The 274,566-nt window shown below is 37.1% G+C and overlaps 3 protein-coding genes, 1 long non-coding RNA gene and 1 pseudogene across 4 annotated transcripts; 2 read left to right on the top strand and 3 right to left on the bottom strand.

The window, feature by feature from the left end:
- Positions 1 to 33,429: 33,429 nt before the first annotated feature.
- On the top strand, positions 33,430 to 87,171 carry Frrs1 (ferric chelate reductase 1). Its single transcript, XM_003478959.4, has 16 exons — positions 33,430 to 33,582; positions 45,993 to 46,191; positions 47,333 to 47,469; positions 48,484 to 48,578; positions 49,899 to 50,046; positions 52,523 to 52,705; positions 65,275 to 65,373; positions 66,640 to 66,787; positions 72,589 to 72,702; positions 75,176 to 75,291; positions 76,585 to 76,671; positions 80,002 to 80,099; positions 80,485 to 80,543; positions 81,489 to 81,632; positions 82,830 to 82,891; positions 82,969 to 87,171. The coding sequence occupies exons 2-16, from the start codon at positions 45,993 to 45,995 to the stop codon at positions 83,059 to 83,061; spliced, it is 1,782 nt and encodes a 593-aa protein (XP_003479007.1). The 5' UTR covers positions 33,430 to 33,582; the 3' UTR covers positions 83,062 to 87,171.
- Positions 87,172 to 94,877: 7,706 nt separating this feature from the next.
- On the bottom strand, positions 94,878 to 143,936 carry Palmd (palmdelphin). The gene is made up of 8 exons (XM_013143053.3): positions 143,311 to 143,936; positions 126,776 to 126,856; positions 121,093 to 121,217; positions 102,967 to 103,081; positions 102,797 to 102,830; positions 102,566 to 102,679; positions 99,452 to 100,549; positions 94,878 to 95,233 (listed from the first exon to the last, which is right to left on the bottom strand). Exons 1-8 carry the CDS (start codon positions 143,353 to 143,355, stop codon positions 95,190 to 95,192), a joined length of 1,656 nt encoding a protein of 551 aa, XP_012998507.1. The 5' UTR covers positions 143,356 to 143,936; the 3' UTR covers positions 94,878 to 95,189.
- On the top strand, positions 138,923 to 197,410 carry LOC134477314 (uncharacterized). The gene is made up of 3 exons (XR_010049289.1): positions 138,923 to 139,474; positions 194,950 to 195,007; positions 197,218 to 197,410. It is a non-coding gene; the product is annotated as an uncharacterized LOC134477314 (long non-coding RNA).
- Positions 197,411 to 197,604: 194 nt separating this feature from the next.
- On the bottom strand, positions 197,605 to 197,943 carry LOC100729592 (prothymosin alpha-like). Its single transcript, XM_003478957.1, has one exon. The coding sequence runs from the start codon at positions 197,941 to 197,943 to the stop codon at positions 197,605 to 197,607; it is 339 nt and encodes a 112-aa protein (XP_003479005.1).
- A 26,522-nt stretch (positions 197,944 to 224,465) lies between these two features.
- LOC134472043 (U6 spliceosomal RNA) lies at positions 224,466 to 224,565 on the bottom strand (annotated as a pseudogene).
- Between the last annotated feature and the right edge of the window lie 50,001 nt (positions 224,566 to 274,566).

Here is a 274,566-nt window from a genome sequence, read left to right as displayed (position 1 = left end):
GTGCCGAGGGGGCGGTGCCGCGGCCAGGTGTGTCTTCCTGGAACTGGTGCAGGATCAAGGTTGAGTTGTCCCTGGCGGAGCTGAGAGCTACGTGGAGCCGCACAGCAGATCTTTCGTGGGAAGCCTGGATGGTGCAGGGAGAGCGACCCGGCTTCTGATGCCTCCTGTATCCCGATGTGTTATGTTTCTTTGTTTGGATTAAAAAAAACAAACAACAACAACAAAAAAAACATGGCCCGAGAGGTTTCTGAGCCTTGACTTCTCCATGTCTAAAGTAAGAGGCCTGGCTACAGTCTCTGACAGGCCACCTGCCATGGTTGCCTGTCGTCCTAATAGGTGCATGTCTGTAATAGTAGGCTGAGCCCGGAAGATCAGAGTTTGAGGCTAGCCTAGGTTACATAGTAAATTCAAGGCCAGCCTAGACTACAGAACACGACCCTGCTTCAAAAACAAAACAAAACGAGACAAATGTGTTACATCTGATCAAAGTATTCACAAAGCTGTTACCTAGCTTTGGTTCCTATTGGGGGTTGCCGGGATATAGCTCAGCGGCAGAGCGCCTGAGTTTGATCACGGTACCAACAGATATATATTCTATTGGAGGTCATGGGAAAAAAAAATAGTGAAAGTGACCGCTAAGAAGTGGTGACAGTAAGTTCTTGGAAAGCATTGGGAGATACTCAGATTCTTCATGCTTTGGTTTTTCCAACCATCAGTGGGGATAAAAATAGCCCCTACGATGAAGTAAATGGTTTAGAACTGTGCCTCTTCTGTGCTGAGTACTAGATTACATTTGTGTTCATCTTCAAGCTGACCCTCTCCATATCCCCTTCCACTTTAGCCTTTCCTGTGGCTGTCCAGTCTCATCGCACTGCCCTTTTGTTGCTTAGTGTTACTTCTCCAGTGGTAGCATTTCCAGCTGTTCTTCCTTCTGAAAAGCTCTTGCTCTAGGGCCCAATATTTCAACTAGATAAAGGAGTAAACTAGACTGAGGCCATAACATTGCTTTAGTAGTGACACGTTCTTACACAAATGCTTGCATTTTACAAGATTTGTTAGTTCAAATGATCTTAACATTGAAGATTTTATATGGTGAAATAAAGTGATGAATGTTAAGTAATAGACCCATGATTCAACATGAGGTGCTTCTCAGACTGCAAGTCATGGAGTGTCTTTTAAAGAAGAAAAGTCACACATGTGCTATTTGTGAAGTTCTTCAATGAATTTGCAGTCCAAGGCCACATGAATCTTCATTTTGGTGAACATTTGTCATGTGCCTGCCCTGGGCAGGTATTTAAATACACAATAGTCTCATGCTGTAGTTTTCTGGAGAAAAATGCACTGGGGATAGAAACCAGGGCCTTCACACTGTTCCAGAGCCCCAACCCTCAGCCTTACCTTTGTGTTTTGTTTTGTTTGAGACAGGATCTGCTAAATTGCCCAGGCGAGGCCTAATGTTATGATTCTCTCTTGCCTTAGCCTCCCAGAGCACTGGAATTACAGGTGTGCACCACCACACCAGGTTTCAGAAGAAACTCCTTGAGGGACATCTAATGAAGTCTCTCAACTCTTTGACAGTGACACTGGTGTTTTCTAAAATACTGATACTGATACACTTGGGAAATGGGAGAAGGATCATGATCAAATGAGGCTTTCTCCAAGTTTATGTTTTTTGAAAGGAAAGTAGGTATCATATTTATTTGGGATGCTTGTGGTTAATCTTAATCCTGTGGTTGTCTGCATTTGAAGTGGATAGGATTGGTTTATTTACTTTTTATACTCATCAATATTTTCTGTGTATTATTGTTTTTGTATTATTTTGGAATGCTATTATAATGTCAATTTTATTATACAGAACTTTGAATTGTGTTCTCAAAATTCTTTTTTTTTTTTTGTTTGTATTTTTTGAGACAGGGTCTTGCTATTGCATTTCAGGCTGAACTGGAGCTCACTTTGTAGCCCGAAGTCTTGAACTTGCAATGATCCTCCTGCTTCAGCCTCATGAGTACTGAGATTATAGGTGCACATCACCATTCCCATCCCCAAATCCCTTCTGAATTGAGCAAATTATTCTACATTTTTCAATATTTAGTAACCAGTATGTATCCTTGTCACTGTGACAAAATATAAGACAGTAGGAACCTTTTCCATTTTCTTTTCTTTTTTTGTTTTTGTTTTTTTGAGACATCATCTCTCTATGTAATTCAGGCTAGTCTTGAACTCACTATGTAGTCCAAACTCGCCTTGAACTCACAGAGTTCCTTCTGCCTCAGCCTCCCGAGTGGTGGATTACAAGTATGTACCATTATGCCTGGCTTGACAGCAGCAATTTAAAGGAGAGATTTATCTTGATTCATGGTTTGCAGAGGAGTTAGTTCATGTTTGGCTAGCTCCAAGGCAAAGACAGCATGGTAGAAAAAAGATACTCTGCCATAACAGTGACAGCCACGCAGCAGAGTAAAAAGGGAGGAGATGGGGTCAAGAATTCGCCTTTCCAGGAGCTGGGGATTTAGCTCTGCAGGATAAGCGCCTGCCTTGCAAGTGTGTGGTCGTGAGCTTGATCCCTGGTACCGATAAAAAAGAAAAAGACAAAAAAAAAAAAAAAAAAAGAATTTGCCTTTCCAGGTCACAGGCAAAGTGACCCACCTACATCTACTGTCTCCCTAGAACCGCCCCCCCCCAGTGGAATGTATGCTAGACAAGCGCTTACCATTGAGCTATATCCTCAAGCCCACAACTCTTTATTTTACAAAATTGAAACTGTACCCATGAGACACTCCTTCCTTGAAAACTTCTGGAAAGCTTATAGTTAGAATGGTGCTTACCAGGCTGTGTTTACTCTCCTCAAAACTAACAGCCTTTTCATTAACTTTGGTTACTTTTTTTTTTTTTTTTTGTCTTTTTTGAGGCCAGGTCTTGCTATGCAGTGCAGGCTAGCCTTGAGCTCACTTTGTAGCCCAGGCTGGTCTTGAACTCCCAACAATTCTCCCAAGTGCTGGGATTACAGGTGTGAGCCACCACGTCATCTCAATTTTGGTTATTTTTTTTTTAAATCTCAGCTATGATAGAAATTGAATTGATAGATGATTCTGTGGCCCCTTTGGCCAATTTGGAAGGGTAGAAAATAAGCAAATCTCTCAAAACAAAACTTCCAAAAATTGAAGAATTTGTAAGAATTTCCCAGGTTCCCAGATAGAAAAATTACATGTCTGTCTTCCTAACAGAGAAAGCTCCTTGAGAGGAGAAAGTGTCTTCCCTTCTAAGTCTACAGAACCTAGAATAGGACCTGCTGTCTGGCAGACACTTAACATCTTGGGAGAACAATATATGCTGTTGCCTTTCTCCCCTCTCCTTTTCCCAAGAGAGAGTACACCAAATGCAGTCACTTGTACAGAATTAACTTACTTTGAAGCATAAATATGACAGGGTTCAAGTCCTGCAAATGGCACAAGAGTAGGCAGTGATGCCACTTGACTCAGAATTCTTCAAAGATCTAGACTCTGCTGTTGAGAGAAGACTGTGCTTTCTTATTGATTGCTTTCTCTTTTCAAAGCAATGTAGTCCCATGCATTACTCAATTCTCAACTGTTGATAGACCATTTGAGGCCAGGTGGCTCAAACAATAATTGAAAACAAGAACTGGAAAATAAAGTTACTTTGACTGACTTCTCAGACAGGTCATCATAGAGTATATTATGTGAAAATAATCCTATTTGATGTATATTCTGTAAGTCGTAGCTGCTATAGTTGCTCAACCTAACCTATCAGAGCACTTGTCAGTAGCACTGCTACTAGACTCAGATGAAAGGTCAGTGGTATAACGACAAAGGCCACTCTATTTTAATTGCCTAAGGTTAAAAAAAGCCCTCTTCTCAATTTACTGTGTCTGTGAGAGTCATTTTCCTGCTTACACAGTGGTAAAGGGCTAGTTTATTTAGAATGCACCATAGTGGAAAATCAGCAAAACATTAAATTAAGTCAACCAGCACTTTGGAAAGTTTATTCCATGAACATAGGTGGCATGTTTTATCAAGAGAAATGATTGTTCATTGATTATAGAAAAATGCAAAGTTTCATTTTCTTCTTTTAGAAGTGTTTTAATGGAAAAATTATGTAGAGATTTAAACAATAAATATACATTTTAAATATAATAAGGCTTAAATTTGATAATAATGGCATTTTTGTAGTGCAAATGTACAAAATATATTGTATTTTGAAACAACTCAAAAATACAGCATTTGAACTGTTTTTTTTTTTTTTTTTTTTTTTGTAAACCATGCCACATTTATTTAATCAGCTTTCTAGGATCCATTCAGATTCCACTTGCTGTTCTTCCTAAGGCCTATGGAGTCTATGATATTATAAAATAAAATTTAAAAAGTAATGAAAATTTGAGGTATGCTGTAGTTCTTTCTTGTTATATCTTAATAGTAACATTAAAATCAAGGTGTCAACCTTCTGTTCATAATTCTCTGCATAAAGGAACACTAAGAGAACATGTCAGACAAGACAGTTCTATAATTTACTGAGCCGCTAACTAGTTGTGTACACACGCCTGTCTATGAGCCTTAATTTTGTATTTATACAGTGATCTCTGCTATAGAAGACAGAAACAGAAAAGCTGCAGCAGGAATAAAGTACACGATGAGACACTATCTGTAAGTCAGAAATCAGGAATTTGTGGTAGACACGGCAGCAGAGATACTGCGTTTCAGGAAGACCTGAAGGCCTTGTAGCAAGCTGATTCATGAGATCCCTACTTTCTGGCCAGGAACTCAAGGAAACCCTGTGATGCCCTCACAGATGTGCCCGTATTCCCCTTAGCAAAACAAGGAAGGGTGGGATGAGGAAAGCTTTGGGGACATTGAAACTCCCACCCAGTTCCAAACACAGAATTTATACAAATCCTAAGGGGTTCACTTTGAAGTTCTCATCCTTAGTCTATTGTTCTATTATGTATCACAAATGTTCATGAATAAAAAAATAAAGTGAGGAGAAGGGAAGGGGATGCAAAAAGACTTAAGATGTGTTATACACATATACCAACACCCCATAATGAATGCAATCATTATGTACTGTATACATATATTAATAAAAATTGAAAAATCATTTATTCAGGTGCTAAATTACATATGCACAGTGATAATATTTGATGCTTATGTGATTACAGTATTTATGACTCTATTTACTCTTCATTATAATTTTGTGAAGATAAGATAATTGCCAACTCTGGGTTGTAGGTAGGAAAATGAAGTTCAGAAATGTAAAGTAGGTGGGAAATAAATAAAGGATTTTAAAAAAATTTCTGGGTGTAACAGACAGGTATGAATTATACAGAGGGAAAGGGTACTGATGAGGCCATATGACCAATATTTTGTGGAAAGAAACAGCTAATTTCAGAGACAGCGTAATTCAATCTGATTGGGTGAGACATGATAACTCTAACCTCAACTTGTACTAGTAGCCATGTGACAGCATGTTTGTTCTTGAGATAGGATTTGGCTATAGGTAGACCACACAAGTAGTTCTTATAGACAAGAGGTTGAGAAGAGGCTGCAGGGAATAAACCTAATATCAAAGACCTAGAAGTCACATTTTCTAGAATTCTTTTTTTTTTTGTTTTTGGTTCTGGGGATCGAACTTGTGACCTCATGCATGCCAGGTGCTTTTGCGGCTGAGCTAAATCCCTGGCTCCAAAAAACTTTTTGGTGTCTGTAATCAAGCTCATGACCTCATGTTTGCAAGGCAGGCACCTAGGCCACCAAGCTAAATTCATATCCTAGAATGCTTTATAAGTTTCCAAACTTAATTGCAAAATTAGAATAAAAATCCAGACAAGGTGTCTTGGTTAGTTTTCTCCTACTACTGGGACAAAATACCTAACTCTCAAAGTTAAGGAAGGAAAGGTTTATTTAGCTCACAGTTTGTGGAGGTTTCAGCCCATAATCAGTTATCTCCAAAGCCGAATGGCATGGCACTGGGGCAACAAGCAAAGCCAAAAAAGCAAAAGGTGGAGAGCAAGCCCCTTTTTCTCCTTTATACTGTAAGCAGGCTACCACACTTGCTTCAGAGTGCCTGTAGCAATCACAAAATCTGTGTGTATAGCCTTAGTATGTTTACAAAGTCACTTAAACTAAGTGCTAAGTCACTTAGTTAAACTTCTAAATTTCTCAAGTTGACACAGTGTATCATCCATAACCCTGGGGTACTTCCTCTGTCTAAAAGGTAGAGAAATAGGGTAGAAACTGGGCACTGGGTTTGGAAAGCAGCCGGCTTTTGCGATTTGGTGGGCTGTGATGTCACCCAGACATGAAGCTTTGGGAAAACTGGTCTACTCAAGCCCCTTAATGTATTCCAGACATAACTCTCATTGGCAGTGCTCATTGTGCTGATCAAATGTCTTTAGTTCTCCCTGCTGGACAGCGAGTAAGTGAGCAAGAGCAAGAAACATGATTTCTTTGTATGTGAGCACACAGTTCAGCTGGCAACAGATGTTTTACTTGAGGCCTGAGATGTTCGCTCAAGTAAGACTGCAGATGTATAACTGCAAACTTTCCATGTTACCTATGTGAAAACACACGTCACATTACTTTATAATAATCCCATGTGCAGTTTTGTGGCCTGTTACCTGACGAACATGTTACTTTATCAATGACTCCAGGACAAAGTAGTCTAGTGATAGAGTTATGTTAATAACTTTGATTAGCCTAAAAAACAGTTAATTCAGTGATTCACAGGTGAAGGAGGCCAACTCTTTCCCCATGCCACAATTTTGTAATCTTGTGAAGGGCTGCATATCATTATAGCTGAAAAAATACACGAGGAGTTTCTATTTGGGTTTTTGAGTGTTAGGTTAAGTCTGTGGTTATCAGTACTTTGCAACTGAAAAGTATGATCCAAGAACCAGAAGAAAGGATCACTTGGAATCTTGTTAGAAATGCAAAATCTCCCTCAGTGACATCATTCTGAGTTTCTGCTGACTGCTGAGTCCTACAGAAAAGGTGTGCTGCCACTAATTTCAATATTATATACTTTTAGGTAGCTTTAAAGTAATTTCAAATGAAAAACACCACAGATAGGATCTAGGTTGTAGTTTTTCTCCACCAGCCCTAATTTTTCGTTTGATTTTTCACATTTTAGAAATATAGGATCTTGGAAATTGCATCTCTCACAGCAATGACTACTCTTTTCAGTGTCTTTGTCATGTACCTTCTATTATTGTATCCTAAAACTCTAAACCAATTTTAAAAAACCTTTTGTTTAGATCGGCTCTTACTATATTGCCAGTGGGTCTTGAACTCCTGGACTCAAGTGATTCTAATGGTTCTGCCTTCTAAGTGCTTATTGGGCACATTTTCCTCTTTGTTCTCTTAGATATCATGCTACTTTTTCACCTTTCTTATGAAAGGAGGGGAAAAACCCCTCTTGGGTCATGTTGAAATTTACATATTTGTGTATGTAGCATTAGAAGCCACATTTAAAAATTGTCTCAAAATTAAGCTTAAACCATGTTGATTGGTAAATACCAACGTCATGGTTTGTTGCATAAAAACCCTCTTCACTTTGAAATTATATCTTCTCTTTCTTCATTTTTTTTTTTCAAAAAACCACACAGGATGATGAAGAAACAAAGTGAGAGAAGTCTGCCAAATATGTTTACAAGTTAGTCTAAATGCCATTTATTGAGTGATGTATAAAATTCTACGATGCAAGTGTGGCTGTATGAAAGTGACTCTGAGAACTAATTGTTGGTTCCTGAACTGTGGGCCATCCAGAACCAGGAATTACCTTTCATCTAGTGGGAGAAGCCACACTTGATCTTAACTTCCTAGAAGACCGATGGCATTATTTTTCCCTATTGTAATAACTATAACTTTCTATACTAACTCCTGTCCTTAGGTATAAACAGAGAGATATCACTTACCTTCACTAGTTAATGTGGAAATCCAGCCTAGTGTTCAAGTTGTCTGAGTATTTATTCTGATACGGTTACTATCTTGCTTGTCCTATAAAGAAGCAATGGTGGGGTGGTATCTTTCCCTCAGTTCTACTGACCCTCAAGTGGCCTCCACAAAGAGGCCCATCTTGCGTGACACATAATAAAACTTTGTTCTATGGAACCAGAATACCCCATCATTAGTTAGCTTTGGAAAAGTTCAGTTTGTATTATCTGTAACGTGGATTGAAGTTACTAGCCACATTTATATGTTGCCTTCTATGTCTGTTATCTAACACTGTTAACTTCTCCTTTCTCAAAACGTTTTCTGTTGCAATGACTCAATATTCTTTTAATTTTCCTTTTACCTCTCAAACTGTTCTCTTTCTCTTATAATCTCCTTTAATACTGAAATGCTGTAATTTTCTTGTCTTTTTATTTTATAAAAAAAACCAGAATTTCACAATCAAGTAATAAGAGAGAGTAACAGCAGTTATTACTTTGTGTATTATTGTTTTCAAAGTAGTTAAAGTATAAGACATAAATCTAAAAAGAAGCTTACAGAAAGAAACAATAACACAAATGTTTCTTTTCAATGAACTAAAACTAGTAGCATAAATGAAACTCAATAGCATATATATTAAAATATTTTCAAAACAATGGAATTTGTAATTTGGGGAAGTATTTGAAAATTTTTTCCCTATTTCATATTTAGCTCTTTTCTATTTTGTTCTTTGTGTTTCTCATATAAGAGAAACCATGTGATAAACTGGCTTATGTGTTTGATTTATTCACTTAACATCATGTTCTCAAATTGCATCCATTTACCTATGAATGCCTTGTTTACCTTTCTTTTTGGTAGCGTAATACTCAAATGTGTATAAATAGCACATTTGCCTTAGCCATTCTATTGTCAATTATGTGCTATTTCCATATCTGGCTGCAATTCTTTTTTTACAGTGTTCTTTTTCTGTGGCATCTCAACCACATCCAAGGCTTTGATTTTCATCTTTAACCTTCTGTTTCATCTTTGGTGAACTGGCTGCAGCGTGGAAGAGTCTGCTTCTAACCCCAACTTTTGAGGTAGGAAATTAGCTTTTAATCAGAACACAGAGAAGATAAAAACATTATTTAAAAATGGCTTATAAGGGCCTAAATGACCTACCCCACCCTCGCCATCTCTCTCTCCTCCCCATCCTCACTCATCTTTTCTCCCATATTCCTACTCTTCGCAGCTGATCTTGGCTCAGTCCTTTGTCTTCATCATCATCCTTGACTACAGGGCTTTTTTGTTTAATTTGTTAGCCCCTCGCCAGAGTGCTTCTGTCACTCTTTAACTCATCCTTTAAGTCACAGCTCAAGCAGACTGCCTCAGGGAAGTCCACCCTGACCTCGCCTTAAGGGGGCATCTAATGGCTTTGTGTGGCTCTTTCATGTTAGACAGCACAGTGGTGCTTTTACCTGTACAATTAGTGAAGTTGTAAAATACAATCCAATGGTTTAATTCAGGGATTTGGGAGCGTAAATTGCTTGATTTAGAATCTTGGCTTTTAATCTTTTGATACCTCAATTTTTTCATCTTTCAAATAAGGTTAACAGCAGTAGCATTTACTTTTAAGGTTTTCTGTGGGTCTTAAAAGATTTAGAATATACACCAAGCTTAGAACACTGAAGCACAGCGAACACTATTGTAAGTGTTGCTGTAGGTTAAGAGTAAGTTGAGTCAACACTGTGTGAGTAGCACAGGCACTCAGGTGGGTCAGAAAGAGGGGCAGGAAGGTAAGCAGAGTTGGCTCAGGTGCCACAGTCTTCACCTTGCCAGTCAGAGGGCTGGAGTGGCCCGGGGTTGTCCTGGCAAGAAGCACCTCCAAAGAAATGGGGGGAAAGTTGTCCTTTCAATAATAACCAATAATAATGATGAAGCAGAAATAAGCTTTCCTAAACTAGCAGTCTTTAAAAGAAAGCATATCACTTGTGTTGAAAGAAAGTTTCCATTTTCTATTTTTCTTGTGAGAGGATTTCATAGGAAATTTTATAAAAAAAGACATGGTCACTGGGGGAATAGCCCAATGGCATAGTGCCTACCTGGAAAACACATGGTCCTGAGTTTGATTCCTCGTACAAAAAAAAAAAAAAATACATTGTCATTTGAAAAGATAGTTAAAAGTATCTAGGAAAAAAGGAAAATGGAAAAAAATAGTATAGTGAGCTCCTTAATAATATTGATAAATGAATTCTTGGGATTAGATGACATTTGTGAGAAACATTATCCTTTAAAGTTCTGTAATTTGCTATGATTTTGTTTTCATATTAGATATTTACTTTCATCAGTGTTTCTGTTTGCTGTTACGTAATTATTGTCATAGCCCTTTCTGGGTTCTTCAGGACTTGGACCAAACCAGAGAACTCTTCACATTTGGAGAATCCCAAAATTAAGAAGATTATTGTTAGGGGCTGAGGATTTAGCTCAGTGGCATAAGCACCTGCCTTGCAAGCGCATGGCCATAAGTTCCATCCCTGGTACCGATAAAAAAAAAAAAAAAAGATTATTGCCAGGTGTGGTGGCACATGCCTGTAATCCCAGCACTCAGTAGGCTGAAGCAGAAGGATTATCTTGAATTCAAGACCAGCCTGAGTTCAAGGCCAATTTGAACTGTGTAGAAAGACCCTGTCTTTTTTTTTGGAAGAACTTCGAGGCAACAAAATATCCCCCTCCGCGTTATCCATCTAGTTCCATATCCAGAAGAATTGGTGATGTTCTCCAAGTCTATGACATCTATGTGCATTGTTGATGCACTCAGGTCTTTGACTTCAAGCTGGATAATGAAGAGAGTCACTTGAATCCTCAGATTCAGTAGAAACTGGAGGACCTGTACCATGGCTGACACCTGTTGTTCAGCGTATCCCTTTCATGCTGCATAGTGAAGCTCAGTCTCCAGATGAGATTACCAGTAGATTTCTGTTTGCTGAAGTGACCCCCTGCCCCCAGTCTTGCTTTAGCCAAGCTTATCTGAAGTCACGTGGTAACTGGTCTTGCTGTAGGCTAGACTCCAGGCGACTTGGTATGTACGTACATATTTATTTATTTGCAATGAGATATTTAGATTCATATGTTCAACTAGGAGCTCAGATGAGCAGATGATAAGTTTTCCCTACTTACTTGATCTGACCAAATGTTTGTTAAACACCAGGAACTCTGCTAATGTTGAAGACACAAAGATAAAAAGTAATAATAGTTTAAAAAAGCACAGGGTATGTACTAATATATATATGGCAAGCAAAGCAAAACATCAAAAAATACAACAGATGATTCAGTGACCTAAACTTTAGAAAATGACCTTATTAAAGTCTTCCAGATGTTAATGTTACTTTAGTATCATTATATATGCTGCATATATAATTATTTAAATCATGAAAAGACAATTTGAATCTATTCACATAATTCTTAGTTATTTGTTCTGTTTATCTTTTCATGATTCTTTTTAAAAACACTTTATTATGATCTAAAATTAATTGTCCAAAATGTGTAGCTCATTCGGATACAAGGAAAAATTTTAAAATGCTAATCCAAGAGATTGGTTTTACACCGATTTTATCTGGCTTTAGTCTTATGACAATTCTAAGTGAAAGAGAAATAATCAAATGAGAAATTTGGTAATTGTAGATAAAACTTTTCTTGTACATATCCCAGAAACTAAAAATGAATGATTTGAATTACAGAATAATACGCAATTTTATAAGCCACGTGACTTCCAATTTATTGTTTTAGCAGAATTTTAGCTGAAGCTAATTAGGTTATCATCATTAAAAACTTTTTTTGACAATTGACTACTATGTGATCTTTGGCACTTAACTTGGAAAAGGTTGAAAAAATGAGTGATATTGCTAACATAAGTCCATTCTCATCTATTTATATACATAGAACAAAGTTGTTTAGTAGTAAAAACATGAATGAAAAACAGGAATAGTTAAATACTGGCTCATTTGAGCAACAGAGTAACATTAACCCATGAATAAACAAACTTTTCAACCCTACAAACATATTAAAAAATACTAAGTGGCCAACTTTAGAAATTTGTGAAGGATGCGTTGATTTTCAAATTTCTTCTGTGAGAACTCAAGCAAAAATATTTGGAGACAATTAGTCTGAGGAAATAAATGGAAGTGGAAGACTATAAATGACAATCATGCTACACTCTTAGAGGAGGCCCACATCTATTTTTAACTGTCCTGTTGGCAGATCTCAGTGGACAGCTGTACGAGATGGGTGGAGGTTGCCTGCTGGTGTGGAAGAGCACTGTCCTGGATCAGTTATTTTTAGTTGTGAAACTCTCTCTTCAATCCTCTAATATTTAAAAAAAAAAACCCTCACTATGTATGAGATTGTAGGGTCAGCTCCTAGCACAAAAAATAAAATAAATTAAAATTAAACTCCGTATCTGAGAAGAACAGTTTTACATTTGGGGGTGCAAGTAGGCTCTCATTTTTGTTACAGAACATGCAGAACACTTCTGAAAGCCCTCCTTTGGTTTGTCCATGGGAGAGTCCTTGTGTATTGACTGACAGTATTTGGGAGCAAGTGGGAGTGAAGGAAATTGATTCTGACCGCTTTGCCGGTAACCTGTTGAAAAGTTCCCATTTCCTTGTTCTCAGTTTGGAAGGTCTTCCCACAAGAAGGGAAACCCTGAATTCCTCATTTCAGTTTTGTTGGGCGTCTTACTCCCCGGTGTTACTTCCAGTGAAAATGGATCTGTTCAAACTGCTCATTGCTTGTTTCCTTCTTCCAGTTACTTTCCGAGGGTTTGAATCTATCAGATGTCTCCAGAAGAGCAGGTTTAATTTAGATTGTGGGGCCTGATATTCATGGGCTTTCTATAGCAGGAACTCTGGGCCTCTAAGGATTGAATTCTGGTACTTAACTCTTTGAAACAGCATGCAATAACTTGTCCTGAGTGTGTGCTTATCCCCAGGTAGGCTAGATTGGGGCAGATTCGCTCAAGCACTGTCCTATGGATACAAAAGTCAGTTTCTTTCCTTTGGTTCAGTTCTGGGGCTCAGTGCCAGGCACTGCTTTCTTCTTTGAGGCTTTGTGATGAGTTTTTTCAGAAATCTCATTGACTTTCGGTGAGACTAGTCTAAATCTTCACAGTTCAAGTTCAGCTCCAAAGAAAGGGGGAAGGCACTGGCTTCCTCCTGTAGATCTCAAGTTTTCTTAGGTAGATGTTCCCTTTTTACAGATGAACTAAGAGGAGAGGCTGACTGCTAAAATAATAAGGGATTTTCAATGGTTCTTTAGAGCTGAGGCTGTGTTGATCTTATCCATGCATAACTAAAAGAGGCTATGGGCTTTGTAAAGAAAAACAGATTCCAAAGGCTGTCTTTTATTTCAGCCTGGGAGCACAAGGCAGCCAGAATAATGATGCCAACAAAAATAAGCCTGTGCTGTGGCAGGGACTCTTTTAGTCTGGCAGAACTGGACCCATTTAGAGGTGGGACTGAGAGGCAGGAGTGCCCCTGTGTGTTTAGGGAGCCTTCGCCTTTATTTACCAGCCCTGACATCATTTCCCGAGTACGGCAGAGTCCTTGAAAAATCTGTGAAGTCCATTTTAAACTGTTTAAATGTACTCTAACCTCCTCCCTCTCCAAAAACATTATCATGATAATCAGCACACTTATCCTGACATAATTTCAGCACCTCCCCTGTCACCATTTTGTCCTTTGAGCTTGAATCCCTTCTCTGTTCCTGCCCTGAGGACTGATCACTCTCTAGGCTGCTCCGTGGTGGTCATGGGGAACTGCACCTGGTTGGTTCTCCAGGTAAACTCACCAGGACCCCAAGTGTAATAGGATGGTGGGTGACATTTTTCCTCTTATCCCAGACTACTGATAAAGTACATACTGCAGTCCAGAGGTGGACTTTTTCACATTCTACACAAAGTTACCAACTAAGCCTCATACTTCCCCATAGGGCTTGAGAAGCACTAAAGCATGTGATTGTGTTAGAGGCAGAGTTAGCGGGGGTAGAAGGTGCCATCAAAGAGGTGCAGAGTGACCTTAGAAGTGCGTATGCATGTGTGTATGCCTTCGTGTGTGTATATACACTTACATGGGTTTGCTATAAAAGAGACCTAATATAAGGTTAAGCTTGGAAGAAAGAGAAGAGGGTCATCTTCTTTCCAGTGGACTGGGCAGTGGAACCTGAGGTCTGCCCTGGAGCCATCATGAAAGTGTGGGTGATGGAATTTGAGGGAGAGTTGTCTCATGTCCCCTGGAGTTTACAGAGACCGGTGCCCATTTCTAGTCCAGAGATTACTGAAGGAGTTCCTATGGGTTAACCAGGCTTGTGGAAATTGAGAAGATGGTGAGTACTTGTTTTGATTGTCTGCTTCAAGGCATACTTCCCTCAGGAAGCTCTTATTAATTATGCTGTTCCACACTGTCTGTTCTCTTCAATGTGGTATAACTCGTAGAGAACATGTCCAGCTTGACTTTCTAATGATTTCCTGTTACCGTATTTTTAGTCTCTGTGTGTTAGATTGCCAATGGCAAGAACCACTGTTTTGGTCATTCTCCCATAGTGAAGGGTAAAAGGCTTGTAATAATTGCTCACTGAATACTTATCACACCCAGTACCCATTCACAGCCCATGATGAACATGGCATACTAGCAGTGGTATTTGCTTTTAGCTGCATAATTCAAAGGAAATTGGGACTACTTAAAAGGGGGGAAAAAATCTCCAGTGGGCATTTTATGAATGAGTTAAGTAAGAAGTTATAATTCAATATGAATCAGATACATTTATTCAATATATTATAATTATCACAAGGAAATAATCTGAGTTTACTGTAATCTTATAAATCAGATATCATTCTTATCCCTTGTTATATTGGTTTTAACCAACTGGATGAAGCCTCAAGGTATTAGAAATTGGTCATGTAGGAGCCAAACATAGCAAGTTCAAGAAATATTTGACCAAATATTGATTCTCTCTGCTTCCTTCCTCATTAACTCTAATCTGATTAGTCACCACGTTCTGCTGATTCTGTCTAAAATGTCTCTCAATGGTCTGGGCATCTCAAATTTAACCTGTCTAAAATCAGACCTCTACGTGCTCCCTAACATGTTCCACTCATTGCCTCTCGCTTGTCTCAGTCTGCTCTGGCTGCCTTAGCAAAATATCATAAACAACAGAAATTTTAGAGACTGGGACGTCCAGGGTGTCCAGGATCAGGGCGTTGGCAGATTCGATGTCTAGCGAGGGCTCATTTCATGGTTTGTGGCTGGTGCCTTTTCTCAAGGGCTTGCACAGTGGTGGGGATAAGGCAGCTTGATTTCTGGGGGTACCAGTCCTATCTGAGAGATGATTGGTAATAGTTGTCTCTCCCTGTGTGTTCTCCAGTGGTATCATCTCTGAACTGACTAGCTTCACACCAGATCAGGTGTGACACTGTTTTAATTAATGCAGCTCTGAAGTGGTTGGCTGTTAGTACTTATAGGGGAAGTCTTCATCTGTACCTGTTTTAAGAGGCCTCATTTCCTCTCTCAGGGCCCTTATTGCAGTTCTGAGCATGGGAGGTGAACAGTGAACCATCTGACTCTTCAGGGGTCATATTTTAGTGGAAGTGCTTTGAAAATGAGTAGGGCACAAAGACACTGGGTACCTCCCTCTCTTTCCAAAGCAAAACAGAGTTGCCCCATAAGGAAATAAATGCTTCTCTGTTCCCTCAGTTGTTCAAAACTCTTAGACTTCATTGGCATCTGCTGCCACCCTGTGGACATATGTATTTATTGAATTTAAATCTGTGTTTCCATTATAAGGCCATCGAGGTCAAAATACAGACTATAAAGCTTGTTTCTATGTTCTTCAGCTTCAAGTAGTCTTCTGAATTCCTCTAAGTTACTTGTGCTATCAGATTCACAACAAAATTCCACTTTGCAAATCCTTTCTCCTCTCTTAAGATACAATATGCTAAAGCAATACAAATTAATGCTGCTGATACATGATTTAGTTTTTGTTTTGTTTTGCTTTTGTTTCTGAGACAAGGTCTCCCTATGTGGTGCAGGCTGACCGTGAGTTCACTATATAACCCATGCTGGTCTTGAACTTGCAGTGATCTTCCTGCTTCAACCTCTCAAATGCAGGGATTACAGGCATGTACCACTACACCAGGTGATTTAGTTTTTGATGAATTGGATTGATACTTTTTTAATTTTAAAGATAGTAAAAATCCAGCAAAACAAGATAGAACAAAGCCAAGCAAGACAATGTAGTGAAATTGGTACAGAACTTCAGAGCAAGATACCGGTATAACGATAATAGGTACCGTAGAATATCTTGTTAGCTTCACAATAGTTGTCCATTCAATCAGGTGTAGTAAAATCAAACCAAAAACAGAACACTGTAAAATCAATCAAAGCAGAATACTGAATAGAGCAAAACAATTAATCAGAACAAAGCAAAACAGCAAAAACAATATTTGACTTCAAAGACAAGATAGAAGGAAATCCCCCATATTTGCTATATTGCATATAGTCATCCTCCCAAGAGATGCTCAGACCTCTGGCCCCAGGTCAGCATAATCAAGCAAACAATACAAGCATTTAGTTGCATTATGTATCTTAGTTGCTTTCAACTCTGTCTGACCTTGAAACCATCCAGTTACTGGTGGGGGAGGGACAAGGGACATTTGATTTGCATGGGGGGATGCAAGGGATATTTGATTTGCGATGGTCCACAGGAGACCCTCCCTGACTTATTCTCTCCCTGGGGGGCTTGTGGCTCACGCCACTTAATCAGGTAGGTTGGCTTGTTGTTTTCTTGGTTGTTCCACCAAGTTCCAGCATGGCTGATTCTTGGGAGACACTGACTTGTTCTCTTCCTGGCATGCTGATGAATTGGTTTGAAGCAGGAAAAACAAAACAAAACAAAACAAAACAAAACAAAAACTCAAATGGTCCTGTTGTCTTTGTCTCCCGGTATATCAGACCTTAGGCAATCCCTCTGCTTTCAGTGTGGATGAGACTTGTAATGAGTTTCCAATCAATAAAATATGGCAGAATGATGGGCTATCTGCTCCATAATTGTGTTACATAGCATTTGCAAGTTCTGCATTGCTCTCAGACTCCCTTGATTGCCTTTGCATTTGGATACATGCAACCAGCAGCCACACTGCAAGGCCCAGTCAAAAGGAACTCAGAGTGGCTACCAACTTGAGCCTTCAGTGCAATGAGACAGAGGGAATTGTACCCTGATGACAACCATATGAATAGATCACTTCACTGCTGATCCCAACCCTGGATAACCTCTCATTTACACTCATGAGAGAACCTGAAGTGGATGACTCCATAAGCCAAACCCAACTTCTGTGAGATAACAAATGTGAGTTGTTTTCAGCCAGTAATTTTTGTTAATTTTCAGAAATAGATAATGAGGATATCGGGGATATAGCTCAGCTGTACAGCGTCTGCCTGACAGGTGTGAGGTCCTGAGTTCGATTCCCAGTACAAAAACAAAAAACCAAAAAGAAACAAAGAAACAAAAGATAAAACAAGAAATAAAACCTATATATCTGTGGGATGTGTTTTTAGAAATAAATATTGAAAAATACCACTCAGTTCAGAACTACTCCTTCTCTGATACTAAATCAGTTTGTTGTGCCCAAATCCTTTAGGATAAATTCTCCATCAGAAGATACATCAGCACATTTTACAAAGAAAGTTTTGTTGGGCCTGCACATATTATTCCCCAAGTAGTCTTGAAAGGCTTGCATCTGGAAGTGGGTAAAACTTAACCTAAAGCTGAGGCCTCGGGTTATCAACTTCCAGATCATTGCATCATTACTGTGACAGTTCTGACTGATGCTGTACTTTATTCTTCAGGTTTAGAAGACCCTTGAACTGAAGATGTAGCTGAGTGGTAGGACACTGGCCTAGCATGTGAGAGGCTGTGGATTTAATCTCCAGTACTGCAAAAAGAAAAATTTCGTTCTCAAGAAACAGCTAAATTATCAAAGTGGTGCTGAAGGGGTAGGAATAAGGTTCACTCTCTCTGAGAAGGAGCACAGGACAAGTTACACAAGATAGGTCTTCAATACTTCTGTAGAATAATGAGAAAAGAGATCTCAGATTAAGCTCAGTTGTACCAATTGGCCAACAAATCAGGGTTAGAAGCCAGTGTGAGTCAGGCAGGTTATTTATAGCTGTGAGCACATTGAATAATAAGCCTAGACTCAAAGCTTATGTCGGGTGAGATTGGGCATCCAATCTTTTATGCCTTTTATTAGCCTCCTAGCAAGGCGGGACATGGGTAAATCCTTAGAGCACTAAGACAGAGGCATAAAGCCAAAATTGTGCTGTACAGCAGGCACAAACTGATCAGGAGACCCAGTATTTCCAAGTTTGTATGGACAAATAGTGGGATTTAAAGTTGGAGATTGGAGGAAGTGCATATTTATCCTGCTGGAAAAGGAGAAGAGACTATTACTGAAATAAAAAAGGAGAATGAGTTATGGGGAAAAACTGACAATGTGTACCATACACTTCTTTCTCTTTCTTATTGGGTTGCATATGATTCTGTCTTTAGAATTTAGATTCTGGGAGCCTCTTGACTTCTATTTCTAAAATACCTGCTGTGTTTCAGGAACTATTGGAGATGAGGACACAATAGATAACATGATAATGAACTAAGAGAAGGAGCTGTTGCTCCTATAGTTTTGAGCTCTGGTGGCCTCTAGCTTTGTCCCTATCTATCTGAGGGTCCTGCTGGTGCTCTCTGCTCCTAGCATTGGATGGTCAGCACCTCTGGTTATTCAGTGGTGGCAGCAGCAGCTGCTTGTGTCTGGCCATCTCCAGGACTCACTTGCAGCTTGGGGTTCATAAAGTGTTTCTTCCTAGTACTTTACCTACCCTGCTTCCTTTCTTCAACCTGGCTTGGTGGCTGATTTTGAAATTTCTCTGTCTACTTTGGGCCTTCAGTGATAGTCAAAGTTGACCTACCAGGTATACGATTACATCTACAACTTTTTGGTGTTTGGGAGCCAGTTGGAAGGTTGGGGCAATTCTCTAACAGGTCATTGACTCTAAGAAGAAGCTGATTATAAATCTTGTTCTTTTACACATAGACCCTGTCAGACTTTCAGGTGCCTTTGTTGAGTTGCAACAGATGACCTAATCATTCGACAGTTATAGTAACACATCCACAGGCTATAAACCTAGGAGGGAAAAAACATAACTTGATGAATTCCAGAACTTTGATTCTACTTATTCAAATATACAGAGGAACTTTTCTGAATCCTTTCTTTTTTCTTTTTCTTTTTTGAGACAGGATTCCACTATGTAGTTCAGGCTGGACTTGAGCTCACAGAAATTCTCCTGCCTCAGCTGCCTGAGTGCTGGAATTATAGGCATGCCTAGCTTTCATTTTAAAAAATTCAGTTTTTTCTTTTTCCTTTCTCAGAATAGTAAAATTTATTGGAAAATAGAAATGGGGAATAGAATAGCTTCTAAGAGACAGGAAGGGATCCCAAATGAGTTACCTGGTTTCTTCTCCTTTTTTCTTCTAATTCTTTCAATTTTTATTCTGTATTTCTCTTTTTCTAGTTTATTCTTTTGCTACCCTTATCTAATTCTATTAATTTTATTTTATTCCTATTACGATTCTTTCTCTCCCTTTCTTCCCCTCCTTCTCATCTTCCATTGTTAATATTCCAAATACTCTTCTTTCAGTTCCCATTTCCTACACCTCCTATCTATTGAAAGTGTTGGATCTTGGGACAGAAACAAAGGCCTATAGTTAGCCACACCAAGAGGGCATCACTGAAAAGCCGATATGAAATATTAAAGAAGTCTTCATACTAGCAACAAAGTCTTTTTAGTATAAGCACCTGCAAGCCTCAGCACAAAACCCAAAACAGAGTAACAATAGAAATATGAGAAGAGAAGGCAACAGAGTGCTTCACAACCCCAACTCTCCCAAAGCTGATCCCTGGAGTATGAAGGGGGAGAAATTTCAAATGTCACACAGATGAAGCATTTAAAGTGATAAAAGGAGAAATTACAAAACAGACGAATAACATGCTTGGTTAGCTCAATGAAGAGATAACTAAATATACAATGGAGTTAATAAACAAAACCATCAGTAAGTTTGCTGAACACACCAATAAAAAACTAGATGAGTTAAACTAAAACAGTATAAAACATGAATGACCAGTTTAGCAAAGAATTTAAGTCCATGAAAAGGTATCAAACAGAAATTCAGGAGAATAAAAATTCTACTGAAATTGTGGGCAACAGAAGCAACCAATGTGAGGCAGAGTATCAGAACAGAAGACAAATGTGATGTTGATAACTGATTATTCAGAGATACCTAAAAACCAAGAGATGTCCAGGTGTGGAGGTGCATACCTGTAATCTCAGCATGGTACCAGCACTAAAACAGACACCTGGATTAGTGGAACAGAATAGAGGATGCTGTGAGTCCATTAACATGAATGGGTAGGGGGTCTGGAAGATGATGGAACAGTAAGCAGCAAAGTAAAAAGCCTCTCTGAGAGAAACAGCCCAGATGCTGAAATACAGCATTCTGGGAGAAGTAAAAGCAGGAAAGACGTAGATCCCCTTGACCAAGGAAGAAACGAAAGTGAGAACTGAAGCCCACAGAAAGAATTTTAAAAAAGAAAAACTTGAACAGAAGAACAGTAGCTGGCAGTGCTCTCACCAGAGCCAGTCCCACTGTGCCAGAAGCATTGTTAGAACCCGGAGATGCACGGGCACAGTCAAGCTGGTGGCTGGCAAGCCTGAAGGCTTTGGTAAGGAGATGGAAGGGTAGAAGGGAGAAGCAAACCAGAGAGCTGCACTGGCTGGTGTGTCCACACTCACGTGGCTGTGACTAAGCGAACTGCCTGGGTTCCCATTGCTTTGACTCACAGGGAGCGGTGGGTTGTGGGTGCACTGAGGTCAGGGATCCACAAGACCAACAGAAAGCAGAGCCAGTAGGGGACCTGCATTGACCTGTGGTGAGTGTTGGGAATAAAACCTTTCCATGGGAAAGGGAACAACATCTTGGAACTGGGAAGGACTGGCAGAAACAAGGAACTGCAGAGACTTCAGTCAGTTGTTCCCTTCCCAGATGGGATTGGTCAGATGTGCTTGGCCTAGGTCACAGCCCTGGCTGGGAACCAGTACAGTGTCCCAGACCAATTCCCTATGGGCTGCGCACACTAAGGCATGGTGAAGGCCTTGGCGGGCTGGCTGACCCGGAGGGGAGGGGCCAGCATATGCTGTCCCTATTTGCACTTCAATAGCATACTAGAGTAGGCAGGGTCACCTAACCAGTGCCCTTCAGAAGAACCAGAATCAACAACAACAAAAAAAAAGGGACTGGGGCCTTCTTTATATGCCTGTATGGAAGAAACAAAAAATATGAGAAGAGGAAACATGAAGAAAAAAGCCCCCAGCCCCCAACCCTGAGAACATTGATCCAAGAAAGGTAAACACAAAAGAGATTGAGGCCAGCAAACATGCAATATCAGACACGGCCTCAGTGGACATAAAGAAATATATTTGGGACCTCATAGATGAGTTCAAAAGTGAAATATTTAACCAAGTAAAGCAAGATATAAATAGATTAATGAAAGAAATGCTAAACACCTCTCAAGAAGACACAGATGGAAGAGTGAAGGAACACAAACAAAGGAGAGAACCATTTGATGAAGAATATAGAGAAAATTTAGAATACGTGTAGCAGATTCAAAGGGATTACTAGGAAATTAAAAACTCCATTGAAAGCCGGCAAAACTGCTTGAAAGAAACTAAGGATAGATTATCCAAACTGGATGACAAGTTTGCTATGTGGGATTATGAAAGGAAAAACTTTTTAAAAATAACAAGGAAACAAGCAGTAACAATACAAAGGCTAGAAGATGACAACAGGATCTATAACTTGAGAATAAACAATGTGAATGAAGAAGCAGGGATATAAACAAAGGAACTAAAAGAATATTCACAGAAATAATTAAGGAAAACTTCCCAAACATAGGAAAAGGAAATGATATTCAAATATATGAGGCATACAGAACTCCAGCCACCTACAACCAAAACAGAACTACACCCAGGCATATAATAATCAAGATCCCAGAAATTTGATATAAGAACAGAATATTAAAAGCTGTTAGAGATAGAGACAGATAACCTACAGAGGAAGGCCCATCAGAATAATGGCAGACTTCTCGACACAAATCATCAAGTCAAGAAGAGCTTGGAGCAAAATATCCCAACCCCTGAAAGAAAATAACCCCCATCCCAGATTGATATACCCTGAAAAACTGTCTCTAGAAATTAATGGAGAAATAAGATGCTTCCAAGACAAAGAGGAACTTGGGAAATTTGCAACCACCAATCCAACTCTACAGAGAATACTGCAGGGCATTCTAGAGAGAGAGAAAATTACCAGGATTCCAGGAACAGTGGCAGAGAGGCCTCAATGAATGCCACGGAAAGTAGAATGAAGAAGACAGTCAACTAATGACAAATAAAGAGCATAACAGAAATTAAGCAGAGAAGGTTGGTTATAAACTCTAATATAGATGACCTTGATACACTAAATTTAAAAAAAGAAAGAGAATCACAGGTAGAGTAGATCAGGAGGTAGGGTCCACTGAGATGCTCCTCATAGGAAATATAATTAACCTGAAAAAGGGTATATGGACTGAAAATCAAATATGGGAAAACAATGCTCTATGGGACAGGGAACCTGAAAGTAATATGGGCAACTAGACCAGTATTTGTGGATAGGTTGGAAAGACAGGCTTTAATAGGTAAAGGAATATAATTAGAGATCAAGTCCAGGAGGGAGAAGGTTTAGAACCACTTAAGTAAATAACAGGCTGTCCCCCCCTCAAATTTAAAACTGAGGGTCTAGGTAAGACCCAAAAATACACAGTGCACCCTGGGGAAGTGAAAGGGGAGGAATGGTCTCTAAAAAGATGGCAGAAAATATTGTTAATAGTGTATCAAGAATTAAAACCCATATTACTCGTACCACTCTGCTTAGATAGATTTTATTCTGTCCCAGTTTGTCTACTTGCATTAGATTTGAGGGCACAGACAGCTATCCCCAAAACATCAGGATATAGCACAATAATCATCTCTAATTTCCTTTTAACTTAATTTGGAGCTCTATATGACTTATACTGGTTTATCATGACTGATCTTAGTTAAATCTGGTTTGTTTGAGTGCTGTTTGGTATTGACAGATTTTATTCAAAACTTATGTGATTGATAGTATTAAGTCTGAGTGTTTAGGCAATTACACTGAAGACAACAAGACTCACTATGACACCCATTCTGGCTTGACTACTACCTGTTTTTGAAGTTTTATACCACATACAAAATTGTGTTTTTATTAATACTGTAATGTATTTAATATATTCAATTGTATTACATATGATGATATAGCCAATTCTATTGAAGATAATAAGAGACAACACAGTAACCTTGGAAGAGCCTTGTACAGTGGTCTTATATGTCTTTTTCATTTCATGTGTTTATAGAAATATGTTTTGTTTTGTCTTGCTTTGTTTTGTTCCTCCCTCTAATATAGAAAGGATAGAAATACATGTTAAGACTCATGCATGCATAGAACCAATAAACAGTTTATGAGAACTGATCTTATGACACATGATGAAATGAACAAATACTTTGAAGAAAAAGAGACACTATACTACACTGCTGATCCTGGAGTGTCATAATGTGAAACCCAGCATGCTATTATTCTTTGCTCAGAGTGATTTTAGCCTGCTTGGGTTTGTTCAATCCTATTGTTCAATAGGATTGATAACCATATTACTAAGTTTATTACTGATTATTCTTTCTTTGAAAGTATGCATTATTTCTACCCATTTTCTGTTTTGTTTAGTCTTTGTTTAAATAAAATTTTAAAAAAGAGCAAAGGAAGGGAAAGGTGGAAACTACTGTCAATTTCTTATTGTCTTATCTTGAACTCTTGCACTGTTTACACAATTTTATTAGGTTTGGCTTTGTTCTGTCTTGTTAGATTTTATGCTTTCAGATGGTTAGGGCAGCTATTTTGAATATAACGGGAAATATGGTAACCATGGTTTTCTATTATATTGTTTTGAAGTCTTATAATGCTTTCATTCATTGGTCTGATTTTATTTTGTTTTGTTTGATTTTATTATGTGAGATGGTATGAACGCTATTTTGAAGAAAACAAGACATTATGGAAGTTATTGCTGATTTACTATCATCTTGTTTTGAAGTCCTACCATGCTTTTGTTCTTCTGTTTTGATTGGTTTGATACTGTTGTGTTGTGTGATTTTATTATGTGTGATGTTATAAACAAATTTTTTGAGGAAAATGAGATATTATAGCAGCCATTGTTCATTTCCTATTATTTGGTTTTGAAGTCCTGTAATGCTTTCATTCTTTTGAATTTTTTTTACTATATTTTTATGTTTGATATTATTGTGTGTGAAGGTATACTCACCTATTTCAAAGAAGAGAGACATTATGTTAGCTACTGTTGATTTGTCCAGTTGTTTTGTTGTGAAGTGCTGTGTTGCTTACATTTTCCTGTTCTGATTTGCTTTGTTTCATTGTGTTTTCTTTTGTTCTCTTTAAAAATAAAAAAAAAAAGAAAAAAAGTGAATGGGTAATGAAAATGTGGCATTTATACACAATGAAATACTACTGTGCCATAAAGAAGGATACATTTCTATTATTTATGGGAAAATAAATGGATCTTGATACTATAATATTAAGCCAAAGAAGTCAGACACAAGTTTAAATATTTCATGGTTTCTCTTATATGAGAAAGATAAAGAGTAAATAAGGAGCAGAACAAAAGACGGACAATGGGAAATAGGAAAGAGGAGCAAGAGATGAAGGGAGGGGAAGTGGAAGAGGAAGTCCTGACTGTGGGTACTGTCTGCAGCCTGGACTGAACTGGCTGAATAGGGACTGAGTGATCAGTAGAGTAAGAACACCGCAACAGAGGGCTGCAGGAGTGGGTGTGGTCAATAGAATCAAAAGTTGCAGAAAGCTTGCATATATTTGGAATTAATAATTGATCAGTGAGAACAGGTTTGCAGAGCTGTCTGTCGGCTGACTGCTCAAAACTCCTCAGCTCACTTCTTCAAATGAGCTTCTGGACCCACAGCAGACCTTCTGAATCTGTTCTCTGGGGCGTGGTCCCGAGATCTTCCCTTAATCCAATACGAGATGATTTTTATAAATGTGAGAATTGCTATCTCAAGTCTTTGTTCATAGACTCAAATCCATTTTTTCTCTATACCTGTGACTGTCAGATTTTAATTTGCAGCAGTGTTATCGTATACTTTTAGATCGTAGACTCCCAGATACCACCCTGATTCAGGAAGAGTAGTTTGAACTTGGAAAATTGCATTTCTAAATTCCCAGGGAATGCTGATGCTGCTGGTTGATAGAATACATTTGAGATAGAATACATTTCTGTAGTAGGGCTTTTAAAAGTAGAGGAAAACTAATTAAAAATGTGGCTTCTTCCTTGGCTAAAAACTGTAATATTGCATGGCCTGGAGAAGAACACAGCCTATTTTATGTTTCCTTTCTCCAGGTGTATCCTACAGCTTTTCCCATAGCTCTGATTATTCTTTTTTTGAGGGATGAAATTATCACTCATCCAAATCAAGAATTTGTCTAGTGCTCTGTTTTTAGGCTCTTCTTATCAATGTCTTACAGAAAACATCTCATTCTGGGGGCAAAGGGCACTTGGCCCACTGAGGGCAGCAGAGAATGGTGCTTAGACCCAGAGAGGATGGCTAAGAGCCACAGGCTGTTACACACTTTCCAGCACCCACATGACTGGCGTGGTGAGTTCTCAGAAGTGCTCCTGGCTAATGGGAGGTAAGAGGCTAGAGTAAAGGTATCCTGATGAATGATGAGAGAGAGAGACAGACAGAGAGAGAGAGAGAGAGAGAGAGAGAGAGAGAGAGAGAGATTGGGCCAGTTTGGAGCATGAAAAAACAAAACAAAAGTCTGGTTTTTGGCAATGCTAAAAGCAAACTAGACTTGGCACAACAAAAGCCAAAACAGATTTGCCAAGAAATAGGAACATCAGGTCAGTAGAAGTCCAAGGTAAGACAAAGGCAAAGTGAAACAGCAAGTCTGGATTGTTAAGTGTCTGGGGGAGCATTCTATCCCTGCGTACATGAGTCATGTGTATTTTTATGGCCAGGCACTGTGTCACAGTCTTTTGCTATTTTGTCATCTTTTTTGGAACAAATCCGTGTGCTTTGGCTGATTGACTGATTTAATTTCCATTATATCATTCACTTCTGTTTCTGCTTTTTTTAATCCCTCACTCATTACACTTCCAAATTCAGGGACTAGATGGATGAGAAACACGGGATTCATACAGGTCAAGTACAATTTTTCTATCCCTTTTATCATTATTTTGGTAATGATATTGGTTTATTTTTTCCTTCCTTCCTTCCTTCCTTCCTTCCTTCCTTCCTTCCTTCCTTCCTTCCTTCCTTCCTTCCTTCTTTCCTTCCTGTGTGGAATATGTGTTTGAATGCCTGCCCTGTGTAGGACACAGTATCAATTTATTTTTTAAATTTATTTTTATTTTTTGGTACTGGGGATTGAATTTACGACTTCGCACTTGCTAGGTAGGCGCTTGTGCCCCTGAGCTAAACCCCTGGCCCACATCTGTCAATATAAAGCAACTGAAGACAATTAAAAACCTTATAAGTTTCAGAGAATTTTGGAGGATACAGATCTAAAAACAATTAAGTACAGTAAAAAGTAACATATGATAGACTGGAGCATGCACAGGGTATGATGGGAGTCCAAGGGGGGAATGACTGTTTGCACTGAGAGTCTGATGAAAGACTTCATAGAGGAGGCAACTTCTAAACTGAATCCTGACTCATGGGACTGGCAGCACAGAGGTGTCACTGTGTAAAGAAGAGCACTGTGAGAGAAGGTGTTTGCATGACAGAGCGTATACATTTGGGTAATTACAAAGAGTATGGTTTGATTGGAGTTTAGCTTTCCCAAGGGTGGAGAAAGAAGAGGAAGATCTGAGGTATCATGGCAAGATACACATGGCAAGAACACACATGCAAAAGTTGACCCAAACTATCATAGAGAGTCTTTGCAGCAGAGTCTTTGCAATCAGATGTTGGTATAAATAACTTTGGGGGGCTGAGGTAGAAAGTTGAACTTTATCCCTGCTAAAATTAGTTGTATCTAGATTGCTAAGAGAAGGAGACAGGGTGCAAATCTGTGATATGTATGTATCTGAATAGGAGTCACATTGCTGTGGGATGCTTGGGGTAATTGCAGCAAGTGTGGGGGTTCATAAAATCATTTGTGTGTCTACTGGACCACATTTTTTCCATCTTTTTAAAAAGTAAAGTTTGATTACCTTTGATTTCCAAGCCCTATTTTACATCTTCAAGGATGCTACAAAAGGAAATAGGAAGAATTCAGCTCTACTACCAAAAGTACAAAGGAGATGGAAAAAATGAATAATGAAGAGATGAAGAGAAAAAGAAGGCTTGAGTCTAAAAGCCTGGCTGTTCCCTTTCATGTGACAGGGAGTGGAGCAGAGCCATATAGCATCTCAGAGACAGAAGCCGGATGATAAAGGGGAGTAGACAGGTGCAAATGACGCATACAATTTTGGGTTATGTCAGGGGGCACTACTTGTAAAATTCCTAGTTAGGAACATGAAAATATAGATAGTTTTGCTGCCACAAAAGAACAAATGGGCACTCTGATAGGTTTAACCTATATGGGATAAAGAGCATGTAACTCCATGAATGCCCAAAAATACCTGAAAGTGTTGCAGATATCACTTAAAAACTTTCCTGATTATGAACTTGGCTATTCTTATCAGAGGAGTGCAAGAATGCAGGACCTTGTGGACCTTCCCCTTTGGGGGAAGTTTGGTCTTGTCTTTACCACTTCCTGGCTCCAGAGTGGAGGTGTGCTGTTCAGTCTCTAGGAGAAGCTTGTCACACTGGCTTCCTGATATGAACTTGGCTGTTCCCATCATCAGAGGAGTTGGGGACCTTATTGTCACTGAGGATGGCCGTGATACTTTTCCAGGGGAGCTCTGGTTGTTATTTTGAGCATGACTTCCTGGCTCCAGTGAAAAGAACCCTCAACCTACTGGCATAAATCCTTCACCCTGCTGGCACAGACTTGCTATTTTCCATCGCTGACCTTTGGGCCTTCTCAACATGGAACCACGAAACAGATTTGCATGAGTCATTGTCATGGGCTCTAGGCCTCCATGTGGACTCTTGAGGGGCATTTTACGGGCCCTAAGTCTTTAGTTGAACTTATGCAGGACATTGCTGTGGGATCCAGGTACTCCACTGGATTCCTTTGGTCTTAGTGTGTGGAAAGATGTTCTGTACTTCTTGTATTTGACTCTTTGACTATTATAAATTAATACTATAAATTATTTGTCCTGTATAAATTGTTTTCCTTGCAATCCTTGACCAAAACACCTTGTCTGAAAAAGAGGAAGAGGGGAAGGGGAGGGGGAGAGAAAGGGAGAAAGGGAGGGGAGAGAGGGAGGGGAGAGGGAGGGGGAGAAAGGGAGGGGAGAGGGAGGGGGAGAAAGGGAGGGGAGAGGGAGGGGGAGAAAGGGAGGGGAGAGGGAGGGGGAGAGAGGGAGTGGGGAGAGAGGGAGTGGGGAGAGAGCTAATTTGGTATAAAAAAAACCAAAACACAATGGGGATTTAGCTCAGAGGTGTAAGCACTTGATTGGCAAGAACAAGGTCACAAGTTTGATCCCAGGTACCAAAAAACAAAACAAAACAAAACAAAACAAAAAAACAAAACACAAAATTATCTTCCCAAATAAAAACCCAAACCCAAACAAAACAAGCTACACAAGCTAATACTAACCAGCAAACAAAAAGGATTAAAAAAAAAAGGGAAAAAGAAAAGAAAACATTTAAAAGCTCAGAATTTAGTACAAAGACTTAAGAGAATATGCAGCTGTGGTTGCAACTCTTTGAGAAAACAAAACAGGATTGTTCAGAGTGATTTTGGCTACTGGGAATCGACCTTAGGACCTTGCACTTGCCAAGCAGGTGCTGTGCCACTGAGCTATATCCCTTTAATTTTGCTGATTACACAGAGCTACACCGCAAGCCCCTGCTGTGTCTTTTCGATTCTTTTTAAATCAAGCTTCTTCTGGGTTTATCTGTCCTCTTGAAGAAGCAATACTCTTCTCTACTGGGAAGGAGTAGAGCTGTATTTTCTCTCTTGATAGTATTTTTTTTTTCTTCAAAGGTGAAGTGCTTCATTCTACTGGCAGTCGTCTGTCTAGTCAGAGACTCAGAGAATTAAAGCATTTTTCATACTTCTTGCCACAGTTTTGGAAATGTGTGCTGAAATGTTTTTGAATTCCATTATGGAGGAGAGGAAGGATTTTGGTATGTCAGAGTGAGGTCCAGGGTGTTCACTTATTATGTGAGCGGAACAGTTTGTCACAACAAAAACCGTACTTGAAAAGAATCAATACAAGGTTATGTCTTTATCCCAGACTAGAGCTATTTTCTATGCATTTCCTTTGGAAATAAATCTTTAGGACTTTAGATCATCTTCACCTGGTTTTGTAAAAGGGGGAAAAACACTGCAATGAAAAATAAAACATTTTGAAAAGATCAATTTTATCTAAAAGATTCAAAACCAGGTTTCAATAATGATGTTGGCTATGTTTTTGAATACAGACAGTGACTCTAACCAGAGCTGGTAGAGAAGTGGCCTATAGTCTTTAGGGTCTGTTATAAGAAAGCCACATTATATTGAGTACTTTAAATTACATTTTTTCAGAAGAACACTGACTTTGGCCCATTCAGAAAAATACAAAGAATGCTATTCCACTGTCCTAGTTCACAAACACTTCTGTTAGCAAACATTTGGCTCACAAATAAAAGCATTCTGAAAATTTTTATTTTTGTTTGCAAACTAGGTACAAACATGACATGGTCTTTTTTCCTGTACAAACACAAACATGACCATCTTGTTTAAAATCGTGGAACAAATTAAGCTGGTCAACCGAGGTACCACTGTATAAGGTGTGAGTTATACTTTAGAAAGTTTAACATAGGATGTGGGATGATTAAGTTGAAGAGAAGCTAGAAGAACTTAGTGGGTGATGACTATGGTCTGGTGGAGAGTAATGAAGGTATAAACTGGAATGACAGCAGTGCACATGGAGGATGGAATTTGGTTGGGATGGGGACAATTAAGGTCAAGTGAGAATAAGTCCATTTTAAGTGATGCATTTTGGATTTCCCCATTTGAGGTTAGGTCTAATTAACTGGAATCATTCCGCTTGAATGCTATCATTTAGGTAATACCGAGTATAATAGGATAGTGGAGATTTTAAGTTTGGTCTGGCAGGCCTAATTCAGACTTCACAGTGGATCTCAGTTGAATTAATAGTTCTGGCTTAGAATTCTGTCAGCTACTTTTTTCTTCCTGATCTTGGATAGTATTCTAAACATGCACATCCTTAGCATTCACTGCTGAGTATGAAATGTCCCAGATAATACCTTTTACTCAGAGACAGACTGCAATTTGGATTAAGTCAAACGGGTGCTTGTTAGATGAAAATTATTGTATTTGCTGTATTTTATTTTCCCTATTCATTCTCTTTTCTCATGAATATACAGTGGGATTTTTCAGTGACTATTTTATGTGTTATATAATATCATTACACATAAGAGAATCCAGCTGTCTTTGGGGACAAAAAATTTAAGCAACAGTACTGTGAACTAAAAATTACAAAGGGATGATAATCATTTGTCAGCTCCTGCACAGACCAGGCTAAAATTAATATGGAGTCATTCATGTTATCGTTCCACATCACCAAACTGAACTAAGGTATACATCTAATCTTTGGAGAAATGAAGGTTAAAGATGACAACCAAATTTCCTAAACAGGCCAATTCTAGTTGGCATGGTAATAAAGTTCTTTCAATCTTACCTAATTCACACAAAAGATAATCATTTATTTTCCTATATTTTTGTCTCTCTAGCTGGGCTTTACAAGGAAAGTAACTGCAAAATGACAAACATGTTTTTCAGTTTATTTTAGTTTCTGCCTTTTAAAACTCTTTGGGGCTGGGGATTTAGCTCAGCGGCGTAAGCGCCTGCCTTGCAAGCAGGCAGTCATGAGTTCGATCCCTGGTACCAATAAAAAGACAAAAACCAAAACACTCTTTTTTGTCTATAAAATCAACCTCTTTGCTTTAACACTGGAACACTTATTGTATTTTATGGTGTGAAGTGTTGCCTGGTTCTGAAATCAAGAACAAATCCAGATAAAATCTTTAAACTAATTTGTTGGGAGTATTTTGTCCTTTGACAATAAATGCTTTTTACTATTTATAAAAAAAGCCCAGCATGTGAGTGTGCACCTGTGAGCCCAGAAAGATCACTGTGAGTTCAAGGACAACCTGGGTCACATAGCGAAAAAAAATACTTTTTACTAAATTTATATTTTATTTTATTTATTTTTGTTTTTGTTTTTTTGGTACTGGGGATCACACTTGTGACCTAGCGCTTGCCAGGCAGGTGCTTATCTTGCTGAGCTAAACTGCAGGCCCTAAATTTGTATTTTTAAAAAAATTATTAAGGAGGCTGGGGATATAGCTCAATGGCATAGCACCTGCATGGCAAGTACAAGGTCCTGAGTTCGATTCCTAGAACAAACAAACAAACAAACAAACAGGCATTAAGGTACGCTAATAGTAAAAGTTTACTGTGTTCATATGTAATGAACCTATTATCCTTTAAACATTAATTTATGAATAAATATGTCTGCTTTAATTTTTAATAAAAAAGAATTGATGACTATCACCCAGTAAACAAGCATTTCTGGGGGATTCTTAGAGGCTCTGAAACCAAAAGGTTTGAGAACTGCTGATTTAGAGACATAAATAGGATCTGCTAGGATAGCTATGAGTTCGATTTCTTGGAGTCCAAGCTCTAGTAAGCATTTTAATAAACTCGGTTTCTCTTTCACAACTGAGAAGCAGCTCATGAGAAAGGAGCTGGGTACAAGTGAACTTCTGGGACAGAGTGATAAGAGACAGTGAGAGCTGGCATTGGCAGAAGTGTTAGGCCTGGAAAGCCAGGCTTTATCAAGAACTGGCCTCCCTATTTAGCCCCTTTAATTATTTTGACTGCTTCCTAAGAGTGCTTCAAGAAGTAACAATATGATGAACTATCCTGAGAATTACCTGTTTTATAGGCTTTTAGGTATACTTTTGACATGTGAAGTGACAAGGGGACAATTCTCAGAAAGGGTGTAACTGCAATTGCAGATAACTACTCACTATCCAAGGCTTTGAATGGAAAAACACTGCCATCCTCTGACTTCCTTTAAAACTATTTGTGTTCCAAGCAGCTTTAGATTAGAAAGGCAGCTTTGGGTAATCTTTACTTACTTCCTATGGAGAGGGCCTTTTGTTAATTGTGACAAAGTTCTTAAGGAGAAAAATTTAAGTGATGGTGAGTGTTTTTTGTTCTTTTTTCTCTCCTTTCAAAATGGATGTAGAAAATTTACTAATGTTAGTCATCAAGCTGTGAATCATATAACTTTCCAGTCTGCAGCTTACTCATAGGCCGAAAGTGGAGTGTTTGGTGTTTTTAGATACATTGTCTTATTAACCTGAAAATTTTCTTTTGCAAAAGAATGCTGTAAAACATAACATTCTGTTGTGATGGTCCACACCTATATCCTAGCACTAGCGAGGCTAAAGCAGAAGGATGGTCATGAGTTGCTTGAACTCCACAGTGAGTTCAAGATCAGCCTGAACTACAAAGAGACCTGTCTCAAAAAAAAGCCATACATTTCAAGGTGTATTAAAAAAAAAAAAAAAAAGGGGCTGGGGATTTAGCTCAGTGGCATAAGCGCCTGCCTTACAAGCAGGCAGTCGTGAGTTCGATCCCTGGTACCGATAAAAACGAAAAAGACAAAAAAAAAAAAAAAAAAAAAAAAAAAGAGCTCTTTTGCATTACATCATTCACGAAATCTGACCTTTGTAAAGTTTTATAATAAACTGAATCGGTTTGTAGAGGGCTTGATTTGTAGAGATGTGTTGCTACCTAAAATACACAACCAATGAAAATTTGTAGTGTAAATTTGCATCTTGGATTAAAAAAACTATTTAAATTTTGAATAAGTAGGTATATGTTACAAATAGTGATATTACAAAATTGAATTCCAATTTAACTGGGCATTCTGTTAATTCGCTAAATTTTTAATGAAAGGTATGTGTTTTCAAATAGTTTTGGAGTGAAGGATTAGACATAGAATCTTTTCAGTAAAGTGATGAATAGTCAGCAAAAAAGTTTTTTGTAGTGAAACAGTCCGAATTTAATTAATTTTAGGTAATTTAGTTAATTTGTTAACTTAGATATTTAATTTTTAGAAATGGAGTTCTAAACCTAGTACAGTACTATGCAGGCCTTGAAAATCAAGTTCTGCGGCTTAGCTAGGCAAAGGCTTCCTTCTGGTTACCGGGTAAACTGGCTCCACCCAGCTGGTGAAAAGTGATACAAGTGGGACCTAAACCGGAAGTTGGCTGGATTGACTTCGCTGCTCAAGGTAAGCCACCTCGTGTTTTCTTTAGGTCAAAGCTCTGCAAAGCGTTCAGAAATTGAAGCCAGCGAGGCCACTGGCCAGAGAGCAGGCGGCGGTGCCGCCGAGCCGGCCGGTGCTTCCAGCTCGGGCTGCTACAGAGCCGCCGAGTGCGGGGCAGGGGGCGCACTAACGAGTTGGGGTGGTCATGTGCCGGGTCACTGGGACTAACAAGCACAGCCCCTAGGGAAGCGTAGATGGGAGTGGAGCCTTGTCTGGGATCTTCGAAAACAACTGACTTTGTGCATGCACCAAATTAGCTTTTTTTTTTCCCTTAAGGTTTTAGTTTAATTATAAGAACTCCTGTTTTTGTCAAACCTAGTATCAGACGTCATTACTCATGTGAACGTTACCTAGAGCCTTACTTTTAAGTGTTATCGTGCTAAGGCTAAAGGGAAATTTTCAACTAGAAAATGTGTTATTTGGAATATTTCCAGATTTAGCTTTTGTGTGTGTGTGTCTGAATTAAAAAAAAAATCGGAGGAGTCTTGCATAGTACGGAGGAAAGATGCTTAAATTTGGTCTGTTGACTTATTGATAACAAAGCTAGACTTTTGGAAGAAAGTTTTACTCACTGGGGGAGTTGTAATTAGATGGTGAGCCCAAGTGTAGATTCTTTTGGTGGGCTGCACCTTCTGTTTCAAACCTCTCCATTCACTTTAGATTCTCTTGAAATTCAGTGAGGAAAAGTATTGCCACAATACTGTTTCCAGATATCTGCTAATCAGAATGAGGGATATTTATGCATAGGTTGCCTTCGCAGCCATTCAGAAGTTTGTCAGAAGACAAATTCACCACTTGGGGCAGAAAAATATGGTAAATTTTTTATTAGCTAATTTAGCTACTATCCAGGCTTATTGAGTTTCCAAGAGAGAGCAGTGTCCAATACTCCAAGGGAGGAAGGCAGTTCTAAGGGGAGACCTCACTGATGGTGGCCACTGTGCTAGATGTTTCGTAAATGTTACTTTATTTAATCCTCGTGGAAGCTCTTGATATTGGTGGAAGTGTCTCTGACCAGTGAGAAGGCACAGTGAGGATAAATCCTTTATCCAAGCTCACTAAGGTGATGTCTGCCAGATTTTATTTGGTTCCATTGACTTCCAAGTCCATACAGTTTACTCTGCATGGGATACAGTAGTGCGCAGCATTTTACTTGAATCTTGCAAGTAGGGTAGAGGTTTGTTTATTAAAACTCAAACAACAAAAACAGTAAAAATAAAGTAGAATGTTTGATAATGGGAAAAAGAAAAACAATGTACCTGAAAATTAATTTAATGTATTTCTGTACAGTCTTTATGTAATGTGTACTTTGTAACGTTTTTAAATCATAAAGTACCACATTCTTTAAAATATATATTGTGTAATGTAATAGGGATTAAAGGAAGTCCAGTCCGCTTCCCTTACTGAAAACTTTTAAAGGGTAACCACTGTTGAGAACGGTTAGTAGCATGTGATAGGGGGGTTTTTTCTTTCCTTTTTTTCTTTTCTGTTGATGTGTTTTGGCATACTACACATCTTTTGGCAGTTTTCATTTCTTAGTGTGGTATGAGCATATTTCCACTTAAATATGTACAGATTCATGTCTTAAGATTTTTGTGAAATAAGACTTGCAAAACACTTAAGAATGAACCTCATTCCTAGAAAGCACTTTGTGAGTAATAGCTATTGTCCTTATTGTCTATTTCATTCTTTTTAATGGATATATGGTGTTCTATAACTTAAATATAGCATAAAAATAAATATAGCATAGTTTGTTTTTGTAACTACATAAGTATCTTAAAATTTTGCTATTATAAATAATTCTTGTGTAATTGTGTGGGTTTTCCTGTAGGATAAATTTTAAGAAGTGAATTTCCTTTCAGAGGTTAAACATAGCATAGTAGAATTCTCTTGAATTCCTCCAAAAATATTGTGACAGCTCATCCTCTTTACTGTGTGTGTGAGAGAGTTCATTTCTTCATATTTCAAATTATTGAATTACCAGTATTTTGCATTTTACATAGAGGTCTTAGGGTTTTGTTTTATTTTGTTTCGTTTTTTTGGGACTGGGTCTTGCTTTGTAGTTCACTCTGGCCTTGAATTTACTCATAATGTAACCCAGGCTAGCCTTGAACTCATGACAGTCCTGCCTCAGCCTCCCAAGTGATGGAATTACAGCCATGCACCACCACACCTAGCTAAAGGTCCCCATTAGGAGGCCAAACTTGAGCAGGAAAAGAAGAGAGATGCTTATTCTAAATACAGCACATAGCATTTTGTCCTTGTATCATATAGGGGGAAAAATCCTTGAAATATGAGTTGAACTGAGAAGTCTAATACTTTTTCCCTTAATTTGGTAATTCCTGGGAAACTGTTGAATGTTTTGCAGGATGGGGGAATTGATGAGAATTGTGTTTTATAAAAACGATCTTATGGTTTAAAGTACAGGCTGTGTGCCTGGATAAAGTGACAAAATACAGAACAGCAGATAGATGAGAGGAAGCACAGGTAAAGTAAGAGAGGGTGGAGGAAGGTCTACAGTTGGGTCCAAAAGAATGTTTGGAATCCAATCTTAAGAGTTTGAGGTTTCAGAATTTGCTGATTAGAACCGTGTATTTACCAGCTGTTACCTGATGAGTTGGGTGTAAGAACTGGTGAGGAAGAGATGAATTCTGTTTCAAACAAGTTGAGCTCATTGTCATCCAAACAGAAATGCTTCGAGTTAGACGTTTGAGCCGAAGCACTGTGGCTGTGGAGTTGGAGCGGACTGAGAGATTTATAAACTGTCACCTTAGATTCAGTGATCAAGGCTGGGGAAGTGTTGAGCCTGTGGATAAATGGTGAGGAGGTGGGAGGAGGGGACTGAGGGAGAGTCCTGGAGATTGGTATCTTCAGGGAGAGACAGGAGGAGGAACCACACTTAATCTTTTTACAAAGACTCTTTCTGACTTTTGACCCTGACTTTTGACCTCGTTTCTAATTAAATTGCCCTTCACTGTCCTCAAAAGTCTGTTTCCACTTTTTTTTTCTACCACTGGTTTTTGTTCTTATACAAATCATGCTCAGTCCCTTTCTTCTACACGCCTTAGTTACTTACCACATCAACCCTAAGTATCTGATCTGAGGCTGTGGATAGGTTGAGTGGTTAAAACCCCAGAAACTAGGCTGCCATGTTACTTTTCACCATTAATGTGCCGTGACTTTGGCAAGTGTCTTATTAAGTGCCCTATTTTATGTATTGGAGACAATAACATCTCCACAGTTCCTGAATGATCATTGTGACAAAGCCAAACTAAGTCCCGTCGTGGTGTCTGATAGTTTGTAAGTCCTTAATAATTATTAACACTATTATTAATGCCTCTAAACTACTGCCATATTTCCCCGAAAATAAGACCTAACTAGAAAATAACATCCTAACTTGATTATTCAGAATGCATAAAAAAAGCCACACCACCAAAATAAACCTCAATTAAAAATGAGCCATTGCATTTCGGACATCCATGGCAACACACAATGGACGTACTGAATTATAGAATGATAACTTTTTTTTTTTGGTCTTTTTCCTTTTTATCGGTACGGGGGATTGAACTCACGGCTGCCTGCTTACAAGGCAGGCGCTTATGCCGCTGAGCTAAATCCCCAGCCCCCTTTTCTACTTTTTTTTTTTTTGGATAAAATGATAATTTTAACATCTAATTAAATATAAATAATCTTATGGACATTACTTCAATGACAATATACAATTAAATCTTTGTAAATGTCCCAGCAGGTGCCTTTGGATGAGAAGGTAAGTGCATATATAAACAGATGAACCCGAAACTTATTGCCAAGTGACAAGTTGGGAGTCCTGACACAACACATTAATAATGTACACATTTGATCATGGAATGGACATTTTTGTGTCTAATGTGAATCTTCATAATTCACTATGTTGTGTGTTGTAACCATGCACTATGAGCAGGCTACATGGCCAAAAGTTGCTCATTTAAGAACACGAGAGATTGGGGCCAGAGGTTCTACAGGAGTTGCAACAAATTCAGGGTAGAATTTGGGTTTTGGAGAGTTATGCTGATAAAAATAAATGAAGAAATGTAGATTTTTGTGTATGAAAAAATAAGACTTCCCCTGAAAAGAAGTCCTACTGTGTTTTTGAAATAAAAATTAATGTAAGACTTGGTTCTATTTTGGAGAAATATGGCATAATGAAATACTATATTATTTTCCCATTCTGTTTTTGTGTAACATTGGTATACTTGTCAGTCCATCCTATTTTATCTTCTGTGAGCTTCAATTTCCATACCAGTAAAAAAAAATACCTTTGTGTTTCTTCCAAGGACTAGAGTTCATACATCTAAAGCACCGACTGTGATGACTGAAATATATTAGACACATCATTAAAGTGTAGATTAATGGTATTTGCATGATTTCATCTATCAGTTTTATGTTGTGAGAGGAGTCTTTTTTAATAGCACCTAATCTTGATTTGAGGACAAGATTATGTGAGAGCCATATAGGATGATCTGGATAAAACCTAGATAACATGTAATAAAATATTTGCTTTTAATTATTTTCCTAGAACTTGAATGAAATAGAGTAAAATTACTTGCTGATAAAGTTGAAACTAGGGGAATCAGGATTAGATTGTGCAGTCTTCAGTGGCTTTTTCTCAATGTTTTCTCTTGGTTTCATTCAAACTCTAAAATCTTTTCCCAAAGTCTTTTCAGCCATCTGACATTGTTAGATCTGACAGATATCAAATTGGTATTGCAATGCCATTTTTTATGCTCTTTGTTTTTTGGAACCTTTTCTGAAAATGTCATAACTCCAATTGTTAATTTAAAAAATCATTTTTCTCTGTGCTTCCTGCGGTGAAAATAAGAGTCTGAAACATTTTTATCTCAGCAAGTGGAAATATTTGACCTATTTTTCAATTTTCCTATAATTTGCAATCCAGCTATCAAAGCTGATTTAATTCTGTCAAGGTAAAGTTAGATTACTAGAAAGGAGAGCAAACTTTTGAAATTACTTTAGAAGGTTTGAACAAATTAAGTGTAGATGCAAGAGATGTGTGAAGTCCCAGGTGTCTAAATTAGTGGTGTTAAAGAGAAATTAACACATAGTAGTGCTAATGGGAAGTTAATGGAAAGTTATTAATAACAAATGATGGCAGTGACCATACAATGACTTTTTTAAATACATTGTATCATGTTATCAATTTTTACATCCATTCTTTCTGGAGCTTTAAAAGAAATATCTACATTCAATAAAGATTGCAACAAAATAGACTCACCATTCAGAATTACAACTATTTAGATTTCAACGCTTGTCATAGTATACCCACCTTCACACTGAAATTTGTTTTCTTCTTGTATATGTTTATTTTCTATAGTCTTCTCTCTCCACGTCTAAAACGATATAGTAGAGGGAGAAGAACGTGGATACCGAAGCTAGATTTAGGTTCTAAACCTAAAAGTATACATGATTTATGATACATTTGTGATCCTGTTTCTTTATCTCTAACAAGAATATCTGCTTGTTGGAAGGATTACATCAGATGTGTTATCTAACTGCCAGATTGTCACCAAGTGTTTCTTTTCCTCTTTCTGTATGTACCCTTTCCTTCCTCTTTAGGGTAAGACTGTAATCCTTTTCTTTCTCTTTGTCATAAAAATATTATTGCCTTAAATGCATATTTTGGGCTCAGTCTTAGCTTTTTTGACTTTATGAATCTCTTTATCGTTCTGTAACTTTACCTAAAACTTTTTGTTTTTCATGGTTCTGGGTTTGAGCCCGGAACTGTTCTACAACTGAGCTATATCCTTGTCTTTTAATACTTTTTAAAAATTTGGGTTAGGGTCTAAATTGTCCAGGTGGGCTTGAATTTGTAATCTTTCTGCCACAGCCCCCTGAATAGCTGGGACTGTAAATATGCACCACTCACCATGTCTGGCTGATTTTCTAAAACTTATCTCTTATCTCTGCCGTTCAACAGGTGAAGACCTGTTTCTACTGCTGTCACCAGTCTCTCTAGATTTTTCATCCCTGTACATAGCCTACCAGCTTTGCCCCCAGGTCTTGGATAAAATGCTGAGTTTATAAATGTGTTTGTCCACAAATTAGATTCTAAAGCACTCAATTTCATATTCTAATAGAAGCTAGTTTGTAAATAATGATTTTGTTCTTAGGGCAAAAGCCTAGAAGCAGAAGGACATTTATCTCATAAATTAATTGCTTTGTACTTGTATAAAATAAATTAATGCCATTGTAATTCTTGCGATAAATGAAAGTAATATTCAGTGAGAAGTAGTTATTTACCTGGAACATTGTTTGTAGAATGTAGCTGATAGAAATCTTGAAAATAGCCTCAAATACTTTAAGAATAGCAATTTAAATATAAATGTAAAGCTTTGGTCTGCAAGCATAATTCTTTTTGGAAACTTGTAGTCCAAAGCACTTTGTGTCGCAGTGAGTTTCCCTTTAAGAAATAATTGAAATGTGACTCATTCCACAACCCAAAAATATTTATGTAAAAATGATTATGATACTGTAACATAATGCAAAAAAATAAAGAAAAACAAAATATGAAGCAAGATAAAGAAATTAACCTGCATTTACCTTTGGAAACTTTTGTGACTGGTATGAGACAAAAGAGAGGAGAGTTTTTGTGCAGGATGACTTTCACTACACGATGGAATCGCTGCTATTGATTGGACAATGGAATCTTTTTCTTTATGTGCAATTTAAGAAGGAACCTATCCAATAACACTTTTGTCTCCTTTTGAGGATTTCATGGAAATGTGACATTGCATTGTTTTTAAACAGATTCATCACTTGCACTGCTATAGTCTTACTCAAGTGGTGCCTTTCTACAAAATTTTGCACCATTTCTCACATTTTATATATCTCCCCAGTCTCATTTTAAGTGAGGGATTTCTCTACTTTTCCTCTGAAATTTCTCCCATAAGTTTTTGCTGTTGGAAGATGGTCACCACAATCCCACAGGGAGAGAGAGAGAGAAAGAGGCGGAGAGAGACAAAGAGAGAGAGAGACAGGGAGAAAGAGGGAAGAATCATTGGCTCACTGGTGGTCCTGTGATGTTTGGCCTCATGTACCTCATGTGATACTTGTATTGCTAGACTTTGCTCATTTATCATTTAAAATTTATTACAAGTGTTCGCTTGCCTTGTGCAATAGTCAGAGAAAAAGTTACTTGTGATTCAAAGCCTCACTGTAATTAATTAAAATTTTTTCACATACTGGGCATCCCAGCACTTTGGAGGCTGAGGCAGGAGGATTGTTGCAAGTTCAAGAACAGCCTGGGATACAGAGAGCTCAAGGGCAGCCTGAACTGCATAGCAAGACCCTGTCTCGAAAAGACAGCAGCAACAACAAGAGCAACAACTTTCACATAAGATCATTGTGAGAATGCTATCGTTGGCATTATTTATATTTTTTGTTTAGGCTCACAAATAAAAGAGATATTAAGGAACTTTCCATTGGCTATACCCATCTCCTGTCTTCAAAACTCCTCCCTGTTGCATAGATTGTTTTTCTTTAGTCTAGAAACGTTTACTTTTTAACAGTGAATTCGTTGATGCTCTTAATTTAGAACTTTGATTGTTTTTGCTTTTTGTAGTTCACTCTTCCCACTTACTATGGTTTTATTATCTCATACCTACACAGCAGATACAGCTCAGAACAAAGTGGATGTTCATTGGCTGAGTTCCCGGTGTTTGTGTGTCTGTTAACTTTTGAACTCCTTTCAAGGCTCACAAGAACTAGAATTTAAATGACTAACAAGAACTGCAATTTGAAGGCAATATAACTGGACTTGATTAGTCAGTTGTTAGGTTAATTACCTGACTTTTTTTTTTTTTTTGTCCTGATGATTGAACCCAGGCCCTGATACATGCAACTATCAAGATGTACCCTCAGGTTTGAGATAGATTTTTTTTTTTTGGTTATTTTTTGTTTTGAGACAGGGCTATATAGTTCAGGCTGGTCCTAAAGTCATTATTGTAGCCCAATCTGGCCTTGAATTTGCAGCAATCCTCCTGCTTCAGCCTTCCAAGTGCTAGGATTACAAGCATTTACTACCACACCCAGCCTGGACATGGTTTTATTTTATTTTTCTTTTAATTTTTTAATTTTTTGGTACCAGGGATCAAACTCACGACCTCGCATTTGCCAAGCAGGCACTTATGCCATTGAGCTAAACCCCCAGCCCCTGGATTTATTTACTTATTTATTTATTTGGTACTAGGGATTAAACTCACAACCTTGTGCTTACCAGGCAAATGCTTGAATCATTGAGCCTGTCCCCTGACATGGCTTTTCTATAAATGTTCCTCCCATTTTTTTCTTATTGTGTGTGTTCTTGGTGTCATAATGAAAAGTCAGTTAATGCCTAATTAATTAAAAAGATTTAAAATTTTTATTTAACACATAAGTTCACCTTTTAAATGACTTTCTTACATCTAAATATCTTTCAATCTCATTTTATTTAAATTTCACTTTGTTGTAATAAATACATTTCTCTTATTAGTATCACTTGCTTCTGTAGTCCAGGGTCACAGTAATAATTCATTTTCATGTAAGAACAAGAAAGTTGTATTTATATAACAAAATGAGCTCATTTTGAGGCCTGATCCTTATGTGAGATATATATATATATATGCAACATGGTGTAAGCAGTCACTTTTACTAAGTGCCTGCCTTTCAAACACAAAAGAAAAACTATAAAACTAACACCTCCTTAGCTTTGTGAATATTTCAGATAGAGAATCAAAGCAACCTCTCAATCTTTTAAACTATGGATCTGTCTTCATCCTGGGTTGACAAAAGGCAAGCTATGGTTTCTTTGGTTTTATCCTCTCTATAATACATGTTTTGGAATGAATAGTAACAATTTAAAAAATTACACATAATTGGTAGTTTTTCCTATGCCTGAAATGTAAGCTCATAACGTAATAGCCAATTATCAGCACTCCATAATTTTAGCTTAAAAGTTTCCATGAATAACTCCTATTTACCTTCCTATCATAATTGTTACTAGTTGATGTAACTTGGCTAAAGAATTTAAAAAGTTGTTCCTTGCCATTCACTGAAAAACCAACTTTAGCTGTTGTAAAGAAAGTTTATGTTTCTTTTTCAAATTATTTCAAATGTTCTTTCCCAATAAGCTTTTCTAAAATCAAAGCACCTTAGAGTTGAAGATGGCCTTGAATTTCTTCTAAGTTACTTGCTATGTTTTTCAAATGGTGAAACTGAGACTTAGAGAAATTTAATGACTTGGTTCATGTTATTCAGCTGCTTGGTGCATACCAGAGACTAGACATCAAGTCTGGTTTCCTCTTTTACCTTATGGGAAGTCAATGCCAAATACATGTTTGCTAAACTCAATTAATTCTTTGCAGCATATCATACTTTAGATGAGTGGCACGTCATTGATTTAGTTTTTATAAACATTTGGCAAAGGTCACGTGGCTTAATTAAACTGTGACCGTGATCTTCCTGTGTGGCTCTTGTCTAGTTCTAAAAGCAGATCTGCCTCTAATAGTGCATTTGCCCAGCAGGACTCAGAAACTAGATTTTAATTGAAAATTCTGTTACTGCTCTGCTTTTTAGTAATCATTTTCTTAAATGTTTTGTTTTTTCTAGTAATCAACTATTTTCAAAGTTACTTTTTCCTTTGAGTCTACAGAGAAACATTGTATTTCTTATGGGATACTTTTATTTGTTCATTTATTTATTTTTAGAAGAAGCTCTGGGGTTTGGTGGCACATGCCTGTAATCTCAGTAATTGGGGCAGGAGGATCGTTGTGAGTTAGAGAACAGCCTGGGCTACAAAGTGAGCTCGAGGTCAGCCTGAACTGTATAATGAGACCCTATGTCAACAACAAAACAAAACAACAACAACAAAAAAATTCGCAGGTATTGATACTTGGTATTTTTTTGGCACTGGGAATCTTAATTTACGATCTCATGCTTACCAAGCAGGCACTTACATGCTGAGTTAAACCCCTACCCCTAGTTCTTCATTATAGGTTCAGTTCTTTCTTTGCTCATCTTTGAATGGAAAGGATTGTATCTACTGAGTTTTGATATTTCATGAAACAAGAGTATATAATACAAGAGTGTATAATACTATCAGTCAAGTACCAAGCTGTTCACACGATAGCTCATCAAGGTTCAAGACTTGTTATGGTGTGCATCCCCTAGAATAATTTTTGGAGTTTAACAGGAATTCCTGTCATTCAACTGTGATTCAACTGTGGTTCAGTGTGGAGTTTGTTTACAAATAGTGTAATGCTATAGAATTCTACTTTTTTGTTACCGGTTTCCAATGTTAATTCCATTGTGGTCTGAGAGCAGATATTGTTGATTTCTATTTTTAAAACTTAAGGTGTGTTTTATGGCTGAGAGTATGGTCCATCTTGGTGACAATTCCATGTGAGCTTGTGAAGAATATGTATTCTTCAGATTATTATATAAAGTTGTCTATAGGTGTTCATTATATTCTGTTGGCTGGTGGTGTTGTTGAATTCATCTTTGTCCTTATTGATTGTCCTTGATGGATTTTCTGCCTGCTGAGTTTATTTCTGGCAGAAGAGTATTGAAGTTTCTCCTACTATAATAGTGAATCATCTCGTTTTACTTGTATTTCTATTAGTTTGTGCTTGATATGTTTTGACGCTGTGTTGTTTGGTGTATATTCTTTCAAGATTTTAGGTCTTCATGGGGGACTAACCTCATAATTATGTAAAGCTCTATCTCTGAACCTTCCCTCATTTAAAGTCTGCTCTATTAAAATTAATATAGCTACTTTTTCTTTAACATCCAGAAATAAAGAAAATAATAACCACAACAACAACAAAAACGGAAGTAGTTCAGTTAAAAAAGGGGCACCTGATAGAAATAGACACTTCACAAAAGAAATACAAGTAGCTAATAACTATGAAAAAATGTTTGATACTCTCATTAGTAATCAGGGGAAGACAAATCAAAATTACAATGTTACTCCAATAAAAATGCTCTTTTAAAAAAATGCAAAAACAGCAATAAAACAAACAAAAAAATGCTGGTGAAGATGTGGAGAAAAAAAGAATATTCATACCCTGTTGATGGAAATATAATCAGAATTTGATTCAGTTATTGTTACTCCTGGGTATACATCCAAAGGAAAAGAAGTCATCATACAAAAGACATACTTACCCATCTGTGTTTATCATGACACTATTTATGATAGCTAAGCCCATCAACTGATGAATGGATAAATAAAATATAGTGCTCTGTGTAAGCCAAACAGCATTATTAAGTCATAAAGAAGAGTGACATCTTGTCATGTGTAGTAAAATGAATGGAACTGGAGGACTGTCATTCAATAAAATAAGCCAGACAAGAAAGACAGCTACTGCATGTTATCTCTCACATGTGAAAACTTTAAAAAAGAAAAAGGGACCACTTGAAAGTTGAATAGTGATTACTAGGTACTGGGAAAGGTGCCAGTAGGGGAAGTGAGGTGGATAGTGAGGAAGAAGGATGGATAAATATGATGAATGCACACTGTATGCATGTACGGAAATGCCACAGTGGATCCTATTAGTACGTACAATTCATGTGTATTAACTAAAAAAAAGTAAGAAAAGAAGAAGAAAGTGACATAGTGTATCAGGGTACTTCAGAGTAACAGAACCAAATAGAATTATATATATATATATATATATATATATATATATAATATATATGTATATATTGCAAAGATATTATGTTTTCTTATGATAATTAGCTCATGTGATCACGAAAGCTGAGAAGTCCCACAGTTTGCTGTCTGCAAGCTGGAGAGGCAGGAGAGTTGGTGGCATACTGCAGTCTGAGTTCTAAGGCCTAAGAACTGGGGGAACCAATATGCTACTCTAGGTCAGGTTTGAGATCTGGGAATGGGGCCTGGAGGGGGACCTGGTGACCTGGTGTCTGAAGACCTCACAATCAGTAGAGCCCTGTAACACATCCCTGCCAAAATGTTTATATTGGATAGTTTTATTATTTCCCCATCATACTAATGAGAGCTATCTTTTATTATCTTTTGTGTCAGACTCTGGGGCTGTATCTTTGTTTAATTAAAAAAAAAAAAACTTTGAAAGGAAGGTCTTAGTGTCCTTTCCTCATTTTCCAGGGAAGGAAGTGGAGATTTAAGTGATTTGTTCCAAGTGTCAGTTGTTACTTGGCAATAGGTCAGACTTCATGCATCACTTTCTTTTTATTTTGTGTTTTGGGTATATGGGTAGCTGAGCATTGAAAGCAAGTAGTTACCTAGAATTACTGTTCTATGTTCTGAAAGCTGTTATGTTTATTTTAATTAGATCTGAAAATAATACACTATTAATCTTCTTTTTGAGATGGTGGCGGTTCCAGGATTTACCCTTGGTGCCTTCGTATTTCTGTTGCGTGTTAGTTTGGTGGTCAGTTACCCCAATGGAAAAGTAACAAAGTCATGCCATCGAATGATCCCTGAACACGGTCATAGGCCACAGTCTGACCCAACTCACCGTGTGGCAGTGAATCAGACAACATTCAGACCCGGAGATCACATTGAAGGTATTGTGCTGGAATATTTCCATTATGAGTTCCATACTTCTACTGTTTATTGCATTTTTATTACTGGATTTGGATTGTTTCATTTTAATCTGTTTTTTATTATTGTTTTTGTAAGATTTTGTAATATTGTACTCATTTTTTGTTTACTAAAGATGACCATAATATTTATATAGTATATCTACTCTCTATTAGAATAGTTTTAGAATAATTTTTTATCATTGTTTAGTGTATATTTATTAGTAGTGTTAGTAACTTAGAAGAGAAAATAAATTTATTTTATTTTTACTTTTTATTTATTTTTGTGCCAGGAACAAAACTCATGACATTGTGCTTGCCAAGCAGGCACTTATGCAGCTGAGCTATATCCCCAGCCCTCAGTTTATCTTGTTTAAAAGATAATAAACCTTTGCTTTCCTAGAAATACTATTTCCCTAGTTCTTTTGACAAATGTAGGTAAACTGTTAAAAATGTTTATTAAAGTTGGTGCAGTGGCATAAATGCCTGTAATCCCAGTGTTTTAGAAAGGTAGAGCCAGAGGCTCTCAAGTTCAAGTTTGGTTTAGATAATTTAATAAGAGCCTGTCTCAAAGTATACAAAAAGTGGCCTGGAGTTGTAGCTTAGTGGTAGAGCACCCTTGGGTTTGATCTGTAGTACTACCAAGAAGAAAAAAAGTATCTTAACATCAGTTTGCAAATTCTTTTTCTGCAGTTCTAGAAGTGCAAAACATTAATAAGTATTCTTTAGCAAAAAAGGTACATGGAGAATGAAGTGAAGAACATTCCATTATATAAAATGTATCTCTTAGAGTTTCACATTGCTTGGTAGACTATTAAAGACATCAGGGGATGGGCAGTAAAGAAACAGGTATTTAATGTCATCTAGCATTTTCCAAACCAAGTTAGCCCTACAATGTCCATTGGCTGTTACCTATGTTTTCCCCTTGGGGTTAGGTTTAATGAATGTCCTGAACACAAGTCAGAGATTTTTTGCCTATGAAATGATTTCTGTTCTTTTTTTTTTTTTTTTTTTCCTGAGTGGTTTTGCACACAGGTACCTGATTTTAACTGTGATGTACCGACTGTAAACATTCCTTTTTGGGAATTACTGAGTCCATTAATTTGTCTTTTTATCTGTTTTGTAGTCACTTTATCAGGACCACCTTTTAAAGGCTTTCTTCTAGAAGCTCGTGATGCTGAGAATTTGGATGGTCCTCCTGTTGGCTCCTTCATGCTGAATGACAGTTGGGCATCCCAGCTTCTGACTTGTGAGAATATACAGGTTTGTGTTTAGCTCGTGAGTAATTTTCTGTCAGCTTTCTTGGAGGTTTTCACTATGAAAAGTGAAATGTGTTATTACAGAAACATTACCCAGGCATGACAGACATTTCAACAGATTCATGGTGATCACATTTTTTTCTTTAATTTACTTGAAACATTTTTTTCACTTTATTATTCTAGGAAAGGTAAGGTAAAGACCTCAAGAGTTTGTGACATTTTAGATCAGATTAACTGCTACAATATCGATTTTTAAAGAGTTTCAATGTTGAAACTAGAGTTCTAGTATGGGACATAGGCCTAATTTGTGTTGTTCACTCATTTAATAAACATTTTACTGGGAACAAAGGAGATGCTGACAAGCAAGACTTCTTCTTCTTCTTCGAAGAACTCATACCCTTACATTCAATGTGACACGTGGACATAGGAAGTATGACCTGAAAGTAGACCACGTGGAGCCAGGACCCAAGTAGCCCAGTGGGGTAGGTCAGTGTGTACACAGGTGTGTGGGGAGTGCTGCAGAAGGCCCACACCCAGGGCCGGAGGACCTGGGAGAGTTTCTTGGAGATGGTCTCTAGACCAGGCTTGGAAGGCCGCGAAGGAGTTTGCCAGGTGAAAGAAATTGCTGAAAGGAAAGGAATTACTGAAACATGCTGCTGCATCTTTGGAAGCAGGGAGCTTTCCTTTTTTTCTTTTGAGGCATCATCTGCATTTTATTTGTATCTATAAAATGGAAGAAATAAATTTATAGTGTAAATGAAATAATGAACTAGCTCTAATAGTATAAACACTCAGTTCTTATTTTCTGATGTCTCTAATTTACTCAGAGTTAACTGCTGATATATTGTCACCCAGTCCACATGTATGTACTGAGCATCTGAATTCTTGTGCTAGATAAAATTGTCTTTATCAGAATACATGGCCATGCAACTGTGTCCTGTTTTGCAAAATGATAGCCGTTCCAGCTTTGCTGAGCTGTTGATTAAATGAATGGTAGTTTTTTTCCATTTTATTTCAGGGCTCAGCTGTGAGTCACACAAGTTCATCCAAAAAAGCAGAAATTAAAGTTTATTGGAAGGCTCCAAGCAGTGCTCCGAATCACGTAAGATTTCTGTGAGTAGGAGGGTTTATATCTTTGTTATTAATATAATTACAACCATAATGGTGTGTACCATTTTGTATGCTTTTGGAAATCTGTGATCTATCTGGAAGACTTTTGGCAGAGTAATGACACCAGCTTACCAATAAGAGTTTGTTTTGTGTTTTGCTAGCTTGTTTCACCAAGGGGCCTAGCCTAGCACTTCCTACACAGTGGGAATTTAATTGACATTTGCTGAGAGTGAGTGAAGTATTTTATTACCCTAAAACTCATAAAACCATCAGCTGATAGTTGAGGCCAGTATGAAAATACGAATAGGCCAGGTGTGCTGGTGCACGCGTAACCCCGGCATTCAGGAGGCAGAGTTAGGGAAGATTGCTGTGAGTGTGAGGCCAGCCTGGGCTACAAAGTGAGTTCAAGGTCAGCATGAACTGCATAATCCTATCTACAAGAAGCAGAAGAGGAGGAGGAAGAGGAAGAGGAAGAAGAAAAAGAAGAAGAAGAGAAGAATAAAGTAGTTCTGAAATTTGAATGACTTTTTTGCATTGTTACAACTTGCAGATTAGGGTGTTAGGAAAATAACCTGAATGCCACTAAGAATTTATGTAATTCAGAAGAATTAAAAGGTACTTTTCCCTTCTTCCTCTGTACAGGAGAAATAGAATGTCATAAAGCTGTGTAATAATTCCTGAGGGTATTATGGACATATATTTCAAGGAAATGTCGCTATCTTTTTTTTGTGTGTGTGTGTGCCGGGGATCAAACTCACAATGTCACGTTTGTCAAGCAGACACTTACGTCGCTGAGCTAAAACCCTGGGCAATGTTGCTATCCTTGACATGTTTCAGTTTTCTGCTTAACTTTGTACACAGTTGCCCAGGTCAAGCAACGATTTTATATCTCTGTGTTAGGTGGAGCATGATAGATGGACTGTGACCCGCTGAGAACTGACAGTTTCTTTGCAGCCTCTTTTGAGCAACTGCTGTAGCTGCATGCCATATCCTCCTTTTGGAAGGATGTGACTACTGCACTATAAAATCAGCAGTAGTACATTCTTTACGCATCAAAGGAAGCAATCAGTGTCATTTAGCCACTGAATCTGACATTCATGGATGCTGTTAATATGTCCAAAGAACAGAAAAGAGAGGGACCAAAGCAGAGAGGAATAACAGTTCGTACAGTGATAGGATGGAAGACAGTCATTAGAGATTCGTTGCAGAGAAGTTGTGTATTCCTAATTCACCTCTCCTACCTTTTTTTTCTTTTAGCAGTTTGATTTTATGACGATGGGCCACAGTTAGGGTTTTGTCTAATCTCACTATGATTCCTTTCAGAGCCACAGTGGTTGAGAAGTATAAAATCTACTGGGTGAAGATTCCTAGTCAGATAATTTCACAACCAAACGCACTTCCCTTTACAACACCTAAAGCTACAACAGCCCCATCCTCAGCATCACCTACAGTCTCCCACTTAACCAAACCAGTAAGTCTTCACATGCCATCTTAACTAATGGCGTTTTTGGAAATTGTTGTTCTATGCTTGGTAAAGTGCATATTAGAGAAGTAGTTGTATTTGGTTGTGGTAGCAAGTTTGTGTTTTTGGTAGGAATATTATACTTTATAGGTTAGAAAAAGGAAATGCATGTTCAAGTTGTGGTTATAATATTCACATGTAGTCTATATTAGCAGTGAATATATTTCCATTTGGAAATAAATTTGAGGAAGTCCCTCTTTCCCCCCTCCCTTCTTTCCTCGTGGCTAAGTATCAGACAGAAGAGGGAGCTTAAGCTGAATTGATACAAGATTTGGAGGAGTTTCTTTCTTTCTTTCTTTCTTTCTTTCTTTCTTTCTTTCTTTCTTTCTTTCTTTCTTCTTTCTTTCTTTTGGTGTGGGGAATCAAACTCAGGACCTTGTGCTTGCCAGGCAGGCACTTATGCCACTGCCACCAAGCTATATCCCCGGCCCTTGGAGGGGATTCTTGAAGTGGTGATATAACTCTTAGATCTTTTGAGAGGTCAAAGAGTAGTAGAGAGTCCTGTATGTTGAGTGACAGAAAATCTCTTGTAAGCTCCTCAGCAGGAATTCCATTTAGGCCTTCTGATTCAAAAAATTATGATTGCACAATCTTGGAAAGCGTAGTGCATATTAAAAACACTAGGAAGAGGCATTTCAGTAAGGGAAATTCTGGTAAGTTAGACTGGTTCAGAAGTGGCTGTGAGAGTGTCTTGAGACAAGCGGTAACAGTTTAAAGAACTCTTTTGGACCTAAATACTGACTTGTCTTCTTCCTGTGGATCTTTAGGGAAAACTCAATTTTCAGTCTCAGTTTTTTCACTTATGAGGAACAATAATATCTAGCTGTTAGTATCACTGTGAGAATTAAAATAATGAATATTTTTCTATGCTTTGCACTTAATATTTAGTAAACATAAGTTCCTTTTCTTTTTTTTTTTTTTTGTCTTTTTATTGGTACCGGGGATCGAACTCACGACTGCCTGCTTGCAAGGCAGGCACTTATGCCGCTGAGCTAAATCCCCAGACCCAAGTTCCTTTTCTTATGTAGTCCTTTTTAAATTGTCATTCTCATGTAGATGACCTAAAGTTTTTTCCTTCTATGTAACATTAGTCTTACTTCACTTTCCTTCTTGTCTGCATTTTTAAATATATATATATGGACATGAATTTGGTTATGTTAGTATGAATGTTGCACTTTTATTGACTATACAATTGTATCTCTTATTTTGTACTAGTTCTCACTTTAGTCTTAGTGCATTTTATTGAATAGCTTCTATTTAACTGTTTATTATAGTTAAATGCTTTTATTTAAATATTTATTTAGGGGCTGCCTAGTAGGAATCTGTTGACAGTGTTTTTGTCTTTCCATGTAGTTAATAAACGACCTTTGTTTTTGTTGGAGCTTTTACCATGTCTCTGTGCCAAGTTTGTGATTCTGATGATAGGGAGTTTTGTTCAGAGTCATAGGATTGTAGCATTTATTTAGAGCTAAAAGAGATCTTGGGGTCTATTTTGTTCAGTTTCCTTCTTGTATATAGGTAGAGGGACCCTAGAAAGTCCCTCTACCTTGATATCTTTGGATATTTCCAAAGATCTTTGGAAAATGTGATGGAGCAAGGGGGAGGAGAGACCAAGGTTATACGTCACCTATCTCCTAGTGACTTGTTTGCTTCACCCTGCTAGGATTAGTTGCTACATTTCCATGAAATCCAGTTACATAAAGTTAATGTGTAGCTTTCTTTTCAAATGTACTTTTGCATCTGGTTCCAACAAACTCTGCTTGCTTGCTCTGCCAAATTGTAGAGCATGTTTTTGAGACTCTTTCTCTTGTAAGCATAATAAGAAACTCTGAATTAAATCGTTGTAGATCATTGCCTGTTCCTCCCCTCATTAAATTATTACTGCTCTTGGGAATGGTGATATTTACCAGGTTAACTTTTTTCTTGTGTTACTTTAGTATCAAATTTGAACCCAAATTGTAAAAGCAGAATCCAAAATCTAAGTATAAAAGTCTGCCAAGGATTTGTTTGCTTTTAAAACTCCCATTTTGAAAACTAGAGGCTACCTATTAGGCAGGATTGTTAATATGGACATAATCCCCAAGAAATTTCTCAAAAAAACTTTTTTTCCAGATATGTTCTGGAATATGCATAATGTGAAATGCTTTGTGTATTAAAAGGACTTTTAATGGCCTTGTATCACTGCAGGCCAATGAGGAAAAAATTTTCTAAATTGTAATTAAAATTAATTAAGTTCAAAAGTTCACAACCTAACTACTGCTGTGAGCACTTCTAATTTGGAATGTCTTCTGTTCTTTTCTTTAAACCCTTATGATGAAACGGTTTTCTCATTAAAGTCTGTCATTGAAGATTGTGGCTCTTTTGTGGCTGACAGTGAACTGCTTGTTTGATAATGAAGGTTTTTTTCTCTTGTTCATTTTTCTAGTTCAGTGCCTCAGACTGTGGGAAAAAGAAGTTTTGTATCAGGAGTCCTCTGAACTGTGACCCAGAGAAAGAGCAGGCCTGTGTCTTCCTGTCCTTCAGGAGAGATGACCAGTCGGTGATGGTGGAAATGAGTGGTCCTGGTGAAGGCTACCTATCCTTCGCACTGTCTCGTGACCGATGGATGGTTTGTGCCCTTGCTTATGTTTATAGTAATCAAAGAAGCAGCAGTGGAGGGAGCTCTAATCAATAGTAGATTAGCTGTTTCTTCCAGAGTAAAATTACCGTACTTGATGGTGGGATGGGAGAAGAAAAACTAATTTAGAACAGATTCAGAGTTAAATGACTGTGTTTCCTAATTTTAATTTTACCAGTCAGGCAATTATGTTCCTCTAAGCACAGGCTGTCCTACGGACAGATGGAAAGACCATCTTATGTCCAGTAGATTTGCCACTTTCTGTCTGCTTTTGGTGGTAAAGCCGGAAGCACGGTTAAATTTGCTGTGCGTAAGACATCATGTTGTGATCCTTTTCAAACCATAGTTGTTCACATGTGTGGGAGAGCAGAAGTGTATGTTCCTGCTCTTGGTGGCCCTGTTGTAGTAGACATCAGTGTGTTTCCCTCCCAGAGAATCACACCTGTGCGTGCAGCTGAAGCGCAGTCCGTGCCTGATCTGCAGCAGGCAGCATTTGCTCCTGCAGATTTTGTGTCTCCCTGAGCGATGCTGGATGGATTCAGTGGTTCTGTAGGTGGCAGCCTCGTGCCATGGTGTGGAGGAGCCGTGCTGCATGGAGACCCTGATTTCTCAGGGAGAAGTAAGAAGGGTCTTGTAGTCAGGACAAGTGTATGTCCAGTGCAAGCAGTGCTGGGAGCGTGTGGTGGTGGTGGTGGGGGTTGGTGGCCAATGGGAAAGTTCCTTGTTCCCGTTTTAGTGAAGGCAGAGGACCTTTTAAGAATTTTTTCCCCTAATCAGTATTTAAACTTAACCTCGCCTACTTCTTTAGGGGATCATATTTCAAAAACTGATGAGGGACTCTGAGATGGCTCTGATAATTTAAGCTTTTTCTAAAAGTGTGGTCTAATCATATTTGCCCTGGTGCTCTGTCTTTGGAAGCCAGATGTACCTTTGTAGGGAGATGATGTCTCAGTTTACATGTATGACTCAGGTTACTGAACAGCTCTAGAGTGATCTCACTCTCCTTTCGTGAAGCAACAGCTATACCTTACATCTGTGGGATACAACTTATGTCATGTGGCTTAAAAAATAAGGGGCTGGGGATATAGTTCAGCAGCTTAAGCGCCTCTCTGGCAAGCATGAGGGCATGAGTTCAGTCCCCTGTACGGAAAAGAATAAAAGAAAGGACTGGGCATTTAGCTCAGTGGGGTAAACTCCTGCCTGTCAAGCGTGAGGTCAAGAGTTTGATCCTCAGTACAAAAAAAACCAAGTCTTTTCCCTTCCAAGTTGCTTTTATAGAAGTTTTTAATGGAAAATAATGCTGTACTTGTTCAAGACATTTTCTTTATTTGCCTTCGTAATTGCTATCAGACCTGATGCCTATTCTGGGTATTCTCAGCATTGGCAAAATGAATCAATTTTGAACCATAAAGGTGGGTAAAAAACCAAGCTTTAACAAAAGGTAGTGTGTGGGTGAATGTGATAGGATTGACTATGAAAGAAATTCCGATAATGAGTCCAAAAAGGATTAAAATTGTTGAATAAACATCTGATTTCGTTAGGGTTCATCTCTGAGGTGCCGTGCCCATTTGGATTTATACTTGAGTCAGTTAAAACAAAAACTCATTCCAGTCACTTTGTAGCCCAAATTCATGCTATATAATGTACTGGGACATTTCTTTTTACTGGTCACATAAAGTGTGTAAGCGAAGAGGGAAGGACATCATTGTGTCAAGTGTGGGAAATGGATAGCTAGTAGGCTGGTTATTTCTGTTCTAAATTGTAGGCATAGATGGCACAAAAGCACTTATCTGTAATTCAAGATATGTTTATCTTACTTAGCAATCTTATCTGTGTCTAGCGTAGGACTCATCAAAAATGTTTACAAAAAAAGATATAATTATGCAGGTGTAGTTGATTTACATAGTAATCTCGTTTAATGATTAAAATCATCTGTACACCTGTGCCTAAATTGGTGGAAACGAATCACACTCAAAATATATTTTAAAGTGGTTTATTTCTATTTTGGGTAGTTATCTTTAAATTTTTAAGGAAATTTTTATGACCTCCTATATTTTTTGAGTAGATGATATAGATTTAAATACCAAAGGCACCTGATATTATGAATACAGGTTAGAGAACATAAATTATACCTTTTAAAAATTTGGCTTGTAGCCAGGCTGATGGTGCACACCTATAATCCCAGCACGGAGGAGGCTGAGACAGGAGGAATCTGAGTTTGAGGTCAGTCTAGGCTACATAGCAAGTTCAAGCAAACAAAACAAAACAATCCCCCAAACTGGCTTGTAAATTTATGATAACAACTGTTTTGGTATTAGATCTTTTCACAAAAATCAATGAAAAGTTTAAATTTCCATACTTTTGCTAACAAGTGGCTGGCTAATTTCTGAATGTTTGATTGAATCTCAAAAGTACATGTATCTTTGTTATCTGAGATATTTTATTAAATAATAGTGTGTCAAACATACAGATTGGTTAGCTCCTTCTTTACCTGAAGAATATATACTCCCGTGTAGTTCCTCTCACTTTGTACTCAGAACATAGATCACTTCTGTGACCCCACAAAGGGTTCTAGCAAGCAGGCAGTCTTCAGTGGATACCAGCTGGATGTCTTCTAATTCAGTTCAGTGCAGATATCACATACCCAGAGATGGTGTTAAATTTCACAGGTTGAAGGCTCAATCCCCAACACTGCCCCTCCCCTCATTTTGGGTGGTGACCACAAGCCCCAGGTCATTTTACCTGTGTTTCTGACTTCATGAGCTGTGGACTGGGGTTCCCAACACCTCTCTAAGAGTTTGACAAATTTGCCGGAGCTATTTGGAGAATATGTTTGTTATAAATGATGTTACAGATAACATAATTTTATGCAATATTTAGTAAAAAGATGCACGTGGTGAGGGGCTGGGAGAAGGGTGGGGAGTGGAGCTTCCAGGAACCTTCACACAGACAGCTGTCCAGAAGCTCTCTGAACCCTGTCCTGTTAGGTTTTTATGGAGGTTTCATATAGGCATGATGGATGAAATCTTTGACTGTTGAACATCTTTCCTTCTCAGATGTTGGGGAGTGCGGTTCAAAGCCCAACCCTCTAATTTTGTATCTACCTTTGTGCCAGAGTGACTGAAGACTCTAAAGATTTTAGGCGTTGTATGCCAGGAGAAAGGAATGAAGACTAAATCCGTACTTTGTATCATGCTTGCACTGTGTCATATGGTTCCAGATATAAAGTCAATGGCCAAATTCTAGGATATCCCAGTACTGACTGCTCTTGGATCCTAGATTGTAGGTTACAGTTGCTGATTGATCTTTTCCAGATAAGTGATCCTAGACAACACAAATCAATATTTATCAAACTGAACTTATTTCCCCTCCTGGTATTTCCCAGTGGTCCTCCTTCTTGGGGATCAAAAACAAGAATTAAAGAAAGCAGCTTGTGTCTTGTCAGACACAGTTCCAGATAATTTTTGGAATGGGTCACTTATTGCTGCCTGCCATTATCTTTCCTTGTTTTTAGAGAAATTTTGATCATGACTTAGATTTGTCTCATTCACTTGTCAGATTCTTTTTTTTTTCTTTGTCTTTTTTTGAGACAGGGTCTTGCAGTGCAGTTCAGGCTGACCTTGAGCTCATTTGTAGCCCACACTGGTCTAGATTTTGCAACTATCCTCTGCCTCAGCCCCCAAGTGCTGGGATTACAGGTGTGTGCCACTATGCCCGGCTTTGTCAGGTCCTTCTTGTAATCTCCAAACTTTCATTTTAAAAAGTTTTACATTTGGACAGTTGTGGGGAGAATAGTGGAGTGAACACCCATAAGGCTTCATCCAAATATGCCACTTTATCTTTCTAGTCTATCTATATCTGTCTTGGTTTATTTGGTGTATGTGAGTACTCATTTCTTCCACTAAATTATTTGAAATCAAGTTGTGGATATCAGAATATTTCATCCTTAAAGTTTTCAGCATCTCTTCCCTAAAAACAAAGACTTTTTTCTCTAATGATCCCAATATCTTTATCCACTGAGAAAATTTAGTAATGACATGTAATTTTATGCAGTATTTAGTTTGTATTCCAGTTTACCCAGTTGTCCCAATAAAGTTCCTGTATAATTTTTTTTTTCTTTTTTTAAAGGAGGTGGGTGTCATTGCCTGCTGTGTACTTCAGGCTGGCCTCCAACTCACTGTGTAGCTCAGCTGGCCTTGAACTTGTGGAGATCCTCCTGCCTGATGCTCTGAAGTTCCTAGATTACAGGAGTGTGTCACCATGCCCAGCTGGGGGTAGTTGTTTTTTTCCATCCTGGGTTTTCTGAGACAAGGTCTCACTGTGTAATTCAGGCTGGCCTTGAACTCACTATGTGCCCTGGGATGGCCTCGAGCTCACCGTGATCCCCCACCTCAGCCTCCTAACTGCCTCAGCCCCGTGAGTGCTGGGAGTGTAGGTGAGCACCACTGTGCCTGTTTTTTATTTTGTCTGAATTTTGATTCAAGAGCAGTTGTCAGTGCATTTAGCTAGTATATCTTGTTGATCTTTTTTTGCTTTAGAACAGTTACCCTACCTTTTTCTTAATTTTCTTTTTTTTTTGTTTGGCCAGTGGTTTTGGGGAATGTTCTCAAATTTACACAGTTCACATTAAGAATTTTGGCGCAGTTACAATGTATTGGATGTTGTTTCCAAATCACTGCATCATGTCAAAAGGTGCATAGTTGTCACCTTTAATATTTCTCCATTATGTGGATATCTTTTTTCATTGCAATTAATAAATAATAGATGGCATAATATTTTGAGTTTGTATGAATAGTCTGCTCCCTAGGAAGCTGTTGCCAAATAGTTTTAGCATTTATTGATGCTTTTTGTGTGAATCACTTGTTAACATTTGCGATTGTAAATGGTAGTTTCGTAGCTTATTTATTAGCTGATATTTTTGTGAAAGAGCTTTCTTTTCTTGGTACCTCTCCTTTCCTTTCAGGGTGACACTATGGATTATTCCTTTTCCACTGCACTGTAGTCCATTACTGCCATTCTTCTTCTAGGTGATTTTATTGACCCATATTTGGCTAACAGGAGCCCTTTCAAGCTGGCTCCTGTGCCTTCTGAGGCATCTCCGTTAGCTCTTTGGCATGCCCTTGTTTTCTGGTGCTACACGATTTTCTTCACTCATATTTTCATGAGTTTATAATCTTTTTTAAAGAGTCATTAAGGGATTTATTTCGTAGAAATTTGAAAGTACACACGCAAAGAAATAAAATGTGTACCCTTAAGAGAGTGTTACACCCTTAAGGGTGTAACAGCTGGCAATGTTTATTTGTTTTTGGTTGTGGAATTTATAAATCAGTAGGAACTTCTGTCTTGGTTTATGGGAAAAGAGATGGCTCACCCACTAGAAAAAGGTGTGAACTCCACCTATTTTTTGTTTGTTTGTTTTGATAAACTATGTAAGAGGTTTTGCCAAAAACATCCTATAAATTCTCTCAATTTGTCCCTTTATTTTAAGAATAGGTTTCTTCCCTCTATTTGTCAACTAAACTAATTTATGGAAGGAATTTGGGTGTTATGGGCCTAGAAAAAAAGTTATCAACAAACCTAGAGAATGCTGATATGGATCCTTTTGGATAACTTTGTGGCCTGGAGTGGCAGTCTTCTTAAAAGTATAATTTTTTTTAGTTAGGATTTTCCTTATTGTTCCCCCCCCCCCGCCTTTTTAAAAATTTCTTCTATCCTAACGCATTTCCTCCTCCGAGACTTTGATCATTTGTTCTTAAGGGAACCAGAAAGGCCAAGGGTGATTTTCTTATAACTTATAATTGGGCTGAGGATGGATGTTGATCCTGCCTAGCCAAGAACCAAGCATCTCACCCTGACTGAAAGAGGAGACAAAGGAAGATAGTTTTGTTGTCTGATGCACTGTTACCGAGTTCTGGGATTCGAGAGACTCCTTCTAGAGATTCTTTTTAGGTTCTTGTGCTGAACAAAAATTAGATAAAGCAATTGCAAAAGGTAGCAAAGTTTTATATTTATTAAATGTAAAGAGAAGAAAAGAAACATGCTCTGCATAGTGAGTGCAGGTCGGTTAAAGATAACAAAGGAAATATACCGTGCAAAGCAATGGGTGGACCATTTTGGGTGGACCATTGCTGAAAGAAGTAACAGTGGCCTCCAGCTCCATGGCTGCTTTTTTCTTTCTTCTTTTCTTTTTGAGACAGGATCTCACTGTGTAGTTCAGATTGGCCTTGAACTCACTTTGTAGCCCAGGCTGGCCTTGAATTTGCAGCAGTTCTCCTGCCTCAGCCTCTTGAGTGCTGGGATTCTAGCTGTGTGCTATCATGCCTGGCTGGCCTGCTATTTTATCTCCCACTCTCTAGACTCATGTCAGGTCTAGGCTGTCCTGTTAAAAATCTGCTTAAATTTTTTTGAGAATTGAAGATAGTGTTTTCTGATGGGTCTTAGGGGCAGGGCTTTTGGACTGTTCTGCACATGTGTCCTGATTGACAGGTCACACCTACTTGTCCAGCCAGTTGCTGTGCTCTAATCAGGAGCCTCAGAGCCATTATCTTTTGATAGTGTGGAAAAGAGGACAAGAACAGTAGCATGTCATGGATGCTTAAGCTTCATCTTATAACCATTTTATACAAGCAAAGGCCAGAAATTAAAAGAATATTGTTTGCCAGTTTAATAGTGCATGCCTGTAATCTCAGCGCTCGGGAGACCGAGGGAGAAAGATGGCTGCAAGTTTGAGGCTAGCCTGAGTAACATAGTTCGAAAACTTGTCTTTTTATTCTTTAGCTTATATTTAAAGAATTAGACACAAGGCAACCTTTTAAAAAAAATCCTCCTCCACTTAAAATTAATCCCAAATTTGTAAAATACAACCTAAAGGTGACATTTTGGGGACAGATATTGAGATACCCATAAGCATTTAAACTGTACTGCATGCCTTTCTGCATGAACTACATACCTCTGGAAAAAAAGAGAGAAAGAGAGAAAAAAATAAAGAAAGACAAAAAGAAAAGACAGACTCTCAGGATTAGATTTCCCATAAGGAAGCTCTCCTTCCTGTAGGGAACTGCCTGAGTAGCAGCCTGCCACATTTCTGTGTTTGTCTTGATTAACCTTGGTGTTTGTACAACTCATGAGGAAATCTGTCCTGAGCCTGTCCCATTCCTGTCATGACCAGAACAAGCATCCTGGTCCCTGGAACACAGCTCCTCACTCTTCCTCAACAGATCAATAAGGCAGGGAAAAATCACATGCAACAGCTGGGTTTTCCAAGGAAAAACAAGCAAGCAAACAGAAACAAAAATTCACCCAAGGATCTTTCTATCTAGGAACCTGTAACATGTGTAAAGAACTCAGAGGAGTTTAAAAGTCTGGAGATGGGGCTGGGGATTTAGCTCAATGGTATAAGTGCTTGTCTGGCAAGATCAAGGTTGGGAGTTTGATCTCTGATACCAAAAACAAAAAAAATGAAAAATAAAAAACACATCCTCCCCCCAAGACAGTCTGGAGATACCACTTAGTGACTACAAATGCTATTTTAGATAGATAAGCTTGAGGCCAGCATGATAAGAATACCAAAACCAAATGGGCTGGGCTGGGCTGGGCTGGCATCAGAAGGCAAGTGCAAGGTCCTGAAAGGGAGCCCTTCTGCAGTGGGCTGTGAGGGGCACCCCGGCGGCATGCAACTTCAGGGTGCAGGCTAGTGCCAGGCGAACACTGCACAACCCCACAGCACTGTCTGGAACCCCTTGCTGAGGGGGGGGGGGAGGGAATTCATCTCACCAGATCACCAAGTTGCCGTCTCTCCCTCCTTTTCAGTACTTCAGTGGGAAACTCCAGAACACACTTGCCTTTTCCTTCCTGGATGGTGTGGCTGGAGAGGAGAGCAGAATGGTGGCAATGTAGGTCTTTCTCCCCCTAAGGCCTTGGGCAAGATTCACTTTCAGCTGCTCTGTAGTCAGCACTGGCACAAGGGTGTGACACACCAGGAGAGCACTCCTCTTTTCCACCCAGGGGAAGTATGATCACCTTCCTCAGAGCTGTGAGAAAGCTTCCCCAGCCTCCAGCTCCATCAGAACCTGATAAAAACTTTTGTTGTCTAAAGTCTGCTTAGTTATTAACTCTTTTCCAATTCTTTTGGCCATTCGATTTTAGTACATATTCTGCTGAAGTGAGCATATTTCTGGCCATCTGTAATTTGTCTTTTTAGAGAATTTGACCTAAATTTCTATTTTTGTCATATTTTGCATTAGAATTGTGTGCTCTATTAAAATATAGCCTTTGATTGTAAAAACCGTTTTTTCCTCAGTACCCAGGACTATTTTTCCATAGATATGTTCAAAATATTTGGATTCAGAGGGGGTAAACTGGCCACTTCCAACCCAGGAAGGGAGTTGGTGGAAATTAAAAGAAATTGTTTTGTTTTAGATTTTAAGATGGCTTTTCACTGTGTTTCCCAGGCTGCTCTTAAATTCCTAGGCTCAGGTGATCCTCACTCCTCACCGTCCCCAGAAGCTGGGACCATAAGCACATGCCTCTATGCCCAGTTGGTGGAACTGCTTTCATTTTTAAAATTTTTATTTTAAAATAAAAATCTTTATTTTAAAATAAAAATTTTTATTTTAAAATAAAAATCATTTTAAAATAAAAATGATACAAAGTTTCAAAACAATAGGATATTAACAATGGTTAATACATTGTGTATTGTTTTCTTTAAAGTAGTTGCTCAGATTAAAGTCATAGGCATGAAAAAAAGATCAAATAGCACAAACCATTCTTTTTGATGAACTAATAGAGATTAGTAATATAGTTATCTATCTTGTGTATATTCTATCTATCTATCTATCTATCTATCTATCTATCTATCTATCCAGCTTTCTATCTATCTCCTTTTTTTTCTTTTGGCTTTTTGAGACATGGTCTGTTTATGCAGTTCAGGCTGGCCTTGAGCTCACTTTGTAGCCCAGGCTGGTTTCAAACTTGCTGATGATTCTCCTGCCTCAGCCTCCCAGGTGCTGGGATTTACAGGAATGTGCCACCACATCCATCTTTTCTTTTCCCTTATTTCCTTTCTCTGTTCCTCTATCCCAGTTGTCCTTTCCTTCTGAGGAGTCCCTCCCCCACTCTCACACTGTATATTGTACATTTTGGATCTTATTTAGTCTTTCAGTTTCTTTTCTTTTTTTTTTTTTTTTTTATCAGTACTGGGGATTGAACTCATGATCGCCTGCTTGCAAGGCAGGCGCTTTATGCCGCTGAGCTAAATCCCCAGCCCCAATCTTTCGGTTTTTTACACTAGCAAGACAATGCAATGTATATACACGTATGGTTTCAACTTGCATCCATTTATCTATAAAAGCCTTGAGTTTATCTTTCTTATTTATTTATTTTTTTGTACTGGGGATCAAACTCACAACCTTGTGCTTGCCAGGCAGGCACCGTGCTGCTGAGCTATACCCCCAGCAAGTTTATCCTTCTTTATAGCTGAGTAGTATGTCATTGTATAAAAATTAATCTTTCCCCTCTTCAGTTGATGGGCATTTGGGTTGTTTTCAAGATTTAGCTATTACAAAGTATGTTGCTATAAACATGGGAGAACTTCTTATGCTGCATGTCACTTTGCTCCAGATTTAGGATTTCAAAAATGCATAGAATTTAAGGTTGTCTTACCCTTCATTTAGAATAGTGACAATTCTCTATCCCTGTCATCCTCTTCAATCTATGGGAGGCCTTCTTGTTTAGATTTAGTGTTCTAGTTGATTTCTTATTATACTGGTCTGAAACTCAGCTATTTCATTAAAATTTTTCAAATAAAGAATTCCCACAGCTCACTGATGATGGCGAGTCTAGAAAACCTACCTTGTCTACAATCAGAATTGAGCTGGGTGTGGCCATGCCTGTCTGTAATTGCAGCACTCTATAAGTTTGAGACCAATCTGGGCAATTAGCAATTTAGCAAAACCCTATCTCAAAAATTAAGGGTTAAGAGTGTTGCTCGGTGTGATGGCCCTGAACCCCTCATCAAAGCTTTTTTGTAAAGCATATAATACATAGTATTTTGAAGCTGGTGAATCATGTGGCTGCTGTCACAATTACTCAGCTCTATTGTGCAGTGCAGATGTGGTCATAGCCACACAGGTATGTGGCTGTGTTCTAGTAAAACAGTTATGGATGTTGAGTTTGAATTTATCATCTTTTAATGTCACAGATACTTTTCTGTGACATTACTTTTCACAGTTTTTAAAAAGTCATTTAAGTTTGTAGAAAGTATTTTTAGTCCATAAGCTGTATTAACGTGTGCTTCGGGTTGAATTTGGTCTAGGGGCCATAATTTGTTGACTTTGGTGTTGTGGAAAACCAGTACCAAATCGAATGGAAGTTACACAGCCCTGAGAAGTTGGAAGGCAACTCTGTATTATGCCAGTGGGCTGGGGGAAACTGAGTTCACCAGCCCCATCTTGGGGTTAAACAGACATTTGTATATGTTTTAAGCAGGAAGTACAAAAGGCTTATAGAAGGTTATTTTATAATTGGTTACATAGGCTGAGTCATGTGTTGTTAGGCAGATTTATTTTGGGTGACTTTAGTTGGGAGTTTCTTAAGGTCAGGGGCTTCACTGACCTTAAGAGGAGGAATGAATCATTGTTGTAGACTGAGCCATTCTGTCCTTGAAGCAAGTTAGCACAACAAGATATACTTTCTGGCTGAGTTATGTCTATCTTACAAGTTGTAGCTGGCATGGGGCACGTCAAGGCTAGCTGAGTTTTGCTGTTCTGTATGTATGAGAATGGGCTAAGCCTGCATTTTCCATCCTTGAATATAATGTCTGACTATAAGTTATAAAATTCCCTGTACACTGGTTTGAATCGTGCCTGTACCAAATTTCTCATGTTGACCAGAGCTAATTCTGATTTGACTTTAAGTTGTATAACAGTGAATAATTGCTTTAGTAAGATTATGACTTGGAGAGTTTTTAAAAGGAGAACATCTGGGTCTGAAAGTAGAGAAATGCAGTAGAATTTCAGGTTGGAATTTGGAACAAAATTTATTACTGTTGTATAGCCTTGGATCTTGCTTCAAAAGTTAGTGACTAGAACTGCATCTGGTGGCAGTGCTTGTGGCAGCAGTCCTATCTGTTCAGGAGGATGAAACAGGAAGATTGCTTGAGCCTAGGAGTTTGGGGTCATCCTGGGCAACATAGTGAGACCTGTTAAAAGACAAACTTCTTTAAAAAAAAAACCCAAAAAATTAGTGATTAGAGCACATAAAAGAGCTTGTTAGATAGCTTATGTACTATGCACAATAAGTTAAGATGAAGATTATTTATTTGTGCCATCACTTAAGTGAACTTTGAAGTTGCTGCCTGCCTCTGAAAGCCTCTTTAAAGAATAAAATTTCCAGGCATGGTAGTATAGACTTGTATCCCAACACTTGGGAGGCTGAGGCAGGAGGATCACCTAGAGCTGTGAACTACAAAGTGAGTTCAAGGCCAGCCTGAACTACATAGTGAGATCCTGCTTCAAATCAAACCAAACCAAACCAAACCAAACCAAACCAAACCAAACCAAACCAAACCAAATCAAACCAAATCAAACCAAATCCTGCAATCCAAATACTCTGGGAGGCTGAAACAGAAGGACAGAGTTTGAGCCCAGCCTGAGCAACTTAGTGACTTAGTGAGACCCTGTCTCAAAAAAAAAAAAGAGCTGTGGTTTATGTTGAAGGGTTTAGATTAAATCTCCAGTATTCCAAAATCAAAAAATAGAGTAAGATCTAACTTTCAGAGTTTAGAATATTGGAGACTAAAGGACAGAGAGGCATTCTACTGACAAAAACTTCTTTGGCCTCAGATATTTCGGTCCCAGTTATCTAACGTTAAATCTATTGAGTCTGTACAATAGATAGCAATATTTGATTACAATGTCTTCCACCCTGTTACTAAAATTACACAGTGCATGCATTGTCACTAAAATACATAGCACATAAAGCTTTACTCACAAGTAAGCATATGGAACAACCAATGTTCATGGTAAGTTAAGTGAAAGAAAGATAACAAAACTGTATTTTCCCATTGAAAGGAAAAAATAGGTATAAGTGCAAATCAGTTTAGAGGAATATATACAAAAGCATTAATAGTGGCATTGATTGGTGATGGATTTATGGGCTCTAACATCTTATGTGTCTGTTTGTCAGCAGTGGGGTTGGACCTCGAGCTCTGTGTAGAGTAGGCAAGCACTGTCCCATGGAGCTACACCCGAGCCATCGCTGTATTTTTTGTTCTATTATTTTGTGCTGAAATGTTAGCCCTGTATACGAAGAAATCATTTCTCACCAAAACCCTTGATGGGAGCTGGGGTTATAGCCAGTGGCACAGCACCTGCCTGGTGTGAGTTTGATCCCTGGTACGAAAAAAACAAAAAGCAAAAAACTTGACAGCTGTTTTTCTAGCATTCGTAATATCATTTGAGTTAGTAAATTATGTTTGAGCAAAGTCAAAAAGTACTTGATTAGAGCTTTTTTTTTAATGTGGAAAGTCCTTTCAACTCTTCCCATTTGCAATTGTTTTTCAGGGTGATGATGACGCTTACATGTGTATCCATGAAGATCAGATGGTGCACATACAGCCTGCCCACTTGACAGGCCGAAGTCACCCTGTGATGGACTCCAGGGTGAGTGTGAACATCTGGGTCCCTCCTTCTGGCCGCCCACCATTCATGTCTGTGGCCGTCATCTGCTGTGTGGCTGTCAGGGACACAGCTGTGCGAGACTCTTCTAGGAAGCCCTAGGGAAGGGATCTGGCAGCAGGGTTTCTCTTGAAATGATCTGAGTAACTTCCTTCCCCTCCCCTCCCCTCCCCTTCCCTTCCTTCCCCCTTTCTTCTCTTCTCTTCTCTTTCCCTTTCCCCTTCCCCTTTCCTCTTCCATTTCCCTAACCCCTCCTATATTTCTTCCTCTCTTTTGAGCAGGGTTTGCCTGTGTAGTTCAGGCTGGACCTAAACTCACTTTGTAGCCCAGGCTGTCCTTGAACTCACAGTGTTCCTCCTGCCTCAACCTTCTGAGTGCTGGGATTACAGGCATGCACCACCATGCTTTCTACACTTTAGAAAGCATAAAACAAAAGTTTCTTTTGTATGGAAATGTGAAGTCTTGCTTATACCACTTAGATCCTTTTTGCATCTGCTTTTTTTTTTTTTTTTTAATGCTGGTTTTATTACCATAGTCAGAGTATTAGCCCTTTTCCAAAAGCTTACTTACATTTGTAAGAAGAGTCTTATGCTGGTAACAGAAAGATTCCTTGACAGTGAGGAAGAGGAACACGTATGGTAAAGAGTGGTCCCTTGGGCAGTTGTCTTTCTTCAGTGCCCTTTGTGGGCAGCTGTGCCAGATGTAGACCTTTTCTGTAGAGAAATGTCTTTTTCACAGGACAATTGACAAACGAATGAGCTCTGAAGGCACAGTAGCTGTTAGTTAGTTAATAACATAACAAATGAGGTCTGTCTGAGCAGGCGTCCGGATGACAGTGCTGCTCTAGCTCTCCCACAGGGTGACTCTCAGCTGGCTGGGAAGCTCTCCCCAGTTGCATATTGCATTTTGGCCCCTGAGGTATTATGATTGTTTCTTCAGTGCTTTTGACTGAGTACTAGTAGACAGATGGAGTTAGTGTATCTGCTAAAGTTTCTAACTGGGAAACTGTAGAGCTCTGGCTTAAAGTAGAAATAATATTTCTTTCCAAGTGGAATAAAGACAAATAAATTGGGGGGGGGGAAATGATTTTTGTAGTCTTTGCAGAGGAAGCAAAAACAATGGTACTGCAGACAAAAGACGCACCTATGGTCATAGGGAAAGGAAATTGAACATGTCAAGATTTTGAGCTTGTCTTATTTTTAGCAAATTTTTGGAAAGTGCTGAGAGGACTCATTGTGTGTGTGTTTTTAGGGTCCTCTTGAGGATATGGCTTGGAGGTTGGTGGACGGTATTATGCAGTGTTCTTTCAGAAGAAAGATTGTCCTTCCTGGGGTTAAGAATAGATTTGATCTAAACACAAGCTACTACATATTTCTCGCAGAGGGTACAGCCTCTGATGGTAAGTATATTGATAAATGTTTTCTTTCTCCCCTCTTTCCCTTTCTTCCTATTTTACAGACTATTACAATTGCTTATTTTTAAGGTATATATTTGTGGGTAAAGAATTATAATCCTGTTTCAGATTGCTTGAAAATTTGACTTTTAGTTAACCTTTTAACTTTGTTTCTCTGAAAATCATATAAAGTATCAACTAGATGACAAGGTGACATTGTTTTGATCGGAGTGGCCTTTAGCTGGTGAAATATATTTGGATGAGCAAAACTTTAAATATCCTGAAAGAAGGAATCTTTTTGGGCTTTTCTGAGTGTACTGACATGGGTATCCTTTGCAGGGATCCTAAACATAGTACCTTCGTGGTGATTGCCAGAAATACTGGCTTTTTGAGGAACACCCAAATGCCCAGTATGAGTTTCATCTTAGACCTTAGCTGTCTATCTGCCCTGCTGGGGTAGTTGGTTTCCTGACCCACATCTTTTTAGTGAAGCTGATGCCTTGCAAGCCTAGCTTAGTTTTAGGAGTCTGAATGCTTGGTTTATTCCTGAAACACTACCTTGGTGTGTATTGCAACACATATTAACAGGAATCAGTTTTGTTCATGATCTTGGTTAATGATGTTTTGAGGAGCTGCAGGTTCCAGTATAATTTTCAGTCACTCATCTCTCTGAAAATAACCGTTGTCCCACAACTTTGAAAAAGTAGCCACCTTTGAAACTGGGGAGAAGATGGGCCCATGGGATGGATTGTCAAGGGCTGGAGTAATAGAAGAGGACCAGGAGATGTGGTGCAGGCAGAATTTTGAAAATCTTTGTGTTTTTATGGTTTAGATTTTCTACTATTGGTAGAGTGGAGTCTTAAAAAGGTTTGAAGTAGGATAAGATGTTAGTGTTAGAGAAAATTTGAGAAAATTTGTACGTGGGCCAGGTGTGGTGGTACAGCCTGTAAGCCCAGCATTGGGAGGCTGAGGCAGGAGGACTGCCATCAGTTTGAGGCAAGCTGGGCTACATAGCTAGTTCAAGGCCAACCTGGACTACAGAGTGAGATCCTATCTCAACAGCAACAACCAAAAAAAAAAAAAAAATTTGTAGATCGCTGGTAGATAACATGCATAGTTATCCTGGTTAAATCACGTAGTCTTATTTGCACTGGCAACAGAAAATATGGCTTGAAAATTTCTTGGTTAAGTGATAACAATGTGTAAAAATTACTCAGTGTTTATGGCATGCCAGTCAGTGACTAAGCATTTTATATAAATTTAGTTTTACTTTCAGAAAAAAAAAACAAACTTAAATATGTACTATTCTTGCCTCAGAGAAGAATTTGTCCAAAAGTAAGTGATAGAACTTGTACTAAACTCTTTGACTTTGGAACCTATGAATTCAGTATGTTAGGACATGGAAAATATGGGAAATGAATTTTTAACAAGGAAAAGGTCAGATGTTGGTGTTTAGTTACTGCTAAAGTACCATCATCACCACTGTCATCATCATCATCCTCATTGCTATTGATTGCATATTGTATGTATCTCATTTATTTCTCAAAGAGCCTTTATAAACAGGTATCATGTGGGCCATTTGAGAGAGAAGGAAAATGAGACTTAGAAAGGCCAAGCAAATTGTTCTGAATCAAACCTGTAGCAGAAAGAAGAATTAAACTCAGACCTTCTCCAGGGCCTTTCCATCATGCCAGGCTGCTTCCTTGGAACGTTGTAGGCTTTCCTTATATGATTCCTGACTCAAGTGGATTTCCTAAACTGCTGATTTAACAGTTTGTGTGCATACTTTTTAAAGTTTTACACTTAAAAAAAATTATACTTCCAAAGAAAAGCAATTTCATTAAAGTGGAAGGATTCTGTTGTATAATAAATTGCATGTGAGGCTGGGGATATAGCTCAGTGGCACAGTGCCTGCCTGGCAAATGCAAGGTCATGAGTTCGATTTCCGGTACTCCCCCAAAAAACTGTAAAAGAGAATAAATTACATGTACTCATTGGTGTATGGGAAGGCCAAAAAGATTTTCATAGATCAGGATTATACATTTTCTGGCAGAAACAGTGTGTTAAGTGATAGTTTTAATAGTTAAAAAAAAAAAAACCTAACAAATGGATGATACCGTGGTATATAGGGAATACAGGATTATCTCTCTTACTTTCTGCTGGTGTTGCTGTCCTGATAGGGCGGCCAGGAGGATCTCTGTTTTATTTTTGGGGGTTCTTGCATAAGCACCCCCTGAAGTGCTGAAATGCAGATTCCTGGATCCATCTCGGGTGCACCCAAACTTGGTGGTACTTAGGATGTGCACCTCAAGCATTCCTGCAGATTGTTCGTGTGCTGGAGTTTGGTAACCTGCTGCTCTAGGGAAGGGTTCTCCCTTACTAGTGTGCACAGCAGAAGACAGTCCAGGGATAAAGACAATAAATAATACTGCAACTTTCTTTTGTATTTATTTAATCTCATTTAAATTTTCTTATTTCACAGTGTCTGTGATATATTAAAACAATAGTATGTGAATATGTGTATTAAAAATATACATATATTGGTAGCCCATGGTTACTTCTTTAAAAACTAGTAGCATGACAAGCAAATGAAACAAACAAACCTCCTCAAGAAACAGAAACGGAGATTATTTACAGGGAATTCATTTTGTAAGTTTTTTAAGCTGGAAAGCAAAATTGCAACATAAATCATTAGTTTTTCTACTACTTAGCTATATGTATATGGATCATTTATAAGTTGAACTTTGATTAAAAGTGGTGAGACTTTATAAGGTTTAAACCATTTTTCAAAGCAATCATATGATCTTTGTAACCCATATAAATTTTAAAGGTACCTGGTGTCTTAGTTACTTTTTATTCGTTGCTGAGACAATATATCTGATGCCCAAAGCTGGGAAAGGAAAGGTTTATTTCTTACAGTTTTTGGAGGTTTCAGTCTATACTCAGCAGGCTCCAAGGCAAGGTGGCATGGCAGCTCCGCAGTTCATGGTGGTTGCAAACAGCAAGGCAGAAACTGGCAAGAGAGAGACACATGCCTTCTTCCTGCCGTTGCATTGTATTGCGGGCCTCATCCCTTTGTGGGTGTAGCACTGACACCATCAATCCAAGCGCTATACAATGAACCAATCACAAATGCACAATACAAACACATGAAGCCTGGGGGCCACCGACATAAACCATAACACCTGGTTTTAATAAAATCTTGACAAGATCTATCCATTTAGAACCTTTTAAAGTGCTGTCTTTCTTGGAATACTGGCACTGTTCCACCTTGGGATGAATGGTTGTAAAATGCTGTGTTTAAATGGAAAGGTAGAAATCATTTGGGCAAATAAATATTCACAATTAAATCTGCCATTTAAATAATTAATGAAATACACCTTATTGTCACATGACCAGTTATTGAAACAATTTAAGAATGCTATGAGTCACATGCTGCCATGGATTCTTATTTTTAAGCAGGAGCTCAGCCTCTTAGACAACAGGCAATGGTGCCGTACAGTGAAATTCAAACTACATTTGGTTTCGTTTTCATGAAGATTAAATTCATGTTTAGTTCCTGGCTCATAGTGATTGTGCTGTGGGATTTTTATGTAGAGGAAGGGAATCCTGAGGCTTTTCCTGGAAGCAACTTTATTCAAGCAGGCACTGACTCTGGATTTACCTTCAAAGGCTGAGTACTGAACATGGCCCTGTTGGAAACTTTTATATAATTTTTGTGTCTTTGTCTCCCTTATATGGGTATACACTAACATTTTGCAGTCTGATTGGCTATACATTAGCATTCTACACTCTGGTTGGGTATGATTTATGTTTCAGAGTTACATTACAACTACATATACACAGAGGCTGATATTGTTACATTGTAAAAAGTTCCCACCCCAACATGTCAGGAGGGATCCTACCACAATTCAGAGTATAAAAATATGTCTTCAATAACTTGCCTCTTGCTATTGTTGTAATGTAAGCTCTTTTCTATTACTACCACCCCACTAACATAGGATTTTTAACTTCTTCATTGCCTTTCTTGTCATCATTTTCTTTCTGTCATTTTTGTAGCTCCTGACAGTTATCATCTCTTTTTTCCTGATACTCTCTCTTCTAGGCAGTCATTACATAAACCTCTTCTCATTTCTGCTTTATCTTTGAGCCTCTTTGTTGTGGTGTCCAGCATGGTGTCCTGATAGTTTTTGAATAATCCATTTTTTCTTCCACTGCTTCAAAAGCTTCTTTATTATATACTAAAATATCTGCCAATACACTGAACTATTTCTGATTTGCTTGTTTCCCATTGATCTGTTTGTCTATTCCTGGTCCTGTTGGAATTACTATAGCTTTATGGCAGGTTGTGAGTTTTTGTAGAATGTGTGTTCTCCTCTTTTAACAGTTCTTGTTTCTGTTGCAAATTAGTTCTTCGAGATGAACTTTAAAAATTATTTGTCAGACGCTATGAAAAATCTGTTCGAGGTTGGGATGGAAATTGCAGTGAAGTTTTAGATTAATCTGGGAGACTAATAACTTCTCACAATAGCAAGTCTTCTCATCCAAGAACATACTAGGACTTGCATTTATTCAGATCCTTGGATATGTGTCTTTCAGTGAAATTTTCTTCTCATCTTCAAATAGGGTTTCTATATTTTTAAATTTTTTTCTCCTTACGTATAATTTTTTTCAACAAATTAGTATAAGTGATGTTTTAAAATACATTTTATAAATTTGTTATTGTACATAAAACTTACAAATTTGTGATTATCTTGAATTGAGCCACCTAGTTTTCTAATTGATTATCTTGTATTTCCTAGATAAATGCCATATCCTGTGCGGTTAACCTCTGTTTTTTTTTTTTTTTTTTCCTTTTCTCACTGCGTTGACTACTTGTCCTAAGATGATGTAGAATGGCAGTGGTGATAGTCAGCATTTTGTGTTGTTCTTGATTTTGATGCACATGTTTCTGATATGTAATGCTTTTTCTCATGTGTGTTGCATTTTTCTAGTGGATGTCCTTTATCTTGTATTGTACTGGGGAAATGTTCTTCTATTCCTAGTTTTGTTAAAAGTTCATGTCTATTCATCCCTGTGTATCCAGAACTGTGGAAGGCTGACACAGAAGGATTGTAATTTTGAGCCCAGCTTAGGCAGTTTAGTGACTTAACGAAATTTCTCTCAAAATTAAAAAGAAAACGGATGGGCGGGGTGGGGTCAGGCATGCAGCTCAGTACAGAAAAGTGCATGTCATTCCTGAGTGCTGACTCTCCTGACATCTTTTGAGCATCTATTGAGATATTTCATTATTATGTTTATAGATTTCCAAATGGTGAGTGATCCTTATGTTCCTGAGATAAACCTTACTTGATGTCTTAGTTACTTTTCTCTTGTTGCTGACAGAAAATACTTGACACTCAAAGTTAAAGGAGGAAAGTTTATTTAGTTCACAGTCCATACTCAGCTGGCTCTGAGGCAGGATGCACATGGCAAACAGTTCATGGGGATGAAAGACAGTAAAAGCAACAAGAGAAAGAGAGACAAGCCTCTTCCTGTCTTTTATGTTGTACCCATTCTACTGGGATTAGGGTGGTGGCAATCCAATCAGTGGATTGGTCCAGAAATCACTCACTGAAGCCCAGCAATCTAAATCCCAGCATTGCACTACAATCAATCATGCACTCTGTAGAGTCAGCCACTTCCAAAAATAAAAAAATAAAATACTATGATTGTTCTCTGTTTTATGCCTATCTCTCAAAGTTTTTTTCTCCCCAGGAAGTAATTCTTCTCTATCATCTTTAATTATTGTTTTTTATAAATTTCAGGTCTAATTCATAAGCACACTCAGCAACCCTTGATTACGTACGAAAAACACGATGTGACGGCCTTTCCCAAGGACATAGGAGGGTCTCGCTCTTCCCCGCTCTTGAAGGCCCACGGTAAGTCCTGCATGGGGTGGTATTATTGCTCGAGGGAACAGGCTCCCTTGAAGACTCAGTGCTGGCTGGGTTAGGGATGGTGTTCCCATAATTGAGCAAATTTTTTATCAGTCTTCAGTGTTTAAACATTACCATGTGCAGGTAGATCATCTACCTTGATTTTTTCCTAATTTTTATAAAAAATGGGAAGTAGGGCAAATTCAGTGGTTTTAATGCTGGCTGCACATTAAAATCAGCACTAAAGCTTTTAAGGCATCAATAATTTTAAAAGAAATATCCTAACTATTTCTGATTGCAGCCAGGGTTGAGTCATTACTGTGTTAATTTGCCTAAGACTTTACTTGCTGCTTTTTGAAATAAATGTTAATAATAGAATGGTCTTATTTTTATTATACAAGAGCAGTGTGGTTTCAAAATATGGTTTTATTGGTGAAGAACTGGTCCACATACAATGACCAGAAGGTACACGAAACACTTGGTGCGTTGCTCAGGAGCCTTATGCTTAAACGAGGAATGGCACGGTGTCAGAAGCCAATGGCCAGCAAACAGCTCTCCTGTGCTCTGGTTCTATCAGTGAAAGTTGATTCCTTCTGAAAAGTAGTCTAGCTTCTTGTTGAAAAGATAGGACTTAAAGGTAGGACAGTATGGTAGATTATTCTAAACTCTTAGAAGACATTAGTATTTTGGTCTAGCTTTCCTTATTTGGGATACTGGTTTTATATTCCCCAGAGCTATTCAGAAGGACAGAGTAGCCATCAGAGGCACCACAGTTAAGCTTGAAAACTGCCTACTTACTGTTAATTTGATTCTGTTGTTAATGTGTTAGGCCTCTAGTTAGGCAGTGATTGGGCTTGGAGCTTACTTGTTTTGCATTGTTTTTGGGAGTGAAACGTGGGAAAATTCTGAAATGACTGTGGACAAGCTGTACAAAGTGGTTAAGAGCACAGTTTCTTTCAAATTTTTTTTGTTCTTTTTGTTAGTACATATTTGTATCATGTAATGATTACCTTCCTTGTGGGGAGATGGTACCTGTACATAACATAACCTCAATTCTTTTTTCTTTTCCTTTTCCTCTTCCCTTTCTTCATCTCATGATCTCATTTCATTTGAAAACGGTCTGTCTCCCAAGGGCTGGGGATTTAGCTCAGCGGCATAAGCACCTGCCTTGCAAGCAGGTGGTTGTGAGTTCGATCCCTGGTACCGATAAAAAAAGAAAAAAAAAAAGTCTGTCTCCTTATTTTCCTGTTGTTTAACTTTTATTTTGCTTTTTACTTATTTTTGGGTTTCTTGTAAAAGAGAAACTATGCAACTTTTAAGCTTTCATACGTTTGGTTTATTTCATTTAACATTATAGTCTCAAGGTGGATCCATTTTCCTTCATATGATTTAAATTTATCGGTTCTTAAGGCAGAGTAGTACTCCACTGTGTATAAACAATTTATTTACCTATTCCTTTGTTGATGGGTATTTAGGCCATTTCTGGTGTTGTACTGCTATAAACATGGGTATGCAAGTATCATTGTAGCATGATGTATTTAACTCCTTTGGAAAGATACGTAGAAGGGGAATAGCTGAGTGAAATGGAATAGTGTTAGTTTTTTGAGGAATCTCTATAATGATTTCCATAATGGTTGTACTACTTTACATCCCAGTCAGTGAGTAAAAGGATTCCTTTCCCCCTGCAGTCTCACCAGCGCTTGTTATTATTTTGATTTCTTCATGATAGCCATTCTCTCTGGAGTTAGATAGAATCTCAGTGTTGTTTTAATTTTTATTTCTGCAATAGCTAGAGGTATTGGACATATTTTCATGTATTTATTGATCATTTGTACTTTTTCTGAGAAACATCTGTCTATTTCAGTTGCCTATTTTTAAATCGGTTCTTTAAATTGGTGGGAGTTGTCTAAGTTTTTGAGTTCTTTATGTATTTTAGTCTTCTATTCAAGGAATAGTTGGCAATTTTTTTTTCCCATCTTGTAGACTGTCTTTTTTTTGTCTTTTTCATTTTTATGGGTACCAGGGATCGAACTCAACCGCACACTTGCAAGGCAGGCGCTTATGCGGCTGAGCTAAATCCCCAGCCCCTGTAGACTGTCTTTTTACTCTGTTGCTTGTGTTTGAATTGTGACCTTGTAAATTTGGGCAAGCTGTTTAATTTGCTTTAGTTTCCCCACCCAGAAAAACTGGAATAATACCTCGGTTTTAGGTACTAGCTGAATACCTCATAGGATTGTTGTAAATCAATCTGTTTAGTGCACTTAAAGCACCTTGAGCTCTTGCCATGTAATGGGGGCTCTGGAGGTGCTTGCTGTTTGATGTTACAATGCTGGGTAAAACTTACAATGCATAGGGGTTTTTAGGTCATGCTTATGGATGCTAAATGTATTTTGCTAGCTGATTTTACTTCTGAGCATTTGGCCTTGTGATTTAAGACATTGCTTCATCAGTTGTGATGTATTTTTTTCACCTGTAGGTGCCTTAATGTTTGTGGCATGGATGACGACTGTTAGCATAGGTGTGCTGATTGCCCGGTTCTTCAGATCTGTCTGGTCCAAAGCTTTCTTCTTTGGGGAAGCATTTTGGTTTCAGGTAGGTACTGAGGAAGAAAACATGAAACAAAAGCCAGAAAACAAACAATGCAGTTTTCATATTCAACATTACAACGTAAACTGTGCAGGTTTTGTGCTTTACAGTTATTGGGTGTAAATCCTCCTCCCTTCTTTTCTTTCTTGCTTAACTGAGAACAGACATTAGATATTTGCTAGAGAGGCAAATGACTGGAGAGTGTGTCAGGGCCATGTATGTCACTGTGACATGGCCCTTGGCACCCAAGCGACCCTTCCTTACACCTCTGTTGGTGTCAGAATAGCGTTCACCGCCACTCTGAGTAAAGATGAGGCACGGAGGCCCCGTGCAGAAGGAAGATTCCTGCGTGTCTTGATGGGCAGTGCAGGTGGGGCTGCCCCTGACTTGGCAGCCAGGCTCACCCATCTCCTGAGTCAGCGGGAAGAGAAACTAGAAATGTTCTTTGTGTCACCCCTTCCCGTGGGACCAGCACACAGTTTTCTAATCGGAAGATAAGCAGAATCATAAATAGGAAAGCGTGGGCTGCAGCCTGTCAGTATTTGCATATTCAGTGGAGGAACAATGCATATGTGTTGAGTTAGAATGCACCTACCTGCCTGTAGGAAGAATACGCTGAAAGAATGGTTTAGACTTTGTTAGAGGACATTCTTCAGGCTTCATATGAATTTGTAGCATTTAAGGTGTATACCAGGTATCCAAAGCTTCAGGTGACACTGCCATAGTATGCTCTTGATTTGTACAATGGATCGTATGCTTCCTGTTTCACGTATTTACTTGGTTATATCCCAAGCTCCTTAAGAGACAGCGTCTGCTGTTTCCGTGCTGTCTCATTGTACGTGTGGTAGCACAGAGCTTGTGGTGGACCTTCACAAATGTCTTTGGAAGGAAATGAAGGATTTGGCAAGCCAGTGCACTTCACGTGTGAAATAGCCATTGCCACTGCTCTGTGTGTGTGCGTGTGTGCGTGTGTGTGTGTGTGTGTGTGTGTGTGTAAGAGAGTTTTAGTAAATACTTTTGAATGGCAGCGATGGAAGTTTAGGGTGCTGTTTAATATTGGACCAGGGGTACGGCTCAGTGGCTCAGCAGCTGCCTGGCAAGCACGAGGTCATGGGTTTGATTCTCAGTAAAAAAAAAAAAAAAAAAAGGAAGAACAGTTTAATGTGTAGTAAAATTTTATTTTCACTGTCAATAAAAGGTGGCTAGATGTCAGCTGAATGCAGGCCTGCGGGACGCCCACCCCTGATCTTTCCCGTGTGACGCCAGCACTTCCCCTCACTTTGTCCTCTCTCCTTGCAGCTGCATCGGATGCTCATGCTTACCACATCGGCGCTCACCTGCATTGCTTTCATTCTGCCTTTTATATACAGAGGAGGCTGGAGTTGGGTATGTATATCTCAAACAGGGTTTCTAATACAGTCCATTTTGACATCAAACAAATTCTTTCTTGTGCTCAAATGATGAGTAAAAAGACATTCGTCTCAGAGTCTGTCTTTCTATTTCAAGTCACCTGAAGGTAGTCGCATAAAGTCAAGGGTCAGTGGTCTAAAGTACATATTCTTGGGTACTGCAGTGACTTTAATCAGCATCAGATATGCACATTGTAGTTTTACTGAGTTTTATGATGATAGAGTGGTTAAAATTTAAAGTGTGATATCTAAGGAACGTGAATAATGGAGGTGGTTTTCTCTAACTAGTACTATGATTGCTACTCTGCTAACATAAACTTCATATTCTTAGTATGTGGCCAGCTGTTGCAAGGGCTTTATATGCGCTATCAAATTTCCATCCCAAATGAAGCAGATATTAATAATATGACCAGCGATGAAGAAACTGAGGCTATTCCCAGGGTTTTCTTTCTAGTTAGAGCTCTTCCTGGCCTCACAAATTTATCATAAGCAGAGCCGAGGACATGTACTGACATTCCTAGGACCTCTCAAGCTTGACAAGTCCAAAATGGAATTCCTCATCGTTTCTTGCAATCCTTCTGTCCTGAAGTGCTTCCTATGTGAGCTGACAGAATTCCATCTTTAGCCCAAAACCTGGGACTGATCCTTAACTGGGCTCTCTTGACACCTCGTGTGAGATCCATCAGGAAATCCCGTCACGGCGTTTACGATCCATTCACGATTCTGTACTTCTCCCCACTGCTCTGTACTGTTCTGTGAGTTCGAGTGGCCACATCATTGTACTTGACAGTAGCCATCTAACTTGTGTCTTCACTTCAACCTTTGCACAGGTACAATCTCTTTTCCACAAAGAAGAATGATTAGAGAATAGGAGAGGGAAGTGTGGTATTTTAGAGAAAACCACATCATTCTTGTGCCCCAGACCGGTTTCTCTAATTTTCCCGTTTTATTTGGAGTAAAACCTGAAGTCTTTCAGGTGACCGCTGTGATTTGTCTCCCAGTTACTCTCTTCTTCCTTTCTGTCCTGTTCATCTCGTCCACCCTGACCTCCTTGCTGGAGTGTAGACAGGCTGGGCGTGAGGTCCTGTTTCTGTGGTGTTGGCCGCGATTCTTCTGAAGCTTCTCTTTTTCTCACCTCCTTCAAGTCATTGCACAAATAATGACTTCTCAGAGAGCCCTGATCTACTGTTTTTTTCTATTATAACATCTTTATCTAATATTGTTTCATATATTTACATATTTGATATGCCTTGTCTTAGTTTGTAAGCACTGTGAGAGCTGGGATATTTACTGGTCTATTGCTGGTGTGTCCCAAACACCTTTGAAAGATTCTGGTGCACCAAGCCAGCGCCTGGTGTCTGTTTAGGCAATGGATGAGTGCGTGGGTCTGTTGAGAATAAGTCACAGACCTCAGGTCAGCCCGTGCTGCTATTGGATTAGCTAAAGCTTTGATATTAAATTTAATACTCAGAGTTTGAACCGGTGCTACAGGAAGAAGTATGATTCAAGTCAGAAATATTACTAGGAAACTTCTCTCCTACTTTTAACTAGTTTATGAATCAGTCAACCAATTTTAAAAAGACATTTTGGAGATTTTTTGGTATGAATTGAGACATTCTAACCTTATTTTATCTGTTATTTGGTGATTCTGTAGCTTTTGTATTTTATGACTAGGATGGTACAGATATCCCTCAGTATCTGTATGGAATTGGTTCCAGGATGGCCTGGGGTTACCAAAATCCAGATGCTCAATTTCCATATAAAAGGCATATAACCTACATTCGTCTTCCCATATATTATAAATTATGTTTGGATTACTTATAATACTCCTAATATGATGTAAGCACTATATAGATAGTTATTATACTGTATTGTTTAGGGAATAAGGACAAGAAAAAATGATCTGTGTATACTCAGTATAGATGCATTTTACCCCCAAATACTTTTTTTTGCAAATACTTTGAATTGATGGTGGACTCCATGGATGCAGAGTTCACAGACATGAAAAACTGGCTGAGTAAAGGTTAAAGACTTTCTTCTACAGGCAGTTCCTAGGTTCAAATCCTGGCATCACCACTTATTTTAGATACCTTTGGGCAAGTTATTTAACCTCTGTCCCTCAGTTTACCCATCTGTGAAATGGGAACAGTGTATATCTCTGTCACAGACTTTCTGTGAGGACTGGGGTTAATTGTGCAGAATCATGCAGAACTTAGGGTAGTTCCCAGAACATTCTATGTCTATATAAGAGTTTTGATATTTCTTGCTGTTTCTTTTTTTATTAAAAAGCATCCCTTTATATCTCTACAGTGTTGGTTATAATTTTACCCATGTATAACCGAGTCCATGCTTGGAAAGTTTTTTTTTTTTTTTTTTAATATATTGCTCATTTGTCAGTCTTTAGTTCTTATTTACAAAGACTTCCTACTATGGCCTGCACATCACTGTGTCCCTGTTTTAGGTGGTAGATTTACAGCCTACGGGAGCCACAGACCATAGCATCAGTCAGGGTACCTAATTTTGTCACAGGTAGAGACTTTTTGGCCCTCCTCTGAAGTGGTTAAGTGGAATCGTCATACAAAGTGGTCACCTTTGCTACTGCCGTTTTGAGCAGCACCCGCTGTCCCAAAGACAGGAGTGTTGCAGAAACTATTGAGATTCTAGGTTGGTTCTCTTTTGTCTTCTTGAGTTAAATCTTCATTCAGCACAGAGCAGACAAGCTTTAGGACAGGGGTTGTACAGATTATTTACTTAACAAACATTTTTTGTGTGAACAAGACGTTTCAGCTCTGGAATGACAGTAGATCATGCAGAACTTATAGCTTGGAGAAACACAGTGCTCTAAACAAATGATTACGGCACACTGAGGCGATTGCTCTTGACATGCGGGCACACACAGACCTCCCTGGGCTGTAGATGGCTGTGGTGTTGGTCAGTAACACCCTTATGGCGGGGAGCAGTATCCTACACATGGACTCCATCACAGCCATTTACACACTGTGTGGGCCTGGACACGTTACTTGGTATCTCTGAGTGTCAGTTCCCCCGTTTCAAAATTGGGATACTGATAAGCAGCAGTCAGGCACTGCAGAAAGCATTAGTGGGAATGGATGGGAAGTGCCTGGTACACGGTAGAGACTCAGTGGATGTTGCCCATCCTCATCACCATCATCACCATCATCATCAAATGTATGTGGATAAAGCCATGGGAAAACCCAAACAATACGTTTACATACATTGTTTTTAACTCGAGGATTTAAATTGATAAGTGAGACCGAGAATACTAAAGCAGCCTAACTTTGTCTAGCACGCAGGTTACCACCCATACCTCGGAAGTCTAGTGATGGCTTTAGCTGTTCTGCAGCCTCTTCTGGCAGCCTTCAGGCCACCTGTTCATGACCCAAGGTACTCACGGCGTTTATATATTTGCTCTCAGTCTAGATAGCATTAGTTGGCAAACAAGTTCTTTTTTCTTTTTTTTGTCTTTTTCATTTTTATCGGTACCAGGGATCGAACTCAGGACCGCACACTTGCAAGGAAGGCGCTTATGCCGCTGAGCTAAATCCCCAGCCCCAAACAAGTTCTTTTTTAAGTGGAAGCAATTTTAACTTTATAAAGTTAAAAGAAATAAAATATGGTGATAAACTGTATTTACTTTGAAAAGCTTTAAAATATATTTCAGATATCTAATTCCTAGGCAATCAGGGAAATCACTTGCTTTTTAATTCCTTGGGAATTAACTGTCATTCCATCAAGATTAAAAATACTGATTGATCCTTCATTTTCGTAGAAGGCAAATATTTAACTGGACTCACTGGAGTGTGGGAACAGCTGCTAGGATAATAGCAGGTAAGTAATTGCGATACCACTTATATATAATTGCCGGTTGCTTCCATTGTAAATTGTAATCTGGCTTAAATGATTTTTAGACACATTAGTAATTGGAGTAATTGGCTGTTGAGGAGAAAACAGCCTTAAACATTGAAATCCAGAAAGTAATTTTTACAGGTAACAATTTAAGTCATTATTTCAGGTTTAAAATTCAGGTTTTAAAATAACTTTAAGATTCTTGTTAAGATTTTTTTTCGTGTGTTTTCTTTGCCTGTAGAATAAACTCTGCTAATAAGCAAACATTTGAGCAGTTCAGAGTGAGGATCATTTTGTGAGTTGGGTTAAGGGGGTTGTGGGGCCCGTGCCCCCGACTCAGGTCATTTCCACAGAGCTTGTTCCACCCTCAGAGGTGGTTTGCCAGAGGCAAGTATGATCATTTAATATCTTTGATTCTTTGTATAACGAACCCCAAAGCAGGTGCATTTCCGTCGTCTGTGGGACGCAGTAAGGAAAAGGGAATATAATCAGCTGTGGGTTCCTTACTGTTCTCTCTCTCTGTCTTTGTCTTTTTGAGACAGGGTTTGGCTAGGCAGTTCAGGCTGACCCTGAACTCACTTTGTAGCCCAGGCTGGCCTCAGATTCGCAGTGATCCTCTTGCCTCAGTCTCTGAGTTGTGCTGGGATTACAGGAGTGCACCACCACACCTGGCCTCTCCCTTCCTACATTGCAGACTTAAAATATTTTAGAAAATTTGGGTGCTTCTTTTTCAACAACTGAGAGATCATAATTATAATTTCCTGTCTTGACCCATGTAGTGTCACAATAAAAAGACTAAATTAATTACTTATCCTTAAATATTAATCTTATTTCATAAACTTTTAGTATGTTTTAATTGATATAACACACACATACATAAGTATGTCTTTCTGTGGGAACTAAACTTCTTTTTTCTTTTACACTTAGTGGCAGCAATGTTCCTAGGGATGGATTTACCAGGACTGACTCTTCCTGACCCACAGAAAACCTATGCAATGATTGGATTTGTCATCTGGCACATTGGGACTGAGGTTGTTCTGGAGATACATGCGTACCGACTCTCTCAAAGAGGTCAGCTGCTTGAAGAGCATTTTTTTGGTGGAATCCCTTTTATACAAACTTTTGAAATACAGTTCTAACTTCCTGGTACTAGTAGTTGAGTATTGCATGGTAGATCATTAATAATTTCTGGTGTGATTACTTAGTCTGTGGCAGAAGTTGCGAGTATTGTTTGCCTTTTTCTTTAAGTGTACATTAGTTTTAGAATTTGTGAGTAAAATGTAAGAGAAATAGTTTAGCTTTTAGAGAAGTCTTTTTGATAAGTACTTTCACTTTGCATGCTGATCTGACCTGGAGCCAGCACACACTGAGAACTTTGAATGACTGGCACTGAGGGAAACTGAGATGGAGAAATGGAAAAGCTGGGTCAACAGAGGGCGGAGGTGCAGGCAGATTTTACCTGTTTGACAGACTTACCATGTGCTCTTCCTTGGATGGCAGTGTCCGTAAACTGGTAGCTCATTAGGACCCACTTTGCCTGTGCTGTCTAGTGTGGTAAGGTCTGGTTTAGCTTTAGTGCTAGGCGGACCCAAGTTACCTGTAGCCATAGTGAAGAACTTGGTTGATTCTAGGCTCAGTGTCTTCTGCATCCCGTCTCATTTTCAGCCCCTGAAATTAATGACCTTCTAAAAAAAAGCAAAAACTCTCTGTTGCCTCGTGTACATGTTGTGAATCTAGGAGCCTGGATCTTTTAGGAGCCAAATAGTAAATACCTGCCTACCACTTTTGGATCTTGGCAGGGTTATATACACGGGACTTTTGATGATCACTGAATTATGGCTTACTTATTACGCGCTAACAATTTGAATTGTTATATGTTAACTGGGTTGCTTTTACTACTAGTGTATAGTGGTATACACTATATGAGAACATCATGTGTATATTACAAGTATGTACAATTTTACTTACTAATTAAGAAAGTAAAAATTAAAAAAAAAAAGCTTAGCATGCTAAGATTTTGGCCTGGTATTTATGTCCTTGAAGAGAGTTTTTAAAAGTTTTTTTTTTATCAAATGTGTGCTGTGGTCCATTTATCTCAGTTTGTGAGAACTTTCAATATTTGGGTTTGCAACATTTAGGCTCTTGAAATGGAGAACTTATTCCCTAGAAACTGGTGAACAGTTAGAATCTGGTTTTATTTTATTTTATTTTTTGAAAGTTTACCTGCATAACACTGCTGTCCTTACAAATTTATGTTGTTCTTGACAGTCGAAATATTGGATGACGACAGAATTCAGATCCTTCAGTCAGTCTCGGTATCCGAAGCAGAGGTAAGTTGTCGTTTTCTTGCTTATTGACACAACCCTTAATTTTGGTACTTTGTTTTATATCTCAATTTTTCTTTCAGGGCCGTACTTTTAAAAAGGCAGTGTTGGCAGTTTATGTCTGTGGGAATGTGACTTTTCTCATCATATTCTTATCTGCGATCAACCATCTATGAACAAGAAAAGGATTTTTGTGGTCTTGGTGATAATTATCATCAAATCAAAGAAACTTGAAGCTTGTATTGTTTGTCTGGAGTATATGCATGAATTTCAATTTGGAAGACCAAGTTTGTGTCTACAGAGGAATTTTGATGTCTGGTTTTTAGAGATGAAATTCAGTAGGGTCATATAAACCATAAACTGATGTGAAACTGTATAATTCTGCATCTTAAAGGTAATTTTGCAGTTGAGGAGAAGTGGCTCTCAAATATTTCATGCCAAGATTGTAGGAACGTTAGTGTTTAAAAGAATAAATAAGAATAATCTGGACAAACAAAACAGATGCCATATGAAGTGATTGTATTAAGGTAAAATATTTTGGAATATAAAGCTGCTGTGGTACTCTAAAGACAATGTTTATTTTTACTAATTTATCCGAATAGTGGTTTGGGTTTTTTAAAATAAAGTTATGTTTTTGGGGCATTTTATTTGCTCTGTACTTCTATACTTCTGAGGTTAGAGACACAGGTGGGATTGACCCAATGTAGATTTCATTAACATTTATATATTATTAGTAGTATAATTCCTGTGTTAGCAGTGAAATGCAAGTAGATGTTTTCTGCTTACAGAGATTATTTATTTATTTAGCTACATGATTAATTGTTTTGACTATATAGTTTAAGACAGCGACGTTTGAACATTGCAAACTTGTATTTTAAAATTAGTAAAACTCATCTTTGTGCTCGTATGTAACAGTTGTTTTATTCGTTTTTGAAAATAAAATAATATGGTAATTTTCTTTGGTAAGAAGTTCCTAATGCTGTAATGAATCTGCAGAGTCAGTGTTATTTTCTTTGTTTCAATAATTTATCTTCTAATTTTATCACTGTCTCATTTGCTATAAGGACTTCTAGCCAGTGGGTGGCGCTGTAATACTGAAGTTCTTGGTTCTTGTTTTTCTGTGCTGTGATTCACTTTTTTAGTGCTTAAAAATTAGGGGACAGAATTTTCCCTACATTCTACCAGCTTTTCTTAATCTTTATTTGAAATATTTCTGCATCTTCTTATTGAGTTGGAGTTATGGATGTAGAAATTTGAATCAGGGACAAGTGTTATTTTTGAATTTAATTTCTCTGTTTTTTTTAAAATAACAATTGTTCGGTATTTCCTTTTATATTCCTTTACATATCCTGAAGCAAATGAACATAATTATCTTAGGCAAAAGAGACAAGAAAAATAGTACAGTTTTTTCTGGTACCAGGAATTGAACTCAGGACCTCATGCTTGCTAGGCAGATGCTATGCTGTGAAGCTAAATCCCAGCCCTAATAGTATATTTTTAAAATAAAAAGTTTAAGGCTGAGGATTTAGCTCTTTAGCTCTTTTTTTTCTGATTATGTTTTACTTTTGGCTTGAACCTAATTTCTGTCTGTAATAGCTGTGTGTCCTACAACATTTGCTGATAACATAATGTGGAAGTCTTGTTTTTATTTCTTATATAGATGGTTAGCACAAATACCTTAGAGTTTTTGTTATATAGGTGCCAACTACCTGTAGTCAGACCCTTCCTGCCAATGTCTAAGTTAAAAAAATTAGTATAGCAAATAAAATATGTACTAAAACATTTTCCGTATGTTTTCTGTTATAATGGGCTTAAAGGCTAACAAATTTTCCTTTATAAATTGTATTCTGTATCTGACAGGAAAAATTTGTTTAAGGGAAATATGACTCTTGGCCATGTTTGATTTGAGTTTGCTGGATTTCTAGTGCTGAGGTAAAAAATCATAGCTTTTTCTTTTTTACTGATTCATATCGTTTTGTTGTTAACTGCCCCAACTGACAAAGTTGTCAAAAAACATAGTTGTCACTTACCCCCAAATGTTTTAAAAGTTTTATTTTATGAAAAAATTTCAAAATCAAATAATAAGAAAGTAACAGTAGTTATAACACTGTGTGTCATTATTTTCAAAGTAGTTACTCAGAATACAAGACTTCAATCAAAAAGATTCTAAATTAGTATAGCCACTGTGGAAACCATCGTAGTTATTCTTCAAAAAACAAAAAATAGACATTCCATTTGACCTAACGTTTCCCTGTCTAGTTGTCTTCCCCAGAGAGTTAAATCATCATATTAGAGGGATACACATGCTTATCCTTGCTTATACTACCAGTTTAACTTACTTTGTTGAAAAGAAACACTTGTTAATATGTTTCTTTTTTTCCTTTGTAAAAGTCTAAATCTTTCCAGTAGCACCAAGTTATGATTTTTCTGCTTATGAATGATTGGTACCCACAAATTTCAAGTATTTATTGTTCACTCCTGTCAGTTTTTGTCTAGTAAACAGTCTGGATAGTTTTAGAAATTGTTTTTTCTTTAGCAGTGGCTCTTCTTTTCCTCACCTTTCCCGTATGTTCGGTGGCAGTGGGATAGGAAGCAGGTCATCTGGAACCTGAAAGGACGGGAAATTGGAAGACCAAAGGATCTGTGTTTGCTTGTTGATTTCCAAACTGCATAATGCTCTCTTCCAAACTGCTTAATGTCTCTATATTTTAGCAACATTGCCCAAAACAGTGAGCAAAATAATTAAGTTTTCGTAAAGAAGCAATGCTCTATAAATTAAGATCAGCATGTTTTTCAGGAAAAAAAAAAAAAAAAGAAACTAATTCTAGAAAATTGTGGGTAGGGTAGACTTTTTGCTTTTATTATTTTCAAGTCTATGTAAATCAGTCTTAAGGGCATCGGTGGTATAGAGCTTGAGTTATCAGATAAGGAATCAGTGAATAGTGCATACTTAGTGTTTAGGGTTTTTTGGTACCAGGGATTGAACTCACACCTTTATGCTTAGCAGGCAGGCACTGTGCCGCTGAGCTGTATTCCCAGCCCCGAACTTGTTTTTTCAGGCGCGTTGGCTGTGGTATGTGTCCCATGGTATCTCCTCCTTCCTCAGGCCCCAGTGCAGGCCTGGGAACAGACAAACACAGTAGTTACCCACCAGGAAGTCTTAGGGGCACGTGTAGCTCTTGGCTGACATTCCCTGCTGAAGTGCAGGCAGGAGAACAAAGGTCCTTGTTTAAGTTAATCCATTATAGGTGGAAATGAAAGGAAATACTCTACTAAATTTTCTTCAAACCAGGGTAGGCTACTCATTTTTCCTCTTGGTCCTGTGCTTCTTTCTTCCTTGTCCGTTTCCCAGCAAGCTCATCTGTGCGTCTGTGTCATTTTTTGATGATTACCTGTGTGCAGTGCCATTTCTCCTCTTTCCCTGGCAGGAGCTGGCTTCTCAGTGTTAGCCCAAATTCTGCTCCACAGAACCTTCCCTGACTCTTTTTCCCACTTGGCTCTTCTTTTCCTCACCTTTCCCGTATGTTCGGTGGCAGTGGGATAGGAAGCAGGTCATCTGGAACCTGAAAAGGACAGGAAATTGGAAGACCAAAGGATCTGTGTTTGCTTGTTGATTTCCAAACTGCATTCATGGACAGTCGCCTACCTCCGGTGCAGCTCATCTCTCTGAGCAATGACGAGGATGGAAAGAAGTGACCCCCGTCATGGGGGCTTGTTTTCTACATTACTGTGATGATGTCTTCACTGCTTGGCTATAGTATTAAACCTTAACTGTTTTTGTGTATAAAATGTGCAGTTTATATTATATAAAAATATTTGATGTTCGTCTTGAAAACATGGGCTAAATGAAATGAGCTGGACAAAAATGACAGCTGTTGTATGACTGCACTGTGTGGTACCTATAGTCAGATATGTAGAGATGGCAAGTAGAATGGTGTTTACTGGGGTGGGGGGCAAGGGGACGGGTGTTTTTGTTTAGGTTGAAAAGTGCTAGACACGTGTAGTGATGATGGTTGTACAATACTGTGAATATATTTAGAACTGTATGCACAAACATTGTTAAAGTGGGAAAAAAGAAATAAATAGTAAAAATGGAAAAATCTGTATAATAGCAGTATTCATAGCCAAATGATGGTGACAACTCCATGTGATTGTTATTGGATGAATGGATTATGTTATATACATACAATGGAACATTGTTCAGCCATAAAAAGAAGTAAAGTACTGGTACCTGATAAAATGAACCTCCAAAGTATGATGCTAAGTAAAAGAAGCCACAAAGTTTACATGTTGCTTGATATCAATTATATGAAATATGCAGGATAAGTAAGTACATAGAGACAGAAAGCAGCTTGATGGCTGCCATGGGCCAGGGCTGAGGAGCCACGAAAGGAAATCCTGGGGAGTGATCAGGCTGGAAAATGTTTCAGGACTAGAAAGAGATGGTGGTTACACAGCAGTGTGAATGGAAGAGATGCCACTGACCTGTCCTTTGTGAAATGGTGGATTGTATAAGCATTTTAGCTCAGTAAAAGGAATATTTGACTTATTTCTGTTCTTGAAAGTGTCTTAGTCACTTTCTCAACCCTGAGACGCAGTACCTGACACCTACACTTGAAAGGAGGAGAGCTTGCTCTATTTTAGGTCATGTTTTCAGTCCATTGGCTGCAAGGCAGAAGCACCGTGGTGGAAGGGCCTGCACAGAGGGCAGCTGCTCAGGTCATGGAGGCCGGGCAGCAAAGAGGATGAAAGCAAAGAGGATCCAGGAAGGTAGACGGACCCGTCCAGGTCACACCCCAGTGACCCTCTGATTAGGCTCCATCTCCTCACAGCACCTCGGCTGCTGATCCCCTTCCAGAAGACCTCCCTCTGAACTCCTGGGACTAGGGGCATGTTCCAGGTCTAAACCATAACAAAACCTTTGGGTATTTCCCTGTTCATGGACTTGGTGTAAGCTTAGTGTCTTATTTTGTTATCAAAGAAGTAAGTGTGATTGTTTCATGCCTGGTCTCCCGGTCTTGGGAAGAAGAGGGTCCTGCTGCACATGCTTAGAAGTGCATCTTTTCCGTAGACAGAATACTCACACATAAAAACATTGTACTGTTCGCTAGGTTACCCCTGAGGACCTAAATGAGTTTTTTGATTATTCATCAGATACTGATATATGGTAATCAAACTCTTCAGATAAAAATTTCTTGAAACAGTACCACCTATTGCCTTTCACTATTAGTAATGTCTGAGTAAGATCCTCTAGAAGAAAGTCCTGTTCATGGTCAGCAGATGTATGTCATGGGTTGGATCTGAAATGTCCCCTCAAAGTCTCACGTGTTTGTAAGGTGACTGGATTATGGGGAAACTACTTGCTAGTGAGTTGGTCCAGGAATGGCTTCATAGTGAGGTAGGGCCTGGGTGGCAGAGGCAGACCACGGTCCCTCTTCAGTGCCTCCTTTTTTCACTCAGCTTCCCGGATGCCATGATTTGAGCAGCTTTTCTTTGTACCAGGCCCTTTCACCATGCTTTTCCCATGTTGGAGTCAACTGACTATGTACTGAAAATGTGGTCCAAAACAAACTTCTCTTGCTTTAATTTGTGGGTGTTGGGCATTGCATCTCAGTGATGAGGAACAGTGACTAAAATAATATTCATAAGACAATGCTTCCCAACCTGCCTTGATCTATAGAGTCAACACAATCTCTTTCAAAATCCCGGCTAGCTGTATTTGCAGAAATTGATAAACTGACCCTAAACTTCATATGGAAATGCAAAGGGTCCAGAACAACTAAAATGACAAAAAGGACAGAATCAAAACAGATAGACTGGTAACTAAACTATTAAATGTATAAAGCTTTAGTAAGACAGCATGATACTGGCAAAAAGTGGATTGTATGGGTCAGTTGAATAGAATGTGTGTTCAGAAATAAACTTCATTTTTATTATGAATTTAGTTTTGATGAGGTTCCAAGGCAATTCAAAGCGGGGAAGGAATGGTCTTTTCAACAAATGTGCTTAGATATTTTTAGCCTTATGCAAAAGAATGAATTTTGACCTCTACCTCACCTCACATCACAAATAAAAATGTACTCAAAATTAAGCATAGATCTTAGCACAAGAACCAACTCTTAGAAGAAAATATGATTAAATTTTCTTGATTTAAAGTTAAGCATTGGATATAACACCAAAAGCATAGTGATAAAAACTAATACAATAATCTTCATCGTAATTAAAAGCTTTTGTGCTCCAAATGACACTATCAAGAATGGAAAAATATCCCACAGCCTGAGAGATTATACTTGCAAATCATGTAAGATACTAGAATCTAAGATATATAAGGAGTTTTTATAACTCAGAAAACACCAAAAATGGACAAATGGCTGGGGATTTAGCTCAGCAGCATAGCGCTTGCCTGGCAAGCCAGATCGTGAGTTCAATCCCTGGTACAAAAAAAAAAAAAAAGCAAAGCAAATTGTTTGGTTGTATATTTCTCTAAGGATTTATCAATGGGCAGTAACATTATGTTACTGAAAGGTACTCAACATTATTATTCATTAGAAACATACAAATCAAGTCACGATGACATACTATGTATACCACTGGAATGGCTATAATTAAAAAAGAGGTAATAACAAATTTAGCAAAGATGCATAGAGTTTGGATCTCTCATAAATTGCTGGTGGAGTATTATTTTGAAAAATAATTTAGTAGTTCCTCAAAATGTTACAGAGTTACTACATGACCTAGCAATTTTATTTTTAGGTATTTATCCAAGAGGAATGAAAACATGTCTACAAAAAATAAGTTCAGGAATGGTCATACCACCATTATTCATAATAGTAAAAAAATAAAAACAACACAAATGTCTTTCAATTGATGAATAGGTAAACAAAGTGTATATCCACACACTGAAATGCTATTTAGCAATAAAAAAAAATGAAGGGCTGATACATGCTATGATATGGATGAATCTTGAAAATACTGTGCTAACTGAAAGAAAATAGCTACAAAAGACCACAGGCTGGGTTATGGCTTCTCAGTTCTATAAATATTCTATATACTATTGAGCAATCAATAAATACTTTTTAAAATAATTGGAGGGAAGAGTAGACTGTGAGGAGAGTTCAACATTTCTTTTTAAGAAATTGATAGAACAATTAGAAAAACATCAATCTAGGCATAGAACAATGAATAACTGTCAACTTCCTTGGTCAATCTGATATTTACACTCTACATAAGTAAGGGTTACACATTTTTCCAAGTGCATAGACCTCACACAATTATGTTGCATCATAGAAGTCTCAATATATTTGAAGATAGCTACATATATATATATATATATTTTTTTTTTTTTTTGGGGAAAATATTTTTAGTAACTTACATTAAATTGAAATATCAAAATCCAGAAGTTGCCTCAGAACTCCCTAAACATTCAGAAATTAAATTATGTAAGCAATTAGAAAAGTTTTATCACAAATAAAATGAAAATAAAATATGCAAAGCATGATGCAGAGTGAAAATGTTTGGAGTTATTTTGTCAAATAGAGCATGCACTGGCCATTTGTGGCTATTTATTTATTTATTTGGTACTGGGGATTGAACTCACAACCATGTGCTTGCAAGGCAGGTGCTTATGCTGCTGAGCTAAATCCCCAGCCCCCATAGCTAGTTAAATTAAAGGTTAAACAAATTCAGTTCTTTAGTCATATTCAGGTGCTCAGTAGTCACATGCCGCTAATAGCTACTGTGTGAGGTAGCACAAAAGAAACATTTTCATCACTGGTGATTTTTTTTTTGCTTGTTATCTGAGACAGGGTCTCAGGGTCTTGCTATGTTGTTCAGACTTGTTTTGAACTCACTATGTAGCTCAGGCTGGCCTCTGACTTGTGATAATCGTCTTGCCTCAGCCTCTAGAGTGTTCAAATTACAGGTGTGTGCCACCATGCCTGGCTTGACAACTGTCTTTTGAACAGTTCTTGCTTAGGGGAAAATGGAATGCAGTTTTTAAAAACAGAAAAGAAATTCTTAAAATTCATAATCTTAAGTTTCTACTGGAAGAATGAAAAAAAAAAAGGAGAAAGGGCAAATGAGTTAAACCTAAGGAAAACAAGACTACAGAAAAGCAGAAATCAGTGATTAAAAAATGGGCAAGTAACAGATAAAAATAATTGAAACAAAAGTTTTTTTTTTTTTTTAATCGGTACCAGCGATCAAACTCATGACCATACACTTGCAAAGCAGGCATTTATGCCGCTGAGCTAAATCCCCAGCCCCAAAAGTTGATTTTTTTGGGGGGGCTTTTTGAGACAGGGTCTTGCTATACTTGAGCTCACTTTGTAGCCCAGGCTGATCTCAAACTTGTAACAATCCTCGTGCCTCAGCCTCCCAAATGCTAGGATAACAGGCATGTGTCAACATGCCTGGTGAGAATTCTTAAGAGGAATCAATAAAATTTGTAAACCTTTAGTTAGTTGATCAGTAACAAATGAAAGAAGGCCCACATTGCAAATGTCAGGAATAAAGCGGAACAGTGCTCAGTGTTCCATAGGTGAACACATATTAACATGTATTATTAAAGGTAATCAGAAAATATCATGGATAGGTATTGGTTTTTACACTATTGTCTAATAAAGTGAATCAGAGAGCCTTGGATGAATTGCTGATTCTAGGATTGGGGCAGAGAAGATGACAGGATGGGCCTGGGTCATTGTGTAGTGCCAGAAATTAAAGAAAAAGAAAAGCATGAATATTTATTGGTTGTATTAGTCTGTATTCTGTTGCTGTGACAAAATACCTGAGAAAATCAGCTTGAGGAAAAGATTACCAGGCATGGTGGCACATGCCTGTAATCCCAGCACTCAGAAGGCTAAGGCAGGAAAATCACTGTGAGTTCAAGTCTGGCTTGGACTACATAGTGAGTTCAGGACCAGCCCGACCTACACGGCAAGACTTTGTCTCAACAAAACAAAACAAAACAAAACCCCTAGATTTATTTTGGCTCATGGCTTAAGAGTGTTCAGTCCATGGTTATGTGGTTCTGTTGCTTTGGGCTTGTGGCTCATTACTCCGTGGCAGCAGGGCTACACAATACAGGGATCTGTTCACCTCATAGCAGCTGGAAACAGAGCAAAGGCTGGGGTTCCAGCTCTTGCCCCTCCTTCAGTGGTATGACCCCAGTGACCTCACTTTCTTCCACTTGGTCCTACCCCCTAAAGGTTCCACCCTCCTAAGAGCACCATCACCTGGGGAGCAGGCCTCCAGCATGTGGTCTTTGGGGAGCATTTAAGAGCCTAACCATACCATGGGTATATGTCAGTGGCACAGAAGCCAACTGAAAGCTTTAAGTAGTAAAGGTTGAGAGCAATTTGAATAGCAAATTGTGTTGTATAATACTTAGATATAAAGTGAATATCTGTGGTTTCATGCTAATTTAAATAAATGATTGGAAAAATGAATAACTGGGGCAGGATAGACAAATTTCCTGTGCAGAAGAGTTCTAAGTAAGTATATAGATTCTCTGTTCTCAAGGAGAGGGAGCCTAATGCTTCAGTGCAGAACTGTGCAGTCTTCTCTTCAAAGAGTACAGTCCAGAAAGGAGAAAAAGAATAACTTTACAGTGACCTGTTGAACATTTCTTTAGTCAGTGTTCAAAGACAACATCCACAGTGATACGCCATGTTGAAAATATCTGTCTTTGATATGATACAATGAAATGACATTTTACTTCTGTAGGTTTCTTCCTCAAAATACATAAAACCTCAGCATAGCCATGAGAAGAATATCAGAAAAATATGCAACAGAGGGACATTCTACAAAGTACTTGATCAATAATGTTCAAAACTGGTAGAGTCATCAAAAACAAGGAAACCCTGAAAATGATCACATCCATGTAAGGAGGCAACCAATGAAAAACAATGTAATTTTCTTGCTGGGGTCCTAGAACATAAAAAGGACATTAAGGTAATCTGAAAAAATTATAGACTTTAATAATAGTTAATAATAGTGTGTTATCACTAAATCACTAATCGTAACATGTATTATGCTAATATAAAACATTAATAGAGGAACCTAGGTGTGGGCCTCATATTAACTTTGTGCCATCCTCTCCATTTGTCTGTTAATTGAAAATTAGCCTTAATGTCTATTAAAAAACAAGATAAAGAAGATAAAGTTGGAAGATTTGGCCTCTGCATAACCCCAATGCTTATTATAAAGATACAACGAGGATGTAGGTTAAGTGTGGTTTTGGCCTTACTTTTTACTGTTACTTCCCTTACTTTCCCCCAAACTTTCACTTCACTTATTTTTCTTTACTTAACTCAAAATGGCCCATTGGCTTTTGCATAAACACCAAGAGGAACAAAACATTGAGGATGAGATAAAGGACATAGTGGTGTGAGCCTTGATGTGAGTGAGAGTCTCAGTTAAACTTGACGATGGATGGGACATTTGGTGCTTTTCATTCACGGCAAACTCAATAATCAGACAGTTCTCTGAGGCTCAGGTAAGTTGCTGGTTGCCCAAGTTCGTACAGTGAGTGTGGCAGATGCTGTTGGTACCTGTGCCATAGCCACCATTTTTATAGTGGACAGTTCTGAGTATGTCCTATGTATGCAGACACTATCTCTCCAGAGGCACCTCTGTGCTTTTTTTTTTTTTTTACTGTGAGCCAATCACAGAAACCATTGTGATCCTCCTGGATGTATAATGTGGAAGTGTAGGGGAGATTATGCTCATAGGGGTGATCCTCAGTGAGGGACCAGAGCTGGCAGATGAATGCGCCAGCACCTTCCCCTTCAGAAAGACAATTTTTGGTGCTTTCTGTACACTCTTTAGAGATTGTGGTGAAAAAAGTTCCTGTTGCCAAGAGCATTAGTCTTAATTGGGAACCACTGTCTTGGTCATTCTTTCCTGTGCCTTTTTTTCTGCCTACGATCACTTCTGAAATAAATCATCTGTACCTATGTCCTAATTTCAGGCTTTGCTCTCATTAAAGCCACCAGTAGCTGTCAAATGACAGTTAGGGCTGGATAAGTAGAGGGTGACAACCTTTTGCAGCCTGTACTACTACATTTATTAAAACTCTTACTTGTGCTGGATTGAGGTGACATACAGGTGAAAGAGAAGAGCTGGGTTGCATGGTAACTTTGAAGCTGAATGATTCAGGGCAAAGTATTGTCATCTACTGACATGTCTTGCCAAGTTGGCTGCTTTTCTTTAGAAGACATGAAGAAAAAGAATTGGACTCAGACCCAGGGGATGATGTAGGGGAGTGGTCTTGAGGTTGCTGATAGTGGACAGAATAATAAGGCATCAAAAGGGAGAATTTAGGGGCTGGGGATTTAGCTCAGCGCATAAGCACCTGCATTGGAAGCAGGTGATCGTGAGTTCAATCCCTGGTACCGATAAAAACGAAAAAGAAAAAAAAAAAAAAAAAGGGAGAATTTATGATCATGGAAGTATTCTTCAAGTTAGGATTTTATACCTCAGAAGATTAGCTAGGAATAATACACTATAGAGTACATGTTGTTATTAGTTTTAATATGAATTTTCTAACTCATTCAATAAGAATTGGCCAGACATCAGACCAGCTTTGTGCTCTTTGAGAATACGAGAAGTCCTTTAGTACCACCCTGTGTCACAATCAGCCATTGCACCACGGGGTTCACCTTTCACTGAGTGAAAGGATAAAAATCAGTGTTAGTAACCATCTGTAGAGTCCTGGGCATTGTTAAGGTCATCTATACCTATTCTCCAAACACAAGGACAAGTGCCACATATACCTTTGCAGTGTGCACACGGGTTTGAAGTCTTCCAAACCCATTGAACTGGTCCTTAGCAAGAGGATTTAGTTATCTTCTGGCATTATTGATTTTTTGTAACGACACACTTACTTGTCAGAATTGAAGATGAGTATTTCAGTGATGAAGTTCAAAAGCATCCTATGATGCTTCAATCTTTGTAACAGTAGTTTGAATGATGGTTAATAAATATAGTCAGATTATTTTAAATAACTTTATTCTTAAATGTAACAAGCTCTTATTAGAAATGCTTTGGTATCAATACAATAAAAATATGCTGATTTCCCCCCTCCAATGAATCATGTGAAATAACGGGAAAAGTGTAGCATTTGTTTTTCCCAGTTTTTTGGAAGTTTTCAGAAATAACGACTACTACTTATTCACATGGCTTAATATGGGTATAAGTGTAATTCTTTAGATTCCAGGAACAGGAAACAAAAATATCCAGCAGAGAAATTTGCAGATGTTTTTTGGTTTCTCCTCCAAAGAATGTTTACAAGGTAATTCAGCTCTCAGATCACTTTTTTCCCCAGCTTTGCCATTCTCATCCTCAGAGCTGCAAGTTAAAGAAAAAATATAGAGAATTATGCCAAAGAGTCTTAATTTGTACTCTAAATGACCATTTCATAGAATGCAGGAAAGTTTAGAACATACCTCAGATGGTTTTATCCAACAATGTGAGCATTGTTTTAGTAGCACAAAAAGATAGCAGAAATAATAAGCTATGGTTAACTTTGGGCAGAAGCAGGTTCAGAACTAGAAGGAACCTATTTCTATAAAGATTAGAAGAATTAGTAGAGCAAGTACAGTACAATTGGGGAAGATATAGGGTTAGTGCATATTTTCACTGTTAGCCATAGACACACATTCCTATAGCTCAATGACTGTGTTTTGTGTGGGTTTCTGAGCTACAATTATGTACTACTGAAAAAAATATTCACACAAAGTATATTCATGAATGGTTTATTTTTTAGTTCATTAAATTTGGTTTTCCAAAAGAGATCTGGCCTTTAGATATACAATGACAAAAACAAATTTCTTTATGTATGAAACAATGTTAGTTACTAATTGAGATTTAATAAATTTTTTTTGTCACCATGTAAATATGCCTTCAAATGGAAAATGTTTCTTTTTTGAGTGTGTTCTACTAGTAATTATACATGGTATGGAGAAAGAATCTTTAAAAATGTAGATTTAGAATTTTCTTTTCTTTTATTTTTGTCTTTTTCATTTTTATCGGTACCAGGGATCGAACTCACGACCGCCTGCTTGCAAGGCAGGTACTTATGCCGCTGAGCTAAATCCTCAGCCCTGAAAATGTAGATTTATAATTTATAACACTCCTTTAGTGTTCTGGTATCATACCTTAATATTTATGATTTCGGAGCATAGCTGCCTTAGTTGTATTCCAAAAATCGAGAGCTGTTTTCAAGGCACTGATCTAATATTTATATTAATGGTATAATATTACATTCACGTGTAAAATGGCTCAAGAATCAGCTATTTAGCTAATTGCACAAGTTTGTTTAATGAAACAAAAACAAGGAAGCCACATTCTCTCATTTCTATGCCACAGATAGTTATCTGTTATCAAAGAAAATGACCCCATCTCTAAGAAGCTCTCTTGTAACGAGAAGTGATGAGAATCCACTGTTGTAACAGTGCATGATCGTTGTTATTCTCACTTCAATTATATGAAATATTTTTATTTCAATGAAACTAAAAAGCATTATTTTACTTGAGGCTTTAGGAAGAATGGTCATTTCCAGGGACAGAGTCAAAAATATTTCTTTGCATTCAGGACCAGCTGAAAGGATTTGCTTTGGTCTGTAGTAAGCTGGTGGTCTCTTTCTGGGACGGTGAATCCTAAAGAGAATCCTGTCATCCCACAGCAGGAGATAAACAGAAGGCTGAAGGCAACACAGCAGGGAACTTCTACCCTTGGATTCTGTGGACTTCTACTTTACCAGGGACAAAAGACAGGAAGGTGTCTAATTTAAAGGTTATTTGAGGCAAAGTAAAATTCTCTTTCCTATAGTTATTTCTCATTCTTACAGTTGCTCTTCACTTTAGTTATTCCTCATTTGGAGATTCTGTAAATCAGGCACGCCTTGTGCCCCAAGCCATTCAGCGAAGTTTGTTAGGAGCTGTTTTCTTCTCTCTCCTTTCTTCATGCCTACAGCTAGTGTAAGTGACAGGAATTCCAGGTAAATGGATGAGGACAGGGTAGGTTGGCAATGGAAGGCACAAAGGGATAGCGGGCTAAAAAGTTGGACCATTGGTTTTCCTTTTGACCTCTGTTCTCTGTTCCCTGCCTCTTCTCCTCAGCACAGTTCAGGCAGGTGGTTTTAGCTGCCCTAAATTGCTGTGAAAGAGTTTTTCTCTAAGGGCTGACATAGATTGGTAATCTCAGTACCATGGTACGTGAATCCCCCAGAGCTGAACTTTCCCATATTTTCATGCTGAAATACCTCTGACGGACTCCAGCTAGACTTTCTGGAGGACAGAATCGAGCTAGATGTAAAAGGAGAGTTGTGGGAAAACTACCAAAGAAACCAGGCGTCTATTTAGTTGGAGGAAGTAGAGGGATCCCTGGAAAAACTCCCTGGGCTCCCACAACAGTGGAAGAGTTTAGCACTGAGCTGTACCTTAGAGCATGACTGTGTGATGTTTCCTTAGCAGGTGGACACAAAAGTGCCAATAATTTCTTGTCATATCTTGCCCTACTCAAAATTGTAACTAAATCTTGTTTTCAGAATCCCCAGGCTCCATATTTTTCCATCTTTCTTTTTCCTTCTGTTTTTCAAATTAAAAATTAATTAACTACTTTTCATTTCAAGGAAAATGAGACTAACAATTCTTAACTATTATACCTACCAGCCCTGTTCATATTTAATAGGTATTTAATTATTTGAATATTTAATAAATAAATAAATTTAATATTTAATAAATTAATATTTAATAAAGAAAACAATTTAAATAATGAGTTTTCAAATATCACAAGCATTTTTGTGTGTGAGGAGACCTGGTGATAAACTAAATTTACTTTGTGCTAGTGAAACTGAAGTACATGGGTGGCCATGTGTTCTATGTATGTGGATGGCGCCCAAGAGCATATGACAATATGATTATCTTTAAAACTCATTTAAACAAACATATCAGCTTTGTAATCCATATGCTGAATGAGAAAACAAGGATGTAAAGCAACACCACGATAGAAAGGCAAAGAATTTGGAGCATTCTGTTTATAAGATACTTGGGTTGATAGTACAGAACCTGGTATTGTTGCTTTGTCTGGAATAGGTTTTCCTGTTTTCATTATTTTAGTTCAATGGCATGATAAGTGTTGTCTGAAAATGTTAGTCACTTCCTGTCATTTTTCTTGGGGTAAATGTGTTGACATGGTTAGGGGAGAAGGAATAAGGCTGATTGGGAGAGCTGGCTAGGATCCAGGTCAAAAAAGTAAGTTCTATAGTGCATAATGGCATTGTTGTTGACCAGAAACCATGTTTTTCTCTTTCCTAAGTCTTTCATAGTATTTTAAAAATGGATTTAAAATGCAAATCTGGTCAGCAAAGCTCATTCTCAAAAGGAAAAGAGCCTGTAACCTACAGGTTTTCACTGTAGGACACATCACTGGACTCTGATTGAGGGAGACATGTAAGTGGACACTTTCTAAGAAACTAGGGATTCCTCAGATGATTATATGTTCAATTAATATGTCCAACTTCTTCTGAGAATGAAAAAAATGTCTATTTTAGTGTATTATTAGCAACTGAAGAGTGAGCTTATGATTTGCTAAGAATGAAACATTTTGACTTTGCAGATGCTATCATATGCCTATAGAACTGTCATGTTCTAATTTTTGAATTTGCTGGTAGTTAACATTTATTGCTCTTGAATGATAACTGTTCAAGTAAAGATATTTACAATTGCTATCCTTTCCCAACATCCAGAATCTTGCTAAGGTAAGCAGAGCTATTCTAGTTGATTCTGTCAGGTTTTTATTTAGTTTCAAACATAATAATTGGATAGGATATTAAGTGATAACAAGGTACCCAAAATTTCTACCACTTCGATAGAAAAAAAGTTTTAGTTATTTTTTGTTCAATGTTAAAATAATTAGGTAGCCATAAAATTTCTATAGGGAATGAGAAATAAAAATATATAGAAAATACAAAAAATATAGGTTAAGGTAGAGAAAAATATGCTAAGTTAAATGTTATAGATGTACGATAAACTGACATTCTAATTTTAGAAATGTAGAAAAATTAAGGACATAAAGTTAATAAACCTATAAAAGTATAGAGGAACAAGATACAGCAAAGTAATAAAGTACTCTAAAAATAATATTTGTTCCTTGCATTTTCTTGCAAAATTAAGGCAATTTGTTAACTTATATAGAAAGCTGAAATCACAGCCAGGCACAGACAAGTAGTTGTCATCAGATTCTGGTAGGAAATTATTGGCTATCCAACATGTTAATAAGCCACATACATCATATGTACACCATATCATGGTAGAAGATGCATCTCAAGTTACTAAGGTCGATCAATGCACTATCCAGATAAGGCAACAATTTATTTTTACTGTCATTATCTTTTGAAGTGAGTTAATTACTGCGGTGGGAATTCAGATCAGTATTAGTAAAAGCTCTCAGTATGTGTTAGTTTATAAGGTGGTCAAATAAGCTGAAAGCAAGAAGGTTCATTTACACAGAAAGAAGACTGTCACATGACTAAACAGCAATGGCATGCCTTGTCGCTTTTATTACCTGTTAGAGATGGATCCTCAGTCCCATCTCCAGCTATCGGAACATCCATTGGAGAATTGTGGGCAGGGCCACCTAAGCTTTCTTCTTGTTCTCTCAGAGATATGGAATTTTTGTGCGGAGATTTATGGTTTGAGTTCTCATGAGGACTCACTTCAAGTCTCTTTCTCGGAAGCGGTGTGGGTTTGGGTGGCTGGTAAACCTGGCGACAGGGAGCTACAGGGTGGTAGGACAGCTGTTCAGCTTCTCCCTCATCTCCCTCTGTCTCATCATCAATCACAACTAGCTCAGCGTGGATGATCCCATCATACCCTGTCAGGAGTTTTTTGTCTTCTTCATTGTCCTCCGCCTGCTGATACCCCATGAAAATCATGGTCACAGGTTCTGAGTTATCTATGTCAGAAGGCAATGAATGGACGATATTATATCTAACATCTTCCTCCTCCTCTTGGCAAGTGGGTGAAGAGCACTGGGGTTCTGACTTCCCAAGTGCTGCTTTGCTGGGGCTCTGTCTAGCTCTTGGAGAGGGCACGTATTTGTCCTGAATGGCATTTGATTCTTCCCAAGGAGTCGTCAACATCTTCTGTGGGGTATGGGACTTCTCTTCTACGTGTTGAGTCACTGAGCGGGGATGAGGTGTTGGCCGAATGGGGCTGATGTGGTTGAAGCTGCCGCTCCTTTCTTCTGAAAGTCCATTGTCCATATTGAGCATGGAGTCATTTACATCACTGCTTAGTCCATTAGCTTTAATCTTTATCCTTTCTTGGAAGTTTGGTCCAGCAATTGCCTCTCCTCTCTGTGGAGCTGTGGGCCTGCAAAATGGATTGGCGTAGACAGGCTCATGATATTCTGTTGGAGATTTAGAGTTTCTCTCCGAGGCTTGTCTTAGAAGTTCTTCTACTTCAACTGGTGCCAGGCCATCAGTGCCATTGTAAGGTGAACTGTGATTGGAGCTTACTGCGTACACTGACTTCTGTCCGTCATCATAAACTTTGATTCCTGTACCTTTAAAGTCATCTGATGGGAGAGGTATCGAAGACAGAACTGTGCTTTCCCCAGTCTTCAAGTCTTTTTCAACTTTAATTTCCATAGCGTACAATGCTGTTAAGAGACAGATTCGATCTTTGATTTAATTAAATTTCATTTATAAACTGGCCCGCTTTCACGGTTTTATACATTTTGATGTATTTATTCTTTTATATGAGATTTTTAAAAATTTCCGATTTTACTCATTAAATGTATGGTGCTATAATAACACTGTAACATCATGGGTTTTTAGGTACCAGCATGTGAAATTTTTGAAAAATATAGGGAGTGAACAAAGAAACTGACAGGTACAAATTTCCTATGATGAATGTGATCATTATGTGTATCTAATATATACCAATAAAATCTGATTAAAAAAAGAAAAGAAGTTTACTGGAGAAAAGAAACTGATGGATGCAGATAGGAAAATTTCACAGAAGAAACAAAAGATGCACTTTTGCTAATTAATAAACCCCACGAGGCAGATTTTCACTCTTATATTACTCAATGGACAGAATCTATAGTACTGGGGATCAAACTCACAACCTCATACTTGCCAGGCAGGCGCCTAGGCCACTGAGCTAAATCCCCAGCCCAGAACCTGCCTCTTGAGGTAGGAGGCTATGTCAGGGAAGGTACAATGCCTAGGACAGTACATTGGATTACACTAGCATCCTCCTTGAGCAGACCAGCTGCCTGTTGGAGAGTTCTGAAGTTTAAATATAGCAGTGGCCCTGAAGGGGGAGGGAGGAGGCTAAAATCATATTCTTATCCTTTTGCCCTATGTTTCTTCCCAGTTTTGCACCCACTTTCAGTAGATGGAAAGCTAACAATAAAACAAAATCAGCGGTGCGGAAACATGACTGGAGGTAACTGGTTGATTTGGGGGAAGCCGAGATCTGTTTCTGACCCAGGCAATATTCCTGGGGCTAGAATTTTAAAGATAAAGGATTCTGTGCAAAATTGCAATGTGACAATGCTTGCTTTTATTTTGCACTCTTTCATTAAAAAAAAAAAAAAACAAAAAAAAAACAACACCTTGTGCAGTGGTACCTTGGAACAACTTAATTTGTTCTACGATTTTGAGAAAGATGGCCATGTTTGTGTTTTTTTGTGGAAAGAGGGCCACAGTCATGTTTGTGATCTGGTGCAGAGTTTAGAAACAGTATCAACATTGTGCCAAACACTTTTTTTTTGCAAACTCTAGATTGTTCATGAACCAAGGTACCACTATGTTTCATACAACTTCTCTTGCCTGATAGACTCAACCTTCTCTGCAAAAACCCCATACGCAACAGCTGGGTGTGGTAGTACACACCTATAATCTCAGCACTCAGGAGGCTGAGGCAGGAGGATCCTTATGAGTTCAAGAACAGCCTGGGCTACAAAGTGAGCTCAAAGGCAGCCTGAACTGCATAGTAAGACTCTGTCTTAAAAAGACAAAACAAACAAACCAACAGACAAGCAACAGGAAAAATCCCTTACCCACACTCTCCCCATCCCACATACCTACTTTATTCTGCGTTTTGTTCCTTAATGTAATATATTTAGTGAATGTCTCATCTGTGCCTTACTGACTTTAGTGTAAAGTAGATACTAAATATTTGTTGAGTGAATGGATATTGCCTGCACAGTAGCTTTTCATTGTAATCTAAATTCAAAGATTTCCTCACCTCTGTAATGCAAGTCTTCCTTTGAAGAATGAATTTCATGAAAATAAGTACCCCAAAGAGGGTATATAATGCTGAACATTCCTAAGGGAATATTTCATTTTTGAAAGGATTTTAGTAACCCAAAAAAGCATCTACTGATGAAATGTGTTGGAAGAGACATTTTTGACCAGGGAACTTTCTCTTTTAAGAGCTTCTTGTCTTCTCAGATCTTTATTTTACTTGTTCTTAACTAGGTTGGTGAAAAGTAAAATATATAGAATAAATACTTGTAACCCCTTGTCTCAATCAATGTGAGTGCTTTTGTACAATGGACCATTGCTTAATCTGAAGGCTTAAGATGTTTTTGCAAGTTGTGAATATATGACTTCATAAAATCTGAAACTGAGAACATGCCATTGAACATAGATTTCCCATATACCTTTTCTGTTTTGTTCATCATCTTCTAGTGTTTCATTTCTTTCCTTCCTTAATCTGGAAGGTATGTAAGATTTTGGAAGGTCAGGGATATTAGCATAGATGTCCTCAATTGATTCTGTAAAATTGACATGAATTCAAAATATATTAAGGACATACTTACAATAATGAGAAAAATTTCAGTGAGTTTATTAAAAAATTCTTAAATATGAAATTTGGCTTCTTCAAAACATACCTCTTGATGTTTCTTCCTTTTCTACTTTCACAGACTATAAAAAGAAGAATTCTCCATGATTAATTCAGTTTAAAAACAAAATCCACATGAGGTAATACTTTGAAAAATTATACTGTATTTGTGGATTAACCTGAGAGGGAATTATGGCTTAAAAATTAGTTCATACTTACTCTTATTATATCTTCTGTTGTCTTCTCAATTGATTTTAGTTTCTTTAAAATTGCCTCTTCGTTGGTTGAGATTTGCAGTTCAGCTTTCTCAAGATCTTGGATCTCTTTCTCAAGCCTAACAATGAAAAAGATATACTTTGTATTAATTAACACACTTATATGCAAATTTCTCCAACATATTTTCCTATTTATGAACTTTTCTTAGAATTCTGCATGCAAGCAGCCGGACTGCTTCTAAGAACTCTGTCGTACTCTGCTTCGCACCCTCGGTCACATTTAAGGTTTAGAAACTATCTAATACCTGACTGAATAATTTTCAGTGCAAATCTTTTCTTTGTTTTTGGACACAGTGACTTCTTAGGTAAAGTATTTCTTTTGCTTTATTTTCTTCACTAGAGTTATTGTTATTTCCAAATGAAGCAGAACAATTTGCTTTATAAAGAGATTCAAGTTTAAAGTTGAGCCAAAAGAAATGACAGATTTGTAGATACGTAGTTTGTCACTTTTTCTTATTCATCTCTCTATAAATTACTTGGAAAAACAGTGTAACTACTAAACTTGATTTTATAATCATAGTAATTTCACATGTAAGATCCCAGCATGTCCTAACATTGAAAATGAGACTGTTTTAAGTTTCTGAAGAGTTTTGTCATGTTCTAGAGAGTCACGTGAAAAGATGGGGAAACGGGTGAACTGTAGTACAACAGCCTTCATCGCTGCTGCTTATAGAGACTACATTCTCGGGGAAGAAAATGGACATGCATGTCCTGATAAAGCAAAGGGGAATCACAGAGGCAACCAGACACTTTTGCACTTGGACTGCCACAACGTTCAGAGCTGGTGTCTTGAGGACGGGCTACAGCAAAATGTCAGATTTCAGTAAACTCCGGGGGGTGTCATTGTGACCTTTATCCCATATAAAAACAGCCACTGGCGTCACGCAGTTACTGAGGCTGGCAGCCATGGAGCATGCAGTGTCTCAGCCAAATACACTAAGCTCTCAAGTCAGCTGCCTTAGAGGACGGCTGACTGGATACAGCAGCTGGTCCAGGAGATGACAGCTGTGAATATTCATGTCGGCTAACATAATTGTCAGTTTTCTTGGCTGTGTTCTCGAAATGGTCCTGGGCCTAGCAGCTCCAAAATCCTCTACCATCCTTACAACAATGAAAGTCTGTGAAGTGATCCTTTGAAAGCCTTTCTCTTTCTCATTGTTTCAGCGTTGAAGTTCTGATTTTGATGTAGTGTTTGGCCATTAGGGTAGTAGGTAGCCATTTTTATATGAGGAGATTTTCTTGATTGGCACAGAACTCTGAGTGAGATGCAGTACCCCTTGTTTCTTAGAATTACTGAGGTATGATAGCTGTTCTATTACGCTTCCTTCATGTCCACAGTACATTTCTTTATCAGCAGGATTGTGGGGATATCTGTTGGTTCACTCTGGTAGAGTGAAAGAAATCTATGAAATGTGATAGATCTGGATTCTGTTGTTTCTGTCACTCACTACTTATGACAGCCAGTTCTTTCTGCCTTTCTGAAACTCAGTTTTGCTGTGCATTCATTGAAACCAAGAGCACTTACCCTGATTTATTTAGACATTTGGTGAAACGAAGAAGAGATAATGTATATGAAAACATATAGAATGTGGTTGATCTAAATTATGAAATAAATTTTCCACTTTTTTGTAACTCCTTTTATCCCCTGTATCACAGGTTTTTCCCCCCTAATATGCATATTTTAGCCAGTCTATAGTGGGGACCCTTATGATAGAAAAAAAAAGGGATTCAGGTCATTGGTGCCAACAGCCCTTGACCTCAGGACCCATCTATGGAATAAGGGAGACCGAGGATTGAAATCTGGTTTATCTTCTATTTTCCTGTGTGACCCTAAAGCTTTAAACTTCATCAAGACTCATTATCCTATCTCAAATTCGTTCATCCATTTAAAAATATTTTAGTATCTACTTTTACTAAGAACCATTATATGTGCTAGGGATATGACAAAGTCTCTGTCCTCAAGGAAGAGACAGCACACTCATGCAGTCTGGAAGCTTTCCCTGTAAAAGGCCAGGTACAAAATATTTTAGGCTTTGTAGCCCATACATGACTTCAGTTGCATATTCATTCACTCATTCATTTGTTCGTGCATTTTTTCTCCCTTCTTTTTGTTTTACAATCCTTTAGTAATGTAAAAACCAGCTTGGTGTGGTGGTGTGTGTCTGTAACCCTAATATTATGGAAGTCTGAAGAAGGACAATCACATGTTTGAGACCAGCCTGGGCAATTTAGTGGCTTTGTGAAAGTCTAAACAAAAAGGCTGGGGATAGACCTCAATATGAAGGCCCTAGGTTTAAGTGTCAGATGTGCATAAAAATTTTATATATATTATAAAAATGATATATACTAAAAAATTATGTATACTATATATGTACCACATATAGTATAAATAAAAACATTTTTATTTTGTGTATTTAAAAATACAGTTCAGGGTTTGACTTGGTCCTGAAGTATAGCTTGCCAACTACCACATCAATAAACATATATATCTATATCTATATATACCTGCATATACATATATATGCATGTACACACATCTACTTACATGTATACACACAGTAAACACACACACACACACATATATCACATATATTTCTTTAGGAGAAATATTTTCCAAGATAAAAGCAGAATAAGGGCTACGAACTTCAGGATAAGGGGTACATAACATGGTCAGGGATGTTCTCTCTTAAAAAGTCTCATTTGAGAAAAGAAATGAGGGTGCGACACATGAGAGTTTCAGGGGGAGAGTGTGACAGAGAGTGAAGATTAGCTACAAAGCTTGGAGTAAGGAGGCAAGTGGGGAGAAGTGACTAGGGTTGGAGGGTGGCCATATCACATAAGGCCTTGTGCATGGAAAGGCCTTTGGGGAGCCGCTGGAAATCTGAGTAGAAGAGAAATATTCTATGACTTGAATTTCAAATCATCCCACTGGGTATTGTGATGAGAATAGACCAGAAGGGCAAATGGAGAGGTTCAGATGAAAATGGTTTTATCCAGAGTTGGCAGTAGAAGGGTAAGAAGTGGTTGGGTTCTGGAAATATCCTGAAATACACAAACAGAAAAGTTGCCAATGTTATCTTGATTACATGTAGGGTGGCAGAGAGATGAGAAGGGTGATTCCAGTGTTTGTGACCTGAATAATTGGAAATATGCAAATGTAACAAATGCAGTCTGGGAGAGTGAAGGCAGGAGATTGGTGGGGAACATGTTAAATTTGACAGTCAAGGGCTGGGGATTTAGCTCAGCATCATAAACACCTGCTTTGCAAGCAGGCAGTCGTGAGTTCGATCCCTGGTACCGATAAAAAGGAAAAAGACAAAAAAAAAAAAAATTTGACAGTCAAATGTGGTATGGAGGAGATGTTGGATACAAAAATCTGTCTCTTGGAGAAGTCTGGATTTAAAGATGTGCATTTGGAGTTGGTATTTATAGCCAGAGGAATCATAAGATTTCCTAGAAAGTGAGATAGACAAAAATTCCAAGAATTGGACTTAGGACAATCGAACAGTTAGAAGTCTGGTCAATGTGAATTATTTCGTAGGGTTTAAATGAGGAAAGAAAGAAAGAGGGACCACTCAACAAATCCTATGTCTGCTCCTTTCTATCTGAGAGCTCTCAGTCTGCTTGGCCAGATGTGTCTCGGGGAATTAATACACTGGCATTTTAAATTGTTTCCCTCCAAAGAAAAGACCATGGTTAATGTAATTTCATGATTCTCATGGATATCTTCAGATAAATGTGGTAAGAATAGGAGGTAGAAAGCTTACTGACCTCATCAAAGTGCGTGCTAATGAACATTTTGAAGCTTTTCAAGTTACTGGGTGCAAGTTACATTAATAGGAGGCTGCAGTCTCATGGCACTTCATGGCATGTTTGTGAATAGTAAACAACAAAAACAAATACCTCCTTCCCATTTGTTATCACTTCACATCACCCACTCCCAGTTAAAAATGACACGTGTTGGTGCCGATTACTCAGAATCACAAACCTCTGCTGGGAGATGCTTACAGATGGAGAAGGTTTCTTATAGTTCCCACTTAGTGCAAAGCTCTGTTTTTGTATCTTGATTTGCCACTTTTGTTTACCTTATTATTTATGGCTAATACAAATATCATTACAAGATAAACATTAGTGATTTGCTGTTCTAAACAAAGATTTAAAGGATCAGAATGCCAGCGTTAGTTGACATGGGGCCTAGACAACAGTAACAGACAGGAAGGAACTTGTTGCTCCAGGCTCCTCCCTCACTGGGTCAGCACAGAGGTAATCTGGAAATAGTGTATGGCGGGGGGTCTGAGGAGTTAGCTCCACACTAGAGGATGTACCAAGCTTTTAAGGGCCGACTTTTCCTAAGGAACATAAAACAAAAATTACAACTAGATGGAGGGACTATCTTGATGCCTAACACAGTGGTTCTGAGGCAAGGGTAACTTCGCGTGGCTGGAGACATGCTTGATTGTCATGGTTGGGCTTGAAGGGATTACTGGCATCTGGTGGGTAAAAAGCAGGGATGCTGTTAAATATCTTGCAATATAAAGAATAGTTCATGTACAGCAAAGAATTATCTGGTCCGAAATGTCATTAGTGTTGGAGTTGAGTAACCTTAGGCATTTAATACAATGCCTGGTATAGGATAGGTTCTTGATACATGCTTTATATGAGACTTGTCTCAATCTCTTTGATATTTAAAATTTTTCTCTTGTTTATTCTTCTTCCAATTTCATCCTTCTCAGTACACATGTATGTGTACCTACTTTTGGTTTTTTTTTCCTGGTTCAGTAGTCATTCATAGTGAAGAGAATACTCAACTCTGATTTGAATCTCACTCAAACAGTGCAAGGCTTAAGTTAGAGACTTACACTCAATACTTTTTCTAAAGATAGTTTTTGAGGCAGAGAAAACAATTTAGTAAGTATAAGAGAAGTATTGGAGAAATGTATGTGTACGTATAAATATTCTTACATGCATAGATATGTGTACATCTATAGATATGCATTTATGTATGAATATGTATATATACACATATACATATGTACATATATACATAAAACATTACTTTTTTTTTTTTACATGGAAAGCTTTAGGAGAGATTGCTGTCGAATAACGCTTTAACCTTCACTTGCCTATTTTTCAGCTGATGGCTTTGAATTTCCATAAGTGCTGCCATCTTCATCTTTAGGAGGTTTTAGCTTTCAGAATGGGAATTGAGCTCCTAGCAATGCTGATTCAGTTTGGCAAGAAGCAGCCAGCAGAGACACAGAAATATCATTCTTGGTGCCTCCTGGGCTGTTAGGCGGGGCCTGATGGATGACTTAATATCTCTCACAATTTCTGGGAGATGGTAGGTAGGCATCATGTGCCAATTTAGATAAGCAGAGTACATGAAAAAGGATTTGTAATGCTATCCATTATTGGAATCTTTCTTCTCCTTGCTATTTGCTGGGGGAAAAGAGAGCCATTTTCAAGAGCTCCCTAGGTAAAAGCAGGTAGTTTTCATTTCATTCACTGTGGTGGGTAATAACCTTCCTTAATCAGCATGAGATAATGTCCCCAATCCAATTCCAACATGCAATTTTTTGTCTTAGAAAAAAGGACAGCACATAAATGCAGGATGCGTCAAGAAAAGGTTGTTTCAGAAGGCAATTTTTCCGCAGCTAAGGGTCCATTTATCTCAGTTTCTTGTGGCGTTAACAAGGACTAACAACCTGATGGAGTTTGCCATTAGGTACCAGACTAGAACGCAGCAGGGTGGGGCTGGAGACAAGGATAACCACAAACTCGATTCAAAAGTTTATACCCTACCCTTCAGTACTTGACTTGTTAGCAATTATGACATTTAGCTTGTGTTGCATATTGATACTGTACCAGCACTGGTTTATTTAGTCCTCACGACAACTCCAGGAGCACTGTGATTAATTCCATTTGACAGATCAGCAAGTTGGGCACAGCTGGCCTGAGGCTCAGAGGAAACCTGGGCAGGATAGAATTTGAAAGCCACAACTCTCAACTCTTCTCCTATTAGCTTCTTAGAAACAAGGTTTAATTTTAAAAAATTGATCTTTATGAACTTGGGCACAATGTTCATTTCGGCTCAGCGGTATAAAAGAATTCTTTATTTTCTATGATAATAAAGAAAGTGATCATTGAGATGCATGAGAAGTATTGATCTATTACCCAGAAAGCTAATTCTTCTGTTCCAGTCCTCAATGGGGTTAGTTTGTTATGCTGAAAGTTTTTATGCTCAGTGGGCCAGTCAATATGACCAAGATTAAAGTTCAATGTATGTATTTGTTTGCTTGACTTTGGGTCTTGACGGTTGTTTCCTGTGCTAAGGCCACTTTATAGCAAGACTTTCTTTTGTTAGACACAAGGCTGTTGTGTAAAGTAATTGAAGTGATATGTTTTAAATATAAGTTAAAACTGTAAAATTACAGTTTGAACTTAATCACTAATGCTGTGTGAAGTTAAAGTTAAAGCTAGCTTTTAGCTGTAAATGCACTTAAAATTGCCTATGAATTACTTGCATCTCAGTGATCCAAGCTTTCTTCTTAAGAGTCAGGATTACACCTGTAGACAAGGCCGAGTGACTATTTTTCAGGGTAGTCTGAGTTGGTAGGAGGCTCAGAAGGTGCCAGTACTGAGACCAGCTGATGAAAGTGCTAGGAGCATTTCCCCCATCGCCAACCCTTCCCTCAGTTAAACAGAGAAGGAGCCAGTTTCTTTCTGGGCTGACAGGCTATTGGAATACCTTCGCCTCCAGCAAGTGTTGAATTCTGCTTAGAGGAGGAATGCCCAACTCATGGTCCATGTGTCATATTTGGTCCTAGACAGCTAGTAATGTAACCCCAGAAAGTCATAATTTTTTAATTGTATTACGTGATTTTCAGGTGTATTTTTCATTATTCAGCTGTGCAAACCTTGAATGCAGATTGTATAGGTGACAACTATATAGAGGAGAGACCAATGTGGTGATAACTATGTCTCCTGTGTATGCTGTCTGTAGATTTAAAAACATACATATCCCTGATTTCATTTAAATATATATGTATACATCCATATATAAAAGTTTTATTACTTCTATGCAGGAACCATGTTATAGATTTTATATGTAGTCCAAGATAATTTCTTTTCCCTCAGTCAGTCTAAGTAAGCCAAAAGGTCATACATCCATAGTTTGGAGAAATGAGTAAACTTTGACTCTTCTTGAGACAGAGATTTTGCTCCGTTTCTTCCTCACTGAACTGGGAGTAGCTGATGATTTACATTTTGTGAGTCTCTTTTGTTAAAGTCCATCTTTTCAGGGAAAATGAAGACATTTTCTTAAAGTTTTACTCATGAAGACACACCCAAGCTAACATACCTGACTTAATCATTCAACCCCTTCAAACATCAGTTCTCATAAGGGGAATAACAACTATACTCACCAGGTGTGGTCTTAAGGAAATGGTTTAGAAAATGCTTGTATCACAGGGGTTGATGCAGAGGAGTTTCTTATTAAAGTAGTTACCTTGGGCCGGTAATTTAGCTCAGTGGTGTAAGTGCCTATTTGGCAAGTACAAAGTTGTGAGTCTGATCCCCAATACCAAAAAACAAAACAAAACAAAACAAAACAAAACAAAATTAGTTATTTTTTTCCCTGAATCTGTTTGAGAGGGGGTGTTATCTAAGACAATTCTAATGGAAGGAAAAAAATCTATCAAGTCTGTTTTATGGATTTGAAATTCAACCTTAATATCAGCGATTTTAGAGCAAGCATGGTACTGACAAAGTTTTAGGTACTCATGCCTAGTACTTCAGAACACTGTAGACAATCTTTCCATATCCTAGGTGTGGAGGTGTGATTTCAGGGCTAGATTTCTCATAAGGAGTGTGCAACTTAGACCCCTCAAAAGCACAGTACAGTTCCCACTCCTGTGAGAATCTAACTGCTGCTGATCTGACAGGAGGGGGAGCTCAGGCGGTGACGCCAATAACTTTGAGCAGCTGTAAATATGCTGTAAATGAAGCTTATCTCGCCTGACCTCACTTCCTGCTGTGCCGCCTTGTTCCCAACAGATCACCAAAGGTATTAGTCTGTGGCTGAGGTCAGGGCCCCCCTTCTATATTATCAATGAATTGTCATAACATTTACGATAATGTCTATTTTATAAATACAAAAATTAGTCTGCTTTGACAACTTGCTATTTCTTCTGCCCCCAAATCCATTCCTTCTTTCCTTTTTATGTTTCATGTGTCGCCTGGACATCTTGCTGTTGACTATGTTTCACAGTTTTTTTCACTCTTTTTGAGGCAGGATCTCACTGCAATTCAGGATGGTTTTGAGCTTGCTTTGTAGCCCAGGCTGGTTTCAAACTTGAAGTGATCTTTCTGCTTCAGCCTTCTGAGTGCTGAAATTATAGGCTTACCTAGTCTGCTTTGCATTTCGATGGTGCATATGACTAAATTTTGCCTAATAGGATATTATATAGTAGAAATGACTTCTGCAGCTTTCAGGTCATATCTTAAGATAGAACTGTTCACTCCCCATTTATCTTCTCTTTTTAAAAAGGGGATGCAGATGTGATGCAAGCTGGCTTTACCATACTGCCCAGGGCATCCCTGAGGGAAGATAAAAGCAACAAGACAGGAAGGAGCAGGATCTGTCTATAATCTCATGCATTGCTAGTCCCGTCCTCTTAGATGTTTGACAGTTAGGAATTTTATATAGGTGAGAGAAATGAATCTCTCTATATCATTTAAAACACTATTTTTTTAGGGTCCTTTCAAAGCAACAAAACTAGTATGCTAACTATTGTATACCTTATAGGGATGAATCACAATGGGACAGATTCTATTTGATGTTTCATAATTTTTATTTTACAGAATTAGTCATTAGTATCTGGCACTGCAGGTAGTCAACAATTAAAAACAAAAATTCATCAGTGTTTGTTCCTAGTGGCTAAAAGAGTAAATGTGTTTCTAATGATATATTAAATCTGATGTGGTTGTGTTGACAGCTAAGGGTTTTTTTTTTTTGTTGTTGGACTCTTAATTAACAGGAAGCTGAATGATTAAATTTACAATTGAAAAAGATATTTTTATTTTTAAAAAAATCATAGTTCATCTAAATGAAATTCAATGAATATTATTCAGTACACAGAACTGATGCTTCAGTAAGGTATTCTTTACTTGATTCATTGTATGTAATGGCAGGTGAAGTATTACCAGTGGGCCAGAAGTTAAAGATGTCGGAATGCAAAACTATATTTTCTCAACAAAATAGTATGTAATCTGGAAGAAAAGTGGCATTTTTAATTTATTTTGGTTTTTAAAAATTAGGGTCAAGCTTCGTGCAGCGGCAGTATGATAGGCAATGAGGTTTGTCCGAAGAGTGGTTATGGCTAAAATTGGGGTAAATTTAACCAAACTTTTAACAAATCTTTATTAAGTCCTGATTACCTGTCACTCATTTTTGCTTCACTAATGACAACAAATGTGTATATAAAAAAGATGAAGCATACTTCTGTGCACTGATACGTAGGTAAGAACAGCAACTGTCCTAGAATCAGCCATTGTCAAAGAAAGACCCAGCCTAGCAGCGCAAACAATCACATGCTATGGGCAAGCATGCCAGAGAACCAAAGGGCATTTGGCACACAGCAAACACTAAGTTTGCGCTGAGCCAGATCTGTTGCCTCTCATCCTGAGTGAGCATTTAAGAACAGGGCAAACAATAAAATGCAGCACCTTTAAGATCACTAGACACAGAACTAATGCAACAAGTGTCAGTCTATTCTGCTGATTGAGAACAGCAGATATTTAGAAGGCTGAATAATTTATAATTTATGATTATAATTATGAATAGCTTTTGCTTGAGTAGGTCTGATTTCCTAATGCAGCGCTGTAAATACAAAAGGTTATCTGATGGCTGGATGATGCTATTGTGATTTGAAACTTACATGTTGGCAGGCAACATTAGAAGGGAGCAATTTAGGAGAAAAACCAGAGCTTTTGATCAGGAAAGTATTTTGCATACTAAAAGTTTGATTTGCCATAAAATAAGAAACTAAACTGGACTTTAGAAGATAGTCACATCAGTGTGTTTGCTGCAAATGGAGTTCTCAGTTGTATGCAAATAAACACACACCCTGCAGGCTGGGGTGGCACACGGCATTGGTAAGATTTGGGCTTCTCAAATGTTCTCACAGGTCAGAAGCTGAGTGTGTGGTTTATAATTAGGACGTGTTGAGAACACTGTAGTGCATGCCAGATATTTAATAGGAGCCAAATAATTGTAATAATAATATAATTTGACCTCTACCCAGGTGTCAGGAATTTCACAAGTGACCTTCAAGTATTCTTGTAGCCATGACTTGGGAAGCTAACTGAAGATGTGCTTGTTCATGATTCTGGTAAGCTTCTTATTCGTCTCTCTCTTTCTTTTATTTTTTGTCTTTTTTTCTTTTACTTCCTTCCTGCTTTTTTTAGTATACATTTGTAATACAGAACAGTGGTTTGTTCTGAAGAAATGGTACATGTGTACATTTTCAATCACTTTACCTCCCTTCTCTCCCCCAAAGCTTTTCTTATTATTAAAAATGTGGAGGAAAAAATATGTCTAGTGAATAAACCACTTGTAATCATATAATAAAGTGACAAAACATATTCAATGATGTAGAGAGCCATTGATTTTCTCCATTCAGAAATAAGTACTGGCTTTGAGCCTTGTAATCCTTAACAATTATCTATAATCATATGACAGAGAAGCCACTGTATTTTCTATTTTCAATCTACTTCATCTTTGCTTTATTTCTTAGTGTTAATTGTTCATATTTGGTGCTAAAAATAGGATTTTATTATTTGAGTACCAAAAATTTAAATTCCAATCCTAACATAACATAGCATAACAAACAAGGCTGGTTAGCCTTGTGCCGTCTAATAGAGTAAGTGACGTTTGTCTATGACAGACGCAGGATGCAGGGGAGGGGTGGGTGTGGATGTTTTCTAAGCTGGTGAACTTGGTGATGTGTGCTTTCCTGGGAAGTGGAGAAGCTCCGGCCCCATGACAGTGCAAATCCTTTCTCTGATGCAATGAACCTCTTCTTTTGAACCGTTTTTTGCTTTGTGACCAAGACTTGAGGATGGATCACTGAAACTAATTCCCTCCTCACTTTCTGGAGGTTTTGGTTGCTCTTTTGTTCTTTGTTTACTCATGTTGACACAGCCCAAATACCTCTTAATGGTCTGAGGTTTGCATTTTAAGATATTGAATGTCATTTTTACTTTATTTTATTTTGGCGCTGGGGATCAAATTCATGAGCTTGTGCTTGCCAGGCAAGTGCTTGTGCTGCTGAGCTAAGTCCCCAGCCTGAATGTCATTTTGAATGAGAAAATTAATGAAAAGTTGAAGGATTTAGTGGGAAATAAATACAAATGTAAATTTATTTCAGGGGCCTTATGATTCTGGATCTCTTCTCAAGGACCAAAAGACATATGGCAGATTCTTAATAGTGGTCATTGAAATGAATCAAGAATATGAGGAGTAAGGCATGGTGAAAAGCATCTGAAATCAGAAAGCCCTCTGTGTTACTCATGGCATAGATATATGGTTTTCAGTGCTTATGTATGAAAGCACAGAAAAACATAAAAGAACAAAAGCTCATAAGGTACTTGTGTATAAAATGAAGTTAAGACTTCCTTCAGAGACTTGTCCTTGGAATAGTACTTAGGATATAATATGTATTTCAGAGTGGATGGCTCTGGAGTTCATCATGTTGAGCAAAAGACATCAATTCAGAAAGACAAACATCATATATTATCCCTAATGTGTGGAATCTAAAAACACGTGACAAGAAGTAGAAGGGAGATATTATTAGACAATAGAAAAGGAATAAGAGAGAGAAGGAGGGAATGAAGGGTGTGCCATAGTGGAGGTGGATATGAGCAGAATATTATAGGTATTGACCATACTCTCCTTATGCAGCTAGCGGGGACAGGGCATGGCAGGTTGAGTGATGGGGTGAAAATGATCAAAATGTGTTATGTACATGTATGAATCCGATTCATATGTTAAAAAAAAAGAGTGGAAAAAAAGATGAGTCCACAAAGGTGGCTACTACTAAAATGAGGCAGGTGGGGGAAGGGGCCTCTGACGTTATTTTAGTCTATCTTAGTGGCAGTGGGGTATCTATTCTAGGTCAGTTACCATTTAATCTTTATTTCTGCTGACATACAGATGAGATTGTTAGGTATGAGCAAAAGAGAATACATGTCAGGAATAAGACAATAAAGAGCATTTGAAGGAGAGGGAGATGAGAAAAAGGTAACAAGGTGATGGTGAGATATTAAAGCACGCCATGAATAAATGCCTCAAACTCAAGGCACCACTGCCATTGACGCAAAGATACTTAGCTGTCTATTTTATTTCAGTTGATAAAGAAATTTAAGGCTTTCTCTTTCATTTTCCAGACTTCTCTTAAGGAGACATCATTTTAAAATCCATCCATCCATCCATCCATCCATCCATCCATCCATCCATCCATCCTCCATTTCTCTCATTCATTCGTGTGTTAAACTTTTCACAGATATTTCTACTATACGCTAAGTGTTATACTAGGGGCCTGTGTGTGTTTGTGTATCTGAGTATGTGTTTGGCAGGATGGAGTGGGGAGATTTATGCTTTTAGTTGGAACTTTGGTTTACTTAGTTTCTTCTGTTAAATTAAAAAAAAGCTTCTGAATTAAAAGTAATTAGACTATCTGGGAAATTAAAAACAACAACAGATGAATTATTACAAATTTGGTAAACCAATTAGTCCAATATGGAGAGTGAAAAACATGCTTGAAATGATTTTGATGCATGTAATTGCCTCAGAATAATTTCTTGAGTGTTTCTAAGCAACAGAAAATTTAATAAGAAACAAATGCTGGAGATTTTTTCCTCTCTTTTTTCTTTCTTTCTCTCTTATACTGTCACAAGAGAACAGCTTTCTTGTCTTCCTACTATATAGTATTAGATATGGTTACCTGGGCCTGAGCAAGGAGGCAGAAGCATTTCGAATATGATATTTTTCATGCTGATATCTCACTTATGTTCAATGAAGCATTAATTTCATTAAGGAACACTTGCCCTGTACAGGTAAATGAGATCATGAAGTAGAGAATACACTTGTATTCTTTATGAGTTAAACTGTGATAAAGCATAACTAGCCCCCCAAAATAACTCATAAAAAAACCCCCAAACCAAAAAACAATTGACCTTTATATTTCTACATCAAAATTGAGTTTCCTGTGAAATTGAATTTGCCTTCTATTTTTTTTGAGCTGAGTAGATTATTGCTTTTTGTGATGTTGAACAGAATGCTTTTGCTTGTATTCCATCTTCATTTGGAAAGAAATTTTCCTTAAGTTACATGAGATGTGATTACAGTTGCTATACCAGCCCACTTGATTTTCTTGTAATGTACAGTCACATAGAAACACCAGGCTTCACAGGCACCTCTGCACATTCATATCACACGTGCAGCATTTTCTGACTATCTGGGGACAAATGAAAATTCATTAAAAGAAGGCAGAAGGTCAGAGGGTCCTTTGGGATGGGAGAGAAAAAACTCCTTACTAGAGAACATTTAATGGTCGGGAGCTTACCCTTCTCAAAGGGAATGCGGTGCATTTGCATCATTCTCTCTGGCAGTTAACCTTTCACATTTTATGCTTATGACATTTCTGGCAGGCGCTCTGTGTGTGCCAGTGAAAGTCAGAGGTCTTTGGACACCATTCAAGAAATAGAAGGTGTCTGGGGGCTGGGAAGCTTGACACGAGGCAGCCTGGCAGAGGAGGAAGGTGACACAGAGCTGCAGGGCAGCTGGAGAAAAGGACTCAGGATGTGAGCGACAAGCTGCCCCGAGCAGAGCTCCTTTGGAGCCTTCTTGAGGGTGCTTGGGTGTCATTTTTGGCCTTAGTTGTTGAACCAAGGGAACCAAAGAAGTGTCAGAGCAAGTTTTCTAAATCAGCCTATCCATTCGTGCATGTGGAGGTTTAGATGCAAGAGTCAATGTCCTTGTAGGAACAAGAGCAAGTGGACAATTCATAGGTCACAGGAAGAGCAGGCTTATTTGGAAGGTAAATTGAAATCTATTTAAGCACAGTGATTCAGAAGATGTTCAGTATGGCTTTCTCTTGGGAACATGGCCTGCTAAGCTATTAATCAGGGCAGCAGGCAAAATACTCAATAATATTGTTTCCAAGCTAAGAATGTGACTCAGGGGAAGATACCATGGAAACCTATTTATTTTGTAAAACTGTTGTCTCTCTTTGGAAGGAAAGACTAGAAGATGAGCAAAGAGACCTGTTTTGCTTAAAGGTTATGAGTGAGTCAGGGAAACTCTTTCAGTGTTTTCAATGCGTTAAATATTCAGGTGAATTGCTTATGTAAGACAATGATTTAAGAGTAAAATCTTAGCATGGGTTGGAAATAAAGTGCTATAAAAAGGTAGAGTTTATAGGATTTAATGCTTGTAAAATTTTTCCACAGGATCTGAGGCCCAATTTTATTTTATGATTAGGACTTTTAATTAGGCTTAAAATTTTGGCTCAGTTTTTTAGCTGTGCATTTTGGGGTAAGTTTGCCTCTATAAATGTTGATAAATGTTGCCTACTTCACAAAATTGTTGTGAGAATTCAATAAAATAGCATGTATGAAGTATTTAGCATAGTGCTTGGTCCATAGCAAATATTTCATAAAATTAAAATCTGTTAGTATTTTATCCTTTAGGCCATAAAGTATCAGTCAGCAATTACTCCCAAATGTAAAGAATGCTGTTGGGTGGTAGTCTTACTTTGCTGAAAGAAAAATATTCTCTGTACTCAAATAAAGAAGTGAGAGATTTGGCCAAAATATCAAAATATCTGGATGTAGTTCTAGGTTATATTTTAGTTCTAATTCTTTTTGAATCTTATCAGAGAATGGTACTAAATATTTTTAAACACCTACTATGTTGAAGTCAGTTTATTTGCTATGTCTCTGCAAACTGACTATTGTTGTCCCATTTTTGCAGGCCAGCAAACTGAGGCCCAATGAGTTGGAAGAATATCACCATGTTTATGCATGTAGTCAGTGGCACAGAGGTCTCAAGGCCAAAGGCTGCACTCTTTCTGTTCATTTCACAAAACCAGGGCACAGAAGGATGAAAGCTTCCTGTGCAAAGTCTGGCCCTGCTGCGGTCATCAGAGCATTTCTGTTTTGATGTTCTCATTATACTCTTACCCTCTAGTGGAGGGGCCTGGCAAAATGGCAATGTCACCCCTGAGCAGGCACCTAAGTCAAGCAATAAATCCCACGCAGTGCTTGGGTTCATTTTCCTGTTCGGGGGCTGAGGATGGCTCCGCTCAGTTCAGCCTCAGCAGTTGGCTTGACTGCTGCTCAGAACCAACAGGCATTTGTACTGATTTAGCTGGTAATAAAAGCTTCTTAAGCACCATGGGTAGTTGTTTAGAGAAAGATTGATTTTAAAAACATGCACCTGATTATTTAGCAGCTTTAGAAATATCTGAGAATAAAATGTTCAGTTTTCAGGTAAAGCTGCTTTGGCAGTGTGATTTCTGTACTGCTGGGCCATTGTGGAGGCTGCTTAATGCAGGCGAGGCACAGATAATTTTTGTCTTCATATGTTGTTTTGGAACATTATGTTCTTGCCCATTTTTAATCAGATAAACATAGTTCTATGGTTCACATGGATGCAAATTCTTTACTAATGCTTAAAAGTTTTAAAAAAATTTTATTTAACTTTTAAAAATTCTTTCCTAATGATTTGCAAATAAATTTTTTTGTGACTACCCCTTAAACAAAGCACTTAGCTGATCATTAGTAAACTTATCTGTTTCCAGTGTTTTGCTGTTTCCCGAACATTTACATCTACATCTTTCTTTTCATTTTCCAGCTGGACAGCACTGGACCTGGCTTCTTAACTGTCTACCTTTTCCTGGTCCTCTGACTTTAATTAAGCCCCCACCTTCTCTGAGCCCATTCTCATCGGTGAAACAGAAGTGTCTACCTTTGCTCTTTAGGTTGCTGTATAAGTGACTCATTGTGAATGTCAGTGCTTTGCAAATTGTTCAAGACCCTTTGAAAATGAACCATTACTATTATTTATATTTGTGGACACAAACCACTGGTGTTCATTAAGGAGTATCAATGAGTTAATAGCATCATGGAGATCTAAAATTATGCTCTAGTGAGAGGCCAGAGGTTGTATAATGAACGGACATGTAATTTATAATTTAATGACGATAACAGAAGGACATGGAAGAAAATCCCAAAAGTCATAGGAAGTTTCTGGGGAAAGGAGAACAAGGGACAGAGCATGCTTTAAAGATTTTTTATAAGAGATATATTTAGTCCACAGCAGTTGAAGTGTGGCATTGCTTTGTAGGTAGAGTAGGGTAGTCAGATGTGGTAGTCCCTGATATGTCTCTTCCTCTGGTGTAACACACTTACTCTTTCTGCAAAAAGTGAAGATAATACCTATTCCACAGGGGAGTGAAGATAATATAATATTCACAGAGTGCCTGAAATGGGATACCATACATAAAATCCTTGGTGTGCAATGTAGCTTGTCAAATAACTGCTCTCTTCCTCTCTCCCTCTCTCCCTTCCCCCTCTTTCTATTTTATTTTTGGTCCGACAGGAGCTCTAGCTAGACAGGACACTACCAGTAGTACTTGAAACTTCTCAGAACATTCAGGCGAAGTCTGAAAACAATCGATAAAGGCCTAGTAAACACTTTGAGATTACACAGAGCGCTGCCCAAACCTGTTAATGGAGTCTGAGTATACATAGCCACTTCAATTACCATCAGGTGCAGGGAAAGTTGTAGGTGCTTAGTTTGTGGAAAGGCTTTAAAAAGAAGTTCTGAGGGAGGCCAGGAGCTGCCTATGCAGTGAGGAGTGTTTACAGGGATTAACTTCCACACTCATTCAGACATAAAGGTCCTAGGTTGAGGAATGAAGAAAGTAATCATGGTTTTAAGCTGGACTCTAGAGGAGAAACTCTTGCGAAGGGATGCTTTGCAAAAATGGCTTTTTTCAAACTGCGGAGTTGATTTACGGGTTTAAAAGATTATCCACTTTTTGGAAGCACTTTTTATATCTCCCAGAAAACAACAAAGAATTCATAAATGTAAAATTATAAAGTATGCAACCATTTAAGAATCAATTTAAAAATACCTAAATAAGGTTGAGCTATCAGCATTAGTGTTTAAATATGAAAGTATATACAACTAAGAAGTAAAATGCAAATTACTTGGAAAAAAAAGAACACTGTCCCATGTTGTCTATTCCAGTGGGATCTGATTGTCTGGTGTGGTGACAACTCAATGGCACAGCTACTGAACACTCTGCATTTCCAACTGTCCCACAGGCCTCACTGAATACTAATAATTCTCTCTTATGTTTGAGCTTTGTAGTGTTTTCATGTTCATTGCCTCATTTTAAGTCATGGTAATTTGAAAACTTTACTTGTTACACTAGATCTTGCCTGGCTCCATACTGATTATGCATGATGGGAAGGAAAAGACATGGAGATGTGAGATGAATGGTAGATAGATAGATACACAGGTAGATAGGGGAATAGGTGGATAGAACCTTCTCTTCCTGGATATCATGGTTGAGTTGGGGGTTGTATGGTAGAAGCGTGAAGGGGACACAGATAAAAACAACCACAGACCCGTGAGGTGAGCTTGGGACTGGGGCTGGCTGGGAAGGAGTCTTTTTGGTACTTCTACCATGTGCCAGGTAGATGATATTATATTTTAAATCTGTTCAGCAACTGTAAAACATAGGTATTGTTGGAAATAAGCCCAGAAAGGTATGGATAACTCACCAATATACATTCAAAAATAAACCTAGTGTTGCTCTGCTCAGGTGACATTTACAGTAACATTTCTATTGTTGCCTCGTGCTGTGTTTCCCTAGTGTTTTTAGAAATCCAATGGAAAATGTGATTATGGCCCTGAAAATGAGACTGGCTTTTCTCATTCTCAACATGGGGGTGACGCCAAATCAAGGCAGTTGTGGGGTCTCAGTGAGGGTCATACCTGCGTATACTTTGTTCTAGAACCTGGATCTGGTGCTGGTCTTGTTGATTTTGCTTCTTCATCTCTTCCTGTTCTTTTCCAGTGGTGATCCCGTCGAGAAGCCATTTCTCCCTCAAAGCTTTTTTCTGATGTCAAGAAATATATTATATCAGTCATCAGTTTCTAAAATCTCTAATTTCTTTCAAATTTATCATTTTCAATAGTGGGCATATTAAAGAATTATTTTCTCCCACTGTCTTGCCTGAATAAAGCTAGTATTTTCCTTTTTGCAACCTTGGCCACCTTCCAAAACCTTTATATTAATTGCAGTCACATAGAGACCTTGATGTATGATGCTTTTACTGTTTCTTTGATTGATGGGTCTGCATCTTGGGCCTTTAAGGTAGTTAAAAACTCTTTGAAAGCCATCTTGATAATCACCCTAGCAACAGTACACAATGACTCACCTCCCAAAACCTTGTGTGGGAGTAAGTGGAAGGGCAGCAAGCAGAAGGCTGCCGCACTCATTCTTGTCTTGAACTAAATTAATTCAGTATTATTCTAGGCGTGCGGTAAACATTGAGTGCTTTGCTTCCTCAGCACCTCCTCCTCTCTGAGAAACTCCCTGGTCCTAGACAGCCTTAAATCCAGCTCCCTGCCTGTTCCAATAGGAAGAGTCACAGAATTCACTGCTATGTCCAAATGTTAAGAAGTTTAATTGTTGTCAAACATAAGAGCATAAGAGAGACTCATGTTTCATCATATGCAAAAAAATTCCTCTTGAATTTGTATGAAAACATTAACCTATTTGAGCAATGAAAAAAAGATATAAAGCAATGAAAGAGACCTATACATTTTGGAGGGGTGTTAGCCAGCATCCAGTCCATGTCTCAAGTAGAAACTCCCAGATATACTCTTCCTTATTTTCCAGGCGTTTGAATGTTTCCTATACTTTCTGAAGACAAGGACTGTCCTGTATCTCAGCTACCTCTATAAATTATTTGTTCATTGACTTATTGTTAATTATTTATTAGGGACTTGCTATGACTGTAACAGTGAGGAAAGAAGGACTTCATCTTCTGGCCTTTTTTCTTTTATTTTATAATTAAAAAGTGAGCAAATGAGAAGAATTTTGTGTCTTTTAAAAAGGATGTAAAATTAATACCACTGGGAGAGAAATATTTCTCTCTCTCTCTCTCTCTCTCTCTCTTTTTTTTTTGGTCTTTTTGAGACAGGGTTTCACTATGCAGTTCAGGTTGGCCTTGAACTCATTTTGTAGCCCAAGCTGTCCTAGTGCAGTGATCTTCCTGCCTCAGCCTCCTGAATGATGAGATTATAGGTGTGTACCACCATACCTGGTTCCCGTATGTGCTTTCTGGCTTGGAATCGATCACTGTGGACTGAAACCTCTATAGACTGTGAGTCAAATAAACCCTGCATTTTAAATTGCAGAAATATTTCTGAATTAAAAAATTAAATTATCCAAGTTGTAATAGGTAATTACCAAAGAATTATTAGTTTAACTAAGGCAAAGATTTTCAATTCAATTAAAAAAAAAACCCAAATTACAGTGATTGAAAATGAGTATGATATATGGAATGAAAGCTTGGAAGAAAACTCTGGACTGCTCTAATTGAATCAGTGAGAGGGCCAGGAAGCTTATAGGTACACAGAAAATGGTTTGAAAACCACTAGATAGAGTGAAGAAAAGCCTCCCCCTAGATTATCATGACCTTTTAAGCAATCATATTTGAGCAACACACAGCAGAAGAGCAGCTTGTGTTACCATATTCTGTGACCAGAGACACTTTTCCCAGTGGTGACTTAACCACTAATTAGAAAGTTGGTTAGCTGTTTGTAAAAATGTTTTCCCATAACTTGGTAAATATTATAATTCTTAAACCATTACAAATAATGAACATATATTAATTTTTAGGATCCTTATTTTTTATTTGTACTTATCACATTTTCATTGTCTATCTACCAGCATGGTGACATTTTGTACTTCATACATTTCCATTGTCTATTGGCACTGCGACATTTTGTATTTATTCCATTCACTAATATATCTTCAGTGCTGTTGTTTTATTGGTACATATTAGTAATACAAAGTAAAGAGATTCATCTTGGTATATTGGTACGTGCATACAATTTGATTATGCTCATCCCTATTACTCTCCTGTTCCTTCCTTCCTCCTTATTTCTCTTCCCAGTTTCAAAAGGTTACCTTCTAGTACCCTGTAATCTGTGGTTTATTTACTTATGATTGCTCATATAAGAGAACATTAACATTCTGACTGTGGCTTAATTCACTTTATATGATGTTTTCCAATTCCATTTATTTTCCTGCAAACAACATGATTTTATTTTTTATGCCTGAATAAATACTCCATTGTGTATACACACACAGCATGTTTTTCCTTGTCCATTCCCCAGCTGATGGGCATGCAGACTATTTCTATGGCTTAGCCATTGTGAATTGCACTACAATAAACATGGATATTCATGCATCACTATAGTATGACACCTTTAGTTCTTTGTGAGTATACTAAGGAATGGTATAGCTGGATCAAATTTTTAGTTTTTTGAGGAAACTCCATACCGATTTCTATAATGGTTTTGCTAGCTTACATTTCTACTAATGTAATGGGTAATGTAATGTAATGGGTAAGAGAGACCCAGTAAATATTATTAATGTATGTGAAGATTTGGCTTTTGAGGTCAAAGATGCCAAGAAAATCTAACTATATCAGCGTTTTAAGAATTTACCTTGACTTTCATCTATTTTTATTCTTTTTTTCTCTAGAAAACAGATGAGTTGTCTTACAATACTGAGTTACAGAGGGTGGAGAAAGATTCTTATAACATGATTATATTAACTTCAGGGCACATTCTTGGTTCTCAGTTTGGTTAAGAACAAGAATAATTTTAGCTTAAGTCTCATAAAACTTTGCCCATACTTTAAAAATTGTCATTTACCCTGGTGGACAACTTTTTAAACTTATATACAAAAATATATAATTTGTATGTGCCATGAAAATTATCTGGCATAATGGCATATTATAGAAATCAAAACAAGATATTTTGCTTTTGTGTCACAGTTTAGATTTGTGCTTTGGTAAATGAGACTAATGACCAAGATAAAAATCTATCCCAAGATAATAAAATTAAGAAGCAAAAGCTATGGGAAGTAACTGAAAATGTAAGTGACATGTGGGTCAAGCTCAAGGACTAAACGTCAGGGTGGGTTACCACAATTATTTTAAAACATGTGTATTCTTATGTTGCTTAGTGTGTATTAGTGAACTGTGGTGAAATAGTTTGCAATCAGGGAAGCTGTGAGAACAGTCATGGAAGGCAGTAAAAATGGATGGAAAAAATAGAGATAAGTCTGTAACTGTAGAGGCCAATAGGAAGTAGCATGGTGAATGTGTTGTAGAATAGATTTTTAAAATACTTTCACACATTTTTGAATCTTGTTTTGGAATTATGCCTGGTTGCTCTTTGGTCTGGCCAGCTATTCTGCAAACTTGAAAAAAATGCTGTCTATTGAAAATATCCACTCTTCTTTCTGTGTTCTCTTTGCAGTTTTTATATCTCCCACATAGGGTTCTTTGTAGTGTAAACATCTTAAGTTTATGTGTCAGTTGCCATTTTAAATGCTTAGGAAAAATTTTACTCTCTTGGTATTCTCAGTGTCCAATTTAGTACCTTGTACATAGTAGGTGTTTGCTTAACAAGTGTTTATTCTCTGAAAGGTCCTATGTACATCCACATAAATTCCACTTAACAGTTAAGACTCATTTGAAATCACGCATCTTTAATAGAATCTTCTCTGACTATCTCAGATTACATAATTAACACTTATACTCTAAATAAGACACTATCATTTAGCTAACTTAGCTTTTTCATTTGCTGCTTAATTTTCCAAGTTAGGAAAAAATATTATTTCTTTTTTTTTTTTTTCCTCTTCTCCTTCATACTCTACCTTTTGGGTCAGTGCACAGTTTGGGAAAGTGAAAGTAGCACTTTTGTCCAGAAAATATGAAAACCTCTTTCTCTAGGCATGAGCAGCCCTAAGTCAGAGTACACACTGGCAAGGGGGTGTGGGCAGGATTTCAGCGCTCCCATTTATACCGTCTGCACAATTGTGCACAGTAGTCGAAGCATGATAAATATTTTGATTGCATTGGATTAGAGTTTATATAATTTATATATAGAGGCCTCCTGGTTTCAGAAAGCAAACCAATAGGGAAGGTCATGCATTACTTTCTGGACTTTTGGGGCAGTACTGAAATGAAATGCCACCTTAGAAATGGACATTGCAGTGAGCCAGGCTTTTTCTATGTGAAACTTCCTACAATGAACTGAGGGAATAGTTAAGCTTTCTCTTCTTCCATGAGGTATGCTGTCATTTGGCTTTTCATTCTGCAAGGACAGCATTGCTGTGAGCTAGGCAGCTGTCAGTTTACTCAGAAGCAAGAAGTGATTCACTCACTGTAAGATCCCAATCGTATGTAAATTGCATGAGAGAGAGAGAGAGAGAGAGAGAGAGAGAGAGAGAGAGAGAGAGAGAGAATGACTATGTGGATTTGGAGTTAGATACAGTCGACCTCAAAAATTGTTCCAGATTTGACTGACTTCATTGAAATCACATGGAAATAATTTAGACAGATTTGCTTTTGATTTATTGATTGTCTTGTAGTACACATTGTATTTTTTGAGTGACAGGGTTTACTCATTGTAAATTCTGACATACTGGAAGGACAAGAGAGCAGGTTAACAATGATGTCACCTATACATCAAACAACAGAAATGTCAATGTGTCCGATAGAAGCAAAGAAGGCAACAGAATCCTGGGAAAGTGGGTTAGTCACTCTTGAGCATATTTCTTTATGATTGGTTAATTGTCCCACTAGAAAAATGGATCTAGCCAAATTTGTCAAATTTCACTTAAATCTGGAGATCCCCCAAGCAGGTAGCATTGTTTTATAAAGGGGATTCACGAACTTTATTGACAGTAGCTCTCCCAGACATAAGTATTTGGGCCTGTTCTCAAGGAGATCCTGTTTGTCATTTGCTTGTATCCTGTAACTAAGCTACGTAATAAAATGTTGAAACTTGATGTGCTTTAATTACAAAATGTCCCCACCCAGTCAGAGATGTAAAGTCTGATTTTAAAAATGGAGATGTATTTGTGGCTATGATCTCATCTGTATGCTTCAAAACAAAATAAAGCAGAAGCCATACTCGAACAACATTGGATTCATTGCTTTGAGCTTTCAAACACAAGCCTCTTGACCAGACTAGACACTGTCTGCTCTGTACCCCCTGGGGAACGGCTGGCCTTTCCTTGATTTCAAAAGGAAACTTCCGAGCTGGATCCACTCCCTGGGGATGTTAAGCAAGACTGTGTGAGGGCCAGCTTCTCAAGGCTAAATCTCAAGATTGCTGAAGATAATTAGGAACCGCAGCACTAAAAGCTAGAAATAATAAAACCATGTTTTCAACTTTCTGTGTTTGCCAGAAGGTATTAATCTCATATGCAAATAGTCCTAGCTTGTGGCTCCTCTGTGGTTATTAGAATATTAGTAGGGGTATACTGGGAACTCTTTTTCCTAAAGCATCTTTACTACTGAAATTTGAGTGTTGTCAGGATATTTGAATACAAAATTTTTGAAATAAAATTAAAGTCATAAGTTACCTTCAAATGTTGATGTTTTAGTTTTTCTTCTTCTATTTTCAGTCTTTTCTGTGAGATTTCTTCCTGTATTTTTCTTTTGTCCTGAAAAAAAAAAAGTTCCAACATAAATATTTAAAAATGTGAGTAAATATGCTTTCTTGGGATTGTTGTCTTTATCTGAGTGATTGGTCAGCAACATGCCTTTAGCGTTGGCACGAGCGTTGCTTTAGAAACTCAGATTTCAAAGAAAAGGAGAGAAAAGAGAGTCAGTCAATGCATTTCACTTGTGGGGATATGAAAAAGTGTTTTACCGAACAGAACTTAAAAAAGGCTCAATATCTTTTCTTCCTTGCCTCCCTTTGATTTCTTCTCCATTAGCAATGCAATGGAATGGGATGGGATGGGATGCAACAGAAAAAGTGAATTTTCAGGAGGATGTTTATGAAACGGGTGTGAGGAGACATGAGGGAAGAGACTGTTCTGGCACAAGATTGAAGAAGCTGCTGGGGGAAAGGCCTGTACATGAAGAAAACCAGGATGGCCTACAAGTCATTAGGAAGGTCGGAGGTGAGTATGGGATTGCTTCCTTCTCCTGTGACTTGCTGTGGGATGACAGAAAAAGAGTTTAGATAATGTTTCTTAACATTATGCTGAGGTTTTTAAAAAATTTCATGGAGAGATATAATATCTTTCACCAATTTTTAATTACATCATCTGAAAACAAAACAAAACAAAAAATGATACAATGAAAAGCAAACACAAGCACCTCAACAGAAAGCATAATCATTAATGTCCAGAAGTTCGCACTTTCTAGGAAATATAGCATGTGTCCTAAGTAGACAGTCTGGGTTTGGTTTGGGGTTCTTTGCCTCATCCATATGGTCATCACTTGCCGTGTCCTCGCAATTTTAACTCTTTCTTGGACTTTTCCATTTACTAGTTCTATGTCCTCAGACAGTCTTTCTCTTTTATAAAGTGAAGAAACAGGGAGTATCTACCACATAAGATGTGAGCCCTAGCTAAGCTTACATATGTAAAAGTTTCTAGAAGATTTCTTAACATGCAGGGCTGTAGAGGGAATGGTTTAGTAAAACTTAACAACTAAGCACATAACTTGCCATTCACTCCAAAGCAGCAAATTAATCCTGACACTGTTTTCCTTGGTCTGAAATATTTTAGAGATTCTCTGTCCAGAATTGAGGCATTTGATAGCCATGTAAAAAAGTCCTTATTACCTCATTATTGAGCAGAGGTGATACTCTCTACTTTATTCCTAAGAGTTGGTTTTAAATCTGCTTTCAAAATGGAAAACTCCAAGAGGATAAAATTTTGTTGCCAATGAAGACATCTAAAAAAAAATTTGAAGCAGATTCTGAAGGTAATTTAGAAGGAACGGTTCCAAAAATACTTGGCAGTATTATTGAAATAAGTGCATGGCTTCCTGATGTGATTCCTTTGAAGGTTAAAAGCTCTTTTTGATGCAAGAACATTTGTTGAAGAAAAACAACATTGTTCTCCAAGTTTATGCTGTGTTTCTTTTTGTGTGTAAGAGAAATACAAGGGTTTATCAGCATTATTTCTTAAATTTTATAAACAATTGTTTTGGGAAAAAATAGCTAGGTGATAAGTGTCGGTCTTCAGAATCACCTTTTAGATGGATTCTAGGCATCAGTTACATAAATTCCCAAAGCCTCTGTGAGCCAGTTCTGTACAAAAGGCTGGTATTGAGAAAATATTAGTAATATTTTAAATTTATCAAGCCAAACATTTTGGCAAGTACTTTATAGGCACTCTTTCACTTACTAGTTAACATAACAAAGTTATTATACTATTGTATTAGTTATAATACTAATTACTAAAACTAATATTAGTTATAATACTAATACCAATTACTACTAATACTAATTTACATTTGATAAAAATGAACTGTCTCAGGGGAGAATAACAAATAACAGGGGACAAATAACAAATAAGTGGCACAGCCAGGACTTGAACTCAGACAATCTGAGACCAGCTTCCGCACTCAGCCCGATCCTTCACCATTTCTCATGTGGGAAGTTAGTTACATCCTCCCTCTTTGCCTTCTGCACTGTGAAGTTCTGAGGGCTGGAGGCTGGTTCAGGACAGGCAGCAAGGTGTGGACCTCCCATCAGAAGGAAGCACGTTTTTAGTTCCCTGGACCTGGTACTGGAACTATCCATCCTTCTCCAGGAATAGCCACAAGGACATTGCTAAACCCAACAATATCTCCCCGCCCTGATGCTTGCCAGTTTGAGTTGATTTCATCTCTGGGTTAGTAATCAGGTAATGAAATATGTGGGTAGAGGCAGGGCATCTGCAGTGTTTTGGCAACACCGGGCTTCCACAAGTGTTGCTAAGGAATGCCAGTGTTTTGTCACTTAGGGGCAATGTGATTCCTCTCTCCTGTCAGTCTAGGTAGGCGGGAAGGTAATTTTGTAATGTTATAGGCATGATCCTATTTTAAGACGGAGTACTTTTTCCTTAAAATATATGCATCAGTTGTAAGCTATTATCTTGATGGAAGCGTTACTAAAAAATAATATGGCAATAATTTGGTTGCAATATGGCAAAGTACACTGTAACTCAACTTTAAGTTTCATATCTAACTCTTTTGCCAGTGCATGTACCAGAACTAATCAAAGTCTGCTAATTTCCTCTCAAATGAAAAAAATAGATGTGAAATGCTGCCTTCTTACTCAAATTTCCCCAGAATCTGGAGCACCTCTATAGGTAGCTATCGTGACATGACATCAGGCATTTGCAACTATTCTAAGGAACTTACATTGTTGCCTACTTCTTCGGCATTCAATTAACAGTGAATGATTGCTTAGATTTTGAGTTAACAGCCTGTTTAAAGGTTGACATCTCAAATTCCAATTCTGTGGAAGACTTCCTCTTTTTTTGAAAATTAATTTGTTTGCCTTGCATAACTATCAAGCTATTATGACCATGTATGATTTAAAGATTTTACCAAATAACATATTTGATAAAAGAAAGCACAATCCTTAATATATTCTGTAGGTATTGTTAATAATTAGCTAATATTTGAATATTCCTGATTCCATCAAGAAGGCAGGATTTATCTAGAGTTATTGAGCTAGTAATTTATCTCATACTAAGGTACTTATGTACAAATTTATATTCAAAGTGATATTAGGAGTTTTGTAATATTTAAAAATGATTCAGAAGTAGATGCTTTCCTTGGAAACTTAGTATTCTCATAAGGAAGGAAAGTCATTTGTGTTGGTGACTATATTCTGAGAAATATGGTGATACATGTCATTACTGAGGCATCAAAACTACTTCCAAGGTAGAGGAGAGACAGGGAGAGGCAGGGAGAGTCTTTGGCATGGCATCTGAGATGCAGGTTGGGTAGTTCTGGGGCTGGAGAGTGAGGCGAAAGGGTATCCAAATCGAAGGCTCAGTGTGAGCACAGGCTTGTAACTGGTACATTGGGACAGTATTTGGAACAGTGAGTCTGTAGGCAGTAGCAGGAAATAAACTAAGAATAACAGGATAAGCACAGATTCTTACGGCATAACAAGGGGTTTGGAATTTACATTTTGAGAGACTGAGTGATGAGAAGTTTTCAGGGAGAAAATACTAGAGTTAAAACCACATTTTAAGAAGTCGATGTAGTCTCATTCGGTAGTAGGCACTGGAGGATGAGAACTGGAAGGGTATAAACCAGTGAGGCTTCTGCAAAGACGCAGAAGGTCACGAGTGCTAGGACAGATGCAGCAGAGGGTGTGGATGTCCCAGAGGGTAAGGAGTTACAGTTGTCAGGACTTGGCAATGGATGACACTATGGATGAGCGAGAGGAAATGTCAAGTGGAGTAGAAAGCTAATATGCCTGGGTAAACGGCAGGGAGGCAGAATCACTGGCAGAAATAGGAAAGTCAGGAGAAGGAAGAGAGTTTGGGAAGAAGGATGAGAGATTCTCACTAAGTTGGAATGGGGCTGGGAAGACTGGGTGGAGTCACCTGGGAGACAGCTGGGGTGTCTGACCGAGAGGGCTGCAAAGAAGGGTCAGAGCTGGTGATCAGGATGGGGGGTGTGGGAAGGGACAGGGGAAAGCGGGATGGGAGGTGCCATGATGCAGAGAAAAGGAGGGCAAGGGACAGGTCCCCCGTGAGTAGAGGGGGGAGGGAACACATATGGAAGTTTATTTTGGCATCAGCCAAATATTATTTATGATAAAACTTGGCGAATTTGCCCACACGACAGAATCAACGAGAGGTTCCATGGTATTTCTCATGAGTAGACTCCAAGGAGCAAAAAGAACAAGCTCGGTGTCACGATGCTGCAAATTATGAGATTCATTGCTCTCATGCTCTAAATAATTCATTTTACATTTAAGAGTTTTAAACCTTGAGAGATAATAAAGTGACTTGCTTAAGAACACACTTAGGAAATCAGCCAAGACTGTAAATGAGATCCTAATTTCCAGTCCTGGTCTCATTTTATTTTTCCTCACTATCTCCACAAAGGAAAGGCAAAGTACACTTGTGAACATTTAGATAAAAGTAAGGAAAAACAGAAATATTTTGTTATACTTAGTACTACCTGACAGGAAAAAAATGTAGGCATATTTTCCTAAATCAGTTGAAAAACTTGGATATGAATTAAGTGCAATGATGAGACCATCCAATTAGTCAAATATTTTCATATTTCTTCAGTTAAAATCTGAACATCTCATGACTCATGTCTAGTTTTACATTATATATATATATACATATATATTTGCTTTGTGATATTTTCATTGCTTAAAATATGAAAAGATGAATAGTAGGAGCAGCTTATTTAAACTTAAATACTACCAAGAATTCAGAGCTGCAGCTGATACACAAATCATGGTAACCTTAAAAAAAAGAGGGATGTGCTAACAGAATATTGCTAGGAATGAATTCTGGATGTAGTTAGAAGTTTACTAGATTTAATGAAAGTAGATTTTAAAAATTCTTGAAAAAATTATTGAAATTCTTTAAAAGATTCTTGAAAAGGGAGGAAACATTTCAAGAGATAGATCATGAGGCATGAGGAATTTACAAGGAAAACATACACACACGATTAAAAATGATCTTAGGTAAGAAGAAAAAAGAACGGTCATAAAAATACCCAAAACCAAACAGTTACCTGGGACCTTCCCAAAGAGCTTGTGCAACCAAGAATAAGAGGGACCTTTTTAGTAGCATGAATAAGTCAAAAATTTAGGGTGACGTGAGGATGTGAAGCATATGAACAACACTAAAATCACAAAAAGGTAATATGTGTGTGTATGTGTGTGTGTGTGCGTGTGTGTGGTTACAGTAAAAGATGAAACCAATAAGCTCACTACTGAGATGCACAGTATATGTTAAAAGTGATAGCAATAAGGTAGAACCACTCCAGTTCTTTGTTGTTTCCTTAGTTGTGATTAAGGAGAATACTTTTAGTCCCAGAAACTGTGGAACAAATAAGTTTAAAGGGAATTTGTTGTCCAAGAGGACAAATAGCCTCTAATAGGACAGCCGTGCTAATTGTTAGCCTTTAATTGGCTTCATTTCAGGAAGGAGTATTTATAGACACGGCAGATGAATATTATTATGCAGTTTTCTTGGGATCTGGGATGAAATGAAAATATATTAGAAGACTGAAAGTGGTTAATGCCACAAATTTTGGAAGGGGGGAAAAGTGAATTATATTTTTTATAATGATTGATGAATTCATTGAATAATCCCTGATGAAGTTGTAAAATATTGAAGTATATTTAGACAAGGCCTTTTTTATTGTTGTTTTTTTTTGAGAGTAAATCTCTCTATGTAGTCCAGTCTGGCTTTGAACTCACTGTGTAGGCCAGGCTTGCCTTGAATTTATAGTGCTCCTCCTGCCTCAGCCTCCTGAGTGCTGGAATTATAGGCATCTGCCACTATGGCAGGCAAGAATGTATTTAGAGAGGGATGTTTGTGAGGTAGGGTTTGATGATTAAGACAAAGATTTTGGGTTAGGGTATAGTACAGTGTTGAAAGACTTCCCTAGCATACCTGAGGCCCTGATTCCCAGCACAGAAAGCAAGCAAACAAATAAATAAAAGAAACAAAAAACAAAAAGAAAGTAAAACTCAAAGTTTCAAACTTAGTTTTTTCTTGTGGCCTAATTATTCCAAGATCTGCAGATGATGATTACTGAGAAATTTTTATGTGTCAGGAACTACTTAAACACAAAAGTGCATCGATTTATTTAATCTTCCCCAAATCTCTATGAGGTAGGGATCATATTTATTCCCATAATGTAAGTGAAAGAGCAAAGAAACAAAGCTATCTCGATCATGGAATGCAGTGTATCTTGGTTCTCACATGGCTTTTGACAAAGGTTTTTACCTCACTCTTGCAAGTTTGTAGAAATGTGAAAAGAATATTTATTCGGTGGTGACTGTCTTAACATTTTAATACAAGTGTCCTATAAGAAGATAGAAAACTAAAGCTGAATCTAACAAACATATTGAAATAAATTTTTGAACCATAATTCAAGGATTAAATGGTAGTGGGTGGGTTGGAAGTTTTGTCATTAAAAACTGCTTCAGGTGAATGATCATCCATACATAGAAACTCATGATATTAGACATAAGCAAGTTAAGATTTCCAGACTTCTTGACTGATAGGGATGTTGGATCCAAATTAATGATCAACTTTATTATTCAATTATTATGACACTTTGCTTAATCATGCCCTTTTTTTCCTACCAGTTGAGTCTTGAGTCTTTTGGTACTATAATTAGTTGTGTGATGAAGTTTCCCACATGAATATTTTAGACCAGTTTTCTTCAATGATTTCCTTAGCTTAAGTTTTTAGAAGTTAGTTATCTAGACAAGAAGTAAGGATGTTTGAAAAATCCTTCATATGAATTGCTGAAATAGTCTAGTGAATGAAGTTGTTACTTATTATTATAAGTAAAAAATTCCTTAAGTGTTTTGGGTAGGGCAAAATATAGTATCTCACTTTTTTTAGTGAGACTTCATAATTAGATGATTATGTCACTGATAATTTCTTTAGATTATTAAAAAATTGCCTGTGATGTCAACTTATTTTTCTGTGAGTTTAGGGATAGCAACCTTTTGTTGATCATATTAGATGTAAACAATTTCTCTTATTTGCCTTTAAATTTTATTTGTGATATTTTAGAAGTGCTGAGCATTTTTCTATTATTCTGAGTCTTAATGTCTTTCACATTTGAGAGCTTGTAATCATTCATATTTTCTTCCAGTTTTCTAAATATTAAAAATATATTCTTTAATTCAGATGAACTATATTTTAATTTATAGTAGGTGCTAATCCCCTCTCATTTTAAAATGATAATCTGAACTTTTATCTCAGAGTTTTTTCTTATTGATTTAGGATGTAACTTTTATCATTTACCAATTTTTAAATGTACATTAGGATTTTATTCCAAGTTATTTATATAGTTTCTTAAATTATGGATTTTACCAAGACAGCATAATTTAGACTATGCTTCAATGAGGCAAATTAACGTTTTATTGGGCAAAAGTCTTCCTTTATTGCTCTTATTAAATGTTTTTATTAACAGCATTATTTTTCCAGTTGTACTTTGAAATTTTGTTATTTAATTCTGATAGAAACAAAATTGAAAACCTAACCCATTTCTTATCATTTCTTACTCCTTATCAAATAAAAATGTCAGTGAGCTAACTAACCAAATAACCAAATAAAAAACTGCATACCTTTATGGAGTTTAAAAATGTATCTTAATAGTAGTAATCACTACTCAGATAATTAGAGGTTGATGTTATACATATGATTTGTAGCTGCACAATATAATTTATATGAAATTAGGATTGTTTTACATGTTTAGTAATATGACTTTTAAAAAATATATCACCAGCAGAACAATATACCATGTCATTAATCTTCTAAATTATTTTTAATAGTTATATATTTTTCCTTCACACACATATGCACATACACACAATATTTACTCAGTCAACCCTTATTTTTGGACATTGAGTTTGTTTCCACTTTGATACTATAAAAAATAATGTAAACAACTTAGGATGTTGCAAATATCTTAGAATGTCCATTTCTGTGTGGGTCTCTTATTTTTCTTTAGAGTAAGTTCTTTGTAGTGAAGTTCTAGGTCAAAGGATAAAATTGTCTTTAGTTTTCTTATATCCCTTGCCAAATTGTCCTGTACTCAGCGATTTCATGCTTTTGCCTGAAGCGAATGAGACTGTTTCCTTAGAGATTTTGATTACAATTGCACTACACTTAAGTGAATTGGAAGAATCTGACAACCTTTTTATATGCAGACTATGCATCTAGGAATGGTGTGCCTCCCTGATCTATATATCATGTTACTTAGTAATGTTTTATTATGTAAGTGTTACATATTTCGTTAGTAGGTATAAAAAGTATGAACATTTATTCAGATAAATGTGGTGCATTTCCTTACTAGTATTTTTGGTTTTTAACATTTTTTATTTTGTAGCTCTTGGAAATGAAATATTTTCTGACTATTATTTTTCAGAAAACTTCTGATTTTTGTACGTTCATTGTTTATATGTCTATGAACTTTCAAGTCAATTTTTAAGAATATTTTCCTATATGCATTTTGATACATATTAATTTTATACAAAATTGTGTTTCATTGTGACATTTTAATAAATACACATAAAAAACTTTATCCTCAAATTTTTTTTTTTGGTACTGGGGATCAAACTGATGACTTTGTGCCTACCAGGCAAGCACTTACACCACTGAAAATGTTTTCCTTAACTTTAGAGATACTGAAGCTGAAGACTTGAGAGTTAACTTTCTTGAGTTATATGGTGGGTTCAGTGGTGAAACTTCTGCTGAACCTAATTTTCTCAATTCTAAGGGTGATACTTTTGATACCCCATCTGATTGCTTACAAGTAAACTAGCATAAATACAATTCCCCAAATAAAGGATTTGTTACAGGACTCCGTCCTAGCGACAGTTCTGTTTGACTGTCATCGCCACCTTTTAACACTCACTGCCCTTCTAGGTGTCTGCAGTGAGCCTGGGATGAGGAAACGGAAGCCACACAGCTTCCGTGGCTTAGAGCCGAGAGAGCCCGGTTAGAGGAAACCGGATTCTGACACATCACGTCTGAACTCCCAACCCAGAGAGCGTTGTTGAGTAGGAGCCACCTAATAAGGAAAGTGTGCATGAGAAGCTGGCAGCACAGATCCTGAAATGAGGTAAAGAGGATAGGAGTATGGACAAAGAAATCTTTGTTTCCCCTGAGCTTTCTATGGTTATTTCTTCATCTGGCTTTGAAATACCTAATTCCCAAGTCAGCCTTGGGAGTTAAGACTGAATTCTCAAGGCCACATTCAGCGTGGTTATCGTTACTACTTATGGGGTGAACTGAAAACCACGAATTTTCTAACCCTCATTTCATTTTCTGATTTTAGTCTTCTTCTTAACTTCATAATAAGTTCTAATAAATCTCTAAGTGGAATCCAGGGTGTGTTGTGCTCCTTTATTCCTTTGTTTATCCCTTCTGGTTTACTGTGATGAATAGTGACCAAACAGAACAAGGATAAACAGTGAACACAAACATGAATTACTGAGTGGGAACGGTAAGCTGGTCCTGGCCTTCAGGCGATCTGTTAGCAGGCCGCACAGTCACCAGCTCCCCTTCTCTGGGTACTAGCTCAGTCATTCGTTCACTCACCCACATAGTCTTCTTGGTGCACCAGCTAGAGCTGAGCTCATTGTGGGGCAAAATCCAAAACATGCGGACATGCCTTGGTCTTAAAAGTCCTGACCAGAAGGAAGAAAGTGTGCAACAGAAGCAGGATGGGGAGAAAGTAACAAAAGCTTGGAATATTTCACGTTCTGGAAAATGACTTTGATTCCATCCCAGGCCTCTTAAGACAGACAGTAGCGGATACTTCTGAAATGGCCTCACATTCTGCTCTTGTCCCCTTTTACTCCTAGAAGACAGGATGGTGGGAGGACTGATTTGAGTTTGTGGTTGAGGAAAGCAGAGCCTCCAAGGATTCTTCTCCTGGTTCCACTTCAAACTTTATTCGCAAGCGTGAAGAACACTAAGCTGAGGAAGCTTGGAAAGTGGGTGAGTGTTGCCAGAATCGAAAAGTAGATTCAGGTTGCACCATTAATTAATCCTTTAACTTTTCTTGGCCTTGGATTTTCTATCTATAATATGGAGATGGTAACAACTGTTTTTAGAAATAGTCATAGGACTGTTTGGACAAATGAGATAATGATGTGAAAGTTTGTGTATTTTAGAATGCTAAATGTTATATAAGAAGGAGCCAGAAGAGACTAGAACAGCAAAAGCAATACTGGGCAACAAGGGCAAGGGAGACATCATGTCACAGTGACATAATCATACCTATGCTTACAGCAGTGCAACTCATAATAGCTAAATCTTGGAAAGAGCTTATATGTCCATCAACAGATGAGTGAATAAAGAAACTGTGATATTTATATACAATCAAGTACTACTCAGTCATAATGAAGGGTAAATTTGAGTGATTTTTAGGAAAATGAATGTGTCTTGAGACCATGATGTTAAGAGAAGTAACTCAGATGTATAAACTTCAACATCACATGATTTCTCTTACATGAAAAACTCACTATAGATAGATGTTATATATTTATATATAATAAAAGGCTGATAATAGACAAAAAGAGAAAAAATACTATATTATAGCCCAGTGTGAACAATGTATCTAAAAGTATACCTTGAGTTATTATGATTGTCTTATATGTTTTATAAGTTCTTTGGCCTATTAGTCTGGTTTTCAATCTGTACATATGATAATTAATTTTTAAAGTTCTTATAAGATAAATAAATGACTTTGGTGCTGAAAAAATACAAGATAATAAAGGGAAAGTAAAAAAAACTCCCTACTGTGAGTGTAATCATATGTTAATACAAACATATACTGATACAATGAGAAAACTGCTGTGTAAAAACAGGTGCTATTAATGTTGGTAATCTCAGATTTTCTTTTTACATTTGAGATTTGTCAGCATAGACTGATTAGGACTTGCAGTGATAGCTCAGTGACTAGGCTGCATCACTGATGCGGTTACACATGAATACTTGTTTTGTGGTACTTTTCTTTTTTTTTTTAAGAAGAAAGCAACTTTGAATGTGGTACTTTTCTTCAGAGCTGCAGAGGATTTCCTAGCTCCGTATCTTAAATACCTTGATGGAATGCTCCCAGTGCCTAGGGTTTTATGGAAAAGCTGCATAGATCTTGCTCTCAAACACCTTTTATGATATTTTATGAAAGTCTACATCTCACATTGATTCTGGGTGAGGGAACTTCCTGTCAGTAACTTTCAGGCTTTTTTCAAAATGACACCTCTTTGTTTTTTCTCTCTTTTTGAGACAGGGTCTCACTATGTAGTTCAGGTTGACCTTGAACTCATTTTGTAGCCCAGGCTGGCCTTGAACTTGCAGTGATTCTCCTGCTTCAGCCTCCTGAGTGGTGGGACTACAGGCATACACCACCAAGCCTAGGTAAAATGACCCCATTTAAATGAATTGTGGTACTCTTATTTAAAGAGAGGCTAGGTAGTTTGAGACTAGAGATGAGGAAGGACAAGTCCTGTTTCAGTTTTAGCACTGAACTGTGTTTTATTTGTTTAGATTGTAGTCTTAGTCGATTAGATTCTAGTTTGTCTCACTCAGTTTTCTAAAGAAGCAGATCTTTCTTTTGACGGTCCATTGTTGTTTTGGAAAGTTCATTCTTGTCCGTAAAGGGTCTAGCAAATTAGCATTATCATTCTGTAGCACACTGGAAAAACTTTTCCCTGGTATCAAAAAGCAGTTTCCTTAATGAGGTAAAAGTATTGCACTTTGTCACATGGTATCCTTTATGGGTGGCCTGTTGTGTTTGGCAAAGAAATGTGGCACAGCACATTTGTTTGAAGAAACTGTTTCCTCCTGGGAAGAAACAAGTCATCTTGGTACAAAACTTGAAAAGTTAGCAGAGGTTTTATTATTTGAACATTTTGGCACTCAGCTTCTTAATTTGGGAGGCTGCTACATCTTTATGTAGCTTCTTCATGTGAAAGTCTGTGAATATTCAGGACAAAGTGAAAGCTGATTTTAAAACTTTGTCTTAACTATGAGGTATGTATTGTAACAAATATTGCATTATGTATTCTTTTAACCACTAGCTCTTTAAGAAGTCCTTAGCACTCCGAGTATACAGAGGTATAACATAAATCTTTGGTCAAGATCTAGGCTAATTGGCTCTTCACTCTTTCATTTTGTAGGTAGAAGGAAGAGGTACAAACACACATGGTCAGTGCAGATGCAGAAGCAGGCTGGCTTCTTGGACACATGACCTGTGAGGTGGCATGAGGCATCGCGCTCAGAGAAGCTCACTTTTTGGTTTAGTGCTTCGGTCTTACCATTTTGAATTTTTGTTTTTGGTACTGGAGACTGAACTCACAACCTCACACTTGCCAGGCAGGCACTTGTGCCTCTGAGCTAAATCCCTGGTCCTACTATTTTGAAATTTTGGATACGAATATCTTTTGAACAGCATCTCCACATTTCATTGTGCACTGGGTCCCACCGATTCCATAGCAGTCCTGCCCTTGGGACATTAGCAATTCTCTTAACTGTTAGAGGATCCCAGATGTTGACAAGAAGAGAATGAGATGAAGCGGAATCATCAGGGACCATCAGGTAAAGAAATAACCAGAAAATTCTGCCTCCTTACTTCCTGTATTTATAAATCAGGGGAATGTTCTCTGGGAAAGAGATAGGGGGTGGATCTAGCGATATGTGAGAGGTTGTTGTGTTTACATCATGAGTAACTGGCTGGCAAATCTGGTTCTGTTGCTTGAATTCCAGTGTCATGACTCTGTGTGGCTCCTTCCTAAACGGGGCAGTCCTTGGCAGGTGCTTCTGCTGGTGATTCTTGCTATTGTCTAGCTTTTGACAGAGCCCATCGCCTTCATGGCTGTGGCTGTGTGCTGATGTCATCTCCTCTGTGAGTCAAGCCCTGACTGTGCTGTTTAAAACTGTAGCCCACTCTCGCTTTCCCTCCCGAAACTCTGATTCTCCTTTTAACTATCATTTAAATATGCAAGTATTGACACATAGTAGGTGCTCAAAACCACCAACTGGATAAAAGCATGAGAGAATGAGGTGATAAAAAAACCTACTAACGTTAAAGTAAGGCCTTAATGAGAATCAAAATGGCAGATATCTTGTTTCCTGTCCACTGCTCAGCTGGTTCTAGTACTTTCTACACTCAGCTGAGCTCTCCCTTCACTGTACTGTTTTTATGAGTCTGTGATCTCCAGACAGTTTTAAGATCCAGGAGTTTTCTAGTTTGGGCATCTTTATATTAGGAGCAGTGTTTTCCACCATCCCTATAGGATGGAGCTAGGACACTGCTCCTCACCAAGAGGGTGACAGGAGTGCACGGGACACTGCTCATTCTAAGGACAGCTCTCTGTGCCCGAGGAGAATCTACCTGGCTCTTTTCCCTCTTCCTCACCATGGTCCATGTTCCATTCCAAAGAGGAGCTCTGTGGCGATAACTGCCAGTGGCCATTCAGCCTGTCCTTCATCCCACTCTTCTCAAAGCTGCGGGGGTCACTGCATCATCAGTTTCATCAGTGTGAAGTAAATTCCAAATTACTAGTTTACTTCTATAGCTTTCCCTTTGTATAAAAGTCAGCTATTTGCTAAGATATGTACTAGCTTGAAAATAGCCTCAAGAGACTTTTAATGTGTGAAACATAGCATTTAATCAGTATAAAGCAGTCCTGCTTTTGAATTATATTTGAAAACTGAAGTGTTTGGCTCAAAGGTACTTTGGGCTTTAATTTAAAGTGTGAGTTGTATATAAATGAAGTAATGGAGGAGGAACATGAAAGTAAGTAATTAAGTAGAGTCTATATTTAGTGCCTGCAACCTGAAGTGCCTTTTTTAAACAATTGTTTCTGTGTCCTTTCACAATTTTCCCTTCATTGTCTTTAAATTATTGAGGACTCTGACTAATCAAAAATTCAATTTACTGATGTAAGAAATGAATGGCAGCGTCACAGTAATTGAGTTCAGTTTGAGAGCCTAAGTGTCACATTCAGCACTTAACGTGCTTAGAAAAATTTTGCTTAGAGGAAGACCATCACTTAGTTCTATAAAATTATAGGCATATGTACCTATTTTTTCAATTTTTTGACAATCTTTGTAGTGACATTTGAGACATTTGAAACCAAAGGGAATAAATACAACAGTAAAGGTGATTTTATTTTATAGCCAGGAATTGGTAGGAAAAATTTTAATAAAATGTTCAAACATTTCTAGAGGATAAAGATTTTTCTTTTCCAAAAGGAAGCCTAGGAGTTGTTGCACCTTGGTAAATTGGGCACTGGCCTTCTGAAGCATACGAAAATTACTTTAGTGTGGGACAGCAGTTAAAGTGGGAAGATTGTTTTGTCTAGGTCAGAGACCTTGAAGATTAAATACTTCCAAAAATGAAATAATCCTTGAAAACCCCCTGAATACTGTGTCTTTTCATTTTCCCGGGGAGAATAGCTGAGCTGGCTTCCTGGGTAAGGCCAGGGTGGGGTGGGCTGGCATTTCCCAGAGTGCCCGGCAGGGAGGAGAGGGGCTGTGTTGTTTCCATGGACACCAGTGCTCCATTTTTCCTCTAGGTGGTGACAAATGTGACTAGATTTAGCCTGATGAGGTATAGACTAATGAAAATTTGTTCCCATAATTTTTTCTAATGTTTCCTTTGCAACTTTTGTACAAGTATTCCTTGTCAGCTAGAATTACTTTGTGATTTTATGTTGGAGATTTGTTTAATTTTTTTCGAATAGGATATGTTTAAGTTAATGGAATAATCCAGAAAAGTAGTTTAATGTATATACATTTTAAATCACCAAAAAAGCATATGTTTCAGGAATCTTATAACCACGTGACTGCCTGAAGGCACTATAAGCCTTATTGTCTCTTTTTGGATTTGGAGCCTCAGTGGAAATTCCTAGTGTTGCTGTGTAACTGAACACAGCCGTGTCTCTGGAACATATGTGACTTCAGTGAGAGTTTCAAGGTTCACTGAAGAAAGTGAGCTTAAAATACGGTGAGCCCAGATTCAAAAAAGGCAAGGTGGACTCGCCTTCTCATTGGGGACATGATTTCACTTCGGAGATAGGCACAGTTAGAAGTGGAGCTTGTGACCACATAGCTCACACAGTCTAGTAAAGTAACCTTTACACAAGAGCTGTGATGTGGAAGACCCACGCCAAAAACAACAGAGCACGGTGGAGTTCCTGTCCTTTCAAAGCAGGACAGTTGAAACAGTGGCCGAATTTAACAACAAAACAAAACAAACAACAGTCCAGGCCAAAGTTTTCTGAAGAAAGGAAAATATAATCATTAGACATTAGACATTTAAAAAAAGTACTGTCTTATGGAAAAGGAACAATATCTCTCCTTATTGCTGGCAAAGAAAACATTTTCACTTACTGAAGCCTTTCTGGGTAAAACTGAGAAACTGTATCCATTTAATAAAAATCTTAAATTAGGATTACTATTATTAGTTATGCTTTGAGAATTTGAAGATCAAAGAAAGATGTCCTCCTATCTAGATATAGCAATAGTTTTTCAAAAGTATTCCTTTTGCCTTGATAGCTAACTTCAGTAGCAGAAAATGTGAGAAATTAAGGTGTTGATTTCCAAAGATTTTTTTCTTTTAAAAATTATACCAAAAACTTCAGTGAATGATAAATGATTGTGTTACAGATTTCCAAGTTCTTGCCAAACACAGCATTTTATAAGATAAAAAAAAGCTGGATCACTTAAGAAAAGTAATTCATTTTTTACCTTGACTCTTTCCCAGAACAAACATAAAAAAATGCATTATTTTCCTTCCCAGCATTAACAAAATATTTTCCAAATCCATTGCATGCACTGCATTCCTCCATCAGAATCTTATTCAGTTTATAACTGTGCTGGAAACTGATCTCTGAGAATTAATCTGATACGTGCTTTTACCTCCTTTTCTCCTGTTTAATGCTTTGCCTAAGTGCGCCAACGTTCCCTTGAATTCTGCTAGACTTTCTGGGACATACTACGATACTACAAATAAAAAGTGGCAGGTTATTTTTATTTCTCTTTCTCCCCCTACTCCCTTTAAATAATTTGAACTTTTTGATGCTACCACTGCTTTAAAGTTTCTAAAACCAGTGATCTGTGTTTTGACCTAAGGTAGAAATTGCATTTTTAAGGTACATAGAAGGTTTATGATATCCAGTCTTCCTTAAAAGCTTTGCCATTAAAAAAAAAAAAGATTTACTGTTTAAGATATAGGTACAATCTATGAAAATGAGGAGCTTTTGCCCTGTACTCCTCCAGAGGGTCACAAGGGTTAAGAGAAGCAGAGGCGTCCCAGAGGGTGACAGTTCTGTTTTTCCACTTACAGGGGCTCATGACGGGGGCAGCTAGCAACCCTGCTGTTCCTCTAAGCAACCACCTTAATGAGTTATAACTGTGCGCAGACTTACTGTGATGGCTTGGAGTCTTCCCTTCACCAGCTCAGCTTCTTCCATTCTAGAAGTCGAGCACAGGCAGACGCTGAAGGGAGTCCAAAGCTACCATAAATCAAGGAGCCTCCTTGGGGAGAGGAGCGAGGGTGACAGAAGAGAAGCAGGGAGAAATCCGCTCTTTGCACCGGGGAGAAATAGAGAAACTCCTGGCTTGTCAGGAGCGTTGCTCAGCAGACGCACGGTCAGGCCAGACAGACACATGTAATGAGGGTGTGCTGGGGAGGCAGACGCTGAGGCTGCTGGCACGAGTTGACTGACAAGTTTGAACGGCAGCGGCACAAGCCCTTTTCCTTCAGGAGCTGCCAGCCCTTTGTTGTAATGTGCACAGTTAGCAAGGCACATTTTCTTATTAACTGTTCCTTAGCCAATCCATTATTTTCCAGGAGTGCACAGGGAAGCAACATGCTGAGTGCTCAGTCAGCCTGTGCTCCGGCAACCAGCACCCCCTCCCCACCCCGTGGGTCCCTGCGGGTCCCTACCAAGCTCCTTTACCTGCACTTTCCCTGCACAGCTCACACGGAGAGCTTGGGCACAAGTGCCAGGCGATTTGTTTGCCTTTCCCCCCTCTGTTTGGCTTTAGTAACACTGAAACTTCCAGAGTTACTTTTGAACGTGATATAGTGGTGTTTATATAAGGCTGTCTTCCTCTCCCCCACTTTCCCACTTTTAGCAGTTTGTTGCAAATGTTGGAATCACAGGTCATGGAGGACACAGAGGTGTTAACGTGACAATATTAAAAAGTCAGCCCATCACAAGTGTTCAGCATGGTTTAAACTGCAGGTGCCACCCTGTGTCAGTGCTCGGCTTGGACATGCAGTTCTTTCTTGGACCTTGTTCAGAAATGACACTCCTGGCTTTCAGGACAGTGCCCATGCTGACCTCATGGGTTACGCAAGAGAAAGGAGTGAACCTTTGAAAGTGTGATGAAACATTCTGTAAACTCCAGCAGCCTGATGCTATGAATATTCTCTTACCCTTTAGAAAAAGGCAGTGAAGCCCAGTGAAACTCAGGTCAATGCAGGCAGGATGCTTTGCTATTGACTGTGTCTGTTGTTCTTTCCTTACTGGATCTTTAATCACATTTTGATGTAGTAAACTTAATTACCATCTACCTCATTATTATGTGTTTGATGCCGTCAAGTGCCTTGCTATCAGCACATGACCAAAGAGGTTAAAGGAACAAACCAAACATTGAAGATGTGGTTGAATTTCCTTTGTGTTTTTGACATTAGTAATAGTTATAGCTGATATTTACTGAGCATTTTCTGAAGGCACATGTGTCTTATCCTATTTATCTTACAAGGTGTGGAGCAATAGGTGTAATTGTCTTTCCTTTAAAACGAAGCAACAGGTCCAGGGAAGTAATTTGCCACATAGCTAATAAGTAGTAAAGCCAGGATTGGGACCTCAGCTGCCTGACTTTATAGCAGCATTTATGAAAGCTTGCCCAAGGACCACAGGCAAGGTCAGGCACAGGCTGAAGGTGAAATCAGTCTTCAGGAGAAAGAGTTGGATTCTACCATCCTCCTCCATCTTCCCAGACACTTAGGGTTGGACCAAAACCTGTGGGGTTCTCTTCTAGAGAAATGTAACAGCTCTGGTGAAATAAGATTTCCCCATTTTGTCATTTGGAACTCCTCAAACATAGTCCACATGCAGCGTCTTCACTCTAAGATGAAACTGACCAGTTTCAAGAATCTGAATCATATTTGTGAGTGGTTTATTTATTCTTGTTATTACATCCTCCAAAAAGACATTTAAGGAGACTAGAGAATATGAGACTTGATTAGATTTGGGCTGAGTTTAATTAGGAGTGGTTGGATATTCAAACTTTAAAGAAATCGACTCTTTAATACTTTTGTTTATCTGCAGATTCTGGCTGAAATTAAAGTCATGAAAGCAATCATGCTAAATATCTTAGTCAGAATTGTAAGTGTGCTGTCCCAGAACAAATGAGCAGTCATTCAGTTATTAAACTGTATATTTTCCTAAAATCAACTCTTCCCTAAAATCAATCTCATTTTTGTTATAGGAAGACTCAAGGGTTTTCTAGTGTGTGTGTATGAGGGGACTAGATAAAATAAAACAATCAGGGAATTCAGGAAGGAGTAGAGGTATGACAATTGATTTGTATCACCACGTGTTTATCAACTAATTGGTCTAGTTAGAAGTACTTAATAGTTGCTAGTATTTAAAGCATTTGTTACTCATTCATTTTGTGCATATTTAACGAGCACCTGTCAGACACTGTGCTAACTATTTGGGCTGCATAAATTAACAAAATTCCTACTCTCCTGGAGTTTGTATTCTGTTAGGAAATAAAAGAAAAATTAATAAATAAGCAGAATATAGTATATAAATATGTTTTCCTGAGTCTTCTGAGAAATAAATGTCTTGGGTAGCGTTTTATATTTTTAATGTATTTTTTATTTTTAAGAGAAGAGTATACTTATTCAGAGAAAGAAAGCTTCTGCCTGAGAGAGAGACTGAAGGGGACTTGAGTGAGTTGCTGAGGACCCCACCATCTCTAGGGATTTATGTAGAGCCAAACCGTGAGGTGAGGCAGGTCCATAGTGGGGTGGGTAGCATTTTAAATGCTCGTTTAAATGTGCAAAATTTTATTAGGAATATATATTTGAAAGTGGTGGTGCTGGTAAGTTTGGGAAGTTAGCAGAAAGGACTTGAGCTGGGACAGTTTGGGGGGACCCAAGTTAAAGAGAGGAAGGAAAGTTTGTTTGAAACACCTAATCTGCAGTGCAGTCTAAGAGACTTCGTTAAGACCTTCAGAGAATCCTGGATCCAAAGTCAGCTACCAGGGTGGTCCTGTGTCTCCCAGGAAGGGGCCTACTTTAGCACACCTACCATGCTCAGTCACTGGCTAGGAGTGTCCCCTGTGATACATGGCTGAGAAAGTACACACAGAGATGGATTTCAGAGTGCAACATCTGAGGATCAATGTCTGGGTGGCAAATTCTCATTACAGCTACAGTGATAATAGTTGGAAAGGAAGAACAAGGGAGGGCAGTGCAAATTTAAATTTAGAGTTGGATCATTAAAATATGTTCAGTGAGAAAAGAAAGTGGGGGTAAGACTTTAAAGGTGGGGAGAGGGTATAAATGCTAGCCACTAGGATACTAAGGAAAATAGTACAACAGAAAAAGAGTGTGCAAAGCCCTACGATGGCCCATACCTAGCTCTCTGTAGGAACAAGGCCAATGAGTTAGGGAAAAGGGGCAGAGGGAAGAGTAACAAGAGATGTGGTCAGAAATGGAACAGATTCCAATCCAGGCAGAATCTTGCAGGCCATTGTAAGGAGTTTGTCTTTCACTCTATGTGAACTGAGAAGCCACCGAGATGTTTTGAATAGAGGATTGTTTGCCAAGAATACGAGCAGGAAGAGTAGGTAGGGTGCTGCTGCAGTGATCCAGGGAAGAAGCCATGGTGGCTTGGTCTCAGTGACAGCACTGAGGGTGGTGAAAATTGTTTGAAGTCTGTATATTATTTTAATTTTGGCAGAACCAATAGGATTTTCTGAGATTGGATATAAGAAATTTTGGATAACGCTAAGACTCTTGACCTGAGCAAATAGAGGTTGTTGTCAGTTGAGATAAGGAAGCTATGTTTTTTGTTTGTTGTTGTTTTAGGGTGGGGACAGACCAGGAGCTCCATTTTCAACAGCTCAATTATCCACATGGAGATACTGAATGAACAGTTACACATGGAGTTTAGAGTTTAGGAGTGAAATCTCAGATGGATAAAATTTATTATATTTCTGGAATTAAGCTGATCACAAAATACCTACAACTATAGGAACATAGGAACATAGTCTAGTGAGCTAGTGTGTATTAAAAGCATATATTCATGACCAAATTCGGCCTTTGTAAAATGGAGAGACAATAAAGGTCTGTCTGCTTTCAAGTTTCTTATTAAGCTAGTTTTGCTAGGTATTTTGTTGCCTGCCAATTGATTTCAAAGAAGATGGCAAGAGTTAAAAGTTGTAATATATTACCTGAATTTAAACTACGAGTTATGGGGTGCAAGAGATTCTTACATGGTACCCTTTCTTCCAATGAGTTTGTTTCTGGTGGGAGAGATGAGGCACATATGTGAAGTAATTAAAGTAATTAAATGATTGCATTCATTGTGGGAAGTTGGTACATGTATATGGCACATTTCGATTCTTTTTAATTCCACTTTCCCTCCTGGGAGACATGCATTAATAAAAAAATAAAAAAGTAAATCTGTTGTCATTATATTTTCCTCAAACAAAGTGCTTGCTGTTGCCCTGTTGGGACAGGACGGTACAATGCAGCGCACGGTGGGAAACCTATGGTACATGTGCTGTGGTGGGCACGCAGAGCCCTCTCTGTTGCCACGTGAACCAGATTATCCCAGACCTTGAAAATAGGCAGCTGAAATATTTTCTAAATCTAAAAATGAATTTATTAAATTCTTCAACAAAATTGAAGACAATCCTACATGTCATCAGCAAATCTACAAGGAATTTTCTAGCACTGCAGCAGCTGCAAAGGAAAATTTAGTAATAGATTTTTACAGATCCGTAAGAGGAAGACAACTCTACATTTTCTTACTTTTCCAGGTGAAGCCACATTCAAAGAACTTGATCTTTCCTGCTTACATTAGTTGGATTATGGAAATCTGGAACTGGAGCTATTGAAATTTCGAAAGCTCTATCTGGAAAAATACATTCCGTGGCTTCTGTGTAACACTTGAGAAGACAGAGAGAACAGTGTGAAGGAATGACAAAGGACAACGCAACCGGCAGTTTGAATAGGGGATTGTTTGCCAAGTGCTGAAAACAAAATCCTGACAGTGTGACGTTCTCTGCCACATAATGTTTAGTCAATGAATGCACTTGGGATTGCTTTTCTTACTTTGTTTGGATCATCTTATGCTTGTGAGCAGCTGTTTTCAGTTTTGAATTGTATCACATCTAATATAGGAATCAGACCTGAGTGCTGCATGTGTTGCTCTCAAACTATCTAAGAATGAGCCAAGATTTGACAGATTATCAGTGTATATAAGACAGGAAAGACCATGTTAGTTGTGCAAAAGCACACCAAGTGCAAACTTTCGCCTTTCAGTTAAAAGCTGTTTGGGTCCCTGAAAGCTCTGTTATGTTTTTTTTTTTTTTTTTTTTTTTAAGATGAATGATGTAGATGTATGATTTGCTTTTCCGAATGTAAACCCTCAGGATTAAGGTTTAGTTGCAGTGTTGGCACTTGTGGTGAATCAAAGAGTTTTGGCTTGCAATTAGGTTCACCTTCACTGGCATAGTGGATAATAGTGTGTTAATATAAACCCTAAGTGCAAAGCCACATCAAAAAGAGAGGTTAATGCGAGTTACAGGAAAGCTACTGCATGGATAAAGAAGACCTTAAAAGCAGAAGAGACAGACATCTCTAAGCATTAGGAAGAGGAAAACATAATATGATTGAGGTCCAGGAGGAATATTGTCCTGCCTGAAGCAGAGAGGAGAACTGGATAGAAAGAAGCAGATGAGGGGACTGAGAGAAAGATTGGATCCATATTTTAGGAGAACAGAACACTGTCAGTTTTTCTTAGAACACAGAGGAAGAAAGATTAGATGGAAAGAACTATTAGGAAATGTGAAATGTGAGTGCTTATGGAAAGAATATTGAAAAATCACTGATGTTCTATAAAAGGAAAGGCCCTGAAAATTCTTCCTAATCTTCAGAAGGTCCGAATACAGAGGACAAAAGAACATTGCTATGGTCTGAATGTCTCTTGTCAAACTCATGCTGGAAGTTAATCGCCACTGTAAATGTATTGAGAGGTAAAGCTTTACGAGGTGGTAGATCAGAGGGATATCATCCTCATGAATGGATAAGACATTTTACGAGAATGAGTTAATTACTAAAGGGGGAGTTAGACTCCCTTTTCTTGTCTCTTTCTCATATGTCTTCTGCCAAGTGATGCTGTCTGTCATATCATTAAGATGTAACATGAAGGCCCTCATCAGAGCCATGATTTGACTGGGACTACTAATTTACCAGTCTGTGTATTCTACTGCAGCAACAGAAAATGGATCAAGGCATGGATAACTAGGAAGGACAAAGTGAGAGGAGAAGGGATCTTAAGGATGATGGCAATTGGAATGATGAACAGGGGATATCCAAAAGAACTTAAGTAAGAGGATTAAATTGGAGAGATAGACGAGAACTTGATGAGCTCCAACTTTGGTATAGAAAAATATGGTGAATGTGTGAGTTAAAGAATTATTATGGTAAAAGACACGTTGTCATAAATGTCCCTCAAAATATTCCTTTGTGGCTCAAATACACTTATCCTATCATTCTTGCCACTTTCTGAAGAAGTTCTGGAAATCCTTTCTCTTGAGGGTCTCTAGCTGCACTGTTTTGGCTTCCTTGGTAAATCATTCAAAACTTTTCCTTTCAAGGAAATTCTGACTTTGGGGAGTGGCTAGAAGTTGTGTGATGCCAGATCTGGTGAACAAAGTTAGAAGGAAGACACATGATTTTATGGGCCTGCTTTTCCAGTGGATGGCATTCAACAGCAGCATTCACTGTATTTTGCGGTCGCATCTCACAAAGGAGGACTTGCAGAACTGCTTGTGCAAGTGTTAAGAACAAGAGGGTAGGGGCCGGGGATTTAGCTCAGCAGTGTAAGCGTCTAGCTGGCTAAAACAAGGTCATGAGTTTGATCCTTGGTACAAAAAACAAAGAAACACACACACAAAACACCAAGAGGATAAGTGTGTTCAAAGTAAAGATAAATATTTTGAGGGGGATTAATGGCAATGTGTCTTACTGTAATACATTTCAAAATTTAAATATTCTTCATATATTTCGATTTTACCTTACACAAGATAGAAACTTGGATTAATGATCTGTGATTGACAACCACAGAGCATGAAATCAACTGAAATAGTGACTCAAATGAAAACTCAAGGAAACCAAAGGCAAGGAGTAAACATTTCTAGGATGTGTAAGTGGAAAGACTTTCCTAGGGCCTCTTTGAAACCAGATCTTTGGTTAAGAACTTGGGTGCTCATGCTTCTTACACTTTCCTGAGATCAGCAGTAGTGCCAACCTGAAACCAGAGAGCTTTCTTCCTGCTTCATCTTAGAAAGACTCATTCAGAAAATCCTGACTCCCAGATTTATGTGTGCCAAATAAATTGATTTGCTGTATTGGGGATTTGCTGTATTGGGGATTGCATCCAGGTCTTTCACACTGAGCTATGTTCCCAGCCCTTTTAAAATTTGCATTTGGAGGCAAAGTCTTAATAACTTGCTAAATTGTTGAGACGGAACTGAATCTGAGATTCTCCTGTTTCAGCCTCCACAGGGCTTGGATTACAGGCATGCACTACCCCACCTGGCTTCTCTTTCCTTATTATTATTGTTGACTGTTTTCTACTCCACTGGACAATGTGAGCCTTTTCTTGTGCTTTCTCTAATAGATTTCTGGATGGGATTTAATTGCTGTAGGCTACTAATGAAGGGGTCTGTGAATACGTGAGCACACGTGGTGCAAGAGATCTCTGACACTGCTTTGTTTTCATTCTAGGGAGCTCTACAGAGACAGGGCTACGACATCATCCACTTCTGTATTAGCACCATGTGCTTTGTGGTTTAGCGCATCAGTGCGTTTCAAGGTGATCCAGGGGGCAGGTGCTTATCTTGCCGGAACCTCCCAGCATCAGCAGAGTTACAGTTGTTGCCTACTTTTTTGTTTTTTGGTCTCCAGGACATCTTACTCTCCTCAGGTTTCTCCTGCTTTACAAATCTCTCTCTCTTAACCTTCTTTGCTCAATTCCTTTTCTTTTTGTCAACATTTTAAAGTCGTGTGCACTAAGGCTCAACTCTTGGTGATCTTTTCTAGTCTTCTCTATGCAAATGTCTAGTAATCTTATAGAGTTTATCAAAATGCCCTTAGATGCCAGGATTGCTAAATTAATTTATGTCTCTAGCCCAGACTCCTGTTACCTCTGCCTGGAGCTCACGTCTCCCAGATGTCTGTGGGATGCATCACTTGCCTTTGTCAAATCTTTATTCAGATGCTTCCTTCTTAATGATGTCTACTTGGACCATGCTATGTAAAACCACAACCCTCCCTCCGATGTTCTATTTTTAATCAGAGCCCTTATAATTTTGTACAATACCATATATCTTAGTTACTTTTCTTGATGCTGAGACAAAATATCCAACACATAAAGTTAAAGGAGGAAAAGTTTATTTAACTTGTGGTTTGTGGAGATTTCAGTCTGTATTCAGCTGGCTCCAAGGCAGGGTGGTATGGCAGAAGGGCATCTTGGAGGAGAAACAGTCCATAACATGGCAGGCAGGAAGCAGCAGCAGTAGCAGGAGCTGACCTGCCTTTATGTTCCATCCAGGCTATAAGGCTTTTTGGGTGGTGGTACCAGTTACACCCAAGATGGGGCAACCTTAATCTCAGTTCATGCCCTTAATCCAAGTTTCACACTCTTAATTCACAGTCACACACCAGGCATTTTCAAAACTCCCCAAGTATGAGTGCATGGGGCTTGGGGGGAGGAGCATCTAGATTCAAGGCCTAACACCGTAAAAAGTACTTTTGTTTATTGTCTATTCTTTCACAAGGAAGCAACCTCCATCCAGTGAAGGTTTTTGTCTGTATTCTAAGTACACAGAAAAGTCCTGGTAATTGATGCATATTCACTAAATAAATGCTTAATGATGATAATCACAATTCATTTTATTTTTCAATACAGGTGCTTTATAAATCTATTTAATTAATTGTGAAAGTTTTTTTAACTTTTATTTTTCATTACCACATGCTTGTTGCACATATTTACAGAGTACAATGTAATGTTTGCTTTAATCCATGTGTGCATCGTGTAATAATCAAATTTGGGTAAATAGTTTATCACCTTATTTACCATTTTTTATGGCAAGAATTTTCAAAATCTTTATCTATTTTGTGACATTAACTACATTATTGTAGTTAACTATGTTTACACTACTATGTAATGCCTTACTATATAATATCAGAGCTAATAAGGATTGAGAAATTGACATTCAAAAAGATTAACTAACCTACCAAGGGATTGTAGATACAGTAAGCAATGTAACTAGGATTTAAATCTAGGACTTTCTGGTCCTGAAGTTGCATTTCAGTGCTCTATATCAGTCTACTTTTAATTTTCCTACCTTTAATGAGATACTGCAGCATGAGATTTAACAATCTAAACCTATTACATGCATAGAACAATGCATTATGCATTACATGCAAATTTGATCATTTTGATGATTTGTGAGTTGATTTTTAAGATGGTAATATATAATTTTTTTAGAAATTTATAGATTAGCCTATAACTTTTCTGTAGGTGAAATATATATAGTTATAAATTATATCTACTAGCAAAGAGTAGAATAGTGTATATGATTAATATGCTGCTTTCTTTCTCTTTGAACATTTATAGTTTTTCAGGGTGAGTCTCCTAGAGGTCAAATGACTGCCTCATTTAGTGGAAAAGGATATTTAACTAAGCCATTTGCTTGACTTTTTCAGAGATAAAAGATGCAGCTGTTTTGTGACTATAGCCTCAGTTATATAATACCCTATCAAAAATAACCACAGATAAAAAATAACCTGTTAACAAATCAAACTCTCACGGTAGATAATCTCCTCAAACACCCATCAAACCAACTGAAAAATGTTTTCTAATTCATTTCTCGTCTCTTGTCCTCATAATATGTTACAATTTAAGAATTTGAAATTTTATATTCTGCTTTTTATTGTTTGTAAATGAACACAAAAATAATCAGCATCATAAAAATATTGTATTAACTTTAAACTACAGAAAAAACAGGAGATGACAAACTCCATAATTATCATCCAACAATATTAAGTACCATCAATACTTTAGCCAGCACATTTTCCTCTGTAAGTCTGCTACTTGACATCCAAACCTTGTGCTCGTTCACTCATACAGTGTGCACTAAAGAAGAAGATGAAAAGGACCGTCTAGATTGAACTTTAAATGCCTTTGTTTTGAGAAAGAGCCTTTGCTGAGGACCGTTTGCCTTATTCGTTTTCCTTCCTTTGTTTGCAGGGTAAGGAAGCCGCCCTTCCCTTGTCATTGTTTTTGGGTTTGGGTGTTTTCAAAATTTTTTTTCCACTGTGATACCTTCACTCGTCACTTTCATTTTTAGCTCATCGATTCAATCTGATATTTAAAATACTTGAGCCAAAACATGCTCCTGAAGTCAAAAGTATTCCAAATGGTGCCCACAAGATGTGATAACACATATTCAACTATGTGGTTAAAATTGTAGACTTTGTCTATACAAATTGTGCATCCAGATTGTTCCCAGGAGAGCTCAGCTGGCTTTTGAAGCTGAAAAATTTGACTTTACTTTGCTATGTGTTTTGAAAAGTTATTTTTACTTTTCTAAAAGTTTGTGATTTTAGTTTAAACAACTAAAGTTTTAGCATTTGAGTAGTTGGAAGTTCTTGCTCGAGATTTGCAGAAAGAAAATATTGAATGGAGTTACTGCTGTTTACTGAAATTGTTTGCATTTCTTACTTCCTTTCTCTTTAAATTTGAATCTTTTTTTAATAGCCAAGTGAATGCCCTTACATTTGTGTTGGGATGATAAATGTAAATAGAGATACTGGAACTGATCATTAAGGTGATATCTTCCTCATGAGAAAGCTGCTGACTCCATCCATTGTTCCCCCTGGGCGTTTGAAGGTGGGGATTCCTGGATCTCAAATGCCTGTATTCCCGATGATGTATCAGAGAACAGTTTGGGCAGCATAGGGTGCTATTTGAATACTGGATGTGGAATTGTAAAGGGCTGTCACTACTAAATGACACCTGGTACTCTGAGTTCTGTTCATCTGTTCATCACACATCACACATCAGTAAACCTCTACTGACTATGTAAGCAGCGTCATGCTATGCACTTAAAAGAAGATAAATAAGATAAATGACTCTTCCTTTAGTGGATAAGACAGGAGATAAACTGAATACAAGTAAATACTTTGAGAAACACAAAAAGATTACTAAAGTTAAACTTAGGGTAGAGGGAAATCCTGCTTCAACTAAGTCATTCTTGCAGCTGAGCTGTGTTTGTGTGTTTTAGATTAGATGCAGAAGCCTCAGCTGATGAAGAGAATGAATCAGGAATCAGGTGGAGAGGCAAAAGAAACTTGTACAGTCACAGCTCCTACTTTTTTGAATTGTGATAGACAGACTGAGTGATCTTTACCAGGGCAGATTCTTTAGTAGATAGGATAAACTACTACCAAGTTGTCACGCATAAATTTATAAATCCCATTTATTATATAAGGCTATATATATATATATATTCATACACATGATAAATATAGTTGTTTCATATATTTATTAACAATCCTTAATTAAGCATGCATGCATCAAAACCTTGTTTTCTTCCAAGAGAGATAATAAATGTAGGTGGCTTTGAAATCAGAGAAACTTGGGCTTGTTTCCCAAATTTTCTATTTATTTGAGGAATGAACTTTGAAAAATGGCCAATGTGTCAGAGAGTCTACTTCTTCAGGTGTGTACTGGTGAAAATAGCAAGTATCTCTTAAGATTTTTTATATTAAGATGAAATGAATAGGTAAATGTGGTTATGGAGCATAACAAATGCTTCCTAAGTGGAACTTTATTATTGCTATCATTATTTAACTCTTATTATACAAGTCAAGTTCTTTGAAAGATCTACTAAATTTTGCAGGCCTATTATTATTTTGTTCAGTGGTTTCACATTTGCAGGATGCATCTTTCTACCTGTATAAACCTAGACTATAATTAACTTGTTAAGGAAAAATCTCCGTATCTTCCTTCCCCATGACCAAGGAGCTATCATATGTCTTCAGTTTACAACACAGGAAAATGGAGGCGCGATGGGCTGACTGACTTGGGCAGGTGCCAGTTCATTAGACGGTAACACTCTGACCAGCAGACTTTCCATTAGACTCACGATGGAAATCTTGGAAGGTTTGGTCTGATTCTTTTTCATTATGGAAATATTCTATAAGCTTATCCAATTAGATCTGCTTCTGGGCAAAGCCATCACTCTAAAAGCTAGGGTGCGAGCCAGTTATGTTAAAGTGGATTTACATGGCAAAGCAAGAAACAAGCCAGCTGTCAGTGTATCTGCCCTTCAGCCCACTTCACTATTAAGAGTGAAGGCTCTGAGGTTTTGCTTACTGACAGATTGAATTTTAGACAATTGTAATTTAGCTGGAAGAGTTTTGGAAATAGGGTTTTGAAAGATGCCAACTGGAAGATATTTAACAGGTCTCTGTTTGGAGAGATGGATGCTTTGCCAGTGTTTATTACATGCTTTAGATAAGTTTTTAAAAAGGAAAATTAAATAAAAAGCCCAGAGTTTTTTTTAAAGAGTTATTTTACTATGTTTTAACGTATCATGAAAAATCTTGCTATTTTATCCCTGAATTTTCATACACAATAAATTTTTTGGGGTCCATATCATTTTTTACCTCTCTGCTCCTTTCTTTACTGCTCTTGTCCTCTCCCCTCTCCTTCTTCCCTTTCTTTTCTCTGTTCTCCTCCCTTCCCTCCCTCCCTCCTCCTCCCTTCCCTCCCTCCCTCCTCCTCCCTTCCCCTATTCTTTTTGGTGAGATTCTAAGTGTAGGAGTTAGATTGCTTAATATGTACTCAGGGTAAAGACTGAAAGAATTGCATTATGCCATTGAAGCCACACCGGCATGCTGTAGTGTGGGTGGGGCGAGACTTAAAAAAAACAAGTTCTAAGAAATATAGTTGACACGCACAGAGTTTAGAAATCTCTTTAGGGCTGGATGTTAACTAGGGTCCTTACTCCTGTGGCTTAGAGCACAGCCTAGACAGTGACACAGGTAGCTGCCCCTTTACGCCCACCCACATCAGTGTCTCTCACCACTTTAAAAACATTGATAATGAAAGTATTCCTTTGTAAATATTTAATTTTAATCTTATAAAAATATCTTTGGAAACTTTAAAAGGACTTAAATGTAAATTACTTTCTAAGTGAAATTCCAGAGCAGTTTCTATTTTCCTCATGAACTTCAGAATTTTTAAAAATGAAATCTAAAACTAGTACAGTACCACAATAGTGACTGGCCCTCTTATGGTAGACTCTGAATAGAGTAAGAACAGTAACTCAGTTGGGGAAAAAGGTCAAGCTAGATGAGTATCTCTGGTTAATTTTGTGTAAGTCCCTAATAATTCATTATGCTTTGCCCATTTGACAATTGGATTTTGATCAAGTTCTAGTCTTATTGCCCTCCTTTATTTATATATTTATTTTTGGAAATGAATATAAATGAAATAAAAATCATGATCTTTTAGGGTGTGGAGTAGGTCCATTTTCTGCTGAATTTACCAAATCCACCCGTGGGAGGAAGCAAGAAAGTTCATTTTAACTATGGTCTAATGGAGTATTTTATTTCTGGGAGTTAGTGAAGGCAGTAAGCTTTTCAAGCAGTGTAAACATTTGCAGTTTTGTGTTGAGCTTTGTGTGACTGCTGGGTCTTCTCCTTCACACAGATGTACTCAGTGCAGATGTACGTGCTGACAAATGGAATGCAAACAAATGGTATGTAATGGGTACACAGAGGGGAAATGTACAGAGATTCTCATATGCCACTACAAAAGGTAGCCTCCAAATGCCAAGTTATTTATAAAGAAGAGAGGCAGTGGCTTCCTAGCATCAGGCTCGAAATAAAGATGGTTTTGTTCACAAAAAAGAATGTAATGATTCAGTTCTGTGCATTTGTTTATTGATGATATCTTTTTCCCCTTACGTCTTGACATTCCATCAAAGCACTGCATGCTTCCCTGGGGAAACAACTCAGAGCTTAGCTTTATTTACAAGCTTCATTATGCTCAAGAGCAAAATGTCCCAGCTGATAGAATAGATGTTGCACGGCAGCCTGCTGACCTCTTTATTTGGGAGAAATATTCACTCCTACAGAGCAGTCCTAAATGTTAGCCGATTCACTTTCAGTCTTTTTGCACTTACTGAAACTCAAGCTACTGTCTTTATTTCCTCCTCCTTCTTTAAAGTCGGTAGTGGGGAAGTAATTCAGCAGCACAGTGCCTGCCTGGCAAGAGCAAGTCCCTAAGTTCAATTCTCAGTATTAAAAAAAAAAAAATCAGTAGTGTATTTTCTCTATTTCATGTAAGAGTTTTCAGCAAAGAAAGCTTAGAACTATTAACATGAACTTTACATTTCTCACCTTTGTGTGTTTTGAAGTTCGCAAGTCACCATGCTCATATTACTTTATAATTACCTTGCCAGAAGTGGGTAATGGAGTGTAAGACAGAAAGGAACGCTATCATTAGGAGAATGTTTGTTATCAGGGTATTTGTTGGTGAGCTTCTTGGAGAAATAAGGCAATGACCATGGAACTAATTCCTCGACTGTGAGAATCTAGGAACTTGTGGAAACATCCTAAGTACAAAACTCACATTGATTTAGGAGATTGTTGAAAAGACCTATACTTAAGTTTCAAATAATGATTAGTTATTTCAGGGAAGGAATACTTTCAAGTGTATGACCCAAGTGTTTCTGATTTCAACCTGAAGAAACCTAATATCGTATCCTCAATAAGAAAAGCTGTGAAAACCAACAGTAGGTGCTGCAGTTAAGGTCTAACAAGAACTTCTAAAGACCAGGCTGGTGAGGATCTAGTCTCCAACATGCCAAAATTTGTGAGCTCTGAGTATGCCTGGAGAACACACAGCAGTCTAGCAGAAGAGGACCATCATGATTGAATTAGCAACTTCTATAGAAGAGGTCACCAGAGGATGGACAGGCAATACGAAGAAAGGGCCAGGAGAATGTGGGAACATCCAGGGATAAAAGAGAGGACTAGGACTTGCAGGAATGGCATGGCCTTCCGGCTAGCAGCTCCAGGGTCAAAGGTAACTGTAGTGCTGCTCCATCCTTTACAGCAGTCTGCCTGGTTTTCTAGAACCGTGACCTAGAAGAAGCTGTTTCATTTTGCACAGGCTTTTAAGTTATAGGATAAAATTTAAGCACGTACAGATATAATTGTTAATTTGAAGAAAAACTAGATTTCTCTAAAGTCATTTGGATAATGTCCTTATTTCCCACAGCAGTATCAGTGTAGCTTTTAGTCCTGTTTTTGTTTAGCTCTTGGTTCTTCCCACCAATCCAAGAAGTGCTTACATGTTGGAGCTTGTAGCCAACATTCTGACTCAAGCAGCATGTATGATTAATTCCATATCATGGTCAATTTCATTTATTTTCTTTCATCCAAATGTGCAAAAAGTTGTTGTTAGTTACCTAAATATATTCTCATAAGCCCATCATGCCCTTCCCTGTATCCCTTTCCTCCCTCCCTTTAACCACAGAATTGTCATTCTTGAGGAAAACATAACTAAATGAGTCTAGGTATATTTATGACTTTTCCAAGTATTTAGATCAAACTGAATGATATAGTGGGTTGAAAATACATCCCATGGTTTAAGTGGAATGTGAGCTTAATTTAGCATTCAGGCTTCACTGAATATTGACTGATACACTAAAAGAAATGATTCTTCCTCAAGGAAGTAGCTTGAATCCAGTAGTCCTATTATGGGAGCTATGTTCTACATACCACTTGTGTATCAGTTGGTCCTGTGCTGTTACTTGTGGGGTTAAAGAAAAGCATGAATCACTTGAAATGACACAGATAATTTCAAACACATAGCTAGGAATCAAATGATAACTGAAAGCCTCTTGAGTTCTAAAACCCTTTTCACAAGATCAAATCTTTTAAGGACATGCATCTTTTTTTTTTTTCTTTTTTTGCGGTATCAGAGATCAAACTCATGACCTTGCGCTTGCTAGGCAGGTGCTTATGCCACTGAGCTAAATCCCTGGCCCAGGATATGCATCTTAAAGTCATGATTGTCGCAGCATATTGATTTCATGCATTCAACAAGTATTTATGGTGTACTCACTATAGATCAGGTACTGGAGAGGGGGTTGATGATAGAATACTAATAACTTAGGTTACCTCTGATTTCAGGGACGTTAGGTTTTCTGGTAAAAGGCATGAGAATAGTAAACCAAGTGTTAGACCAAGTGAAACTGTATAAAGAAAACTTAGTAATGTTTTGTTACTGATTAGGAGTAGTTGTGGTGGGATGAGAAGTTTACTTATTTATTTAGGTACTGGGGATCGAACTTAGGACCTTACACTTGCCAGCCAGGTGCTTTGCAGATGAGCTAAATCCCTATCCCAAGAAGTTAATTTAGACTAAGAGGTCAAGAAAAGCCTCTCTGAATTTTCTTGAATTTTCCCAAGCAGAAAACTCAGTTCTTTCTAAATCAATTTCCTCTTTCACAGTTTTGAGCCTATGAAGTTTTGCTTTAAAAGCTACTGTATTTGTTTTTTATGTACTCTTTTAATATTAGGCCATCCTTTTTGTCAGCACTTAATAATTACGCAAATAGAGAGAGAGAGAGTTTGTTTTCTTTTAAGAATCACAGTAAATACCTCTCAAGTAGGGAAAATTTCCTTTAGACAATAGATGGTACTTAAAAAAAAGTCTCAAAACTTTTATAGTCTCTAGCTATGCCCATAGTTATTTCAGAGATAGTATGAGTCTCAACCTCCACCATGAAAAGTTAGTTTGCTTTTAGTAATTCCATGTCTTTTTGAAGGCTTCACACTCAAGGAAGTTGCCAAAGAATCTATTTCAGCTCTTTGCAGAAGTCAGCTATATGCAAACAGGATTAATTGAGGTAGTTTCTACCTAGAGCTGAGCCATCAGACTTGTCAGAAAACATGTCCCACCCAATGTCATCATTGCTAAGTCAAATGACCTGTCTTTTGTACTCATTTTAACCAGTTTCAGGAGAGACTGGATTCTGGGATGAATCTTTCAAGGGTGGTAAATTTCGTGCTCTCTAGTCCATCCCATGATTTCCAATAGGTGGACTGGACCTGAAACAGTGATCAGGGCATATCCTTATGCGCCTTCCCTTGATTTAAAATTTCTTCTTATCTTTCCAGGGGCTGATAACCAAAGGTCTCCTCTTTGAAGCCTTCCATTAATACTAAAACTAATTCTCTCACATGTGTTCCATGCCCGTTGTGTCTACTTCAATTTTAATAAATAATTAATTTTTAAATAATGACTACTAATAACTAATAATAAGTAGCTATTTTATTACTTAATAAATTGCAACTTCAAATATCTATATGTCTGGTTATCTATATGTTTGTCAGAACACAGTTCTGCAAGCTCAGGAGTGTTATAATTAACTGCTAGTAAATGCTTATTGAACTGTTAATGTCAAACCCACTAAATGTATTTTTGGTGAATTTTGTATTAAAAGTTTACAAAGACCATTTGATGGCATTGGGTCTGATTCCTTTTACAAAAGGTGACAATATATCATTTGTTCTACAGTGGGTCTCAATTTTAGGTGGAAATGTAGTTGCTCCTATGACACTGCTATTTATTCTTTTAAAAATTTTTATTAATATTATTTATTTTTGCCATTGATTCTTGATAGCAAGGATCAATTTCACCCAAAGACAGATGTATTCATCACAGAGGAATTACTGGGTAGTGAGAGAAGAAAGGAAGAGAACATACTTTATTTGCATTCATTCTTTTCATTCTTTTCAACTGGCCAGGCTTGGGGGGCATAAATGGGGAGTACTAGAGTACACATCTCAAAATACATTGGAATATCTAGCTACCTCCCGTGACATTTCTAAAATTTTGCAATTATTATGACTAAGTAGTCATTAGGTGTGAGCAGCTGTAGTAAGCTTTGCCTTTCTTATCTCATTTAATGCTCACAGTGATGCTATAAGACAGGTACCTAGTTTTTTCCACTGGACATTGATACCAACAGCAGTAAGGAGATACATACCTAAAGTCACACACAAAACCTGCAGCAGAGTGAATATTTCAGCCATTTCTACCGAAAGCTAAAGAGATCTAAGCCTTGTGCTCTGAAAGTGCTGGGTTGGTTTGGTGGTTGAGGTGTGTTTCTGCAGGAAGCATTAGCAACTTTGGCAGCAGAAGTGCTCCGGATGATGGCGAAGCTGCTTTCACAGACGTTCACAGAGGATGACTTGTTAGCTGGACTCTTAATCAAATCCCAAGAAGTAGAGCTTCTTTTAGTGTTTGTCAAGTTCTTCTTTCCTTTGGTCTATTTTAGTGCTGCCTTCTAGCTGTCCGAAGCCCCCTGAACTCAGCTTCTTTCTGTTACCTTTGATTCTGGAGTGGAGTGCATGGCCTTGCCAAAGTGTATCTCAGGACACCTCCTACAGCTGAGACTTTCTCTGTTTAAAAAGCAGCGTTATCAAGATATAATTCACATGCCATACAATTCAACCAAATAATTTTTAGTACACAGTTGTGCCTACATTATTATCACAATCAATTTTAGACCACTTTGTCACCCTCAGAAACTTCTTGACCCTTTGCAGTCATTCCCAATCTCTCTGTACTCATATTCCCAGGTAGTCATTAATCTATTTTCTGTCTTCACAGATTTGCCAGTTCTGCCAGTTAACTATAAATGGAATCATACAATATATTATGTAGTATAGTGAAAGTCTTATTTAGTATAATAAAGCTTTATCTGTGCTATGCCATATATCAGAACTTTACAAATTTTTACTGCCATATAATATTCCATTGTATGGAAACACCACATTTCATTTGTCTGTCCAGTTGATGGACATACGAATTGCTTCCATTTTTTGGTTATCACAGGTAATGCTGGTAACATCAGTTGGCCTTTTTATTTTTCTGCTAAGAACTCCCATTTCTTCATGGCAGAGATCTGAGGTAGGGATCAGAGATCCCTGAAATAAGTCTACCATAATTCATGCTGAGCTGTAGATACCTGAGAAACTGAGTGTGTTTTAAAACAGAAATGTTACAGCAAACTTCTAGCTGGTAACTTCATTGTACGTAGCTCCTTTTGAGGACTGAGGTCTTCATAGTGTCTTTTTCTTAACTGGCTGCCACTTGTCATTATTTTCTACTCAAAATGCCTGAAGAAGCAATTTAACTGTCTATTGCTCAAAAATCTTCTGATCGTTTCAACGGTATTGTGTGTGATCCTTTCTCATTTTCTCCTGCTCACGTGTATTTGTTTCTGCATTTCTCCCTGGATAAATTAAAGATTATTGTCAATTTTGTTACTCCCCATAATTGCAGTATCTCCACGATCTCTTCTCACTCTGTGACCAGGACTTCTACTCGCCAGCTCATTCCTTCCAAAACTATGGTCTCAGAAATTTTCCAGATCCAACCTCCAGCTCTCCAATTCATTAATCCTCCAATCCTGTCAGTGTGTCAGCCTCGCGATGTCCTCTCTTCCCTCTTGATCAAATTTAAATTCCACTTTTAACTACCCCAGGCGTGCCCTTTCACACGCCCCTAATTCCTTGTCTGTTTTGACCTTTGTGTTCTGTTTTGCCCAAGCTGTAAGCTAAGTTCATCTCCGTGTTTACTGCACACAAAACTGGTGAATCTGAATAAGACTAGAGAAAAACAGGTCTTGCCCCACTGTAGAATTTAAACAGAATCCACAGTAATTTTATGACTACATACTTCAGGTGAGTCTGTGGTTTTTATGACTCATTTGTAATACTATCTGGAATTATGTTTCCTAAGTCTATTTACCTTCCCATTTTTCTAGTTAATTTTTTATTATCTCTCCCAAATCCTTTTAAAATTTTATTTTAAAGAGAAAAAACAGAATTTCATAATGATAATGGAAGAGTAACAATGGTTAGCATATTGCATATTGTTATATTCAAAGTGATTACTCAGACTACAAGATATAGGCTTGAAAAAAATTATCCAAACGTTAGCACAAACTTTTCAATGAATGGTGAGAAATTAGGAGTATAACTATCTTAACACACACACACACACACACACACACACACACACACACACACACACACATATATATGTATATATATATTTTTTACTTTTCCCTTCCTTCTTTTCTCCTTTCCCCCATTCCAGATTCTCTTTTCTTTTGAATAGTTCCCATTTCACAATATCTGTTGTACATTTTGGATGCTATTACTCTTTCACTTTTCTTACACTAGGGATACAATATGATATTTACACATATGAGTTTGATTTATTTCACTCATCAGTATGATCTCAAGTTGCATACCTTTACACCTATAAAAGCCTCAAGTTTATCCTTCTTTATAGCTCCACTGTATAAAAAATATCACATCTTCTTTTATCCATTCCTGGTTTGATGTGCATTTGTGTTGTTTCCAAGATCTGGCTATTACAAATTGTGTTGTTGTAAACATGGGTGCACATATATCACTGTGGCATGATGTTTTCAGTTCTTCTGGGAAGATAACCAGAAAGGGAATAGCAGTATTGAGTGAGATATCCAATCCTAGTTTTTTGATGAATCTCTACACTGATACCCTGTACTACATACACTGTATGAGTCTATGCTCCCAACAACAGTAGAGAAGCATTCCTTTTTCCCAATAGCCCCACCAACATTTCTTATTGATTGATTTCTTGATGGCAGCCATTCTTTTTGGAATCTCAAGTTTTAATTTATATTTCTTGAGTGACCAATGATGTTGAACATTTCTTTATGTATTTACTTGTTATTTGTATTTCTTCACCTGAGAAGTGCATATTTATCTCAGATGCCCATTTTTGTGCTGGGTCTTTGAATTTAGTGGGCCTGATGTTTTTGAATTCTTTATATGGTCTAGATATAAGTCCTTGGTCTAAGAGAAAGTTGGCTAAAATTTTTTCCCATTCTGTGGGTTTTCCTTTCACTCTGTTGGTGATTTCTTTTGAAGTGTAAAAGCTTGTTAATAAGATGAGATCCCAATTGTTGATTGTTCGAGGTACTTCTCATGTGGTTTGCATTTTGTTCACTCTTTGCCTACACCATGTCTTCACCATGTCTACTTTGTTTTCCAGTGGATTTAGTGTTTCTATTTTAATATTTAGATTTTTGATCTATTTTGATTTTAGTTTAGAGCATGGTGGTAGACATGGGTCTTTTTTTTTATTTTCGAGTACCATACTGATTTTATCACAGTAGTTTTGTAGTATAATTTCAAGTCAGGGATTGTGATGCCTCCTGCCTTTCCTTTGTTGCCCAAAACTGCTTTTGCTATTCTAAGTCTCTTCTGTTTCCAAATGAATTTTAGGAATATCTGTGGGGTGTGTTAATGGTAGTTTCATTGAGACTGCATTAAATATGTATAACAATTTTGGAGGTATGGCCATTTTCACTATGTTAGTTCTTCCTATATCCATGAGTAAAGGATATCTTTCACTTTTTGTTATCCTCTTCACTCTCCTTTTTAAGAGTATTATAGAGTCCGTTGTGTAGATCTTTTACATCCTTTGTTAGATTGATTTCTAAGTATTTCAGTTTTTGGATGGTACTGTGAAAGGTGTTATTTCCAAAGTTTTTCTCTCAGTGAATTTGTTGTTCATGTATAGGAGTGCTATTGATTTTTGAGTGTTGACTTTCTATTCAGCAGTTAATGACTGCTGAATTTGTGACTAATTCTAGTAGTTTTTTGATGGAATTTTTGGGGTCTTCTATGTAGAGTACCATGTCATCTGAAAATAATGATAGTTTAAATTCTTCCTTTCTTATCTTATTCTTTTTATTTGTCTTTCTTTCTAATATCTTTGGGTAATGTTTCAAGAATTATATTGAATAGGAGTGGTGATAGTGAACATCCTTGTCTTGTTCCTGATTTTAGAGTGAAAGCTTTCAGTTTTTGTCTATTTAGTATGATGTTGGCTGTTGATTTGTCATAGATTTGAGGTGGAGATCATCTATTCCAATTATCTTTAGGGATTTAAAATGAATAAGTATTAGACTTTATCAAAAGTTTTTTCTGCATCTATTGAGATGGTCATGTGATTTTTGTCTTTGGCTCTGTTGATGTGGTGTATTACACTGATTGATTTGTGTATGTTAAACCATTCATGAATTCCTGGGATGAATTCCACTTGGTCATGGTGTATAATCTTTTTGGTGGTTTCCTGTATTTTTTTTTGCTAGCATTTTTGACAGTTTTTACATCAGTGTTGATTAGAGAGGTTGGCCTATATAGTTCTCCTTTTTGGTTGGTTTCTCTGGTTGTGCTATCAGAGTAATACTTGCCTCCAGGAATGAGGTAGGGAGAACTACTTCCCTTTCAGTTTCATTAAAGAGTTTGAAGAGTATTGGAGTATTGTATATGTTGAACCCTCTCTATATCCCCAAGATGAATCCTATTTGGTCATGGTGTATAATATTTTTGATGATTTAATGTATTCTATTTGCCAGTATCTTATTAAGTATTTTTGCATCTATGTTCCACTCAGTTCTCATACAACTCCTCCATTCTCCTCAGTTACAAATGAAAGAGAATTCTTCAAGCTCTAGCTACCATATTTATGCACTTGGCCTCACCCACACCCTCACCCTCTACCATCTGTAGCTGTTCCTATTGTTCTAAGGAGGAAGTTAATCCTCCCACTTGTTATTAGATCACATATTTCTTTACATATTAAAGATCATTTTTCTAGCCTTCTCCCCTGTCTCTCGCTTCCTTAATTTCTTACTTCTTGGAAAATGATCAACTTTAATGTTGATAAGAATATACTATTCTAAACATATAAATATATTTTAAAGGCATATTTTTCTAACATAAAGAAATGTGGAAGTCTCCTTCCACAAAGTATATGAGCTACTTCTATCTTAATATTAATCTACCCAAAGATGAAAATCTGGTCTCCAGCCTCACAATCCTTAACTCCTGTTTATCCTTATCCTCACTCAATTGATGACAACTAATTAATTGCTCAGGGCCAAATTGTTAGTTACCCTTAGTTTTCTCTTTCTCTCATACTCTACATTCAATCAATCAGAACATTCTCTTTTAAATTACATTGTATACTTCAGCTGATCAGTTCCTAAAATCTCTATCTGAAGATACCTACAGTAAGTCAGTTATTAATTGTCCTCTCATCTCCTAATTTGTTTTGCTGCTTCTCCTCTTCCTCCTTATCAATTGTTTCCACAAAGCAGTTGAAGTGATTGTTGTAAAGCACTAGTCACATCATGTTATTTTTCTGTTCAAAATTCTTAATTTTGAGCCAAAGTAGTAATAACAGCCTATGAAATCTTGCATGAACTGAGCCCCCACCAATTTCTGACTTCGTATCTTACTTGTCTTTCCCTCCTACTCTTCCAAGGTGGCTCTCTCTACATTACAGCCTTTGCACGCGCCTCTATCTGGAATGTTCTTCCCTTATATTCTCGCAGGGCTTGCTTCTACATTTGCTGCAAGGCTTTCTGGACATTCCCTTCTTCGTAAGGTATGTGGAAGGTACTATTTAAAACTGTATGGTATCTGTACCTTGATCTTCACACCTTCTGTTTTTGCACAATGCTTTTCATTTTCTATTGTTATATTATTTCATTTTTATTATTATCATTGCTGTTGTTATTAATTTTGCTATTTGTCCACACTTCAGTGTAGGATCCATAAAGTTTGAGTGCTCAGCAAATCAATATGTTAATCTGCATTTACTGCCACATATTAAATTTATTCATAAAATTGCTCTACTAAGGGACATGCTAATTGTCTTTGAAATTTTGGTACTGAAATTATTGGTTAAATCTGATGCTTATTAAAACATTTCCTATTTGTCATTTGTGTTGTTACCCTTGTTATAAATTTTCATTTAAATAGTTGTTGTATTTTAAGTATTTGCTACAGGAACATTTTTGCTTGGGCCTGCATCATAAATTATAATTTTTTGATAACTGAAAATTTCTAAGATCATGCATTTACTTTAAAAAGAGAAGTTCAAAACAGAGGTATTAGCTTCATGTCCTGGAATGTGGCATTGAGGACTCCCTGGAATTCTCCAACTGCTGGAGATCTAGCTGACAGCTAAGAATAGTGCAGAATGTAAACTTCTGTAGAACCAGCTGTGAAAGGAACTTTTAGAAGCAGAGTGAGACTGTATAGCACTGTCAGAAAGTTTGGAAAATGGTACTTGAGATGTTAAGAGGTACATTATTTTTCATTATGTTTTACTGTTCTAAATTTAAATGGGAAAGCTCATAGGATCTTCCATGTACTCATAGAAGTGATTTCATTCATTCTCTCTATTCATGCCTTACTTGACATTATTATGAGAGAACACAGAACAAGAAGTCTTACTGGTACATTTTATATGACTATTTTTGAGTATGCCAGGGAAGCATTTGGCAATTTTATTCAGCATCTGATTGTAATACATAATTCGTCGCATCCGTTTTACACTAGGGACATTCATTTTTGTTTTGCAAATTAATTTCCAGGCCAGGTCAAATTTAGTCTAGTTTATTTTGGAAAGTGAAGTCATGTTGTAATTTTTCTTTCTTCTTCTTTTTGCCTTGCAGCATGGTTGTATCTCCTTGTAGCATCTTGATCCTGTCCTCTGGTTTGTTGGGTGGGGAATCCCAGAGACCTTGGCCAACTTGTTATGTGTATCATGCCTGGGTTCTTCCAAATATATTCTCAGTTGTTTATCTGTTGGGATGGGAGGGAAGCCTGCATTGTTTTTCTTACTGAATAAGGAATTATCCTGGATGCTATTTCTTCCTACTTTGAAGTTCTGTGATTCTATGATTTTGTCTCTTTTCTGAGCAAAATGAAAATTACTGATTATAATAGTTTGGAGGAAACTGATCCATTTAATCATTTCTTCCATGTTTGTAAAATTATCTCTTTTGTTTTGTTTATCTCTCTCCAGAGCTATGATTTAAACCTACCATAGTATTTGGAATATATATATATATATTCTAACTTTTCATATAAAGTGAGCTGTCTCAGCCCCAGTTTCTGGGTGTGGATTTCAAGTCCCCAACTGGGACTGGTAGGAAGTTCGGTGGCAAGGTGCCTGTGTTTCCCAGTCTCCACAAAAGGTTTACTTTGTAGCCAGCTTGGCTCTGTACTTCTCTACTTATGCACTCAGCATAGGCCATCAAATCCTTCATGGGATTACTTATTAAAATGTGTAATATAATTATATATGGCTTGATAGACTTTGTTCTTGCAGGCAACTAGCTCCATGTGAGACATGCTATGGACTAGAATAAAGTAAATGAGAATTATTGTCCATTCTGAAACCTGCAGGCCACTACTAAGATTAGTTGTTGGCAAACTCACACTCTCTCCCTGTATCTGGACTATAAAGAACTCTAGGGAGTGCAAGAGATTATAGTCATTACCCTGATGGAAAGTCAAGCTAATTTTGACTGGATCTGACCTTCTGGTTCCAGAGAGTCTGGCTACTCCAGTCCTGTCATTTAGTTGATACACCATAATGCCAGTGTTATTGTTGAGAGTGTGATCAGCTGCTCATCAGGTGCTGGCCCCCAGCATTTCCTTTGTAGCTCATAGATTGCTCCTGAAATTTGAAACGCCTGGTGAAACACGGGCCTTCCAGGCTTCATCAGTCATTCTCATTTCATAGCTGGTCAGTTTCTGTAGCCAGCGTGGGAGGACAGATGAACTGAGACACATGAGTCCTGCGGTGAGATCTGTAAGCCATAGAGGAGATGAAGGAGTGACAGGTGCTGGTCTATAGTGCAGAGGAGGATGGGGCTCTCCCAGGCAGGGATTAGGGAAGGGAGGCAAGCTACCTGAAGGGGGAACTAATTACATTTTGTACTCTTTTTCAAAATGTTCTTCATTGTGGTGTAACTGACAGACACCCACAGTCACACTTGATTATAGGATACCTTTCTTGGTTACTGAGGTAGCTTTATTACTGAAACCTGGTGAAATATAAAGAAAAGTCATGATGTGTCACTGAAGAACCTTAGTGAGGGAAAATAAATTTTTAAAAGAGAAGTGATGATGTGGTTCAATGTTTCTCGGCATTAAGTATTATTTCACTAAGTCATTATTTCACTATGAGGTTTAAGCATAAGGAGAAAAGAAAGTACAACTATTTAAAGACAGCATGTGCAGGGGAAAATACTGGCCTACAAACTCATTTATCAGGATATCCTGTTCTATTCTAGTCCCCTTTTTGGTTCTTAATGTCAGAGATACTGAGCAGGACATAATACTATCTTCTAGAGTTCACTGATACATGTACAAACTGCTTGAAAACTGGAAGACAGGATAAGAAAAGTGTTTTGCATATTAAATTAACATCACAGAAAACATACATATTTTAGTCACCTTTTATGTTTTATAAAGTGAACCCATTCCTAATGCTACAATGAGGACTTTTTTTTTTAAGAAAAACTACCAGTTCTCTTCTTTTTCCTCTTCATTTGAGTTGCCTTGCTCTGACTTGCTCTGTTACAAAAGGTCTATTTATAACATACATGGCTCAGTGTGGATTGGAAACCCTGAATCATTATCCTCACTTTTAATAGCCACCCGAGCATGAATATTTGAATTTTTGACAGTTTCAGTCTTTGCTGTGAGAAAGGGAAGGTGATCAAATTTTAGTTCCAAAGCATTATTTAATAGCTAGAAATCATTTTTGAAATAATTACAAGCTTAGTCTGTATCTCTGGGAAGTTTTCTGCCATGTGGTAGGGATTCTCAAATGGAAAACCACAGTAAATCTCATTTAATGAGAACTGACTAGGTGTGAGACCATGAAAATGCTTCACACATATCAGCACACTCAGTTCTCAGGGCTCCCTAATGGAATAGGTCCTGTTAGCAACTGAAGTACTGAAAAGCCAGTGATTTGGGCTCAACACTTGGGCTGAGAGTTAGAAGAGGAGAGAACTGATTTTAGATATGTGGACTAGGGGTTTTATGCTCTTGGAACAGTGGAGGAATTAAAGAAAAATAAGCTTGAAATGCATGTGTGGAGCCCTGACTGACTTTTACAGTAAGAGCATCAGTGTAGCAGTGGATAGTTGTTTACTAACCATGCAAAAACCTGCAACAGTGAGTCAAGATATGATGCTGGTTGATTGAAAGGTCTTTCCATATTCTTCTTTCTAGCACTTGAAAGAAGAATTGAACCCCAAATAGAATAGTAAAAGGCTGTGAAATTCTTAAATAAATGAGAATTAATATAGGATATCATTTTTAGGACATTCTTGCTATGATTTTCAGCAAGTAATTGGGAAGATAAAAGAAGACATTATATTTATGCTAGAAGCTGGAAGAGAATCTTCCAAAAATATACATAATAATGGATAACTGCCTCATTCGGAAATATCGAATGGCTATCCATTGTATTTATTAATCTCAGATTCCTTACATCAGCCTATCTTATCTATCATTGTCTTTTTGAGGTCCAATATGGACCTTTTGTTCAATTCAAGTACTCTCATTTCTGTTTCCTAAATATGGTGTATTTCTTAAACCTTTACTTAGAATTTACTCTGTAATTTTTAAGAAAACTAATTTGTCCCCTCTTACTGTCCAAATCGTGTCCTTCTTTTGCTAAAACCCTCCTTTCCTCCATGAGGCATTACATATATATATACATATGTATATTTTAAATTTAAAATTTTAAGGGAATAAAACCAAACAAAATAAAATGGAATAAAACTAATCAAAACAAAACACTGGAAGTGATATAGGACTTCAAAACAAGATAATAGGAAATCAACAGTGGTTGCCATAGTGTCTCCCTATCTTCAAAATAGTTGTCCATATTAAAATCAGACATATTAAAACTGAACCAAACAAAACAGAAGAAAAGCAATAAAAACAAAGCAGTGAAAATAATACAGAATTTCAGAACAAGATAATAGAAAATCAATAATGGCTATCATAATGCCTCCTGTCATCCTCAAAATAGCTGCCCAGACTATCAGACTCAACAAAATCAAAACAGAACAGAATAAAACCAATCAAAACAATAAAAGTGATACAGGATTTCAAAACAAGATAACTTAAAATCAACCATGAATGCCGTAATATATCTTGTAATCTTTGAAATAGCTGCCCATGCTAGCAGACACAATCAAATCCAACCAACCAACCAGAATAAAATAAAACAATGAAAGTGACGCAGGATTTAAAAAAAAAAATAATAGGGGATGAACAATTGCTATCACCTTCCCCTTTTAGACTTTTCCTCCCTTTCACTTTTACAATATCTATTGTACATCTTGGATCCCACTGTCAGTTTTTTCTAATATGGAGATAACACGATGTTCACTTATGCGAGTCTGAACCATTTCACCCAAAGGCATGTACACAAATTGCATCCATTTACCTACAAGAGCCTCATGATAATCCTTCCTTATATCTGAGTAACTTTCCATTGAATAAAAATGCTGTATCTTTCTTATCCATTGTGTGGTTGATGAGCAAGCTAGTCTTGCTTTTTTCTGGTTCTCTGTCACATGGAGCATTGTTGTCTCTCCTTTGACTTTCAGCCTATGAATTGCTTTTTGAGTTAAAGTGTTTCTTGTATACTGCATATGGATGCATTTTGTTTCTTGATTCACTCTGCCTGTATTTCTTTTTATTGGTGAATTAAGGCCATCTACATTAATGGGTATGGCCAACATGTACCAGTTCATCTTTTCCATGCTTTTTTCCTGCTGTTGGATCTCTGCTTTTCTTTTCCATTCAACTGTCTGCCCTGCTCAGTGATCCCGTTCTGCTGCTGTTCCTGGGCCCGTGGTCATTTTTCTCTCTCTAGAACATCCTTCAGTATTCTTTGTAAGGTTGGTTTGGTGGTCATGAATTCTTCTGTTATTTTTTTGTTGTGGAAGTATCTTATTTGCCCATTAATTTTGAAAGTTAGTATGCAAGGTACATCAATCTGGGATGGAAGTTGTTTTCTTTCAGGACTTATAATACTTCACTCCAAGCTCTTCATGACTTGATGATTTGTATTGAGAAGTCTGTCATGATTATGAGGGGTTTTCCTTTATAGGTGATTGCTTCTTTTCAGTAACAGTCTTTAATATTCTGTTCTTATACTGAATTTCTGGGATCTTGATTATTATATATCTGAGTATAGATTTACTTTGGTTATAACTAGTTGGAGTTCTATATGCCTCACTTATCTGTACGTCAGGTCCTTTCACCATGCTTGGAAGTTATCTGATATTACTTTTGTAAATAATTTCTTTATGTCATTGGTGTTGACTTCTGTTTTTTCACTGACACCTATCATTCTTAAATTATTTTTCTTTGCATTGTTTCACAGCCACTGAATTGTTATTTCCTGGTTCCTTGTTATTTTTAAAGAGATTTTTCCTTTCACATTTATTAGCTGCCATCCTGTCTTTAAGGTCTGAAAGTCTGTCTTCATTTTCTTTCAAGCAGTTTTGCTGTCTCTCAGTAGAGGTTTTAATTTCCTGAATATATTTTTGAGTCTATTTCACGCATTCTAATTCTTCTATATATTGTTCATTCAAGGTTTCCCTCGTTCTCCTATGCTCCTCTTTTTTTTTTTTTAAATCTATTTCTTCTTTAGGTATGCCCAGCAACCCTTTTATTATGTTTGTCAATTCTTTTTCTTGAGATATAATTTCTGATCTGTTTGTTTTATAGTCTCATGAAGTAGTTTGTTTACTTTGGTTGCCATCGTCCCAGAAATTTCAGGTGTGCAATTTCCACATTCTTACATGTCTATGTCTCCTGGACTTGTTCTGTTTAGGCTGGAGGCCATACGTTTCCTCTTGTTCCTTTATCTTGACATTTTCCTGGCTTCCTCCAGACAAGAGTGTCCCAGGTACTTCCCCGGGTCCCAGGTACTTCCCAGGTTGACTATTCATCCACAGTGTAGGTGGTTGAGTCAGACACCTGGGTTTCTTCTAATCAGATTCCTGAGGAGGATGTGAGTGAAGGGTGAGATTCCCTAGACACCCGTGGGCTCTCCATGGCATTGCTGGTTGGTTCTCCAGGCTGGCTCTGGCAAATTTGTGGGAGAGTCTGATGCTGATCTGCATGCAAGTGGGGGCTAGGCTGGCTTTTTACCATGAGGCATTTCTTTAGCCCACAAGTGTCTCCTCCCTCCCTGAATCCCTGTAGCATATGCTATGTACATTACTCCTTTATTTCTGTAAGACTGAAGTGGTACTTATTATTAAATACCTGCTCCATATATTTATATTTTTTCTCCTCAACAAAACTTTGTATTTTGGTAAGGCAGGAGTACAAGATTTAACATTTCTTTTGTGTTTGCTACAAGGCAGCTGGTGCACACTTTGGATCAGATCTAAATTCCAATCCTGGCTTTGCAATTTTCACATTATGACTGGAGGCTACTCTGTTTTTTATCCAGAATCTTTGGTCCTCAAATAGAATTAATAATGGCCATTTCACTGGGTTAATGTAAGAACTAAACACAATAAGTATTTGAGGGTAAATGTCTGAGCACCCAAAACATCTAATTTACTTTTTTGTTAGCTTTCCCATTGCTGGGACAAAATATCCAACACACACAACTTAAAGGGGAGAGGTTTAATTTGGCTTATTGTCAACTGGCTCCAAGGCAGAAACATCATTGAAGGGGCATGATGCTTAATTTGAGATATCCAGGAGGCACAGTGCTGGAGAGGAAAGGGCAAGGGATCAGAGATACAGTACCCAAAGCTGATCTACCCTCAAGCACCCAGAAATGTGTTCTATCAATTCCCTGGGCTGTTCATAAACTAATCAAATTGACAATCCAGTTTAACTGTTACATTTATTCATAGAATCTTTTTTGAATGAATGTTTCTATAATGATTTTTTTTAACTGCAGGAATTTGTGCCACTTCAATACCTTTACTAGGAAATGTGAGACAATCTCAGAATACTTAAGACTTTCCTTTGAAGTTCACTTTTGAACCCATTACCTTCCTCATTGTCATTTGCTTTCCTATGCACCTATGTAGTCAGACTCTGCTGTTGTATATCACAGATCTCTTTCTGTTGGTCTGTCAATCATAATATTAGAGTTTCTTTGCCTAATGATCTCTTAACTATTCTACCTCACTGCATTTTTTTGGGTCTATTTCTATGAAACAAATCACCCCAAACTTAGTGGTCTAATACAGTAATGATCATTTATTACCTCTTGTGACATTTCAGTAACATGTCAAATGGGCTGCCATTATTTGAAGTATTGATGGGGGCTGGATGATTCACTTCCAAATTGGCTCATACATAGCTGTTGACCAGGGGCCTCAATTCTTCTTTTCAGGGGGCAGTCCCTGAGATTGACTTTCTTCATGGAATGACAGTTGGATTCATCTGTGTGAATGAGCGAAGAGTGAAGAATGGAGAGAGTAAGCTGAAAGTTGAAATAGTTTCTTTGTCCTCCCTAGTCATAGATGTTACGTGATTACTTTTGCCATACTGTTGTGGTCCCAAAGAAGTTCTCATCATAACAGGAGACTACAGTGCGTCAGTACCCTAGTGAAAGTCATTAGAGATGATTGTTGAGACTGCCTAACAATGTCTATCCTCTGTACTCTGGTGATTCAATTCCTCCCACTTCAGGAAAAAACAAACAAACAGTATCATTCTTTAAAATCCCTCAGTCTCGTGTCCAGTATGATATTGGCTCAATGTCTAAAATGGCATCGCTTAAATCAAATCTGGGTGTAACCCCTTAAATATTATTTCCCTGGGTCTTTCTATGTGAACTAAAGAGGTGAGTTATCTGTGTCCTACATACCCAGCACCCAAAAATTCTAGAAAAGGCAAGAATAACAGATATCCATAGCCTTCAAAAGGGGAGGAAATAGGTGCTGGTGGCAATTCTGAAATCCAGCCATAGATATATTGCCAAAGCCTTGCTTCAGGCTCAGCCCTAGAGCTTAGAAACTATTCTTTCAGTCTTTTAGCCCTGTCCTTTGGATTCTTGACTCTAACTTCTGAGTGTTCCTTCCTTTCCCACTAGAAATGGTCATAATTTGCCCTGGTAGTTTTCTACACTTGTTTCTAGGCTACAAGTGGTTCAAGGATCCAACGAGCTCTCATTTGACACTCTCAGTTCCTTTGAATCCAAGAAAATATTACTATTTTAAAAATTTTGTGCAGTTTTTAATGAGCTGATTTATGGTTGACTTCATTAAACAGAAGCCACACAGAAACACTTTCAAGACAGATCCTTCTTAACATGATCTTTCTGCAATGCCATGGGGAAATGTCATCTCAAGAGTCTTAGAGAGCTTTTTTGTTTAAAGGAATGAATTTATAAGACTTAGTTTTGAGATCTTTGAGGCTTTTTGTCAAATGGTTTCCTTAGATACTGTCTCAGATCTTTCTAAGGTTTTAACAGATCTTACAGGCATTTCCTGGATTTAGTCTTTGCTGTGAAGTCATTACTTAATTTGAGAATCTAAGAACTGAGAATGAGAAATACTTTCATTTTTTGAATGCAGTAATTCTGGAATTCTTTGTATTTCAGTGTTTCCTTCATTTGGTTCAGCTCATCTCTCTGCTTGTATTTTACTAGAAGCAGCAAAAAGAAGTCAGGAGGCACTTTTAGCACCCTGCCTGGGAATCTTCTTAAGTAGATCCTCTAGTTCGTTAGATAGATTTTCTACTTTGCCCATGACTGTAAGCAAGAGTACTGCTGCCCCATAAACAGTTATGGGATATGTGACTCTCAAGGGGAAATGAGACAGGAGACTAAGGTGTGGCAAAGCTGGCTGAGGAAGCAGGCTGAAACTGATAACTATGAAATCCAGGACACGTTTCCAGAACAGTTTTCAAACCCCTGCAGATGGACTTCTTGTGAGAACGCCAGCAGGGTTTTGATAGCCTGGCCTAGCTCTGACGTCTGCTTGAGGACTGTGATACAGAAAGGACGGACCACTGGAGTTTTTGCCACTGTGTTCTTTTTCTCTTGTACAAATGGTCCATCCTCACACTATAAGGTATACTTCTTTTCCTTCTTTAACTTGGCTCCAAATCACTCTGCAGAGCCTGTTTCTTTTCCTACCTTTAATACAACTTTGCTACCTTTAAAAACAAACAACAAACAAACAAGCAAACAATATTGATAACTTTTCTGCTACTATGTCACATGGTAACTATTTCCTTCAGTTTTTAATAATATTTATTTTCCTCTATTTTCTTTCCTTTATTTTTTAGAGCCGTTTTAGTTTCACAGCAAAATTAAACAGGAAGTAGAGTTCCCACACCATTCCCCACATGTCACCATTCCCCACATGTCACCATTCCCCACACCTGCAGAGCCCCCCATCATCAGCTTTCTATACCACAGTGGTGTATTTTGTTCCATTTGTTTTTCATCAGTTTGATTTTTTCATTAGTGCATGTTTGCAGTGTACAATGACCAGAATTTTGCCTTCATACAATCAGTAGAAGGTCATGGATGCATTGTCATCTACCAAAGTTCACAGTTTGCATTTCGTTCAGCCTTATGGGCTTGGACAAAGGTATAATGACATAAGTCTTTTATTGTACACCACACAGAGAATTTTACCCAATATTTTTACTGGTCTAAAAATCCACTATTCTTTGGTAAGTCATCCCTCCTTCTTCTGTGCCACTTGGCACATATATCATGTGATTGATGTACTGAGTGAAGTACGATAAAAATACAGTGAATGTTTAAGTTAAAAGAAATCATTACAATAAAAAAGCAGTGCCATTAATTCATTACAAATGACTTCCCTTGATTTATCCCATCTTTCTTGTCCTTCTGCAGCAGTTGTGGAAGTCATCTTTTGTGATGATCTTTAATTGTGCAGTTATGTTTAACTGTGCCTTGATGTTTGAATCAATTTAAATACAGTAATGCCTTGGTTCACTAATGCTTCTGTTTGTGAACAATTCAGTTTGCCAACAAACTATTCAGCAAAATTTTGCTTTCATTGGCAAACTCCACTCTGGGTGATGAACATGACTGTGGCCATCTTGCTCAGAATCATGGAGTAAATTAAGTTTGTGAACTAAGGTATTGCCCTCCTTACTTTTCAGACCATTTTGACTTTGAATAAGAACCATAGATTGTGCAACACTAGAGCCATTGAGGAAGGTAGAGAAAGACAAACTACACTATTTTTGTTTGACAGAAATTGCCATAAGTATTTTCAATCAATTTAGGACATGGAGGCAGTCATGAAAGTGCAACTGAAAAAGAACTACTGGACCTTTTTCAGCAAGTGACAAAAACGGCCAGGCGTGGTAACACACACCTGTAGTCGCAGCACTAGGGAGGGGGAGAAAGAAGAAAGTGACAAAAATGAAGGACAAGTGTGTTTGGAGTAATAAATGGCGATGTCTTTCACTGTAATAAAAATTTTAAGAACTTTTATTTAACCATTCACTATACTTTGTGATTATACGACATAGTGTTCCCTTTACCATGCTACTAGTTGGAAGGATACCTACCGTACATAGCCTTTTCAGATTGGTTCCTTTCACCTAGTGATAGGTATCCAAAGTTCCTCCATGCCCTTTCGTAGCTTGAGAGCTAAGTTTTCATTGTTTCCTAATGCTCCAGTGGTAGATGGTCCACAGGTTAGTCATTCACTCCTCAATTTATTCTATTTTCTTTTTTTTTCACTCATTTTCTTTTAAATGCTCATGAAAACTTCCTCAAAACACAGCAGAGAACTTTTTCAAAGTCCTTAGGCTGACACTAATATTCTTTTCAAGGTCCTTCTTGCTCTGCCTGTTGCATCTAATTGGTCCTTTATGTTTCCAGTTTTTGTCACAGTAATATATCCCATTTCCAGGCACCAAAATATCTGTACCAGTCAGGAGATGCTCAGAGAACTGTGTATATATATATATATGCACATGTAGATTCCTTACCATGTAAAAATCAATTCAATGTGCACATACATAGTATAAATGTATTTTTAAGGGATGTAACTAATTGTAGACACATTCTATGAGGATGCTATTCCTGTATCTGTCAATGGAGCCCTGTGATTGCAGGGTAGGAAAGAAAGGAACAGTCTGTCTTGAAGAAAGACTGACAGTGAATCCATCTTTCCCCAACTCTAAGTCTGTAGCTTGATTGATTCACATGGTCTGCAGGAGAAGTTGGCAGCCTTTGCCAAAGAGCTAAACATGCATCTGGCCCAGGTCTTAGAGACGTGGGAACAGATGGTCCAGACGGGTGTGGAAAAGCTGTGTGCTTGGCTGCTGCCCAGGATAACCAGGTAAGCAGAACAGTATGAGTAATTTGCCTGAGCTGCAACAGTGCCCAGAGGCTTGCCTGGACCTGCTCAGAGTGTGGAGGAGGTGACAGCCACCTTCCTGTCGTGTGGATGTCTCTTGTACTCCATATTCTCCTGGTCCTCCACAGGGAAGGGAATCCTGGGACAGTCCACTAAGCTGCTACAATACAAATACAAATCTACTGGACTTGTCTTTATCTTGTCTTTCCCACACTCCATAAATTACTTCTTCATAATTGTGAAATTTTTGCACGTTGGTTTAACTGCCTAAATTCACTTGAATCTTTGTTATTGCAGGATTTTTCTCCTTAACATGTTCAACTCCTTTTTGGTCTTTATTGAGTTCCTTACTGCAATGCTTTTAGTTTTTTCTAGTCTTGTCAGATCCTTATTATTACCCTATGCTATTGTCTCCTATTGCCAAGAATAATTAAAGTGAAGACATATAGGCTACAACAGTGAATCTCAGACCTTAGAGTGACTGAGGCTCACTTAATAAGACCACGTACGTCTCAGTCATCTAAGGTGTGAGTCCTCATGAAGCTATAGATTTCTGGGTCCTGCTCCAGGAGTTATTAACTCTACTCTACTAACCTAATGGTCCAGATGGAGCATGAAAAGGAAAGTTTCTAGCGAGTTTCCATGTGCTGCTACACTATAAAAACCTATGGTGGTAAGTTAGGGATGGGGCTGAGGGTTGAATCAAGGGTATGTTGATCCCATTTTCATCATAATGATGGGGTTTCGGGAAAAGAACCTGCCCAAAGTGCCTAGCACTTTAAACGTTTGGGTAGGTTTCCTCAAGCCTGGTTTTATATATCCTGCCACAATAAGCATTAGTTCTTTGAGTTTCCAGGAAGATCTTGAAACTCATCCATGACTATTTTGATTTTGGCAAGAAAAAATATGCTTGAGTGAATGCATATCTAAGCCATTGATGAAATGATGAAGATGTGAAGAAAAGCATTTAAAATTTTTCCAACTTAGTGCAGCCTTTTGGAAATTGTTTTGCTGTGAACTGTTTCATGTTCATGGCAGCCGATATACTTTTCTTCCTCCTGGCCTTATATTCCGTTGGTGTTAGACATGTAGTATGTCTTATAAGCACTGCACATGTATAGCAAAACTTTAATACTCCAAAAATAATATTTTTCTACTGTTCATACAGTGAAAAAGAATCTACAGATAAATAAAAATTTGTGTCTGAGATTCTAATTGATATTATTTAAATCTCTTCTTAGACATAGTAAATGGATTCTGATGGACGTTAACAAGAGACAGTCTTTTTGTCTTGGTTTTTGTACTGAAGAGTGAACCTATGACCTTTACACTGAGCTACATCTCTAGCCATTTTATTGGACTAGGTCTTACTAAGTTGCCAAGTTACTGAGGCTGGGCTTGAACATGCTATCTTGTGATTTAGGTTCCCAGAGTGCTGGGATCACAGGCATGCACCACTGCTCATGGCTGGCTTACGAGGCAGTTTTTTTGGTAAACACATTTTTATTTTTGTTGCCAGATTGTTGCCAAATTTGTTGCTAAATATTACATAATGATTATGCAGTTTTGCGACTCCGTGTGCTATTTCAATACATGTATACAGCATGTGATGATCAGATAAGGGTAACTGGCATATCTATTCTCTCAGACACACATTTCTTGAAGTTGGAAACATTTGAAATTGTTTCTAGCAGCTATTTTGAAATATTCTGTCAATGATTGTCAATCATAGCTACCCTATTGTGCTATAGAACATTAGAACTCAGTGGTCCTATCCAGCTCCACCTTTGCAGCCATTAGCTATCTTCTTTCCATATCTGTTCCCCATATTCTTAACAGACTCTTGTGACTACTGTTGTAATCTCTACTTTGTAATCAGTTCTTTACCTTCTACAGATAAATGAGAACATGTAGTACTTACTTTATATAAAGAGGTAAGTTTAGCAAGAGCACAACGTAAAAAATTAAAGAGTGGCTCCTTTTCCTGAAGAAAACTCTAGCCAAAAATTAAGAGATAAGTTCTAGCTTCTTATCTGCCATTAATATGACGTAAGATTTGAGCAAATTATTTTAAATCTCTGGCCTCTACTTTTTGGATTGTAAAACAAAGTGGATAGATGAGATCATTCCAAAAGAAGTAAGTTTAAAGTTCAATGACAATTGTAATGGGAATATAGGTTCACTAAATAACAGAACTGATGTCATTATTCTGGGAAGTCATACAGAGGCTTTTTAAATGAAAAAAATTGAAAAGGAGATTGTAATGGCCCATGGCTTTAGTACCTTGATCAGGGTCTTACCAGACACACTAATCTTCTATCTAGTTTTCAGTGACTTTTAGAGGAAGGTGGGAAACAAGCTCTAAGGCCATATACCTCAGCATATCAGTCTCTTGCTTATTGTAATTTTTTTTTGTCAAGAGCCAAAGACAACAATCTGCCAAACACAAATAAAACTATTGAGTCAAAGTTTCAATGCGCAAGGGATTGTGGCAGGGCAAGTTTGTGGAGGAATCCAATAAACATCTAGATTACTTATTACATTTATTGATTGAAAATCAACTATGAAGCTCTAAAAAATTTAACATAAATGTACTTCATGAAGGCAGTTCTTTGGAATCTGGCTATACAAATTGGTGATGACAATTAAATGAAATGATTTTTAACTTATTTTTTTCTAATATAAAGTCACATAATTTAGATTGAGTTTTCTGGAGTGACTATATTATTTACTGCTTCAGGAAGTGGTTGCAAATTAAAAAATAGATTGTGTTTTTTTGGAAGAAATAAAGATTTGTAAGTGAAATGTAGATTAATTTCTCTTCTCAAGTTCAAAGACTCCAATCACAAAGTAATGATAAGCAAATGTATATTTGTGTGTTGAAATATCACATGTACCTCATAAAGTATGTAATATTGTTACATGTTAGTTAAACATTTAAAAATGTTAAGGATATTTAACAATTGTTAAGGTGCTTTACTTTGTACTCCATAAATACATACAAGAAAAATAACTAAATCTAAGTGTTTAAGTAATTTGTCCAAGATAAAAAACCTAGTCAATGGTAAAATATCTGTATCCATATCTACTAATGTCAAACATGCAGCATACCTTATTCCATATGATTCTAAGACTAGGAATAGAAAATAGGGACTTAATTGGGAAACAGAGATAAGATTATTAGATGCAGCCTCTTCAGTAATAAGCCTTTTCATTAATCTGAATCAGTAGAATTCTGGTGAGTATCAAAACTGTCAAGAAGATTCTGACGGCAATCTCCCTCCCCACTTTTCCCCATCACATCCTTATTTTTGACAAACAAGAACAAGAAATTTATAGAACTGTACACTTTCCAGAGCCAAGTTGACTGAGTTACAAAGCTGTGGCCCTAAAAATAGACTCTTTTAGAAGGAAACAAGTATATGCAGTCCTACAGAGTGCCTTGGTTGGTAACAGACAGAATCCTGACGTGACTTGCTACATAATTTGTGGGTCTCAGTGCACATAAAATTTGTAAAAGTGACTTATTTCAAGACAAAGATAAAAGATTGGGCCTTGTGTGAAGATGTATACACTGGATACTTTGAAGCTTGTCCTGGATCCTAAACTCGGAGATAATAATAAATTGTGTCTCTTAGTTTTTGAAGTTGATCCACGTTGAAGACATCTTGCTTTAAAAGAATGACGGCTTGCATTCATTAATAAGATCATAGAATGAAGGGTAAAGTTCACATTAAAGTTTTAAAATTGTAGTGTATATAACATTTGCATGCACAGACAAGCTCTAGGATGATCCAGACTGTAATTTTTTTGGTGGAACAATGACAAGAATGGTATAACAAAGACTATTTCCTTTAATCATTGAAAGAGAAGTAGAGTTCATAATGATCTCAACTATTCAGAAACTGCATATAATATTATGAACAAAAAAGGTAATAGGAATGTGAAAATACATTTTTGTGTACCAGTAACTTAAAATGTTTTTCATTTTCTCTCTTTCTGAGACCCTGGAGCTGTAAAAAAAAAAAAAAAAGTGGAAAAAAACCCAGCAATTTTCTTTTTGAAGAACTAGTAACTTGGCTTACATTTTAACAAACAGATTTTTAAAGAAATCTATTGCTTCACCAGGAGGTCAGTGGAAAAGGCACCATGTAACATGCAGTTTTTCTTAAAATTAATAGTTTGATGCACATATATATGAGTGACATGATGTTTTAAAGTAGAACAAGCATGTTGCTTATTTACATGTGTAGAATTTTTAACGTACTTGATAGATAATTGCTCTATGTTTCTTCTGAAATTTGCTTTTGAAAACTAGGTACATAGTTCTAAGTATCCCTGAAACAAAGACTGCTTTATCCTGGTAATTTTGTAAGTGAGTAAGGCAATATTACTTCCAGAAGATGTAGATGACTAACCTAGGATCCTCCAGTTACCCAAAAGTACTAACATTTTAGAGGAGACTTTAACTACAATATTTAAAAATTACAATAAACTATTAATGATACAATTCAATTTTATTGCAGACATAGTTTAAGAATCATTGCAACATTTGGCCTATGTTATATTTTAAAGAGCATTTGGTAGTTGCTCATAAAGTTAAACACACACTTATCATATGACCAAGCAATCACACTCTTAGGTATTTCCCAAGTGAATTAAAAACTTAGGAAAATCTACATGCAAATGTTTACAGAAGGCTTCTTCAGAATCACTAAAAACTGGAAGCAGTGAATATATCCTGTATCAGGGAAATGGATAATCATCTGTGATACATCCATTTCATGGTATAATATTCAGCAATATAAAGGAATAAACTAATTCATACAACATGATAGATTTTGGAATGAATTTTGCTACGTGAAAGAAGGTAGATCCAAAAGGCTGCATGTTGTGGCATTTCATTCATGCAGTGATCTGGAGAAGGCAAAACTACAGAAAATATAGAAACTACAGAATCTATAGAAAATAGATTCATGATTGTCAAGGGCTAGTGGAGTTGGGGAATAGGTGACTAAAAGGGGACGCACATGAAAAATTTGGGGATGAAAAATTTGGGTGGTAGAATTAGTCTATGTGGTATTGGGGGTTGGTATATGCATAAATAAATTTTAAAAAAGATCTACAGAACTGCACATCATATACTGTGATCTTTAATGTATGCAAAGTGAAAAAAAAAACAACCAGATTGTCAGAGATCCCATGATGGAATGCAGATAGTAGTAGATGAATCTGAGACAGATATAAAATATAACACCACAGAGTATAAGGTTAAAAGAGCTAACCTAAATAAGGTGGGAAATTAACCTTTGACTGGAAATTATATGGATAAGACCAGAAGTAAACACTGTATTCCAGTTGGTAAATTTGTTGCTCATGGGTGTGTATATGGTTTAACATTTCTGAAGCAGATTTGCATTTACACTGGGATTGAAGAGATAAGAAAGGCTGGTTGTTGTTGTGTTTATCACTTTTGAAGTGAGCTGTCTCAGGTGAGCAAGAGGCCAAGGTTACAAAGAACTCCATGGTATTAGAGCTGAGGAAATCAGTACAAATGTATGTATGCACAGATAATAAATACTCAAAGGGACTAACACAACAAAAAGTTTTAGATATGTAAGCACTCATGGATATCTGTCTCTGTCTCTCTTTACCTATATCTATATATATGTCTAAATTGATGATCTAGCTCTGTCTATTGAGAAAAGTTTAAAAGCAGTGATGCTCCAAGAGACAAATACTTAGTATGTTGACCTTATTTTCTAAATACAATTTTCCAATACATGAAACCAGAGATCTTTGGAGAAATGACTGGTTCTAGGATTGGGCAAGGACAATACAAAATGAGCCTAGAGCACATTTTAGTATGAAAAGTAAGGATGTTGTCAAAATAATCACAGGATGTGGCATTACTAGGAGGCAAACTAAAGGAATGGCTAGTAGGTGAAACTGAATAATTTGGGCAACAAAATAAATAATTTACTGCAGGATTTTAATATGAACTATTATATGTAGGGGCTGGTCAAACCCCTGCTAGTGAGCCAGCAGTGGCCATGCGTCCTGAAAAGAGAACCAAGAAGCCAACCCCTTCCTGTGAGCCAGAGGCAGCCATGCATACCCGGAATAGAGAACCAGGAACAAGTTAACCCCTTCCTGTGAGCCGGCTGCGGTTGTGGGCCAGGTCAACCCTTCCTGTGAACCAGCTGATGTGCTGGCGGAGAGATAAGAAGTGCTGAGCTGCCCTTCCCCCAAGTAATCGGCTCATCAGAGAAACAAAGGCTGAGGTGAGAGCCACTGATGTAAAATTACAATTTAATGCCCATATTGTTTGATTGATTTCGTAGGCCTAAAATAGGTTGTCTATTTAGAGCATCTATTTAGAGGAGAATATGCAATGTAACTGGCGATTTCCTTCTGAAGGTGGTAGCCACTGTTAATTTCCCATTATCTTATTTTAAAGTCCCGTATCATTTTCATTGTTTTGTTTTGTTTGATTTTATTATATGATGGCATGGGCAATTATTTTGAAGATAACAAGATATATTATGGTAGCCATTGTTTATTTCCAATTCTTTTTTTTCAAAGTCCTCTGTAACATTCATCATTTTGTTTTGATTGGTTTTATTCTGTTCTGTTTTGTTTGATTTTATTATATCTGATGGCATGAGCAGCTGTTCTGAAGATAACACGTTATGTTATGGTAGCCATTGCTGATTTCCTATTCCCTTGTTTTGAAGTCTTGTATCATTTTCATTATTTTGTTTCAGTTGGCTTTATCATGTTTTATTTTATTTGGTTTTAGGCTCTTTAAAATAAAATAAAAAAGAAATATTACATATAGTAAACATATTTATATTGGTAGGCATGAATGAATGTATAAAAAGTCAATGAACAAGAAGAAACAATCTTCCTGACAGAAGAGTTCCAACTTATTTATGTAGATACTTCTTTTTAAATTTTCTTTATTTTTTTAAAATTTTATTTAAAGAGAAAAAGAAAAAAAAAGGGTACAAATAATACAGAATTTCAAAAAAATAAACTAAGAAATCACTAGTTAATAGATTACATATTGCCATCTTAGAGATAGTTGTTCAAGTTACAAAATTTAAGCATAAGAAGTGGAAACTCAAACAGTGAGACTGCAAACAGTTCTGTTCAATGATCCAACAAAAACTCAGTAATATGGTTATTTATCTTATACACTTAAATACACATGCAATTGTATCCTTTAAAGCACTTTCTTTTCCTCTCTTTTTTATAAGAACAATTACACATTTTGCATTTTATTACTCCCACAGTTCTTATTACTTTTTTTAAAAGAGAATAAAACCAAATGTGACATAACAAACAGAGTGAGTCAAATCAAAATAATGGACATAGTACATGATTTAAAAACAGAATACAAGGTGATCAACAATGGTTACTATAATGCCTCTTGCTATCTTAAAAAGAATTGCTTATATCATCAGTTATAATAAAATTGAACAAAACAGTACAGAACAAAACCAATAAAACTGAAACATTGGATACATTGCAGGACTTCAAAAGAAGATAATAGTCAAACCAGAATGGGCATCATAGTGAATCTTATTGCCTTTAAAGTAGTTGCCTATACCCTCAAACTTGATACTATCAATCAAACAGAATAGAGTAAAATCAGTCAAAACAAGATGGTGAGAGCAATACAGAGCTTCAAATCAAGTTAATAGGAAATCAAAATGGTTACTATAAAATATCCTGCTTTTTTTAAAATTTATTTTTTCCCTTAGTTAAAAAAATTTAAAAAATAATTAAAAAAAGAAGATTGAAATAAAGAGGCCATAACAACACAATCGCACAGGTCAGAACATAACAATTTAAGCAACATAGTGTTTCATCACAAGATAACCCGACATAAAAGTAGTTACCAGAGTGTCTCTTTCCTTGAAATATTTGAGTATAACTTCAAATACTATAGCATAAAACATATCAAGACAATGTAAAACCATTCAAGAGAATGACAGTATTACAGGGTATTTAGAACCAACTAACAGAAAACAAACAATGGTTTCTACATTATCTCCTGGTCTATAAAAGTTTTTGTTTGTACCATCACATATAATAAAATCCAGTAAGATACAACATGTTAAGACTGATGGAGACAGGAGAAAAAAAGCTTGATGGGACTTAAAAACAAGATGATATTAAATCAGCACAAGCTATTATGATGTCTTGTTTTCTTCAAAATAGCTGTTCATACCATCACAGACAATAAAATCAAACAACCCAGAATAAAACCATTCCAATTAATGAATGAAAACATTATAAGCCTTCAAAGCAATATAATGGGGAATCATTATGTATTGTTATCATTTGGATGTATTGTTATCATTTCTTACACTAGGGAAACTATTCGATATTTATACATGTGGGTTTGATTTATTTCAATTATGAGCATGGTCTCAAGCTGCGCCCATTTATTTATAAATATCACAATGTGATCATTCTTTATAGCTGAGTAGTACTCCATTGTATAAAAATACCACAACTTTTTAATCCATTCCTCAGTTGATGGACAATTAGTTTGTTTCCGAGATCTGGCTATTACAAATTGTGCTGCTATAAACATGGGTGCACATATATCACTGTGGTATGATGCTTTTAGTTCTTCTGGGAATATGCCTAGATGTGGAATAGCTGGGTCAAATGGGACTTCCAATCCCAGCTTTTTGAGAAATCTCCAGACTAACTTCCACAATGGTTGCACCAGTTTACACTCCCACCAATAGTGCAGGAGAGTTCCTTTTTCCCCACAGCCTCTTTAGCATTTGTTGTTGGTGGTTTTCTTGATCCTGGCCATTCTTTCAGGAGTGAGATGGAATCTTAGTGTGGTTTTAATTTGCATTTCTCTAATGAGTAATGATGATGAACATTTTTTCATGTATTTATTTGCCATTTGCATTTTTTCATCTGAGAATTGTGTATTCATCTCAGATGCCTATTTTGGATTGGATCTTTGAATTTTGGGAGTCTGATTTTTTTAAAATTCTTCATATATTTTAGATAGAAGTCCTTTGTCTGAGGGACAGTTCACTAAGATTTTTTCCCAGTTTGTGGGTTTTCTTTTCACTATGCTGGAGATTTCTTTTGACATGCAGAAACTTTTTAATAAGACGTGATCTGAGTTATTGATTCTGGGAAGTATTTCCCATGTGATTTGATCCTTGTTTATGAATTCTCTACCTACCCCTATGTCTTCCAAGGTTTTTACCCAATTTGTCTTCCAATAGATTTAGCGTTTTGTTTTAACATTCAGACCTTTGATCCATTTAGATTTTAATTTAGTACATGGTGATAGGCATGGGTCTAGTTTTAGTTTTCAGCATATGGAGAGCCAGTTTTTCCAACACCATTTATTAAACAGACTGTCATTCTTCCAGTGAACATATTTAGCCTCTTTATCAAAGAGAAGGTGGTTGAGTGTGTTGGTAGTTGTGGTTGTATCTTCTAACCTATTCCATTGATCTTCAGCTCTGTTTTGATTCCAGTACCATGTTGATTTTACTACAGTTGCTTTGTAGTATAACATCAAGTCAGGGATTGTGATGCCTCCTGCCTTGCCTTTGCTGCTTAGAATTGTCTTTGCCATTCTAGTTCTCTTCTGGTTCCAGATGAATTTTAGGAGTGATTTCTCTAGATCTATGAGGTATGTGGATGGTATTTTTATTGAGATTGCATTGAATCTGTATAACAGTTTTGGGAGAATGGTCATTTTCACAATATTTATTCTTCCTATCCATGAGCAAGGGATGTCTTTCCACTTTCTGAGATCCTCTTCAATTTCTATTTTCAGTTTATTATAATTTTCCTTGTGTAGGTCTTTCAATTCTTTCATGAGAGTAATTCCTAAATATTTCATTTTTTTGGTTGCTAGTGTGAAGGGTGTGGCTTTTCTTATTTCTCTCTCTATGATCTTGTTGTTAGTGTATAGGAATGCTATTGATTTTTGAGTATTGATTTTGTATCCAGCTACATTGCTGAATTTATTTATTATATCTAAGAGTCTTTCAATGGAGTTTTGGGGGTCTTCTATGTAGAGTATCATATCATCTGCAAACAATGATAATTTAACTTCTTCTCTTCCTATCTTTAACCTTTTTATTTCTCTCTCGTTGTCATGGTTTATGTCTGTGTCCCACAGGCCTCATGAGTTTGAATTGTGCATTTGTTATTCGTTTATTGTCTAGTGCTTGAATTGATGGTGTCAGTGCTCCAACCACATAGGGGTGGAGCCAGGATGTGATGTAATGGCAGGAAGCAGGTGTGTCTTGCTCTTTGCTGGTTCCTGTTTTGCTGTTTGCGGCTGCCATATAAGGCAGCCCAGCCACGTCCGCCTGCCTTGGAGCCAACTGAGTGTGGACTGAAACCTCCAAAAACTGCAAGAAATAAACCTTTCCTTTCCCAACTTGGGTTTCAGGTATTTTGTAACTAAAACACTTGCCTAACTGCTTTGGCCAGTATTTCCAGTACTATATTAAATAGGAGTGGTGATAAGGGACACTCTTGTCTTGTGCCTGATTTTAAAGTAAAGGCCTTCCATTTTTGGCCGTTTAGTACGATACTGGTTGTTGGTTTGTCATAGATGGCCTTTATTATATTGAGGTAAAGACCATCTATTCCAATTTTCTGTAAGGTTCTTATCATAGATGAATGTAGGGCCTTACCAAAAGCTTTTTTGCATCTATAGAAATGATCATGTGATTCTTACTTTTGGCTTTATTGATATGGTGGATTGCATTTATTGATTTACGTATATTGAACCATCCCTGCATGCCTGGGATGAATCCCACTTGGTCATGGTGTATAATCTTATTGATGATTTGCTGCATTTTATTTGCCAATATTTTATTGAGGATTTTTGCATCTGTGTTCATTAGGAAGAGTAGTCTGTAGTTCTCTTTTTTAGTTAGGTCTTTCTCTAGTTTTGGTACTAGAGTAATACTTGCCTCCAGGAATGACTTAGGAAGGATTGCTTCCTTTTCAATTTCATTGAAGAGTTTGAAGGGTGTCGGCATTAAGTCTTCTTTGTACTTCTTGTAGAATTCTGCAGTGAATCTGTCTGGGCCTGGGCTCTTCTTTGTAGGTAAGGACTTAATTATATTTTCAATTTCATTAATAGAATTTGGGTTATTCAGCAGTTTTACATCTTTTTGACCTAGCTTTGGTACTTCATATGTTTCTAGGAATCATGGTGGTCGGGCAGGCTGGTTCAAGACATGCTGAGCTGGTCCAGTGCAACAGGAAGCCGCGAAGTTCCCTGTGCAGGGCCAAGAGGATCCCAAACTAGCTGGGCTCGGGGGATGGTGCGAGGACACTCACCCCAGGTCGCCCAGCCTCTGGAACAGATAGGGCTGGCAGAACTCCAGAACTCCAGAGTCTGCCTGTGTAGATACTTCTTATTTCCCTTTGAAATATGATTAGATTCAGTGGTTCACTTCTGAAGACTAGAAAGGTGAATGTGAAAACAACTTTATGTTGAAATCCTGATGAGTTCTACCTTAACCTTGTAACCAGAGCTAACTTCACCAGTGATGTCATATGAATGTCATGTCCCTATGTGTGATCTACCTGGTGGCATTGTTTCCTAAAACCTATAACCCCAAGCCAATCATGAGAAAAATCATCAGGCAAACCAAAAAGAATTCTGAGGATACTATGAAATATGCAGTGAGTACTCCTTTAAACTCTTTAAACTCCTTTAAACTGCGAATAACAAGAAAAGACTGAGAATTTTTCACAGGCCAGGAACACCAAGGTGATATGATAACTAAAAACAATGTATTCTGAATTAGGTGCTGGAAAATAATAGAAATTAGAAAAATAATACTAATAGAAAAGTGAATTGAAATTAACCCATTTATGCTGAAGATTGAAATTATTGAATTTTTGCATGAAAGTTATGTGTGCTACCTAGAAAAACTTAAGGATTAAGAATTTGAAGAAAACACATTTCATTCATTATGTTCCATTTTTTCAGGACATTCCAAAAATGGGTCACTAGGCATTGAAAGGCTAAAAATGGTATAGAGTTTACTTCACAACAATGTACCAATGTTGGGTTATTGTTTTTGCCAAGTATAACATGAAATTGTAAAATGATAGTGTTAGATGAAATGAAAACTGTGAAGGATAATTGAGAACTCTATGCTACCTTTATAACTTTTCTGTAAATCTTTTTTTTTTTTTGGTGATTCTGGGGATCGAACTCACGACCTCACACTTGCCAGGCAGGTGCCTATGCTGCTGAGCTAAATCCCCAGCCCCTCTGTAAATCTTAAAAACCAATAAGTTTATTTACAAAACAGTTCTGATGTTAAAATCTTCATTACTTAATTCACTCAACAAATAGCTATGGAAAACTTACAACCATATATCTAGTCATTGTTTAATAATGATCAACAAGTCAGGTGCTAGTCCTAGCTTCCCAGAGCCTACAGGTTTGTGTAGATAAAGCTAGTAGGAAGGGACTAAGCATGTGGCAGAGTGGTAGACCCCATAGGATACAACACCCCCAAAACAAAAGCAAAAACATCCTGCAAAAAATAATAGAGAAGTTTAAAACAATTTTGACAAGTGCTTTGCAAAGGGGCCAAAATTAAAACATCCCCCTCTCCTGATTTTGCAGCATAGCAAGCATATTAGTACATAGATAAACTCTATTGAATGTTTTTTCATATTAAATAATTCCTAAATGCTGAGCTATTGCTGGGTTTTTATTAAAGGAATTTGAAGATACTCTTTAGTTTATTATACTTTGTTTACCAAGTAGAAAGTGAAGGAATTTTTCTTCTTTCCTGTAAAAAAAGGAGTTAAAGTACAAACCTTTAAAATATCTTTCAGTTGTTAACAGTCAATGAGCTTTGTGAAATATGTTAAAACAGTAATAGAAGATTTACTTATTGATATATAAACACATATATCATGTTTTCCTCATTCATCAAGACTATTTCTTCAGTTTGTTTCAGGTAGAAAAGTATATTCTAAAGGAAGAAGATATTCTCATAGGATAAAAGAAAAAACATATATTGTTGAAGGCAGACAGTGTCTCTCAAAAGAATGACTTTATAAGATGGGAGAGCCCTGAAATGCAACCCCCTAAGTCACAAACACTGTTGCTTGGGAGGTCTGCACAGCCTACTTTAGCTCTCAAGAACCTCAGGAATGGATCCCTTAAAAGGAAATATATTTGCGCAGGTACAGTTTCTCACCGCAAAGAAATTCATTTCACTTTGAAAGAAGTTCTAGGATTAAAAGTAGAGACTGATTTGGAATGCTGGACCGTAGATATCCTGGGTCTCTCTTCACCTGAGAAGGATTTATAGTCTACAGCTGCATGTGGAGGTGGCTTTTTTGAGGAACTCGAACTTCTGTGCACTTCAACTGAAGAAGTTGGACCCGAAAAAATGAAACATTGTGACTGACCGCAACATCTGCTCCAAATGTTACAGGGAGTATGGAGGCAGAGGCTGGAGTCTAAAGCAAGAACAGAATGTTACAGAGTAGAAACTCATGAGAATGCACTGGGGAAGTGGGGAGAAAACAGCTTCTTCTCCCCATTTCCTCAAAGGGAAAGAGATAATAAAAAAGGAGTTACTGATGAAATAAGAACAAAAACGGAAAATAAAATCCAAACTCAGTGCAGCCCAAACCAAACAAAAATGCTTTTGAAAAACTGATACCACTGTTTAAAGAAACAAATTACCTCATTGTTTGGTTTTATGAGCCTCCTATTTTACCTTCCTAATACCAGTTTCTCTCTCTTCAGTTTGTTCTGCAAATTATTTTCTGAATAATTTTCTCAGTCTATGTTAGTGATAATACAACATTTATGAACAAAAACATGCAGTGACTGGTCATTGTCCCAGGAAGAGAATACAAACATTTCAATTTTGGTTCTTTAGGTAATTAGCTGATTATATGACTTTCCTGGACATTGTTTTATTTACCCATAAAATAATATTGATACATAAGAATTTATAAATTATCTCACAGCCTAGGGAAGATGATAAGTAATTTCTTAAATGGTTCAGATCTAGCATTTTACTGTACCAGTCAATCGTCTATCATTTTTATATTTTCTTTCTATCCATCATCAATTTCCAGCAGTAGTTGTTAGTACTTAGATTAGATATAAATATGGAATGTGAATTATTCCAGTTTCCAGTGCTTCTGTGGTTAATCTATACTAGTGGTTTGATTTTAGTTATCTTGACTGGAATATGCTACATGCATAAATCTCATGCACAAAGGAAAAGCCTCCATACTTTTACTATTTTTTAAAAGTCAATCTGGCAATTTTAAGATATTAGAATGTTTTTAATGCCTGCTGAATATTTTCAGGTGATCTAGTAAATAATTTATCTAATTTCGTACTCCTCCAAAATCTCTTGAGCAGATTCCTAATAACACACGCTTCTACTGTGTTTAACTGCAAAACGATTAGTTTTTCATGAGGTTTTTGCTTCCTCTGTTTACCACTAGCTTCAACATCCTTCTATTGATGTAAAATATGTGGAAACATCCTTTTTTTTTCTTTTTAATTTGATTCTGGAAGCCCTGGTAGAACAGTTAAGGAGATTCCTTAACGGAGTATGGGAAAGTCTTCTCTTTCAGTTTTGGTGGTACACACATTAAGTTGTTTCCTCTGTGGAGCCGGGAATTCACAAATAGGAACCTGTTGGAACTATGAACATTCCTGTCCTTCCTGTCTCTAAATTTCCTTGGAAAACTTTTTACATTACATAACTTTTACTGAGATGAGTGTGGACTCAATGTTTTCTGAGAACGTTTGTTAATGCTGAACTAAAAACAACCTACAAGCACTATTAATCCAATAACGTAAAAATCACTGCTTACAGAAATGGTGTCATCCCAGGGGAGACGGTTAACTGCTACATCAAACTGTCACTGAAAAAAGGGTATCAATATTCAATGAGTACCTACTATGTGCCAGGCATAGTGTATGGTATTTTATACTTTTTTCATATTTCATTTTATTTAATTCTCAGTGGAGTCATTTGGATAGGTAATTTTTTTCCCCAATCCAAATTATTAATGACATATAGATTGAGATTTAGGGAATTTTAATAACACATTCAATGCTATTATCTCCACTAAATTGTAAAACTTAGTTTTAAAACACTCGTGGGATGCAAAAGTCTATTTTCACTATATCACACTGTCTTCTTGCATTTTTATATTTTTTGAGTCTGGTTTCCTGGCTTATCGTACTAGCTCAGTAATCTTGATCTGTTTCAAAAGGATGAATGGACTAAAGAATGACTAATTGTAAAGTATGCTTACATTTACAGAGAACCTATAATTATTGAAAGCCATGTCTTTTATAGTTATCTTGTCAGATTTTTTTCTTTAAACAAACTGAGGCTAATATGTGCAGCTATCTGTGCCTTCTCTAATAGCTCAATTGATGGCGAGCACATGGCTTTGTAAGTACTTCCTCTCCTGATTCCCTCATTCTTTTCTGCTAGCTTCTTTGAAACTTAGATTTATGAGAATAGAAAGGCCAGATTGCTATCTTACTGAATTTAAAATAAGAATATGTAAATATCTTTTAAAAAATAAGAATATGTAAGACACAATGAGTAAAATGTTAAAGCTCTATAAAGAGCATCTCTGGATTTTATATAGGTTATATAGTCCTGCTTCAGAAGTGTAGATTTGTAGGCAATAAAGTGAAGAAAAAGTAGCGTTTATAATTATATATGTATGTGCAAGGCTGCAGCTTCACACCTAAATAAATATGTCAAAATGCTGCCTTCAGGGTCATCTGCAGATGAAGAGTTCCTATGGCAATTTCATTCCAGTGTAAGAATGATTTTTTCCTGTATCCACTGCTTCTTTAAAAATAAAAATATGTTCCTTCTATACTCAGAAGAATGCAATGCGTTTCATCCGTATTTTTAAAAGATACATTCTTTTCTAAAGCAGTTCTGCTGGGATGCGAGGGTGAGCCTGTTCTCAAAAGGAAACAGTTTTGTTTGTAAGGGAATTCAGCTTAAAAATGGAAGCAAGGCATTTGTCTCTCTGATGCTATGGCAACCAGAGGGAAAATGCAGAGTCCAACAATGGTATAAAAATGTGCCTCGAGAGTGGGAAAGAAGGAGGCAACCTTGGACTTCTTTTTTCCCCACTTCCGCTAGAACAGAAGGTTGCATTGTGTTTTTCTAGCTGACTTCATCGCTTTCCAGCCAGGCTGCTCGGATAGGAAAAGAGCAAACAGTAAAAATAACAAACTTTTCCTTATGATGTTTTGGGAGAAAAATCTTGGTTTCTTTTGTTTAGTTTCTGTGTTTTGCCCTCCTGTTGACATGTTCAACTTTTCTCATGTTCAGTGTGAAGTTTCTCAGTGTGCTGTATTTCCTTCTCAGGATTCCTTTTGGCTTGTCCTCCTTGAAGTTGCAGGCTTGGCTTGATCTCTTTTCTTTGGTAAGTTTCCTCCACATCTATAGAAGAACTCCTTCTACAAACCCTCTTTCTCACACTTCAAACCCTGTGATGTTTCTTGAGGTCTCCAACAGTTCATCTATCTGAAATCTATTTCTTTTGAAGTTTTTGAAACCTAATTTTATTCTTTCGGTAAATCAAATTCCCCTGAGTCACTGAAGATTGCTAAGAGTCTTCATTTTCAAATACAGTACTCTGATAATAAAGGTTGCCAAGATCTTCTTCCTTACTCTTCAGGTAAGTAGGGGTGCTGTCAAGTGTTCCGCAGTGGTTTGTATCATAGTCGTACCCTTTATAGGACAGCAACTTCAACACTGCATGGATTGTTAGCTTTGTGGCTAGATTTTACTTGAAGAGTCTGCAGTTTGGACCTACAAATTTTGGTCAAATTAGAAGCCATCAGCATACTGAGCAAGTGACCCTAGTTTTATACCTCACACCAGTGTGAGCAATTCCCAGTGGAACCTTGTGGTTGGGCATTTTTTCTAATTCAAATGATTAGAGATAAGGGTAAAAATATTATTTTAAAATGTAAACAATGTATTATTTTAAATTAATACAGTACAAAGAAAAGAAATTGAGGTGGAAGGCCTTTAGAATAACTAGAAAAGTAATTTTAAAGAAATACTGGTCTTCAGTTTGGTAGTCTGCCTTCAGTGGAAGTCCTGTGTGGCAGTGGGAGGCTCTCTGGTGTTAGGAGCTTCTAACTGATCTGAGAGGCTAGTCATTCCAGAAAACGGATGCCATAGTATCGTTCCTAAGAGCATGACCCAGCCAAGAAGCATGGAGATTTTGTAGTCATGAAAAAGATAAATATAGAAGATTGGAGGGCTCATCTCAATTCATGTTTTTTTCCCAGAGCATCCATCAGCAAATGTTGCCTTAAATAAAATGTAATAATTCTAGCTGTGGGTCAAAACAGATGGTTTCAATATTGAGATTCCATTTCGCTCCAGAAAGAATGGTTATCATCAAGAAATCAACTAATAACAAATGCTGGCTGTGGGGGAAAAGGAATCCTTCTCCCCTGCTGGTGAGAGTACAGACTGGTGCAACCACTGTGGAAATCAGTGTGGAGATTCCTAAAAAACTAGGATTGGAGGTTCCATTTAACCCAATTATTCTCCTTCTGGGTATCTTCCTAGAATTAAAAACATCATACCACAGTGATTTATGTGCACCTATGTTTATAGCCCCAGAATTTTAACAGCTGAAACAAATACCCCCATCAACCTAGGAGTGGATAAAGACAGTGTGGTCTTTTTATGCAATGGAGTACTATTTAGCCATAAAGAAGATAAACTTGAGACTTTTATGGGTAACGAGATACAATTTGAGACATATTCATAAGTGAAATAAATCAGGCTCACATGTGTAACATCGTATTGTTTCCCTGGTGTGAGAAACTCAAAGAGTAAATAAGGTCTAAAATGTGCAATACATGTTGCAAAATGAGAAGAAATTATTTAAAAGGAAAAAGGAACTAGGATGGGGGAAAAGGAAAATGAAGGAAGATAAAAATGAGAAAAAGTGCAAGTAGTTATATTATTAGTAATGTCTTAGTTCCTAGAAAAGGAAGTTAATATTGATTGGGGAATTTTTTATGCCCAGATTGTATATGCTGAGAAACAACTTTAAAGATAACAGTATGCAATATGTTAACTATTATTATTTTATTATTTTAAAATGGAAAAATAAAAACAATGATACATAATTTCAAAACAATAATAAATTAACAATGGTTAATGTATTGCATATTGGTATCTTCAAAGTAGTTGTTTAGATCACAAGATATGGGCATGAAAAAATAATGTAAGCACAAACCATTTTAAAATTAAATTAAATTATTTATTTTTATTTTTTTAGAACACCTCAGCAAAATAAAATTCTGGTTTGTTGTTGGACAACACTGTTTCACACATACATCAAACAGGCCAAAACAGAAAAAAAAAAAAAAAAAAAATCAAAGTAAAACAAAACAACCAAAAAACCAAAAAACCAACAGCAACTTCATAGATTAAAAAAAAAAAAAGGAAAAAAAGAAATCTTTTCTCGTTGGCCTTTTTAACCATCTCATGCAAACCAATTACTCATAGTACGGCTAAGTACATACACAAAAAAAGTTACTGGAATGCTCAGAATAAGATTGTTTTGTTTTTGCTTTTTAAACAAGGTTTTCTTTCTCCTTTGAGGTTGTAGTGAACACGGTCACACTGGTCACACCACTGGAAGGAGGACAGAGAAGGCTGCGAAGGCCGGTTGGGTCATCCTCATCATCAAAACCGGCTGACCCCAACAATATGTACAAAAATATAAAGTGTAAATAAAAACAAACAAATATTCCTTTCTAAAGTACTTTTAAGAAAAAAAGCAGGGCCTTGGAAGTTGTGGTTGTTTTTTCCTCCCTGTTGCAAATTCTCCTGGAGGGCTCCCCGGGTGGTGCAGAGTGGTGTCCTCGGCAGGGGTCGCTGTCCGTGGAGGGCGGGGTGGGGGCGGGGTGGAGGGGGGGCGGGGGCGGGCCTCTCCCAAGTGAAGGTGACCAGGTTTAGAGCCTAGATGGGAAGTGGAGACTGAATAGGTCACGGTGGCCTTTTTATAATTTTTCCTGTTTGCTGTCTAGTCATCCTGCCAATCTTCTGCTTCTTGGTGTCCACCTGGTCATCCTTATTATCTTCAGCTTCCCGGTTGCTCGTAGCTGCCTCTGCCTCCTCCTCCTCCTCTTCATCTCTGTTCTCCTCCTCCTCCCTGGCTTCCTCCTCCTCCTCCTCTACCTCATTGCAGGCCCTCATTTGCCATTCTCCTCGCTCCTGTTCCCGTTGACGGGTGTCGCGCCCATTCTCCGCCTCCTCCACCATCTTCAGGTCCTCGGTGGTGATCTGGGAGCTGGTGTCCAAGCCACGTCTGACCTGGTGAGACATCCTGGTGGATCAGTGCACTGAGTGAGCAGGAAAGCGAGAGTTGGGGGGGCTCTGGCAAGGGAGCTGGTCAGGGAACAGTGCAAAGATGGCTTTTTCAGTAGCCAATGGGGTTCTTTTTGATAGAACTGTGGGGGAAGGAGGAGGAGGACTGGCGTTTGGATGAAAAGATAAAAAGTATGAAATATAAATGACCTTTATTTTGAGAATGCGGGAGAGACACCCCTGACCCCTGGGGCTCGCCATCTCCAGCCCTTGTCCGAGATCTCTCCGTGGAATACACGGAGTGAGGCACAGAAGTAGCCTAGGTTTGGGGTGGAACCTAAGGGGGCATTAGGGATGCACAGGTAGCCCACTGGTCTTTGTTTGGCACCACAGGTAGATTCCTAGGGGAGGGGAAGATAGGAGCTCCTTGGCTTTACCGGCTACAGTGTCCTGTCTGGGCCAAAACCCTTTCCCTTGTTATTTTTTAAAGGGAATAAAACAGAACAATACAATGAAACAAAACAGTGAGAGCTGATAGTGGATTTTAAAAATAAGACAGTAGGGAATCTACCATAGCTGTTATGTTGTATGTTGTTATCCTCTAAGTAGTTGCTCAGAATACTGGCTTTAGGGTTGCAAAGTCAATCAAACAATACAAGCTTTAGGTTGCTTGTTTACTTCAGTTGCTATAATCTCAGCCTGTATTCCTGCAAGTCAGCCTATTGTTTATGAAAGAGCTGGGGGAGAGTTCTCTCCATCCTGGTTCTCCTCCCAGCCTGTCTGGCCTCCATTGGTTCATAGGAGAACCAATGGATGTTTCTTCTCAAATCATTCTTTTGGATGAACTAACAGAGTAGTAGTATGATTATCTTTCTTGCATATTTTCTTTCTTTTCTCCTTTCCCCTATCCCAATTGTTCTTTCATTTAGAGTAGTTTCTTATCTTTTGACTTTCACAGTATCTATTGTACATTTTGGATCTTATTTAGTCTTTCAGTTTTTTACACTAGGGAAACAATATGAAGTTTGCACATATAAATCTGATTTATTTCACTTATGAATATGGTCTCAAATTTGTACCCTGTTACCTATAAAATCCTGGAGTTTATTTTCCTTTATAGCTGAGTGGTACTCCATTGTACAAAAATTCCATGTTTTTTTTATCCATTCTACAGTTGGAGGGCATTTGGGTTGTTTCCAAGATTAACTATTAGAAATTAAGCTGTTGCAAGCATGGGTGCACATGTATCACTGTGGTATGGTGTTTTCAGTTCTTCTAGGAAAATACCCAGAAAGGGAATAGTTGGATTGAATGGAGCCTCCAATCCTAGTTTTTAAAATTTTTTAAATTATTTTTTTATTTTAAAGAGAATAAAACCAAACAAATTAAGACAGAATAAAGCCAATAAAAACAAAATGATGAAAGTGAGAACTTCAAAACAAGATAAAAGGAAGTCAACAATGGCTACCATAACATATCTTGTTATTTTCAAAATAGCTGCCCGTGCCACCAGGCACAATAAAATCAAACAAAACAAAATGTAATAAAACCAAACCAAGCAAAACAATGAAAATGATACAGGACTTCAAAACAATATAGTGGGAAATTAGCAATGGCTACCACTTCCCCTTTTAGATGCTTCCTCCCCTTTCACTTTCACATTATCTACTGTACATTTTGGATCCCACTAACTCCTTCAGTTTTTATACTAGGGAGACAGCATGATGTTCATCCATGTGAGTCCGAATCATTTCATGCCTGCGTATGATCACAAATTGCATTCACTTACCTACAAGAGTCTCGCGATTATCTTTCTTTATAACTGAGCAGCTTTCCATTGTATCAAAATACCATGTCTTTCACATCCATTCTGCAGTTGATGGGTAAGTTACCCTGCTTTTTTCTGGGTCCCTGCTGAATGTAGGATCATTTTTTCTCCTCTGCTCCTCAGTCCATTAATTTTATTTAAGGCAAATATGTTTCTTGTATACAGTATATTGATGGATGCTCTTTCCCATTCCACTCTGCCTGTGTTTCTTTTTATTGGTGAATTGAGGTAATTTACACTAGTAGTTATTACTGACATGCGCTGGCTCATCTCTGTCACGCTACCTTTTTACTGCTGGCCTCCAGCTTTTCCCTTCCATTCAGTTACCTGCTCAGGTTGGTGCTCTCTCTCTGCTGCTGTCATGGTCATCTTTATCTCTCTCTAGAATATCCTCCAGCACTTTTTTAGAGTTGGTTTTGTGGTCATGAATTCCTTCAGTTGTTCTTTATGTTTCCATCTTTTTCTAAGTTCATCTATTTTGTTTGTGTCTTCTTGATTGTCTTTGATTTTAAGCATCATTTCTTTTTGCACCTGAGAGATCATTTTTCACTTGTTTTTTTCACTTCCATTGTTATAATTTCAGAAAATTCCAGTGTTTGCCTTCCAACTTCATCCATCTCACTGAGTTCCAGGCCTGTCCCGGGTGCCCAGAGGTCTGGGGCTGCACCACGCCTCTGTGTCTTGCCATTCTCAACCTTCTCTTTTTTCTTATTTTGTCTTCTATGTTGATGCCCACAAGCCTCCCATGATATGCAGCTCTGCCACTAGCACTGAGACCTCTCTCATGGAGGAAAGGAGATGTCCATTCCTCAGGGATGTCCTCCAGATGGAGTTGGCTCTTTATAGCTATCCTAAGAACCTATCTTCTGGTTTACAGTTCTGTGATAGTGTCAGTGTTACAACCCAGAGATGTGCTGGGTATGGAGCTGATCTTGGCCTCTGGATGTATGGGCTGCGACTGATGTTCTGTGGGTGGAGTTCTGCAGAGTCTAACTGCTGTCTCCTCACTGCTGCTTCAGATACTTACACATTTCTGGTCTCGCTGATTACTTTGCCCTCCAAAGGTGCGTGTGTGTGTGTGTGTGTGTGTGTGTGCGCGCGCGCGCGCGTGCAGGGCTATTGTTCTGGGTCGTCTTGTTTCTGTTTGTCTTACACTCTGCTATTGGTGGGGAGGGTAATGGAAGAGGCCGGGAGTGTAAACTCTAATTTCCACAGTGGTTGCACCAGCCTACACACCCACCAGTACTGGTGAAGGTTCCTTTTCTTCCACAGCCCCATTAGCATTTGTTACTGGTTGATTTCTTGATGATAACTATTCTTTCTGGAGTGATATGGAATCTCAATGAAGTTTTAATTTGCATCTCTTGAATGACCATTAATTCTTCTATTATCTTGTTATGAAATTTTGTTTTACCTCTTTTTCATAAAACAAAGCAAAACAAAACAAAACAAAAACCTCCTAAAACTGATTGTTTGTTTCATGGTCAGTTGAAAATATCTTCATTTCTTTAACATGTTTTTGCAGCCTATCAATTTTCACTTGTCTTGAATTACCTTCTGTAAAAAATTAATTCTCACACTATAGGACATAATAATAAAGCATATTAATTTCTTAACTTCCTAAATTTAGAATCTAATAGGAAAACAAAATAGTAGATGAAGTCAAATTTAACTAAACAAACAAGCAAACAAAAATGGGGGCTACTTCAGTCCTGAGTCAGGTAACAACCTGATCCAGGGGAGTTTGTGTGGAAGTACCACTTGCAAGGTATTTTGTTTGAAAAATTTATTGACATATATTATCTCAACTGACCTTTACTGGAAATACAACCAGGCTATCAAGTCTAGTATTAGTAATGGTCAGTGTTAGATACTTCAGGAGTTTTTTTTAGCAGCCTGAGAGAATCCAGTAAAACATTCTACTGTCTATATTAAACATTGCACCTTTCTAGGACTTAGTGCAGGTAACAAATGCTTGTGAGGGAAACACAATGTAGGTGTTCCCAAACAAAACGTGATCCCCATGGAGTCTGCTCCTCTGAATCTGAAGACAGTATTCGTGAACTGTCCCAGATTACATGATTTTGGGATTAACCCATGGTTTTGTTGAAACAGTGCTAGGCTTGATATAAAAAGAATCATTTAACAAGCCATTACCTTTTTCTTGTTGATGAAAGAGAAACAAAATACGAAGCTATATAGCCTGAAACTGAAATAATTTCATTTGTTAAAGTGATCTGTAAATGCACTTACTTTCCCACAACACACATGTGCATTTCGTACATTGTCTGGTCTTCAATAAATGTCAATAAGATATAATAACAATAAATGATAGTTTATACATGGTCTTATTATTTTTTTCATTTTCTTTCATTAGTCTTGAGTTTTGATTTCAATTTCACTTTTGTCTGCTAAGTAATTCTACCTGTGTTCTCAGTTGTGATAGACTAGATATGGAATAATATAATTTGAATGGGTAGATGGAGATATAAAGGCTTGCAGGGGCACTCTTTATTTGCTTCTGAGGTGATGTTAGTATTCTCCATTTCAGAGGAACAAAAATTTATTGATTTTCCTTTGTAATAAAAATAGTGGTATTGGTTAATCAATTTAATAAAATAATCATTATTATTTTTTCTTTTCTTTTCTTGATAGATTTTCTTGTGTAGTCCTTAAAAAGAGAGACAATCATACATCTCCACATGACTCTGAGCTTGACAGTCGGCCCTTGCAGGACATTTGGAGGTGAAGCAGTAGCTGTCCTTTCCTCTCTCAGAAGGTCTGTAAAAATCGCTGGGCCCTGTTTCTGGTTGTCTCTGCTGGTTCACCTTGTTGGTATGGAGCAGCAGCTAAAACTGTAACTCCTTCAGCTGCTGCTAATTCCTTCTGTAGCTTCTCCCATTCCTGGGCCAGATTTTCATGTAAGTATATGATAGAGAATGCCAGCTTCTCCTGTAGGAACCCACAGCAGTTAGATCTGAAGCCTATAAATTGTAATAGAACAAAGTGGCTTATTGTTTTCCTTTGGGCTCTAGCTCATCCTCCCTGAGTACATTTCAGAGCCTTTTTTCCCTCCTGATTCACATCTATCTTCCCCTCCCAAATACTTGTCCTGACCTCAGGATTCAAGGCACAGCCCAGAAGCAGTAGTCAAATAGAAATCATTTCATCACTCACTCAATTGTGCAAGGTCAAAGCCCAACAATAAATTCTACACCCTGTATGATTCCTAGAGGTTCTGTTTCTCTCATGTAAGTTGGAACAAGACTTGGAGACAACATTTTTGTTTGGTCAGCAGCTGGGTGGTTAGCAACAATTTTGAATATTCTGGTTTCTAATGATTTTATAAGTTCTGATACCTGCTGATAAAATCTTTTATTCTTTTACTAACTAGGGTACTAGAAGTCTATTGTGTGAACTTTACCGGCAACTTTGAACACTAATGCAGAATCCTGTAGGTTGGGAATTCTGAGAAATGTGGTTCAAGTTTAACGAAGTTGACAGAGTACAGCTTTTACTGATGAGGACAGCATTACTGGTATAGCTTCTGTCCTCGTGGGGCCTATGGCCCAGCAAGAGAGAAGACTTTACAAGGTGATGTACTTCTTTGCTCTTTACTCCTGTTTCTCGCAGTGTCTAGGAAGGCAGCTTTTCTCCTTTATTACACCAAAAGGAAGCCATGGCAAAGGGAACCTTGCTAAAATTCACGTATAAATTTGATGTGAGAGCTGATGTCTTGCTCCTGCATTTGGGGAGCTGCTGATTCAGAGTGGCAGCTGCCTCTATTTCGTATTTGAAGAAGTTCCTGGGAAGTATTTTCTCACTCAACCTGACAATGAAGGAAAATATCTGGTTTGGAATCTTTTGAAGGATACAGAAGACAGAAAAAACAAAACCAAACAACAAAATAAAACAAGTAGGAAAAAACTCAGTAAAAAACCTGGTGACTAACATGGCTAAATAGATGTGGTTTTCACATCATAAGATATCAAGCTGTGTTCTGCCTCATAGTGGTGGTTTATTTTTGCCTTTGAAAATGTAGTTAAATATTATTGTAGCAGTATTTTTCTGATGATCATAAATTGAAGTACACAGATTAAATTATAAACCACCTTATTGAGTTTAAGACATTCCCACTTAAAAGTTATAGAAGCTATAATATTTTACATTGAATATTTTTTCCAGCAGCATTTCAGTATTTTAATTCATTTTGTGAAAGACACTATAATTAAATCCTCTTTTGTTCAGTGATGCAAGTTTTTTTCTTTCACTTTTTACATCATCACAGATGAGAATGTTTTTAATATTAAAACAACCTGATAAAGAAAATGTGTATAATTTATCCTTGGATCTGAGGGCTACAGAGTTCACTTTAGTTTCTGTATCTTCCTACTGCACCTATGCAGTTCCCTAGATACCTAACTCTGGTAGGCATTAACACCTATCTCTATTTCAGAATCCAGGCTGCTAACTTTCCAGCACAGAAATAGTGACATGGTCAGGAAGTTGATGTCACTAACTAGGAATTGGTGGGGCTGGCTCACAGGATAAAGTACCTCTCCTGCGAAGGAACAGTTGTTAGCTGGTTTGACGTCTTTTAGCATACTGTTTCCGAATGAGCGATTTAGAAACAGGAGTAGTTATTATACATTAGGCAGGTGCTATATACATGTGAACATTATGCCATTTATTTTCACAGCAGTACTGGGAGACTAGCATCACATTATCACATTATTATCTCTAGTTTACAGAAAAATAAATCCATGCTCAGAGAGATTAAGAATTTGCTAGAGGCTGAAAAATAATGAAGTCAGATTCACACCCACCCTGATCCTTTACATGCTGTTGCTTTGAGAGAAGACAAGGTATTTTAGGTTCTTTTCCTCCACCTTTTAGCCCTGTAGATACTTTTTTGTCTGGTTCATGGTTTTGTGAGCTTTAAGATGGGAAAAGTATTTAAAATAGCTTATCTGCACACAAATCTGAGTTCCTGCAACTGAACAAAATCCATAATCACTAACACTGATTAGTGGGACAGGTGCAAGAAATCAATTGACCCATTAAAAAGATGGCGATGCTTTTTACTCGTTTAAAATATGAATAAATGTAATACATATAAAAGAAATATACAACTATTTATCAGGACTAAATCTTCAGTGATTGATCTCTGCTTCTTGTGAGGGAAAGCTGAGGAGGCATCTGGGAGAACAGATCAGGAATGTGGGGGACAGTTTGGAGTTATTACTGTTTTAAAGCAGTTGGGAGTATAGATCACACTACATGTTCCACAAATATTTGTGGGATAAAACAACAGCTAATAACTAGAATATATATGCCCTGGGTATATATAAAAGTGTTATCATGTACTTAGATTTATAAAATACTCTAAAATTGTTCTATAGAAGGTATTCTAAAAAAATTTATTCTACAAATGCTTTATATGTGCGTTAAAATGTTCTCTATTTGTGAGTTGCAAGATTCTGCTTAGGTCTGTGAGATTAAGGTTGTCAAAATATGTCTCTTGAATTTTCTATGATGATTAATTTAAAGTGTCACATTGATTGGATTAAGGAATACTTACAGAGCTGGTAAAGCCTTACTGCTGGGTGTGTTTCTAAAGGTGTTTCTGGAAGAAACGGTGAGTCTGTGTGCTGGGTGGGGGAGAATTTGTTCTCTATGTCAGTGGGCACTGTACACTATGCCAAGGCAGATAGAATAAAAAGGCAGAGGAGGAGCTAGTTATTTTCCTCTTTCTCCCAGAGCTGGGGCTTTTTTGTTCCCCTTCCCTTAGACATCAGAATTCCAGGCTCTTCAGCACTGAACTTTAGGACTTACAGTCCCCACTCTCAGGGGCCTCTCATACCTTTGACTCTGGACTGAAATTATACCATTTGGCTTTCCCAGTTCTAAGATTTTTGGGACTTGAACTGAATCACTCCACTTGCATCCCAAGGTCTCCATCTGGCAAACAGCCTGTTGAGGGACTTCTAAGTCTCAGAAACTACATGAACCAGTTTCTTCAAAAATCCACATCCATCCATCCATCCATCCATTCATCCATCCATCCATCCATCCTGCATTCTCTTAATTCTGTCTTTCAGTAGAATCCTCACTAGTATATTTTATAATTTCTTTTCTGCTGAATTTACTTCTGACAGATTTGTTCCTGGTACTTTAAAATTTCCATTATGTTTTATTTTGTCTAGTTCTCATTATTTTGTTAGCTTAAACTTTATTTTCTGAAGCTAAATTTTTAGATGTATACATGTTTATTAGTGTAATTTTTTAGTGGAATGTTCTTTGTTATTTAGTGCCCATTGTTTTATTTATCAATTGTTTTCTTATAAAATATTTCCTTGATTGAAACATGAGCTTTTTTGATTAATATTGCCTTTGTATATCTTTTCTAACCCCTTATTTCCAAACTTTCTGCATACTTCTATTTAAATATGTTCATTGTAAAATGCATACACATTTGGTGGTATCTACTTTTTTAATGAGTGGCTTCATCCATGTACATTTATTATGATTGTATATACAGACTTGTTTCTACTATCTTACGTATTTATTCTTTCTGGATATTATTCTTTTCTTTTGCTTCTTCTGTTTTCTTTCATTTGTTCTTTTCTTCTTCCTTCTTTTATCTCTCTGTTGAAGTGGCAGAGTTTTCTACATGTATCTTTCTGTTTCTTAGTTTAAGAGATAAGATTTTATACACACATATGCATTGCATACACACATATATATGATATATATATAATATACATGTAAGGATATGTATATAGATAGAGATAGGCATTAGTACATACACAGAAGTTTGCTTCTCAGTATGTACATAGATCTTCATCTTTATATAGACTAAGGGCATTTTTATTACATGAAAGCATTTTTATTCTGTTCATATCTATGAAAAATGCTCAGCTGAGCATAGAATTTTACATTGAGTGATATTGTCCCTAAGCTTTTAGAAGACATTATTCCATTTTCTGGATTCTATTGTTACTGAGAGGAAACCTACTGGCAATGAAAATATTAAGAAAAATGTCAATGGTTATTACCTTTTAGGTATTTTCTCTTTATTTGAATTTTATAAAAAGTTTCTTTTCACATTTTGATATTCCTCTGATTTATTCTCATTATCTAGATGCAGATTTACCTTAATCTTGCATGCATTGTGCTCTTTTAATGAGTACTCATGGTTCTGTTCATATTTTAGCACTTATAGCCATGATTCTATTGAATTTTGCAATAACATCATTTTCTATAATACCCTGTGATACACTGTCAATCTTTTAAAAGTGATTTTCTTATCATGAAGCTTCTTCATATGTTTGTGCAGATTTATTCTCTCACACTCTCTCTAATACTGTAGTTTTGCAGGTAGCTTCACTTGCCCCTTAGCCCAGAGCCACATCTTATGCTGGTGGCGGAAGTTCTTTTCCCATGGCGATATTAATGATATCACAGAACAAGGCTTTGAGTGTCTAGGCTCAGCTCCTGGCCAAGAGTCTGTGTATGTTTCCTTTACCTCCTGGACACTCAGCTCGTTTGCAAGCCATTGCCTGACAGGCTGAATGCGGCAGTTTCTCTCAGCTTGTTTTTCCAGCCTTGTTTTATACAGTGAGACTTGTTCCATTACCCACCTTCTCCATTGTTGGGCAGGAATCACTCCTGGCTGTGGCTGCCTGCTCTTGTTCCCAGGGATGGAAAGGCTCTCCATTTCACGTTGCTATTTCACAAAAATATTTATTTGTAAAAATAACTGTGTGTTTGATGCTCTCCAAGTGTGATGACCAAATTTGTCTGCAATTATTGCCAAACATACCTGGGGGGATTTTACCGCCTGTTGAGAACTACTGCTCTAGTCTATGAATGTGTCTTCCTCTTCTGTTTATGCCTTATCCTGATCATGTAAAATCAGAACCTGATTCTTAAGGTACATTAGAAAAATTTAAACTAATGTTCCATTTAATGTATCCTTTCAGAACACTAGGTTTTCAGTGTGTTCAGTTAACAAGATTGTTAAAATGATATTGTCTGATTTTGATATTAGTATCTTTAGAGTACATGTGACTTGTAAGAAAGTTCTAGAAGGCATGAGAAGCACACATAATGAGGTAAGATTAAGCTTCTGTTGTCCTAATCCCTTGATAGGAATGCTTTAAGATGCATTATTACTTTCCTCATTTCAGATAATGTCACCTGTACTTTCTCTACATATGCAAAACTGATAGCAATTGCTGCAAGGATAATTGGTAGGGATTGTTGACAGGATCCCTCTGTCAAGTCCTGGATGAAGACACAGAGGCTTTTCATTTTTCTTGACAGCTTTGGCTGGGCTAGGAGGAAATTTGTGTGTTTCTGTAACCCAATCCCCTTTGTGTTACAATATACTTTCTCTTTCAGGAAATTTAAAACTGAGGCTTGATTTGGAGCTGAAAGTTTTATTTTACAATGAAAACAGTTTTACTCCTATGGAAGATCTCAAGACACAGCTCCTTTGCTCTTGTGCTGAATGAATGGGAGACACTTGTTTCATTGCTATAAGGCGGGGTCAAGGACATGGTACTCTACGGGAGGTAGAAGCTCTCCCTGGTGCCTGCTGGCAAAGATCAGACGTTCAACCTGATGAAGTGGAGCCAGATTGGAAAGGTGCAAAAACAAAGGTGAGCATGTCCTCTCATAAAGGGACCCTGGTCTTGCACAGAAGCAGCTCTGTTCCTGTTCTTTTGGTCTTCAGAGGAAGCTGTCTCTAACAGACACCCACTGTTATACTTTAGTTAAGGAAGTCATTCTCTCAAGGTCTGGGAGTGTGCTGTTTGCTAGGGTGTTAGACAGGCTGAGTGAGCTAAGATGTGGCTTTGTGACTTTCAGAACCACTGTTGATGAGTAGCAGTGTTAATTGCAGATTAGTTTGTTGCCAAGACAAACTTCCTCTCCTCATGAGTCTATGTTTTCCTATCTTTCTAGGGCCAGAAAGGAGCCTTTTTTTTTTTTTTTTTTAACAGAAGACACAGAAATTCCCTTTTCTACTGGGGTACATGGAGGTAGAAGCTTCCTGAAGAGGGCACCTACTGGCCTTCAGAAGTGGGCTGCATGTAAGTGCAGTGACACCCTGCCACCTGTTATCTCATTTTTTTTTTTTAGCGGTTTCACAAAACAAAGTTCCTCATTTCCACTTTCAGCTTCAGGTGTGGCTGTATGCTAACATTTATGCATGTGTATAAAATATGATTATTTGTTGGTATAAAAGACCTTAAATAAAACATTTCAATAAATAAAATATTTGGTGAATGAATAAAACATTACTAAATTCTCTTGGCTCTGCTCAAATACTAGTAACAAATCATAGGTAATCCTTTTTGTTCTAAATTCTTATTTACCATGTTGGAACTCCTCTCATCACAATTTAAAAAAATCTTTCATCTTTCATTAGAGTTATCTGTGTTTTAGACATTTTGTTTATTAAATTGCAGGATCCATATCTTGTTCACTATCTTTGCCCAACTTGACAGATCTAGTCAGAGGCTGGCAAAGAGGTTCTTAATAAATTATGGGATAGACTTATCATTAAAAGGAGAAAAGAGACCCAACTGTGAAACTCTCCCCACCCTCGCCATTGTTTCCCCATATTGTGTTGTTAATATAGTACTTATTTCAGGAGAGGGAGGATACATAAGTGATTATTTTAATACATTGTTATTTACAATATGTACTTAAAAACCTTTCCACTTACCACTAAAAATCAAGGCTAAGATAAACAGTAGATACTTTAATATTTTGACCTCTTTATGGACACACATGCCTATAATTGAGGTACAAGGACTTTTGGCACGTTGGTGTTCACATTGTTTTAAACAGATGGCTATAAGGCAGGAAGTGGATTTGTTGGCGTCCCTGGTCTAGATGTTTCCATGTGGAACTCCATTATTCAAAAAATCTAGCCAGGGAATCAGAACTAGTATGAATCTTATGGAATCAGAGGTCAGATCTTCAAACAAACAAGAAACAAAAAAAAGCTATGGGAGGAGCTGGATGAATGAATGTCAGAAAAGGAAGTTGGAAGATGAGAAGAGTCACTATTCCTCTTAAGGTATTTTCACAAGGTTTGTAGGAAAACCTGGGAAACTAATGTCTAGTCATTGAAATTGGCAGGACATGAGGCATTTGTGTAAACGTGTATATAGAAAAGTGCTCCATATGTACAGATTCTGCTTTCTGAGTTCATAGCCAAACATCTGGTAATGGGCAAGAGACCACCATTGGTCATCAGGGTCACCAGTCAGGGAGAAGAGCTGGATGCAGAGTGTAGGAAAGCAATGACAAGCTGAAACCTGCTGATTGACTCTTTATCCTTTCTTCATCATATCTCACTATGTATCTGGGGAGTAATGCATATTGCTTCCCACTTACTGAATCTTACGCAAGCTTCTCCTTGGAAAACTTTAACATACAACTATGCCATGAAGGGAACCTTGGCTTCCATCTTAGTGTGCTGATAATATAATAACCCAGAATAATAATACCGAGTTGTAACACATTGAAGAAGGCATACAGTCTACTATCAATGTCCTACGTGCTTGGAATGTAGAGGAGAATACAAAAACATGCATTTGCTATTGACCTTGGCTCTTCCATTTGAGTTCAGGTAGAGAGAGTGCTATAGATTAGATTCCTGCAGGTGACCTTACTTATACACTTACCTAATTCCTCATTCTCTTATTATAATACAATTTATACTAATGCCCATACAAAGTGTGGGTTCCATACTTTCATCCTGTGAATCTAGGTTTTGATTAATGATGGTAGAAGTGGTGCTTTGTTATTTCTGGGGTTGTCATAAAAAAGATACAGCCTTTGTCTCTTTTTCTGTTTGTCATGATGTTTGCCTGGGAATCTTGGTCCTCATATTGTGAGGAAGCTCAGTGCAAATAGCTGTTGGCCTCTGAAATTCCTAGCAGAGGCCCAGCCACGTGGACCAGAGAAAAGCCATGTCTACTATGTCTTCTAAAGCTCTTATTCATAGAAATCTTCAGAGATAATACATTATTGTCTTGGAGGAAACTTTCAAACATATTCATAGATAATTAGCTAAAGTGGAATCTAGAATGCTCCTCCTCCATTTGTCCCCCAATTCCCACTTTCCCGGTATGTTTTTGTCATCCTCTTTGGCTTTGTTTGGTCACACAAGGTTACATCCAAGCACATTTGTATAAATTTTTGCTTATTTCCTAGGAAAACTAAGAAACAGTCTTATAGTCATTAAATTACAAATGCTGCAATCCAACAATCCTCTTAGTAGTAGTGATCACTTCTCATGCATTACTTTAATATGTTATCAGGCTCAGCAACATAACCCTCTCCCAATTAGGGATGAGGATGCAGAAGTAGTCAAGGGGATAAAGGAATAAAGAAGACATTCTTGATACCACTTGTGTTATAGAACAGGAACTGACACTTGCGGATCTTCAATAAGTATTTTTTTAAATTTTATTTTTAAGAGACTAAAACCAAACAAAATAAATTAGCTTTATTCTGGAGAATAAAGCTAATTAAAACAAAACAGTGAAAGCAATACAAGACTTCAAAACAAGATAATAGGATATAAACAATGGCTATCGTAATGCCTCTTGTTATCTTCACAATAGCTGCCCATACCATTAGACCTAACAAAATCAAATAAAACAACAGAATAAAACTCATCAAAACAAAACAGTGAAAGTGATACATGACTTCAAAACAATATAATAGAAAATCAACAATGGTTACCAGAATATAACTTGTAATGTTCCAAATAGCTGCCCATGCCATCAGACAGAAAATCAAACAGAACAGAACAGAACAAAACAAAAAACAAAACAAAACAAAACAAAACAATGTGATACAGGACTTGAAAACAAAATAATAAAGAATTAACAATGGCTACCACCTTCCCTTTTTAGATGTTTCCTCCCCTTTCACTTTCACAATATCTATTGTACATTTTGGATCCCACTAACTCAGTTTTTTATACTAGGGAGACAACATGATGTTTACCTATGTGACTGAACCATTTCACTCAGGTTGCGTTCCATGATCACAAGTTGCATTTCATTACCTATGAGAGCCTCATGATTATCTCTCTTTATATCTGAGTAACTTTCCATTGTATAAGCATGCTTTATCTTTCTTATCCATTCTGTGGTTGATGGACAAGTTACCCTTGGTTTTTGCTAGTTCCCTATCACATGGAACATTGTTTTCTCTCCTTCGACTTTTAGTCTATGAATTTCTGTTTGAGTTAGTGTTTCTTGTATACCGCGTATGGATGGCTTATGAGGTAGGTAGTCCAGGAACTCTGCCCCATAGTAGAGCAGTTAGAGAGATCTGGATTAGACATGGCCATGAGTAAACAGCCTGAAGTATTTACAATGTTTCTAAGATAAAGCAGGGAATCTGTATGGTTTTGGTGGGGACACAAATGAATGTTGTCCTCATATCTCAGAGGTTCTTCTTAATTGCTAATCACCTAAAGCTAGGTTGTAAATTCTTTTTTCTAATCATTATTTTTTATTAGTACACCTTTGCCATAAACAATGATCACATTCTTCATGAAAATTTATACTTGAACTTAGTACTCTACATGTTAATTTTTCCCCACTCCCCTTCCCTCTCCTCCCTCATCCCTTCTTCTTCTCCCTATTCATGAAAACTGTGTCCATTTTTACTTCCAATCTCTCTTAAAAAATTCTCTTTTCCCTTTCCTGTATTTTCCCTCTCCCCTCTCTTTTTCTTTTTCCCAGTTGAACACTTCTCCCTATTTTCCAACATCAATCATCTATTTTGGCCCTTATATATACTTTTCATTTCTCACACAAGAGAAAAATGTGATATCTAAATTTATGTGTCTGATTTATTTCATTTAAGATTATGGTCTTGAGATGTAACGATTTACCGAAAAAAGTCTCTAGTTTATCTTTATGGCACAGTAGTTATCTTTATGGCTCTGTTGTACATAAATACCACATTTTCTTTATCCATTCATCTTTTGATGAGTGTGGGCTATTTCCAAGATTTAGCTATTACAAATTTTGCTGTTATAAACATGAGTATGCATGTATTGCTGTGGTATGGGGATTTTACCTCTTGCGAGGATAGCTAGGTTGTAAATTCTGTGGTAACTTTGAACTAGTATAAGGAGCTCTGTAATGCTACAGGCTCCAATATTCACATACTTCACCAACAGGATACTATAGTCTATTTATTAAGAAAATCGTGTGTATAAATGTGTTGCTTTCTTTGGGTAAGTTTTACTATGGTTCTTTAAACTCATATCATTTTAAGCATCTTAAACAACATGGGTGCTGAATGGGAATTTTTTGGCCAATCAGTATCCAAACACTGTCTTTTATGAAGGTAACAGTAATATAGCATGAAATATGATCAACCTGGTTAAAGCCTTGGCTCTGGAATTTAAATGACCCATGTTTGAATTTTGGCACTTGTAATTACTGTGATGATGACAGGCTTTGAGCTACTTTAGACCTTAAGGAGCATTATCATTTAAATGTTCCTAACAAGAGAATCTGGGTTTACTATGTAGATTAAATGTCATTACATTTTTTGTCATATATGGTATTATACTATGTACCTGACATTTTGTAAAGCACTCATTAAGTAGTAAGTCTTACTGATATAATTATAAATGCATTGTTTGGCAGAAGATACTTCTGATTCAATTGTCCCTTGAAAACATCAAAGCATTTCATTATGATGTCATTTATTTTTCCTAGTTCCCAATTTTTTATACAAATCAAATACTGTAAGTTGACCTTTGAAGTTCAATCTCCTACATGAAGTGTTCTCTAACAGTTTCATCTGAGTCATGTCTTTTTTCTTAAAATTTCTACCACTTGTATCACTGACTATGCTTACTTTGGCAACACATATACTCATCTTACTAACATATATAATGTGTAACTATTATTTTTCTCATGAGGTTCTCCTATGATCTTGAGTTTTAATAGAATTTTAAGTACTTTGATGAGAGGTTTTATACCACCACATCTGTACAGCCTGAATACTTGATAGTTCTAGGATCTAGACAGTTAGTGCTCAAAAATGAATTGCTGCTTTCACTTTTTATCTGACAGGTGATTAAAATAACATTCCCCCACTGGAATGAATCAAAGGACACTCCAAGAGAGGTCATTGACAGCTCTGAACTGGGTCCAGAGAGAGATGGTCACTGGGCTTTGTTAAGACAGGAGCAAAAAGGATTTTGGCTACACATCATATGTACACAGGGTACATGAGGTACTCTTCACATTCAGTGAAAGAATCTGATTACAAAATATTACATGCTTTCTGCTCTGCCTCTGCCTATTCCTCTCCCACACTCAGTGGGATATGGCTTGAGGTGAGGGGGAACGTTCTTATGCCTGAGGCATCCATGATCCACGCCATTTACAAGGTTCTCTTTTCCAATATTCAAGATTTCTCAGCAGATGGAGGGCAGGGCTAGACTAGAATAGAAGTGTGATGAATAACAGAATGCTGTGCTTGAGCAGAAGTGAGAGAATGGAAAAACTGATCCACAGGAGGCCCACCCTGCCAGTGTGGCACTGGTGGGAGGAAGTGCTTTCAAAACAGTGTGTGAGGCTGTCAGACCAGCTCAGGGAGACGTGCCAAAGCTTGCAAGCTCCCTATCTGACACAGGGTGGATTCCACCTGGCTAAATCATAGCTTTCAAAAGCTATGGTACCTCCCAACTGTCTATACCACTGCCAATCTTTTGGAGGGATCTGAACTGAAACTCTTAAGGCAGAAACTAAAAAGTGAAAACAGTTCAAGTGTACTGAGAGTAGACTGGTTTGTATCTTAGCCTTTAAAATACATGTCATAAATAAAAAGAAGAATTAATATCTATTATGTAGAAGTACAAATTCCGTGTGATGAATGTGATCATTATGTATGGTAAATATGCATTAATAAAAATACAATAACCCCCCCAAAATACATATATCATGAAAAACTTTTTTTTAATGCTAACTTTCCCGTCCTAAGCAAACACTAGTTTAAATGGTGAATGCTACAAAGGCAAGGAGTATACAGATTAGGTACTTATGTTTCATATCCTTCAAACTTGCCTATGTTATTAAATGTGTGAGTAGAACACAGACATATTTCTGCTGCATGCGGAATCTGTTCCAAAAGTCACACACTCAGACTAGATCTCTAAACAGCCCTGCAGCACACTGTGTCTACTCTATGGAAGGAGTTGGCCTGGTTTTTCTTGATTAGGAAGAAACAAACCTGCTTCACCAGATGACTTCATCTAGCGACTGGGAAAAATACAACAATAGATTAATAGTGCATAGGTGATGTCTGTTTCTAGGGGAACAGATAAGGGTGAAAGTGGTATCATTAGAGAGGTACTTTAAGGACTGCTGTGAAGAAATGAAATAAAATGTGTCTAACAGTCGTAGAAAGATTTTTAACCTCCTGCCCACAGTAGCTTGTTGAAAAGAAAAAAAATTATTGATGTGAAAACTTTGAGATTATTGACTTTCAACTGAGAGAGAAAATGGAGCCTTTGTGATATGGAAATACCAAACACATTAAGTTTATTCTGCCTTGTTCATGGAAATTTATTTTTTATAATATAAAGTACTTCATTTACATATTACTTCTGTAGAAAAAAATGGAAAGGGCCTTAAACTGTATTCTTTAGGTTTCAGTATATGCCTTTCTCACCTACACATATGCAAAACTTCAGACTCACAGCTCTCATGGAGTGATGGGGAGGTTGTTCGAATACTCCTGAGTGAAAAAGGGAAACTAATTTTTGATAATACAGTGTAACAGATTCCTTTTCTTTGCCATGAGCTTCAGGTTTCCCTGTCTTTCTAACGTCAGCTCTGTGATCAGAGGAACTTGAAAGATCTTTGCTGCATGTGTGTAGAACAAGTGAAGAGACGCGAGTGTGGGAGAAAATTCAGTCCTTTTCAGTGACCTGGAGACTTCGATAGATTCCGGCTAGACTGCTCGAGATGTTACGTTTTACTTCAACTCTCTTCTTGTGTGAGTAGGGACACTTAGCCAATTTTTTGCCCAGTGGGGTAGCAGAGGAACTCGTATTTTAGTGGCACTTGGGTGATTTTGAAATGAGTCTTCAAAAATTCAGAAGATTGTGTAAATGTCTTGAAATATCACTGCATGAATATTTGTGTCAATAATTCTTTTTAAAATTCAGAGTGTCCACACGGAAAGAAGTTAAATAGTAGGACTTTGTATAAACTCAGTTAGAATGCTGGAAAGTAATCCACGTTATTGACAAATGTCACTTTAGAAAGATATGGAGCCCTGAGAGAAAGATATTTATTTTACTGGCCAGAAGAAAGGAGAGCAAAAGGTCCAGAATTTACATTACATTAAATTCCAAATGGACTGTAATCTAAATGTTAAAAAGAGAGAAAGAACAGTATAATGCTTGTAAAAAAATAAAAGCATTGTTTTCATAATCTAGAAATAGGGAAGGAACTTCTAAACATGACATTGAAAGCTACTCCACCCACCAAATTCATGGACCAGTTATATGAAAATGAAAAAATTCCTCCACATAGGCAAAATTGAAAGACAATTACTTGACTTTAAAATTTTCTTTAAAAATGAAAGAAAATTCCTCGACTTTATTATATAGGATGTTTAAAAAGTGCACATGAAAATAAATAAAACAATAGTAAATACTTCAGGAGAATAACAAGAAAAATACAAATGGCCAACAAATGATATTGAATAAAGTTAAGCTCATTAATAGTAAAATAAATAGAAGTTAAAAGAACTTTTACTAGCTTATTGGTAGAAAGTATTTCAAAAATTGTTAACCAGTTAAGAGCTGAGGAAATGGACCTTCTCTACGCTGAATAGAAATATACAATGCTCCAATTTAAATAGAAAAATCTTACAACCATTGTCTCAGAAGGCAAAATATGTGTGCTCTTCTCCTTTGTGTTTCAAGTTTTAGGGATTATCTTAGATATACACAGCCAAGTTATGTAAATGAAATACTGATTGCTGCTTTATTTAGCATAATTAGAAATGGAAACAACTCAAATACCTATTCTCGAGGATTAGTTTTTTAAATAGGAAAACCATTATGATAGACTATTAACAAATAATATAAACATAAAATTGTTAATATGAATAAATAGTGATGATATATTAAAAAGATATTAAGAACCAAATTACTATAATGTAGTAATTTGATAGGTAGTGAGGTTATATGCTTAAGCTTGCACAAGTTCTTTCCGGAGTCATGCATTACTTAGCCATGAGGTCACGTTCTGAGAAACACATTGGTGAGCAATTTCATCCTTGTGAAAATATACAAACCTAGAAGGTAGGTCAATTAGCTCATATAGCCTCGATATAATCAAGTGATGCAGTAAACAGGAAATGCATGAGGCTGCTACTGCCATAATAGAGCATACTATTTTTTTTTTGAGCATACTATTTTATAAGTAAAAGGAAAATACTCTAAAATACTCTAAGAATAAAATATAGTATAGCAAGTATGTAAATCAGGCATATAATTGTTTATTCTCACTATGGAGTAATATTTACTGTATACAATTGTACTATACCTAAAGAGAAAAAATAAAACTTCAAAAAATGAGGATTAAGGGGTAACAATGATATATACATTGTGTATTGTTATTTTCAAATCAGTTGCTAGGATGTACTGTGCTTAACTGGCAACACAGTAGGTTTGTCAATACCTGTGTCAACATAAACACATAAGCAAAATAGTTTGGTCTTACAGTAAGGAAGCTATGGTGTTATCAAATAACAGTAATTTTATTGCCATTAGAATATTATGGGACCAACATACATGGTCTGTTGACAAAAATGTTAAGTGAGATATAACTGTATTATTAAAAAAATCTCAAGAGTACAGAAAAGGTAAAAGGATAATAAATAGCCATATATTTTCTATCTGGCCTCAACAGTTGCTAATATTTTTCCATGCTTATTTTATTTCTGTATTCATTCAAACAAACACATCATCATAAACATGTGATTTCACAGAACTGCTTGATTTATGAACATTTTGTAATCATGTATTAATGCCCAGATCCTGCTGGAACAAGTTAAGTGGTGAAGAGTTTAGTCTCCTGAAAGCAAAATCTATTCTTGTTTTTGTTATACTCTAGAAAAGTTTTCCCCTTTCTTGAATTAAAATTTTAATTTTTTGGTTATTATAAAACATAGTGTACTTTTCATTTTTTCAGATAGAAGGCTGAGAAATAAAAATGTAATCTTCTAAGATGAAATATGGACATCTTAGTTCTAGATATTATGCTATAAAATTAGTAGTGACAGTAAATCTGCAGAATTGTAAAAAATACTAAGTGATTTGTGTGTAAGACTTTAGAAATAGGGATCTCTCAGGGAGGAAGCCTGCCGCCTCAGCAAACACGGATCGTCACTTTGGAGCAGCTATCCCTCATACAGTTTTGGTGAACAACGGCTAAAGCAATGCATCTGTGGTCTTGGAAAATTCCAATCTTTTGGGGAGGCAGACGCTAGGTAAGATGCCAGCCGGCATTCTGGCATTCTTTCAAGCTCCTTCCTTCGGAGTTCCTGCCCTTTACCTGTCCTCCTCATCTCCACCACCTTCCAGCTTACTGGAAAGAATAAGGATTGTTCTCTTACCTCCCTCCTCTGCTTAGCTAAGCCTCTCAGTGCAGACTGTTGTAGTCGTCTCTCTCCCTCCCTCCCTCTCTCTCCTTTCCCCTGCCCCACTTTGTACAATGTCCAGAATGAGGTGGAATGAGGAGAGTTTCTCTGAATGGTACCTCCTATGATGTTCTCAGATTTGGCTCTGACCACTTTCCTTTCCACTTTCTCTACTTCTTTGCTCTCTTTTCCCACTTTCTGCTTCTCATTTCATGTTACTTTCCCCTTCTCACTGAAACTTCCTTTTGAAGCTTTTTCATTAAAGCTTCCATTTTTAAAAATTTCCATAAGCTTGATAGTTTGATTAGGAAATCAGATTTCCTTTTTCAGAATTGTTGGTTAGGTTCTTTCCAAATCTGACTCATTTCAAAATACTGAAATCTCATGAATCTGTTTTGGCAGTGATACTTGGACTCAAGATTAATGATTATTAGAGGTTTGAGCAGGATTTGGGCCTAGGTGAATGCTGGTATTTCCTGCTTCCTGTTGTATGCATGCCATTGTTAGTTTCAATGCTAACTTCTTGAGATGAGGCTTTGAATTAACGTCAAGGTTCAGTTCCAAAAGGTGAACATGGCCTGAGTTTATTATCAACACACTGATAGGGAGGGAAAGCTTTCATCCAAAGTCTAGTATCTTAGGTTAGTTTATTTTAAAAAAACTATTGGTATATTTTATATATATATATGCTAACAGTCCTCATAGAGAATTTCTATCTGTACATGATGTATTTTGCCTCTTTTTATTTACCATTTCCCTCCCCTCTCTTCAACCACTCATCCTCTCCTTATTTACAAAAGCTCTATTTCCATTTTTTTCTTTTCTTTCTTTCTTCTTTTCTTTTTACTGATCTGGTAATGTCTATGTATTTCTTTTTTTCTTTTTATGCATGTTGGCATATGTTCGTGATACACTATAGTTACATTTGGGGAATTAACCCATATAAATCATATCTTTATCAATTTTAATTTCTTCCCCTATTTCTTTGATTCTTTTCCCAATCTCCAAAAATTCTTTCCTTTAGTTTATTATATATTTTGGGTTTCTCAAAAATAAGAACCTGTGTGACATTTAACTTTCTATGCCTGACATTTCACTTTGCATTATGGTCTCAAGATTTACCTAATTTTGTTTGTTTGTTTGTTTTCGAGACAAGAGTCTCCCTGAGTAGTTCAAAGCTGCCTCAAACTCATGCAGTCCTCCTGCCTCAGTCTCCAGAGGGCTGGGACTACAGGGGTGTACCTCACATTCGACCTGACCCATTTTCTTTCTTTGGCCCTTTTTTCCTCCTCTCTTTGTTCTCCTTTATATTTCAATATTTTCTTCCTATTTCACAATATCACAATACATTTTAATTATTTTTTTATTTAAAGAAACACCAAACAGAGCAGAAAATGGGTAGAAATATTACACACTTTTAAAGAAAAAAAATAAACAGCAAGAAATCATTAGTTGATGTTTATATATTGTCCTCTTACAAACAGTTATTCAGGATACAAAAGTGGAACATATAGAGTGGGAATTCCAACAGTTCTGTTCAACTATTGAACAAAAACTCAGTAATATGGTTGTCAATCCTATACCTTTCAACATACGTGTAGTTATCCATATCTTCATTTATGTTGGATTAAACAAACCCAAGCAGGCTAAAATCACTCTGAACAAAGAATAATACTATTGCTGGGTTTCATATCATGACACTCCGGGATCAGCACTGGGTACTGTAGTGTCTCTTTTTCCTCAAAGTATTTGTTCATTTCATCCTGTGTCATAAGATCAGTTCTCATAAACTCTTTATAGGTTCTACACATGCATGAGTCTTAATATGTGTTTCTATCTTTTCTATATTAGAGGGAGAAACAAAACAAAGCAAGACAAAACAAAACATATTCCTATAAACACACGAAATGAAAAAGACATAAAATCACTGTACATTGAGTTCTCCCATGGTGACCGTGTTGTCTTGTTATCTTCATTAGAATTGGCTATATCATCAGACATAGTATAATTGAATATATCAGTACATAACAGTATTAATAAAAACACAACTTTGTAAATAGTATCAAAAACAAATGGTAATCAAATCAAAATGGGTATCATAGTGAGTCTTGTCATCTTCAGTGTAGTTGCCTATACTCTCAGACTTGATGCTATCAATCATAACAGTTTTGAATAAAATCTGTCAATACCAAACAGAAATCAAACAAACCAGATTTAACTAATATCAGTCAGGATAAAAAGTATAAATCATACAAGACTCTAGATTAAATTAATAGGAAATTAAAGATGATTACTGTGCTATATCCTGATGTTTTTGGGATAGCTGTCTGTGCCCTCAAATCTAATGCAAGTAGACAAACTGGGACAGAATAAAATTTACCTAAGCAGAGCAGTGAGAGTAATATGAGTTTTAATTCTTGGTACACTATTAAAAGTATCTTCTGCCATCTTTTTAAAGACTATTCCTCCCCTTTTACTTCCCCAGGTACACTGTGCTTTTTTGGGTCTCATCAACACCCTCGGTTTTAAATTGGGGGGGGGGACCTGTTATTTACCTTCCTAACCTTCTCCCTCCTGGACTTGATGTTTAGTTGTATTCCCTTACCCATTAAAGCCTGTCTTTCCAACCTATCCACAAATACAGGTCTAATTGCTCCTATTTCTCTCTGGTTCCCTGTCATATGGAACATTGTTTTCTCATATTGGATTTTTAGTCCATAAACCCTTTTTCAGGTTAGGTATATTTCCTATAAAGAGCATCTTGGTGGACCCTACCTCCTGATCCATTCTACCTGTGGTTCTTTTTTTTAATTAAGTGTATCAAAGCCATTTATATTAGAGATTATAACCAAATTTCTCTGCCTCATTTCTGTTGTGCTCTTTTTTTGTTTTTAGTTGTCTGCTGTCTTCTTCATTCTGTTTTCTGCTGCATTCATTGAGGCCTCTCTGCCACTGTTCCTGGAATCCTGGTACTTTTCTCTCTCACTTCCCCCCCCCCTCTCTTTCTCTCTCTCTCATGTCCTGTAGTATTCTCTGTAGAGGTGGATTGGTAGTCGTGAATTCCCCAGTTCCTCTTTGTCTTGGAAGCATCTTGTTTCTCCATTAATTTCTAGAGACAGTTTTTCAGGGTATATCAATCTGGGTTGGAGGTTATTTTCTTTCAGGCCTTGGAATATTTCACTCCATGCTCTTCTTGACTTGATGGTCTATGTGGAGAAGTCTGCTGTAATTCTGATGGGCCTTTTTTTATAGGTGATCTGTTTCTTGTTTCTAACAGCTTTTAATATTCTATTCTTATATTGAATTTCTGGGATCTTGATTATTATATGCCTGGGTGTGGCTCTGATTTGGTTGTAGGTGGTTGGAGTTCTGCATGCCCTGTATGCCTCATACATCTAAGTATCATTTCCTTTTCCTATGTTCGGGAAATTTTCCTTAATTATTTCTGTGACTAGCCTTTGTAGCTCCTTTGTTTGTATTCCTGCTTCTTCATTCAATTCTTTATTCTCAAGTTATAAATTCTCTTGTCATCTTCTAGCCTTTGTATTGTTATTGCTTGTTTTCTTGTTATTTTTAAGAAGTTTTTCCTTTCATAATCCCACATTGCCAACCTATCCTCCAGTTTGCATAATCTATCCTTAGTTTCTTTCAAGCAGGTTTCCCAGCTTTCAATGGAGTTTTTAATTTCCTGATAATCTCTTTGAATCTGCTTCATGTATTCTATATTTTCTTTATATTCTTCATCAAACAATTCTCTCCTTTTTTTGTGTTCCTCCATTCCTCCATCTGTGTCTTCTTGAGAGGTGCTTAGTATTCGTTTTATTAATCTATTTATATCTTGCTTTACTTGGTTAAATATTTCACTTTTGAACTCATCTATGAGGTCCCGAGTATATCTCTTTATGTCCACTGATGCTGTGTTTGACATTGCATGTTTACTGTCCTCAATCTCTTTTTTATTTACCTTTCCTGGATCAATGTTCTCAGGGTTGGGGGCTGGGGACTGGGGGCTAGGGGCTTTTTCTTGTTTCCTCTTCTCATATTTTTTGTTTCTTCCCCACAGGCTTATAGAGTAGGCCTCAGTCTCTTTCTTTGTTGGTTACAGTTCTTTTTCCTATTATACATTTTGATCTTTATCTAAACTTTCAGTTTCTTACACCAGAGAAATAATGTGATATTACATGTGTGTGTCAGATTTATTTCACTTAAGAGTATGGGCTCAAAGTACATCCATTTAGTTAGAAATGTTTCATGTTTATCCTTCTTTGTGTCAAAGTAGTACTCTATTATATAAAAAACCCCCACTTCTTCTTTGTCCATTCATAAGATGATGGGTATTTGGGCTGTTTCCAAGACTTAGCTATTATAAACTCTGCCACTGTAACCATGGATGTGCATATATCACTGTGGTATGGTGCTTTCAATTTCTCAGGAAGATACCAAGATAGGGAATAGCTGGGTCAAATGGAACTTCTATTTTTAGTTTTTTGAGGAATCTCTACACTGATTTCTACAGTGGTTGCAACAGTCTGTACTCCCACCAACAGTTAGAGAAGACTTCCATTTCCACATAGCCCTGCCAGAATTTATTATTGATTGATTTCTTGGTAACAGCCATTCTTTCTGGAGTGAGATGGAATCTCAGCATTGTTTTAATTTGTATTTCTCCATTGATCAGTGATGCTAAGCATTTTTCATATATTCATTTGCCATTTCTACTTCATCTGAGAAATGTCTATTTCAGATGCTTATTTTTCGATTGGGTCTTTAAATTTGGAAGGCCTGATTATTTTACATTCTTTATACATTCTAGATATTAGTCCTTTGTCTGAGTAACAGCTGACAAAAATTTTTGCCTACACTATGGGTAGTCTCTTCACTCTGTTGGCAGTTTCCTTTGCTGTGCAAAAGTTTTTAATAAGATGAGATCCTACTTGTTGGTTCTTTGTGATATTTCCTATACAGTCAGGATTCTGTTCATGGTCTTTTCCTACACCAATGTCTTCCAGATTAATTTCTGTTTTAATATTTTTATGTTTGATTTTGACTTTAGTTTAGTACATGGCAAAAGAAACTGGTCTGTTTCAGTCTTTGGCATGTGGAAAGCCAGCACCATTTAATAAAGAGGATATCTTTCTGCCAGTGAAAGTGTTTGGCACCTTTATCAAAGACAAGGTAGCTGAGTGTGTTTGGAGTTGTATCTGCATCTTCTTATCTGTTCCACTGATGCTCAGTCTGTTTTTTTTTTTTTTTTTTTTTTGCTAGTACCACACTGTTTTTATCACTGTAGATTTGTAGTATAATTTTAAGTCAGGAAATGTGATGCCCTCTCCTTTGCCTTTGTTACCCAGAATTGCTTTTGCTAGTTGAGGCTTTTTCTGGTTCCAAATGAATTTTAGGATTTTTTTTCTAATTCTAGGAGATATGCTATTGATATTTTGATCAAGATTGCAATAAATATGTATAACAATTTTGGAAGGATTGCTATTTTCACTATATTGGTTCTTCTTATCAGAGGAAAATGGATATCTTTCCATATTCTGATATCTTCTTCCATCTCATTTTTAGAGTACTTTATTTTGCAATGTAAAGGTCTTTTCCTTCCCTTATTAGATTGATTCCTAAGAATTTCAGTTTTTTGGATGCTACTGTGAAAGTTATTGTTTCTTTAATTTCTCTTTCAGTGAGTTTGCTGCTTGTGTATAAGAATACTATTGACTTTTAAGTGTCGATTTGTATCAAGCTATGCTACTGTAGTCAGTTATTAAACCTAGAAGTCTTTTGGTGGAGTTTTTGGGGTCTTACATGTAGAGTATCATGTGATCTTCAAATATGATAATTTAACTTCTTCCTTTCCTGTCTTCCTTTTATTTGTTTCCCTTGTCTAACTGCTCTGGCTAATGGCATGGCATGAGATTGGTGATGGTGGACATCCTTGTCCTTTTTGTTTTTCAATGGTTTATGGAACTTTATTGAAGAAAAACAAATCAATAAACATATGGAACATTTCACAAATTTGTGGGTTATCCTTGCATAGGAGCCACACTAATCTCGGTATTGTTTCAATTTTGGTATATGTGCTGCCGAAGCATGCATGGACATTCTTGTCTTGTTCCTGATTTTAAAGTGAAAGATTTCAGTTTTTGCCCATTTAGAATGATGTTGGCTATTGGTTTGTCATGGTAGATGACTTTTATTAGGTTGAGGTAAGACTATTCCAATTTTCTGCATTTTTAAAAATTGTGAGTGGGTGCTGAACTCTGTCAAATGCTTTTTCTGCATCTAATGAGTTGATCATATGATTCTTGGCTCTGTTCCTTTGGTGTTTTACATTTATTGGTTTGTGTATGTTGACTATTCCTGCATCTAGGAATGAACTATTCCTGCATGTAGGAATAAACTATCCCTGCATCTAGGGATTGTTGTCATGGAGTATAATTTTGTTGGTGATTTGCTGCATTTTGCTTGGCAGTTTCTTAATGATGATTTTTGCATCTATAATCATTAGGGATATTGGCTTGTGTTTTTCTTTTCTGGTTGGGTCCTTCTCTGGTTTTCGTATCAGGGTAACATTTAACTTTCAGGAATGAATTTGGAAGTATTGTTTAACTTTCAATTTCATTAAATAGTTTAGAAATAGTGGCATTAGGTCTTTTCTAAATTTCTTTTACAATTCAGGAGCAAATCTGTCAAGACCCAGGCTTTTCTTTGTTGGTAGGTTTTTAGTCATATCTTCAATTTCATTGACTGATATTAGTTTGTTTAGATTTTTATATCTTGATTCAGCTTTGGTAATTCACATGTACCTGGGAATTTATCCATTTCTTCTGTATGTTCCATCTCTTTAAAATTCAGTTTCCTGATGTAGATATTGATGATCTTCTTCTGGATTTCTGCTGGACCTGTTGTGATTTCACCCTTTTCTTTCCTAATCGTATAGATTTGAGCTTTTTTCCCATAAGGTTAACTAAGAGTTTGTTGGTTTATCTAATCTTTCAAAAAACTAACTCTTTAATTCACTGATTCTTTGTATTGTTTTCTTAGTCTCCATTGCATTACCTTCTGTTCTGATCTTTACAATTTCCTCCTTTGTATGAGCTTTGGGCTTGACTTGCTCTTCTTTTTTTAGAAGCCTGAGGTTCATTATCAGGTTGTTTATTTGAATTTGTTGTGTTTTTCTGATATGGGAGTTAAATAAATTTCACAAATTCTAATTTTTCATTGGTTGTTCAGGAGGGTGTTATAATTTCCATGTGTTTATGAAGTTTTTGTGGCATCTTTTGCCATTGTTTGTAACTTTCATTGCACTATGGTGTGATAACATACATAGGATATTTTCAATTCCTTTGCACTTAAGTAAGCATGTTTTGTGGACTAATATGTGATTTATTTTGGAGACAGTCCCATGTGCAGCTGAGAATAATGTGTATTCTAATGTGGGTTGGACCACTCTATACACTAAGTACATCTGTTCAAAAGTTTGGTTCAGTTCTGATATTTCTTCATTGATTTTTTTTAAATCTAGTTGATCTATTTGTGACAGTGGGGTATTGAGGTTCTGCATTATGATTGTATTAATGCTTATTTGATTTTTCATGTCTTGGAATTTTAGTATGTAGTTGAGTGCACTGGTGTTTGGTGCATGTGTATTTATGATTGTTATCTCTTCTTCTTGAATTGTTTCTTTACAAGGATGTAGAGACCTTCTTTGTCTCTCTTAATCAGTATTGGTTTGAAATCCAACTTGTCTGCAAGTAGCATAATCTCCCCTGCTTTTTCCAGTTTCTTATTGCATGAGGTATATTTTTCACACTTTGATTTTTAGTCCATGAGTTTCTTTTTGAATTAAATGTATTTCTTGTATGTAACACATTGTTCGATCTCACTTCTTGAGCTATTCCACTAGTCTGTTTCTTTCCAGTGGTAAATTGAGACCATTTATATTGATAACTATAACTTGTATGTGTTGACTTATCCTTGTCAATGTAATTAGGCTAATTTAAATAGACTGAGAAATTATAATTTTCCTCAGTTAATTTGCCATGATTTTATTGTACTTTTATAATGTCTATACTTTTCTTCCACTTTCCCAAGGAGTCAGAATTCTTCATTGTGGAATTTCTTCCAGTCTTATTATATACTTGTTTTATGAATTAATCAAAGATATAATTAAATATACATTGAATGTGAGTTGAATTTTTATATCAACATATAAAGATGAAAAATATGAAAGGAAATGGAATAATAAAATTAGAGATTTTAAAAAATTTGCTAAAATAGCAAATGAACCAATACTTGGAAGAGTCAAAGCTTTAAAAGAGTCAAAGTTTTAAAAATATTTATACTGCAGCCTTATCTGAAAATGACATAATAGTAAATTTGTGCCAAAACATTTCAATTGAAATAATGTAGCAGAGTTATTAATGAATAATATATGATGTATCAAAAATATGATTAAATAATTTAATTTGATTAAATTAAATTTTTTTGGTATCAGGGATTGAATTCACAAGCTTGCACTTGCCAGGCAGGTGCTTGTGTCACTGAGCTAAATCTTTGGCCCAATTAAATAATTTTAGACATTATAATATTTATGCTGTGTTTTGAAACAAACAAAATATCATTTAAGGCTGAGGCAGAATGATGATTTGACAATCTCTCAAAGCCTAGTCTAGAATTCTAAACTTACAATTTTGCATGTTTAGATTTATATTATTTTCCTAAGTGACTATCTTAGCATCAGATATGTCCCTATCACTTGCAATAAATGTATGCATATATGGACTAAAATGAATAATGATATGATTATACTTTCTGTATTAATAGAATATTTTTGGTGAAAAATTTTGTGTTTATTGAAGAGGATAACCCTGGTTGAAATGTAAAAAGACTGTCTTAGTTAAATCAACAACTCTGTACTGAGATGTACATGTAAGATAGCCCATTGCATACTGAAGAGACTGTAACTATTTATAGTCTGTTTTTGGGCTGTGTACTCTAATACTGGTGTACAAATTTTCTATATGTTACCACCTAATAATTAACTGTAAAAGAGAAATGATAACATGGGGCAACGTGTGACAGATGACAGGTGAGGCATACTATTATTGAGTATAGTTCAAGGAGCAGGATGGAGCTTTGTGCTATAAAGGTTGTAGAGCACTTTCTTTAGGATGGGAACACTGAGAAACTTGGGGACTATTTTTGTTAAGAATAGGTTGATGTATCACAGAACTGCTCCCAATATAAAAAAAAGGGGAAATGTTTTAAAAATAAAAGTTATTTTACAGAACTCATTTGCTTAAATAAGGATCAACTCAAGGTGTAGCTGATATGGCTTTTGCACAAATTGTGACGAGTGCTTTGCCCTTTATGTGGAAGATGCTTGCTGTAGTCTAGTAGCCAGATGTTTGCTGCAAAATACTTCAGGGTTTGTGGAAGTGCATTTGTCCACAACTACTATGTATTTTCTAGGCAGTGTTGACCTAATGATTTATATTTTTGAATACACATTTTTCATAGATATTTAGTAAAATAGACCTCATTGTTTAAATACTCCCTCACAGAATTTTTAGCAAAGCTGCTCACACAAATCAAAAATTAGTTGAGTTTACATAGAAAAGTTACATAACTAGAATTCCAGACATGTTCTACACAAATATTTGACTCTCTGTAACCTTCAACCAGTATATCTGATTAGTCTTTAAGCAATTAATTTTCCATTTCAGTGCAACTTAACAAACTGTTGTAGAATCTAAGGTTCACTGCTTTCCTAATTAATTGTACCTAACATATTAGGTATCAGGAAAAATTTCCAATTAGTTGAAGGAGGTAACAAACCTACTGTCTAGAAGCACAGTCTATTGTAGGTTTAAAATCTTTCGGCCTATTTGATAAATCAGTTGTTATAATCTGGCTAAATATTCTCAAGAAATTTCAGTATAAGTCATATGTTTCAGACTAGACTCTTGTAATGAAGTTTGAATTAATTGCAAAACTCTACATCTCTGAGATATAAAACAAAATAACAACAAAAGAACAGAAAAAAAGATACAAATGAGATACAATTAACAATGGTGGAGATTTCTATTTGGAAAAATACTTAATAAGATAAATACAAGAATATCTATTAAATGGTGTATTAGAAAATGGATTACTAAACATAAAACCACTTTTAAGGGTCCTGCCTGGCATGGAGAGAACTATCTATGGAATGCTTTGGCTTTCTGACTCATGGAGGGCTTTGGTATGTGGAAGGGAACATGTTTTACAATTCGACAGTGCCAGACTCAGACTCACTCTGTGCCTTAAGAACTGCATGACCTTGAGCATGTTAGTTTTCCTTTTGAGGCTCTTTTTCCTTCAGTGAAGTAAAAGCAGATGCTCCTAGTCTTCAAGAGCCCAGCATACTGCTCTGCAAATGTCAGTGCCCCACAGTGAGCAAATGCACCTTCTAACAAGTACATGATCAGACACTCTCCATACATTTTGAAAAACAAGACTTCTAAAACTAGAATAAAGAGTAGTCCTAGATGACTTTAAAAATATGTCCAGAGGAAAGATTTTCACAAATCTCTACAGACAGAAAGTAAAGTCAATCAAGTGAGAAATGACTTTTATTTCCAAAAGAGAGTTTGACTGAAAATGAAAGGAACTATAAAACAGGTATTAAAAAACAATGTGTTGATTGCTAGAGAAATTAATGACAAAATTTGAATGTCATGTTGCTTTTGGATCCTAAATTTATCACAGTAACTCTGTGTAAAGATTTCTCCCTGTGGCAGAGGCTGACCAGCTCCTGAATACAGATGTTGGGATGACTTGGGACACGAAAGGGCACCCCTCAGACTACTTGGGACCTGGACCTGGAGATTGTCTCATGTGTTGATATGCTTCCTGACCATGCTTTGGTGAGTCAGAAAGTGTGGGTTTTTTGAAGGGTCCATTTCTGTGATCCTTTTTAGAGGAATTTGATAGAAAATTTAAAAAAGCATTTCATCTGCTTTCAGAGGTTTGGCTTTAGGCATTTCACTGTTTGAGCTAAAGTAGTATCACCTTTTGTTGTTGTCTTTTGAAATATACAAAATTCATAAGTGCCTAATGAAACCAATTTTTATCCCTTTTCTTAACTTAATCTTTCATTGTAGTGGGGCATCAACTCGAGGGTAGGTTTTGCCCTCTTACTGGATGCAGGCAGGCAGGGTACATGATGTGATAAAAAGATATGAATATTTAAAGTAGTAAAAAAAATGAAATAAAAGGCACATTGCTATTAACTCCCCTAAAGCAATCCAGTCTTACTTCAAACATATTTATTCCACCATTCTTGTCATTTGCTGAAGCAGTTTTGGAAATCTTTCATGAAAGTCATTAGTTGTGCTGTCCTGGCTGCTTCCATGTTATGAAATGATTCAAAACATTCACCTTTAATGTTCATTTTGACTGTGAGGAAGAGCCAAAAGTTCCACAGTGACAGATTCAGTGAATAAGGTAAAGCAGGATACACCATAATATTCTTATGAGACTTTATCTTCGTTGAATGGCACTCGGTGGTAGCATTCACTATATTTTTGATCACACCTCATGAAGACACCCACGAAAAAGGACTTTTAGACCTACTTAAGAAAGTGGCAAAAATTGGGGCTGGGATTTAGTTCAGCGGCATAAGTGCCTGCCTTGCAAGCAGGCAGTCGTGAGTTTGATCCCCGGTACTGATAAAAAAATGTATTAAGAAAGTGGCAAAAATGATGGCACAAGTATGTTTGAAGCAAGAGGGAGTAAATTGAAGGGCTTAATGGCATTGTGTCTTTTACTGTAACAAGCTTTTAAAAAAACATTTCCGTATATATTGATCATACCTTGTAAGTCTGGTGAAACCAGGGAATGGTTGACAGAATTGTGTGACAGGGCTAAGAATGTCAGGTGAACCCTTCATACAAAAGCTAAAGGAGCCAGAGCCTGTTCTTGGCTGAATCATAAAACCTTTAGATACTGAAGAAGAAAAATGATTCTAAAGATGAAAGCGTAGTTTGCCCATTGAAGGAAATGACATGCAAAAGTGGAGCAGTGCATTCCTCTAAAGGTATGAACATTCAAGTTTGAAAAACTCTGAGGATTTCCACCTTTAGAACTTAATTCATGTACAAGAGAGGCACTGTCCTTACTGTACCAAAGATTACTGGAGAGGCTCTGGCTGCTTTGGATCAGAAGCCCTGAGTAGGTGGCAGTTTGGGAAAATGGAATTTGCCTGGGTCTGAAAGTTCCTTGTTGACTCTGTGTGTGTGTGTGTGTGTTGGGGAAGGTTGTTCAAAAGGCAGATGAAATACTTATTTATTGGATTAGACTTGTTATCATGTACATAAGAAAAGAGAATACAAAGGTATACTTTAAAAATTAGGTACTTCTGTTCCCAAACTGGTGAAAAGATATGGATTCATTAAAATAAGGGATCAATATAAAACAAAGATTAAGAGTTAAAACTAGTCAGGGAAAGAGCACCCTACTCCTTTATAGAACAGTTTGGCCAAAAAGTCATTACTAATGAAAAAGGAGCTAGCTAATAGAAGATGTGGGGAAATTTCTGATAGCAAAATCTATTTAGAAGAACTGTCAAAATCTTGTCAAAAAATCTATGTAGAAAATTAAGTAAAAAGAGTGTTTAGTAGCTTCATGTATCATGATAATATTATTTTTGCTCTAAGAATTATTTGATATGATTTTATAAGGAATATAAATTTATTCTTTTAAAAATAGAAGTTTTGATTTTTTTGGAAATTAAGCCAGATTTATATTAAAAATTAGTCTCACTATTTTGTAAAGCCTCTGTTTTCATGCATGGCAGTGTGTTTGGTGGCAGTAATTTGCAAGGTGAAATAAAATTATAAGCTGAAAATTATGAAGTTAAACTATGAATTACTTCAACGGATCAAAAACTGTGATGACAGAGAAAACAGTAAATTTTTTAGCAATCAAGGTATCAATATTACTAAACTATCTGAGGTAAGGAATTGAGCTTTTTGATAGGAAGGAGAACGGTGGTTGCTAAAAGAGACAGGAAGGACACAGTGGTAATGTGGACCCAGATGTGTGTGTCTGAGAGCTTTCGACAGCCCTGGGCTTTGGTGCCCCAGCTGGCAGGGTGGGAGTTGAGGGGTCAGAATGGTGGAACCTCCTTAGCACCCAGGTCAGACACATCTCTTAGATAAGTACTGCGGGTTTCCTTGGAGTTTTAAGAAGCAGCTAATAATAATATCTTAGAAGTATGTGCTTTACTTAGAAACTGAAGTACACTTCCAAACATAGTATATGGTAAAAACTAATAATGGTCACATTCTGAAGAAACCAGGGCAGGTTTCAGGAGTTCTCAAAATAATGTCTTTAACATTTTTATCTCTTCATTAAAGTATTCCTCAGCTAAGAAAGAGGGGAAGAATATTGCAGACAAATCCATGACTTCTTTAGGAATCAATAACTTGGAGTACCAGATGTGCAAAAGAATCCAGGGAGAAAGATAGTAAGAATAACTATATCTACTGTTCATTGAACACTTTCTTTATATATAAAATTAGGTGTAAGTCATATTGTGAGGCCTTAGATACTACGCTAAGAGATTTTTTGTACTCTTAAATAAATGTTATACTTTATTATGGGAGCAAGTAAAGAATGACTTTCTATGATAGAATTGTGAAGGTTTTAAAAAATGGGTACAATCTAATCATGGTAATAATTACCAAGTATTTTGTGTCAGGCATTGGGCTAAGTGTACTAAACATTTTGTAATTCATTGGATCAGAGTTCATTATGCTAGTATAATGAGATACAAAAAGAAGTTTGATTAGATTTATAGTGATAGTCATAGAAAAGAGTCATCAATTTAAACAGCTGCTCAGAAAATATTTCAGAATATTTATAATTTACTCTTTGACTCATTCAGCAAACATTTATTGAGACATTCTTTTCTGGGCTCTGGACTAAGTGCTAGAAACCAGGGGTTTGTGCTGGGAGCTTATGGTGCTTTGCTGGTAGTTGTACCTTATTTTTGTCTTTATTATAGATAAAGAAGACAACAGACACTATATAACCTGTCTCAATCCAGACAGCAAGCACTAGGATTTGAACCACACAGTCTGACTCCAAAGTTGGCATCCATTGATAAGCTATACTACATCTAACTGCATTATGGTTTGAATTAAGTATATCTCACAGGTCCATGGGCTCAAGATTTGGTTGCCAGTCCATGTGTTATTGTGAAGTGGTGAGACCTTTAAGAGGTGATGCATAGTCACAGGAAGTTAGGTCATGCTTTTGGAGAAATGTTGGGATACTATCTCTCTTTATGCTACTGGCCCCTATGAGGTGAGTAGTCCTCTCTGCTGCATACTATTGTCATGATATACTGGTCTTACATGGATCCAAAGCAACAGGTTCAAGTGATTGTGGACCGAAACCACTGAAACCATGAGCCAAGATGGAACTGTTCCTTTATTAAGCTAATTACCTCTGATACTTTATCACAGTTGTGGAAAACTAGCTAATAAAAAATAGAAACTTAGAAATGGAGTTGCTGTGATTATATCTTAGATAAAGTAGAATCTCCTTTGGATTTGATTTGTAGAAGGAGCTTAGAAAAGTTTGGAAAAGAAGGAGAGAGAAAGCCTAACATGCTATAAGGAGAGCTTAATGGATGATTTTAGTGAACATTTAGATTATCTAAATATCAATAGAGATGTGGACTGTAGAGATTACGCTTATGAGGTTTCAGATGAGAACAAGAACTCTATTGGTATCTGGACTAGAGGCTGTCCTTGTTATACTTTGGCAAATAATCAGGATGCATTTTGTCCATGCCTTGAGAGTTTGTGTGAAGTTGCGTTTAACACTAGTTTATCTGGTGGAGGAAATTTAAGGCAGCACAGTATTCAGGCAGCGGCATGGGTATTGCTGACTGCTTCTGGCCAATTTTACTGTGAGAATTAGGAACAAAGAGGAGAGGAACAGAAAGATTTGGAAAACTTGTATTTTGTCTTGAAAATGAGAGTATTTAAAGGTATTGTCAAGAAAGGTGAAATTGCTAAAAAGATTATCATCATTAGAAAGAAGTCGAGTATTTTGCACTGGGACAGTAAGAAAAAATGTTTGAATGGTATCAGGAATTAACAAGACACCATCCATTACATGTTTGATAGTTCAAAAGTGTAAATTCATTTCAAACACTTTCCTTTGAAAAGAGTGGTTCAGATAAGCCTTTTCACATAGGGCCACCAAAGAAACTGTTTCCCTCATATTGAATTTTCTGCATTCTGCAGTAGAAGTACTCAGACGCTGCCATAGCTATGGTTCAAGTGACGCCAGTAGAACTCACACTAGTAAACAGAACTTGTATTGTCCAGGTGATGCTGGTTTTGCAGGCATAGAGCATCCAAGCGTTATGGACTCAGGCTTCCATAGAGATTTCAAAGGAAAGCCTGGAAGACCATGCAGCATGTGGCAGGGTCAGAGTCCCTGAAAACATTCTCTGAGAGGAGAGTTGGTGGTGAATTTATGAGAGTGAAGCTAATGCTGCAGTGGAGAACCCAGAAAGTTAAAGGTTCCAGGGACATGAAACACCTGCTGAAGAAAACCCCAGGCAGTAAGAACTAGACCAAGAGAGAGGCTATGTGGCTTGTAGCCAGTTAAGCTGTAAGGACAGGACTCACCAAGACCATTATATCTTATATCCTGCCACTATGTGACCCAGCTGCAGGAAATGGAGCTAAAGGGTTTATTTACTTATTTTGGTACTGGGAACCAAACTCATGACCTTGTACTTGCCAGGCAGACACTGTGGTGCTGAGCTATATCCCTGATCACTAGCTAAAAGATTTAACGTTTGTCATTTTGCCATGTTAGGTTACAGTGTTGGTTTAGTTCCAGCTCTCCTTTCTATGCTTAGATTTTTCCCTGTTGGAATGAGAATATTTACCCTGTGAGATTATGTGCTGAAGGGACATAGTTTTTTTAAAAAATTTTTACAGGGCTTACTACTAGGATTTTGCTTTGAGTCTCAGAGGACACTTTGGACTTTTGGGCAATGCTGGAATTGTTAGGACTTAGTAAAACTCTTAGAGCTGGACTTGTACATATCTTGCACTATGATGACGTGAGACTTTTGAGACCAGGGACAGAATGCCATGTTTTAGGTAAGTGTTCCCTAAAGGCCAATGTGTTAAAGGCTTAGTGCCAGGCACATGGAGTTGTTGAAACTTTTGTTTCTATCATCAAACAATTTAAAAAGCTCGAGGAAAAGAAAAATATGTTCTACTCATCCATATTTTTATATATCATATACTTCCTTCATGATATTCTGAGGATCTGTTAATTTGATTTGATAACTTCATTTATTCTTTTTCAGTAAATACTTCTGCTAAATTTTCTTAGTTTTCCTTCACATGAGAATGTCTTGATTTCTCTTTCATACCTGAAAGATGTTATCTTAGGATATTGGATTCTGGTTTAATAATTCTTTACTTACAGTCCTTGAAAATTGTTCTAGTTTTTTTTCTGTCCTCTGTTGATCCTGATGAGAAATCCAAATTTGAATAATTTGTCATTCAATTTATTTTTCTCCTATGGGTACTATGTAATTTCTCTCTCTGCTTTGCAAGTTTCTAATGGATTGATTTATTTAGTATGGGGCTGAGAACTGAGCTCAGGGAGTGCTGAGTCATATTTTAAATTTTATTTTGAGATAGGATCTTGCTAACTTGCTCAGGTTTTAATTTTGCAATTCTCATGCCTTAGACTCCCAAGTAGCTGGTATTAGAGGTGTCATCATACCTGGGTATCTTTAGTTTTTAAAAGTTAGATTTTGATGTGTCTTGGCATGCGATTTCTCTGAATTTATCTTGTTTGGTACTTTTTCTGCTTGTTGATTCTGCAGATTTACACCATTTTTCAAATTTGAGAAGCTTTAATCTTCTACGTCATTGATTTCTCTTTCAATCTTGTTCTTTTTCCTCCTCTTGCCAGTACTCTAATAACATGAATGATAGGTCTTTTGTTATAGTATAGTTAGGCCCTAAGAATCTTTTTAAAAGTTCTATTTTCTCTGTTTTCAAGTAGGATAATTCTTATTATTTTATTTTCTGGTTCACCAATTATTTCCGTTGTCCCCTCTTTCTAGTATTGAGTTCATATTTTGAGTTTTAAAATTTGGGTTATTGTTTCCTATAAGAAAAATTCATTTTCTTCTTTTTTATCTTTATTTTCTTGCTGACTTTTTCATCAATTTCAAGCATGCATATGTGTTTACGCCGAGAGTGAGGGTGATAGACAAGATTAGGAACATGATGACAAGGGCTTAGATGAATCAGAGGATATTTAAAAAGGGACAAAATAAAATGAAGTGGGAGGCTATTTATGATTGAGTATTATAATTTTTTTTCTTATTTTGAAAGTACTGAAACACAGTAGAACAACACAGAACAAAGTCAGTTAAGACAGTGCAGTGAAACTGGTACAGAACTTCACAGCAGGTTACCAGGATAACACCAACAGGTGCCATAGTATATCTCGTTATCTTCACAATAGTTGTTCTTTCAGTCAGGTATAGCAAAATCAAACCAAATACAGAACATTATATAATTTATCAAAACAGAATATTGAATAGAGCAATACAATCAATCAGAACAAAGCAAAACAGTGATAACAATATTTGTCTTCAAAGAGATGGTAGAAGGGAATCCTCCCTATTTGCTATATTGCGTATGGTCAACCACCAAGAGATGCTCAGACCTCTGGCTCCTATTTGCTAATGGTGGGGAGGGGACCTCTGGAGATGGGATGTTTGATTCTCAGCTTGTGTGCCAGTAAGCTCACGGCTGCTTACCCGGGAGGCAAGCTGGTTGCTTGGGTTCCTAGTGTCCTAAGTTCCAACATAGTGCACATCTTGGGAAACGCTGGCTGGTTCTTCCCCTGGGGCAGCTGCCACTTGACTGAGCCACAGCTGCTTACCAGGGAGGCAGGCTGGTTGCTTGGTTTCCCAGCACCTTAAGTTCTAACATGGCACGGATCTTGGGAGACACTAGCTGGTTCTCCTTTAAATTTTTGATTGAAAATGTCTATAATTTTTTTTCCATTTTGTGCTCCTTCATATTCACTATATCTTAATACATTTCTCACTTTGAGAAAAACAAGAAAATAATCCAGGACTACATAGGTAGTGAATGATTTGATTCCAAAGTCTGTTAAATTAATATTTTCTAAAAAATAGAATTCTTCCAAAGTGAAACTTGAAAGATATTATTTGCATTGGTTTTGTATGCCACAAATTCCTGGAAAAGCAAACAGGGGTTTCATAGAGATGGTTCTTTGCTGCAGGGCAGGAGATAATGGTGCTGATCATGTGTTTGTAAAATTGGGCAGATGAGTTGGAGATGTTTTTTTAACTAGTGTCATTTTACAATTATTAAGGTTTATTTCTGTAAATGTATTATATAATCTTTATTAAAAAATTAAAAATAGGGGAAAACAAAGTGGAACTGTAAACCATAAAAGTTTTCCACTTTCCTTCCCTAGACGTCTTTCAATAGAGGGTTGATGCCCTTTAACCAAAGATTTTTTCCTTTTTTTTGAGGTGCTGTTGATCCAACACAGGGCCTTATACATTCTGAGTAAGCACTCTACCACCAAGCTACATCTTGAATTCCACCAAGGATGTTTCAGAAATGTTACTTCCAAGGACAGGAAACATTCAAATACCTCATGTTGTGCTTAAATTGTAGGTGTTTTTCTGTTCTCCTAGACTTTAATCAGTCACTATCCACCATGTACATGCTATAGTGAGTTTGGTTAACTAATCAGAAGTAACAAACACTGATTTTAGTTGAATTGTTCTGTTTGCTTTTTACATCTGGATTACTTTTAATAATTAAGAAGGATTTGGATTCAAGGAGAGAGTTAGATCAACCACAAATCATTAAACTAATGTTGAGAATATTGCTCACTCAGAGTCCAAGTGACAAAGATGACCCCTTGTGTGATGAACGCAGAGCAACCTATTGATTCACACTGACACTGTTATAAAGCCAAGGCTATAGGTCAGTTCTTTCATGATAGAGATAGTTTGGCCAGTATCCTTGTTCGGCTAACAGTTTTGTGCTAATGTGTAGAAAGACTGAATTGGGCTGCTACCTTTCTTAGCTTGACTTTTGTTCGGATTTGCAAACCTTGCTTTGGCTTCTAGATCTAGTGTTGTTGACCTCTTGTCTGTTGACATTCACATGAACTATGCTCTTTGGCTAGGTTTGCTATTTGTTTTCTTTCTGTTCATCATTCTATTTTCTTTTGCCAAAGGGAAGAATATTTCCTAAAGAAAAGTCTTCTAAATAAATTTTTTTCACAGGATTGCCTCTAAATTACTGCAGCATTAAATTTTATTCTCTTACAGTGATGGCAATGCCACATGGTATAAATGACCTGTTTTCACTGTCATCCAGTAAAAGTGTGGAATCTGTAATCTTTACAATGTGTTGGAATTGTGAACATTGTTTCATTTACATATTACTGTAGTGAACAAATTTCCTCAAGGTTGATCAAAATAAACCAGTTATTTAAAGGCAGGGTGTAGTAAATAAATGTTCCCGCTGTGAGTGAGTCTGGGACATGAATATTACTAAGAAAATACTGGAAAAATTTTACCAGTATTGATTTCATTTAACTACAGACTGGTTAATAAATGAGTCACCTTTAGAAGTAAGAGTCTTTTCAAGTTAGTTTTGGCAAACAGTATACCAGAGACATTCATTGTTAAATGAGTTAAGAAATTTCTGATTGGACTTCCAGTAACTTCAAAAACACACATTGCTGAAGACTAATTCAATCATATTTATCCTATATTACCTCCTGTAGAATCCAAAATAATCTTAGGTTAATTGGCTTTTATGTGATACATCTTTCTATAGTGTTTGGGATTGGGATATTTTTATCAGTAGCTTTTGAGAGAGTATCTTTATGAATTAAACATTTTAATATTAAAGTTTGCTTTTTACAAATAAAAATTTTCCCAAGGATTGAGTTTATTTCGGATTCATTAGTATCACATCCCTGGGGAAAAATTCCTTTAAGTCTAGTTACTTCTTGGTCACATTTATTTTAATAAAAATATTAAATGGACTCATATGCCAAATATTTGTTACATATTATTTCTTAAGTTTTAGATAATATTTAAAGGTTTATCATTGCAATTGTAAGATACTTTTTGCTTTGAGTTTCATAGGCCAATAAATTGTTATATTTTCAAGCTCTGGAGCAAAACACAGTATTTTAAGAGCTATTTAAATCCGGAAGCACATAATCATTTTTGCTACTTACACAATAAAACATACTAATATGATTCCCATATATTTGATACTAGTTTCTTTTAGTTAAAAGTAGTTTACTAGGAGGGTAATTTTCAAAGTTTGATTTCGAATTCAGGAAAATGTAATTAGGTTAATTATAAAATTCTGTGGCTGACTGTGGCTGACAATGCTATCATTTTATTTCCTTTTAGTATTGATTGTTACAGAAGGTACTGCTGAGGTTAGGGATCTAACCTCCTTGAAAGAGATTTACTTGGAAACTTTGGAATTCCTTCGTCTTCCTACCTCATTTATGTTATCCTTTTTTTGAACTTTCCACTATATGTCTTACAACAGTCTTTCTACATTTTGCATACTTTTATTTCTCCATGCATTATTTTGATTGCTTTATTTCAGTTTTGCTTCTAATTCATCAGTTGTTTCCTCAGATGTGTATAATTTCACTTGAGATTCATCATATAGTTTTAAGTAGTAGTTACAGTATTTTTCATGTCCAAAATTCTGCTTGGTTTTATTTTATATCTTTTTGTTTGTCAAAGGTCTTAATTTTCTGATCCTTTTGAACATATTAATGAAGGTACACACATTTGTATATAAGATTTTTATCACCTGGGTTTTCATCCTGTTGCTATAAATCTATTACCTCTTATTTCTCTTGGTCTTTAATTATATTGTGCAGTTACTTTTATTGTGCTACACGATGTAGATGAAAAACTACGAAGTCCTGTGCTTTATTAATTGTGTGTTTTCTTTTGGTAGTAAGGTAGAGGAGTCACTGACTCCACATTATCTCATTCTAATTGTAGAAATTAATACGATGTGTCATCCTGTAATGATTTGATTAGTTCTCTAATGTTTAGTATATATTCAATGTGTGTGAAGATGGGGACAACTATTTGGAAGAAAACTAGAGACAATAAGATAGACAGTGAAGATCTCCAGTGGACTTGCTTTGAAATCTGTGTTTCTTTAAATTGTTTCCTTATGAACTGTTCTGTTCTATTTTGCATGCTTAATCTTACCCTCTTTAAGATGAAAAACAAGTGTGTAGGACTGATAACCATATTACTAAGTTTTTGTTGGATCATTGAGCAGAACTGTTTGCAGTGTCATTATTTGGATGTGACTTTGTATGCTTTAATTTTGTAACTTGAACAACTATTTCTAAGATGACAATACGTAACTTATCAGCTAGTGATTTCTGTTTATTTTTCTGAAATTCTGTATTATTTCTACCCTTTTTTTCTATTTTTTCTCTTTAAATAAAAAAGAAATTAATATGATGTGAATAATGGAATTATCTAGAATAGATAATTCCTCTAGAATAATGGAATTATCTCTCGTGTATGCTTATTTCTAGGCTTTAGCACTTTGGGTTTTAAACTAAAATATGGGGTATTTTATCAGAGAAAGTTTGTTTTTCTAGACTGTAAAGCTTTCAAAAGTCACTGTGCAGCATCTCAGCTTCTTTTCTATAAGAGGCAGAAGTCTCCAGGAAACGGACCCTGCATGCAAAGCCTACTTGTCTAGATTCATTTCTTCTTCATGATCAGTTTGTACTTACAGATGCTGATAGAAAAAATGTCTACCTAAGCTTTAGTCAGGTCATTTCCCTCTCCTTTTCTTAAAAAGCTTACATTTTAGAAACATGTTGATAAAATTTTAAAGATCTACTCTAGATTTAGGTATTCTTTGACCACACAGTAAGTTTACTCTGCTATGGATAAACTAATATAAATCACAAAGAGTAAACAGAGACATTTGATAAAGTTCTGTTTTGTTGACATAAAGAGTGCTATAGGAGTGTAGATATAGATTCAGAGATCTGAGATGCAGGTTCTTGCTTGCCCATTCATTATTTATGTGGTGATAGGAAAGTCATCTGATCTTTTTAGATCTTAGTTTTCTCATTTATAAAATAAAGGGATTGATTTGGAATCAGTATATTTTCTTTTTAGCAATGAAGTTCTTAATGGAAAATACTTTGTAAGGCCAAAATTCAAAATACCAAGTTGTCAATAGTTTGGTTGTAGACTCTCCACAGATACCAAAATCTGCAGATGTTTTAAATCATAAAATTTCACTGTGTTTGCATATAATTTATCACATTCTTCTATACATTTAAATCATGTCTAGAATACTAGAGATGATTATGAGTATTGTATTAATATCTGATATAATTAGATATTACCTAATAATAATTTATTAGCAACTAACATAGATATTGTATTAATAGCTAATAAAATGAAAGTGCTATGTAGATAGTTGTTATAGTATATCATTTAGGAAATAATGACAAGAATAAAGGTCTACATATGTTCAGTACAAATACTACAGATGCAAGTTTTAAAAAGGTATTTTTGATCCATGATTAGTTAAATCCATAGATGTGGAGCCTGGAGATATGGAGGGTCAATGTGTAAATAAAAGCAGTTCTATATTGTGCGTGTGTGTGTGTGTGTGTGTGTGTGTGTGTGTGTGCACGTGCATGTGCTTGTGTGTGTGGTGGTAATGGATAGGTGTCTTGATAGATTTGACCTACTTTTGCCTTTGGGGTGGTTTCTGAGACATCTTGTTGGGATCTTTAACCCTAATTGGGATAAACTGTGGGAAGGGAAGTTCTGGCTCTACAGGACCCCTCCTGGTACTCACGTATGCTTCTTGGGATGAGTGTAAGATCACGAGTGAAAGCATTTCTTTTTCCTAATTTCTATTTCTAAGTATGCTGTTCCTGGGGTTTTTTTTTTGGTGAAACTACTTTATTTCCAGGGTGGGAATGGCCACTAGAGAAAATAAAGAATGCAGATTTAGGGTAAGAAGTGGTGGAGGAACTGAAGAACAGATAGAGGAACAAGGACTTAATGCAGGACACTTTAGAGCTGTGTTTATGGACAATAATTGAAAATACACACCTTTCATCTACTTCAGAATCAGCTCTTTGCAGAATGGTATAAGGCTGGCAATGCACTTTTAGAAGATGTATCAGAAGCAAGTCAATACAGAACTAACCAGACACACATTACACAGCCGTGGCTGCCTGCTTGACCTTGACTACTCAGTGCCAAAAATCACCTTATTTACTATGACATCTGGGTATCTAAAAGAGAAAATGCTATGTTGAAGGTCCTTCCTGCTATTTGAATATTTTAAGATAGTGATGAAGTAAAAAGAAAAATAGAAGGCTGATTGATATATGTAAGTTGTAGAGAGGAAGTGAGGAGAAGCAGCAATATGGAATTTTTTTGGTGGGGATACAGATATTTTAACCTAGGTCTTTTTTAGGCTGTGCTAAAGTGGTGGGGAAAAGATGGTAAATATTGTTATTGCAGTTAGAGTCAGTGTTATTATGCATCTTTACACTCGTTGGTAGTAGATTCCTTTGATCTGGACGGATTTTCAAAGACCAAAAGATATGATGACTTGGTTCTCCCAAGCAAGGTTTTTTGGAACATTTGAAGAAGACTGAGTGCTGCTGAGTACTTAGTAGTCTTAGGGAGGTGGACACGAGAAATAGAAAAAAAACTATTATAATTTTTCATCTATATACTGCTAGAACTAAATAGAAGTAAAAAGCCCCCTGTATCCTAATAACTATAACCTCTTTATCTTATTTTGAAGAAAGAGACTGTGTGATGTGAACACAACATGACTCTTACGAGCATATTCAGAGTTGTGTAGCTTTTCAACTTTTGAGGAGGGATCCTTTCTCTCATTTGCATTCACAAATACATTAGAACTGTGACCTGGCAGAAGGTACAGGATTGTTTAGTAGTTGCTTCCTGACAGGGTGATTGGTGACGCTAATGCTACACAGCATCTCCTTCCTAGCAGAAGTGACTTCACCATGTTCTGATATTCAGTAATTAACTGAAAACACTCGAATCATTGCTTTGAAAGATTTCTAGAGAAGAAAAGCTGGCTCCTCATTAAATATAGATTTTTTTCTTTGCAAGAATTATACTTTTTTCTTCTCAAAGTTAATAAAGAAATGAGCTTATAAGTATTTGCCAAACTTAATCCCCTCTCCGCAGCAAAGCTTAGCTATGGTGTCCCTGGAAATGTAAGTTTTGACCTGTTGATGCAAGAATAGCAATTTATCTCCAAGGCTTGGGTGGCCTTAGGATAAAAGGCGCGCTGAAAGGATCTGCCAAATGTAAAACTGGCTGTTAGCGCTGTGTTGCAAGAGTTCTAACTGTAAGACATTATTTGCAAATAGGAAATAATTGTTCAAAACTTTTCTCTCATATATTTCTTTCCACAAAGATTTACTTGTAACTTGGAAGGCTAGGTTAGAGTCAAATGGCCTTTTTGTACATCATAGAGTATTAAAATGATCCAGTCTCTCCATTTAATAAATCACAAGGCTCATTAGTATATTGAAAAAGTACAAAGTTGTCCTGTGCCAAAAAATAATTAGGGCCTGAAATGATCTTAGTAGAGAAACCCATATTGAAAATTAGCTACAGGATTTGCTAATGCCACATGTTGCTGAAGCCAGCGTGAAGTGAAAACATGCTCATGCAGAGTGAGTATTAATTCTGATTCTGGTTTTTTCCCAATAACTCTAAAGAAAGGTAATATATGTGAACTCATTGTATGCCTCTAGAAGTTACTTGGGAATGTGTTTAATCTATTTAAAATGCACCTTAGAACATATTTACAAGAGTATATTAATTTTTATAAATTAAATATTTGAGAACTATCATCACAATTACCATATGTGTAAGTTCAAATTTTTTTTCTAAATGCAAGGAAATGTTAGGTAAAAGCAGAGTGAGGAGGTGACCAAGAGAGGAAAAAATATTTAGAGCCAGACCTCTTCTTTACAGGCCTTTGGGAAGAAAAGGAAGAACAGAGCTCGCAAAGCAGCTGGTGTAGTGAGTAATCTTTAAGGAGTGGCATAGAAAGGCAGCAGTGATGCAGGTTTTTCTTCCTGACATTAAAGCACAATGGAATTTTCTTCCTGAGAGTAAGAACAATGTCTATCTGATGATGAAGATTTATCAATTGCTGTTCTTATGGGTGCAAACAGAAGTTTCCTTACAACGTACAATTAACGTCTCCCTTCTAATACCTTCTAAACAGTCACTGGTGATGGCACTTCACAGTGGAGGTGTTTATGTGTAGACTTCAAAGAACTTCATGGTCTTTTTTCTATTTTTTACATCTCTTATCCTGTCAGGTAAACTCACACCGCATCTGTACCTACTAAGCCCGAGGAAAATTCAGCCTGGATTGTTTGCTAATTGACTTCGCACATGAAGCTGCATTTGCCCTGCATAATGCTGAGTTTGTACCTAGGAAATATACTTTTGAGTGTTCTGCTGGGATCCTCCTAATCATCTCCCTATACACTCTGACTCTGGTCCTGCACTCCACAAAGATCTATGATAGACCACATCGTAGGAAACGCTGAAGTCAGCTCTACTTCCTTGCAAAAGTAGTTTCTGCATGATATGTTGTCTCCTCACTCCCATTTCTCTTTCTGGTTGCACCCTCTTGGCTGGAAGGTTGTGACAATGTCTATTCATAGCAGATTTGAAGACTCAGAGAATATTTGAATACGTGAGGGTATATCATAACTGTTGAATCACTTCTCCTCCTCCGACTTCTTTCCTTCATTTTCTTCGCCTATTCCTCTTTCTTTGTCCTGAGAATGGAACTTCTCATTGAGCTATATGCTCAGTTTTTTACCTCTAATTTTTAAACAGTTACCAAGTTGCTCAGGCTGGGCTTGAATTTGTGATCATCTTGCTTCAGCCTCCCAGAATATTGGAATTACGAGCATGGCCACCACTTCTGCTACTTCTTTATAAGTAGCCAACTTTTATTAGGGAACACAAAATACTTTTTAAGAGGCTGAGAAAATATAAAACACTGAAATAAACAAGTAGTTTGGGTTCAGAAGACTCACTGACCTATAACTCTAGCACTTATTGATTTCTTGGTCTTGTGTCTTATTTTCCTACCCTATAAGTTACAGAATTATAAATGAAGAATGATAATCATGGGCCAAGAGTGGAAGGGCCCTGATGATCACAAGATTAAAAAAAATTAAAGCATCTAAATAAAGATGCTTATGTCGAGGATGTATATAGTCAGGAAATACAGAAAATTGAAGGTTTTTGGATTTATGCTAACATTAGATGGCTAAAAAGGGGGAACTTTAAACCATTTGGCTTTGGAGTAGGGAGGGACAGGAAGAAAGTGGGAAACTTTCTGCTTTGCCCTTTTATGCCTTCCTGATAACTGTGATCTACACCACCAAAAATGTGGACTATAGAGGAACACCACTGGCTCAGCCAGGCGTTCTTGTTGATCTTCTTGCATTCTGTTCTTACACGGACAAGGGTTCATGATGATGTGAAAAGCAACGATAACGCTGAAGGTCAGATGAATTATTGCTAGGCCGTTGAGGCCAACATTTTTGAAAGAGTTTTCCACAAGTGTACAAAGACTCATTCTTTAGAGCATGTCTCAGTGAACTGTTCTTTATTAGCTACCTAGAACTTTGTAAATATTTAACTTTGTCGAGGGTTTAAAACTCTTTTGTGTGGTTTATTTCTAATGATTGGAAAGTGGCTTGGTATCTGCAAATGAAAGATACTAACTGAAAGAGAATGCATAGTACATTTCTTTGTAAGTGGTAACACAACAATGTGTAAGGACAAAAAAGGAAGTGACTGTAGCAGTAACTTATCCCTCAGTGACACACAAGAGGCAGTATCTAAAGTAATCACAGCTATCATTTACTGAACACTTACTATATGCAAGGTGTTATTTGGGTTAAGTGTTTTATTTGTTAGTTCTTTTCTTTACAATATGCTGAGGAAAAGAAAGAGGCAAATTTAATTGTTTTGAGGCTGTTGTTTACCAGCATAGCATGTTGTACAAAATTTTTCAATTCCTTTTAATGATAAATTAAGATCTTGGAAGTGAGAGAGATTGTGGGAGTCACACTTTTGTTAAAAATACTGACTCATGATACATATTATAAACATGGTTAATGAAACACATTATAAAAGCAACATTATATTGTTAAGCTTTATTTTAGACATCCAGTGAAGTAATATATCTCTTGCTGGGTCAGAACACAGGGATTTTTCATAATTTCTGCTCACATTACCATATCCTACCTTCTCTTTGAAGAAACATAACTACTTTCAAACAAATCGGCCAAGTATAGACTGTTAATAGGAGCTAAACTTGATTCAGTGTGAGATGTTCCTGCTTTTCCAACTGGGGCCTTCTTCTGGCTCCTATACATGGTGGAGTGACAGGCTGGCTTTGTCTTCTATGCTTTGTGTTTTCCTTCTCAGCAATCTTCTCATCTCAGTCACTGAGCAACTTTTTTTTTACGCTACTGAGCTTTAAGGAGTGGGAATAAGGAACAAAAGGGTTATAAATTTGCTCTTCTAGAATTGGCTTATCTGAGATGACTCTCTAGGGGGTACTTTTTGTGGGCCATTTGGAATTCTTTTCCCTAGAAACGTCCCCTTGTCATATTTGTCTCCACACTGCAAGGCTATTGTGACTACCTTCTCCGCCATCCAGCTCTCAAGTATTTTTCAGCATCCTTTTTGGGGATTATTTTCTTCCTTCAGGTGGCTTTAACTCACAGGATCCAATTTGATGCAATGGCAGCTTGCTCTACCAAGGAAGTAGAATTAGTCTCTTTCTTGTCACTCACAATTTAAAGGAAAGGAGGTTTATTTTAGCTCATGGTTTCAGTCCATGGTTGACTGATGGGTAATTTACTGACGAGAGTCCCATGATCCAATTACCTTCTAAACATCAGAGGCTTTTAGGGAATATTTCACATCTAAACTATAATGGAACCTGTCCTGGATCCACCAGAAACACAAACCTTTTCTTGCAACAAAATCTTGAAAGTATAGCTCAAATCTACCCTATGGAGAAGCCTATTGAGATCATGTTAGCTAACTCAGGGTTCAGTCTTCTGTGTCTATCAACTATAAGAAAACATCTTGTTTCTCAAATGTGGCCTGCAAAGTGCATTCATTATGCCTAAGAAAATAGTGATACTTTTTCCAAGATTCCTCTGACTTAGACAAATAGAGGAAGCTCATGTTTGAATCTCTGCACAGAAATCCCATCTCATATTGCTTTTCACTTTTATTACTTTTCCTTCTCCCCTGCTTTTTTCTAAAGAGTGCATTGTGATTTTAGAAACTATTTCTTGGAGTATTTTGGTAGAGACAAATTCTGCATGTGTCAATTTGACTCACCGTCAATTTGGCACCTGAGGTAGAGCAAACGATTGCCTCAGGAGAAATCAGGGTGAGATAAATTCACCTTTAGTAGTGGCCTGCTTTGCAGTTCCAACAAACAGTATGAAGAAATAAATGAGCAAATCAAGTAATTCCAGTGGTCTTATTAATTACAACTCCAGAGCCTCATGTCATTCTGGTTATTTGGTAGGTATCTAGCAAATATGTGTTTATAGTAAAGAAAGAAAAATGACAGGCAGGTGTTCTTTTATAATCTGGTGCATGTATCCCTGTGCTCTAGTGCTCACCTTTTCTTCCTGTAATTTCTGCCAGCGTTGACCTTGGTTTTACTTTTAGTCCTGGGGTTATGTTTATTTTTCTTATGTCTGTTGTTTTACTTTTGAGTAACCTCAGATTTCTCTCAGAATTCACATTTGTTACAAAACTTAGTTTCGGTGTAGGGTTACATTCTGTATTGGACACCTTAAATACCCAACACCCATGACTTAAAAGAGAAAATGTTAACTTTGGTTTATGGTTTCAGAGCTTTCTAGCCATGATTGGCTGGCTCCAGGGTAGAAGCATCGTAGTGGAAGGACTTGGCAGAAGAAACTGTTCACTTCATGGAGGCAGCAGGGAAGTAGAAAAGCCAGGAAAAGTGGGGGAGGGATGAAAGAGAGAGAGAAGGGGGGGGGGAGGAGAGGAGGAGAGAAAGGAGAGATGGAGGGGGAAAGAGAGAGGGAGATAGAGAGGATCTAGGGGGGACAGGCACACTATTCAAAAGCATGCCTTCCTCCTACAACACGCTCCAGTTCTGAACTCAACAGTGGATTAATCCATGAGGAATTCAGTGCCTTCATGATCCAGCCATCTCCCTAGGCCCTGCTTTGAACATTTCTACATGGGAGTTCCAGGCCTCAATACATGAGCCTTTGAGGGATACTTCATGATTAAAACCTAACACTTGCCAATCTTGTCACTAATTCATGGGAGAACCTACCATAAGCCAGGTATTAAGTAGGCTCTGGGAATTATAGTAATGGAAATAAGCACTAGGCACGAAATTCTTTATGAAGATTATCTCATTTAATTCTTTTTTAAAATTTTATTTTATTTAAAGAAAGACTAAAACACAAAATAGGTAGAAATAATACATATGTTCAGAGAAAAAATAGACAGTAAGAAATCACTAGTTGATGTTTACATATTGTCGTTTTACAAATAGTTGTTCAAGATACAAAAATGGAACATGTAAAGTGGGAATTCAAACAGCAAGATTGCAAACAGTTCTGTTCAACTGTCCAACAAAAACTTAGTAATATGGTTGTCAATCCTGTACACTTCAACATAAATGCAGTTATCTGTATCTTCATTTGTGTCTAGATTAAACAAACTAAAGCAAGTTAAAATCATTCTGAACAAGAATAATAGTATTGTTGGGTTTCACATCATGACACTCCATGATCAGCTACTGGGTCCTGTAGTGTCTTTTTTTAAAATTTAATTTAAAGAAAGACTAAACAAAACAGAAAACAGGTAGAAATAATACATAATTTCAAAGAAAAAAATAAACAGTAAGAAATCACTGGTTGATGATTACAGATTGTCTTCTTACAAATAGTTATTCAAGATACTAAAGTGGAGCTTTAAAGTGGGGATTCAAACAGTGAGATTGCAACCTGTTCTGTTCAACTATCCAACAAAAACTTAGAAATATGGTTATCAATCCTATAAACTTAAACATACATGCAGTTATCCATCTCTTCAATTATGTTGAGACTGAATAAACCCAAGCAGGCTAATATCACTCTGAACAAAGAATAATACTATTGCTGGGTTTCACATTATGACACTCCAGGAACACTGGGTATTTTAGTGTCTCTTTTTCTTCAAAGTATCTGTTCATTTCATCATGTGTCATATGATCAGTTCTCATAAACTGTTTATAGATTCTACACATGCATAAGTCTTAACATGTATTTCTATTCTTTTTATATTAGAGAGAGAAACAAAACAAAGCAAGGCAAAACAAAACATATTCCTATAAACACATGAAATGAAAAAGACATATAAGATCGTTGTACAAATCGTTCTACCATGGTTCCTGTGTTGTGTCTTGTTATCTCCAATAGAATTGGCTATATCATCAGACATAGTATAATTGAATATGTCAGTACATAACAGTATTAATAAAAACACAACTTTGTACATAGTATAGAACTTCAAAAACAGGCAGTTATCAAACCAGAATGTGTATCGTAGAGTCTTTTTTTTTTTTCATTTTCTTTTTTGTCTTTTTCATTTTTATCAGTACCAGGGATCGAACTCACGACTGCCTGCTTGCAAGGCAGGTGCTTATGCCGCTGAGCTAAATCCCCAGCCCCAGTATCATAGAGTCTTGTCATCTTCAATGTAGTTGCCTGTATTCTCAGACTTGATACTACCAATCATATCAGTTTTGAATAAAATCTTCTCTGCCTCATTTCTGTTATGCTCTTTTTTTTGCCATCAGTTGTCTGCTTATCTTCTTCATTTTGTTTTCTGTTCCATTCATTGAGGCCTCTCTGCCACTATTCCTGGAATCCTAGTACTTTTCTCTCTCTCTAGAATGCCCTGGAGTATTCTCTGTAGAGTTGGATTGGTGGTTGCGAATTTCCCAAGTTTCTCTTTGTCTTGGAAGCATCTTTTTTCTCCATTAATTTCTAGAGACAGTTTATCAGGGTATATCAATCTGGGATGGAGGTTATTTTCTTTCAGGGCTTGGAATATTTCACTCCAGTCTCTTCTTGACTTGATGGTTTGTGTCGAGAAGTCTGCCATTATTCTGATGGGCCTTCCTCTGTAGGTTATCTGTTTCTTGTCTCTAACAGCTTTTAATATTCTGTTCTTATATTGAATTTCTGGGATCTTGATTATTATATGCCTGGGTGTAGCTCTGTTTTGGTTGTAGGTGCCTGGAGTTCTGTATGCCTCATACATCTAAGTATCATTTCCTTTCCCTATGTTTGGGAAGTTTTCCTTAATTATTTCTGTGAATAACCTTTGTTATTCCTTTGTTTGTATCCCAGCTTTTTCATTTACATTCTTTATTCTCAAGTTATAGATCCTTTTGTCATCTTCTAGCCTTTGTGTTTTTACTGCTTGTTTCCTTGTTATTTTTAAAAAGTTTTCCCTTTCATACTCCCACATTTCAAAATTGTCCTCCAGTTTGGATAATCTATCCTTAGTTTCTTTCAAGCTGATTTGCCATCTTTCCATAGAGTTTTTAATTTCCTGGTGATCTCTTTGAATCTGCTTCATGTATTCTATATTTTTTATATTCTTCACCAAATAGTTCCCTGCTTTGTTTGAGTTCCGCCCTTCTTCTGTCTGTGTCTGATTGAGGGGTGCGTAGTATCTCTTTTTTAAATCTTCTTATATCTTGCTTTATTTGGCTAAATATTTCCCTTTTGAACTCGCCTATGAGGTCCCAAATATCTCTTTTTATGTCCACTGGCGCTGTGTCTGATATTGCATGTTTGCTGTTCTCATTCTCCTTTGTATTTACCTGTCCTGGGTCAGTGTTCTCAGGGTTGGGGCCTGGGGACTTTCTGTTGTTGCTTCCTCTTCCCATCTGTTTTGCTTTGTCTAGGAGGCCCTGGTTTCTTTCTTTGTTGGTTACAATTCTTCTGAAATGTGCTGGCTAGATGACCCTTCACACTGCAGTGTACTAGTGAGTTGCAGACAGAGACAGTGTATGCTGGCCCCTCCCCTCTGGATCAGTCAAGCTGCTGTGGCCTGCACTACTGTATTACTTTGTGCTGCCTCCCCTCTGGACAAGCCAAATCTCCAAGGCTTCACTGGGCCAGTTTGGTTAGTGTGTGCTACCACTGCAGGGACTTTACCTCAGATAACCTATTGGGTCTCAGTAGGGTCATGTGACCCATGCCTAGCTCACTCCACCAATCCCATTTGGGAAGGGAACAATTGACTGAAGTCACTGCTGCCCCTTGTACTTGCCAGTCCTGCCCAGTCCCAGAATGTCATCTTCTGGAGCCCCCCTATTTATGGAATGGCTCCACTCCTGTCACCACAGGTTGATGTAGGCACCCTGCCAACTCAGCCCTCCATTCTGCTTGCTGACCTCCTTACTCAATGTAACTGCACCTCCAGTGAGTTGAAGTGGCAGGACCTCGGATGGCTCGGCAAGTCGCGGCGGGACCTTGGACAGCTCGGCAAGTCATGGTAAGACCCCAGCAAGTCATGGCGGGGCTTTGGCCAGTTGCGGCGGGACCTCGGATGGTTGGCAAGTCAACTTAATTTCTTCATCTCCCTCTGTTTGGGGTTCCCCACTCTGTATTATGTTGAATTCTAAGTTGACTATCTCAGGGAGCCTCTATAGCCAATTGTTATCTATCCACCATCTTTGCTCCTCCCCTCATTTAATTTTTCAAATAACTGTGCAAGATGTCATTATTATCATTGATATTTGATAGAGAAAATAAATGACCTGGGCTCCCATAAGGGTAAAGTGGAGCTGAAAGTCTAATTCCCAATCAACCTGCCATACAACTTCATCTACTTGGTCATACTGGATATGTTGAATAACTTGTATTTGCTTCTAGGATAGAGCTAGTGGGTTGGCAGTGAAGCTAGAAACAGTGCTGGGTATGGGAATGATATTCCCAATAAAAACATGGACATGCAGTGCTGTGTCATGATGAAAAATATTGAACTAGGTTCAATATTTACTAGCTCTGAATGGGGTGTATATGTCTTTTTCTCAGATTTGTTATAACATAATTAACAAACTGTACATATTTACAGTATACAGTGTCATGCTGTGATATGTGTATACACTGTGGAGTAATTAAAACAGTGTGTCTGTCATATTTATCTTTTTTGGTGATGAGAACATAAGATGTATTTTCTTAGCAAGGTTCAGGTGTACAATACATAGTTACTAGCTATGGCCACCATGTATAGTATATTTTCATAAGTAAAACTTTGTACCTTGGACGGACATTTTTCTATTAAGCCTCTGCCATTTACACTGTGTGTCTTCTATATGCCTTAATGTTTAAATTGTAAAGTAAGAATCATAATAATAGATAGGGTTTTAGAGAAAGTAAAAGCAGTACAAGTAATAAATTTAACAAAATATGTAACATTCAGCAAAATTTCAAAAATTTTTGTTTTATTTTTGGAGTACATTTTTAAGGTCTACTATGTTGAAGATGTTCAAGTTGTTTTATTTTCTGATTGAAAAACAAGGTTTTGCTTTTAGTAGGACATCTAAAAATGAGAAATATTTAATTTTTTTCTTTTAACAATGAGGAAAACAATGAACAAAACTTGTATCAAGGTTGTCTGACAATTTGACTTCTGTAAACAAAAACCTTTCCAGAAATGGTTTTGTTACCCTTAATCCAATGTCACAGGAAGCCTCAAAAATCCATGTTGTTTCTGTGTAAGTTGTGACTTAAAAGTGGGACAGCTGCTTCATGATAAGGCTGTCCTGTGGAGGGCTTGCTGACGAAGGTGTCAACCTCCTGGAAAATGTGTAAGACATAAATGGGACGTGAAGTACTCACCTGGCTGACCACAGGCTCTGAAAGACAGTAAGGCGGTACAGGCGACTACTTTAGTCATACATAAAAGTCCATTTTGAGATTTCCTTGGAATTGTGCTTGTCTGTAATCCCTTCACAGTTTAGTGGCTTTTCCTTTAGATAAGCATTGGCTAGATAGAAGATTATATCACCAGAATGGATAGAATGCCACTCTGTGACATTAAAGAATACATAAAATATGCAAAATCACTCTCACAAACGGGAACAAAACTCCATTATATCTTTTTAGTGTTATATTAACTCCATAAAGAAAAATTCATAGCTTTGTGTCTAAAATAAAAACTTAAAAATTCAAATCTTTTATTTTAACTCTAGAAAGAGAAACGTCATTTCAACATGGACAAAAAAGCTTAAACTGTTAGATTCATAATATTGTGCATAGCCTGCTCATTTTGAAAAGTGCATGTGGAGGAAATCCCATGCCATTTTGCCTCTTTGCAGTGAATGTAGCTGTGTTCTTTTATGCTGAGGGTATCCTTGCTGAAGCAGAGTGGAGACATGTCTCTGCAATCTTATCTGTCTCTGCAATCTTTTCTTTTATAACTGAAAAAAAAGTTCACTGGAAAGAGAACTTTTGTTTCATTCATTTGCACATTAGAGGGTAGAGGCATAGAGGGAGGGAGGGTGTGGGATAGGTGAGGAGAGGAGAGGAAAAGTGAGGAGAGGAGACAGAGAGAGAGAGAGAGAGAGAGAGAGAGAGAGAGAGAGAGAGAAGAGAGAGAAACAGAGGGAGAGAGACACTTAGAGAAGGAAATTAAAAAAGGCATAAAAATCAAGCCACTTAACTGCTTTTCTATGTCCCAAACGTGAAACTACATGTAGATCTATTTTCAAGCAAATGAGTGCAATTTTTCTTACTTGCTAATAGAAAAGACCTGAACTCATCCATCACACTGTACTACAGATTCCAAGAAACTTTTTAAGAAATGATAAAAACAGTTGAGAATTACTGCTATGGATAGATTTTTGTAAAACAGTTTTATAAAAACGCTCTGATGAATGTAGCTTGTCTTACTTCAAACCTGAGTCTGGTACTTTTCACTGAGACAGGGTATTGGGTTGAGGTGATTCAAGGTAAACTGGTTAAAAAATACAAGGTCAAAATAGTCAATATAATTTTGGGAATGATATGTGTGGCAAATTATGCAAAAGTTAAATTTTTTCCCTGACTCATGGAGAGAATGATTTCCAAAGTAATTAGGTAATTTTTTCTTTTCCCTTGCTTTTGGTGGTTTGGCATTGCAAGGTCACACAGATTGCAGAATGCTTTCAGAGCCCATTACGGTCATTAAATAATGAACCCTCTTTAGTCTCACCAATTCCATTAAGATGACATCATGGATTTCTAAACCCAAAGATATGGGCCTGTCCTTTATATATATTACAGAACGTTTTGGTGGTAGAGTTGGGATTCAAGGCTGAGTTTTTCTTGTAGTGTACATCTTCACTATCTTTCATTTTATTAACAAATACTTATGAAAATACAGTAATTTTGTTACAGGCAGCTGAGCTAGTTAGAAATGTTATAGGCAGTCGGACAGGGCTAGGCCCTTGAAGAAGCCGCCACAAAGGACCAGGTGTGATGACCTTGAAGGAGACACACCTCTTGCTAGGGGCCAGATCTCAGGGCAGAAGGCAAAACAAATGCAGCCACACCCTTAAGTATAATTCTTAGGGATTAAATCTGGATCACTTTGAGGAGTCAGGACTCAACATTCCAGTTCTTCCTAGGGAAGAATCCCTGCTCTCTAAGAATGCCTGCCTTCTATGCCATATGTTTTTCCATTTGTTCCGAATTTAATCAGTTTAACCTGGGCTATTAATCCTATCGGTTGACCACAAGTCTGTCCCATTTTATGCCCACTTTGCAAATTCCCACTTCCCTCCACCTTTGAGCCATCTAATTTCATGGTTTTGCTCTACAAAAGTCCCTGGAAAATACAGGACCTTTGGCAACCCACACGGGACCCCTTCTGTCTCTCTCTCAGACAGAAGCTTTCTTTCTCTCAATAAATATTTCTACTCTTAACCTCCATTGTTCCTAAAATTCATTCTTTGATTTTAGAGAACACAAACTTGTACTGGACATATAGTAGGTCAGGAGTTTCGTTCCCCTATATCACTACCACTAAGAAGCACATCTTCAAGGCTATTGACTTGTTAACAATGAAGAACCTATTCAAGTGAAATGATGATTAAGTGGATCCTGATGTGGATGAGGATAGGAGGGGATGTTCTAGGAGAGAATATAGAATAGGCAGAAACATAGAGCCATGAGAGGTGAAGCTTATTAAAGGGCTTATACATAGGTCATAAAGCATGAAAGCACACTTCAAGTGGGGAGGGCTGACGAGGGGAAGCAGGTGGGCACAGCTCCATCATCCAGGGGCTTGTCCACTAGTACAGGTTGGGGAGGTGACTCTTTATCCGCAGAGCAGAAGGGATCCTATAGAGGAATTTTAAAAGGGAACAGATGAGTCTTCATTCACAAGAAAGATACCTTTCTAGTAGTGTGTGGCGGGGGTATGTGGGGAGCAGTGATGTGATGGCAGGAGGCAGGCACCAAGCAGTGATGTGGCCACCAGTGACTCTGAAACTTCAGCCACAGGAAAGCCCAACTCTGTGTGGGTACCAGGTAGGAAGAGGAAGAAGGATAGTCGGAACATGCATCCATCTGTTAGGCTGCCAACGTGCCCTGGGAGGTGGCTGTCACTGTACTGTTATTGGGAACACAGCCTTATGCTCTACTCCATTTACTATTCTGCCCAAAGCAGGCATCTAGGGAAGCCCCTGTGATGATGGGAATTTAATAGGTGAGTATATATAGATGATCTTACTTTGATCATTACATTCAGTTTATGTCTCTCAAACTAATCTCAAGCAGAAGTAACTTAGAACTGTAGTAAAATTCTTACATTTGTATTTTTTTATTCTTTGTTTTCTAATAGAAGATCAGAAGGTAGGGAAGCTGAAGACATATATAATCTAAGAATCTTTACTTAATTTCCAACTCTCCCTCTTCACTGACTAGAATTACAAATAAGAAATCATATTTATATCTTTCCATTTATAGATAAATCTATGTAGGTAAAATTAACATATTTCCTCAAAGTTTGTATCGGTAAATATAGAATATTATAGAACATCACAATGGTACCAACTCTAGAACCAGGCTGTCTGCTTTCAAATGCTGGTTTAACCTTGGACAATTACTTAGCTTCTCTCTGTCTCAATTTTTTCAACTATAAAATGTGGAAAATTATAGTTTCCATAAGTTTAAAGGAGTTTGAATGCTTCAATGAACATAAAAGATTTAGATCAGGGTCTGAACCACAATAAAAGGTTAATGGATGTTAGTTATTAGTATTAATAGCCATGATTAATTTTTATACTGCTGAGGAAGCAAATTTGCCTGAGCAAGGACATGTCTAAAGACAAAAATATAGAATTTAAATGGCAGGCAAGCAAAAGGCTTGCCTTTAATCAGCAGAGTTGACTAGTGAGAGAACAGTGAGATCCTTGGATTGGGAGGTCATTTGAATTCCCCTTAAACTAACTTTTCTAAACTCAGGTTTTGATTCTTGGATGTTTGTAAACCACTCTTCTCTAGCTGAACTGATACTGACATTGTCCTATTTCTTGTTCCCATGGCTCCAGCGTCATGTAGTCCTGAGCCCAATCCCCTTATACTTACAGATGCATCATTGCAGACCAGCTTCCCAAATGTCACAATTTCTGGGTTCTCATCATTAGCTAAAAGCCACAGTACAAGTGATATGTGTTGCCTATTAATAGAACTGTGTCTGGGGTGATTCCAACTCTTCCTGCGACAGAAATACCTCATAATCTCCTGACTGATAATTTCAAATTGGCTTCCAACAGGCTGGCAATAATCAGTATTATCAGCCTTAAGTTTATTCTAGAGAGTTCTCTTTGAACATAGGAACTGGTTTTTATTGAAATAATTGATATGTAGATATAGTAGAAAATTCCTGTTCTTGAAAAGCAGGAATTCCTGTTCTTAAAAACAGTCTTTAAAAAGGAAAACCATGAGAGAAATTGTCTAGAAATTTGATTTTTAAAACATAAAACATAGTGTCAAAATTTATAAGCAATAGTAAAATGCAGATAAAATTTGGAACATTTTCAGTGTCATGAGAAAAGATAAATTAATTTAATGTGTAAATGTTGTAAACCAGTAAAGAAAATACCAAAAAGAGAAGAATGATAAAAAAATAACTCAAAGCAGAAATAATTAAATCAATAATCTGGACAAATTTAAATTTCACTAGTAATCATGAAAATATAAATGATAAATTCTATATTTGGCCTATAAAGGCAATAGTAATTAATAGATAATAGTCCTGGGATGGCTACTATAAAATTGATTCTCTCTAATGCTGTCTCAATAGCATAGTATTTTACAAGAAGAAACTGATTCTATGTTAGTAAGAATATGAAAAATCCATATTATTTGATCCAGTGATTTCAATTCTACTAATTTCCTCTGTGCAACTAAAGATTTTGCATAGGGATATTTATTATAGTATTGTTTATCACAGCAAGTAACCCCGGTGACATCAATAAAAAAATAAAACGAAGCCAAATATAAAAACGTGGCAACAAGTATTTCTAATGAGATAAAAATAAGGAATGGTCAAATAATTTATGGTTCACTCATTTACTATTTTATAACACAGTCATTATTAATCATATTTGGAAGTAAATTTTTAATAATATGGAATTGTATACTTGTATACTGTATTTTATTGTCTTTATATATTTGATGGACATTATACTAAGCTGTTGCCATGTATTGGATAGACTTTTATTAATCTAGGACTATACAATAATATTTAATATATGAAAGTTACATAATTTGGTCATAATACAAAAAATATATATATTAAGTTTATAGTACATAAGTGGATGACAAAATACCTATAATTAAAAAGTCAATCTACAAATACACAAATGCTTATAAACTTTCTCTAGAAAAAGGCTGGAATAAAATAAATTAAAATCTTACTAGTAATAATTACTAGCTGATAAAGAAGAAAATCTCTAAAGAACTGAAAATAGTATGGAAAAATATTGCAACAAAGGTATTTCATTCAACAGTTTTGTTCTGCCTCCTTTTCAACTTGAGCCTATTACGGGTGAGTGCAGGCAGGTATTATTTCCCTTTTTGTAGATAAAGATGCCGAGCCTCAGAGAGATGCTTGGTTTAGCCAAGTCACAAGGCTAATGAAAGGCAAAGCTGGAATTTGAACGTGGGTCATTTGATGTCATCTCTGGAGCTACCTTCACTAAACTAAATTGACTGTAAAGTTGAACTGGCTGGGAAATCTACAACCATCTACAACCAGAGGCCAGGAAATGATGAGAGCCTATAGTTATAATTCCTGAAAGTTTTACAAGCATGAAAAAGACATGGGAAATGGTAATTAAGGCTCTAGAAAAGAGTTATTGCAGGAAAATGATCTTTGGGCTTAAGGAAGTATCTATGATATAGAACATCTTACTGCATTGGCTAAATTGAAGAGTTGTTTTGTATGACTCATTCCTGAGACATTTGAAGGAAACTAAGTAGGTATTATCTCATTCTATACAAAGGGAAACAAACTTACAAGGGAAGAATACTCTTTACCTTCTCACACCCTGAAACAGTCTACAAGAATGAGATAAGTCTCACATTCCTGGCTTCTCACGTCATGCGATGACTTCATACTCTTACTGCCCCAACAGGATGTGTTCTTGAGAATCTGCTCAGCCCTTATTTAGGGGTGAGTGAGCAAGTGCCCCTCTCATGAAGATGCCTGCCTCCCTAATTTCTTTCTTTTCATATTCTGTTTTATGGCTCCAGAAAAGAGCTTGAACATTTTCAGCAACGAGTTTGCAAATTAGAAAAATGAGCATTGTTGTAATTTTATACTCACTAGAATGCCACAGCATGTAATCTTTACTGTTCTTGTGTTGGAAAAAGCAATGCTGTGGTAGATACAGAAAGCCTGTGGCAGGAGAAAGGAGTCCCTATATGCTGCATGGCAGTCTGCAAAAAAGGATCAGCTGTATTTTACTTTATCACTAACTATTTATTTAGGCATTTTCCTCTTACAGAATTATATACTTAATTCAAGTTCTAGAAGTTTTTCCTTAGCTTTCTCAGTTTGCCTGTCTTGAGATTTTTTTCTTTTGAAATTTGGTGTACATATTTATTAATTTATCAAAATCACTTTACATAGCTGGGTCTAATATTCATTATTCTTAGAATGTAAGATCCTATTAGGTTACGTTATGCTTGATTCTCTCTTTGTGCTGTGACGTACTGAAACACAGTCTGCACAAAACACACACAAGTACTAATACCTCTTGGAAACCATTATGATTCATGTATTTCTAGAACACTAAAATCAGTATTTTGACAAAAATTCTGTACATTATAAAAAGAAATGCTTTGTGAAAGTCTAATACTTTTTATAAACTAAAGTTTTAAACTAAGATGTCCCAGAAATAGGTATGTTTGTCTATGATGATACCCTAATGGTTTTCTTAACTTCACAACTGGTTATTTAACTCTGCATTTGGGCTTTTAACAAATGGGAAGGGTTTATTGGTTGGATTACTTCAGTGTCTGTAACAATGTGCTAGATTATAAGAGGCTAACAGAATCATCTACCCAAACTTAGAAAAAAGAAAACCCCATTTTTATTATGCCTCTGAATGTAGGTACATTGCTCTAGAATCTTTGAATAGTTCCATGGCTTTGATACGTTTTTAATATATTTTAAGGTAAGAAAGAAAGCATACTCATTTAACATTTAATAGCAATATGAAAACAATAATCAAAATATGAGGCATGTAAAAGCATGAACTGGAAAAAAACATGAACATAAGTGTGGTTCAAACTAGGGGGAAATTGCTATGTGGCCGTGTTATCAAAGTCTTCCTAGAGAATTGGTAAGAGTGACAGTGGAACACATTGAGCAACAGCAGTGACAGAATCAAGACAAGCCCGAGTTAGAATTATGGTTTTATGATGTTGAGAAAGCTATTTCACCCATCTGAGCTTTGATTATCTTATATTAAACTGGTTTAGTAAAACCTGAGCTATAGATGTGTTAAAAGAATTAAGTGGACACTTTATGAAAAGCATTTAGCTTTGTTCCTCATCCATGGTAAATGATGAATAATGTTAGTTGCTATTAATTAAACTGTAAATTGGTAATGGTCTATATTTCAGGGGTAAGAGTAGAGATGGAGGACGCAGCAGAGACAGGGCAAGAAAATAAAGGCAGATCTTGCTGGTCAGTAGAGGCACAAACAGTGAGAAAGCCTACCTATGTACCTGGGTCCAGAGAATGTAAGTGGACCGCACTAAAGATGTGTGGGGGCTGAAGTCGTTCCATTATGTGCTTTGAATAGAGGAAGTTTGCTTCAGATCACAATTGACTTGACCTTAGCAGGTGGTTTGGCATCTTCTGAGATGCTGCCTTTTGAAAATATAAAAATAGCCTGTATTTATTTAGTTTCTTGCTTCACTGTACTTTAGAGTATATTAAACAGTACATAGTTCTTTTACAACACATCTGTGAAGTAGAAAAAACTAGAAAAAATTACATGCTGAAGACTGAATGCTCACAGCAGGTGAGTGTGCTGTGCAGATGGGTCTGACTCTGGGTTTTTTTCTTTCTGGAGACTCCCTGGAAAAGCTCATGAGGCCAATCTTGGCATAGCTCATTAAGCATCTGTTCTGGGGGAGAAAGAAGGGAAGAGGAAAGAACACTGTCAAGGCTCAAGCAAGAGCTTCCAAAATCCTTTGTAACTGAGTCATGGAAACTTGTTTATCTAACATATATGGAATATGAATCTGTAATTATAAAAACATTTATACATAATTTCCACAATGGCAAGTTGTCAGTAGCAGGTGTTTCCTAGGTTTATAAAAAGAGTGTCCCATTTCTAAAATGTTTGTTTTTATGCTTTGTATTAGACTTGTACTTTTTTTGGCAGTTGATAGCTCTCTCCCCTTTTCCTTTGGTAAGTAAGTAAGTAGAGATAGCAAATATTTCATGAAACAGTAAAAACCTGAGAACATTGATATTCACCAAAGTCACAATGCTACAACAGCAAAGGATTCATTGAATTTCCTCATTACAGAAAGAGGACATTGGCTAAAGAACATTTTTGCATGTGCAATTGCAGAGTTAAGGAACTTGGGCTGGAAGGATGCTCAGCCATCATCTAACTGATGCTTTCTTTTTATAGAAGAGAGTCTCAGCCAAGAGAACTAAAGTCAGTGATTTGCAAGCTTGGCTGACTATTGGGGTTACTTACAGAGATTTAAAAACCACTGCCCTTTTGGCTCTATCTCTAGAGTCTCTAATGGAAATGGTTTGGGATATACTTAAGAAACCTGGAGTTTAAAAATCCATTCTATGTGACTCTATGTAGCTTGAGTGAATATCACTGTTTAAAGTGAGATGCATAATACTATTTGTATAAAGTAATAATATACTGTTAATTAGGTATAGTAATAGAAATGCCCAAATATGTCAGTAGGAGCCAAAACATCAAGCCAGAAGACTTTAAACTTTTTTCTCTATATTGCTTTGTTCCTTTTCTTATTTGCTTCCCTTCCTTAGTCCATGGTTCTTGCCTTATACTGCTTCTAAGCTATCAAGATAAGTTTTGGAAAGGAGTCAATTTAGGCATAATTCTGATGTGTAGCTGACTAGCCTATAATATTCCTCTTAGGTGTATTTTAGTCAGAAACAAAGACCCTGCTAGAAACACCTTCATGATAACCTTGAAATAACCCAGAGGAAATTACTGTCTCTAAAGAGACAACTTGGCTGTTCTCTCGCAAATAGACTAGCTGGTTCATCCAGGAAAGCTCCAAAGTCTCTATCTATTTGAATATCTGTGGATATGCAAGCTTGTAGGGCAAATGGTATCTGAAAACATAGGCTCTCAGCCCATTGCAAAGACCAGGATTCTTTCTATGCAATATGGATGTTTACTCAGCACTCTAAAACACCCTGTTGATAAATAACAAGAAATACGATTCTTTTTCCTGGACTAAAATTGAGTTATATTTAATTGAATGGGATATGAAATCTGGAAAACGGTGTAAATTCTATTCTCATACTTATAACCCTTAACCTAAGAACTCTAATGTATGCCACCATTAGAGTAATGATACATATGTGATAAGTGTCTTCAGAACACTTGCCTGGTTCTGTCTTTCCATAAAGCTTAATTATAAATTATGGAATTAGGCAATTTTGACTAAACATCTTTTTCCATGGTGTCTTATAGAAAGCAAGAAATTTAAACACTAATTGTTCATCAGTTACAACTCCTACTGTTATTATAGCATAGATTTTCTCTTCTAATGTAAGGATTTTCCTATAGTGAGAGTATAATTGTCTGTGGAAATTATCTATTAGAAATATGCTTTTATTATGCTGTAGGTGGTAAGGTAAAGGAAGAAAGGAGAGAAAGGATATGGAAGAGAAAAGAAATAAATCATAAGAACTTAATTCTGTACTTACAAATTTCATGCCTGACTTTAGATTTTGGCCACAATTGAATAAAACATAATTTCTTTTCTACCAAAATTATGTAAGACAAAAATTTAAACTATTACTTGCAGGAAATGAGTGGCAACCAATGTAAGGCACAGATCCTTAAGACAAGTGAAATTACGTGAGTATAGGGTTTCTCCCTGAGTGCAGTTTTCAAACCATGGTGTTACATAATAGAACCCAAGTAGAAAACAGCAACCTGGAAATGCAGACTGGTGTTTGGAGCTACCACAGGGACTAGGGTAGAATATTAGATAGGGAAGAGCTTCAGAGAAGCAGCTGTACAAATCGAAATAAAATTTTATATTGAGTTTTTGTCTGGCTCATAAAGCTGTGTACTCATAAAGATGTGCAGAATGAGATTCTAGGAGCTAGAGCAGAGAAAAGAAACAGGGAGGTTTAGAGATAAGCAAAGATTTCAGACTTAAATACTTTGGGTTTGTTAAAATTTCACATCTTAGAAGTTAGGAGCATGCAAAGAATAAAGACTAGACTCTAAGGAAAAAAGTGAAATAGATCAGTACAGTAAAGGTTAAATTTTAGAAGGATCAGGGTGATTTCTGTAATTTAATTATCTGCCAGATAAAATGCAATGATCTTTATGCAAGATAATATACTCTATAACATTTATGATATATCAATTGTAAAAAAGTATACAAAGAAGTAGGAAAAATTACTAGTAATCCAAAGATAAAATAGTAAATAAAGGAAGAGCCAGAGATAATATAAATATGAGAGTTACTAAAGAAGTTCAAAATAGTCATGATTAATATGTTAATAAAAGAAAAGATGGCCAAAATGAATAAAAAGTTGAAACACATAAAAACCCCTGAAATCTATTAAAAGAATGTGATAGAGATTGTAGGTCTACAAAGTGCTATACAGATTTACCATACTAATCATTTGTTCCAGCAAGTATGACAAATACTCAAAATTATCAGTATCAAACTTGGCTGCAAAGAGTAGCAAGTCACAAGGCAATTGACACAGACAAGCTCTAGTTTGCCATGGAATACCAAAGAAATGGTGAGTATGTTTGTATAAAAATGCATCAAATACCAAATTCCATGAGTTTCCATACAATGTATGACTGTATTTGAAATCAAGGTTTTATGCCTAACAAGTGATTAAGAAGTCTGGATTCTTATGGCAATTGTATTAATCTGCCACACAGAATAAAATCTGTAAAGCAAACAGGGACACCAATATGTCCAGGCTGGTGAAAGTGTACGCTTTTATCTTGAGACTGCAGTTGCATAAGCAAAGAGGAAAAAAAAATTTGGGGGGAGTGAACTATACCAGCTGAGCCTCGAGAGAAGTATGTACGAAACATGACCTTCAGATGACTCAGACATACATATTTAGTCCATGTAGTTTGCTAGGGCTGCTGTAATAAAGTTACACAAACTCAGTGCCTTAATCAATAGAAAGTGTCTCTAAGATAGTAGAGGCTCTTCCAGAGGCTGAAAGTCTATCAGTGAACTGATGGGGTGATTATTTTTGAAGGATATAAGGGAGAAGTCTATTTCATGTATCTTTCTTGGCTTCTGGTGATCAGTTGGTAATATTTGGCATTCCTTGGTTTTTATGCATCATCCTGATCTCTGCTTTCATCCTCATGTGGGATTCTTTTTGAGGACATGTCTGTCTCCATTTACCCCCACATTTATTGGAATTAAGTTACCTTTGCATGAAACTCAAATATCTAGCAAATGAACACCCAGAAAATATCAGTAGATTAAGAAGTAGAATGGAATGAAACTTGGAACTCAGGATGGAAAAATCATTTACTTTCTCAGGAGGATAAAGAGCAAGCAGTAAAAAATGAGGTAGAAAAGACTGAACAACTGGGTAGAATGAGGATAGAATCTAGTCTCAGGACTAGATCTTAAATTAGGGGATCTCTAAAATACGTCTCTTTACTCTGATTCCCTAACTTAGTCACATGAAATATTTGTGACTACATATTGGTTTCTACTAAAGTTCTATGCTCCTTTATGCTTATTTTTGCAGTGATTAAAATTCACTTGCTGCTGTTGACTCGAAGATGATATTAAAATTTATGTCCCAGTGCCACTAATTGTAACCGGGCCTCTGGATCCTTACTCCAGAAACACTGTTCTTCAAAAAAAAAAAAATCATGGATTTATTTCAATTCTTTGTGCGTTAGGAAGTTTAATGTTTCTCAAGAAGGTATCAGTCCTTTAGGAGGTAATCTCTAAAACCTTGTGATGTCATGCCTGCATCTTTTTGTGACTGGGGGATTCAGGAATGCCAGATAGTTTATCAATGTTGTTTAAGTTATAGATTCAATTTGACTTCTGGAGGTGCTGGAAACTGGTCAGCCATGTGGGCTGTCGTTATAGCTCCAACAATGACTTGGGACGCCAAAGCATGGGTGAGCCTCTCTTCTTGGCAAAGCTCTGTGCATATTATTCAATACTGGCTGTAAATCCTCAGAGAGAGGGAGCTATAAGTTTTGGGTTTGAAACTTTCCTAGATTAAATACTAAAAGTACTTAAGTTTACTTCCATAATCAACACATGTTATAGTGTTATTATGACTAGGATTGGGTTTATTTTTAATCATTTTTTAGCTAAGAGAGAACATTAATTGTTTTTCCATATACCTCCATGAATTTTGGTGACCATGTAGCTCTTCAGTTCTTAAAGCCATTATGGCATCGAGGGTACACTAGTGCAGGAACCAGTCATGAGCTGTATATTGTAAAGAAAAAAGAACAAATATGTTTGGAATTTGACTAGGAGCAGGGCTTTCAATTTCAGCTGCCTTTGCTGCCTTTTGTTGTGTAACAAAATACCAGAGGAATTAGGCTGCTACATATATGGGGTACAAAGCCTCAGAATAGGCAAAATTGAACTTTGTAATCTCATGGGTTTTAAGCAAGTGGAGGATTATGAAGCAGTTGGTGGGTAAAATATTCTTTAGTACAGTCTGTAACATCAGCTGTTTAGATGGCAGTTCAAGCTCTGTCTCGAAGACATTTTTAGTTGTGCAAATTATATCAAATGGGCAGGGCTAGGATGAATCCCTGGTAAGATGGTTATTTCTGAGATATTCTTTATCTTATGAAAATGCATACCTTTCTTTATGCTATCACATTTACAGGATAATAGGTAGAAATTACATAACACACAAAGCTAAGCTAATATTTTATAAATTTCAAATGGTTTTCCCTGAATGCATTTTTAAAAAACAATGAGATTGGACTTCCAGGAGAACATGGTGGACAAATAACAGCAGCTATGGAGGCTCTCTGAGATACCCAGCTTAGAATCCAGGAATGGTGCAGAGTGAGGAGTCCTAAGCAAGGGGAGATATAACCTGCTGACCCAAGAATGAACTGGGCTGAGAGAAACCAACTGGGAATGCAATCCCGGTGCTATAACAGGAAGAGATAAAGTCTCAGCACGGAAGCTGGAACCAGCGCCACTGTAAGCCACGATTTGGGTTTCCTGCTGCTGCTGCTGCTGTGTCTGAATCGGAACAGCAGGGAGAGAGACGCGTGAAAGCTCTGAGAGCGGGAATTAGCAAAAGGAGTTGAGAGCGGGATGGGCGGGGAACCCTGCATCGACCTGCGGTGAGTGAGGAAAACGGGGACTCTGACATGGAATAGGAGGCTCCAACAGAGGACATTTTGGGACTGGGCAGACTAGCTGGAACAGGACGCTGCAATGACTTGAGTCGCATATTCCCCTCTCAAGTGGGATTGGTGGGGAGTGCCTGGCCTGGGTGACGCCACGGACTAAGACCCAGTAAGCTAGCCCAAACCAGGTCCCAGCATCTGGTGGTGCACCCTAGCAGTGAAGCCTTCAGTAGGTTGACTGACCTGGAGGGGTGGGCCCAGCAGAGGCTGCCCAGGTCTGTGTCTCCCTAGTACACTGCAGTGGTTGGGAACACCTAGTCGGCGGATTCAAACAAACTGTAACCCACAAAGAAAAAAAAAAAACTGGGCCTCCTATTTATACTTATATGGAAGAAACAAAAAATATGGGAAGAGGGAGCAACAAGAAAGGGTCCTCGGCCCCCAATCCTGAGAACACTGATCCAGGTAAGGTAAATACAAAGGAGAATGAGGACAGAAAACATGCAATATCAGACATGGCACCAATAGACATAAAGCGATATCTCCGGAGCCTCATAGACGAGTTCAAAAGTGAAGTATTTAATGAAATAAAGCAAGATATAAGAAGAATAGTTAGAGAAATGCTAAGCACCGCCCAAGAAAAGACAGATGGTGGAATGGAAGAACAGGAAAAAAAGGGGAGAATTATTTGATGGAGAAAATAGAGAAAACATAGAATATGTGAAGCAGATTCAAAGAGATTACCAGAAAACTAAAAACTCTATTGAAAGCTGGAATAACAGCTTAAAAGAAACTAAGGATAGATTATCTGAACTGGAGGACAGATTTGTAAGGTGCGACCATGAAATGAAAAACTTCTTAAAAATAACAAAGAAACAAACAGCAATAATACAAAGGCTAGAAGATGATAAGAGGATCTATAACTTAAGAATTAAGAACATAAAAGAAGAGGTAGGGACACAAACAAATGAACTACAAAAGCTATTCGCAGAAATAATCCAGGAGAATTTCCCTAATTTAGCAAAAGGTAAAGATATTCAGATGTATGAGGCATACAGGACCCCAGCAACCTACAACCCAAACAGAGCTACACCCAGGCATTTACTAATCAAAATTCCAGAAATCCAATATAAGAACAGAATATTAAAAGCAATCAGAGACAAGAAACAGATCACTTACAAGGGAACACCCATCAGAATTACAGCAGACTTCTTGGCACAAACCATCAAATCACGAAGAGCGTGGGGGGAAACAATTCAAGCTTTGAAAGATAATAACCTCCAGCCAAGATTGATATATCCTACACAACTATCCCTAGAAATTGATGGAAAAACAAGGTGCTTCCAGGATAAAGAGGAACTAGGGGAATTTGCAGCCACCAGTTCAACTCTACTGAGATTACTGCAGAATATTCTAAAAAAGAAAAATATCAAGATTCCAGAAATAGTAGCAGAGAGGCCACCATGAGTGAAGCAGAAAGTGAAATGAAGAAGACAAACTGACAACTAATGACAGAAAAACAGCTCACCAAAAATGAGGCAGAGAAGGTTAGATGGTAGGAACTGCTATTTTGGAGGAAACAAGACATCATAATAGCTAGTGCTGATTTAATATCATCTTGTTTTGAAGTCCCATCAAGCTTTTGTTCTTCTGTCTCCATAGGTCTTCACATGTTGTATCTTATTTGATTTTATTATATGTGATAATAAAAAAATCTTTTATAGACAAGGAGATTATACAGAAACCATTGTTCATTTTCTGTTAGTTGATTCTAAATACCCTGTAATAATGTCATTCCCTTGAATTGTTTTACATTGTTTTGATATGTTTGATGCTACAGTACATGAAGTTATACTCAAAGATTTCAAGGAAAGAGACAATATGGTAACTACTTTTATGTCGGGATTATCTTGTGGTGAAACACTATTTTGCTTAAATGGTTATGCTGTGACCTGCGCTGTTTTGTTGTTATGCCCTGTTTTATCTCACTCTCCATTTTATTATTAACTTTTTAATTTTTATCCTTTTAATTAAGGGAAAAATAAAAAATAGCAGGATATATTATAGTAACCCACTTTGATTTCCTATTAACTTGATTTGAAACCCTGTATTGCTCTCATCATCTTGTTTTGACTGATTTTCCTCTATTCTGTTTTGCTTGATAGTACCAAGTTCAAAAGTATAGGCAACAGCTGTGAAGATAATCAGATTCATTATGATGCCCATTCTGGTTGACTATTATCTTCTTTTGAAGACCTGTAATGTCTCAAATGTTTTGGTTTTATCGGTTTTGTTCTTTACTGTTTTGTTCAATTTTATTATAACTGATGATATAGGCAATTCTTTTTAAGATAGCAAGAGGCATTATGGTAACCATTGTTGATCACCTTGTATTATGTTTTTACATTATATATTATGTCCATCCTTTTGATTTGAATGACTCTGTTGTGTTATGTCACATTTGGTTTTACTCTCTTAAAAAAAAAGTAAAAAGAACTGTGGGAGTAATAAAACCCAAAATGTGTAATTGTCATTGTACAAAAGAGATGAAAAGAAAATGTTCTAAACGATATAACTGCATGTATTTTTAAGTGTATAAAATAGATAACCATATTACTGAGTTTTTTTGGATCATTGAACAGAACTGTTTGCAATCTCACTGTTTGAATGTCTACTTTATATGCTTTAATTTTGTAACTTGAACAAATATTTCTAAGATTACAATATGTAATCTATTAACTAGTGATTTCCTACTGTTTATTTTTTTCTGAAATTCGGTATAACTTGTACCCTTGTTCTGCTTTTTTTCTCCTTAAATAAAATAAAAAAAAACAATGAGATCAAACATGTTATCTTTTGCATTTTGTCTTAGTTACTTTATGTTCGTCGCTGAGACAAAATACCTGATGCCCAAGTTGGGAAAGGAAAGGTTTATTTCTTACAGTTTTTGGAGGTTTCAGTCCACACTCAGTTGGCTCCAAGACAGGCGGGCATGGCTGGACCGCTGTTCATGGCGGCTGCAAACACCAAGCTCGAACCAGCAAAGAGAAAGACACACCTTCTTCCTACCATTACATCACATCCTGGCTCCACCCCTATGTGGGTGGAGCACTGCCGCCATCAATACAATGAATCAAGCACTATACAATGAATCATCACAAATGAACAATGCAAACTAATGAGGCCTGGGGGACACAAACATAAACCATGACACATATCCTTGCCTGTAAGCAGGGTAGTCTCTGTAGCAGAGGATCTTCCAGGTTTTTATACTCCACACTGACATGACCTGACACCTTGGTCTCTCCCATATTAATTCTCAAAACTAATTAATCTTACTCATTAGAGTGTATTATGCTTATTTTTAAGTAAATTGCTCTGAGTCACAAGGCTAGGTGGTGGCTGAGATAAAAGCTTTAGCACTCTTTTCCTCTTCCATGAACCCATGGTCCCCATGTCATAGGCACTGAGTTAGAAATTAATATATATTCAGAGAGGGCCTGGGCTCTCAAGATGGTTGGCACAAAAATAAAGATATCAGAATTGTCTGATGCATCTGAAGACCAGGCCACAAGAAAAAGACAAAATGGTCATGCCTACAGTTCTTCCAAGGGGTAAACAATAATTTGATATTATATGATAATTAGGACCACCAGTTCAGTAAGTCCCAATAAGCATCAGTCTCTGAGATGGGTGACAAGAGTATCTGGAATCATCGTTTCCCAAAAATGTCTTTGTTTTTTTCATGTGTCCTTGCTATGTTACTCATTTCTCTATTGGATCAATAGTAGCAAGATGACTATTCTTGTAATTCTGTAGGTTGATTGTAGTTTGACCCATACTGTTCCCATGTTCTAACTGTATAAATTACCATGACAAAGGACCTTCCTTGGTCGTCATCCCATGTAGGATGCTCCTGGAAATTCAGGAAGGTATTTTTCTCTCCTTATTTCACGTAAAATTCTCCTAACTTATTCCTTTGGTTTGCAACTTCATTCTTTAATATTGTGGGACTGTAAACTTGGTACAGCTGACACCTAACAGGTTAGGAGTTATACCTTTCCTATGTCACTCAAACTCTAGTAATTGTGAGAATCACAGGGGAAGCTTGTTAAAAATATGTGTGGGGAACCACTCGGTTTGTTTCAAAACTCAGGGGCACTAAAGTTAGAGTCCAGGTTCTTCTTGTCTTGAACAAAGAACTGAATGAAACAAACAAAAAGCAGTGACAAAGTTTATTTGAAAAAGTGAAGAGTGAGAGAGAAACTGGCTTTGTAATGAGCTTTAGCACAGTAAAAGAGAAAAAAGCAAGATAAGAGTACACTCTGGAGGACACAGAGTAGGCCATTGTGATGAAAGCTTGATAGCAAGATTTTCTTGGTGTCTGTGTTCTTTTATACTGTCAAAATCTTGAGGTAACCCATGAGAGTGTCTGTGTAGGGATCCTGAGGTAGTATTGAAATACCACACCTCAGCTTGAGGCCAGGCCTAGGCCATCTTATTAAAACCTGCTCCAGTTCTCTCTAGAAGCCCATGCACAGGGCTTGAGGAACTGTTCTGTGCATATTTTCTGGGATCTTGTGATTTCCAGGTCACACCTACTTCCTTAGCCAGCTTTGCCATGCCCTAACCTCCTATCTCAATTCTGTACTAGGTATGAACGTGAAATTAACACAAGCAATTCAAAGCTTCAGCCATGAGATATTCTTCTTTCTGGAAAATCCACTGATAACCTTTAGAGTCACTGATTAATGTGCCATAGGCCCACCCTATTCCTGTTCTTTGTTTAATCTCATTGACTCCTATTAACCTTTGCAAGTAGTTACTAGGAAATAACAGAATTCTGACTTCTCTTAGGGGACACTGCTCCTTCCCAGAAATGTTTAAGCAAGTCATCCCTCAAACACAAAGACTTACCCCTGTGTTCATTGGAATCCTCAGCCTTGGAAGACAGTTTCCTAGCAAAGTCACTTTCCTACTTTTGCTGAAATGGGAAACTGTCACCTGTATATTAAGTAAAATTCAGCTTTGTGACAAGAGCTTATAACTGTCCCTGTAACCTGAAGTTTTGCTGGTCCTAATGGGAATTATTTTCTTTTCTATAAACTCCCATGTTCTGCAGGGGTTCAATGACCTATAATTTTTCCAGAAAAACAAAACAAACTAGTGAGCTAAGGTTTTATTTATATCACACAAAATTTGCAACTAACAAAGACAATGTACTAGCAAATTTTCTTATCGTTATCCTGAGTTAAGTGATTGTATTTAATTTTCTCATCAGGAAAATGAAGGAGTTGTGAGGTAAGATAGAAGAAATAAAGATGAATAAAAAAGAGAAAAAAAATCCTGCAACTTTAGAACACAATGTTACATAAAAAATCCATATCTGTTCTTTATGTCTTTACCACCAGATCTTGTTTTTTCTAGGCCCATCACACCAAATTGCCTATGAATACTCTAAATTCATAAATTAATCAATTTGATAAGATAAAGGGTAGTACCTTCATCTAGTTTACCTTAGAAGAATGAACTAATTCAAAGGGCTCAAAAAATGTTTTCAGGCAAAATCTTAAATCTGCCGTCTTAAGGGTGCCTCCAGGATCACACGTGTATCTTCGGCTTGTCTGTTTCCTGAGGTCCCACATTCTATTTTTTCAGGGTGTGTACTTATGTTATCAGGTAGCTCCTTCTAAAAGCAGCTCGCCACATCAATTACAGGGTTTTGGGTCGTTGGCCTCTCCTTTTGGAGTTAAGTTCTGGGTTCTTCCTGTTTAAGGCAAAGAACTGGATGAAATTAGCAAAAAGCAGTGGTAAAGTTTATTTGAAAAAGTGAAAAATGCGAGAGAATCTGACTCTCAAGAGTAAGCTTGAACCTAGTAAAAGAGAAAAAGAAGCAAGATTAAAAAAAACGCTCTGGAGGAAGCAGGTGAGCTGTCATGAGCAAGACTCCCTTGGTGTCTGTGACCTTTTGTGCTGTGCAGATCTCAAGAAAAGCCCTGAGACCTTCTGCATACAGGTGCTGAGAGGCAGGGCTGGGATCCCATGCCTCAGCCTGATGCCATTCAAAACCGGCTCCAGGTCTTGTAAGACGTACATGTGACGGACTTTGTGAATTGTTTTGAGTGTATTTTCCAGGATCTTGTAATTAACAGGTTGTCTACTCCCTCAGCCAGCTTTGTCATGCCTCCTCCTATCTCATTTATTCAACTCTATCTAACATAATCTGTCCATGCTTTCCTTTCACTGACATATCATGAAATTCTTTTTCTATGACAAGTTTCAAGAACCTACTGGGTAAGCCAAGCTGAGATCCTTATCCCATCTTTTGCGGATCTCCTTGGGTCCCAATCATTGACAGTTAGACTAGATGAAGAGCCAATGATTCTTTTTCTGGAAAGTATCTGAGACTTTGCAGGCTCTATAATATCTTTCACAAGTAATTGCTGCTCTGAAACACAAAATCAATCATAGATAATAAACAAATGAGTGGCATGGCATGGTCCAGTAACCCTCTTTCCAAAGATAAGGCTGTATTTATCCTATACTATATGACTTGCTCACCCAGGACAAAAAATCTTTTATAGTGCTCCAACTTTGTAATTCTATTTAAGCAAATAAAAATCAGCTGTCCCTTGGTTATTTTTTGGTTGAGATCTCTAATGCTGACCTATTTCTAATTTTGTATACTAAAAGGCACAGAAATTAGAAACAATAATTTATTGAAAATCTGTGTTACACTTTTTATATATTATTTTGATTGAATCTTCTCAAACAAACCTAAAAATAGTGATATTCTGATCAACATTTACACATGAGGAAAACATATCTATAGTAAATGGATGTCTTATTCCTTCCTGGCTGCTATAACAAAATACCTATAAACAACAGAAATCTCTAACTTTAAAAACTGGGAAGTCCAAAAGCAAGATGCCAGAAGACGTGCATCTGATGAGAGTCCCTCTGGGTCACAGATGGTGTCTTGTTGCTGGGTCCGCATGTGGCACAACAGGGAATAGGATTCCAATAAGTTTCTCTTATATGGGCTCTAATCCACTCTTTTTAAAAAATTATTTTAACAAGGGTTAAACTAAACATAACAAAACAGAATAAAGCAGATCAGAAGAAAACAATGTAAGAGACACAGATTTCAACACAAGACAACAGATCATCACTGTCTATCTCATTGTCTCTTGTTTTCTTCTAAATAGTTGTCCAAATCTTCACACACAATGAATTCATACAAAACAAAATAGTATTAAACTGATCAGAACAGGATGATGAAGGCATTTTAGTCCTTCAAAACCAGACAATAGGAAAATCAACAATGGCTGCCATAATGTCTCTCATTATCTTCAAAATACCTGTCCATACCTGCATGTATGTTGAAATTAAACAATACAAAGCAGACTGAAATCATCCTGAACAAAGAATAATAGTATTGCTGGATTTCACAGCATGGCGCTACAGAATCAGCACTGGGTACCTAACTGTTTGTTTTTCTTCAAAGTAGCTACTCACTTCATAATGCATTAGAAATGATTCTCATAAGCTGTTCAGGAGAAGTTGTACACATGTATGAGTCTCTACATGTATATCTATCCTTTCTGCATTAGAGGGAAAAACAAAACAAACAAAACAAAACACATTCCTGGAAAAACATGAAACAAAAAAGACAACAATAGCAAAGAGCCCCAAACACTGACAATATAGGCCTTCAAAACAAGGTGGTAGGAGCATAACTGGGGTTGTTATTTTACATAATGATCTTCAAGAGATCACCATACAATAATATGCACAATTGTTCCAATCCTATGAATGTTAACTATTTTGTCCAAGAACTCATAGAATTTGTAGCACAATCATCTTAGCTATCCTAAGTGTGTTTATATCATTTTAGATATTTTTCTTTTCTCTTGTTCTTTTTGCTCATTTTCTCTGAGATGTCATTTTTTCCCTTTTAAGCAGATTCTTATCCTTTCACTGTAATTATTGAGTTTTTTGTATCTTTTGTACTCCTACTATTTCTTACACTAGGGAGACAATATGGTATTTACACATGTGAGTTTGATTTATTTCACTTATGAGTATGGTCTTAAGTTGCATCCATTCACTTATAAATATCTCAATGTATTCATTCTTTATAGCTGAGTAGTACTCCATTGTATAAAAATACCACATCTCAGGGGCTGGGGATTTAGCTCGGCGGCATAAGCGCCTGCCTTGAAAGCAGGCAGTCCTGAGTTTGATCCCTAGTACCGATAAAAAAACGAAAAAGACAAAAAAAAAAAAAAAAAGAAAAGAAAAATACCACATCTCTTTTATCCATTTCTCAGTTGATGGACACTTAGGTTGTTTCTAAGATCTAGCTATTGCAAATTGTGCTGCTATCAACATGAATGCACATATATCACTGTGGTATGATGTTTTTAGCTCTTCTGGGAATATGCCCAGAAGTGGAATAGCTGGGTCAAATGGGACTTCCAATCCCAGCTTTCTGAGGAACCTTCAGACTGACCTCCACAGTGGTTGCACCAGTCTGCACTCCCACCAACAGTTCAGGAGAGTACTTTTTTTCCCTACAGCATCATTTGTTGCTGGTAGTTTTCTTTATCCTGGCCATCTTTCTGGAGTGAGATGTAATCTCAGTGTGGTTTTAATTTGCATTTTTCTAAAGACCAATGATGATGAGCATTTTTTCATGGATTTATTTGCCAT

Source organism: Cavia porcellus, unplaced genomic scaffold (genome assembly GCF_034190915.1).
Source record: "Cavia porcellus strain 051 isolate PalLab524CR breed Dunkin Hartley unplaced genomic scaffold, mCavPor4.1 scaffold_1, whole genome shotgun sequence".
NCBI lineage: Eukaryota > Metazoa > Chordata > Mammalia > Rodentia > Caviidae > Cavia > Cavia porcellus.
Note: the sequence above shows the minus strand (reverse complement) of the source record. Positions and strands in the feature narration are given on the sequence as shown.

Coding starts and splice junctions, on each gene's coding strand:
- LOC100729592 (XM_003478957.1), bottom strand. CDS start 197,943: ATGTCTCACCAGGTCAGACGTGGCTTGGACACCAGCTCCCAGATCACC.
- Palmd (XM_013143053.3), bottom strand. CDS start 143,355: ATGGAAGAAGCTGAGCTGGTGAAGGGAAGACTCCAAGCCATCACA. Junction 126,857..143,310: donor GAAGACTCCAAGCCATCACA/GTAAGTCTGCGC, acceptor TTTTTTTTTCAG/GACAAAAGAAAAATACAGGA. Junction 102,680..102,796: donor AAAGGAAGAAACATCAAGAG/GTATGTTTTGAA, acceptor TCAATTTTACAG/AATCAATTGAGGACATCTAT.
- Frrs1 (XM_003478959.4), top strand. CDS start 45,993: ATGGTGGCGGTTCCAGGATTTACCCTTGGTGCCTTCGTATTTCTGTTG. Junction 48,579..49,898: donor CCGAATCACGTAAGATTTCT/GTGAGTAGGAGG, acceptor GATTCCTTTCAG/AGCCACAGTGGTTGAGAAGT. Junction 80,100..80,484: donor CCACCTGTTCATGACCCAAG/GTACTCACGGCG, acceptor TCATTTTCGTAG/AAGGCAAATATTTAACTGGA.